General features: G+C 44.7%; 12 protein-coding genes across 21 annotated transcripts in view; 6 read left to right on the top strand and 6 right to left on the bottom strand.

Annotated features, from left to right (window-relative positions):
- Window positions 1–44,657: 44,657 nt before the first annotated feature.
- On the bottom strand, window positions 44,658–84,227 carry satb2 (SATB homeobox 2). Of its 3 annotated transcripts, none has more exons than XM_035175484.2 (14): window positions 83,864–84,227; window positions 75,953–76,168; window positions 71,848–72,033; window positions 64,534–64,660; window positions 63,196–63,319; window positions 62,386–62,488; window positions 60,733–60,783; window positions 59,961–60,547; window positions 58,305–58,517; window positions 58,080–58,166; window positions 57,208–57,360; window positions 54,937–55,131; window positions 46,694–46,894; window positions 44,658–46,603 (listed from the first exon to the last, which is right to left on the bottom strand). In XM_035175484.2, exons 2-14 carry the CDS (start codon window positions 76,122–76,124, stop codon window positions 46,112–46,114), a joined length of 2,691 nt encoding a protein of 896 aa, XP_035031375.1. In that variant the 5' UTR covers window positions 76,125–76,168; window positions 83,864–84,227; the 3' UTR covers window positions 44,658–46,111. The 3 variants fall into 3 exon arrangements, with proteins under 3 accessions (XP_035031375.1, XP_035031372.1, XP_035031373.1); XM_035175481.2 differs by having other exon boundaries at window positions 46,694–46,873; XM_035175482.2 differs by lacking the exon at window positions 83,864–84,227 and having other exon boundaries at window positions 60,033–60,547.
- A 19,290-nt stretch (window positions 84,228–103,517) lies between these two features.
- dnajb11 (DnaJ heat shock protein family (Hsp40) member B11) lies at window positions 103,518–109,010 on the bottom strand. The gene is made up of 10 exons (XM_035174404.2): window positions 108,819–109,010; window positions 108,177–108,333; window positions 106,693–106,790; window positions 106,266–106,398; window positions 105,962–106,104; window positions 105,328–105,410; window positions 105,189–105,246; window positions 104,985–105,096; window positions 104,720–104,879; window positions 103,518–104,000 (listed from the first exon to the last, which is right to left on the bottom strand). The coding sequence occupies exons 1-10, from the start codon at window positions 108,890–108,892 to the stop codon at window positions 103,936–103,938; spliced, it is 1,083 nt and encodes a 360-aa protein (XP_035030295.1). The 5' UTR covers window positions 108,893–109,010; the 3' UTR covers window positions 103,518–103,935.
- On the top strand, window positions 108,295–115,752 carry tbccd1 (TBCC domain containing 1). 2 transcript variants are annotated; one of them, XM_035174402.2, is made up of 9 exons: window positions 108,295–108,431; window positions 110,125–110,189; window positions 110,901–111,167; window positions 111,405–111,563; window positions 111,683–111,799; window positions 111,941–112,190; window positions 112,340–112,526; window positions 112,611–113,141; window positions 113,984–115,752. In XM_035174402.2, exons 2-9 carry the CDS (start codon window positions 110,127–110,129, stop codon window positions 114,195–114,197), a joined length of 1,788 nt encoding a protein of 595 aa, XP_035030293.1. In that variant the 5' UTR covers window positions 108,295–108,431; window positions 110,125–110,126; the 3' UTR covers window positions 114,198–115,752. The 2 variants fall into 2 exon arrangements, with proteins under 2 accessions (XP_035030293.1, XP_035030292.1); XM_035174401.2 differs by lacking the exon at window positions 108,295–108,431 and adding an exon at window positions 109,097–109,471.
- A 715-nt stretch (window positions 115,753–116,467) lies between these two features.
- On the top strand, window positions 116,468–118,001 carry crygs2 (crystallin, gamma S2). Its single transcript, XM_035174405.2, has 3 exons — window positions 116,468–116,748; window positions 116,954–117,196; window positions 117,721–118,001. The coding sequence occupies exons 1-3, from the start codon at window positions 116,740–116,742 to the stop codon at window positions 117,991–117,993; spliced, it is 525 nt and encodes a 174-aa protein (XP_035030296.1). The 5' UTR covers window positions 116,468–116,739; the 3' UTR covers window positions 117,994–118,001.
- On the bottom strand, window positions 117,238–124,222 carry lcmt2 (leucine carboxyl methyltransferase 2). Of its 3 annotated transcripts, none has more exons than XM_035174398.2 (15): window positions 124,155–124,222; window positions 124,017–124,080; window positions 123,454–123,578; window positions 122,796–122,877; window positions 122,152–122,332; window positions 121,878–122,034; window positions 121,119–121,308; window positions 120,927–121,034; window positions 120,711–120,798; window positions 120,220–120,447; window positions 119,795–120,025; window positions 119,534–119,631; window positions 119,234–119,421; window positions 119,008–119,143; window positions 117,238–118,573 (listed from the first exon to the last, which is right to left on the bottom strand). In XM_035174398.2, exons 2-15 carry the CDS (start codon window positions 124,062–124,064, stop codon window positions 118,409–118,411), a joined length of 2,025 nt encoding a protein of 674 aa, XP_035030289.2. In that variant the 5' UTR covers window positions 124,065–124,080; window positions 124,155–124,222; the 3' UTR covers window positions 117,238–118,408. The 3 variants fall into 3 exon arrangements, with proteins under 3 accessions (XP_035030289.2, XP_035030291.2, XP_035030290.2); XM_035174400.2 differs by having other exon boundaries at window positions 124,159–124,208; XM_035174399.2 differs by having other exon boundaries at window positions 124,017–124,207.
- Window positions 124,223–125,053: 831 nt separating this feature from the next.
- rab5b (RAB5B, member RAS oncogene family) lies at window positions 125,054–131,733 on the top strand. The gene is made up of 6 exons (XM_035173659.2): window positions 125,054–125,167; window positions 126,763–127,072; window positions 127,517–127,668; window positions 128,083–128,205; window positions 128,457–128,550; window positions 128,676–131,733. Exons 2-6 carry the CDS (start codon window positions 126,907–126,909, stop codon window positions 128,789–128,791), a joined length of 651 nt encoding a protein of 216 aa, XP_035029550.1. The 5' UTR covers window positions 125,054–125,167; window positions 126,763–126,906; the 3' UTR covers window positions 128,792–131,733.
- A 62-nt stretch (window positions 131,734–131,795) lies between these two features.
- dbr1 (debranching RNA lariats 1) lies at window positions 131,796–136,774 on the bottom strand. Of its 2 annotated transcripts, none has more exons than XM_047342733.1 (9): window positions 136,643–136,774; window positions 134,758–134,960; window positions 134,549–134,673; window positions 134,392–134,472; window positions 134,152–134,237; window positions 133,832–134,056; window positions 133,662–133,739; window positions 133,432–133,577; window positions 131,796–133,349 (listed from the first exon to the last, which is right to left on the bottom strand). In XM_047342733.1, exons 2-9 carry the CDS (start codon window positions 134,952–134,954, stop codon window positions 132,605–132,607), a joined length of 1,683 nt encoding a protein of 560 aa, XP_047198689.1. In that variant the 5' UTR covers window positions 134,955–134,960; window positions 136,643–136,774; the 3' UTR covers window positions 131,796–132,604. The 2 variants fall into 2 exon arrangements, with proteins under 2 accessions (XP_047198689.1, XP_035029549.2); XM_035173658.2 differs by lacking the exon at window positions 136,643–136,774 and adding an exon at window positions 135,961–136,119.
- A 40-nt stretch (window positions 136,775–136,814) lies between these two features.
- armc8 (armadillo repeat containing 8) lies at window positions 136,815–146,367 on the top strand. 4 transcript variants are annotated; one of them, XM_035173655.2, is made up of 23 exons: window positions 136,815–136,939; window positions 138,429–138,505; window positions 139,887–139,958; window positions 140,113–140,255; window positions 140,343–140,440; window positions 140,764–140,856; window positions 140,952–141,032; window positions 141,144–141,219; window positions 141,334–141,424; window positions 141,520–141,580; window positions 141,688–141,888; window positions 142,007–142,048; window positions 142,161–142,256; window positions 142,351–142,433; window positions 142,574–142,655; window positions 142,826–142,912; window positions 143,169–143,261; window positions 143,467–143,616; window positions 144,092–144,187; window positions 144,341–144,436; window positions 144,529–144,601; window positions 144,824–144,917; window positions 145,011–146,367. In XM_035173655.2, exons 1-23 carry the CDS (start codon window positions 136,895–136,897, stop codon window positions 145,042–145,044), a joined length of 2,064 nt encoding a protein of 687 aa, XP_035029546.1. In that variant the 5' UTR covers window positions 136,815–136,894; the 3' UTR covers window positions 145,045–146,367. The 4 variants fall into 4 exon arrangements, with proteins under 4 accessions (XP_035029546.1, XP_035029545.1, XP_035029548.1 ...); XM_035173654.2 differs by having other exon boundaries at window positions 144,529–144,622; XM_035173657.2 differs by lacking the exon at window positions 142,007–142,048.
- Window positions 146,368–146,885: 518 nt separating this feature from the next.
- On the bottom strand, window positions 146,886–230,852 carry kcnh3 (potassium voltage-gated channel, subfamily H (eag-related), member 3). The gene is made up of 15 exons (XM_047342732.1): window positions 230,418–230,852; window positions 175,504–175,737; window positions 172,050–172,184; window positions 168,978–169,117; window positions 167,987–168,257; window positions 166,222–166,379; window positions 165,535–165,736; window positions 162,522–162,917; window positions 160,206–160,405; window positions 159,705–159,954; window positions 154,640–154,854; window positions 151,363–151,619; window positions 150,335–150,435; window positions 150,150–150,202; window positions 146,886–149,474 (listed from the first exon to the last, which is right to left on the bottom strand). The coding sequence occupies exons 1-15, from the start codon at window positions 230,491–230,493 to the stop codon at window positions 148,494–148,496; spliced, it is 3,669 nt and encodes a 1,222-aa protein (XP_047198688.1). The 5' UTR covers window positions 230,494–230,852; the 3' UTR covers window positions 146,886–148,493.
- Window positions 230,853–233,917: 3,065 nt separating this feature from the next.
- idh1 (isocitrate dehydrogenase (NADP(+)) 1) lies at window positions 233,918–241,774 on the top strand. Its single transcript, XM_035175178.2, has 9 exons — window positions 233,918–234,069; window positions 235,261–235,390; window positions 237,655–237,946; window positions 238,938–239,040; window positions 239,421–239,598; window positions 239,685–239,836; window positions 239,942–240,082; window positions 240,185–240,347; window positions 240,756–241,774. Exons 2-9 carry the CDS (start codon window positions 235,269–235,271, stop codon window positions 240,847–240,849), a joined length of 1,245 nt encoding a protein of 414 aa, XP_035031069.2. The 5' UTR covers window positions 233,918–234,069; window positions 235,261–235,268; the 3' UTR covers window positions 240,850–241,774.
- A 1,077-nt stretch (window positions 241,775–242,851) lies between these two features.
- On the top strand, window positions 242,852–255,335 carry epsti1 (epithelial stromal interaction 1). Its single transcript, XM_035175242.2, has 10 exons — window positions 242,852–243,101; window positions 244,473–244,531; window positions 244,634–244,717; window positions 244,817–244,890; window positions 245,052–245,135; window positions 247,193–247,266; window positions 248,162–248,246; window positions 251,174–251,235; window positions 251,606–251,802; window positions 254,076–255,335. Exons 1-10 carry the CDS (start codon window positions 242,947–242,949, stop codon window positions 254,207–254,209), a joined length of 1,008 nt encoding a protein of 335 aa, XP_035031133.2. The 5' UTR covers window positions 242,852–242,946; the 3' UTR covers window positions 254,210–255,335.
- A 31,167-nt stretch (window positions 255,336–286,502) lies between these two features.
- tnfsf11 (TNF superfamily member 11) overlaps window positions 286,503–288,358 on the bottom strand; it is a 7,842-nt gene continuing 5,986 nt past the window's right edge. The window contains exon 4 of the mRNA XM_035175605.2: window positions 286,503–288,358. This exon is cut by the window's right edge and continues 584 nt beyond it. The gene's annotated coding sequence lies outside the window, so the exon portion shown is untranslated.

Raw genomic sequence — 288,358 nt, 5'->3', positions numbered from 1 at the left:
GGATGGACAGAAACATAATGTCCTCGGTGTTGGTAATAATTCATCAGGCATTAACTATAGACTGTAGATACAGAATCTATATCTACAGTCTATAATAACAAAGAGGATCTGTAGACAGTGATGCAAGTGGACGTTTGTCAGGAAGATAAAACACCTGAGCTGCTGGTTCGTAGCTGGATGATCCAAACAGGACCTCTCCTGTTTCCTCCGTTCTTTAATCCACATACTCACCATGGTATGTGAACTGTTTGGATGGAATGTCTCTTTGCGTCTTCCAGGCCGCTGCTGCTCTCAGTTAATGTCAGCGCAGCGTTGAATCATCTCGCTGAGACTCGCCTGAGGTCTGAATCTGTGTCAGTCAACATCCTGTGGGGTTTGGTTCCTGCTCAGGAAGTTACGATATCATGTTGTGCTGGTGCAGATGATGACACAGCTGGATGCACAACTGGATTTCTTCTGATAAACGGTTCCTGGTTCTTTGATGCGAGAAGCCGCCAAAGTGACGTCATCTTTCTCATTCAGCGTTGTTGTCGAGCTCAACTCTGACTCACGGTTTCTCCACCGCTGCAGGTTTTTCAATTGAATCCCTGTTTTCATTTGTGTTATTGCACAAAGATAATAAAACTTTTTTAATAAACAAAACAAACATGATGCTCACGGTGAAGGATCACGGTTCTCAGGCGGGTTTCAGGTCCCTAAATGTTTGCAGAGATAGAAATTTGAAGTAAACTTGCCGACAGACCAGTATGATCCTTTTTCAGGAACAACGCTCTTCATCATCTCACACTCTGCTCCTCTCGTCTCTGCACTCTGCTTCATTCCAGACACTTTCCCCGACGACGAGTTCCTCTTGCAGTATTGAAAAACGAGTGTTTCCCTCTGTAGTGCCACTCACCACCGTGATGTCCAGTATCTGTCGCACCCTGTGCTGCACCCTGAGCCCTGACGCGTGGACTCGTGAGGGTCGAGGCTCGGCTCCGTCTCTCACTGTGATTGAATTGTAGGTCTGGAGGTGGAGGGGTGAGGGGGGGTGGGGGGCTGATGCCTGTGAGCGGGCTGCTGCGTTCAGGGTGCGTCGTGTCAAACCCACTCGTCTCAACCTGGAGCTTTACCTCTCTGTGCTCTTCAGTGTGTGATGCTACTTCGTTTCTCAGATCAAATCGTGACGAACGTTTGAATAATCGGAGAGTTGCTTAATACTTGCCATCGTGATGTGGACACAGTTGTATCTTGGCGGTGTGTAAACTTAGGTTGTGTATTAACGTGGCATCTGCGGTGTGCGTGTTGGCTTGTGTCTCCAGCGCTGACCTTTGACCCCGTGTTCTTTCCTCCACCGTATGTTTTTTTGTAAAAGAGAAAAGAGAAGAAGAAAAAAAAAAACTCCAGATGAAGTAAAATATTTATTGAAGTGTGTTTTAAAAGAAAAAACATAATATAAACATAATGAATTAATGGACCTCGCTTTTATTTTGAAAAGCTACTGTGTTTTCTATCTTACAAGTAATCAAATATAACAAGAGTCTGTATCCCAGAATAAATAAAGTTCTCTTTTCCTGACCAGATCCTCTCGTCGTCCTTTCTATATCTTACACTCACACACTTATAAATACATATATATATTATATGTTTATATATATTATTAGTCAACTCCTGATTAATCAATTCACTGTTTTCTACTGTAACTGTTTCTCAAATAGAAAAATATATATTCTAAACGATAATGTGAGTATTAAAATGGTTGACAGGTTAACTCACTTAAATTTCCTCTAATGTACAAATTAGTAATGATTAATATGTCATTAAACATAACACATGTAGGATATATAAAATACATGAACGGGTCATTCTTATTTATCTCCTAAAGTGTATTTCTACACTTTGATAAAACGTGTTTTATTAATTTGCAGTGCGTTGAGCTCGCTCGGCCACTGCACGTTACGGACCAGCAGGTGGCGCTAATGGACTGATGAGTTGTTTTCCCACCACCGTCACACATGAGAAGAAGATCCTCCATGTTTAAACCCCACAGGTGAGTTAACACGTTGTCCGGTAGAAAGTTAAATGATTTTATAAACTGTTCGACAGATTTCAAGCTTCAGGCGAACTTTTGCTAAACTTTGCTAACTTTGGTTTTGATGGTGAATAATTAGCTAAAGTTGAGCTGCTGCTAATGTTAGCTTGTGTCACTGTTGACTTCTTAATATCACATATTTAAATTACAAGTAGCTTTTTAAATGTCTGATTTATACATCGTGGTGTTTATAAGATAATATCTGTGTTGGGTTTATTAGCAGATCTGCTCATGTTCCCTGTGTTTTGCTCGTGTTTGCTAACTTGACCTCATTTACTGTTGCTATATCTACATATTACATTCGTATGAATAGAAAATTGGTTATTTTTGAAGATCCTGAGCTCAGTTTCTCAAGGTAATTGTTTGGTTTGTGTATTATGAAGCTGTAATTCTCTGTTGGGTTCAGGTAGTAGTTTGGTTTGTTCTGCCTCAAAGCTCAACACCAGAGTTCAGCAGTTCACATCTTTCTTGGTCATGTTGGTTGTTAACTCTGCCTCCTCGGCTGTTTCCATCTATTTCTATACATTTCTATATTCAGGTTTAGGTTGTTGTCAATCTTTTTGGGCGTGTTTCCCTTGACTCACTGTAACCAGCTCCTCTGGATCTCCTGAGGTTCATGTTCTTTACATTGGTGCCAGCAGGGGGAGCCAGACATCAAGCTATTATCTTTTTGGATCAATATCTCATTCAGGTCGTCCAGCGCCAATAACGTATTCTGAGTAAGTTTAACACTAAGTGCTTGAATAGTGTAAATCTTATGAGACTATACCCAGTTTACATTGGATGGCAGAATTACATTATTATTTATTATTCACAAATCTTGGCTGTTTTAAAAACTCCAGAAACATTAAAAAACATATTTAAAGTTCTTTTGTAATTTTTTCCTCAATTATTAATTTGCAGTGATCTATGGAGTCTTAAAACTGACGCGTGGAATCATCAATGTATATTTAAAATATGCATTCATGATTCATGATATGTGCAGAAAGTTCTTAACTGTTCATATTCAAGATGCTGCTGCACGTTCATTTATCAAACTATTAATTTCTAAGAGTAAAAGACCAAAGTCCAAGCTGATATTTGTAAAATGTTTGATTTTAATAAGGCCATCAATCCAAAACTAAAATATTAAACTTTTACAGTCTCATGAAATGGAGAGTAAATCTAAAAGAAATGTCTTGAATGATTTATTTGCTTGAGTAGCTGCTGATGAACGTTTTCAATCGTCTAATTGATCAAATAATTTAAACTCTAGATTATTTAATGGTTGCTGAATGCCTTTATATTTGTTGAGCGTATTAATTTATACACATATGATCTTTTATGTTTTCTTCAGAATCACTGCTCTAACTTCTAACACAGGATACAGATGTTTCATGTCTCTGCCTGTAGATGGAGATGTTTCATTATCTCCTGCAAATACTTCACCTAACTACACTTTCTAGTACTTTACTGGAGAATCCCTGTTTTCTGCACCTACTACAATACAAAGGGAAATATTTGACTTTCTACTCCAGTACATTTATGAAATAAAACAACACTTAGCAACTGTAACACTTTAATTAATCATATAATCAACAATGAGCCAATAACACTGTGTAATTGTTCTGAAGTAGCTCATTCTGCATCGTGAGTTCACTTGAAGCTCAAACTTTGACTTACGTAAATAATCGTAGATGAAGTGCAGTGGAGCGTCATCGCTGCTGTATCTGATGCCCCCCCCCCCCTCCACCCCCTCCACCCCCAGCCCCCTCAGGAGGTGTTGGGCAGCAGATGGGAAGTGATGGAACTGTGTGGTAGTGTAGGCGGTGACATGACAGGCTGTCGGGCCCTAATGCAGCCCAACATCTGGAGGTTGTTGGCCACGTCGCTTCATGCCTCCTGGCAGGGCCCTGTAGCCCGGGGCCACGAGCCACCCTGGGGGACCCGGACCCCAGGCCGGAGCGAGGCCTCTGTGACAGTCGAGCAGCGGCAGTAATGGTGCACGTACGGCAGGCGTCACTTCGCCTTTCTAACGGGAAGCGAAAGTGAAGAAGATTAAGGTTCTGTTGGGGTAATACTGACAGGAACAGAAACCGGTCTAAGTGGGTCATCAACGTGGACACGGCACAGATCTCAAACACTGGCAGGTAAAATAAATCCAGTTTGAAAATAGCTACGTGTCTCTGCAGCCATGAAAGGCGTCAGGCACCATCTTCCTTCCTGTATTTGTCACAGTAAACAGCTGCAACAAACTACAAATAGACCATCGCAAGACGTCCTCGGTGATATGTGCACAGCAGGATAATACAGGGCCTGTTAAAACTGTTAGTGCCAGTGAGGCACTGTGCTATTAGCGCTTCACGCTCGCATTGAGCATCCACGAAGCAAGTGCCTCTTCTATTTTAATGACAGCCCTCATCCAGCGGTAATTTCACAGTGATTAAGGCAGGAGGGGAAAAAAACAAAAAAATCATCTCTTAAAAGTCTGTAAATTGCATCTTATTTATCCATCTTTTAACTAACTACAAAAGGCAGACGGACAATGGCGCTGCGTGTTTCTACCTCTCCCGGTGAACAATTACACTCAGGACATTATCTGTGCCGTCGTTACATGCTTATTAAATGGGGCACTCAGGAGATGACACAGAGAGGAGCCCAGATGGAAAAGTTTGTATGAAAGAAACAAGAATTTAGTTTTTTGGTATCTTTTATTTTTGTTCATAGACGGAAGTAATTTGGTTTAATTTTTAAGCCTCCTTTTATACTTTATATCCAATCCAGGCTTTTCCTCCATTAGTTATTTCAGTTTGTTGTAGAAGTTTTATAAGTATAGACATTTATATCAGACATTCGAGGTACAGAATGAATCCTGATGACTTTTATAATCCTCTCACTTTTCCTTTCGCGTCATAAATCTTCATCTTTCTTGTATTTCAACATCTGCTGTTATTCATTTTTTAAATTCCGATGCCTTTAGTGATCTACAGACTTTTTTCCTCGAGTGATGCATGACGTTGTGATTTGCAGTTTTTAATTTGAAATGCTTCTCACTATAATGGATCTTCAAACCGTCGACTGGAGTGTGGACTTGTCTTTCTCTAGTTGAACTTCGTCTGGTCGGCTCAGCTCTTTCCTCCACTTTTTAAAAGATGAATGCATTGCTGCCATCAGACCGACGGCACAAACACTTATTATACAAATACTCACTGAAGATCTCAAGTCAACTCGTTCTCTTTTTCACAAGCAGACAGAGGAAAGTGCTTCTTCCTCCCCAAAAATCAGTTTCATCAACCGGTGACGTGAGGAGCCAGGTCCCATCGAGGCGTCCGAATTAAATCACTCTCCATTGTGTGAGGAGTTAGAGAGCAACACACAAGGATAATTGCCCCCTTTACCTGAGCAATCAAACGCCATCTTTGTAGACATTGTATTATAATCACAGCCATTCATAATGTTCTAAAGTTTGCCCCTCTGTCGTCCCTCTGTCCTCCTCAATCAGGCTCCTGTTCTTTACATTTGTTGTGTCACCTGATTGAAGACTCATGGACACACGGTCCAGTCACATCGTCCTTCACTCAGGAGCTCAAACACTTTGCAGTTCCTCCTCCTTCCGCACAGGCCCTCACACACACACACACACACACACACACTCACACACACACACACACACACACACTACTCTAGCTAATGTTGCTAATGTTAATAGCCTGTGCTGCTTTAATTGGTTCCTAAACGCTGTAAGCAGGGTTCCCACTGTGTGTTTAATGAACAGGTAGCACTCCATGATTACAGCAATCTCAACCCACCGCCCCGCTGCTGCACAGACCCCCGTCACACACACACACACACACACACACACACGTGTGCGTGCAGCAGACGACGCACACACACACCGTCCCCAGCCGTGTACGCAAATGGACAAAGGCAATTTGAGAGGCTCCTGTGCACTGCAGGACGCTGGGTAAATTAGAGAGGAGGACGAGCGGCAGAGAGGGAGACGACAAAAGAAAATGATGCGAGATGAGCGGGAAAAATGATTACTGGTTTATGAAGGGAAGAAGAGGTGGAATCATTTCATAGCTCATGGACGTGTGTGAACAGTGGGTGATTGGCTCCTGTGCAAGCATGAGTGTGAGTGTGTGTGTGTGTGTGTGTATGTGTGTGTGTTTGCAGAGACGACGCTTTGCTGATTATAAAATGTATGTATGTGTCATCCTTTTTTTTTTATTTTGACTTTTCATGTCAAGTTCTCAAGAGTCCCTGAAAAGACAAAGTTTTCCATTCCAACACTTTTCTCATTTCTTTCTTATCCGAACTTCTCTTGCTTCCTACTTTAGTCATTTTACTTTTTACTGTTTTCCTTTGTCTGTTGTGTTTTCCTTTCTTTTCTGTTTCCTCATTTTTTTTACTTCATCTTTCCACTTTTTCTGTCCCACATTTACTCCTCTCCTCTCTTTTGCTTTCCTCCCTCCTCCTCTCTTTTGTTTTCCTCTTCCTATTACTTTCATTTCATTTTCTTTTCTTTAATGTTTTCCTCGTCTCGTCTCCTCTCGTCCATCTGTTGGACCGTGTCTGTCCTGAGGCGCAGCGTCAGAAGCTCGTACTCTCGGCTGTCTGGTGATGTGAGATGACAGCCACCTCTCTGTTGTTTTCCTTCACACAGACTGAGTAGAACCAGAGGAGGCTCTCGTCGGAGGCCTGTATATATGTACGGCTGGGTGGCAAACCTCATGTTGTATACATATTTGTTCAAACATGTTCAAGTTGCTCAGTAATCCTCCCGACTCTTTCCCCCCTCCCACACACGTATAAACAGGCAGATCTCTGCCCATCTCAGCGACCATGGGAGAGATGTGATGGGTGAGGTTTGGGAGGAGGAGGAGGAGGAGGAGGAGGAGGGGTTAATGAGGCAGGGCTGCATTGCACAGCCTCAGCCAGATGCCCTTTGTAAATAAGCAGCGAGTCCTCAGAGGGTTGCCGTCGGGTGTTCTGCCTCACCCGTCCCGAAGGACGCAATCAGGGTGTCCCCCCTCCTACCTTGTGTAAGAGGTGAGGAAGGGTGAGGAAAGGAGAGGGTCTGGTCTGTATGTGCCTGGTGCTGACACAGAGAAGCTGTGGGTCTAATTCATTAAACCAGCCTTCTAATATAAACAGCCATTCATTTCACTGGCTGACACTGGGCCGTCTGGACAATGTGAAGAGCCCCAATAGAACTGCCATACACTGCTGTGTGTGTGTGTGTGTCTGTGTGTGCGGAGCCTGTTTGTATATGAAGCCTCAGAGCCTGTTGGGCTGCAGCAGGTACAGTGAGGATAACCAGAGGTTTTCTTCAGCATCGACTCGGTTCACAGAGCAGCTGAAATGCACGTTTTTATTTTTCTTAAATTCCCCATAAATGCAAAAAGCAGTCAAATCCTGTGGTCTGTATTTTACACTAAAGGAAGAAAGACAGTAAGAAGTTGTGGTTTCAAACATAAACCTGCAACTCTCCAGCTGGTGAGAGTGAGGAACTGCATTTAATTATAACACACGCACAAGTATAGAAATATTACAATATGGCTGCAGGACATTAGAAAGGAAATAAAGAAGAAAGTTTGTATTAATATTGATGTGCAGCCAAGGACAAAGTAGAGAAAGTGTGAACATCTGCACAAAGTGTTAAAGCAGCAGCAGGGAGATAAAGTATTAGATTTATTGGTCGATAAAGAGCCATTCACAGACAAATCAGAAAATATGTTTGTGTTTGTCAATATGAATTTATTTTACAGAATAAACAATGCAGAAAAGATTTATATTTATGTTTATATTTTAGACCAAAACATTGACTTGATCTATTTCTATATTAATGTTTTTTTTTCATTTATAGTTATTTAAGATAAAGTTTTTGGTTAAACTGTGACATATAAAGCTTAAGGTAGGAATATTAGGAATCATCTACAATTTAAAATATATATATATATATGTTGGCATCAGCCCCCAAAAATTAATTAACAGACTTTAATCAAAAGATAATATTCAGATTTTAAACAGGGACCCTTGGAGATCACATTAACAAGGTGACAATAACGTGTTGAAGCACACAAAAAATACAGTATGTAATTTATATTTATTATTAAGACAATTGAAAAATTATTAATGGTTTGACATGTTTCAGTTGAATAAAAATTATGATTAATGCAAATAAATACAGTGAACTGGCTCCGTTTTGTAGGTTTTTAATGTTCTGAAGGACGATCATAACAAAAAGGAAGCGTTTCTGTAAATCTCTGAAAATCAAGACTAATACACACGCACACGCACACACACACACACACACACACACACACACACACACACACACCTTCTAGTCTCCTGCAGTGACAAATTGTTCAGACCCCCCCCGTTACACACATTTTAGCTCCATGTCCTTTTCTTCTTTTGCGATAAAGTGAATTGTTCTTCTTTGTTACACGAGACAGAAAAGAAACGACTTTAAAAGCCTCAAAAGACGAAGCTGCTGGAAACAAAGAGACACAAATATATTCAGAGGAAATGACGATGACGAGTAATCGTGAGGAAGAAGATGCTTTTTCTTTATAATCCCTTTTAAAAGTGAGTTTTAAACGACACAATCCATCACAACGCTGCTCAAATGGAGTTTGACAGGTAAAGACATATTTTACCACAAAGACGTGATGTGTGAAATTATTCGACAACATTGAGTTTCAGCTCTGTAGGTGTTGGACAGATTTCCACTGACCCACAGTCTGAGAGACACGTTGACAGTTCACCGTCCTAAACAACAGACAAATGGACAACGCACACCCACTGACACTGATACTGAATGTGGAATGTGTGTATCATGTATAAATGTACACACTATGACCTTGTGTGTGTGTGTGTGTGAATGCACATGCACGCCCATCCATTCAAGCATCCACCCGCCCACACATGCAAACACACAAACACACACACACACCTAGGTATCTGCGACCACTAATTGTGTCTGGCCGGTGGCGTCCCCAGCAGCCAGGGTCATGAGAGTGCTGCGGTGCAGGACAGGGTAGCCATTGCGGTGGCCTCTTAAACATAGCTTCTCCTGAGGCCTATTATTACCCTGAGAAACTATCATCCTTTTCTCCTCGAGCCCGTCCCGCTCAGTGGATTTAATGAAGCAGGCATTCCAACGGAGGGAAGCGAGCGACGACTCCCACAGTCCTACGCGGCTCCAGAAATTAATGGTTCCTCGCAACAGCCTCTGGGAGGGAAGGAGGGAGCGGGTGGGTCTCCTCCGGCCGACAGGTTCCTACTGAACCGGCTGTGAACACTGCGTGAGTCTGATCGCTGCATCGGCACTCACCTGTCAGAGCTGCTTGTAAAGGTGGAGTCTGAACTGTCAACGTGTCTCTGAGACTGTGGGTCAGTGGGAATCTGTCCCACACCTACTAATACAGGGCTAAAAGTTAATGTCGAATAATTTCACACATCACATATTTATTTATTCACTTTTTGGGGGGGTGTGGCTGTGGTGAAGTGTCCTTGGGCAACATGCTGAACCCTGAATCGCCCTCATAGAAAAACAGTGCTAATAGATGCTGTGTGTGTGTGTGTGTGTGTGTGTGTGTGTGTGTGTGTGTGTGTGTGTGTGTGTGTGTGTGTGTGTGTGTGTGTGTGTGTGTGTGTGTGTGTGTGTGTGTGTGTGTGTGTGTGTGTGCGCTCTGAGTGGTCAAGTCTAGAAAAGCTCTTTATACATTACATTCATTTCAGTCCGATTGATCAACTCGTCATTATACTTCCTGTCAGTTCTTTGCTTTTCCAGACTCTTTGGAGACCGACATTTTTATTCTCACGGCAAAATCCGTTTCATGGGAACGAGAGATTTCTTGTCAATATCGACGAATTCCCAATCCTCTCCTCCCTCGTACGTCTCAGCATCGTCTGAGTCGTGTGAGGAGCTGCGAGCTGAGTGACAGCCCGGCCTCCGACTCCTCTCCTCCTCCCAGCGACTCGCCCCTCAACTGTTGAGATGAATTAGTCTCCTGCTGCCTTTATTAGCAGCAGCGGTGGAATCAGAGAGGCCTGTCTGTGTGGAGGAAGGAAAGGGAGGGGGGGGGGGGGAGGGGCGACCGCTAAGTGCTTCACTTCTGATCTCTGATGGGGGTCATGAGGTCGCCGCTCAGCCTCACCCTGATGACTTCTGACACCGCATGAGCGACTCAAACCACACGCGTGCACGTGCGCGGGCACACACACACACACACACACACACACACACACACTTTGGATCTAAGAACACAAAAAGCCACATCCTAAGCGATGGCTGATACAATTAACTCGAGTGCAGCTGCTCTTGCACAAGGATCCTTCAAGTAGTTGAAGAGAATCTGGTGCACGGAGCAGTGGAGTGTCATGTTCTCCCATCAGGAGCAGGAACCTGTGAACTGGTTCGGGGGCTGCTGGTGAGTCAGCGATTAATGGGTCACCATCAGGCTCCGGTGGATGTTTACGGGAAGGTCGCCCTCTAATCATGTCATCAAATTAGCAGTGATTTGGGGTTCTGGGTAAGACGGGTCTCGTTTTACTCACTAGTTATGTCCGAACGTACCAGGCTCAGACAAGTTGTAATTAAAAATGAAATGTAATCATGTATAATGCGTGTTTGTAACTTTTTGAGTGGCAAACAAAATAAGTGAAGTGTACTTAGGGATTTCTGTGGATGAAATCAGACCTGTCGGCTACTTGAGCTAAATCTCTTTCATAGGCTAAGAAACATGCAGTTTGTGTAAAAGTGTCTCCTGTAGATGTAAAGTTGTATTTGCAGCCACAAATAACAAAATCCAGCTTTACTCCTCATATCTTTGGTCTTCGTGAATTATCTTTATGCTTGTTCCAAAACCTTCTCTGAACCGATGTGATGTTTTATATTCAGTGAAATATTCAAATGTAAATGTTCAGGGTGAAGCTCAGACTGGACTAAGTGGAAGATTGTGGTTTGGGTTCAAAGTTAAAAACATTTGTGCTTCAGCTCCCCGTGGATCTTTGTGGAACATGTTGTGATATTTATATTCATATTCTAGCAGAAAACTAATGAAATATGTTTGGCAGTGAACATTTACTGATGGGTCCAGTATCAGAATTAATATAATAATTGAAAAAACTTGATCAGGGTCCAGTATAGTTCAGAAGCAATCTCATTAAAAACCAGGTATTAGATCGGACCAAACGTGAAAATGTAAGTTTTTATCTGGATCCAATCCAGAATGTTTCCTGAAGAAAGTATTAAAGTATCTTCTAGAAGACACTTCACACCTTTTCTCTCTCAGCTCCTCACTAAAGCTTTTTTTATTGCTGGAACAAAGTGGATGATAAAAGCTCAGACCCCCTCCCCTCCCTCCTCCCTCTCTCCCTCTCTCCCCCCTGCCCAGACTGTCTCCTGTGTGTTTATCTTCTCATCAGGGCTCTTTATTGGTAAATAAGGGTGGCCCTCCCAGCCTGGCCCCCTTCTTTCTCTCCTTCTCCTCCTACATCTCTCTTTCACTCCATCTACCCATCCCTTCTCCCCCCTCTCTGCAGTGCCTCCCCCTCCTGGTCTCTGAGTGTGGAGTCATATATATATCTGTGTGTAACTATAGCGGCCAGTGTTTAGGCTATTAGAGCCGTCTATTTACAATCTGGAGTTTCCTATTGATTATGTCTGCCTTCCCTCACTGTTTACACGAGGGAAATAAATAACACATGTCACCGACTCGCTCTGACTCGACATCTTCTTTCTCCTCCAGCTCTGTCTCTTCACTTTTTCTTTCTTTCCTTCTCACTTCTCGCTCGTTTCTCCCCTCCGCACTCTCCTCTTTTTTCATTATTTTTTTTTTTGCTAAACTGTCAATTTCATGTGCGTCTCTCTTTCTTTCACTTTGATGGTTTTCTCACAACTTCCTGCTGTTAATGTGTCTTCGACTTCAAATGCACGTCGGAGCTCAGTCTTAGCGATTTGTAAACAGAGACGCAGAAAGCAAGTGACACACAAACAAGGGACGCACATTCATGGACAGCCACAGGCTACACTATGTCAATCGAGACAGTCTCACACAGACACACACATGTCATATATATATGTATATACATGCACATATGATACATACAAACAGGCACTCTCAGTGTCAACCACAAACCAAAGAGAGGCTCAGACGAGAAGTGCTGGAAGAAGTATTCAAATCCCAACTGTGCAGGAGATCCTCCACAATACACACACACACACACACACACACACACACACACACACACACACACACACACACACACACACACACACACACACACACACACACACACACACACACACACACACTATTCGCTCCCTCCTGCCACCACCACCATTGTGCTTCTCTCTCCCTGCCTCTCTCATTGGTAACAGGAGCTGTGTGTCTGGGCTTCAGACCAGGCAGTGTGTCATACCTTCCATCCCCCCCCCCCTGCCTCCTCTCCGGGGCACGCAGCGCTCAGATAGCCTCTCTGATAAGACAGGAGCTCCATGCAAACAACAGGCAGGAGCGAATAACGCTCACAAGTTGACTCTCACTCCAATGAAGCGACTCGAGAACAAAACCACATGTTGAACGTTGAAAGACAAATTGTATAAATTTCTTTAACAGTAAAATGTACATGAGTCAAAGACAATGGCTTCTTGTGGGATAGATATATGTAAACAAAGATCCTGTTCAGAGATATTCAAAACATAAAAATACTCTGATGTGATTAATAATTAATAAACTTCCTCCTTTGTGCCACGTTAAAAAGTCAAATTCACGACCGGAGGGAAAGTTTGAATTTTGAGACGTATTACTGTCATTGAGGTGGAGTTTATTTCAATAACATTGATTAGCTCAATACTCATTACACATGACTGTTTGTCATTATATTTATAAAAATCATATGCCAGAATAGGTTCTGCTACACTTCTCCTGAAGTAGCAGACTTAAGGTATGAAGTAAAATAAGACGAAGTAAAAGTACCTCATGACTGTATTAAACAGTGGTGGAAAATATAAAGTAAATGTAGCAGTACCATTACATGTACAAATACTCAATTTACAAATAAAACTCTATAAGTACAAAAGTACTTCATGCATTTATGATAAGAAGAGGATTATAGGTTTTATATTTAAAATCTTGTGCAAAGTTAGATATGCAATATATATTCTATAAGTGAAACAATAAGAAGTACTTTAAATTGTATATTATTACAGTGCTTGAGTAAATGTACATGATAACTCTTCCTGAAGGGATTTGTATTTCGGTCCAGTCTATAAATGTGACCTTGTTCCTGAGTCACGTGTAACATCCAGAAAGTTCCTCTTGTTTTCAGGAAACTCAAGAAACCACATTCTCTCTGTTTCCACTTTCCAGACGAAAAATAATATTTTACTTGAGACTTAGAAACCAGTAGATGCAGAGATGCTGTGGACACACACACACACACACACACACACACACACACACACACACACACACACACACACACTCACGCCACGCACCTCAACCTTTTAAAGTGGGTCCTCAGGTCTGCATGTTTCTGCCCCTCTGCTCTCTGCTTATATCTGTGCTGGACCATGTTTGCGTGTTGGAATTGTGCATTTTGTGTAACTGACTCTCACAGTGTGTGTGTGTGTGTGTCAGGGGGGGGTAGAAGTCTCAGGAGCGTCTCTCCACAACAATCAGAGAGACGACGAGATGAAAGACGTGGAGGCCAGAGAGACGCGGCGTGTTTACAGGAGAGAAACTTGAATAACAGGTTGCGGCGGTCAGTGGCTGTAACTCTAGCTGCTTGTGTGGATGCACTCTGGGTGTTGTGCTGCGCTCTGTAATGCACGAGGGTTACAGGCTTTGTTATCCTGCAGTGACACCACATATTTTGACCAGCAATCAAATAAACCCTGTCTTGGGTTCTGGGGGGGCCTTTGAAGAGAGGCAGCCGCAGGTCTGCAGTTCGAAGGCCCCTGAGCAGTGGTCCACACGAGTCCTGCAGCACAACAGTGGAAACACGTGAAGCACCAGAGGCTGCTCTGCTGCTGAGGGCTGAGAGGTGGCAGGTTTCCTCTGCGGCCAACAGGGTGTAGTAGAGACCTGGTAAAGCTGCTGGAGGACACAGTCCAGCTGATGTGTTTAATACTGACCCAGCTCTCCACAGGAAGCTGGCTCCTCACCTCTGCTGCCTCTGGGAACTCTCCCTCTGCCAGGCTGCGTGTTCGGTTCCGGGCCTGAAACGAGTGGAGCTGATGGACGTGTGTGTGTGCGTGAGAGAACTTGAGTGACAGGGAGCACGTCCAAATCCGTGCATGCGTGTTTTTTTTCTTTTCTCCCATGCATGTGTGTCTGGTGGCCTTGTGGCCGCCGCAGTCGTCCCATCCAAATGACAGTCCAATCAGGAGACATGTCCATGTGAAACGCCACCAGTCATTACTCTGCTAAGTTTAGCACCGTCGCTCCGCACCACCAAATGGTTTATGATAACCAGCGTGTGTTCAGATATGTGTCCTGTGGGAATTTATCTGCTGAGGAAACGTCACGGTGGTCTGACGGTTTCACACACCATCCTGACTTTTTTATTTTCCAAATTTAAGATTTATTTAATGTCGTCTGCAGTAACTTCCCTCTGTATCAGCAACAGACCCAGTTTAACGACTTATTAGTGACTTATATTAGAATTTAAAATACCCCAAAACATAATTTACTGTTATGTCGAAACCTTCAGAGAAACAGTGTTGTTTGGTTATCAGTGTTCAAACTATTATTTAATTCACCGTGTGTTCAATCAGTGGAACAAGATTTGCTTCTTTATCTGTTTATTGTATTTTAATTCAATAATCTTTATTTTAGGCTTCGATTTATTTATTTAACAGTCAAAATGTTTATTCCGAACAACGTCTATAAATTTATCAGTCATTGAAACATTGATAATTTATGATAAATTAAGTTCCTCGTGTGTCTGTACTGAAGTAAAAATGACAGAATTCATGGACAAGTGAATAGTTTTAAGTGATGTCATTAAGAACAGTACAGTGTTCACTGCATTAAAACCTTATTTAATCACTTTTTAATAATCTTTTCTCTTCTCATGACACATTCTCCATTGATATCATTGATTCCTTTTGGTTCCCTGATGTCCGTCGTGCTGCTCGGCCGTGGCTTGTGAGTGACACCACGTTCAGACTGTGTGTGTGTGGGGCTGCTGCGACGGAGCAGCTGCCAGTTTGAGGAGGAAGTTTATTCTCCAGAGACACAAACTGCTGATGTACCTGCAAGTTGCCTGAAAACAAGGTTTTGAATCCGGCCCCTCGGCTTCCAGTCGACCCCGCGGCTCGTCTCGCAGCCTCCTGTTTACGCAGTGACCAGTGCAGTTCTGTTCCCAGGCTTTAGTCTGTCAGGCTCTGGTCACTGCGTCCTGCAGCTCAGACCACACTGGTCTGGGCAGAACGAGAGACTGTGGTCAAGATGATGAAGGGGGGGGTGCAGGAACCAGAGCTGACCCACACAGGCGCCTTCAGTCCGGGCCAATCGAAGGCCTTCTGTGGCCCCATGCAGCCCACGGGTCGTAAACACACTGGACAAGAGAGGGGGGGGCAGCAGAGCAGAGCATGGCATCTGCTCACACCCAGGAAGGAGCTGGAGCGTCCACCAGCCGAGGAACATCACAACCTTCATCCTTTTCATGATTTAACCTCAGGATCAAACTCTCTGAAGGTTTTAATTCTGATTCCTCACAATACACCAGTTTCACTGGAAATCAACAATCGTTACTTTCATTTAATCATCGTGCAACAAGTCATCAGATCCTGCAACACTGATGTGATCAATACCGAAGATGCACTTTTAATAAATCAATGATTTAATCTGCCTGAATTATTATTGTTCATGGCACCGGAGAAGAAGGATGAAAGGATTCACTTTCACAGAAGAATACAAATCTGAAAATCTAGTCAGGCCTGAACTCTCATGTCCTGATCAAGACCAGACACAGGTAGCCATACACCTTTTATTATAATAAGTGTGGTTCTGTAGTGATAATTCATTTATCATTTTTCCTTTTTCCATTGTTCAGCATTTTAAAAAGTTTCTGTAAATTAAGGAAGGACAGAAAAAGTCTTTTGAAGATGAATAATTCTCTTCCTGAGAGTAACAGGCACAAGATGAACGACTGAATGAATGAATGTATAAATACAATCATGACTGAATGAATGAATGTATAAATACAATCATGATTGAATGAATGTATAGATAATTTATATATCCACAGAAAATAATTGGCTTTAAAGGTATATTATGTTTAGTTCCTCGATTTGACTGAATCAGATTTCCCTCCTCCTCTCGTTCCCACTCGGCGACTGTCGATCAGAACGAAGCAGCTAATGATGGACGTTCATAATCATCTATCGGTTTTCTACATTTTAAATGAATATGAATTAAATAATAGTGATTAATGCATTCCCTCTGAATTTGACTTTTGATGACTGATGCTTGTCATTAATTCATGCAGATTCCGAGCCATTTATTTACCGCAGTTATTTAAATAGTGTATGTTCTTTGTAAAATATACATACAGGCACGGATGGAAGCATTAAAGGTTCCTTCATTCCTTTTGAAATCGCGGGAGTTATTGACACGTTCTCTCCTCGCTGGTACAATAGCAGACATCAGAGGGAAGCTGGTCTGATAGAGATGAACCTGATCGTGCTCGTGTGGCTGAACAGGTTCAAAAACACAAATCAGGTCATAAAAGTAACAGATTTTATTCTGTTAAAGCCCAAATAGGGGAAGTTAGATAAATTACCAAAGGGCTCATGTTTTCATTTCTCTTTGTTATCAAGATTTCATAAAAACGACTGAACTGATTCTCTTGAAACTCGGTTGGAAGGATGAGGAACAGGCCTGGAAAGAGCTCGTTACTCTTTGGATTTGATTAAGGGGGTTGGAATTTATTCTCCACTTTTTTTTTTTTAACGTTGCAAGATGTTTTTGACATTTTTGTGAATTTCATCATGCAAAGATCATAATCAAAAACATCAGGCAGCATCTGGAGCGCTAACAGCTGTGAACAGGTGAAATTTAGTGAGGAAACTGATGATGAATAATAATAAAATTAACAACTGGAATGTCACTCAGTCTCCTTAAATTGAATCATATCAGTTCCCTTAATTAGCCTGAATATTTAATGAAAATGTCAAAGAACGAGATTTTAAAAAATCCTGGATCCACCCTCTCATCCGGATCCGCACCAGAATGTAATAGATTCTTTATGACTCATATCACATCCTTCCACCAAGTTCTATGATAATCAGTCTGGTATTTGTTTGGCGTTCTCATTATAACTAACAAACAAATCCACGCAGATGAAAACACACCAACATCGACGAAGGTAAAAACGTGTATTTATTGGGGGATGATCTTTAAAATTTCAGCTTTCAAGTGGCTCATATTGATTTTCACCTTCTGATTTACAAGTTAGTTATTTGACATGTTGAGAGAAACAAACCAATAATTCTAATCTTTTTGTTTGACATTAGAGAAAGGATCTTTCTTTAATTGTTCTTTGTTTAATATAAATGTCTGTGTACATGTTGTATCTCAATACATGTGTAACTGCTCTGCTGCTTCTCTACTTCAGATATTATCAGTGAGAGACACAAGAAGATTCAGGTTTTGAGTTCATGCTGATTTCCACAAAAATTTTAATAGATAATTGAACTTTCTTTTAACTGGAGCCCCAGGTCGGATCAGGTCAGAACATCGCGTGAGAATCAGTCCCTTTATTATATCTATAACCACCAAATTCTCCATAAAGATGACCCCCATAAAATACCCATAAAATACCTCCTCACCTCGATCATTACCCGCTGCCTGAAAACAATAACGCTGTAAAACACTTTTATTTTTACTGGAGTTGTAAAAAAAAAAAGTACCTGCTGAACATGTATTTCATTTTAATGGAGATGCTGCTTTATAGAGGGTGGTCATATGAGAGCCATCAATAGGACAAGGCGAGAGTTCACAGGGAATGGATGTGCAAACACACACACACACACACACGCACACGCACACACACGCACGCACACGATGCACATCATTGAGGATTGATGGGAGCCAGTGCACACAAAGAACAGACCTCTGTGTTTGGAACATGACCCAATAGATCGGTATTGCCTTGCTTGCTGTTTAACCTGCTGCAATTAGCGGACAGGAAAAGGTCTGGTCACTGAAAATGTAATCACCAAATTAGCCGCGTGATGCATCAGCCGAACACACGTGTATTAGGTCTGCGTCGTGGATCCAGCATTTGTTCATATCAGCGCTGAGGATGGCAGATAATTGGACCCGCTAATCCGCTAACGCTTACAAATGGTCAAATTACATTGAGCAGCGTTGATTAAGGTGCAGAGTTGAACATTATGGGACACACATGCACAGCAATGCATGCAGGCGGGTGTGCATGCGTAAAACACACACACACACACACACACACACAGACACACACAAAGTCACCAACATTTTGTGTCACACCCTCTGGGGTCAAAGTGTGGCTTTGGTTACGCTCGGCATCGACAAGTGACACCGCTCGTAAAAACAGAGCTGTCATTAACTACGACGCCGTTCGCCAATACATCAACTCTGCTGTCGTAAAAACATGGAAAACACGCTGCTGCCGTGGTGATTACGCACTTTAAACCTTGACCAGCTTATAAAAATGGATGAAATCACAAGAACGGCATCAGACTGGTATAAGTATATATATATATATATATATATATATATGTATATTTTAACTGGCCTTCACTAATAAAACCGAGAAACCTCAGCTGTTCTTCAAAAACTGATTCCAGTCAGGTGCTGGTGTGGAGCTGAGTCAGATGGTTCAGCTACTTTTACTGTCAGATAATTTAATATATGGGGAAAGTCTGAGGAAACAAACCCTTATTGCCCCGGGCGACGCCTTCAATTACAAACTGTCCAAAACATGAAGATAACTAAGTGATCGTTAATCTGACGAAGGGAGAAACTGTGGATCACGAGTGAGAAGCTGAAAACTAAAGAATATTCTGCATTTTTACTTGGAAAGTGACAGAAGTGATAAATACATTAATATAACAATTGGAGTTTAAAATTGTCAAACAATAAATCAACAAAAATGTGGAACTCTGATAGATTTTTATTTGATTTTGCCCTTAAAATGTGAAAATGTTTCTTAACGAGCTCGATGGTTTCTTTCCTTTTTTGCATTCTATTATTATTAGTACTAATAATAATAGAATTTATTATCAATGATTTTAGTTATTTTATGACTGTGCAAAACATTAAGTACTATGTGTGTTTATGTGCATGTGTGTGTGTGTATATATAAGTGAAAGTTTATTTATTGCAAAATGCCTCCACTCTCTTTTACCTGCAGTGCATCAACCACACTTTGCTTTTAATAAGAGCGCACACACACACACACACACACACACACACACACACACACACACACTGCAACCCACCAGTCTAATAAAACATGGCAGATCAATTTACGGCTGAATATGAAATGTCTCATACACATGACCTTATGGCTGCCTATTTAACCTAATATAACTAATATGAGCCCCATATATCACTTATTACTGATCTGGGATCGATACTGGATTCAATTAGCTAATGATGCTGAAAGCTACTTCCTGGATCCATTCGGATTACAGCGCTCGTTGGTCGACGCAGGTTTGATTGAATGTGGCTTTGAATGTTTATTTTTATTCTATTTCTTTTCTTCGCATGATTAATATTTTATTCAATGATATTTTGTCCATCGCCTTTTTATTTTGAGGGTGAAATCGATCGGAGCCCAACTAACAAACTGGAATCAGTGGTTGTGTTTGCAGATGTGATCACTTTTCATGGTACAGAATAACCAGTCCTGAAGTATTGAGCGTATATATTTACATTCTACATTAAAACTATGTTTATTCCTCTGGACACTTGTGTCTAGTTGCACTGTTCAGCGGCTCCAGACCTTCCAGCCAATCAGGAAGTCCCTGTGACGACGGCCTTAATGATTTTACACCACAAAGTCCAAGCTGCCGTGCGTTAAAGTCTATTAAATCAAACCTACTACCTCATCACAAAGAGCAGCAGATTATCTCCTCCAGCTCACTGTGTGTAATTCCCTGAAGCAGCCTGTTCACATGACGTCTGCCGAGCTCGGGCTTCTCACTCGACCCTCTCAGCATTAGAAGCAGTTGGTGGAAGGTTTTCATTTGAATGTGGCCAGAAGTCTGGATATCATCAAGGCTGCTACATGCTCTGTAAACAGAGCGGGCATTGAATACATTAGTCCCTGCATCGATTTGAACCTTTCCTTCCAAACACTGCCTCCCCGCCTTTATTCTGTTTCTCGATTTGACTTCCCCCTCTTTCCCTTTTCATCTTCTCCTGTTTTTCTCCCGCTGTCAATCACCCTCCCTGCTTTTCACTTCTGCTCCTCGAGGATTTGAAATATTAGAAATACATGCAGAGGCAGCAGCGGCAGCAGCGGCGCTTTGCTACGTGACTTAAACTGCACTTTGTGGGATGCAAATTCCCACAAGTTTAATCAGAAGAAGGTGAGAGAAATGAGCTGACCTTCATGTAAGGAGGCGCTGCCACCTGGGGGGTCCTGGCTGCTTGATGGTGTCCTTGCTGACTGCCTGCTCAGCCTAATTACTGTAATCTTTCTATCGTTAGTGCAGATGGGCTGAATATGCACAAGCACTCATGAGCTGCTTTCATAGACCTGCACTGAAGTCCGGACATATTCCTTAAATATTCTGCATGTGAGAATGTTGCTCCGGACGTTTTCTGGAATTCTTCCTGCAGCCTTCTAGTAAAATGTCTGCAAAATGTCAGAGTGAGTCCGTGTGAGAAAACAGCTGGAAAATATCTGGAAAGTCGACAGTGAGTGAGTGAGTGGACGTGTTGATGATGTTTGTGAAACTGGAAGAACACAAATATCTCAGGATGACGAAGAGGAGCCGTACACGTAGAAGACGAAGGTGACGAGGGCCGACGCCGGCGAGGATGAGCTGTAAAGAAGAAACACGTGAATTTATTCCGATGACAATCTGGTGATGATACATCAACAGATCATTTCTCTTTTGCCTCTTCTCTCTCTTCTTTTGTCGTCTGAGACAAAAAAAAGATGAATAAAGACACAAAGAAAGAAGAAGAACTGGACCGAACAAAACTCAGCAGTCTGGTGATCAGTGCGGTGGATTTCAGTTTCTGATGCTCCCGGTTCTGGAGGAACCACATTATTTGTTTCTTGGGGAAATTGATGCATCTTTTGTTCTTAGTTTACAGAAGAAAAATCTGATCTGGTCCCCGCCCAACTTTTCACTGCAGCCGTGGAGCCAGCAGCTCGAGAAGAGTCGTGTAATTTTGTGTAACCAAGACAGACTGGAGGTCTGTTCATTTATTTATGTATTACTGTAAAGCTGTGTTGATTTGTTAGAAGGGCTTGTGTGTGTTTGTGTGTGTGCGTTTCATATTTATCCTTATGTGAGGGTCTGTCAATTTATGTGACAATTTAAGTGCCTGTTGCAATGTGTGTGTTTGTGTGTGTGTGTGTGTGTGTGTGTGTGGGCCGGGGCCAGGCCAGTGGTTGGTTGTTTGTCTGGCAGCCTGTCCTGTCGCCTCAGCTCGGGTCTGATCAGTACCAACAGACCCGGTTAGCGCTGAGCCGAGAGTGCAAAAGCATGTCAGGCAACACACAGCTGTTTACACACCAGGCCGCAAACACTCCACACCGACACGCCTCGCTCCTAATGAATAATACACACAGCACCAGACGGCCACTGCTGCATGCATCTGTGTGTGTGTGTGTGTGTTTGTGTTATTTTATAATGGCAGTTTTGATGGGAAATATGAGACACTTTCAGTCTATATGTGATCTGTTGTAGTTTCAGATCTGACGTGTTCAATGTGTTGAGAAGGGGATTAATTGAAGATGAGTGGTTCCCAACATGAGGAGCCAGGAACCTGTAAGGGTCCAAAACAAACCTGAGTGGTCCTGAGATGGAACAGGATTTAAAATCTGAACCGTCTTTCTGCTTCGTGATAAGATTCAGGTTTTGGGAAGTTTCTGTTTTCATTTGTTTTTCATAGTTTTGAAATTCCAGGTCTGGAAAATGAATCTCTTCACAGTTCAGTGATGGAACCTGTGATGAGGGAATGCAGGCGTCAGTCACTTGGCTTTAAAGTATTACATTTACATTTTAATAATGTTTATTTTCTTGTTGCGAATTAAATATGAAAGTAGCTTAGCATTAAAGACGGGAAACAGAGGGGCACGGCTAACCTGGTTCTTTCCAACCAAACATCCACCAAGCATCACCTCTAAAACTCACTAAAGAAAACGTTTTGTTTATTTAAATTATTTTGTATTTAATAGAGAACTTTCTGCAAAGCAAAGAAACATATATCCCAAAGATTGATCTCTTCCTTTGAAAGGAATCTGCTGTAACGAGAACGTCACTCAGGAGAGCTCGTACCTCGTAGTCCTCTTCAATCAAACTCTTTCTTTGGTGGATCTGTCATTTTTATTTACTCTTGGTTCCAAACAAACCAACAAACAGACAAGTGGAGGTTTTTAGACTTTGGCCAAATCTATATAAAGTATAAAAACAAGGTGCAGACACTAAACATCTTGTTGATAGTAAGTCCTGCTTTATTAACTTGAAGTATTCACATCTTCAAACCCTCGTTGGTCTGCAGCCCGAGCGCCGGAGACGAGGCGTCTGGACCAGCGGCACACGAGGAGTTAAAAGGCAGCGAGGGGGAAGAAAAGGTCTGTGGAGGAGAAAGAAATGCTGCGATCTCCTTTATTGTTGGGTTTAATTAAATTTTCAGCTCTAATTACAATTAAGCCACTTAGTATGTATAATAATGTTTGCATCACGGAGCAGCACAGATGCAGTCCATCAACGCAATTAAATATTAAAATGGCTGTGGCTGTATTAATAGCAACGGTGTGCTAGTCACTTTGTGTGTGTGTGTGTGTGTGTGTGTGTGTGTGTGTACACAGCCAAAAGCCAAGGCAATGCAGTGGGGACTCCCTCGTTGCTGTCGCCGTCGCCTGGAGACCTGCAGCTCCATCCTTAGTGCCACCCGCGAGCCCACTGCGTATATGACCTATATCCAGGAAAGCATCACTAAATGGGAAAAAACACAGAGCGTTGGATGAAGGATCCCACGAGCGTATGAATATTCCTGAGCTCCCGAATCAGCGTACTGTAAGTCTAATGCAAAATTAGTGTTTTGGTGCAAAATTATTCATGACTGCACATATTGAGTGCGTTTTTAAGTCAAAGTGATGATTTGCTTGGTTCACCTCTGCTTCCCCCCCCCCTCTCTCTTTGAGTTTCTTCTTCTCTTCGCTCAGTTATTTATCTTCATCATTTAAACCTGGATTCACACAAACACACACACACACACACACACATGCAAATATACATACATGTGAACACCTACACAAACTGAGAAATTCACCTTCACACAAGTACAGAAAAATGCAGTCCCAGTCCCAGTCCCAGTCCCAGTCCCGGTCCCAGTCATTCCCTAACTTCCCCCTCATGCTGCATTATTTAGAGAATCAGCGCCTGCAAACATGGTAAACAAGAGTGTGTCGGGTTGTGTGAAGCGATAATGGGGCAGAGCTACGGAACACAAGCGCTCTTTAGCAACCAAAACTGCTCCAAGGTCTGTTTCCTCAACTGTCATGAGATCAACCTTCAGAACTTTACACACATGTTCATGCTCTCGCTGCAGACGTTTACTTTCTGTTCATAAAAACATGTAAGAAGTCAAATGAGAGTGGAAGAAGTATTCAGATAAAAAGACCCCGGAGGTCAAGGAGTTCCTGCACCTGAATCTCTGCATGAAGTTGATTTCTTCAATTGGAATATCAGTCATACAACTGTAAAGAGAGAAAAAAACACACAACAGTCACATGCAAAAATACCACATAAGACTTCTAATGACCCTTAAGTGACACAAAACTACTTAATGTGGCACAAACAACCTCAAATAGACAAAACTACAAAAGAGATGCAAAACTAGATACAACAGCCACAAAGAGACACAAAAAAACGACTGCAAGGAGATGAACAACCTCAACAGACACAAAAAAGGCACGGCTAGACACAAAATGAAATGCAGATTTACCACATCGACAAAAAATAGAAAAATAAAAATACTCCAAACAAGAAGAAAGAGGCCGGAGATGATTTTAAAGCGAAACTCAACTACTGAACAGACAAAACAACTGAAAACAAGCAAAGTGACAACTGAGACACACAAAACCAATAAAAACAGACACAGTAAATGATTAAAGACACAAAACGACTAAGAATGTAAAAGCTAACGGGGGTAGGGGGCCTTAAACATGTCGTTGCTCAGGGGCCCACGATCCTTCCATGATTACAGTTTGTTCAAGTTCTCAGTGAAGTTGTTGCAGATGAATCACTTTGACTTAAACATTGGTGAAAATGAAAATTCCTCAGAACCGTCCTTAAACAAATCTATAAATATAAATGTTGCTTTTCACATGTACAATGACTCACAGCAGGGGTTTGTGGACCTGTGAGCGTGTTCGTCCCCGGGACACTTTTAGACGTGTGTCGTGACGGCTGTTGGAATGTGCGGCGAAGGCTCGGCTGTAAAGTGCCGCGATCGGGCCTCGTCTGGCCCCGGCCAGGCCGGCATGCGCTGATAAATATAGCTGCCGCTGAGGCAAGTCTAAATACAAGGCTCGTCTTTGCTTTAATAGATGGGTGTCGCTAACCTATGGTGCAATCACGTTGGATTCCGCAGAAATATTTCTGCACAGCGGCAAACAAACAAAGCAAAAACAAAAGCGTGGGACAGGCAATGCTAATCATGAGGCATGGCTAGGCGTCTGTGGCCAGGCCGGTGGAGATGGTGTGTGTGTCTGTGTGTGTGTGTGTGTGTGTGTGTGTGCTTAGCAATGACTGCAACAACCACCACTGACCCTTATGGACCACAGGACCTCTGCACAGTGGGACAAAAACCAATGATTGTGTGTGTGCAGCCACTTTATAGTGTGCGAGTGCATGGATGTGTGTACGTGCAGAGTGAATCGGGTGATATTTATGACCAGGGATTATCCTGAGGACACTCTGCAGAGTCCAAAGGTCGCTCTGCTGTCTCTCCGTGTTTCTGGGCGCATCATTAACCAACATTTAACTGCTGGCTTATGAGTACAATTTAACAACCTGGGCCGTCCTGTCGTGTAGAAGTCACACAACACACCCATCCACGACGGTCGCTTCCCTCCAATATCCGGACTGTTAAACCCTCTATTTATCAACCAATGAAATGGCAATAATCATCTGATAAAAGTGCACTTGGCCACCTTTGTCAATAAAATGCACATGTGTCACATGGGTCCATAGGCCTTTGTTGAAATGGGGATGTGCTTGTGGAGGCGCTTTTCTTCTCAAACACACAAAACACACACAGACACACACCCAGAAGTCATCAGCTGCCACAGCCTGCGGTGATTTGCAGGGCAGCTGTTGTAATAGAGTGGGTTGATGTGAAACAGTTTACACACACAATTACTATTAATACCAAAGACACATGTGCCTCCGCTATTTACCCAGCTCGCCCTGTATGCCATCTTTTGGACGTGAAGCGCGACTGATTAGGCTGCTGTGTGTGTGTCTGTGTGTGTCTGTGTGTGTGTGTGTGTCTGTGTGAGTGTCTGTTTGAGGCAGAAAGACGGAGCTAAGAGGCAGGAGGCAGCGTAGCGTGAGGGACGCACCTGTTAGGGACTCACGGAGGAACAGGCCTCCGACTCCAGGCTTCCCAGAGGCAGGTTCCCACTCAGCCTGCAGTGATCCTGTGAGTCGAGTGTGAGGGTGAAGTGCTGATTCAAGGGTCCGTGTTGTTTTGGTTGTTTTTGGTCTGATTTGGTTAAATTATTAATTGTGATATGTTGCTGGCCATAGGTTGGAAAAAATCACTTTGTATTTTAAATGACAGAAATGTTAAATGTTGTCCTGTGTAATACATATTAGTTTTTTAAATGTAACTAGTGCAGTGTCCGTTCTGAACCTGCAAGATTTGCTGTTTGTCGCTCACATTATCTCTTGAGTTGTGAACTAAGACACACAAACAACATCATGAACACAAGTTACACATCAAGCAGAAGAAGAGTTTGAGCCCTTCAGCAGCTCGTCGTGCTCCAGGCTCTGATCTTACCTCTTGTCATTGCTATGGACTCACGTGATTGGCTGTTCTTGGCGACCCCCTTTTTAGTTTGGGGCCCGAAGACAATTGCGTGCTTTGCCCACCGTGCTGCCTGGACCGTCACTGCCACTGACCAATGCAGTGCTCATTAACAATATTTAAAGTTTTGTCTAAACACGTCCGAGGCAGCGAGTGCGTCGTCAGCACAACATAGAGGGTGACACAGGTCAGTGGTATATGAGAGTCATCTGTAGGAGTGTGGTGCAGCAGGTGTTTCAGCTCCTGTGCAGCAATGAAACCTCGTAAAAAAAAAACTAATGCTCAGAGTCAGATCGTAAAAGTCACACCTCATCGACAAATACACAACACTGTATATATGTGAGTGTTCAGTAATCATTCACTTCCTCTCATCTGACCACATGTCAGTGTCCCTGCACTTGTCCTTCACTCCGTCTCCCTCCTGTCTTTCTGTCGGCTCGTGTTGTCCTTTCTAGAATTGTTCTCATCCTTCCCTCTCTTTCGTCCCTCATCCCCCTTTCAATTTTCTCCTTCTGCTGTCTCTTCCTCCTTCCTTTTCCTATTCCCTTGTTCCCTGGATGCCAGAGTGGACCAGATGCCAGTTCAGGGGACCCTCAAACCCCCCCGCCTCCCCATCGCTCCAGACGCACACACGCACACATCCACGGCAACATATTGGTACATAATTAATGAAATTAGCTGCTTTATCTGCTATGAAGAGCCCTGCTTGTGTCTCTGGCTGAGTGGAGAGAGACAGATAGGGTGGGGGGGAGAAGGAGGTAGAGATTGATGAGAAAGACACAACTGATTAACAGGAGTGGCAGTTATGAGTAGAGACACGCAAACATGCAACGCTACAACCGAGCGACAAGGAAACTGGCTGCTGAAAAGTTTGTGAACATGGAAAATTGTGCATCTTTCGATATTAAAACACAAAAATGCTGCAGTAAACACGCATCAGCTGTTGAGATCAGAGACAGATAACAGCAGCTGATATGAGCCGTTCACAGACGTGTCACCGTTCATGTTCGCAGATATGAAAAGTTTGATCCTACAGAAAGAACTATGTAGGAAAGATGAGCATTTAACGTGAAGAGACATTTGTGTTTAGTGTTAATCCACCGAGACGTCACCCACTGGTTTTGTTGGCTGCTGGTTTGAAACCTCGAGTTGTAGGCGAGGAAAGAAGTAGAGTCACTTTCTCATAGACTTCTATAGAAACAAGCAGTGGAGTCGCCCTTTGCTGGCCATTGGAGAGAATGCAGCTTTCAAGCACTTCCACATGGGCTTCACTCTCCGGTCCAGAAGCTAGTCGATGGTTAAATTGGAAAATACCAAAATTATTCAAGTACATTTCTTTGTCATTAGGTTCCGGCTCTAGTTCAGACATCTGTCGACTCCACTGCTGTGTTCGTGACCAGTTAAGTACTGAGAAGTGTGGGTCAATGACTTGTGCTGGAAATGCAAGTGCACACATCCTCAGTGGCTGTAAGGGAGAGCAGGGTTGCCAGATATTTGATTTACCCCCATTAGCATGTGCAGTGTGTGATCGTGGTGACAGTAAGTGTGTCTGGTGTCGGTCTCAGAGAAAAGCTTCAACCCTGCACAGTCGCATCTTAACAGGCTTTTTCTGAAAAGGAGTCAAATCAGTTTCAGCTCCGTAATAATCAGTGCATGATATTAATCTCTATCTTCAACACACTGAGGAATATTTACACCAGCTCTGCTACTAGTCCTCTGGGTGTCTTTAGTCATCCTGCGTGGTTCCTGTCCCACCCAGCCTCAGTGTTAACACACACACTCACACACACACTCACACACACACATACACACATCTCAACTGTGGTTTAGACAAGGTGAGTAAATTGTTTTTTATTCCTGAGGTATTTATCAACCGCGGTGCCGCCCGTTGAACCAGTGGCTTCCGTTGCGGATCTGATTAATGGCAGCTTATTAACAAAAGCTCTGTTGTTCGGGCCCTGAGGGCTCTTTGTAATTCTAGAGCCCAGTGCTGATATAATGGCCTATTTTAGGAGCTCCGTGATTAAGCGCCATTAAGCGGCGAGCAAAGCCAGGCTTTGGACAACTTCAATGGCAGCAAACGTAAACGCAATCGTGTCCCCAGAGTCCCTCCATCCCTCTCTGTCTGTCTCACTCCGTCTCTCCCTCTGTCTGTCCGCCTCTGTTATTGAAACGGAGCGCTGTATTTATATTGGGTTTGGGGAGAGATTCTCAGGGGGGCAAATTTTGTTCAAACAAGTGAAGACATATCGCGTCACTAGCCATTGGCAAAATGGGAAATCCACGCTGAGGAGGGAGCCCGCTTTGGAACGTTATGACACTGTATTAATCTGCTCATGCATCTTTGAGTTTGTGCAGAGGACGAAAGGAAAGAAGGGACGCGAGGAGCGAGTCTGACTCCAGGACAGAGACTACAGAGGACATCTGAGAGTTCAAACGGATTAGCTGGTTCCAGTTTCTCCTTACCTGCATAATCTGGTTAGTCTGAGTTCAGACCACACAGATGCTAACGGAGTCAGATACAACGGAGGAAACTGTCTCTCTCACACAGCTCAGATTCAGAATTACCTCGAAACCCACCTTGTTAAGCTCGAAACAACGAGTCGTCGATTTCAACTTCATCTGTCAGTGGCAGATTTGAACAGTTCCAGAACTCAGGCTGCATTTAAAGATGGACGACATGACATCTCCCACAAAGTGAAGCCAAAACATCTTGATTGCTCCCTGGTGGCTGGAGCCTACAGGTCATGAACCGTTCTGCCTCCTTGTTAGTGGATGGGACATGGACGTCTCAGTTCTTATCAAACTTATATATGTTCAAGTGTTCACATGTTTCTAAAAAGTTTGGTTTGAATTGATCGTTTCATGATATAAAAACTGGGAGTAACGTCGTGATTGACAGCTGACTCCTAATTGGTCGAGACTTTTATCCAGCAGCCCTAATTGGCACAAGATGGCAGCGTTTGTATCCGGGATATTTTGGCTACATTTCTAAATTGTGGGAGGAAGTGGAGATATAGAGATGTACGGGCTTTTCCTGTGCATCAAGATTTAATGAATAATCTCCATATTTTGAGAGGAAATTGATGTAATGTACATTTTAATGTGCCAAAGCTTTGTGAAGCAAAACATCTGAATCGTCCTCAAGTGATCCACGAGGAAGAAATGAAACAACAGACTCTTGTTCTATTCTAATATAAACCTTTTATTTAATATTTTTAAACTTGATGTTTCACTTAGATGAAGACTAATCAGTGTGTTTGAATATTATCTTTTCTTGGATCAAGCTGCTGGAGCAGAGTTACTTGATGTTATCTCTTTCAAAATCCCCTGTAAACTTGCATCATGAAGTCCATTCATATCCAGGAGGAAACAACACTTATGTTCTGTTACTTTCGCTTCATTATAAAGTTTCTGTTGAATTGGGCTAAGAAAATAAAAGCACACTGACCCTTTTAGCTGTTGTGATGTTAGACACATTTTAGTGTCTGTGATGAATCTCCACTTTCCTTCTTCTTCTGTTTGTCCATCGCTCTTTCTCAACAGGAAGACTCTTCACCCTTCCTGCTGCCGCCCCTCTCTCCCTCTCCTCCTCCTCCCCCTCTATCCCACCCTTCATCTCTCCCCCCAGACCCTGGCGTTCTCCCGTGGCTCCTCTGGGGAGGGCGGTAATAATTATTATGTAAATAAATACGCCTGCTGTAATCACATTCGTGCCACTGATCCAATTAGAGGGCTGATAGCAGGCGGCTGATTGCGTGGACTGGCGGCTGATGGTCAGGGCCTGTGTGTCTGTCTGGCTGCTGGAGCTAACTGGCGGAGCGAGCATTAGCGGGCCAGCAGACTGGCGTAATGAAAGCCGTTCGGTGCCGCGCTGCATGCAGTCATGTACTCTAAATAATGCTCTTTGACCAGGACCCTGCACATCTGCCAGCCGCACCGAGGTGCACTGTGCATGTGTCTGTATTCCTGCTATCATGATCCCTGGCTCTGGATCACTTTCACCATGCATCAGCTTATCACCAATTACTGCCTTGTTGTGATTCTCATCAGCTTAATGATGCTCCACTGAGACCATCATCGTCAGGGCTCTATCAGCCTCACCCCTCACCCCCATCTATACTCGGCTCCCTGTCCACTCCTCTGTCTTTTCTTTTACACGCTGCACAACATGATTTAATATGTTTGGGCTTTAAGAAGCATTGTTTGAGAGCAGGGGGCCTGATTTCCATCATCTTTCCAATCATCTTAAACGTTGTTTTGTCTGATCTGGTTGTTGGTTAAATAAAGAATCAGGTAAATGTTCATTCAACTCAAATTCTCTTTCAAATAGTTGTTAAAGCTGTTTGTTCCTTCTGCTCATACAAGTGAATACATCTGACTTCATATCAGCAACAGTTATGGTTGATAGAGATGGATCTGTCTGTTTTTCCCACAAAAAGATTAACCTAAAATATCCGAGGCGTCAATGATGTCATTTTGAGCCAGTTGGTTATGTTTTCCTTCAGCTCTTTGTTTTGCTCACTCGTAATAAATCACAATTATTCATCGGTGTTTGCTACGTTAATAAAACTTTGATTTATTCCCTCTTCTGTGAGCGTGAGTCACGTGAGGTTGATGTTCATCGATGATGGTTGTGAAGACAACAACTCCCATGATCCCACGCTGCTTCACAGTGTCATCAAACGCTCTTTTGTTGTTGTTTTGATTTATATTGTACATTTAAAAGCAATCTTATCAAACACGTAAACATTTAAACACATCATTGTGATAAAAACTACCTAAAATCTTTGGAGAAATTAATTTCACATGTACTTTTAATTATTTGAGTTTGGTCCATGTCCCATCTGCTAACGTGGAGACGACAGGGCTTATGACCTGTACTGCAGCCCGCCACCAGGGGGCGATCACAGTGCTTCTTGCCTTCACCTTGAGGATCTATCATGAATTTACATTAAACAATTGACAAGTGACGGTGGCTGGTTTGGAAATTTGCAGCTAATCAGCCAAGTGGTTTCAGTATCAGTCAAAATCCACAGTGGTCAACCCTGATTAGAGAAGCTCCGTGTTTCCAGTCCCGTCAGAAACATGAGGCCTCGAGTTTCCATTGTTCCACTGGAGTGAGTTTCTCACAAGTCCCTGAGGAGCTCAGCAGATAAAATGTTCTCATTCAACAAGCCTTTATTGTATATTTCTCATTCTGGATTCGCTTCAAGAGCCTTTTTTCAAACCATCGCCTCAGTGTTTTTCTTTTTTGGGGCAGGAGCAGAAACTCTTGACTGGTTTGAGGGGGGGGAGTTGAATCTGGGCAGGAAACCCGTTCTGAATATGATAACTCTTTACATTAATGGACACCACAATCCGGGAGGGCCTATGTGAAATATGTCAGTTTCGTGGCGGTGTCGCTGCGCTGCCAACCGTAGGCCGTACTTTCCAAGGGTGTGGGCACGGGCGGTTAGCGAGGAGGGGGGCATTAGTTCTAACCTCTCCATTTGCCCAGGGGCCATACTCCCACCACCATGTGTCGGCTGAGTAGACTACTGTTAATGTTGGGAAGTAATGTATGGGTCCCAGTGCTAACTCCCTGCCTTTTACATCTCAATCAGGTCACTCTAGTTTATTTATATATTGTCAGGGGGCAGGGGCGGGGGGGGGCAGCACAGGGGCTAAGAGATGAATGTGGCAGTTTTTATTTTTTTCGCTCTCCCTCTCTCTCTCTCTCTATTTAGTTAGCAAAAAGCTTTTATAATGAATTTGAAAGGCGGCACAGATCCAAGCGTTTGAAATTCCCAGAGCACTGCTAAGTGAAAGAAGGGGAGGAGGAGGGCAGCAGGAGAGAGAGAGGAAGAGAGAAGCGAAAAAAAAATAAAATGCATTAACTCCCAAAATGTGGAATGGATTTTGAAAAAAAAAAGAAAAATCAAAATTAATACATCTTCATTTTTTCCTCATGCTGTTTTCTTTCCTCGTTTCTTCATTATTATTATTTTCCTTCCCGCTCTGTGTCCACCCTCCTCCCGCCGCCCGCTACGTTCTGCTCTTACCCAGTCGGTCGCACGCTATTAAACAAACAGTCCTAATATTTTGAGCTGGCTGGCAGTTTGAATTTCATCTCGCCGACGCATCTTGTTTCTCTCAAGCTCTGACTGTTTTGACATGCGCCCCGATTAAATTATAAACAAGCAGGCCTCCTGATGGTGATGCTGGAGCCACTAATTTCCCTAATTGTTTGCAGTTGTCTGGGAGGGGAGGCTATGAGGCCCGGGCCTGATCCCACTGACTGGCACGGCCTAGTTAGAGGAAAAAGAAGAAGAAGGGAGGGAGGGAGGGAGGGAACGAGGGAGGAGAGGAAAAGAGCGAGGAAGCGAGGAGACGGAGGCAGGTAGAGCGGAGAGGGGAAAGGAATGAGGAAGGCAAGAAATAAGAGAGACGGTCCAATTAGGATTTCCGCACTTGGCTTCAAACGCAGCCATTAGTGGCCAAAACGTCTGACCTGCAGAGGCGCCGGGGAACAGGGGAGAAGTGAACGTACACATTCTGGAAAAAACATTAAAATAACATCACTTTATTAGGATGTTAATATTCATCTCTACAGAGGAGGAGCCGTCGTAACTCGACCTGCAGCGACTGAGGCTTTTGGCCACTTGGGGGCCACGTGGAAATCTGTGAACTGATCATCATCATTTCATTAATACAGAGAACTTGTTAATTAACTTTATATCTGACATTTACAGCTTCATCATTCAGTTGGAGTTGGTTGTCAGGCCTTGAAGTTGTGGACAGATCCAGATATGAGTTCAGCTGATATTTCTCTGTAGCTTCACCTTCATCATTTTGTTAAATTATTGATATTAGCTTATTTAACGTCTTTACACACATTCCAACCATGATACATCTGTCATGAGAGGAGTTATTGTGTAGGAAAGGGAACAATAAAAATGTCTCCAAGAATTTACATTCTTTCTGTTTTAACTGTTCTGTTATTGCGGCGGGTAATTATAATAATAATTAAAAATAAACTTTATTTAGCACTTTTAAAAAACAGAGTTGACAAAGTGCTTTGACAGCAAAGAAAGAAAGAAATGTAAATATAAGAGAAATAACAATAATAAAAGTAATTCTGCTCGAGAATCACATCACATATAACTGCGTATTTAAATGAAACCATTAGAGAAGTTTTGGTGGAACTGCTGGAAACTCCAAGAAATCTGAAAGATTACAAGTGGTTTTTAATATAAAGTCTTAAAATGAAAAGTATCTACAACTTTCCTATAGATGCAGCAGACTTTTAATTGTATTGTTGAATTGTAAGTGAGTTAAACTACACGTGTCTGTACAGTAATAGAGTAAATGTTGCCCTATATTCCACCATTGCTGTGGAGTTGGGGTAAGTTAACATATAATGAGGCCAGAAGAAAAATTGGGCAATAACCCAAACGGGCCCCTCCCCTGTTTGTCAGACGTCATCTTGTTTCCCTCTTGCCCTTCTCACCTTCGGTTCAGATCCGATGTCACATGTGGCCGAGCTCCAGCCGTCACCAATCACAACACGTCGCTCCAGCCCATGATATCATCTGCTGGCTGCAGTGGTTCCCAGTTCTGCAGTGGGGCAGCCCACTCAAACAAGCCCACTGTGACACTATGACTCACTCGCATACTCACGCTGCTAACAAGTAAAAAAAAAAGAAACACATAAACAGAGGCTTTATTCCAAATGCTCCTCCTCGGCCTCGCTCTGCGGAGCTGCACTCGCATGATGTCGGGGTTTTTTTTATTTGGTATCAGCTCAGTTATACGAGATAAAACGAGAACACAAACAAAATGAGAGGAAATATGTAGATTATTTGTTCTCTTTCTGTGTGTGTGTGTCCTTTTCCAGACGGGAGTGTGGATGAAAGACTCCTGAGTGGAGCTGTGAATGTTATCCACGCTGGCATCAACAGACAGGCATCGTTACCTGGCAGACAGGAGGGCAGGCGTATCGCCGCCGTCATCGCCCAATCACCAGTACCGTCTCTCTCTCTGTGTGTGTGTGCACATGCCCAATGATGGCTAATTTAGCGTGACGGTAGAGACGGCTGGTATTGTTGCTGGGCAGGTGAGCTAATACACCTTTTATACACGGAGGTGAGATCTGAGGTTGAACACGTACACAGAATCAGACGTCTCCTGCCTCGTCTGTGTGATACAGAGAGAATCAGCTAAATGAGGATGTGAGGAGGACGTGCTTTAAGTCCTAATAACGTAGTTTATCAATTGTGTGATTCACTTCAGAGGGAAATTAATAATAATAATATCCACTGCAGTAGTGAATCTGTAATTAAATAACACTTTCCCAGTCTCGATGGCCACTCGAAGCACTTTTCAGATCAGTTTTGCCGTTCACCCATTCACACACATTCACTCAGTGCTAATCCGCAGCACTTGCTCCATCACGCATCAGTCACTCAGGCGTCGGGGGTGATTTGGGGTTCAGTATCACATCTGGTTAGTGGACGACCCGCTCTACCCCCTGAGCCACAGCCGCCCCACAAAGAAAAACACTTCCTTTAATTGTGAAGTTGTATTTTGTCGGTAAGGCCCAAAACAACATCGCTTTTCTTTCTTAGTTGTAATTTGAAGTTCACACACATTGTCCAGTTAAGAATTTAATCCTGAATAAATCCAATCCAGGTTTGTTATGGTTCTAAACTATAACTTGTGTTTTAATCAGTAACTTGAAACTCCACAACCTACACGAGAAGATATAATGTGCGACGAGGTAAAAGGCACAGAACACAGAAACTGAAGCAGATAAACAGCTGGAGCACGTTGAAGAACAAGAGCAGAAAGAAAAGCAGCTGCAGACTCTTCGTCCTCAGTCAGCTTCTCTCCTGTGTGCTCTGCTCCTCTCTTCTCATTTGGCGACTAACCCCAGTGCAGAGGAGTTGTTTATCTGTGTGTGTGTGTCTGTGTGTGTGTGTGTGAGAAATACTGCTCCGTCAGCTGTTTAACGATTTCAACGGAAGGAGCCCCATTATGTGACAGCTTGTGGTGATGAATATTGAATACACTGTGTGCCCACGCCAGTGTCTGCAAGTGTGTGTGAGTGTGTCGCTTCTGTAAAAATACGTGATAAGATGTGAATGATAATTTCTCAGGGAGGAGGATGCATGCAATATAGAAGCTGCGTGCTCATCCGGATTTTAGTTTATTAACAAGCACAAACTCGGGCAAACTCACGCACACACTCGCATTAATGCCCACACCGTGCTCATTACTTATTTTCACAGTGGTAAATATTTGAATGATTCCTGTTTATCTTAGCGCTGAATGAATAGCTGCGAACCAGAGGTGAAGGGACACCGATGCTCTGCCGATCCAGAAAGTGATCGTTTGGACGTATGAAGATAAACAGACACGGAGAATAAGTGACAGACGTCCATTCAACCAGAACACGCTGCTCAATAGGCCACTGATGCAGTTAATGCCTAATGAGAGTCCACCACCTTCATTCACACACGATAAAGAGGAGAGTTACTGACTGACCACACGCTGCTGCTGCCCTGTCTCCTAACGTAAAGATGTGGAATCAGAACAACTAGAAGGAGAAGCGACAACTTTGAGATGATTAAATGTAAAAACTGCTGAGTACGAGTAAATCTGAGTCAGGGGCTCAACAACCATTTAAAGTCGGGAGTTGTTATTTAGTTATCGTCGTGTACACGTCACTTTCTAACAAGTCAAAGAGAGGAAAGGTTAGATAGGAGCCTGGTCTTCTTCCTGAGAACGTTTGCCAAGATGGCGGCCGAATGGTCGAGAGCTGCCTGTGAGGACTGTGATGTTTCTCATTACCGGGAGTGCCACTTTCCACATGCAGTACAAGTTGGTAGTGATGTAGCAGCACAACCCACTTGTGTACTTGTCAGCTGGTTTAATAGATGGAACTCGGGTTAATCTTGTTTTGTCACGACAACACTGTTAGCAGCGTCAGGATTGAACGTTCACACCCGATCACGGCTGCTCCTGTAGACGTGTTGTGTTATTTACTTTGTGTCTGCACGACCACGACCACGACTGTGACTGAGGTTTGTCTCTGCTCACCAGCTCTGCTCTGCTATTCTCATCGCTGCCTCATTCCAGCAGTTGTCCCAGCGTCTCTGTCAGGAAGCATCAGCGCCGGGCGCGCCGGAGGCCGCCGCCCAGGGACGGCCTCGGGCTGCTCTGCCCGACACACACCTGCCCTGCGTCCGCTCAGACCCCACGTCCACCGTCCGTCAGCGCCCGAGGGAGAGGGGGCTGCGCCTGGGGGTGGAGAGGAGGGGTCACGGGGAAGTGAAGGCTGATCTCATGGCGCCTGATGCTCGCTGCTTGATCCCTGAATGGAACAATCAGTTCTAATCGCTGCTGCTTCACACGTGGAAACAGAACCTGACGGACAAACAAGACCAATCAGAACTGTCATCAGAACCAGATCAGGGCTGCAGCCTTCATGAATTCATAGATCAGATTTTAACTTTATAAAAATCATGGTCATCTTTTCCAATCTTGACCAATAAGAGCTGCGGTGATTAACCCATCTACTGAAGATTAAACGTCAACACTGCTGATAACTGAATAATTGTTTCAGTCACATTTTACCAGTTTTAACAACAAGACAATAACCGGAGAATTCCACCTTAATTTAAATGTTTGTGACACAGTTTGTTTGGTTTAATGAATGAAAATGAAGTTTAACAATCAGCATATTTCATCCCGATCCGTTTATCTCAGCTATTAAACAACCACAGATAAACACCGAGCTGCTCTTCCCCAGTCGACCCTTTAAACTAATATTATCTCCATCATTGCCTCGACGCGGCGCTCGTGGAACAATCCTTTCGCTCTGAGCACAAGACTCTGGTTTAAAGTGTTTAAGTAAACCCTTTGATGGATGAAATCATTACATTTGCCCTCATGTATATTTCATGTCCCAGTCCAGATTAGTTATTCCAGGGTTTAGAGAAATGCTGAGTGTGATTTATTTTTAATCACAGCAGCTGTTTGCCTTCTCGTATTGAAGATCTCGCCTGACAAAGACCCAGATTGAAAGAGACAAATCTGACCCGGTGCGGCCCGTGGCATTTTTAATTCACACGCCGCTCAGCGTCTTACAGACCGAACTGTGGCAGTGTTCCTGAGGCTCATTCCAAATTAATTCACTCCCTCAAACACACATGTCCAATCAAACAGACAAACAAACACGACTGCGGTTTCCACTCGCCCTCGCTCCGTCTCCCAGAGCAACATCTGAAAGTGTCAACTCGAACTGTCACAAGTCCCGGTCACCGAGGACTCGATGAAAGGCTCCGTCCTGACAAGCGCTCGTTATTTCCACGCTAACATTCGTCTAATTGAATGTCTGCTGTTGTTCAGTTTTTTGTTTCCACGTCGCCCCTCGAGCGACCAGCGCCGCTTCCTTCTCTCTCCTCTGTGCATTAGCGTTGATGCCCAGCGTTGAGGTGCCGGGAGCCCAGCAGCTGCCCGGCCGCTCGGTGCTCCGCTCCTCTGGGAGATCACGAAGAGTCACGTCTCTCCCTTTTAGTCCCTTCCTGCCTCCATCACTTGTTCCAGCTAACAGGACATTATTGGGTTATGTGTGGTGAACTCTGATTAAACCAGCGATTACAAAACACTTAACAGCGAGAAGAAGAACATTAACGCGGGAGAGTCCTGGTCTGTGATCGTGTCGTCTGTCGTGGAGTCTTCACATGAACATACCTGCTCCTCTCACTGGTAAACATCAGGTAATGTGTGTGTTCGGACTCACATCTGCACGTGTGAATACAGCAGGAGGCCACAGGTGTGTGAGCCCACTCCGCAGAGAGCCTCCCCTCTGGTGCTGCATTGTGGGTAATAATAGTTAGCAGCAACAGCTGTGCCCCCCCCCACCTCCCCTCTCCCCTCCGTCACCTCTAATGTTCTCTAATCATCCCTCTATCAGGCCTAATACCCTGCAGTGGTGCCCTCACAGCTGTTTGAGGGGCCCTGGGTACCCAGACACCTGTCAATCTCCCCCTGCCCACACACACACACACACACAGACACACACACACACACACACACACAGCACACACACACACACACACACACACACACGCATGCACAGAAGTGAAGGCTACAAAAATCGGAAAGTTTCTTTTATTCAGAGACAAAAAGACGCTTCAGACTCTCACGTCCTCAAGGTCAAATCACAAATCCTCACAGGGGCGATGCAAACCCTGCACACACTCATATATATATATAACGTTTTTATATTGTAATAATGCAATTTCAATTTTCTATCATCTGATGACAATTGACTGGTTCATATAAAAATCCTGTAGATTACTGTACATCTCAAATATTATTCTTTGCAAAGGTTAATGCTTTAATACACAAGATTTATTTATTTTACTTTGGATTTTATTCCCCTCTACTGCACTTTGTATGAAGTTAACTATCAATATAAACAGTTTTCTGAACGCATCCTTACTTTGGTTTTAGTTTCTTTGCTTAAACTATAAATAGAAGCTTAATTTGGCTTCAAAATAAAATCCATTCAATACGAGTTCACATTAGTATCCCTGGTTTCCTCGGAGACTTCCCAGAATCCATCACCCTGGTGGATGCCGCTCGCATCTCTGAGAACCACAGACCTCTGGGTGGTCTCTGCTCGTGTTTTACTGTCTGTCTGCATGTCTGTCCTAACCAGGCACAACTGACTCCCATCCAACTTCTGACGGTGCCACTGGTTAACACTGGGAGGTGTTTAACTGCAGCGACACCCTGCAGGCTCCTCGGGCGCATCGTGACACTGCATGTGTGTGTGAGCGAGAGGGGGAGCGTATGGGCCTGCCACCCCCCCCCCCCGCTCCGCTCTGTCACAAATCCTGTCTGCTAATGACTACCAGCTCTATAGGACCCGAGGCAGGAGGGGTTAAAGCCCACCAATTGAGCGAATAATGAGTTGAATTAGGAGATTTAGGGATGAGGTGGAAGGCAAAGGGGATGGGTGGTGCAGAATGAAAACCAGAGGTGCTTACCACAAAGCTGCGGCGCAGGGAGGCTGTGTGTTGGCGTGCAACGGGGGGTACGGGCGGGGTGGCGGTGGCGAGGAAGCCGGGTGAAAGTGGTGCCACGAGAGGCAACGCTCAGAGATTCCTGTCATGTTCTCACAAACACGTTTATAGACGTAATGTGCATTTTAGTGAAGGAGCAGCGACCGGCCCACAAATATTATTACTGGAGCCGATGTCATCACTGTGAGAAAATAACTTCTTAATCAGAACATTCAGTTCTGTTCCCAGGCACAAGATCACGTGGGCGAGGGAAACATTTCCATTCAGATTCAGTTGTTGTCGCATAATATTTTAGGCTGATGAGTTTGGACCATTCAAAGGAAAAAGTGCGTCTCGGTGTTGATCAGTTTTGCGGAAGACGAGCGACGGTCTGATGAAGTTTATCTTTTTAATTTCCCCCGAACGTCCATGGAGGCGACTTACTAACAACATTTCAGGTGCAGTTTGCTCCGAGAAGAATTGGCAGGTTTGAATAGCATCACTGCTCCGATTGAGTTGTTGGCCACTTATTAGCTTTACGTTGCATAATGTTCTTCTCCACCGAGTTTCAGGCTGATTAGTTTGGGACGTTTAGAGGGAAACCCAGCCGTCGGCCGCGTGGAGCCTGTTTTTTAATTTCCTGGAACATCCATCGCACCCGTCTTTAGTAATAGTGCATTTAAAATCGTATTCTTCTACTATATAAACACAGGAAGCTGCATTGTCATCCTCAGTTTCCAGTAAATTTCTCCCAAAACAGTCTCTCGGGTCGTATTTTTTTCCGTTCCTGGTTTTCTTTTGATTGCGTACATGTACAAATTAAGCAATATTTGGTTCCTGTGGCCACGTAGCTGACTGGGCCCGGCCTGCCTCCCTCAAACCGAGCCCTGTTCAAGTTTATACACAATGCACAACATTGTTCAAAAGACGGGGCGCTCCGAAATCGTCTGGAAGTCTTTGAACAGCATTAAACAAGCGTCTCCGAGCACAAACATAAACTCTGAGAGGAGTGATTCATGCTGAGAAGACGACCGAGACGACAGGTCTGACAATAATATCCACCAGCACCAATCAATCAATCAGGTTGTATTTGTTTAGCCCCGATTCACAAATCACAGTTTGTCTCATGGATCGTAAGAAGGCGCGACATCCTCTGTCCTGAAGCCTCAACACGAGGAAAACTACCAAATAAACACTATTAACAGGCGAAAGAGACAGAGTCACATGTGAGGGCTCCTCTGCCCGGACGCACACAAGAGCAACAGATGCAAATACGAGTGAAATAAAGAGAAGTTTGCTCCATTTCAAGGAGCGCACATAGATTATTTTTCATTTTTCCTTCATTCTTCTTGCAGCCCGGTCAGCTCAGTTCTACCCTCCAGAAGCAGGGGGGGGGGGGCAGATGAGCTATTTTGGGTGGAAATGGATGAAGACACGTCGCCGGGCCTCAGCAGGGATAATTACCTCCCAGTGAAAGAGTCGCAGCACGAGCTGATTGTCTTCAGACGAGTAGTAAACGCTTCTGCAGGACAAGCTCCAGCCTCCAGCTCATCACACTTAGGCTCTATTGTTTAGTGAAGGAGGCCCCCACACACACACACACACACACACACACACACACACACACACACACACACACACACACACACACACACACACACACACAGACACACACAGACACACACAAAATACTTGACCCAACTCCTAGTGGCAGGTTAAACACAGAGATTGTTCTGCAGCGCCACATCCCATCAGAGTTGAAACTCATTACGGAGGCTGAAGTGTGTGTGTGAGTGTGTGTGTGTGTGTGTGTGTGTGAGTGTGTGAGTGTCAGTTGATTTTATGGATATTCCTGATTGACCCGTCTGTTTGAAATGTGAGAGTTGACCCATCTTGATTCAGTTTTCTCTGTAGTTTCTGAAAGTCTTTTAGTTTTTAAGTTTAGAGCTGCAACATGTCAGTCATGTCATCGACAGCATGATGAGTGGGACGATGGCTCCACAGTCCACTTGGGAAACAAACCAAAAGGGTTATAGGGTCCAAAGTTAAAAGGTCATCATAGATCTTCAGGGGTCGTACAAGTGAACATATGCAACTGGACAGTTTCACGTCTCATCCAGGCTTCTTCACTTCTCTTGGATGAGGTGAAACGTCTTGAAGAAACTCAAACAAGTCTCGTCTCCTATTTACACTTATACAATCTTCACAGACGAGTCAGAAAACACAGTTAACATCAGTGTGGGGGCAGAACATTGATGCACTATCGCCTCACGGGGAAAAGGTTCTGCGTTTGGACCCTGACGGCCGGCTACAGTCTTTCTGTGTGTTCTCCTCGTGCCTCTGTGAGTTTCCTCCTTCAGCTCCGGCTTCCTCCAAAGACCAGAGGTGTCGCAGCAGGGCAGGAACAGCAGGCAGACCCAGGAACAGCTGCTGCGTTAGTCCACAGCAACAACACATTTTTGAGAACCCAGTTAAATTGTATGATTGGCTGTGTACAGAAGAATGAGTAGAAGTGATTTGGTTTTGGCTTGATTCAATGTGGGGCCTCCCAGGTCCCTTCGGCCTCAGAAACACCAACTTGCAGAATAAGTTCACTGGAGGCTCTGAATTGCCTGCAGAGCCTGACCGGTGGTTTGTCTTTATACGCTGGCCCTGCATTACGCCGGTGACCCGTCCCGAGCGAACCCCACCTCTCGCCCGGCGTCGGCTGGGATCAGCTCCAGAGACCTTCAGATTCAAGTGAGGCTAATGGATGGAGCTCAAAGTGTAATGCATCAGGAATGTGAGCTTGTGTGTTGAGTCTTGAGGGACGACATTGTGTTGTGTTGCCACACAAAGTTGAGCCAGACTCACTTTTTTCCGGCGAACAACCTTTGGGCGAACAGGGCTGCGTCTCTTCCCGCTGGGCTCCAGTCGGTTCAGGCGCCGGTCAGACAGGAACTTTAAGATTTACTGTCTTTGGATTTTTCAGCTGAATATTATTTCAGGGCGTCTCTGAAACTGAGCGTTGTGTCGTAAAAATGAATAAAAGTTTCTGCCAACCGAGGATGTTGTGGTGTAGTGAGAAACAAAAATGCTGCATCAGTGTAAGGTCGAATTATTATTTACCCAGAATACACAACAAATTAGTGTTGAGCATTTTATGGAACCACAGTGTCGGGACAGTTTCAGGAAATCAGAGTTGTGTGTTCTCGGGTCCTTTAGTTCCGCCTGTTTTTAGACCAGTTCTCTTAAACTGTGAGTCATGATTCTGGACGTTCTTTGAACTAATAGCTGTGTTTCATTAATCGATGACTAATGATGACAAAAGGAAAAACACACACACACACACACACACACACACACACACACACACACAGACAAAGAGTCGAGCCAGAACTTGAGGAACCACTTAGATATTCTTTTCTGCTAATTCTTCACTCATCAGAGAAACAGACGGTTTTTATTCTCTTATTTTTCGGGCTGCTTGAAGTCAAAGCTCCATTGGTCATGTTGTTTTCATTTTACAGTACTAGTCTGATGATATTGTATATTTTTCTTATTGTCTTCAAATACAATAAAAAAGACCAAAACTGATAAATTAGTCCTATAGCTGTTATTATTGTGAAACCAAAGCCACAGAGCTCCATTGTGTTCGGTCAGAAACACATATTTAGTTTATTTTAAATCGACTCCACGCTGCCCTGCTGCTTTAAATATATAAAATCTGTTATAGAACAAATGCTCGACTTCTTCCTGTTTGAGAAACGTTGACCACAAACTGCAGCGTCCAGTTGTTTGTCTTTTCATGGGATTTGTTGACAGTGAGAAAAATATAGAATATTTTTAGAATTACTGCTTAAAAACGATTTGACCCGAATACGCCAGACGGACTTTATATGTCCACTGCTCATAATTGGTACATTTACTCTTTAAGATGCTTGTACTTTACATTTCAGGCTACTTTATACTTCATTACACTACAGATGGAAATATTAACACTTTTCCTGCTAGTTACTTTGCAGATTAACCTTTTACATTTAAAAACACGAGGCCTTTAACTTCACATTGATACGCTGCTGCTTTTAACTAAGTAAAGCGTCTGAGTCAAACCACAGCTACAGAAATTACCCTCAAGAAAAAGTGGATAAGTTGAGGTTGATCATTAACTGAAACGATCATTTTAACAGAAATAATCTCCATCCGTGTACCAACATATATCACATGACCGTGCAGTGGTCACGTGGTGTCAATGGGAAAGTCGATTATCTACTCTGCGGTTTCTGAGTTACAGAAAATACGTCGAAGGGAGAAACAACAATGGTGAAAAAGGGAAAGGAGGGATTTCTGCAACGCCACCGCGGAAAGTCGAGTTTCCAAAAATCCTCAGTTTAGAGGATTAAAACCTCAGGAGTGGAGCGAATGCCAAAACGTAAATGTAGCAACAGACGTGTTGTAAAACTAAAATGTGTTGGTGTGGACGTAGTCTGCATTTCTGTGTGAATTACTGTCACTCTCACACATTTATTAGAAACCTCAGCCCCTTTACACAGACCTGTAATTGATTGGCTTGGACGACGACTTGGCCCAGGTACAAGTGTGTGAGTGTGTGTGTGTCTGTGTGGGTGTAGGCGTGTGTAGGCGTGTGTGTGTGTGTGTGGATCCATAAAAGTGAAATAAAAAGCAGGAGATTTCTTTCTTTTCTTTTTTTTTGAATTCACAAATTTTTATTCACTTCAACACTGGATGAATGAAGTTTTCGTAGGAACTGCATCTGAGTCAAACCCTGATTCCTGTCACACAGAAGAAGCACAGTTATCATACGCAGTGATCGGAGTAATAATCTGTTCGGAGCGTAGCAGCCGATCAGGAGAGTCCGACCCCGCCGTCCGTCCATCAGACATCGATACAGATACTTACACACAACTGCACCGGACACAAAGAAATAAAGACGTTTCAATTCCTTTTGCTTTTTTTTTTTTTTTCAATTTTCTTTTTTAAATACTCTTGTGATTTTTCAATTTCCTGACACGATGAAAAAGAACCGACTTCACTGAGTTGTCCAGACGAAGAAAATAAAAAAAACATCACCCTTCTCCAAAGTGGCTCAAAAGACTTTACTCCTGCAAAAATAAGAAATAAAAGTATACCAATAATAATAAAATAATTAATCCCATGTTGGGTATTTACAGACATTAAAAGTGAGGAACAGAGTCAAACCTGCCACTTTTCTTTAATGGCTCAAAGAATTAGATTGTCATCAACTGCAGCAACAAAAAAAAGCACAGTTTTCGCTTTTTAATTCAACTTTAACAAGTTATTTACTAGTTTTTGGGGAAATGAACAATAACAAAAACTGGCAGAATACAGCATGAACCTTTTTGACTTTATTCTTTTTTTTACCCAGTGACACTCAGTAACTGCTTCTTTACTATTTTCTTCCCCTCTCCGCTCCTCTTCCTCTTCGTCTTCGTCTTCGTCTTCGTCTTCGTCGTCTTTTCGGGCAGCGTGCTCTTAATGTCTCTTGTTACCCAAACAACCGCCCAGTTCTGAAAACCAATATTTAAAAAACCATGGAAATAAAACCTAAAAATAGCACAGGATGACAGCAATTCTAACCATAATAACAACAATAATAACAATAATGATAATAATAATCATGGATAAAGATAGCAATAAATAGGGTTGGTGAAGTTTAAGTGCGGGTAGGTGTGGTGAACACAAGACCGTGGGCACCAATTAGAGAGAGGAAAAGGAGGAGAGCGAGAGAGGAAGAGTGGAAGGGGTGGACGACCGCACATAAAGTGACTGATTGTTTGGTTGCTGAATCTCCACTCTGTCCTCGCTTTCTGGACATTTTCTTCTCGCCACACGTACGCGGGCGGTGCCAGGCGAGGGTTCAGAGCCCCGAGTGTCCCTACGCGCCACATCCTCTCGTCCACTGTCCTCCTGCCAGACTGAGGGAGGACAGGGGTCATCACATCCACAATACATCAGTGTCTCTGTGAACAGTAAGTGCTTGATAGGACTGGTAGTGACTCTGGAGTGTGACGGTGAGACGAGGGCGGGACGACAGGTGGGCGTTTCCCTTTCTTACTTTTTTTTTTTTTTTCCTCCGCTATGAAACGAAGCTACAAGATGAAGAGCAAGTCCGCGGCAGGCGACAGCGTTAGCAACATCAGTGTGTGTCCTGAGGATTCGTAGGATTGCTGAGGTCAGAGACGACCCCCGGGGATCCAGTCAGTCAAATGTCAATCAGCACGTGTGGAGTCCACGTCCTGTGGGACTGTGCTGGGACGTTAGAGGAGGAGCAGGGACCACGTCTCTTCTGACGACTGCTTGATTGATAGAAAGTTCTGTGGGTGTAGTTTGGTGTTTGTGCCTGTGTGCCGGTCAGAGGCCTGAACTGCAGTAGTCTCACCTGCTGATAAAAGCCTGGAGTGAGTCGTTTAAACATTTGTGTAAAAGCTGTTTCACAGTTACGCCGTGAACCTGCTGTCTTTGGCTGAGGTAATTTCACTCCACAAATCAGGTTTTCACAGATGTGTGTCTGGGATTGTCACGATAACGAGTCTCTCTGGTCGCAGTATTTCAGTCTAATGGTTTTCTTGTTTAATGTGAACCTACAGAGACGTTTCTGTCTCGTACAGTTTCTGTGCAGCCGTATTCCATCAGTTCGTGGTAGACTCTCCTCCCTCTCTCCTTTCTCCTGTCCTCTCCTCTCTGTTTGTCAGTCTCTACCTCTGGTAGTCAGCCTGCTCTCTAGGACTGGATGAGGAGCTCCCGGGGGCCATGTTGCCCCCTGGCCGACTGTGTCCCTTGTCCTTTGCCTCCTCCTGAGCCACGTTGGCTCCTGAGGATGAGCTGGAGCTGGAGCCGGAGGACGCTGAAGGCTGGTTCAGGCCTCCTGTGCTCCCACCATTACCCTCTGTGGTCTGGTAGAGCTCCTCAGCTCCATCCTCACTGGACTCTGGGTCCTCGGAGCCCGACAGCAACTCTTCTTCTCTGTACTCGCTGACGTCCACACCCCCGCTGGCGGCGGCCCCCTCACACAGCTCCTTGAGGCGGCCGTGGTGCTTGACGTGGTAGCGCTGGTTCTGGAAGAACTTGATGATGGTGTGTTTGGGCAGGTCCAGCTGTGCCGACAGGGTGTGGATGGCCTCCTGGTCCGGATACAGGCCGACATCTTGGATGAAGCTCTGCAGGATACCCAGGGCCTCCAGGGAAATCTAACAGGATTCAGGAGAGGTCGATAGATTCATTAAAACCTTGAAACACTTTCCCTTCGTGGGTCCTGAGCAGAGAGAATCCAACTCTACCTTAGTGCGTGATCGTGGCTTCTTGTTGCTGCCGGTGCTGCCAACAGAGCCGGGACATCCGCCCGCCCCTGTCCCCACATTCTGTGAGCAGTCCTCGTTCCCCGGGGCAGATAATGGTTCCTCGCGCATCGGAGACAGGCGGTGCTCCTTCATCGGCATCGGGGGCGGCCTGTGAAGTGCCTGACGAGAAAGACAAAACAGCTGATGAATGGGGCACAGTGACCCCTGATCAAGACTGCAGACAGGAACTCATTTTAAACAACATAATGACCAAGTCTTTATCTTTTCATTTGACCTAAAGTCCTTTAACATATGGAAGCATTTGTGGTTTCTGGTCAGTTCAGTGCGTTTTTCTAATTCTTTAATCTTCCACCCAGAATCAAAGTCCTGAGTATCATCTGTGGCTGACAGTAACCTTGTATGATGCAACAGATCTAATAAAACAACCAGTAACCCATTGCACCTTCCAGCACACAGTAGCCAGGGCTGCAGGTCAGCCCAGGGTGAGAACAAGTGTTTCACCGCCGACAGAAAGTCACAGTCTATTAACCTGCTCCAAGGCTGAGGGGCGTCAGACTGTGTGTGTCCACTATACCTTTGACCTAATGTGTGTAAGATTAGCTCCAGTAAAACGCCAACCACCTGTCTGCCAGGAAGTGGCTTATTTACCCACTTCTGACACCTCATCACTATTTAACCAGCCCATTAAATACCTCAGACAGGCCGTGGCTCTAATGGTAGAAGAGAGGGATTCAAACGGCAAAACTGAAACACTGTTTGAGAAGTTTAAGGTTATGTTTGTGTGTCAGGCATCGAGGAAACATGATGGAGGAGGTTAAATTGACATAATTAGAAAATGCAAAACAAGTGATTGAACAGAAAACTCCTAATTTATTGTAGTAGAAAGGTTTTATATTCGACCTCCGACAGGAGGATGTGTTCTCATCCCGTCTGCATGTTTGTGTGTTTGTTTGTTAAACTGGATTATGCAAAAAAACCACTAAACTGATTTCCATGACATTTTGTGAAGTGGTGGGACGAGAACCAGGAATCTGGAAGAGGAGGACGTTTTGTCTTTGTCCGTCTGTTATTTAGCAGGATTATGCAGAAACTGCTGGATTAGTTATCATGAAACCTGAAGGAAGAACTCATTAAACCTCGGTGTGGATCCAGGACATTGTGAAAAGGGGCGTTTCTCAGTGATTCACTTTTTCTGGATGTCTCATGAAGGTGTGAAAAGAGGCCGGAGGGGGGGACATGACATTTTAAATCACGACAATGAGCGAAGGTGGAGAACTGCATGTGTTGTTGTGATGGGTGGAGGCGGCGGCGGCGGCGTCGGGCCCGTGTGACAGCAGCGAGGAGGCTGAAGTGTTGGGAGGGAAAGTGGGGACTCTGGTTGTTTGTCAGGAGGTAGTGGCTGTTGTGAGAGCGTTGCGGTCGTGTCCCGCCCGCTCGCTTTAAGAGCAGGGAGGGGCCTCCCCACTGGAATGCCCAGCTATAAATCTGTGGCGCATTAAAATTAAAGGACCCACATAAAGATAATAGTCATTCGCTTTTCTCTCCCTCTCTTCAATAATAACAGGGTATTACTTAAATAATACTGAGGGCAGGCCAGACCATGAAATTGCTGCGATTTTATTTGCAGGGGCTTTATTTTCCTGGGTGAGGCGAGGGGGAGAGAAACCAATTTACAGGAATTCAGAAGGTTTTTCCCTGTTTTCTTTTTTGTGTGTCATGTTTCTCTCTCTCTCTCTCTCTCCCTCCGCTGAATCTTCTGTTTCTTCCACGTGACGGGTTTTTCGATATCGAGAGGAGCCGGTGAGGAAGCCAGCGGCAGAGAGAACCGATCCCTGTCCTGACGAGGACCACACAGCCACAAACATCCCCCGCACAAACTCACTGAGACACTTAATAACTAAATTGTGGGTAAATCGTGGAGGATTGCAAAACCTCTCGTCTCCACCCCCAGCACACACAGCCCCCTCTCTCCATTCACAGAGCTTCATCATTTCTTCTGTTATTCGGGTTGACAGCGAGGACTCTTGGATCAATCGCCACACACACATGCACACATGGACGGCGGGGGCCTGGTCTCCCTCATGTACTAATGATGATGTTAGAGAGCAGAGCCAAACACACAGAGCTGGACTCAGACTTTATCTCCTCGTCTCTCTCTCTCTGTCTCTCTCTCTCTCCCTCTCTCTCTCTCTCTCTCTCCCTCTCTCTCCCTTCCTCCTCTTCTTCAATACAAGTTTCCCCCTGTTTTTATTGTCTTTCCCTTCTTTCTCTTGCCTCCACTCAGGTCTAATGCATCAGGACACTAATGAAGTGGGCCTCTGCCAACATGGCTCCACATCCAAATCAGCCCAGAGAAGGGCGGATGCCAGTAGCCTCCCCCCCTCCGTCCACCTCCCTTCGTCCTCCACCTTCCTCCCCTCAGCTCCTCCTCACCCCCGCCTGTCCCACTTTCAACACCTCCGGTCTTCTCTCCTCTGTCCCTTCAGGAACGTAGATGTTTGATTTAACCAGTGGATCTCATCTAACCTGTCTCACCTCTCAGATATCTATGAGCTGCTGTCACTTCCACGAAAGAGTCATTTCCCCTTTAAATGTTCAAATGATCCCTAATTTCCCCCAAAATTAAAGATCATGAATAGAAATCTCTGAAACCAGCAGATTTTTTATATTTTTATAGAGGGTAGTAATTTTTTAGTACGTTAAACATGGAGCTAGAAACCTTCAACTACCACTAATGTGGAGCTGAGATCATGTGGAATAAACAAAAGTGACATTTTGGGACTAACAAGACAATCCTGTGTTGGATTGTTTAGACTCGGCGTGAGGACGCACTCGACTAAGTGGTGAGAACTTCTTCTATTTAGCCTTAAATGAGACATATGATATTTTTTCTGTGTTTTCTTTCCTCCAATGTGTTATAAAGGAAAGTGTTTGAGACAGAGGCTGAAGAGAGGAGCTGCAGCGATGGACAGTCTGAGGACACTGATGTGTTTTCTCAACATTACAGCATTTTACAGTAAAAACACTTATGATCAACCTGAATATAAATATGTTTCCCTTGAAGTAGGATGTTTGAAATGTCACTGATACTTTTACTATAATGAAAATGAATATTTGCTTCAAACACTTAAGATTGATTGGATGCTATTATTTCTTTTCAATTTATTTCACATCAAATCTAAGTATTCACTGAGTCCAAGGAGCTGTTGCACCGACAGAATCTTTGGACTTTAATTCAGAACAAGTCTCTGATGTCAGAAGAGCCTCGGTGGTTTTGGCTCTTTTCACCTTCACCGCCTCCTCCTCCTCCTCCTCCTCCTCCTCCTCCTCTCTGACCGTCACGCGTCTTCTGGAAGAGACTCCGTGTCACTTCAGAGCAACACAATACAGCCCCGCGCTCCCAAAACCACAAGTGCTGGAGCCCTGCGGCCGGCTCTTCTCATGGCATGATTCAATATTCCTGAAAAACTTCTGCTCCCTTCTTTCCATCTCACCCTTTCCTCTCTCTCTCTCTCTCTCTCTCTCTCTCTCTCTCTCCCTGGCAGTGCTGTGAGTGCACTGCAGTAAAATGAAAAAGTTTTCTTTTAAACGTAAATCAAGGCAAATTACGACGCAGAACTATGAAAGAATTATAGAACATGAAATATTCATCTTCTCCTTAATGAGCTCTGGTCCTCCTGGGCCCCTAACTCTCTCTCTCTCTCTCTCTCTCTCCATCTTTCTTTCTGTGTGTGTTTTGGTGTATGTGTGTGTGTGTGTGTGTGTGTGTGTGTGTGTGTGTGTGTGTGTGTGACCCCCGGAGACACCATTAACACAGAGATAAATATGTAATGAAGAAGAAAAAAACCCCTTTTCTCTTAGTTTTGTGCATGACTTCACCTTTCTGTTAATCAGAGAGATATGTTTTTATTTCCTCGTTCTCTCCGTCCCTCGTTCCTTCACTCATTTGAACAAGTGTGTGTGTGGTGGAGACTCCTGGGGACTGGATCCAGGCGGGGGGAGCAACTGAGTCACTGCACATTTACACTTTTTCATTTATATTTTCTCATTTATAATAACGCGTCTTTGATGAAAAACTCGACACATGTAATGTTGTTGAGGCGAGCTGGGAGTGCAGCACATTCTGAGTGTGTGTGTGTGTGTGTGTGTGTGTGTGTTTGTGTGTGTGTGTGTGTGTGTTTGCACTCACTCGCACTGTTGCATGTTTTTTTCATTCGAACTGTGTGTGTGGTATTCATTCCATTTATCTGCAATTAAACAATTAACTTAATTGTGGTTCGCCAAAAAGCCCAAACTCCACCCTGCTACAGGGAGGAAGAGGCCACCGGGAGGGAGAGAGAGAGAGGGAGAGGGAGAGAGAGAGAGAGAGAGAGAGAGAGAGAGAGAGATTAAAACCACAACCTTCACTCAAGGGATAATCAGTGTTGGACCTGATCCTGGGAGGTTCTGCTGATCTGGTTCAAAACAGTGGTTCTGGATGGAGGTTTCCAAACTCTGTGAGAAGAGTGCGTGATAGCTGTCAATCACACTGTGGTATCCACCCCCATGCATACAGAGCTTTGTGGTGAACATCATCTGTGTTGAAGAAGACTTGAGACTAGAGATTGAGACATAACGTGTTTACCGATGTTATAAATCCAGTGAGAAGTAGAGTCAATGCTAACAGACTATACAAATAACCAGTGGAGTCGCCCCCTGCTGGTCATCGGAGAGAAGACGGGTTTCAGGCACTTAAGAATTGGCTTCACATGCCAGACCCGGAGTCTACGTTAATTTTCATATACAGACGATGGTCACGGCGTAACCTCAACACAGCTTCGGAGGCGTCTGACGGTTTAAATCATCATCGTGTGTTTTGACAGCAGCGATTTGTTGCTGCACCTTTTCAACTGAGGTGAGACACAAAGACAGAGGAGGACAGGACGAGGGCTGTGGCTGTTACTACTTGTTCTAGTCCACCACTCCTGGGGTCTCAGCCCACGGCGAGCGGTCACACACACACACACACACACACACACACACACACACCCTCGACTTGCAGCAGAAATCAATTTAGCAAAAACAATAAAGAAATAATTTATAAGGGCAGACTCTGCCAAATTAGCTGTGGGACGCACTTAACTGCTAAAGCCGTATGAATGAGAGCTGTGGAGCGAGCACCAGGACCGTGTCAGTCATGAAGAAATGTGATGCTGCTGACATGAACACACACAACACACACACACACACACACACACACACACACACACACACACACACACAGCACCTGCAGATTTAATAGACACAGTCGGAGATCTCCCAGATGCCCCAGCATGCAGAAATGTCTCACGCTACTGTACAGCACATAGTGTCCAGTCCAAACACACACACACACACACACACAGACACACACATCCATGTTTCATGTGGTCGGTTGTTACAGTTTCAGAAAGCCTCTTATTGTCCAAACACAAAGGAGCGCTCAGATTTCTGACGATCAGTGTGAGATTGTGTGTATGTGCGGCAGATGGGACACATGTGTGGTCTGTGGTGGCAGGCCGGCTGGAGCCTGAGGTCGGGGGCTTCATCTGAGACAGGGGGTGGGGGTGGTCCTGAAGAAAGTAACACACACACACACACCTCATTTCCCATTAATAAATCACCAGCGTTTCGCCACAGTTCATCTCCTTGGGTCTCTCGAGGTGGGGTGGGTGGGGGGTGGGGGGTTACAACATGGGCGTTGTGAGGTTAAACTTTATTTTTAGTCTTTCGGTGCGAGAGGAGCAGAGGAATGTGTTAATGGTGCCACCACAGCTTCCTCCCCGACTTCCCATCAGCCTTTTAATACCCAGCTCCCAACTGAACGCTTTCAGAAAAGAGTCAAATGGGGGCGGAGCCGCAAAACAACCTCTACGATCCGTGTCGAGTTGCAAAATGGGAAGTTTCAGCTTTTGCCTGGTTCTGATTTATGACATATGGAATAAACTATATGTGGTATATAATAGGTTTGCATTGAGGGGGCGGGGGGGCGCTGGTGGTTGAGAGAGGCCGTCTCCATCGGCTCAAACCCGCCAGGCTGCAATGTGCGTGAGCGGCGTCTCACCCTGACCTTTGACCTCTGCTCAGAGCCGTCAATCAGGAGTCAGGCTCATTCTGCTGCTGTGGATCTGGACTCTGGCTCAGTGGATTTAAAGGAATAACTCAAATAAAGAGTTTAGCACATTGCAAAAGATGAAAACATCAGTTTGACCTTCAGCCAGTTAGCTTAGCTTAGCATAGAGACTGGAAACAGGGGTAAACTGGCCGAGTTTGAAAGATAACTAATCAAACAATAACCTTCATCTCGTCTTTCACGCTTCTCTCTGGACGTCCAGCAACAGCAGGACGTTTAGGGGAAATGGTTGAGTGAAGATTTGATCACAAAGTTACAAAAGTTCTTTGGTTAAATCGTTAGAACACACAACCTGCAGGACAGAGAACCAGGAACCTGGTGGAGGTTCTGGAACGAGTCAGGAAAGAACTCATTTCATTTTGGTGCAAATCCAGGAATCTCTTTTCACTTTATATAACATTATGAAATGTGGCGTTTTTCCACATCTTTGTGAATAACAGAGAAATATGAATGTGTAGAGGTGATGATCCAGATGTGTCAAATCTCAACACATGTATTTTCAATATGCGGATAAAGAGGCCGATGCTTCCCATTCTAGTTTTGGTCTGAGATGCTGATGCTAGTGCAACATCTAGTCACAGTTAATATTTAGTATTTATAGATAATATTCATTTTATTCATGTAGCTCAATCTGATCGTTTCCGTGAAACTGTCTATAAACATGTTAACATCCTCAAATAAAAACCATCAGCAACCAAATAGTTGAGGAAACTTGTTTCTCACATGTATATTTCTGTTGTATCTGCAGCGTGTGATCAGGAGGTGATACGGTTTTATCTTTACGGCTCCGGGGCAGTAAAGCGTCGCAGAGAGACCGACGGGGGGGGTTCATTACGGACAGTTAATGAAAGAGGCCAACACATCAGTGGGTTTCCTGCATCGATCTCCTGCCTCCCTCCGCCTCCGTCCTCAAAAACTAATGGGGCATTTCCTCCTGTGCCACACCACCCAGCAACTGTGTTTACTCTGCGCTCCACTGGGGCACAGACACACAAACACATGTGCACACACAACGAGATCAAACGCCGCCGGACACGAAATGAATATAATAAGTAAACAGTAATGACAGGTGTGGTCTGCGAGGGAGGAGAACCAGTTCCACTCTTCACTCAGTCAGTGGATGTACGACCGTGTGTGTGTGTGTGTGTGTGTACATGTGGGAGGTGGACGCTCTGACCTGTGTGGAACCTGTGTATAAGTACAACAGACACACACTTTGTGGCTTTTATCAGTTGAGAAAACGACTTTTTATCTGGAGCAGAGATCAAAACAGAAATCGTGATCAACTGGTGATAAGTATTTAGATTTTACTTTAGTTAATGTACTAATATTAGAGTGTAAATATACTTTATTCCCACCTAAAGTAGAGTGTTAATTTAATATAATGTAAAGTATAATCAGGAGGATGTGCTTTAAGTACCCACGGCTGTAAATTACACCAATGTAAATGTTACTGGTGATATTATAAACCGATTTTTGATTATGTTATTAATGTTTGAATAGCATTTTACCATTATAGATGATTGAAGTAGAGCTTATTTTTATATGTAAATAATATAAATATTTGATTAAAGTTTAGTGATTGATTGTTTGGTCTGTAAAAAATATGAAAATAGTCAGAAATGCAACCTTTGCAACCAATTGTCCAAACCTCAGAATTGTTCATTAAAACTAAACATCAATTAATAAAAGTTATTGGAAGGAAAAGCAGGAAATCTTTACATTTATGAAGAGAAGGAATAAATAAAAATAACTTTGAGGGGATAACTTTGAAAGCAGCTGCTAATTAATCTGTCAATCAATCAATTGAATAATTATCGTAGAAATTGTTTTAATAAACCTTTGAAATGTTTAGTTCAGATCTGAATAAAGTTCTCAAGTAGTTCAGGAGAAGTAAAGTACAAATACTTGTGTTATTAAGTGTTTAAAGGAAATTATAGATAAATATAAAATGAGATTATGTGTGTGATGAATCTGATTCCACCAGAAACACATTTGAATTCCAGGTGTTCCCTCAGGTCACATCACATCTGGACGTGTGAGGTCCATGTAGAGATTATCTGGTTTCTACCTGTGTCTCCTGCGGCAGGTGGAGGACGGTGTGCAGCCTCTCGGAGTGATGGTGTCTGGACTCCTCCTCGTACGCCAGGTCTCTGTCGGCCTGCGGCAGCGCCAGGAACCTCCGGATGGTGCACAGGTTCTCCCACAGCGTGCGGTTCTCCGGGCTGGGGTTCTCCTTCCACCGCAGCAGCTCGCACAGCCAACCCTGGAAGAGAGACGGAACGAAGGTGGGTTTAAAAAACAGGCCGATGGTAAAGGAACAATCACCTTCGTCGAGGAGGTTGTGTTTTCTGTCTGTGTTTGGTTGTTAGTTAGAAGATTACACAAAAACTACTGGACAGAAGTCCATGATATTTTGTGTAGGGTGGAGTCTGACCCCAGGAAGAACCCATTCAAATGTTAAATATATATATTTTTCTATATAAAATGGGCTCTACTGAGTCTCGTTCTACTTTGTTTTTATTTCACTTTCTTGCTGAGAGTTGTTTTACAAGTTTGATCCCCTCACGTGCTCGACTGGCTCTGTCCAAAGGATAGAAAATCCACATAATCCATGAAGGTCTTAGCAGGATTCTGTCTTATCTCTACAGATGTGAGAGCATCAATCATCTCCGCTAACAACAAAGATCGTCTCTCTCAAAATGAGGAACTACTGGATTATCGCTATCTCTTTTAGGAAGTATAAGAACAGATACTTTAACCCCCCAGCAATGCCACTGGGTGAAGCAGGAGGAGAAGAAGAAGAAGAACGTGAAGCATGGCAGAATAAAGAAAGTTTTAAGTACGAGCAGACGCAGCAGAACTAGTAGAAGTATCGAGAGCAGAATTGAAATTAGCAAGTTGGATCTGCGTGAGGTGACTGTGGCAGAGGAAGATGGGGGTTGGGGCTGATTGGGGGGAGAGATGGAGAAGATTTGATTATATCTGCTAGACTGGTTCGGTTTGTGACACCAGCTGTTGTGTTCAACCAGCCACCTCGGGCAGCATGCACCGCTAATAGCCTGATCATCGCTCCCTCTCCGTCGCTCTCCGTCCTTGTGGCCAGCTGCAGCAGATGGGTGCAGTGAGCCGTGACCCGAGCCACCCCCGGACCCACCGACCTGGGAGACCACGCAGCCCGCACGCACATACTGTATACAGGATGCACATATTTAACACACACCTGGCACACTCGGCCACATGCTACTGTCCTGACACACTCGACCGTGAGACCAAGTTTCAATGAATTCAATTCGTGAAAAGAAGGGATTTAGTTTCACCCCCGACGCCTCCTGAGATTTGTTCTTGTTCAAAACAGATATAAAATGTGAAGAGTTGTTTCTTGTTTGGTTTTTCCACATTTTCTTTTTAATTCTGCCCTTGATTTCTGCCCGAGGAGGAAAACAAGGTTGAGAGAGAGAGAGAGAGAGAGAGAGAGAGAGAGAGAGAGAGAGAGAGAGAGAGAGAGAGGAAGAGAAGGAGGAGTCTCAAGCTGCTAAAACCCAAACCAAGAAAATATGAATGTGTTTATTTATTTATGTGCTTTCAAGTATAAGTGTGCATCCTCAGTGATGATGCTTCAGAAGCAGCAGAGCTGAAGGCTCCAGAGATGCGGCCTCTCCATCCTCTGATAGGTGGAGGTGAAACCTGCAGCATCAGAAGGACCAGTTTGAAATGTCAGCTGATCAACGAGAGAGTGACACGTGTTGTTTGTTAATTCTGTTGTTTTTATCAGATCTTTATTAAATGAATAGTCCTGTCATCCTGTTGTGCGATGGAGTTTTTAATTTATTATTTTAATTTAATATGGTTGTCGCTCCTGCACCAGAGAAGCAGCTCTATACACGGGGGTGTTTATCTTTTTGTCTGTTGTTGGTTTGGCCTGTGGTGATGCTGCTTGCAGCTTTATTTCTGAAACTGTAAAAGTGACCTGCAGCAAATAAGGACCCTGCAGCTGTTCCACATCTGCTTCACAAAGAGTTGTTCACGTGTTTATTCAAAGTTCGGTGGAAGCAGAACCTCGAACTGAAGAATCATTTCTCGTCATGACGATGAGTCAGAGATGCAGCTGCTGGTCACAAGTTTATTCAAAGTTTATTAATATTGAAACGGTTCTTGAGATATGAGAGACACAGACAGTGATTTCTGGAATTATTAGATAGATTCAGTGTTGATCTGAGGATCAGGTCAAAGTACTCGACTTGTTCTGGGGATGAAAGTTCAAGCTGCAGTCTGCTTTGATCCAAATGGGAGTGAACGCAGAAGTCATGATACTTTCTTGTTCTCACAGTGACTCCCTCACCTGACTCTTGTTGGCGGCCACTTTGGCGAACAGGGCCTGGGAAACCTTCGCTCTCTTCATCTCCTGCTGGATTTCATCGTAGACGCCCGACGTGATGTTGACCAGCGACTCCAGCTTCAGCGGGAGCTCGGCGGCCGGACAGGACGGTTTGGGCTGGAAGAGACGAGCACGGTGTGACTCAATGCACCGTGAGCAACAACTGTCAACAATCACAAAGGCACTTAGGGATTCTGCTGCGATTCCAAAGGATTTGTTTTAGTAAAACTACTCAGAGATGAACACTCCAGAGCAAATCCTGTGTGTACATGTGAGTAAAGGTTATCGGCTGCTGATCGGGCCCCGAGAACAGACATGCCGTGTTCGCCGTACGAGCTTGAGCTGCACATCTGCAGTGCACGTCTCCACATGACTTTTGTTTACAGATCAAAGTCATTAAGTCCGTCTCTTTTGTCGTCCTCTGTTGTTTCTGTTTGAGCGAACATGTATTGGCTCTCAGACGACTTGTATACACAGTGTTTGAAGTCGTCCACAAGACATGTACAGACCAGCTAGCTTACATTCCCTCAGTGTAAACGATGCTGAGATAATTTTACAGAGACATAATAAGAATCGCGAGCACATTCGCCCCAGAGCCATGAATGGGCATTTGCCCTGACATCAGAGGGAGCTTCTTATCACTGACATTGCTAAATCGTTTTGTGCACATGGAAAGAAATTTCCAAATACTGTGTAATGTCCTTTGTGTTTACAACATGCTCCTATGATAGCTTTGAAGCTGTTGTCCCATTACAAACGGCTAAAAAAAACCCTTTAAGACAAAGTGCATCGCGTGCTGCTGTCGGCTTGTGAGGTGAAGATTGGAGATAACTCACCGAGTTCGAGATCTTAGTCTTGTTCTTCCAGATGGAGGCCCAGGTATCAGGGGTTATCTGGTCGTCCAGGCTTCTCTCCCACACTTTCTATGCACACACAGGACACGTGGCATGTTACCATCACATGCTCCAATCCCCATGGTTACTTGTATTTTGAAAACACTGTGGGAGGCGACGCTGTGGGAGGCGACGCTGCAGGCGCCGCCGACCACGAGGTTCTCTAACCTGTGAGAGGCGTGGAGGTCCGGGGTTGGAGGAGTTGGAGGCAGGGAGGCCGACCGTGGGGTTCATGGTTCGCTCTCTCTCCTCCTGGTAGATCCGGTCTCGCTCGGTCTCGTGCAGGTTGAGGAAGTTCTGCATCGCTTTCAGATTGACCAGCAGCGACTGGGAGGCCGTGCGAGGGTCCTCCTCCTTCCTCAGGATCTCTGACAGCAAACCCTGAGCGACACAAACACACACAGTTACACCCTGAACGTCTGCTCCTGTCAGTCAAACATCCCAATGCATGTTTTCACCTTTTCTTCTTGAAGAATCGTGAAAATTAATGAGATAAAATCACAAGTTACATCAAAGGATTATATTAATATGGAGTGTTGGGGCCACGTGAAGGAAAGAAATCTGAGAATAGAGTAAAGTGATTTAAGGCTTCATGTCACGTTAGAGGGGAAATATCAAGATCAGCCGGTCACCTGTCTTAAAACGAGGAATGTCTGAACTTAAACTTTAATATAAGTTTCACAAATAATCGATCTCCACATTTTCATAGTCTATACAATCATGACTTATTTTCTCATTACATTACGACTCCTCTGAATTCTTTCCTTCACTACAGCCCTGTTCTCCGTCATATTAAAGTCCATTGCTCCATCATTTCACTTCATTTCACACAATTTGATCTGTTATTAAAATGACCTCTTTTATAAACATTAAAATCATCATTAAAAGTAAAAAGCAGGACATTTTCACATTTAAAGAACTAAAGATCAATCCAATAATTGTTTCTTTTTACTAAATACATCAGATGTTATCAGCTCTACAACCTACTAGTTACTTTACAGCTTTGATATCCTGTAAAGTAACTAGTAACTAAAGCAATCACATAATTGAAGTCAAAAGTCAACAGAGGTATAAAATAGCATTACAAGAAGATACTCAAGTAAAGTTCCAGTACTTCACAATTGTACCTTAGTACAGTACTTGTATGAGAAAACCTTGTATTGTTCAGTAAGAGTTTGTTATAAACTGAAAATGAGTTCTGATAAAGAATGTAAACGTGTGGGCTGAACGCTGGCACACACACACATGTATACATCCACTACACACACTCACTCACACACACACACACACACACACACACACACCTGGCCTCTGTAGTACGTCTTTGAGCCAACTGCCATTACATTGATCTAATGGGGCGTATGGTAAAAAGTTTAGCACAGCATGAATGCATCAGGTAATTGTGCGGCTGTGAGGGCGGCGATGGAGACTCAATGACCCAGCACGCCACCCTGCCATGTTCCCACTAATCCCACTGGAAATACCACGAGGTGGGTGACCACTAAATTAGCCAAACCCCGTGTGAGAGAGATTACAGCCTATCAGCGACACCGATGGTTACTCGTGTCTATCGAGTGAGAACGAACCCTCACCTGACGTGTTGCAGTGAACGGGAACTACGATCAATCAGTGAGTGGATAGTTTGATTCCTGCCTGGTGTGATCTATTCATGTTCAGATTTCCTATCATCGGCTCATTCCGTATTCCATCTATTTATCTATTCTGTCTCTAGTTTTCTATCCTTGACGCCGCTCTTCTCCCTCTGTCACTCTTTCCCTGCGCTCTCCTAACCGTCTTGACCACAGTCTGTCTCTGTTTTCCTACCTGTGTGCGGTTGAAAGCCACACGGGCGAACACGGCCTGGGAGACACTAGCTCTCTTCAGCTCGTCTCTGACCTGCTGGTAGATTTCAGAGGAGACTTCGGCGGCCGAGGGGTTGCTCCCTGGATGGTCGCCGCCGACCTTGGACGAGCCCCGAGGGATGGGCGGGTGGTTGAGGAACTGCTGGTTGAGGGCCTGCGGGTGCTGGTGGGCCAGCAGGCGGCTAACGGCTAGCTGCTGGTTGATGAGGTGGGCCATGGCGAGCTGTTGACGTACCAGCTGCGGGGACAGTTGAGGCGACAGCAGCCCACCTGGCCCCAGCAGGGGCTGCAGGGCGCCGGGCGGGGGCGGCGGGGGCGGAGGAGGCACCTGGACCGTGCGCAGAGGAGGGCTGTGATGATGGGGGCCGTGGGGCGAGTGCTGCTGCTGGGGAGGTGGAGGCTGCTGCAGAGACTGCGAGCTCAGGTCTCCAGACACGGCTTTGAGGAGTGGGCTGCCCGCTCCCAGGTGACTGAGCTGGGCCAGGCCGGCCAGGTGAGGAGGTGGCCTCTGACCCAGCACGCAGAAGTCGGCCATGTTGTCTCGCTCTACTGCAGAGGAGAAGAAAGAAGTGTTACGTTAAAGTAGGGATGGTACTGGAACTGATCAAATCTTTAGTTTTTTTTATGTAAAAGTAAATAAAACTGGCGAGTAAATGCCCAGAAGTAAAATATTATAGTGGAGTAAAAGTGTGAAGTTGCAGAAAAAAAGTAAAAAGGTCGATTCGATTTCTTACTTTTGATGTCAGCAGCGTCTCGTCCAGACCACATCTTCTCCAGATAATCGACTGCTCAACGAAACAGACAGAACAACAGATCAGAACGAGACATGTCGCCGGTTTACAGACACGATCAAAACAGTTGAAACATTAATGAATTCACTTGAAATGCTCAGACTTTATGTCTGTATCCTGAGCTTCAGGGCTCAGACTGACATGTGAAGAGCTGAACTAATGCTGGAGTGTAACCTCCGTCCGTCAGACTCCATCTTCACCTCATCTTCTCTCACTTCCTCTCCAGCCTCAGCCCTTTCATGTGAAGAGGAGAGCGCAGCTTCCTGGGAGGTGACGGTGGAGCTGATGTGGTCGACGAAGCGGTCGTGACACATTACAGACGACTTGTTTAAGAAACGTCGTGTTGCTGAATATTTTATTTGAAATGGAATCCTCATAAAACTTGCTACTACGCCGGATTGTGGCGTTACAGCTTTTATACAAAAACCACGTTCACTTCGACTCGTCATCGCAGTTTTTATGTCTGAAGCTGGATTTATACTTGACACGAGAGATTAATGGGAGCTAATTAGAGACAGCATAGGTTTTCACCATTAAATGCACCACAGCCGCCGAAGCGTTTTGCTCGTATGTGATCAAGACGTCCATTTAACTTTGTTTACATGGACTTCATGAAGTCGTAAATTCAATAATCTGAAGCCTTAGGCCTTAAAAAGTCGTAAAATATTATGTACTGGGTCTTAAATACGTCCTGGTTGGTCACTCACACTGTCTCCGTGTGTTGTGGTTCTCTCTCAGTCACACAGATATTAACACATTGAGAGACAACGTGGTGTTTCCAGGGTTGTTCCTGACCTGCCTCTGGTATTTATATATATTTTATTTACCAGGACTTGAGGGAGAACACGCTCAGTAGTTCAGTTTGTAGTTCAGTTTTTCAGACGGGGCTCAGCTCCTATGGCGTTGCCCTCGATGAATTATGAGACAACAGTCCCGTGGGCACAGACATGTGAAAGCGCCCACATCCCTCCTCCATAACAGCAGGAGCCACAGATTCAAAGAGACATCTCTGTGGTTGTTTTGCATCTTTTTGTAGTTGTTGCTTCTTTTGTCTCTGCGGTCGTTTGTGTCTCTTTGTTTTCACTTTGACTCATTTCCCAAACAGAAATGGTAACTTCAAACAGGGACTCTAACCCGGGGGGCCCCCTGCCCCTCTGGGCCCCCGCGTCTGTTAATCCATCCACGGTCACAGTGGAAACGGATTCTACAGGCTTTTGGTTTCTAGTTGGACCAATCAGGTTTGAGCTTTGGTTGCCCGCAGGTAAACAGCCCGTGTGGAAAGAAGCCGTTGCCCCCGACGCTAATGCATCGTCAGTAACACACCTGAGTGTCTACCTGACATGTCAGGGGTTACGTTGCATTGTGGGTAATTCAGACACCGAGTTATCACAAGGAAGAAGAATGTGTGGAGGTGTAAAAGATGATATCTCCTCTTTATCATATCTCACATTCCATCATGAGTCAGACATGATATAAAACGTTCCCTCCTCAGATTTTAATGTTAAGTTTGATATCGTGTTGTAGCTCAGTGATCGTTGACCCTCAGATCGACTCTAACACCAATCAGGAGACGGTTAAGACCACAGCACCGCTCACCTTTGATTTTCTTATACTTCTTGTACCAGCGTCCAAACTCCTGACACTTGGCCGTGGAGACGTTGGCATAGTAAGAACTATTCACTATGGAGGAGATCATACTCTGAGGCAGAGAGAGAGAGAGAGGGGAAAGATAATTAACAACCAACATAATATGAAATGCTTACACTCACGCAACAACCACATGACACACACACACACACACACACACACACACACACACACACACACACACACACACACACACACACACACACACACACACACACACACACACACACATAATAGAAATAGACAAACATTAATCATGATTGGAAGCCACCCATGGAAACTCGAGCCAGTACAGTGCAGAAAGGGAATCTCCAGCCACACACACATATGCTTGCAATTGATGCTGCGATCAACACCCCCACCAGAGCTCCATTTAAACTCAGTGTGCACGTACACACACACACACACACACACACACAGATCTGACACACACACAAATGATTATGAGGAGAGGAAGGCCAAACATGCAGCTGGGGAGTTTCAACACGATCAAGGAGACAGTGATTAATTTTGTGCTGAGTGGAACTTGATTAAAATGCAAAACCAATAATCAATAGAGTGTCTGTAGGACTGTTTTTAAACGTCATGAGCTCTGCCTTTAGTCTTTCTCCAGAACATGTGATGTTTTAGTTAAAGAGACGAGATGTCGTACAGCACGATGTATCATTCTAACGAGCGGACGTCACAAACAATCACCGTGTTGATAAGTAAGTGTAAGTAGTTGTGCATCGTGTGTTGTTGTGTGTTTGCTGTTGTCACCTGTGATAGAGGACACTCTTTGGCCAGAGTGCTCTGGTTCATTTCCTTCAGCAGCTCTTTGAGAGCGTTCCTGACGGTCGCATGGTTCCACTGCTCACAGGGCAGGTCCTCCAGCTTCGAGAAACTACAACCACACACAAGCAGTCAGTCGAGGCTGAAGCACCCAGAAGCTCCGGGTTCACGACAAGTCATTTCTGCATCTTCTATTGAACGTAAACTATGTTGTGTCCAAATCTAAATTATATTTTTGCATTACAGTTGATTGAAGCTGCAGCTGCAACCAATAATTATCATCATCAGCACATTGTGTTGTTATTTTCGACCATCATTTATACATCGTATGTTTATTTTTTACATCGTTAATCCAAAAACCTCACGTGTCATAAATATTAAGACGTTTGTTTAATCACATATCTTAATTATTGTAAATCAAGTTTCAATCGACTGATCGATTAATCAACTAATACTTTCAACTAATTACAGGAAATGGGGGAAAGGGCGAACCTGGCTCCGTATGAAGGAAACACAATTTGCCAAAACTTGTTGCACAAGTTGTTGCACATCTGTTAATTAGCTGCTAAATAACTTTTATTATCTGTGGACAAAGTCAGGCTGAACCTTATTAGGCCCTATGAGACAAACTGTGATCTGAGAAAATGGGCTATTCAAATGAAATGTGATTGATTGAATTTGATTAATTGCTTTGTCCTGGTTCTTGTCTTGTTAAACTAAACTGTCTGCTGGCTGCTGCACATGTGGCCGAGCCAATCAGCTGCTTTCTGGAGCTTCATACTCACATCATTCATATCTGGTTTCTCATCTGACTCTCAGCAAGAAAGTGACTTTATCGTTTTTTACTAAAACGTTGAACTTTTCCTTGAACCCCAGATTAAGCCCACGAATCTGTCACAGACGTTCTGGAGGAACTTTGTCTGCGTCATCTCGACACTGACGTTTGCCAAAGCTCTGCCGTTTGCCACCGACGCTCACAGACACATGTAAACAAACCTGGCCGGTATTTGCAGAGACAATAACAATAATAATGTGGAGTTTATCTGTTTTTATCCCGTCATCAAGACTCTGCTTCGCTGATTCTGAGGAACTAAGAGTTCCTGACTCTCCCCGACGGAGACAGATAATAGATGAAGTTCAACTGGAGCTTTGCTGCTTCAGTTTTTCTGCTCATGGTATATTTCCGACTCTATAAAATCTGGACATGCAGTTTTTCCAGTGTTGTTTTCATGTTCAAGTAGTAAAAGCCTCCAATTTAGAAGGTTGTACTTTTATTCTCATCAACAAGTGGATGTAAAAAAGACGTTTGTTCTGAACTGCCCTGACCTTTGTAGTTGAATCCGTAGCGTGACCATGTGGTAAACCTCCATCAGCATGTCGGCCACTGTCGCCTCCGGGGCGTCGCTCAGGAAGTGGATGGGCAGAGGGTTCCACCTTCCCACCTTGATGATGCCTGGACACACAGGGAAGATTTCACACATTTAACTCTTTACTCGTTTACCCTCGTTTCAAAGTGACAGAGCGAGGAGAGGGTCGGCTTCTTTTTCACACCCGGCCGCCCTGTGGAACCCGCACGCTCGCACAAATTCATTCTGACACCACGTTGCTTCATTAGCTGAGCCGGGTCAAGGGGCACGGGTCATTCAGAGGAGATTGCTAAGTGGTGATGATTAGTGGAACCATTTAAACAGTGGTGGTGGAAAACTGAGCGCCCGCAGTCTGAGAGAGCTGCTGCAGCTCCACCGTAACCGGGTGAATGAGAAGCGGGTTTCTAACCACGACGGTGAAAAGGTGCCACATAAGATCAGGCCCGTTAACCACTTAACCTGAGAGGAGATCAAAGTCACACTGCAACAGGCTCAAAGGATCATCTGAGGAGAGCTTTGTGTGTTTTCACTTCTCTGGTGTCATCACGAGTAAATCTCTCCCCGTTGATTCGAGTCGATTCTGGTTCAAGAGCAAGAAAAAGCTCACAAACACATGACAATACAAACCTACATGTTCACTACCCCTGCACACACACACTCAGACACACACACACACACACATTCACACACACATTCACAAACACAGACACACACACATAGGGTTCTTCATGGGGACTGGCTGGAGCTGTGAAAACTAAACAAAGCTAATCACATTACTATCCTCTAAATGAGATCCAGACGGGTCCTGCAGAACCCCCCTCTCTCTCTTTCTGTCCCCCTCCCTCCCTCATCTCCCCTCCCCCATATCCTCCTCTCTCCGTCCTGATCTTTCTCCATCTCTCTCTTTCTCTTTCTCTTTTATTCCTTATGTCTTTCTTCCTTTCACTGGGTTTCAAAGCTGAGTTATATCTTTGAATCCCGTCGGGCTGTGTTGTTGATTATCTGGTCATCGGGGGAGCATCATGTAATTCTCCTGTATGAAGGGACCGGGCCCCTCAGGGCAGGAAGAACCCCCGGAGGAACCAGAGGAACCAGAGGAACCAGAGACCACCATGGAGGCCTTTCAGAACCCAACAGAACCAGAAACCTCTTCATTTCAGCGACGGTGGTGGAACACAAGGAACGATCCGTTTCCTATCCATCAATATGTGTAGTTTTATATGAGGGAATATTTGTAAATTCAATTCATGTAATAACACGCAAAACATTTTTATTTTGTTTGATATTTTTCGTGAAAGGGACGATTTAATGAAGAACATTTTAAGAGACGGGAATAAAATACTATTATAGGACGACTTTATGACAGAAGGAAAACAAAGAGCCCATCCTCCGCTCGTCTCTTTTGTTCTCGCACACGAACACAGGAATGCTGCTGGTTATCGTCAGCATGCAGCTTCCACAACATCTGAAAATAAGTCGTAAGCATTTCGCTAATGCCCAGTTGGGTGGAAGCAAACGCGTGAATAAGCAGACAAACATAAACTCACAGAGGACACATGACGGCACACTGAGTCGTGGACACGTACATGCACCGGCTCGCACGCAAGCGCAAGCGCACACCCACACTCACAGTGTGATGGCAAATGAATTAATAATTGAGCCATCATTTTTTTTTTGCTCGGCTCTTCAATGGGCTCTGCTTCTTGTCCACATTCAAAAGTAGAAATCATTGTTCCCATTTCCACATTAAAATTCCACCTCCCAGAGACACGCTTTCATGTGGCCGGCTCGTGGCTTGGCTCACGTCTGAGTGCACCCATCCGCACAAACGCAAATCCGTACACAAACACCCACTAATGTCTCCGACTCCATCAACACTCGCACACACCCACACACACTAATACACGCGTACGCACAATATTCCCACCGTCCCGCACTAGAATAAGTCTTTGTTGTCGCAGCGGCCTTCACGCTCATCCCTGAAAACTGGTCCCTATCATCAGGAACGCCCGATAAATATCTGTCATGCTGTCGTTTCTCTGAGTTTCCATCTTCTCTGAAAAATGTTTTCAAAAGAATTTGAGGTTTTTAAAAGTAATGGTTCAACTCCAAAGTACTGAAAACACATCTGCAGCTTAACCCTTTCAATTGAACGGTTAATTTAAACTAACATAAGAACAAATTCAGAGAGAAACACTTTGTTTTCTGTTCAGCATTTATCAGCAGTAAAGCACATTAATGTTTATACATGGATTATATCACTGTAATGTATTTGTCAACAGATATTAGTGTTATAATTAATATTCAACTCATAAGCAGCCGCGAGGTTCGGTTTCTGTTTCAACGTGATGATAAACAACAACATATAAAGACTTGTTGTGATTTAAAATGTCTTTATATGAGAAATTATAATAGCTGTACATAAATAAACATTTAAAACGCCCTTATATGTACAAGTACTTTATATTGTGAAGATTTGGAGTTTCCGCTTTGTGAAAAAATATATCTAGTTAGCTTTGTGTCATTTACTAGACGTAAACCAGTAAACCCCCCCCCACCACCACCATCGGGTGCAATAAAGCTGCTCAGCTCTAGAACCAGCAGATATTTAATAACTCAACGTCCCGACTCGATGATTTATTCGGGTTGAACAACCTTTTTTATTGGTGACTTCCTGTCATACATGGATCCACAACTGTGTGTTTATTTTAAAATAGGGAACTCGTGATAAATCACCGGGTGGAACCTGGTAACAAGGAGACGTCACCGCAGCACAGCGTGAGGAGCAAGACGACACCTGACGTCAGAGAGTCGGGTTCGCACACAAGCCACCAGATGATCTATAACACTCGTGAGGTAAAGAGAGTCGGTGTCGAGCCAAGAGCAGAAGAAACTCGGCCAATAAATGAATCGGTCGGGCTCCATAGTTAAAACCTTTCTAATTATCTGGTGGGTAGTGTTATTTTCCAAAATAATTATGACCTGAACCATGAGCCATGGCCACGGAGAGACCCCCCACGTGGTTGGGTCCGATTTACTGTGTTCACAATTCACAACGAGACTCGACATCAACAGTCCCTCACTGAAAAGAGTCTTCTCTGTCAGCTGGGAGAATAAATATAAGAAATTTCATGCTGATCCACAGTCAGCGCAATCAGTCCCAAAAAAAAGAACAAAAATAAATACACATACAAATATTTACTCCCGTAGCTGTAATTATGGATTTGAAACCGTCCAACTCCTGAAGCTGAAGATGTTTGTAGACATTTTGGTTGCTTCCTAAGTCACAGTGTACACACACCAGCCCACCCACACCCAGAATATGTTTTCATAACTAAAGCATTGATAATTCCTTTATTAACTATTGACGCCTTCAGGAGACAGCGATGCTCCATGGGAAAGTGGGACCTAAATGTAACGGCACCGCGGCAGGACTGCAATTTACCGCGGGCCCGACCTCAGGTGTCCGGTGAACTACCGACATGTGACCCTTTGTGGCCTGTCAGACGTGGCACTGCAACAATGCTCTCTCTCTCTCTCTCTCTCTCTCCCTCTCTCTCTCTCTCTCTCTCTCTCTCTCTCTCTCTCTCCTCTCTCCCTCTCTCTCTCTCTCTCTCTCTCTCTCTCTCTCTCTCTCTCTCTCTCTCTCTCTCTCTCTCTCTCTCTCTCTCTCTCTCTCTCTCTCTCTCTCTCTCCCTCTCTCCCTCTCTCTCTCTTCTCTCTCTCTCTCTCTCTCTCTCTCTCTCTCTCTCTCTCTCTCTCTCTCTCTCTCTCTCTCTCTCTCCCTCTCTCTCTCTCTCTCTCTCTCTCTCTCCGACTGACCACCGTTAACTGTTCACTGACCGAACCCGTAAACTACAGGTCTGCTCCCATCCATTCTATAAAAGCCTTCAGACCCTTATAATTGAAATAAACAATATCTCCCATCTAATTACTGGGCTGAGCTAATTAAAGAAAGGCCATGGTCCTCGGCGGGCGCTTTAAATACACCGCTGGGACACAAGAATGCAGGACACAATTCAAACAGGGAGAAAATAGCTGGGACTCTGTGTAATTTTGGTTGTGGACCGCAGGGGGAAAAAATGTATAATTTAAGCCAGAAATTATTCATTTAACATAAACGCTTGTTTTAAAAAACAAAAAGTATTCATTTGAGAGAAGCTGGGGGTGAGTGTGAGAGTGTTTTGTCTGTGATGCTGCACGGTATACTTCGCTAAAGTGTATGTAAATTTTAGCGCGTGCAAATGCAACCCTGCATGGGTTAAGTAGAGTTTACAAGTGTGTGTGTGTGGTGGTTGTGTGTGTGTGTGTGTGTGTGTGTGTGTGTGTGTGTGTGTGTGTCTGCAAGCAAACGGTGCTCGAGACGATTCTCCGGGTTTTGTTTGTGTGGAGTTGTGATGTCGTCTCTTTGAAGCCCCTGGTGTGGTGTTTTTCTGGAGGAGTGCATTGATGTGGACGGGGGACCAGTGAGTCTGGCTGTTTTCCAGACAAACTGATGAGACAGACAGAGAGAGAGAGAACAGAGAGAGACAGAGAGAGAGAGAGAGAGAGAGAGAGAGAGAGAGGAGAGAGAGAGAGAGAGAGAGAGAGAGAGAGAGAGAGAGAGAGAGAGAGAGAGAGAGAGAGAGAGAGAGAGAGAGACCTCCCCTGATACTTGGCAAAAGTATTTGAAGCTAAAAGTGCTGCTAATGGCGTTCATCTGCAAACCGTCGCACACACTGGCCGCACAGTTTAGTGGCTGTCTCCGGCCGTCGCTGGAGGATAATGTGAATCTGTGTGACTTCAATTTTACAACCAGAAGGAAAAGTTGTATTTTTTTTTTTTTTTCAAATGCGTCCGTCCAAACCCGAACAACGAAGGTTTCTACGGGGGTTGTCCTTCTCAGGCCAACATGTCCCAGGATTCATTGTGCATCGGCGAAACAAAACGTGAAGACGCTGGATGTGCGTTGGGACGATGAAGAGCGAGGGAGAGGAGTGCAGGCCTGGTTCAGGTGGGCTGGGGTCTGATAACAGCTGCTGGCCTTGAGGTTGTAAAGGGATTACCTGAGACCGTGTGTTTACACGACATACGCCCACACACGTGTTGAAGGACACACGTGACGATCTTTCAGTTTTTATTTCCACTAGTGTGTTAGAGAGTTTTTCTCTTCCCCCGCGCAGGCAACAGCCGTCATGTTTTGTCTCCGTCCCATTCTTGTGAACAGAAGTATTTCGTTCAAATTCTGTAAAATGTTCATTTGGAATCACAGATGAACTGATTTGAATTTTTGTGGTCAAGGTTAACATCCCCAAACCCTTATTTGCCTCGTGAACACACTAACTCCAGAGAATCCTTTCAGATTTGGCACAAACGTTCACTTTGACTCACTGATTGACTGATTAGACAACATGTGGACACGTAGACTTGATCTGCACTGGCCGTCAGAGACACACAACCAACAAGGTGCTAATTCTGATTTATGGGAAAGTTCTTCAAAAGATAAAAAGCCCAAAGTCTGTGGTGAAGGGAGCTGATATTCCTGAGGTGTCGTGATGATCACATAACGCAGCTTGTCTGGAATCTACCAAAGAGCAGGTGAATCGGGAGCTGAGGGTGACCTTTACTGGTTGACCTTTACTGGTTGACCAATCACAACAGAGCAGACTGGGCTTTATCAGGAGGGGGGGGGGCTTAAAGAGACAGGAGCTAAAAACCAGAGGCTGAAAAGAGGAGCTGCAGCAATGACAGTTTGAAGAAAGCGATGTTTTCTGAGCATTAGAGCATTTAAACCTGTTCCAGTCATAAATATAGAATAATAAAGTCACACTACTTAAAACTATCATCCTGAATATGTGTCCTTTAACACTCGTGGCTCTGCAGTCCTGGTTTGACTGAGATGCGACGGCGATGACACCGTTTCTCTGTGTGTCGCAGTAGCCGTGTCGCTCACTGTTTCCAGTTTTATATCGATGTGAGGCAACACATGGAAGATTCTGCACGCTTGAGAAATAACAGCAATAAATGACACTGTCCTGCGGCAGATGAGTTCCATGTGTGCGGCAATAAATTACACTGTCTTTCTTTTCGTCTGCTTCATAAACATTCTCACACATACTGCACACTCATACATTCAGACACAAACACATACGCACAAAATGTATTTTAGTCTTGCAGAGACATTCCTGTCCGGCCCTTTGTTGTGTCTTTAATGACTTTTACAGGCTCTGTCTGTGTCTTAGTTGTGTTTTTCAAACATTCTTGTGCTTATTACCACTGTAACAGTGCAGCGTCGTACTCCAAATAGACAACCTCACATCCAGGCCACTGATTAGAGGGAGAGTCCCCTGTCCAAGACCATTCTCGTCTTGACCCCTAAGCTGCAGGATATTTCGTTCTGACTCAGTCCTGCCATAGTTTACACAGAGAGAGACACTTGGTGGTTGGAAAGTCATGACTATTAATAATGGCCTTCATGAAACTCTTGTTATTCCAACAAAAGGAGGCAGCTTGAACTCAGATATTTGGCTTTTGGAACGACGGCGTCGTGACAGGACTTGGAGAAGCTGCTGTTCTGTGTTTCTCTCCCGAGTCTGAAAAGTTTCAAACTGTAAGAGTCTGTTTTATTGATTTTGGCAGCTTCACTGTCGCTAAGTGCTCGTTTCTGTGGCGTCACAAACTGCTGTGACTCGGACTCCGTCTGAAGTTTGACTTTGCAGTTAGTGTGGGAGGTTTTCTTTGTTTATCTGCCTCTGTTTCTGTCTTCTTCTTCTCTCTCGCATCTGTGTCCATGAGGTCGGCTCAAACTTTATGTCATTTTTTTTGAGCTTCTAGAAAGACAGCTGGAGGAGGTGCTGTGTCAGCGAGACCCTCGAATCCCGTCTTTGTTCACACATCGCGTCGGGGACAGAACGCAGATTTGGCCCTTTTGACGTTGACAGTTACAGAATTTGATTATTAACTTGTGTAGGATGAACTTGGCTGTTTTCTTCTGTTTCCAATCTTTATGCTAAGCTAAGCTAACGGGCTGTTGTTTCATATCTACTGTCCAGTCAACAGAAAGCAAATAGTTGAACTTGTCCTTCAAGGGATATTTTTTATAAGCATCACACAACGTGCAGCTTGAGGCCTGACGCTTCCTCCAAAGCTCCAACGCTCTGACATAGTGTTTTATGTATTTCTTTACTTGGCACACACCAGCTATATTCGTACCTTATTTTAAATGCGTGACAGACAAATTAAAAATTCTTTCCACACATGTAACACAGCAGAAGTGACGGTGTCTCTGACTGACCGTGGGCTTGTGCCGCGGAGCTGTGGGAGTAGCCGAGTGCGAGCAGAGCCGTCTCCACCAGCTGGGAGAAGAGGATGTCCCTCCTGACCAGCACAAACTCTGCGTGCTCGTCCCTCCCCTCGCAGCCGTCCGTCTGAATCCCTCCGTCCGCCTGCTCCACCACGCAGAAGACGGGGATCATCAGACCTGTGGAGAGAGACCAGAGGGGGGAAAGGAGAAAATGGAGAATCATTTAGTGTCTGGCTTCTATTGTCGGTGATCACGACACAGTTTATCCGTGGCAGACAGCGGACATGTGGATTGTGTTTCCACTGGGTCAGGCCTGTGATCACTTTATCCTTCGTGTTTAAAACTGTTGGATACAACAACACCTGAACTTCTTAATGAGCTGCAATCAAACAAAGGATGTAAAACAAATCACATGCATTCCTCATTGGACTGTGAGCGTGTTCACTGCACATCTCATGTACGTCTGTCAGAACAAAGGCTCCTCTAAGAGATATGTCTTTATACAAATATACATATTCATCAGTGTTACTTTCATCAGGGTATTAGTTTAAAAAGAAAAGAACATCCAACAAAACCATAAATGTGGGATTTAAAACAAGAATATTAATAATATAAATATCAATGCTGCTGACAAATGTTTATACAAAGGAAAAATGCTTCTTCAATTTTCATGATATTTGTCGTCTTTGATATGTAAATTCAGGCCAGGTGAAAACCAAACCACTATGATATTGTGGATGAAACCCCATCACACACACACACACACACACACACACACACACACACACACACACACACACACACACACACACACACACACACACACACACAAACACAGACATACACACAAAGGCGAAAACCTTGGCGTACTTTCAAAGGCTTTGAGCAATTCTCTGAACCACACGTGGAAGTTGTGAATAGTTATATTAACTATTAACAGAGAACATGTGAAACTGAGACATGTGGCTCGTTACTCTGTGGACTCTTCTCCAGTTGTCCTCCAACACACGGCCTTCACACGGCCTTCACAACAACTCACATGAGCGTCTTCCTCTTCTTCGTGTTTCTCATCTCACCCAAAAAGATTCATCTACTTGTTTTTCTTTTATCTGCCAGAGCTTTGGTCAGAGCTCAGGTTTGGGGAACTTAAACCGATGGAAGGAAACAGCCGATAGTTTGTAGGAGACAGAAAACGAACACGTCAAACGTCACAGAGTCAAACTTAATGTCCTCGACGTTTCTTTGTCGTGCGGAGATCTTCCCCTGCTTTGTTCTCTGCTGACTTTATACTATCATAATATAATAATAAACGTATTTATATGAGGGAGCCAGGTGGAGAACGTCTGCAGAAACATGTCTGAAAGCAGCTGTAGTTGTTGTGATCACATGAAACGTGACAGACAGAGTTTGGTAACAAAGGGGAAAGGAGTTCAGTCACAGCGTGTTGGTTCTGGAACGTTACAGATTAATAAAGCACTTCGTGTATGAAATGCTGCTTCACCACTTCACGTCTCAGGTCTCTCACCTTCTCATACTAAGACACCTTTATGTGCTCTGTTGCTCGTGTCTGTATCAGGACGCTCGTCAGCTCTGGGTCATAAATAAGGCGATAAAACATTTAAATGGAGACAAGCCACTTGTTCCATCTCAGTGTCTGGTTACAGTAATTCCAATTGTTCCTTCCCTTTGGCTCCGTGCACCAATATCAATCCTTCCCCTCCAATATCAGCCCTTTTTCCTAAAAGGCTTTTGGTTTTGGGCCACCTGTCAACTGGCAATTAATTAAAGCTCCCTGAAGAAATGATGGACTGTGAGCATTAGGCAGCGTCCCAGCACTAATAATACAGGGCACACACACACAGCCATGTGTTTTACCGCATGGATAGCACACAATGCTGAGCACACACACACTTACATATGCCGCCTTTCCCCCAGCACGCACACACACACACGCACACACACACGCGCACACACACACACACACACACCCAGATCCATCCCACCCGTTGTTTTAATCAGTCAATTCCTATATTTCTATTTCCTCCTCATTAATCACCCTGCTCCCAGTCCTCCAGGCTCTCATGGAGTGAATTACACACTGGAGCACCGTGCCAATTCAAGTAAGTGAATTTCCCCCAACAGGGAAATATAACTGTCAACACAGAGCAGCTCCCTCCGACCAGCGCTCCTCTCTCTCTCTCTCTCCCTCTCTCCGCCTCTATCTCGCTCGCTCCTCCGTCTCCACCTCAGTCTGTCTTCTCTCATATCCAGTGTCCTGTGATTTGGCCGCTGACTGTATGATCTGGTTTGGATGATGTGATGTTGCCTCAAACCTCTAATCCCTCTAATATGTATGGGGATGAGTGAACGGGGATATTAAAATAAGAGATGTGTGTGTGGAGTGTGTGTGTGCGTGCGTGTGTGTGGAGTATGTGTGTGTGTCTGTTGAGCGTAAGTGGGTGTGTGTTTTGGCAGCATTTCCTGGTTGTGAGTGACTCAGCGAGGACATTTGTGAATGTGGACATATGGTGTGTGTATGTAAATCTGTATGGTTGTGTTTGCATGCTGCTCTGTGTGTGTGTGTGTGTGTGTGTGTGTGTGTGTGTGTGTGTGTGTGTGTGTGTGTGTGTGGCCCCCTCCTCGTGGCGGCTGTGTGGTTTGGAGGAGACACGTCGAGTTTCCTGTCTTCAAACACAACCCGTCATTATTACAGGCCGACCATCCGCTCAGCAGGAAACCCCTTCCTCTCTCGGCCCCTCCCCCCTTCACTCGTCATTTCTTCTCACACTGAACTATTTTATTTCTTTTCTTCTGACAATTTTAAACATCGTTTCATTCTCTCAGTTCAGAAACACAGATTCCTTCCACCGTTCAAACTGTGCAGCCAAACCCACAGAAATGCTTTTTTATTACTCTAGAAAACCTCCCACAAGTTTGCATAAACACAGATGAATTTTGTTATTAATATTCCTGTTTTATGCCTTCAATCAATGCAGTTTTCATCCAGTTGAAATCATTTAGTTAAAGACCACGTTGGAGCAGAATATTTATAAAGGATATTTTAGAAATATTAAAGGAAATCAAGCAAAAATCAAGAGTTTGACGTTTCTGCAAACATAATGTATCACAACCAGCCGGAGATAAGTGCATAATACACATGCACATAAACAAGAAGCAACTTTCACAATGAATGCAGGGATCGATAACCCCGAGTGAGTTGTATAAATCTTATTTATATGGAGCAATCTCCTTTATTTGGTGAGCCTGTATTATACAGTTCCCCCCAGACTTATAGATTAACAGTGCGGGAGCAGCTTCTCCTGCAGAGCTGCCACAGCACGACACAGGTCCCGGCCCCGAGCACAGCCAGACGCTGTCGTCTCTGGGCTCGGAGCAGAGGAGCTCAAAGGAAATACTAGAATGTGACTCAGTCGAGTTCACAGTCTGCTTCTGAAAGTCTGAATTCACCACATGTTGGATTTCTTTTCATCCAGACCCATGAATTAATTGAGATTAAGATTATTTTCCTACACACACAACATCCGTCCAGTGGATAATCCTGAGAACAAACAAACCAACTTAACCTCCGTGACTGAGGTAAGAACCAGTGACATCACACTAGCACCAAAAAACAAAATGGTGGTACGACATTTTTGTTTGTTCGTGTCTTAATTTGACGACGAACAGATTTTATTGAAGCTTGGTGGAAGGACGTGGTATCGACCAAAGAAGGACTCATTAGCTTCTGGAGCAGATCCAGAGATTAACGTTTTTGTTAATGTCTCGAGAAATAATGCAGAGATTTTAAGAAAGAAATCAGGAACGTGTAGAGTGGTCATATCTATGTGTTTATTAAATTCTGTGGAGCTCTGGATAATGATCTGTATGTATATTTATTCAATGAGACTGTTTCGCCTTTTACATCTCAGCCAAAATGTACGAATGTTTTACAATATTTCAACTGCAGTCATTTCCACTCTCAATAATTCAAAATGTGCAGTGGAGCAGGTTCACGGAAATGCACATTAAAATGAATCTCATAATCTGATGTTGTCCACGTCAACATCTCCTCAGACATCTCCAGGACATTGCTCACCTCCCAGGGGTCTCAGCGGCGCTCCGTTGTGGCGCATGCGGGGTCCGGTGGGGCTGCCGTTGAGCTCCAAGCGCCCCTTCTTCCCTGGAGGCGGGAGGCCGCTGAGGTCGGGGCTGCCCCCCCTCCGCTCAGGGCTGTCCTGGGTGATGGGACTCTCCCCTCCTCGCTCCATCCTCCTCCAGATCCCCAGAGGAGCTCCAGCCAGGGAGAACGAGTCTGGGGACATCACACAGGAACTTATTACTCTGCACCACAACTATCAAAAACACATCATTGAGCCTCAGTGTCGCTTTCATTAAAACATGGATACTAGAGTTTATTGTGAATTCGAAATAAAACGTCCAGCTGCTGTAAATCCTCACAAAACACATCATCAAGTGTGTATTAATCCATGACTGAAAATAGTCCCTGGAAAACTGCAGTGTTCACTCGTGTTTGCCAGGAGCTACAGTGCCCGGTTGTTTACGGACGTAATTCTGCCCTTTTAGGAGTGAAACTATATATTTGTGACCGGTTTGAAATGTCTTCGGTAATGAATGGGCTCGGAGCGGAGCCACAGACATGGAGGGAAAGTGGCAACGCACCGAGAGAGGCCGAGGGATGCGTTGTTGGTTTTGCTCTTTTCATGGAGTTTGTTGACAGAAAGGAAAATATAAAACAGCACCTCCCTTACGTGGAAGAAACGGCAAGTGTGTGAGGAACAAGAGGCTGAAGTGGAGAAGGAGAAGAGTGTGTGTGTGTGTGTGTGTGTGTGTGTGTGTGTGTGTGTGTGTGTGTGTGTGTGTGTGTGTGTGTGTGTGTGTGTGTGTGTGTGTGTGTGTGTTTAACACGTTCACGACACTACGAGCCTCAGGGCCTGTTGTCCCCTGATGAGGAAGCATCAGCCAAACGTCTAATATCGGGTATTGCCATGAGAAACGCTGCCAGGCCAGACACACGCCAAAGTCTCAAGGAGCAGCCGGCTCGCTCAGGCCAAATGGACGCTTTTATTTACATCCCCCATCCCCTCACTGAAGAGAGAGATTAGAAACTGTCTGGAAAACATGTAGAGGAGCACGGGAGGTTTCTCTTTTACAGTTTGTGACCAGAGTGTTATTCTGTGGTAAAGTTACTCAGTTGTACAGCTTAACACTTAATGATCGTACCAGTGAAATTTGTAAACCTGCACTTTTTAATAATTTTCAGCACATTTTAACAGAACTGGGTTAATACTTATTACTCTTTACACTTTAATTGTGATACAGAATTTCATCTTTGACCAGATTTTGAGGTGAATTTCAGATGAAGACATGAGGCAGACCCTCCTCACTTTGTATGATTTCTGCAGCTCTTACTGCTGCAGCTCGTAACTCTGAACAAAAGACAATGTTTTGTGTGGTTGTGTCTCTCAGTCCTCCTCCTCCTCCTCCTCCCCCTCCTCCTCCTCCTCCTCCTCCTCCTCCTCTTCCTCTCTTTCCTTCCCACCTTCTGTACCAACCGTCTCATTCTTACACAACAACGCAGCTGAAAAACACCCTCCACCACAAACACATATAACTAATCTGAGAAGTATTAACAGCTCGTGGGCAGAATTCTTTAAATGAATAATAATAAATTAGAACCATTAGCTCGGGCTTGATTAAACACTGAGGGAGGCCGAGTTTATTAAAGAGAGGAAAGTTCAGAGAGTTACACAGAGTACAGTGGTCGTCATAATTCACGATGTGAGGCATGAGGGAGGCTTCACAGATAAATCACACCAGTGACTGTGTTGTTGTAGCTACAGAACAACTGGATGTAAGGGAACAATGAAGGAAACTCACCGGCTGCTTTTTCCAGCCGGTGCTGCTCTACGAGACGAGAAGTCAAACCTGAGACTATTTTGTTTTTTTAATGTTTCACCCCTCGGTCAAAAATAATCCTGCAGAGAATCTGTCGTTATCACCAACAAGTCCCATCCTGCTGCAAAGCTCCTCCCACACACAGCTCCCCCCCCCACGCTGCTGACGATCCCTATCAGGCCCTGCCGACATCTCACCATCTCACCTGGGACACACACACACACTAACAGATCCTCCAGGTTCCAGCAGCATCGCATCTGCACATCAATTACATTTCATTTGGGTTTTAAACGCAGCAGATAAAGGATGACATCGTGCTTTGCAGTTGTTGTTTTTTTGTCAACCCTCGCTCACACGGTCTTAGATAGGACGTCCTCCACCACCTCCACCTCCTCCACCAGCTCCTCCACCTCCTCCTCCTCCTCCTCCACCTCCTCCACCTCCACCTCCTCCTCCACCAGCTCCTCCACCTCCTCCACCTCCTCCTCACCAACAGCAAACGTTACCACGTCAAGTCATGGGTGGTCAGCTGCTAAATGCATTGATGTATCAGTTAGATTTATTTGATCAATAATATCTAATGTGATAGAGAACCTGTCGTTTTTGTATTTTTGCATCAGTTGGACAGAATGAGGCTTTTTTCAGATTCTCTTTGGGTTCAAGGAAAATATGATGCAATTATTTGAAGATTTTAAAGACAAACTAATAATTAATAAATAAAATAACTCAAAATAATTAATAGTGACAATAAACTATAATCATATGTCAGAGAAGTTTCTGTGGAACGAGAACTTTTACTTTGAGAACAGACTCTTTTAACTTCAGTAGAGGAGAAAGAGGAGGACGACAAAAAGGAAAGAAAAGAATTTAAAGTTGTTAAATTAAACTATAATTCAGTTGAGGTAAGAAGGTAAAATAAAAAAACTTTAAATGATTTTTTAATAATTCTAACAACTGGCAAAAATAATTAATAACATAGTGAGTGTATGAGCTTTTATACAAAAACGCTGCAGACGAGATTGTGATTGATTAACTGATCGGCTCATTGAAACCTGTTCTCTCTCTCTCATCCCTTCTTTTTCCCTGTTGATTCTATTTTGTTGTTTTATTTTTCTCCAAACACACACGTCGTTATTTACACACATGTAAATATTGACGGGATTATCATCTCATGAACGTCCACAGTCCCAGATAAATGCTAATCTGGTTTATGTAATTATTACGGGGCGTGTTGAGCAACCACCTGAAAGACGGCACTTAAACAAACGTACGATAACTGAACGACAGTGCACGGTACATCGCTTGTTAATGGCTCTGACCGGCACTAAGGTCACAGGTTCACGGGCACATATCAGATTTTAAACAATGAGATTATTATCGCCTGCATTGTGTGATAAGACGTGTGATAGTCAGAGCAGTTAATGAAGACGTGATAAGAGGATCTGTTATGGAGACGGGCTCCAAATGTAATGTGTTTCTGATAAGGAGCGAGTTATGACACATTTCCCAATTTATTGCTTCTCTGAGCAAATGTCACAGGAACCGTACACTGGATTATTAGAGATTTTCCTTTTAAAACCCGTAAAGAAATCAACAATAAACGTAAATATTCTGCATTTTTTAGTAAAACTCTAACAGCACAGTCTCAGCGTGGGATAGAAGCTGGTGAAATAAAAGGTTTAAAAACACATTCTGCTGAGTTATTCCCGCATAATGTTTGATTCTGGGACAACCGTCGTGATTTGATGATAAGCCACTATCAAATTCCACATTATTACATGTTCTAGACATAACAAATACACACCGAGGGGCCAAGGACAAGATTGCAGAGCAGAAAAAAAATGCAGACACACCCAAAGAAATAGGCGAGTGGGACACAACAACAAACACACCTATAAACAACGTGTCCAGCTCAAAGACGTAAACACACACAAACATGTAATTCAAAGCCAAACTCTACAAATCAGACGCCACACGCTGATTGGTAGTCCCGTCCATCTGAAACACATCCAGTGTAATGACTGCTGAAGGCTGCTGCTTCTTCAGTTTACTTTACCTCAATCGCTCTCTGTCGCCTCTATTCTCATCTCACCTGCACCAGAGTTTGGAAAAACACTTTCAGCCGCGTCCAGCTGTTTGAATCTCAGCTGCTGACGAAGGGAGACGCGCACAGAGAAATGTGAGAGAGCAGCAGGTCGACGTTTGGTAAAGAAGAAGAAGAAGAAGAAACCTGGTTTTTACGTCGCCTCCACATCCTCACACACACACACACACATCCCACTGTGTAAGTTGTGCAGCTCAGGAGCTCACACACACTCACACACACACTCACACAGACTCACACAGGAGAGGAGTGTAACTGTGGGTGAAACGTTAACCGCCTCAGTCTTTAGTAGGAAACACAACAAACCCTTTAAGAGGAAGAACTCGTCTCCTGAGTCTCTCTGGTATCTTCTACCGTTCTGATACACAGCTGCTAATGAAGGGTTGTGTGTTCAACATGCAAACCACACACACACACACACACACACACAGAGAGAGAGAGGGTGACCTATGAGGGCATTATTAGCACTGATAGCAGGGGGAATGTGAGAGGCGTCACCTATAGGAGAAGATCCAGAGATACGGATGTTCTTCTCGTTCCAGATCCACTTTTATAGCTGGGTTATCAAGCTGTTGGTTAATGCTCGGCTCTGCAGCCCCAGATAAAACAGGGAGGAGGGTATTAAAAGATGTGTTGTCAAATAAACGCACAACGTACACAAGACGTGTGACGGCAATGAAGGTGGGATGTGCTGAAATGTTCCCCACAAACACACAAACGAGCAGAAACCAACACTCAGCGAGGAAGAAGGAAAAGTATGTTTCACACAATTAGTTCTTTTAAAAAAAAGTCTGAAAACAAAATGGGGAACAACATGTTTTTTATGTGGCTGTTTATGAGAAATGATTGCTGTTGGGGAAGGTTACATTATTGTGGAATTTGCCGTTGATCGCCCTCAGATGTGTGACTGTGATGTGGCGAGCGTTGGTGTGAGGGGAGGAGAGACCTTCAGAGCAAACACACAACTTGTTTTGTTGGAGCTCTGGAGAGGGACACACACACACACACACACACACTCAGAGGGAGAGGGAGGAAAATAACCAGGGGTGAGGGGGCGAGACTGAGGCCCTCTGGCAAACATGTTTGGCTCTCTCGCAAACATCTCACTTGATAATACGGGATGAAGAGAGTCAGGCGTTTATGGCCTCGCCCTTCCAGCCAGAGGACGCACTCGGCGTGCTTAAACACACTCACACAGTCGCACACAGACAGACACTAAGCCACACAAACCACAGCCAGCTCGCTACACAAGACTCTCAGCTTTAACACTTCCAGGGACCACACACTGACTCCGTCGGTCGCACACAGCAGGGACGGGTAACACACGAGCACAGAACCCTGATGCAGCTGTGAAGGAGCTGTTGGTTCAGCTGCGTTGTATCACGAGGTGTTTCGGTTATTTTGTCCACCCCTGCACCGACGTGCACAGAGCGGCGTGAGGTTCGACTCCTCGCCGAGTCCAAACCAGTGCACCACAGCTCAGCAGCCTCACCACAGTGGGAATAAACTGGGGTTCTTAGGGGTGTGTGTGTGTGTGTGTTGGAGGGGTTCACGTCTCACCAGAGTCGACTCAGTTGAAACATGGATCTATCCAGAGGTGAGTGGACGCTGCAGGGATGTGCAGAGGAGCCTCACCAGCTCCTCTCTCTGCCCACTGGGCCTCGCCACTATCTTATCTGCACTTCAATCGTGCCGACACACCCACGTTACATACGAGCAGATAACTGGGGTTCACACAGGAAGGCAGCGGAGAGCGTGGAGCGAGGAGGCTCTCTGAGATATGGACGGTTTACGTTGAGATGGAACGTTCAGATTATTAATAGAATACAAAGCTGCAGGAACGAGGACTCGAACTAATATTTGTGTCTGCTGCAGAAAGTCAAGCTTAAAGAATATAGGAGATCATAATGTGCATGGCATTGCAAACCATGAATAATTTGTGGCGCATCAACATCACTGCTTCAAATCTGCTGCAGAATAAAGAAAAAACTCAGTGGAAGCCAAAGAAAATCTGAGGTTTCCCACTATTTTCAAATCTAACACACACACACACACACACACACACACACACACACACACACACACACACACACACACACACACACACACACACACACACACACATCACCCCCTTTCACGTCCCGTCAGACTTTGCGCGGCCAATTTTTTTTGTCAACATGAGCAAACTTGAAAAGGACAAACAGGCCAGAAAAGCATCAACTCAAACCAGTTCGTTTTTCCTCTCACATTTATATTTATATTTTCATTTATATATATATAGTTTTATTATTTATTTTTCTATGTTGGTTTTTTATTCATGTGTGGAAAAAGATTTTATTTTGTCTGATGCCGTCGTTACTTTATAATGAATTCGTTCATCCATTAGGCCCAATGCTCATTCCTTCAGTTCTCTGCCGGTGAGGGACTAAATGTCCTCGAGCCGTCGGAGTGAGTCTGAAGCTGCAGCCTCGCGTCCACCTGCTCAGGTGAGGAACCCGCAGGGGACACGACGGGGACGGGAGCGGGAGCTGGTTCTTCCTCACAGGTTCGGTTACACGAGGAAAGGTGGGTCTGTTGCAGCAGATGAAGCGGAGCGGGTGAGGTGTGTGTTTATTAAAGGTCCGAGTCTGGATTTCATGTAAAGAATCAGACGTTTAAATGAGTTAAAAATCCACATTCTGATCTGTGCATTAGATCCTTTAAAACGTTGTATTTATTCCATTTAAATTCACAGTGAATTCTAAAACAAATTGTATGGTAAAGGTTTGATTTCTTTAAAATCAAATCTCCGGTGCCCGGTGGCTGCTGCTGACACGAGGCTCTGCGCACGGACTGTTTCCCGTTTGCAGCCAAACGCATTTGGCTTCAGTTTCTTGTGATTGCACATCAACAGCAGAGGCCCCTTGTCTGAAAGTCCCTGATCCAACCTGCAGCTCTGTCACCGCTCCGTGTGTCTGCATGTGCGTGTGCGTGTGTGTGTGTGTGTGTGCGTGTGTGTGTCCGTGCACGGTGCAGGTATCTGTGCAGTGCAGCTTCTCGGAGTGTCTCACAGGTTAGAGGCCCGTGTAGCAGCTTGCACCGTGTTCTGCAGCTCTCTGCTCCCCCGCCATGTTTTATTCATCGTCTACTGGAGAAGGTGCAGTTTGAGGAGAAGATGCAGTTAATTCACTTCTGCACGTGTTAGTAACTGCTACTGATTATTATTATTATTATTATTATTTAGAAAACTAAATAAAAAAGCTGCACAGGAGGCAGAAACACTGAGGTGATGTTATGACGCGTTTTAAGACTCGTTCTATTAAAATATGATTTAATACAAACGCACCTTTGCACAAAACCTGCAGGTTTTCGGACCATGTGCTGATTTGCCAATGATAATAATAAATAAATCAAAAACAATATTTAACTTTGAGACTTTTACGGACTTAATTCTTTATAGTAACTTACTACTAACGACTTTATTTACGTATCTTCCCTTTGTGCAATATTTAAAATGCAACTAATATCTCATAAATAATACTAATAGTGAAGGAAATAAATTATATTGTTCAGGACACAAGAAACTGAACCTGATCACGGGTTTGGGTTTTGTGAATATTACAGGTAAATATGTGTGTGTTGTTAAAAACTTTCACATCTTTAACTTCAGGTTTTGTTGCAGAAATCTATTTCATTTTAATTTAATTCTATAGAAATAATTACAGTAATAAATAGTCGTTTACATTTGATCAGACTCTTCATTGATACATAATAATAATAACTATGTAGCCTATAGGTAATTAATTAAATTGGTTAAATTGAAAATAATCTATACATTAGGTAGGTAGTTGATCACTGTCTCTTTATTAATTGATTAATTAGAATTTGTATGAACTTGATAATGGTGTGTGTGTGTGTGTGTGTGTGTGTGTGTGTGTGTGTGTGTGTGTGTGTGTGTGTGTGTGTGTGTGTGTGTGTGTGTCTGTGTGTGTGTGTGTGTACACTCACTGTTTACGGCGTGTCGGTAGCGCTGCTGGCCGCTGAGGAGGCTCTGTCCATTGATCAGCAGTATTGAATCCAGGGCTGGAGCTGAGCTGCGGCTCCCGGACACACGGCGGCGGATTGACGCGGGTTCTGTCCGCGGCCGGATCTGGACTCCGAGTCGGACCCGAGATCCACGGAGACGCGACGAGGTAAAGTTTTTTGTTGGTGCGTGTCTGACTGCGCGTAAAGCTGCGGAGAGGATGAGGCGAGATGCTCGGACACTGGACGCAGGATGCGCGCGTCTGAGGGGAAGTGGTGGCACAGGGAGAGAGAGAGAGAGAGGGAGAGAGAGAGACTTTGACAACAGCAGCAGTTTGTCCTGGATTCTTCTGACGAGTCAAACTTGATGATTTAACGGAATCTGGACTTGTTCCCTCGTCTTCTCTTCACGCGTCCGTCCGCCGCTCGCAGCTCTGAGGTCCTCGCTCCTCGCAGCTCATCGCCCGAGAGAGAAAACAGCGCAAAGGACGACGCGGCAGCAGCCGAAGGAGAAGCACACACAAACAAACACAAAGCTAAAAAACACCGGCGTCCGAGTCACGGTACCAGCGGGATGTGATCGGCGCAGAGGAGCAGCTTCTAATCACCAGTGTGCGTGTGTCACTTTCAATCTCTCCTGTGCCAACGGGCGCACTGACTGATAGAGGGAGGAGAGAAGGGAGGAGAGACAAAGAGAGGGAGGGAGGGAGGAGAGGAGGGAGAGGGGGCGTCGGTAAACTCATCTGAAAGCCTTTTGTGGGACGGATCTCACTTATAGGACAAATAGAAATGATATTAAAGTGTCCAGGAAAACTTTATTTCTAATTTATATACCCAAATAATCACTTTTACGCACGAACCGTGGATGACTTGGTTCCGAGGAAACGAGGTTTCCCTTGCAGCACAAGCAGCTGCGTAATAAACATCTAGATGATCTCTGAGGGAATCTTCTCCTCGTCTTCAGGAGACTTTGACATAGAAGAATTTCTCTTCTGTTAATAGATAATTCCACAAGTTATCGCCGCGCTATCAGCGCTGCAGCTTCCCTCTAATCCTCAGACATGTCAGAACCATCCCACAGATAATACGCACAAGTTGAAGTCCACGCGCTGATGCGTGTTAATAAGTAGCCTAATAATAAGTCCCCGTGCGTGTGTTCCTCTCCCGAGATGCCCCGCGTCGCTGTGGGATCCCAGTTAATGATAAACCCGCCACTTGATAGACAGATGTCACCGCGTGGTGGCTGCGGGGTAAGGAAGCCACCGAGGCTCAAATGCGAAGTGATTTCTGGACGCACGATAACATTTGAATTGAAAATGTCAAGTGCAAAGATCTGGTTATTTTTCCTTCATCGTTTTCTTCCTCTCTGGTGCTTTGGTTGTTAAAGGTTTATTTATCTTTTAAAAAGTGGTTTCTGCTTGTTGTTAATATTTAAAAAATGGAGTCCAGACAAAACTAGGAACAGTTATAATGAACCTTATGAATGCTCTGAATTCCAGAGGCTGAGATTCCCACTGATGCAGCTGTGGCACGAGACCTACTTCATCCACATTTTAACACGAGCATGCGCAACCCTGCAGCTGAATTGAGCAACACGAAGCCACAGGTTTGCAACATGTGCGACACTGTCATCGTGCGTAAAGTGCGTCCAAGTGTGTGTTAGTGCGCAGTGTTCCCGGAGCCTCGTGCTGGTTTGTGTGAGAGGAACCGGATGGATTACTGCTCGCTCCCGTGGCCTCTGGATGAGGCGCCACCGTGACCCGCGCCATGGATGGAGCCGTGTGCGCGTAAAAGCCTTCCAGGAAAGAGAAGCGAGGCCTGATGTTATTACTCTCTGGGAGTTTGGTCTTTTTGAGCAATAGCAGGTAGATTTATTTTTAAATGATCTGTGAGAATTAAAGTTAAATATAAATTAACCTTCACCGAGATGTTAACGTTCAGCTGAGGCCGGAACAGAAAACAGTTCGGGGAGAGACGCGCTGCGGATTCACGAGGACTGACTCTTCATCACCTCTTCACATTCATAACGTTATTCTCCTCTTCATCACTGACACTGGAATTAAATGTCACTGTGGAACAAACACGTGTTTCACTGACACCTGAAGCTCCAGTGAGAGTCAGTGCGTCAATATCACCAGACGTGATGAAGATGATGAAGACGAGGCTGTTGTGGTGTCTTCTTCGTCATGAGTTAAACGGACAGAGATCGTTGGAGATTTTCTAAAAACGCTGAATGTGTTAAATTGAACTCTGAGGTTTAATGTCTCTCTTGCACTTTATTTTCCTTCCGTCGTGACAGACTCGTTAAAATCCATTTAAAGTTTTTATTTCTCAGCCTCTTACATCCACAGCGTCAAGCTCCAAACTTTCTTTAAATTCATTCCATCCATTATAAACAATTATCTGTAAATTAGCTGGAGTCCTGGGGACTTGATAAACTTCTCCTGCTGGATTCACACACATATTTCGTTTTGTAGTCAAGTTGCCTTGTTCTTCAAACGTGTGACGGTGAGAGGAGAATCATGCGTGAGCTTACATTTTTATGTATTTCTGCTAAATCCATGTGTAGTCAAGGAAAGGTTCTTTTGGATTAAATATTTAATCTCTTTGGTTGTTATGGCGGAGAAGAGTCGTGGCTGCAGATCTGAGGTCTGCGCACAGCCCAACAACTAGAATCATCAAGAAAATAAATAAATATGAATAATAAATTCATGTTTAAATATTTAAAACGTTTCTCCCACATTAGGAGAAAAATAAATAAACTCCAGCCTCGTTTTGTCGAGTTAAATTCTTATTTATTTGGGAGGTGATGTCGCGTTTATCCACAGAAACGTCTTCTTTACGCATCGTGCCGCGTCCTGCTGGAGTCATGCGGCGGCGGCGGGCGTCGTGAATTATTGAAGCCTGACAGGGAAGCGTTAGCCTGCGGATCTTCTCCGCTGCATCACTCACACACAGCTCGCTCCCTCCGTCTCTTTTCCATTTCTTGGGGAACTGGGAATCTTGGAACGAGACCAAACATGCGTAAAAGTCTCCGAGACGCAGCGAGGAGGATGAAATATTGATCCCTGAAATAACCCCGATGGAAAACAAATTCAGAGGACGGTGCCCTCAAAGCCCGTGTAAAACATGGTGTGTGTGTGTGTGTGTGTGTGTGTGTGTGTGTGTGTGTGTGTGTGTGTGTGTGTGTGTGTGTGTGTGTGTGTGTGTGTGTGTGTGTGAGTGTGTTCTTGATCTCCCCCTCTGAGCACCACCTACCTCCCACCCCCACCTTTCCAGAGAAAGAAAGAAAGAAAGAAAGAAAGAAAGAAAGGGAAAGAATAACGTGCTTTTATTTATCTCACATCCAGGGAGCAGAGTCATTTATAGAGAGTGATGTTGTGATTTTAAACAGAACAGACCTCCGGCACAAAACTCATTTCATATTCAACAAGTCAGCACAATCACACGCGTCTGGCCTGGATCAGGCAGGAACACAGGAAACACGAGTAAATAACAAGAGTTGGTTTGTTTGGGACACGAAGTGAAAGTGAACTCAACTAAATGTGCTCACTTTTTAATAAAAGAATATTACTTTAATTCATATAACTCAGATTCACTGGATAATAAAAAATCATGTTGGTGTTTGGATGGTTGTCTCATGGTGTGTGTGTGTGTGTGTGTGTGTGTGTGTGTGTGTGTGTGTGTGTGTGTGTGTGTGTGTGTGTGTGTGTGTGTGCAAACAGCGCGGCTGTGTGGTGAAGACACAGAAAACCAAAGACGAGGCCAAGAAACAAACTCTTTTCATTAAACACATAAAGAGTTTTGTCAAAGTTTTATTAATAAACTCACTGGATTAGATTCAGTTTTATTTAAATGTTTCTCCCGCAGAGTGGATCTGATGTCAAATCGTCCTGAGGCTGAACTTCAGCTGCAAGTTTATTCAAATAAAACTAATTTATATCTGTTAGAAATATAAATTCATATAATAGGTGCAGCTCACATACAGGAAAACACTATTTTATGATATTGCCATGTGAAAAAGTGTTTTAAAGTGAATTATGAATGTTTTAATATGAGTTCTAATATCTTCTCTATCATCTCTTATTTTATAAACATGATGCATAGAAAGAAAGGAACTTATTGATTGATCTCAGCTCGTTTCTGCTGGTTTCACTTTCCTCTCACACACAAACATCATTTATTCATGTGACTGAGTTTGAACTGGAAATAACCTGAAAAGACAAAATGTAACGTAAAGTGAGTCGAGACCAAAACACGTGAAATGAAATCATAAAAACCTGGAAACTCAGATGCACAATAAGCGTAACATTTGTCATAAATAACAGAAATGTCACTAAACTTAGACTTATAGAATTATACTAGTTGCCTATTGTAGAATTATTAGCCTGATTAAAAATCAATAAAATCCCACCGAATAATTTTATTCTCCTACCAATAATAATTATAATAGTAATTTCTTTAACTTTATTTGCACAGCACTTTTCAAAACAAAGTTACAAAGTTAAAACAAGATAAAGTAATAATAGTAATAACAGTAATAACAGTAGTGATAATAATAGTAATAGGCTAGAAATAATCTTAAAAAATGGAAATTACCCACATTATTATTATTATTATTATTATTATTATTATTGTTATTATTATTATTATTATTATTCCGGGTTACTCGCTCCTGACTGGGACAAACGTTTTTTAATTCCTGCGTTTTTCCGCTAGATTAACGCTTCATGTTCAGAATCAGCTGTAATTGGAATCGAAAGTAACGAACGGGAAACGAACAACAGGCGCGTGACACGAAACAGACGAGTCCACAAAACTAGAGTCAAAATAAATACATATTTCAGCAGAACACCTCTTTCCACAGTGTTTGTCGTTGGCCTGATTGCGGTGAGAAGAAGAAAAAAAAAAAAAATGCAAAATGAAAACCTGGACGTTGGCACGTTTCTTTATTTCAGCAGCAGTTTTCATTCCGTTGAAGTGAAGATGTGACTTCTGCTCTGATCTTATGAATATGATGTGAATTCGTCTCCAACGCTAAAGAGCAAATGGCTTGTTTTGAGAGGATGTATCTCGTTTCCCTGCAGGATCCATGTGACTTTTAGCGCCGCACGTTCAGGACCTTTTTCCAAATTGCTTCCATGCAGAGGTCACGACTCTGATCCATTATTTCTGCTTCTCACCATTTCTCACCACGACTCACTTCTGACTCTGGAACAGCCGAGGAAACACTCTCACGTCGTCAGGCCTCAGGGCGACTGATTCAATAAAGATTACATGTAATAATACACATAATCATTTTATAATAATACATGAATAATTGTTATTTGTGCCAATTTAAACCTGTCATATTTTATTTATTATGAAAAGGGATTGGTACCCATCAACAATTAATTAAAGCTATATTCTTGAAAAATATAAATATATCAATATATATTAAAGTCTCAAGGTTATTCATCAACCAAATGTATAAATTTATCTTGTGTGTCAAATGTTAATCTTTCAATTTTTTTAATTTACCATTATATAAAAAGACACAATTTAAAAGTTCTTTGCAGTCTAAAGTCTTTATTATGAGATAATAAATTATTCACTTAAATTTATTCAGAAGCCTTTATTATTATTATTATTATTATTATTATTAGTATTATTATTATTAGTAGTAGTAGTATTTGTAGTATTTGTAGTATTTGTAGTATAGTAGTAGTAGTAGGAGTTGTTGTTGGAGTAGTACTGGTAGGAAAAGTTATTGGTTGCCAGGTTGTCAATCATCCCTGACTAATTGGATCTTGAGGAAAAGAGATGTGGAACAAAACCCATCAATTTAAAAACATGTAAAACTTATTTAAACTTGTACTGACGATTAAAAACATGTTTATTCCATTATTTCAAAGTTGAGAGAATAAAACACTGACCTAGAGGAGTTTTCCACAACCTGGCAACCCCCACGTTTGTTCTGATTGGATTAAAACTGATATAAAACACTTGATCAGTGGTAGTTAAGTAGAAAGTTGCTCCACTTTGTCACATTTAATCCCGTTTTCCTGCTTGTTCTGATTGATTCACTGAGCAGAGAAGGAGAGAATAATCACTCCAGAATCTGATTTGTGACACGAATGTTCAGGAATGTGAGTCGAGTCTAAAACAAACTGTGTCTCAGCAGCCGAGACGTCCTCCTGCGGCTCTCCGCTCGTCCACGTCTGAACCCTGACGTGGACGACCCACTCGATTGCTTTCCCTGCTGGTGAAACCCGTGGCCCTCGGCCCCTGCCCGCTCGGTTTCCCTCTTCTCCCTCAATGAGTTCTTACCTGAAATCAAACCCGCCTGCTTAACGAGGGGCTGAGGCCGAGGGAGGCGGTTGTGAGCGTCAGCACTCTGCACTATGTCATCGGGCACAAGTATTTGACAGTTGGAATTATCTGTAAATACTTCATTAAACTGTGTATGAGTTCTCCTCTTGTGCTCACGGCCCCGGCCCCGGCAAGATTTACAAATGATAACGTAAACACTTGGGAAAAAAACAAGAAAGAGAAATTCAATTCTCATTGGAGAAGAATTGGAGAGAGAGACGGAGTAGGGGAGGGGGAGGAGGCCGGGAGAATGTGATGGGGGAGCAACAAACCAGCGGAGGTCTGGGTAATGAGGTTTGGAAAGTGTGTTCAGCGTTTGGGGGCCAGGGTTTACTTGACCTGCCAGGGGGATTGTCTTCCAACAGGGAGCCCGTGCCAGACGCCGAGCCGAGCCGAGCCGAGCCGAGCTGCAGGGGCCTCACAACCCACTACCTGTGAAACCTGTGAAGAAACTCCACAGTTTCTCTCACAGACAAACAGGGTCAGTTCCTCCTGCAGCTCACTGACTCTCTCTCCCCCTGCCAGCTGACTGTTTAGAGCATGAACTCTTTCCTCTTCAGTCGCCTCACGGGCCGGACGCGCTCCTCAGAGCCTCTCGGATCACTCAGTGACACACCACAACGTCTCCAGAAATCAACTCGGTTCCACTCCTGCTCACCTCCCTGACACAGTCACCTTGGCAAACACTCCCCACGTCAGGCTGTCTGCACTAATAACCAGAGCCTGTTGCAGCTCCTGTCAGGAGCAGGCTGACGTTTGGAGGAGATGGAAACTGATACGGTTTGAAAGTGGAGCGAGTAGGAGGTGGACGAGGGGGTGAGGAGAAAGAGAGAGAGCCTCTGTGTTTTCTATGAAGGTCACAGGTGATGCTGAGGAAACGGTAAAGTAGCGGTGCACGAGAACCAGGACGAGACGGACACACACACATCTACATGAATCCTACCGTGAAGCCTGAATGTCCCCGGAGGTTTCCTGGACACGTGTCGTCCACGGTCGGCGGCGGCGTCACAGATTTCCTCAAACATCTCAACCCCCCCAACCGGGACACGGACGAGCCGACGGCCTTGTGGGTAAACAAGGGTGCAGGGATATAGTGCATGGTTTCACTTTGCAGCCCCCACCCCACCCTAGGTGGGCGGAGTCATATGCATTCAGAGTAGATGTCAATCATTTACTGTCAGACACCAATGAGGAAGCTTTTGTCTCCCAGAGTAAATCCCTTTGATTGGTCCAAAGAGAGTCAATGATTGAAAACATGCATTGAGGGACACCCATGTTGTGTGTGTGTGTGTGTGTGTGTGTGTGTGTGTGTGTGTGTGTGTGTGTGTGTGTGTGTCGCTGTCAGAGCAGTAACGATCTGGCCGGGCCGTGTGGAGGCTGCGGGGTCAGAGGTCACCTCACTGCTGTGATCTTGTGTTTGTTTTTGCTTTGCTGCCCTTGGACGGGTTAACATAGCACACACTGCATCAGCTGGTCCGTGCACTTCCTCTGACACACACACACACACACACACACACACACACACACACACACACACACACACACACGCGCTGGCAGACGGGGCTCGGTCACCGGCCTGCGAGGCGTCTGAGGGTCACTTCCACATGTGTTGATGGGCTCTGAGTGAACTAATCTAAACTGGTGAAATGTTATATCCTCGCTGCAGGGAGGACAGAAGCCCGAGCGGCCCCACGCCACCGCCGCTCGCTTCATCCTCTAATGTGCAGGGGAACAGGCGTGCAGGGAGGTGGACACGCGTGTTACTGTGGAGCTCGGAGCGTTTACTGCTTCAGGGATTCAAACTGACATTGACTGTTTGAGCTTTAAGGTTTGTTTTTTGGGGGTTGCACGTTCATTTTTGACGTCTTTTAATATTTGGCAGAAAACTGAGCAGGAGCTGATTTTGACACCAGGTCAAAGTGAGTAGACAGGTGAGAGAGAAGCTGTGCAAAGCTTTCTGCTGCTCCAGAGGGGGGGGGGCAGAATGTGTGGAATATAAAAAGATGATATCTCTGGTTCTGCTGCTTTAAAAAAAGACGAACTATCCATCATGAGTCAGAGGATGAATCCCCGGAGACTCCGATTGAAACTTAAGCTGTTTTCAGTCGTGGAAATGTCCAGAGAGTTTGGCCCGGACAGGAAAATGTGGGGAACATCCAGACGAGGGGCGGAGCCTCGTGGGCAGGACATGACGTATTCATTCTGCTGTGGAAAGATCAGTGTTGTTGTTTACATCCACACCGGTGTCGGCCCTCATCACCAAAAGATCTGGAACCTCCTCGTGTTTCCAAGTTGACGTCTTTGTCTTCTCCGTGTCCGGCTCGTGTCGGCTGCTGCAGCAGAGTTTAGGAGGTTAATGAGGAGAATGAAGCCAAGAAGAAAGTCAACATACCTGAAGAGTCAGTTCATCGTAGGTTTGAACAAACTGTGGCTCCAAAGATTTATATTTAATAAAGGAGAAAAACACAGATTCATCAGGGCGATAAATCAAGGAAATTGTTGAAAATGTCCAAAGTTCACAATGTTACAGAAAGTGAAACACACCAGAACTTAACGAGTTCTTCGCTGATCCACACAACATCCATCAAGTTTCATTTTAATCCGAACAGCAGTTTCTACATAATCCTCCTTAAAATCAAACATACAAACTGACAGCGGTGAAAACATCTTCTCCTTGGCGGAAAAACTGCTTTAATTCAAACATTAAGGAAACAAGAATGAAGCAAGTGAGTAGGATCCAACATTCCTTGGACCTGATCTATGAGGATTCAAATCTGGATATCACATCATCCTCATATCAACCTTTGTTTGTCCAATAGTGCGAGTGAAACATTTCTGAGATCGATAACTAACAAACAAACGCAGAATATTCTCTTTGGCGAAGGAAAGAAAACTACACAGATGAAGTTCAGCTGACTCGTCGTGGAGAAACTGTCTCATTCCAAATAAAAAGCTGCTTTTCAAACCTGAGGCTGGAGATAGAAAGACATAAAAAAAACCTTTACATTTAGGATCATAATACGTTTTTGGTTAAAAACTAGAGTTTTTTTGGGGCTACTGATATTAGGGAGTAAAAACATTCTGAAACCGATAAACAAACGCAGATGTAAACACGGATCTCCCCAGCAGAGGGAATGAATATGTGTGGTTGCGTCCGGCTGTCAGTCAGCAGGAGAATATATTTTAACGGACAGGCCTTTACCCCTCCAGATACTGTGGTGCAGCCTCCTCACAGATATAATAGCAGCCACAGAAGAGGCCTGCGGAGGCCGAGTGTGTCTGAGCCAGCGGAGGTATGCTAATGGAGTCAGAGGATAGTTCTGTGTGCGTCACAGGTCTCCTCTGAGGATGGTGGTCGGCTGCCCACCCACCTCCCTGATTCTCATACTTCAAACACTCCACAAAGACCCACTAACACAGAACATGTTGGAGGGACGGAGGGACGGAGGGACGGAGGGACGGAGCGCCGGACACGATGGAGAGACAAAAGAGGGAGGGAGAGGAAGAAGAAGAAGAAGAGGGCACATCCTCTTCGTCAGTCGTTACTTAAAGTCCAGAGTTTTAAAAGCTCAGGAAGCATAGTTTTATTTACCCTAGAATGGGCCCTTTATATTCTAATACTTTATATTCTAATACTTTATATTCTAATACTTTATATTCTAATACTTTATATTTACATCAGGAGCGGGTCCTCTCTACGGAGGCGGCCATGTTTTTTACAGTAGCCCAGACTGGACAAACTAAACCTTTTGAGTTTTTATGACGACTGAAGCTACCACAGGTTCTCTGTCATGTTTGGAAGGGGGGGTGTTCAGCTGCAACGTGACACTTCACCACTAGAGGTCACTACATTCTACACACTGAACCTTTAAGTAAAAGTGTCGTATAAATAACGTTGGTTATAAAACGCTCTCCTCCATCTCAATCCTGCCCAAAGTTTATCCACCATTTTACTGATGCATCCCATCATGTGGTTGTTTTTTGTCTGTGCACACGACAGACTTAGAGTTTTGTTGGTTCAGGTGAATCTTAGGAGAAGCACGCACGAGTTTATATCTGCGTCTGTGCAGAAATATGTGCACACATACACAGGCAGATACTTGAGCGTGTGTTTGTGTGTGTTTGTGTGTGTTTGTGTGTGTTTGTGTGTGTTTGTGTGTGTGTTGCTGGGAAATGAAAACAAATGGGAATCCTAAGCGAGGTGAACATGACTGATGGAGCTGCTCAGAGGGAACAGAAGCATTAGTGTGTATGGCGAGTGGTCTGGTTTAGCACATTGTGTGTGTGTGTGTGTGTGTGTGTGTGTGTGTGTGTGTGTGTGTGTGTGTGTGTGTGTGTGTGTGTAACAGAGGAATGAGAAAGACATGGCAGATGAGGGGATGGTGGGATGGAGTCAGTGAAGGTCTGACATTGCCAGAACCTGCCATGTGTCGTTGATTAACCGGGTAGAGTTGCAATGATTTAGTTGACAAAGCATCACATTAGTGCTGCAGATCCAAGTGTGTGTGTGTGTGTGTGTGTGTGTGTGTGTGTGTGTGTGTGTGTGTGTGTGTGTGTGTGTGTGTGTGTGTGTGTGTGTGTGAGACGCAGGGTTAAGCCAGATACTTGCTGAGGTGCCAAAGTGATATCACTGCATTGTCTTATTTCTCACGGTGATATTTTTCCCTTTTATTACCGAGAGATTGTTGAGTAGGACTTCAGTACTTCTTGGAGCTGGTGCTGGCAAAATGATTCATGCAGAGAATAATAAAACCAAACCCAGTAAATATTAAAAGAGACAAACAGGACGGCAGCTGTTTGGCTGTTGTTTCCTTCACCTGCGTCTGGTTGGTTATTCGTCAGCAGGATTACGTAAAAAAATACTGAACCCATTAAGACCTGTACTTGCTGGGGGGGGCGAGCCTGGACCACAGATATACGTCACAGCCTTGTAGTACTACTACACTCACAGTACTGTACGCTTCTTACATGCGTCTGTATGTGTGTAAGAGAGGTGAAAAGGCCAAGTAGACTAGACAAGAGGAAAAGTGAGGGACGGGAACAGCCGACACTTTTCTTAAACCGAAGCCGGACCTGTTTTATCTCAGTGAGAGGAGGGAGCGGGGGTCTTCACAGGGACAAGGTCAGAGCTGTGTGGACTGAGGGAGGAGGAGGAGGGGGGTGTTATGAGGCTGCTGAGGGCCTGGTGGTCCGTCTGTCCGTCCCTCCCTCTGTCTGTCTGCTCCTGCTAACTGATTAGGCCATAATTTGAGGGGTGTCTTGAAGGAGCAGCCCCTGTTTTCACCGCCGCCGCCGCCACCACCCAAGGGAGGCTGGTGTAGGTGCAATAGGACCCCGAGCAAACACACACACACACACACACACTTATGAAATGATGGATAAGCAGACATGGGGCTTGAGAACAGGAAGTGATGATTTAAACAGAGCGCCAGACGCCGGCAGCAGAGCCTCTCTCCCTCCCTCGCTCGCGCTGCAGCGAGCAGGTAAACTTTGAGTCATGTTTCAAACTCACGTCGCCAACGAAAAGTCATTTAACTCGAAGCGGCTGCAATCAATATTCCATCGGATCAACAATGGATCACGTAACCGCTCGTATGTGAAAAGCTTTGCTAGCAGCGGCCGACCTACAGAGAATTATCGCCCGACTCTGCATTTCCCCTCGGCTCCGAGGACATTTTTTTCTTTAAGGCGTCGTTCAGCTCAGTATTTTGGTTTTACTCACCACAACTTCACCAGTCTGGGTTTTGGTTTTGCTCCCGCTGCTGTCATCAATCTTGTTTTCACCCACAGACGACGGCTCTTTGCACCAGAAAGGTTTCAAAGCGTCTCTGAACAACCACGAGCTGCACTAACCTGTTTAAATAAAGGTGAATATTAGAGTTACATTTATATAACGACACCAAATTAACGCTGCTCTTTAAAGAAAACACCTGATTCCCGAGACTCGTGAGACTGATTCTGCTTTTTGAGCTGTAAATATGAAGCTACCTCCAGCAGCCGGCACCGTAGACGGTCAATAAAGAGGAACCACACATTCTACACACATAACCAAACTTCACCTTCAGCTGATGATGAGGTAGAAGACGGAGGCCTCGACTTTCTGCTGCAAAAATATTGAATGTTCTAAATATAATTGTTTTCACTTTGGATCGATTTCAACAGACTCATTCAAACGTTAATCTCCTGGTGTCAGGTCAGTTTTTTATTTTTGTTTAAATTGTCCGAATTAATTGTGCAGAAGCTTCATCTCTGTGTGTGATTATATTGGTTGTAATTACAAACTCTGTGTGCAATGAATGAATGAATGAACCCAAATAGATTAAGAGCAACTCACATTAGCCTCGTCTCTGTGAGCCTTTCGTGGGAGATACAGTCAATACAACGACTGCAATTAAGGCAACATATGATATTTATTGCTGCCGGTTTGAGGCAAAGCCGCTGATATTCCTCCAGTAAACACAGATATTAAAGCTCAGCCCTGCTTTGTTTCCCTGTGTTGTTTGGCCATCGCCATGACGCTGTGTCTGTCTGCACTGTCAACAAAGCAGCCTGCAATCTCACATTAGATCAGATGCTATTAGTGCTGAGACGAGTCACTGAGCAAACACCGTCCTGCCTTTAAAACCAGGTTATCTAATCTCCTGCGCAGGGATGAGCTGGACTTTGGAGTTCACCGGCAGACAGAGCAGTTTGTCCACAAGTGTTGTTTGGCACGGGAATAAAACCTCAGTCCGGATCAGACGAGGCTCCATTGGTCGACTCCTCCGGGATGGTCGTCGTTTGGAGAACGAGCTTTTACGAGCTGGGACCAGATAAGAGTTAGTGGAGGTCAGATAACGTCTGTGTGGTGCTGATGATCAGAGACGTCCCTCTGAAACACATCGGACTCACTGGAGGCCTCTTTAAAACTTTAGGGCCACACGTTCCCTCCTCATTTGTTAAAAGACACTGTTTATATGAGCATTAAAATATTTATTTGAATATTGTTCGAAATATCCACGCAGAGGTAATTACATAACGAGGAAAGAAATCCATGAAATCCAACCAAAGCTGTAAAATATTAAAGAAAACTAAAATATGTTCGGCACAGAATTCTCTGCTCGTGTTTCCACAGACGATCTAATTGAACCTCAGTGAACTGATCGAAGAACAACGAGGGAGTTTCACACTAAAAACTAGAAGCGCACGTTGACGCCCTGTTAATGAAAGTGAAAACAAATTGCTGGATCCGTCCACATATACAGATCGGCTTCATATTTTCTTAGTTCCTTGGGTCGAGCTCCAACTCTCCTCAAAGTTTCATGGAAATCACATCAGTAGTTTTTTGAGTAATCCTGCAAACTAACAAACAAACGCTGAAGACCTCGGCGAAGGTAAATATCAAGAAGAGGAGCTTTACTGACTCTTTAATCAGACGTTTTCTCGTTCATGTGAGGTTACACAGTTCAGATATTGTCGTGTTTATGAACTCAAGTTATTCCCTGGTCCCTGAATCTGGGATGACAGTAGTTTTTAGTGCAGCGGCCACAATGCTTCCATTTACATTTGTGACCATAGAGAGGCTATAAAAGCTGAATGCATTTTACTGAAAGATCCCAGAGATTACATGATGCTTTGTGTTATAATAACTGAATCTAATCCAAACAGGGACGTCACTCTTCAGCTCATATACCTCCTCCAAGACTAAACATTAAATAAATTCAATCAAGCTGCAGCAAATTTCACACACTCACATCAGTCCTTGAAACATGTCGGACTTTTTATCAAGATCCAAGAAAGACTCTCTCACAATGTGAAATATATCACATATCACATCCCACCAACATGTTTCATGGAAATCTGTCCTGTAGTTTTTGTGTAATTCTGCTAAAAACACGACAAACACGGAATAAATGTTAACTTTGGAAGATATTAATTTGTTTTCGTGAAGTTTTGCCATCGAACACAGACCGTGGATTAACACGTGTCTCAACAATCACAGAAACCACAAACTGTCACACCGACATTTGAGCTCATAAGAATTATTCTAACTTTTCAAAAGACGTTATCTTTGAATCTTGATTTTGGGCTGAGCTCCTCCCGTGTCACAGTTTTCTTGAAGAAGACACCTGAGCTCAGTCTGGAAAACTAAGAATCCACACACAGTGAATGTCTTTCTTTAATATTCCTAATAGTTTTGTCTCATTAGTGTCCCCACGTCTCCTGTGTCTCTCTGTCTCTTCTCCGTCATGGCTGAGTGCTGTGGTCCAGGCGCAGGCGGCTGTGTATGCGGGCTCAGCCTGGCCCGGCCTGCCCAGCGTCAGGCTAAGTGCCTCTGACAGCCCGCTGCACAGTTATTAACTGTGATCCGCCACCACAGGGCCTGGGCAACCCCGCGCCGAGGGGAGGGTCCACCAGAGGGCTCTGCTCCAAGCACAAAGACGGCTTTCACCTCGCCCCCAGGCCCCGCCGCCATGTACCTCCCTGACCCCCACACCCACTAATACATATTTACATCCTTTCAAATACTGTGCGTACAGTTTGTCTAATATGGCTCCATTCATGTGGGGCTGGAACTGCAGGGAATCTGCTCGGCCAACTGTCCAGACCCTGACACTGATGGGTCAGGGTCAGGGTCAGGGTCAGGGTCAGGGTCAGGGTTAGGGTCAGGGTCAGGGTCAGGGTCAGGGTCAGGGTTAAGGAGCGCTCCTACAGGACAACTGTGTGGGTGTGTGTGTTTAATAAGTCACATACATGTTCAGGCAACATCAGCAACATCAGCTTTACGTTGGAATTCTGTCCCGCCGACATTGTGGCTTTCATCCCTATAGGTGGTCTGCAGCCGCGTTTGTCCGGCGCTCGCCCTCCAGACACCCCTCCTCTTCCTCAGGATGTGGGAGCCGTCCATTCAAACGACAGCACAACACGGGTCATTAGATGATGAAATAAATAAATGCTCGCGAGAGGGAGGCCAGGGGGAGCGAGCGAGAGACAGGAGAGGGGAGAGAGAGAGAGAGATCCGTAATGACAGTCGACTATGTTTAGCCCCCAGAAAGGCATCGGGATAAACAGCAGCTCGTCCCAGCTAACAGGAGGGCTTTAAGTCGCTGAACTGAAAACCCCCAAAGCCACTTTTTCCTGCCCACACTGGCCATAATGAGAGCCCCACCATTCAATTGTTGAATAGTTGAGGCTTTTCCCTTTGAGGTGACTGGCTTTAATATAGCAACACGACATACACAGTGGAGCAGTGGACGTCCCCAGCAGGGTTCAAAGCCGCGGCGGGATAAGGATACGGCTGACATGCATTATTCCTTACAAAAGCTGCCCTTTGTTTGCTTTATGCTCAGATCCCACAAATTGTAGGCTTTGTCCGTCAACATTTCTTATTTCGGGCAGAGTCCTTTCTTCCCCCCTCCCGCTGTCCTTCCTGGCCTGGGCATGTGTTGGTGCTTAGCAGCGTTGATAACCACGCACACATTTGTTGTCTGTTGACTTCGTCCTCGATGCATCTCTGCAGGGACTCAGACGGAAGGAGGCAGCTCGTCGATCTTTGCTGCGCTCGTGTAAAATTCAACCCAGATTTTTGAGGAATTCACGATGGTGACATTTCCAGTTTCCTGTCTCTGGATTAAAGATCTCTAATTTACTACAGAAGAGTTCTCTCAGTGTTAAAGATGCTGGAAGATCTGAATTGTATTTCTACGCTGCAAAAAGCGTCTTTGACACAACTTGATTTCACCTTGAGAGGAAACTAGATTGAGAATCTGTCGCCCCGTCTCATAACTTTTTGATTGATACTGAACCAATCAGCGTCCTGCAGGGAACAAACATCAGTTTTCAAGAATTTCTCAGTGGCTTCAGCAGCTGTGATGAACAGATGACTCATCAGGTTCTCATCTTTTTCCAAACGATAAAATTATCTTCTGTTTGTTCTGTGTAGGAGTTTATTTTGCAAAATCATAAATAAATATAGCTGTAACCGCTGTAAACAGCTGTAAACACTTGTAAAAAGCCTCCATATTGAATTTCACATAAATATAAATTCACATAAATAATAATTATTTCCTCTTGAAGAACAATTTATCCTAATAAATCTTTGGAGCAACATTTTTACACATTTGTAAATTAACTGTCATGAGATTTCTAATGTACATTATGGAAGATGTGATTTATTACTTAAATATTCAATGTGTAAGATTAAGAGACATCTAGTTATTAAATTTCCAATCAACTGAACATCTTTGTCTTGAGACGTATTTATTTGACTGTAGAAACTTATTGGAGCAACATGGCAGCTCCATGGACGAGGAGGTTGTAGATATAAAGGGCTCATTCTAAGAAAGATTAGTTTCAGGTGATTATACACCAATGAAAATATTGTCAATATTATATTTAATTCCGACCAAAAGATCCACACTGGACCTTTAAGGTTAAAGGTTAAATGTTCAAGGCCGTCTCCTATTTTAATTTCGTTTTTAGAAACTGTCCCATATAACTTTAACGACTTCATGTAATAATCATAACCGAGGCGTTAATACTTGGCTTCGAGCTCATGGTTCCCAGAAGACATCGGGAAATAAGGTTTTATATTTTTGAGATGTCAGAAGTTGAGTCACTTGTGGGAAACGACTGCAACAGATTCATGTTCCGGCAGCGAGTGACGATCTGGTGTCGTCTGGGAGCCGAGCTCTGTTCAGGTCAGGCTCCATTAACCGAGCACAGTGCCGAGCCAGAGCAGGTCAAAGCAGCCATTGGCGCCAACACACACACACGGGCATATACACACACACACACACACAGGCATATACACACGCACACACACACAGATTGCTCAATTAGCCCTCCTCCAGCCTGTGCCTCTCTTAACCCTGCAGCTACACTTACAGTCATTACACTCAGGGTCAAGTGTGATCCCTGTGCTTATCTGCATCAACAACTGGCAAGTGCAGGCGTTCGGGCTCATGCACTCCCACGTACATGGACCTCTGCTGAGGCTTCTGGGTAATCAAAAGTGATTTAGGGAGGGATGTGATGGAAGAGGCAATGCTGCCCTCGTGTGCCCCTCGACAACTCACACAGTCCTCACTTCTCTGAACCTCAGAGGTGACAGATCCTGATCGGACCCGTAGATCCTCATGTTGACGTCTCTGAACAATGTACAAGCACATCTTTATTTTGAATATATCAAATTGGAGATGTGGGCCACATGTCTTTGAATATATTCTTTAAATAGACACAGGACCAGTCGGCCCCCAAACCTAAACATGAAGTCAATAAAACACCCACAGACACAAAACGGCTCCAAATCTCCACCGAGACCAAAACCCAGTCTCACCGTGTTAAAGAGGATTTTAAAAAACCTGGATCCACCCTTTTATACAAATCTATTACACAATGTAATAGGTTCTCCCTGGGGTCATGCCCCGCCCCTAAAAAGAGATTCATGGAAATCAATTCAGAACTTTTTGGATGAAACCTGATGACAGACAGGAAGTGACGACACAGTCTCCTTGGTGGACATAACAACAACCAAGACATGCAAAATTAAAACAAAAAGACACAAAATTACCCCAGAACGACCACACGCACAACAACCTGAGGAATGACACAAAAGATGCAAAACAACGATGAAGACACAAATACTAACAGAAACATCCAAGATTACCAAAAAGAGACACAAATACATTAGAGACACAAAATGACCACATGCAAAACAACCATTGAGATACGAAACAACCACACAAAGACACAAAACAACACAAAGGATGCAAAACAACTGCAGAGAGACACAAAATGACCACAAAGAGACGGGTCTCTCATATGTCAGACGTGGTCTTTATAAACAGTCTTTAACTCGTCCGTCCATTAGTGAGAAAGTGGTCTCAGACTGAAGGAGCTGGTCAGTTCCCTGAGGACGACCCAGAGATGCAGCTCACTGACAGTCGTGTGTGTGTGTGTGTGTGTGTGTGTGTGTGGCGGTGGCCGTTAACAGTCTGAGTCTCAGTGGTCCCGTTAACTCGCCTGTGACACAGTCAGAGGTTTTATCACAAAGCTTCTCTTCTCGTCTCCGCAGCCTCGTCAGTCTGAGGACGACTGAGGGACGTGTGGTGGGCCGGGGAGGAAACTCCCTTCACCACAGGCCTGCTATCTCTGTGGGAGTTCATCACTCACACACACACACACACACACACACACACACACACACACACACACACACACACACACACACACACACACACACACACACACACACACACACACACACACACACACACACACACACACACACACACACACACACACACAATTTCTACTGTGAGGTATTATTACACACGCACAGTGTTTTTAATAGTGTACAATGTGGTGCACATCCAAATAAAAATCTGGATTGGGTTTTTAAATCCATCATTAGTATTTTTGATATACTAAGTGTTGCTGTTTTCTTGTTGTACCTTTCACTCTGTAAAGCACTTTGGTCAAACAAGTTGTTTTAAATGTGCTTTATAAATAAAGAAACCTAATTCCTATAATTTATTTTATTTCTATAAATCCATAACCAGTGTAAAATCTATGTAAGCCAGTGACCACATGTGGATTCATTAGTTTCATCAGCAGCAGGACGTATTAAACTCTGTGATGGAAACTCTTTCTGTACGGATCCACAGTCACAGGGTTTCCTCATGAATCATCAGGACTCTGGTGCCGTTCACTGGTGGACTCAGGCTATGACATGTGATCGGAACTTGTAGAAATCCTTTTTTTATTTAGTCAGTCAAAAGTACATCATCCCCGAAAACACCCAGTAAAAACGGCCAAACAATTCACATTAAAGGCTGTGACGCACTCGTCCAATCGGGAGGCAGCGATGCAGTCGATGGTCAAAACAGAGAGGAGGGAAATCCTGAACCCGGGTTGGAAATCGAACCAGGCAGCGGGGGACGCTCATCGTCTGAAGTCCCTTTGAGTGAGAGTCAGGCCGTACTGGGAGATGGAAACCACCGCTCCTCTGAAATCACTGTTTAATGTAAGAGGTCAACTCTTGTCTCAGTGACCCTGGGGGTCAAATGCTTAAATTAGGAAACTTAAACACAACAGATGACCTTTCTTCTTCTTCTCTATTTAGAGGAGTTTTGAACAGGACTCTGACCAGAGCAAGAAGACGGTTCCATCACGCAACAGCTTTTACATTCATAGAATTAATTTATAACAAAAACAAGGATCAAGTTAAAGGTTGGAAAGAAGTTCTTCTTCTTCTTCTTCTTCTTCTTCTTCTTTTCTTCTTCTCTTCTTCTTCTTCTTCTTCTTCTTCTTCTTCAGGAGTCGAGTTCCTGCAGCAGCAGACGTCAGGGAGATGAGTGAGTGTCTGACTGTCGTCTCCACGGGTGACGGCGCTTGTTTGACCTCGACACGTCACTCGGATACAAACAGGATAATTGGATTTTTCAAATAAACAGAAAGGCCTTATTACAAGGTACAAGAGAGACGTGGCATCGTTTCCGTTTACACACAAATAGAGCGTCTGTAATTATGCCACCGATGACGAGATTAAAAAGTAAAAACTTTAAATTGGGTTCAATCCATCCTGAGAACAATCTGAAAAAATAATAAATACACCCTGGCCAGAATTATGGAGCGTGCTCCGGTTGATTGATGTGTGTGTGTGTGTGTGTGTTGTGTGTGTGTGTGTGTGTGTGTGTGTGTGGCAGTCCAGGCTGTGTGTGTTGTTAGTATCCTTGTAGTCCATTGTAAACCTTCTGTACAGAGCCCTGCTTCAGAAGACCGCGTATACCTGCAACAACACAATGACATTAACATTAATACATAAATATACAAACATCACGCAACATATAAAATGTGACCGGATTTTACTGGATAAGTATTTATTAAACTTTTGTTGAGGCAAGAAGAAGCAGAATAAGAAAAACTTACAACACTGTAAACTCTGTATTAAATAATTCAGTGAATATCATAATAAATAAAATCTGTTTCATAATAAGTTCAAAAACTGACTTTAAGTCCCATGTTGACTCTTCACAAGCAGTTTAAGAAATATTTATAATGTTTACTCATGTATTTGTTATAAACTTTAACTTCATGTGGACAATGAACAATAATATAGTAAAACACTGTTGTATTAATATAAAATATGTCTTCATCTGCCGACAGATACTGTTTTTAAATCTTCTTTAAATTCAGATAACCAACGCTGGAAATCGTCTGGAGAAACTTTGAGACTGTTTTTACACCGTTGACTTTCAATAATCAACTTATTCAACCTTTTATCCTAATATTCACACATCTGGCTGCACAAAGTTCAGTCTTATACTGTACTTTAGATATAAATTATTAAATTCACAGCAAACAGCTAATGAAGGAGATTAGAACTTATTCTGGTGTTAAATTCCTCTTATTGAACCTTAGATTTCAAATACTGTAACGTAGCAAACAGCATCTTCCTGGTGAAGGCCCGTGTCCCAGCTCCTCCTCTAACGCCTCCTTCGCTCTCACCGTCTTTCTGCTGATCGTCGAGCTGCGTCTGAGGAAACTCCACATCGAAGGTGATGATGAGGGAACCTCGGATGTTGATGTTGTCAAAGTTTGGCAGACCTTCTCCTTTCTTCCACATCCGAGCGCCGGGTTTCGTGATTTTATCTCTCACTATGTGGACCTGTAGATCAGACAGGAACAGGAACATTCAACCACACACTCCTTTTAGTTTTGATAATATGAAACTTTGAATATTGTTTTTATGAACTTTAGTTCTGTGCAGAACCTTGTGTCCGTCCAAATGTGCAATGTCCATCTCAAAGCCGACCAGAGCCTCCACCAGGGAGATGGTGACGTTGGTGTACAGGTCGTCTCCTCTGCGCTCAAACACAGGATGTCTGAAGAGAACAGTCACACACACACACACACACGTTAGTATCTCACCAAGTATTTTGTTTTGACACAATAGACAGTAAAGACTTGTTCATACTTTAACACTTTGATGCGGAATCGTAGATCTCCAGGTTCGCCGTCAATGTGAGGTTCCCCTATTATCACATGTGAGACGTTAAGACCAGACAATATGAAGAAACAACAAATAAAAATCATTTATATTAAAATCGATGTACCTTCTCCAATGAAAGGATATTCCATTTCATCCCTCACTCCCTGTTCAATTTCTACCTCCAGGGTTCGCTCTTCATTTTCCAGCCTGTGGAAAACAGAGAAAAGAAAAACATGTGTTATGATAATAAGTTTGTAAAAGTTATTTCTTAAAAAGGTCGATACAACTGTGATATGCAGTCAGCTGCCGGTTTATTAGGCACAGCAGCAGTAACACAAACAAAACCTCCAAAATGAACACACAGATTTTATCTATGATATCAGGGGGTGGAGCCTGACTGAGAGCTTGAGGACACGCCCACCTGCACCCATTGTACTTTACAAGCTGTCAATCACTCTGTGGTATCCCCCCCCAACACACCTGGTGCTTTATGGTCTATTTGACTCTAAATTATCATATTCTACTAAATGAACATCAGCTGTTTGAAGAAGACTTGAAACTAGAGATTGAGACATAAACTCCTGAGGAAAATGTTATTGTTATAAATGTTATAAAGTTAGAAGAAGAGTCACTTTCTATAGAAACTACCAGTGGAGTCGCCCCCTGCTGGTCACTGGAGAGAATAAAGGTATCAGACACTTCTGCATTAGCTTCTGTGCTTGTAATGTAAATGTAATGTTGTGTTTTCCCAGACTTACTTCACATTGGGACACTCGTCACACACCATCTCCTGGGTCATCTGGAAGCGTCCGGGTCCGAGCTGCGTCGTCCTCATCTCCTGTCTGCAGTTACACTTCCTCTTGCCAGGAGCTTCTTTAGCTACAGGTTTGTTACGTACAACCTACGACACAAGAGACACGATTTTAAAAAGTAAACACCTAGTTTAAATCATCAGAAATCATTTAAACAAACTTTTACAAGTGTAATTAATTACAGTTTCTGTTACAAACTTCAAATACCTGGACATTGTTCAGTTATTAAATTGCAGGATTCTCTTCTTACCTCCACAAAATTCCCAGAGTACACCTCTTCAAGCGTGACCTCCAGGTCGAGTATGATGTCATTTCCTCTGGGGATGTTTCTGTCCTGTTGCTGCCGGTTTCCTCCGAACATGAAACCGAAGTCACCAAAGAAGCTGCAGAGGGAAGAGTGACAGGTTTAGACTTTTCTTTAAAGACACACAGACGTGAGTAAAAACTTTAATCTGTGGTTTGATCAACAACATTCAGTTTATGCACATTTTCATAAAGACACTTTCTATTCATTTATTTTAAAAATGACCAAAGCATCTGCATGAGTTGATGTAAGGTTTTTACTTTCTTGTCTGTAATGTGGACGTTTAACTCGACCTCACAGTCGACGTTTAGCTGCGAACAGTAAACTATCCGTTTGTCAGAGCTGTAGAAAACAGTGTGTCCATGAAACCAACCTGGAGAAGATATCGTTGTGTGAACTGTGGTGACCTTCCTTCAGTCCGTCTTCTCCATACGCGTCGTACTGTTTCCTCTTCTCCTCGTCTGAGAGCACCTACAGACACAACCAGTCACTAAACACCACCAGATTCTACAGGGTTTTTAACTCAAGTTACAGGAGCAGCTTGTGGAACCAATAACATTTGTATATTCCCAGTGAAATACAGTCGTGTACTCGATAATATTGTTGTGAGGATTTGGCCTCATCCTTCTGTTTCCGTTTCCTCCTGCAGAAACACTTCTGCTTCTGTTATCTGTTGCCTGGCTGCCTGAATATCAACCTCTGGTTTTGCATGTGAACCTCCTTCATTAGCCTCAGCCAGCCTCCACTGCTGGACTCAAACATTTGGACGCCTGTCTGTCCCTTCATCTCCTCTGTCTCTATCCTGGACTCAATGTAATGTAATGGACACTGGAAAGATGGGGAATTCTCTAATGTTGGGACACAGGGAACTATTGGAAAAGGTTATTACAATTTTTCTACAACTTGAAACTGAAGAAGTCTGAGATAAAAAGTGAAACTTCGTCAAGAGTTTATAACCAAGTCCACGTCTTTAATGATTAAACTTCGACTTTAATCAACTAAAGACATTTAAAGTATCAGGGCATAAACTTTTGACCTTTTGCAGAACTTCTCACATGAAAACATATTTCCACTAGTGCAACTGTGTTTTACCACATCATCATTCATTACATATGTATCAGCACTTACAGTACTTTAATTCCTAAGAGAAACTGTAAAAATTGCAGCAGGTGCTTCACATAAATAAATCACAGAAACAAACCACACAGTTAAATTCTAAAGTTTAAACCCATAAGAGTTGAATAAGATGAATAAGAACAGAATGTGACTATTTAAATATTAATTCAAGCTCAGAATGATTGCACATTTACAGAGAACATTAAATATATTGTATTTGTACTGTTTTGAATTCAGTAAGGGTCAAAAAGGATTTGTTTGTGTTCATTCATGTTTTACACAGCGTCCTAACTTTGGTTTGAACACAACCCTGTACAATGGTGGTAATATAATATACTATAATACAGCACAGTACTATAATACTGTTATGTAGTACATTATAAATACGTATAATATTATTATAAAAGCTGGTAACATATTGAAGTGTGTTATAAAGTTTACATAATAAATCACGTCACGTTAAACAGCTGATCTGAATCCACTCCCAAAGATCCACGTCTGGCTTTACGTAACGCCAGCAGTGCACAGGCGACAGCCAATCAGATGCAGCCACACGGTCTAGTCGACCAATCACAGCGGCCGAACCGTTTCCAACAACAACCGAGAAGCCGGGTACAAAAGACGTTAGTGTCTGATCCTTTGATCTGTCTCCTCATGAATGGAGTTTCCTCAGTTACAGTGAAAACATGTGTTTCCATAAACCCGTCCCCTCCTCAGCGACACGAGAACCAGCGGACTCACCTCATACGCTGCCCCCAGGTCCGCGAACTTGTCCTGGGCTTTGGGGTCGTCCTGGTTCCGGTCCGGGTGCAGCTGCATGGCCAGCTTTCTGTAGGCCTTCTTGATGTCCCGGACCGTGGCGCTCTTCCCCACCCCCAGGATCTGGTAGAAATCCCTCCTACATGGAGGAGGCAGAGGACAGGGATCAGACCGGGGGGGACACAGGCAGCCCCGCGAGGTTCGAACCCCGTGGAGCCTGGACATGTTGACATTTCGGTAAATGCAGTGAGCCGAATTCACCATGAGTAGTTAGTGTTTGCTCTGGGTCACTAACTTAACAGCCAGTTATCAGGGGAAGACTGTGATGTTGAGGAAAAGCTAAAAATGTGCTGGTTTTCAAGCAGGTTCCGGGAGAAGTGAAGAGCAGAGCTAGCTACGACCGTGCAAACTAGCTCCTAGCATGCTAGGCTAACAGGTCACTATAAACCTGTGCTGAACGTCTAGCAAAGAAAGAGTTGTTAGCAGTTATTAGCTTGTTGTTAGCCGAGTTAGCTTCAGTGTGTGAGTCCGCTTCCGTCCAGTCCTCACGTGTAGCCCCGGTCTGGACCAATCACAGTGGAACATGTGTACCAGCTGTACCGTGTTCGAGCCCCGAGCTCTTACCCCGCGAGCACCGCCGTGGTCACATAGAGCAGCAGCACGCACACGCTCCACAGGTTCATCCCTCTGGGCGCCATCACATCCACGTCTTTCAAAAGGGAGCAGAGAGTCAGCGGCTGCTGAAGGTTCGAGTCCGCGGCCACACCAGCCTTCTTCCTGCTGTCAATGAAACCCCGCCCAGCAGACCCGCCTCTCGGTGCGAAGGCCCGCCCACTTTTAAAGAGACAGTTCCATCGATTTTACAAACCACGGAAGAGGGAAAAAAATAGAGGATGGATTTTATTAAATATTTATTTTGCATTTCAAAAAAATTCAGTAAAATAAAATAGTGTTGCTCATCCGGTCTGATGACACTGTCTCACCAGTCCGGAGTAATTAAAAATAAATAACGTATAATATTATAATATGAAAATAGATGATTCTTCTCATTCTGGCATGAAGCGCGTGCCCGCGAGCTGCGCGCAACAGATGCGGGAGTAGCGGCGGTAAATAGGAAGCGAAGCAGATGTGAGTCCGGATCAAGTTGAACCGCAACAGAACCGCAACGACCCGCGTCCACCACCGCACTCACTCTCCCCTATGTCCCACCGGAGCCGCTCCCTCACCGGCCACACACACGGAGCTGCCCGCCGCCGGGACCAGGACCGAGGCTGAAAGTAAGAGAGAGGCAGCCTCTGTTAGCGTCAGGGGCTAACAACAGCTAGCAGCGGCTAGCAGCGGCTAACAGCTACACTCAGGCTGCAGATGTTAAACTGCGACAGACAGAAAACAAACCGACATGAAGCAGGTCTGTGCTTGTTGTATGTGCTGTGTTATGTCGGTTAGCATGTTACTGACATGATGAGGTCAGCAGGTGATGACATGTGCAGCCTGTTGTCATGGGAGCGTCACAGCATCTGGGATGTGAAACTAAACTGTGTCATCACAGCTCAGTGGTTTCAGCCAGTTCAGGTGGAATAACGGTAAAATAATGAAACACTCATCTGAACAAGAACTCCACAAAATGCATGTGAATAAAGCAGCACAGTAAGAAACATAAGAACAATAACATAAAGGATAAACATCAGTTCAAACCAGTTGTTGCATTAAAAGATTTTCTTGTAAATTATGTTTTAAACTGATGTGAGAGCATCGCTGCTCTTAATTACAAACCTTAATTTATCAACTACCAACAAGTGCTGCTGTTTATGTATATATGTATATACTGGAAACTTAATCATATCATAAGTAAAAGGGATAAGGTGATTGAGGTGTGCTTCCAGTCACCCTTCTGTGCTTTAACTTAAATGTCTGTTTCCTTTCTCTGCAGACATGGAGGCAGACAGTGTGAGCATATGGCCGCGCATGGAGCCCTTCTTACTGGGCGCCCTGCAGGTGAATACTACCAACTACCATCTTTACATGAGACATATTCAGCTCATATTCCATCCATCCATCGTCCTCCGCTTATACGGGCTTGGGTCGCAGAGGTAGCGGCCCAGTAAGGTATCCCACACGTCGCTCTTTCTCGAGGCGTTCATAGGCCAGATGTGATATGTAGTCCCTCCAGCGAGTTCTGGGTCTACCCCAGGGTCTCCTCCTGTTTGGGTGTGCCTGGTAAACCGCCAAAGGAAATCACCCAGGGCAGGAGGCGGCGTCCGGACTAGATGACCGAACCACCTCAACTGTCCCATTTCGACATAAGGGACAAGCGGTTCTACTCCCGAGCTCCCTCTGGATATCTGAACTCTTCACCCAGCAACACGATCTAGAAAACGTTTTGAGATTGAACGTGCCCCTGGCTTTGTAAGGGGGGCGGGGGGTGCTAGACTAGCTGCTAGATGTGTGATGATGCAGGAATGGTCCACACTTCTGACGAGGTGTTTCAGGAGCTTCAGTGTTTTCTGTGGGGGAGAGGAACTACCCCTACTACAGACTTAGGGCTTTTTAACTTTGCAGAACTTTTACATTTACAAAAAACTTTTATATCACACTAGAGGAAGAAAACACTGAAAAAGCATGACATGTCCCTTTTAAAGCAGCGATGTGCTGTTGTTCAGTTGGTGTAAATATCTTGAAAATAAACAGGGTTGATTCATTTTGTAGGTGGCTCCCTCCTCCAAACTCAGCCTGCACTATCTGCGCAAGATGGCGACCTATGTGCGAGCGCGGGACGGCTGCTTCCCGGTTCTGGGCTGGCCCATGTGGAGGCACATCGCCTGTGGAAAGCTCCAGCTTCCAGAAGACCTGGCCTGGCTCTACTTTGAGACCTTTGACCTTCTCTCAGGCCACACGGCGGAGGAGAGGCTGGAGCGGGCCGAGTTCCTTTCCCAGTGCTCCTCCAAAAGTGAGCTGGACCAACAAAGGAACAAGGTGAAGGGATGACGGGGGTTGAGAGCGGCTGAATTCATGAATACGTGTGCAAATGTCTCAGTTTACCCATAATGTGATCCTATCTCATCGCCCCAGTTAACCTGTTTGAATTGTGTCATTCATGAGGGTGTGTTATCCGCCTCAGGCTGATGTTGTAACCATGGTCTCATGTTAAACAGGAGCCACATATTGATATCTGACCCGTTTTGTTTTTTTTACAATTCCTTTTTACGGCAGTTTTCTGTGGACACGCTGCAGTTCCTCCTCTTCCTCTACATCCAGCAGCTGAACCGTGTTTCTCTGCGCACCTCCCTGATCGGTGAAGAGTGGCCCAGTCACCGCACCCGCTCCCCCTCCCCCTCAGACCGAGAGGCCAAGACGAGCTCCCAGAACAAGGTCCCTGCAAAGTGTGAACATTATCAAGTCTAAAGCTCAAATGTCACCGTCCTGTCTCGGTTCTTTCGGATCTTCCACTCATGGTTCTGTTATTTGTCTGTTTCTGTTTGGTTTGGCAGAACTGGGACGACCAGGCTCACCTGTCGTTTGTGCAAAGTCACCTCGGTGAGATTCTGGAGCTGCTGGTTGAACCAGGACAACTGTCACAATCTGGACAGGCGCTAAGAGACTGTCAGGTCTGTGCACACACCCGTCATTGATTCATTTCTCCATGTTAGCGGCTGGGACATGCACCTAACTAACCAGTTTGGCTTGAAACAAACTGTTGAAACATTTCATGAATTGTGGTTGATTTATTTCAAATGATCTGTTGCCAGATCTCCCTGGAGGCCGTGCGGAGCCTGGGTCTGCTGCTGGAGGGCTCGGCTTCCTGCGGCAGAGCCGTTCAGCCCGTCCACCGGCTCCTGACCAAAGGTCCAGTCCAGACACAAGCTGGCTACTCCACCCTCAGTCGATCCTTCTCCCTGCACACGCTGCTCTCCTGCCTCCAGCACAGCCTCACTCTCAACCCGTTTGGAATCACCGCCTGCCTGCGCTCTGGCAAGAAACTGGCCTGGGCTCAACAAGGTATCCTGTCCTCTGCGCTTAGGTTTTTTTTTATTGCAGTTAGAGAGACAACTTGTCTATAAGGAAAGTATTCAAAATCAGTAATAAGGTTTTTGTATGTATCACTTTTTCAGTGCATCTCTTTGACAGTCTCTGTTTGTTCGTTCTAGTGGAGGGGGCCATGAAGAGAGCCAAAATAGCCAGGAACACCCACACGGCTCCTCCGGGCAGTAAGATGGTGCTGATGTCCCAGGTCTTCAAACAGACTCTCGCTAAAACCTCCGACAAGCTGACGGGTGCCAACATCAAAATCCACAGATGCTCCGACGCCTTCATCTACCTTCTCTCGCCTCTCAGGTAAAAGTAGCTTCTGTGGATACGTGATGCGTCTTGGACTTTCTGGGGGGACACGGTTCATTTATCATCGTTTTTGTCCTTCAGATCTGTCAGTCTGGACAAATGCCGCGACAGCTTAGTGGTTCTGGGTCCCGTGGAGACCAGCGTCCACATCCACAGCTGCCACAACGTGCGGGTGGTGTGCGTGGCGGGCCGAGTCGCTGTCGGAGCCTCCTCACGTTGCACTATCTACGCCTTGACGCCCAACCGCCCTTTGCTCCTGCCTGGGAACACAGACATTACCCTGGGACCCTTCCACACGTTCTACCCGTCCCTGGAGGATCACATGGCCAGTGTGGGACTGGCCGTGGTCCCCAACCTCTGGGATCAACCCCTGCTTCTGGGCACCGAGGGCCTCGTCAACCCCGCGCTCAACACGTCGTCCAACCCGGACCCCGGCTGTTACCGGCTGCTGCCCCCGGCTGAGTTTCACGCGCTGGTTGTGCCTTTCCAGATGGAGGGCGACACGTGTGAGGTGCCCGGCGGTTTGCCTGCTCCGTATCAGGCAGCTCTCGAGGAAAAGCAGAAGAGAATACAGAACTGGCAGAAGACTGTGATGGAGGCTCGGCTGAACAAGTGAGTGACAAGTCACAACATGATGAAGTAGAATAAAACGTCCATTATCCGGCTTATCAATGATATTTTCATTGGCAATAGCAGGATTACACACAAAATACTGAGCCTGGTCAGTGGTGATGTGTAGAGGGTTTGGGATTGACCCAAGGATGAGCCCATTCAATCTTAGATGCAGATAAACGTGCAGATTAAAGATTGTTTTCACTTTCTCTCGTGTTTCTTAGCTTTGCCAAAAAGGGTTTTGTTTTCGTCTGCGTTTGTTAGTTTGTCAGTTTGCTGGTCAGCAGAATTATGCAAAAACTACTGAACTGATTTCCATTAAATCTTGTGGAGGGGAGGGGCCTGACCCAAAGAATAATCCGGAGAAAGGTTTTCACTTTCTTCAATAAGAAGAGAGAGGGTGCTAAGCCTTTGCAGAAGTAAGTTTAAAAAACCACAAGTCCGTGGTAAAGGGAGCTAAAACTGAAAAGAGAAGAATGGACAGTCTGAGGAAAGTGATATGTTTTCTGAACATTAGAGCATGAAAACCTTAATAACAGTAATTAAATGATTAACCTGGATATGAGCAGTGTCTCCTTGAATCAGTGGAAAGTTCTAACAGAGCAGCCGTCCCAAAAGATCAATAAGAAAGGGAGTTGTCCACTCAGCTGAGATATTGTGGAGCTCAGTGAGTCATTAGTGTCAGAAAACTTGCCTCAGGGGTTTTACACTCGACAGCACAGGAAACAACAGGGATTGATTTTTATGTGACAGTATTTTGAAACTACTCTCCCCCACGTCGCTCCTCATCCCTGCCGTGTCACTTTCTCTGTAGTAACTCATTTCTCATGTTTATCCTCCAGGGAGCAGAAGCGGCAGTTCCAGGAGTTGGTGGAAGTCAAGTTCCACGAGTGGCTCCTGGAAACGGGGAACAGGCAGGAACTGGACAGCCTCATCCCCCCTACGCTCGCCTCGCCACACGACTCCAACGGGTCTGGGTCCGACACGCTCCGAGTCAACGACACCACACATATTAGAAATGGACCGACACTGGGACAGTCGCCTATGGCTTGTTGAGTGGCTGGGCTCCTCTCATCCAGCAGGAGAATCGTACCTGTCAATGAGGGCAACACACAGAGGCCACGTGTAGCGTTAGAGACGTCAGGAGCGCCTGTTTGAATCAAGTATTATTGTACAGGGAGTTTGTGATATTACTCAGGCAGCTCTGTAGCTTCTGCAGCAACTTGCATCGCACTCAGTGTTGAGTGTAAAGCTGGTAAATGCTGCTTTTCAAGAAAAGGCAGCTGCTGTGAGTTGGACGTGTGTCGAGTCGAGGAGGGCGTGGAGTGGCATGTGGTTAAACAACATGACGAGCACGTGTCTTTTAAAGGGGAGGTGTGGAGGTAAAAAACCACCGGCTTATAAAGGGACAGTTTGGAAATGTTTGCTGTGACACTTTATAGACAGAAAATCGAAATTTGGTCAAATAAGTGTGAGCAGAAGAGGACGAGACGCAGAGAGTGACAGGCTGACGTGTCCAAATATGTTCTCCTGAATACTCCTTCAGTGTAATAATAATGAAAATAATAATAATACTTTGACAACTGAAATCCACTCGCCGCCCTTAGTTTTTGTGTAAACTCAGTGTCGTCACATGTTTATATTAACTGAGAGAGAAGCTTCTCTCTCAGCGGTGGCGGCTGCTGCGTTAAGACGAAGCCGTGTTGATGTTCCTGAAGAAGCACGAGCTCCGTCTGAAGTGACTGTTCTTCCCAAACTGTGCCCACTTATGTAAACTACTCGCTATTTTCTTTAAAATATATATTTTTTACCATTAACATATGCATTTAAAGCTGGAGCACGTAGATGCTAAGTAAATTCAGCACTTTTGGGGTCGAGGATGTTAGTGAACCTACAGTTCTTAACTCAGGACATAGTATTTTTCTGTGTTGTTAGAAAAGAGGATTAACGAAGGAATATTAACATAATTTATTTTGTGTAGCTGAACCGTCCGGACAGTAGAGGGTAGCTCAACAGTATCTGTAGCATGTTGTGTTTAGGGTTTTATTATTTCTTGCCACACCCCAGTTATTGCGTCGATGTCTGTAGTTTGTGCACAATAAGAACGTGCAGCTTCCTGACAGCTGATTTCTGCTCTGTGACTTTTCCTCTCGGTTCTTTGTTAAAACACAAATAGAAGAGTTGGCTCGTGTTTGCCAAGTGAAGCGAAACCGAACAGTCACCAGATGTGCCACTAATCCTAAATGTATGTTTATTTTTGGATGAATTCACCGGTATTGTTGTGTATATTTTAGCATCAGAGTGAGATTATTTTTCATAAATCTACCCTCCTTTCTCAGCGTTAAAAAACCTGCCTCGCTCATCATCATGCTCAACCTAGTTATTACACAATGGGACACGTGACAGGTGGATGAAGGTGGACTCGGTAAAAAATATGCACTGTAAAATATTGAACTACTGTAAAATTCAAATTGCTGGGACGTGTCTTCATTTTCAAGATGAAAGTGGTAACACTGTAAAATGCCTTACATAGAATAACTGAGTGCTTCACCGTTACTGTACGAAGAGCACAATGCAGTTCAAAAAATGACAAATAAAGGTTTTGACTGAATCCAGGCGACTTCCTGCTTATTGATTTCATTCTGTCTTTTACTTTAGATTTTATATAATGAGAAATTGTGATTGAGAAGTAACTAACCCTAACCCTTGTATAGAACAACTAGTTACTAGTACTTTAACTACCACACATGAACAAAGCACTTGAGCTTCTAGCATTAGTTTGAACAGGTGTACCTAATAAAGTGGCCACTAAGTGTATAATGAGTTTATAAACTATGTTGCATCATTATAAACAACCCAATGATGAATATTATGCATTAAATAATAGAAATAAGTCCCACAGTGAACAAATATATAGTACAAATAGCCTATATAGCAATTAACAAATGCATACTAATTTAGTTATCGTAGAATTCTGCTTATAACTTGATTTATTAGCAATAATTGTGAAATTTACAATAAAATACATGCAATTTACAATAATAAACCACATATAGTGGCATTTTTCTGCAAGAGTACTTCAATACTTTTATTGAGTACTTTTCTAGAGTAGTATTTCAGTTTCTCCTTAAAGCATCTGAGCACGTCTTCCTCCACTGAATCTGACCGCAGCCATTCATAAGGCAGAAATAAGTCATGAGTTGGCGGGTCATCGCCAGGTGGGGGCAAGCTGGTGGAGCTGGCATGTGTTGACATGGCGGGGGTGTGGTGGGACGGGGTGGTCGGGGTGGGGGCACTGGATGCAGCCAGTACAGAAGTGGGGTCAATGGATGCTTACCGTGCCGGGGCATTATGCCGTAATCCTTCCTCGCTTTTCTGGAAAAACTGAATAGCACTAGAATCACTGACTCAATTTTTGGATCTCATTTTCATGACAAAGCGATTGTTCCCCTTTTGCCTCCACTGTTGCTGTTTATAAACGTGGGGAAAGCGGGGCGTATAAAAGGGAGCGGCGAGGGGCCAGAGCCACATCGAGACCGCCGGGGAACCACCACCATCGCTTGACATCACCGAGGCTTCCCCACGCAACACATCCAAGATGGGCAGGGTGAGTGAAGACAGAGCGGCACCAGCGTCGACAGTCAGGTTCACACTGAGGCGTTTGGGTTAGATAAGACAGTGGGTTTACGTTGAAGCCGTGCACGTGTCCCAATCTGCTGATATTTACATTTTCAGGTGAAACTGACCAAACTGCTGTCGACTGGTTTGTCAAGTTTTCTGCAGGATCTAAAGCCTGAGTTGTTGTTTCGCAGATCGTCTTCTACGAGGACAAGAACTTCCAGGGCCGACGCTATGAGTGCGACAGCGACTGCTCAGATTTCCATGCCTACCTGAGCCGCTGTAACTCCATCCGGGTGGAGAGTGGGGCCTGGGTGGTGTACGAGAGGCCCAACTACATGGGCTACCAGTATGTTCTGACCAGGGGGGAGTACCCCGAGTACCAGCGCTGGATGGGACTCAACGACCGACTCAGCTCCTGCAAGAGCATCCACTTTGTAAGTCAGCCACCTGCACTGACGTTACTCAGCTGAGCGGGTAGTGAGCTGTGCTCATGTGCAGTGTTGTATCGTTTATACAATGTTGTACGTTTAAAAAGAAGCAAACAGCGAGGGATGGAGTCTAATTGATGCACAGACTATAAAACCTGTGCAAAGACCAGTCAAGGTTTTGTAGTGTAGCTCTCAAGGTTCAGTGTAGAATTTAGTGACATCTAGTGGCGAGGATTCGTCTTGCAGCTTAATACCCGCCCCCCCCCACCAAACATGACAGAGAACCTGTGGTAGCTTCAGTTGTCATAAAAACTCAAAAGGTTTAATTTGTGTGTTAGAAACTATTCATTAAGTTTCTAAATGTCTAATCTGCAGGAGGTTCAAATAAAGTGTTGAAGATCAATTCCCTTTTGTTAGATGGAATATCTCATCTCCCTATATATCCCCCCTTCCCCTTTTCTCTCACCCCCCATTCCGTTCCCATTCTATCCCAACCCCATGCACTAACTACCACTCCCCCCCCCCTCCAGACCAGTGGGACCTTGTACAAGATGCAGCTCTATGAGAGGGCAGACTTCGGGGGCCAGGCCTTCGAGGCCACAGAGGACTGTCCCTCCCTCCTGGAGAAGTTTCGCTGGAGGGAGGTCAACTCCTGCAAGGTCTTCGACGGCTGGTGGGTTTTCTACGAGCATCCCAACTACCGCGGACGCCAGTACTTCTTGGAGAAGGGAGAATACTGCAAACCTGGCGACTGGGGTGCCAGCAGTCCCACGGTCCTGTCCTTCAGGCGCTTCACTGAGTGATTTACCCTCCGGCCAAAACACGAATCTCATGTATCCATTCTGAGGTCTCGCAAATAAAAACCTGTCCAGCAAACACACTGAAGGCATTTCTGTGGAGTGATATCTTTTAGACATGATGTGTCCTCAAAGGGATAGTCCCCTGAAAACTCATTATCTACTCACCACTATGGTGGAGGGGGGAGGGGGGGGTGAAGTGTTTGAGTCCACAAAACCCTTTTGGAGTTTCAGGGGTAAACAGCGTTGCAGCCAAATACAAGACAATTGAAGTAAATGATGACCACGTCTTCAGACTGTGATGTCATCCAAGTGTCCCTAAGCCCCGACGTTCAAATAGTTTAGTTTTTAGACTAAATTAATGGACTTGTGCCCAATTCGGTGCTCGGTCCCTAGTTGTTAAACTGAATCTAGAAAACCTTCATCCCAGGACAGGCCTGAGGTTCAGAGTGACCGGCTGGGGGTTGAAATGAGTCCCAAAGGAGAAGCAGCTTCCTCCTCCACCAATCAGGAGCAGCTCTGGTTCTTCAGAGTCTGTCAGCTCGCAGCAGAAAGAGTGAAGCATCAGAGGCCACGGCACCCGGGTCTACAGAGGAACACAGGGATTCATTCAGTTTACTGATTTATAAAGCTCAGGAATAAGAAAGAGTATTGTTTAAAATATAATATAAAAATGTATATACTAATAATAATATATAAAATAGCATTACTATTTGATACATTTATTGTGCAAGTATTAGTGCGTGATTAAGACACAGCCCACATCTCGATTAGCTCCATACACTGTAGATATAGATGCACGATGCGTCTCCACTTTCTTTAACATTTATTTAACGTCTACTTTCACTTTTTTGTTTGCTTCATGTCCCATCTGCTAACATGGAGGAGGCAGGGTTTATGACCTATACTCCAGCCAGCCACCAGGGGGTGATCCAGACTATTTGCCTCCTCTTTTGCGTGACTTCATGTCGTCCGTCTCTATTTACCGTCTGTGATCAAGTCAAATAACTGTGAACTGACTGTGTCCAGGCTGAACTCCACGCTGCTCCGTGTGGCGAGGTCGATCATGACAACACCCGGTACGCCATCGGAATGCATCCAGACCCCGCCCACCACAACTAGCTTCTGTCCAATCACGTGGGCAGAATGAGAGTATCTAAAACAAAGCACATCACATGAGATCAACTTGTATTAACTGTCTGTTTTAAAGTGGAAGCATCAGAGTGTTTGTGTCACATCATCAGACCTGGGGACCGGAGGGGGCTGCAGCTCTATTGTCTCCCAGGAGAATCCTCTGTCAGTGGGCCTGAGGACGACCGTGTCCCCCAGAGGAACCCCCCTTCGGTCCAGACCTCCGAACATCACCACACCTCCCTGATATGAACATGCGGAGTGGGAGTGGAGTGGCTCTGGTGCCGCTCCCTCCACTGGGATCTGTAAATTACACACAGGGACGTATGTAAGGACTTTGAGACACACATCAAGTTGGAACGAATATGGAATGACACGTGATTGGTTGAAGAGAACCAATGAATGGGGAGCAAACCTCAGTCCAGAGCAGCTGGTCCAGACACAGGAAGTGGCCGTCACCCAGAACAGCGTCGGATTCATTCTTTCCACCGTAAACAAACAGAAAGTCTTTGCCTGCAGAGAAGAAAAGAGAAGCTCTTACTGAATAATGCAACTTTCAGACGTGAACTCCGAGGTTTGAACTTTCTTCTGACTTATTATATAATAATTTTAGGAGATTATCCGGAGTTCAGAGCATATTCAGACGAAGAGAAAAAGGCCTTTGTTCTAACCGTACCTTTGTGACTGACGATGGCGGCAGTGTGCCTCCATCTTGGCGGAGGTGGATCCCCTGTACAGAGCATCTCCTCCACACACAGTTTCACTCCGTCTAGAGGGGCAGGGGGACCAGCAGGGTCCAGCAGCACTTTGAAAAGGCCTCTGGCTGGGCTGAGAGGAGAGGAGCGACCTCCGTACACCACCGCACCTCCTCCTGGACAGGACGTGACCGTGTGGTACAGTCGCACGCCTGCGAGAGGGAAACACATCAAGCTGTTCACACTGGAAGTTAAATATGTCTCATTTTACCTGCACAAGTTGATTCAAGCCGAAAACTGACTTTTTATTGATTAAATAAGTTAAACTTTAGGCGAAAGTTTTTGTGACTTCCCTCAAAATAAAAGTGTGAACAGCAAAAACAGCTGTTGCAGCAGGTCCTCTCACCCAAGTCTAGTGACGGCTCCACAGTGACGGATCTCCACCCTTCCTGCCCTCGGAGGAGGACTCGACTCACTGCCCCCCTGCCCCCCCTGCCGGAGCCTCCTGTTAGCAGGAGCCATCCTGGGCTCACTGAGCTGGAGGCCATCCCCAAACCCTCCACACAAGCAGGATCAAGCTTCACACTCAGGGCTACAGGGCTCAAAGATGGGTTTACAGACGACACTGGAGACACTGAGGGGAAGAAAAGCCAAGTCACAGGTTAGGAAAAACATTCATGCAAGTTTACAGCACATGCAATTGGTCTGTGAGTTTCATGGGTCAATACCCCACTTCCATAAAGGATAGAAAAGCTTTGCTGGTTAAAACAATTCTCAATGATTTATGTGTTATAGGTCCAGGGCTGGACAGGACTGAGTGACCCCTGCTTGTAAATAAATTGTTGTAAAGATGTGAAATGAGTTAGAGAGGATAGAAAAGGTGAAAGCAAACATTACCTGGAGGATGTGTGAGTAAAGCCTGAGTCATACAAGAGCCCTGAGAGGCAGTGAGGATGAAGTAGTGGGAACATTTCTGGTGCCACTCCTGAGGACGGACAGACACACACACACTCTGACATTTCATGTTGGACCTGCAGTGCTTTGCAGAATAAGTCAGCGCTACCCTACCAACTTGGTTCACAGTAAAATGGCCACCACATTTCAATAGCTAACCTCGTATTCATCAAAAGGCTCCAGGTCCTCCACCCTGCGCCTCTCGTCCTCAGGAACCAGCCCCAGGTAGAAGTCATTCATATCCAGACACACACACTGATCCCAGCCCTGGAGACACAAACACAGGTTTACCAAATTCTGTCCTTTGCACTTCGACAGTCACACGACCCAGGGATAAGTCTGCATGCTGACCTTGTCCAGGAACCGGCGTCTCTGAGCGGCGGTGTCTGGGTATTGTCGAAGGGCGTGCAGCGTTGAATTCAGTTTGTGGAAATGATCTTGCATGATTGAACCAAAGGGATCATGTGGATGGATCTGCTCATACATCACAAAGAGGGACTGAGGCAGGAGCTTTGCCGCCCAACTGATGACGACATCCGACCTGGAAGACACACAACAACATGCTGCTGCTGACGGACGTGTTACAGCTTCACTCGGACACATATGGTGACATGAGAACACATTAGTGACTTCCCAACTGACGTCTACCTACTAATTCCACAAACAGACATTCACAGGTGCTGATCTCCGTCATAACAGCAACAGAAATATAAGAATCACTTCCTCTTTCAGCAATTTGTCTACAAACGTTGCTGTATTGCTTCATATCGAGCTGAATTACAGAGCTTTTATTTTGAAATGTTCTGAACTTGGGTCTGAAGATTGTGTCGGTTGTTTAACAGACTCAGAAACCGTCGACATCTAATGTATGAAAAAACAACATCAGTTCAGTAAATCATTCAAACTTATATACAAACCCAACATCACGAACATCTGCTCTGAACATCTTCAGAGCAGATAAACCAGGTAGGATGAACACAAAGTCATAGACTGTTTATAAAAAGCTCTAAACACAAACTATAAGAAGTTACTGAAGTATCCACACAGGACAAGAGAACAGAACATGACAAACAGGTTTAGAACAGATACGTGTCGATGCTTCGTGTTTACCATTGTGTTTCCATGTAGGTGAGAACCACCTCAGACAGAATCAGAGTGGGAGCAGCCCAGTCCAACCCAGCTGCCTCCAGAGCCTCCTTCACCTGGGACTCCTCTCTGACATCCAACCCTAACAGACGATACTGACCACTGCATACGTGCACAGCTCCTGAACACACACACACACACACACACACACACACACACACACACACACACACGCTTCTGAAATCTAACACCAACTATATGACAAACACATTTCTTTAAAGCAAAGTAAATGACAAACCTGTAGGTGCAGGTAAATGTGGGTCTAACATCCCCCTCAGTGTAATATTAGAGGAGATGAGAGCAGTTTTACGTCCAGCGACATCAGGGAAATCCACCTCAAACACCACGACTCCGGCGAGAGCTTCATCCGCCCGCAGGCGAAAATACAACGAGTCGAAACCTGCGCCCAACGACAAAATCTAGAAGAAGGGGAAAGATGATGAGAGAGGAAATTCATGGCTCTTCAGAATGAAGAAAACTCCAATGAGCACACGGCTTCATCCACATTTCTACATTTTAGTTCTGCTACAGATTTGCCTGGTGTTTTAGAGCCAGGAAACGCTGCTGACTTTTATTTTGAAACCTCCAGGGTTGAATTTTAGTCTTGACGGGCAGAAACTGAAATGTTTGGAAACACAGCTGCTTGCTCAACGTATCCTTCCCCAATTCGTCAGGCTCCGATCACATGAGCCCGTTATAGAGGAGAACTACGGCATCAGCCTCGGCTTGTGATACGTGTTTTCAGGCGTGTTAGTTTGGACGGAGATTAAAACTGATACGGAACCAAAACGTTTTTGTGGACAGAGATTGTTTTAGTTTGAAAACAGTGGTTTCGTAGTCGTACGGATTGGAGAAGTAAAACACAGTATTCTGTGAACTGACCTGTCTCTTGGGGCAGTTTTCAGTAACGTGTAGAAACCTCCTCACGCAGTGGTCCACAGCTCTCCAGCGCACATAGTAGCCCCTGAAGAAAATAAGCAAATAATGTGTCACATTCAAATTCTAATTCTAAACAACAACAGGAAATATGTTTCTAATTCACACAATGAACAGTTTAATCCAAAGAGCAACGTTTGATTACGTTTCTCATTTGACTATTTTTCAAACATGCCGGACAAAAACATTCATATAGGAGAGAAATCACAGAAAGACAAATATTATTTAAATTATTGCACTTTAATACTGGACCCTAATAATCCACTGAATAAACTCAGGTAGGTTTTTAAAGATCAATGAAACTGTTACTAAAATCTGTAAATGCAAAATATTTGATTGTTAAGAACGTAAACTGTAAATAAAGATGAACGACATGACATGAAGCCAAGCATCTCAATCGCCCCCTGGTGGCTGGCTGCAACATAGGTCATAAAACCTGCCTCCTCCATGGTAGCAGATGGGACATGAACCAAACAAAAGCACATGTGAAATAAATGTTTCCATCATTTTAGGTGGTTCTTATCAAACTAATAAGTTTGGTTTTAATTAGTTATGACAGCGTGTGACAGTTAAATTCTTTTCCATGAACGACGTCTCCGCTGACCTGTTGATGAGCGGGGCTCTTCTGGCCTCTTTGCACACAAAGTGCTGGAGGAAGTGGTCGTGGAAGTAGCCCCGCGCTGCAGCCGATGCCTTGCTCACCACGCTGCTGTCGTTGGTTCCCTGCACCTGGTTCCAGCCGCAGATAAACAGAGTCATCAAAAAGTGTAAACACCCAATTCCAGTAAGTATTTATTATACACGTGAAAGTAGTAATATCACACTGTAAAAGTAATATATTATATGTAAAATATCAGTGTATGCAGAGAAACATTATATTATGTTGTTATAAATGTAGTTGGATCATTGATTTAATGATGTAGCACTTCACTGCTATCGTACAAAATTTATATTTTATATTTATTATTCCATCTTAATCTTTGTCATCTTATTCTTTTATCTTTCCTTGTTTACCTTTAGTGTTGAAAACCTACTTGGTTCATTAGTAAAGTAAAAGCTGGATTGTAGTAAAAGTACTTTACACAGTGTGAAGGAAATACTCTGAAGTACTTGAGTAAAAGTACTTCGTTACATTACACCACTGAGATTACTGTAGCTTGATCTCACCGCCACGTCCCCCCCCTTCTTCTTCTTCTGTCTGCTGCTCGTTGGCATGACGACGCATCAATCACTGACAATTAAACATGGGTTTAATTTTTACAGATTAATTATTATTACAGATCAGATATTTTTAATAAAACATACAGACGCGTTTCAGTTGGATCCTGATCTTTCAAACATCCGCCACATGGTCAACACTTCCGACTACACACCTGCCTCCCTGCTCTCCAGCGCCCCCAGCGGCCCGGAGGCCACAACAGAAAACCCCCTGTCACTGTCATTATAAATTTGCCCAAAATCAATAAATATGAAAACGTATTTAAATAAAAATCTTGTAAAGCTTCCAATACTTATAGGTCTTAATATAATCTTTACAATTATAGATGGAATAAATGTATTGCTTGATATAAACGGTCAGTTCTGTGGTTTTCTATGTTGGAATTCAGATTTATGGATATTACATTTTTAAATTGAAGTGGGGGTGAATATGATCAGCAACAAAACAAAACAATTTACTTCACAAACAAATGTCTCCACGTTTTCTCCACAAAAGGAACAAATTACATCGATGCCTTTCTTGAATTTCTGCAGATAGTTATAAGCTGGATAAAACCTGTCAATAATAAAAAGCATTTAAATAAAAATCTTGTAAAGCTTTTAAGTTTTAACAGCTTTTTTTTTATTTGTATTGCTTGATATAAATGGCCAGTTCTGTAAAATGTGGTTTTCTAGGTTGGAATTTAGATTAAAGGATATAAAATGTTATTAAAATAATAATCATATTCAATACCATTCTCACAGTTTCCCACAGGAACGTGAAGTGAGCAACAACACGTGATCATTTCCTCCACAGACAAATGTCCCAGTGTTTCTCTGAGTTCTCCACAAAAGAACAAATCACATCAACACCTTTCTTAAATTTCTTTAATATAAAATAATAATATATAAAAAATATTTATTAGTTGAATAAAACCCGTGAACCGCTTTAAATGACGTCTCAGTGAAATAATGCGGATCCTCTCCTCCAGCGCCACAATGCGTCACTCAGTGCGCATGCGCCTCTTTACAGGAAGTGTTAACGTTTCCACCACCAGCTGATAGCGACTTGTCAACAGAGGAGCCTGCGACCCCCCGCGGCTCCGAACCCCGCAACTCAGGTAGATATGAGCCCGTCGTCCTCCGGCCGCGGGCACGTGCGTCCGGTAAACACGCAGAAAACCCGGGTTTTAAAATCAGGCGTCGAAATGTAAACGCTCCGATCCGGTTCGGTCCGATCCGGGCTGAGAGCCGCCGTTAGCACCGGAGATCAGAGCTGGGGGAATAGCGGGTTTTAATGGTGTGTGGTGGTGCAGGACGGACACACACACACACACACACACACACACACACACACACACACACGTTCATACATGTGCTGCAGTGATGGTGTGTTACAGCCTGAGAGCAGAGCTGCTGCATCATCATCATCATCATCATCCTCCTCATCCTCCTCATCCTCCCTGTGAAACTCTCATCATGTCTCACTGTCCATCATCAGCAGCCCAGGACGATGGTGTCCACTTCTTCTTCTTCTTCTTCTTCTTCTTCTTCTGCTGTCATGTGATGATACGCTCCATTTAGTCTCTGATAAAACCAAGGGACGATATCACAGATACCGATACTTCATGTGTTAATGACACAGACTTTATCCATTATCTATAACGCTTATCCCTCTGAGGGTCAGATGACATCGTGCGCGGCCTGGACAGGTCGCCATGGTGTCACGGGGCGACAACACAGACTCACAACCTTTCACACTCGCACCTACAGTCAATTAAGAGCCTCTAATGAACCAAACCCCAGTCTGCGTGTGATTGGACGGAGGGAGGAAGCCGGAGAAGACCCACTCAGACTCAGGGAGAACAGGCAAACTCTACACTTAGAGTGAGGCACAGCTGGGATTAGAACCCAGAACCTTCTTGGATCAATGTGGAGCGGACCAGAGTTCCCCCCAAAACAATTCAAACTTCATCTGCTAATTTCTCCCTTAATAATTGTGATGACACACACGTTTTATTTGTATTGCTTGATATAAATACTTGATATAAGCTTTTCAAGATTTAGGTTCTACAGGTTTTTCTAGTGTGAGCAAATACAAACATTAATATCTGTGTTGATTCGTCCCCGAGGGGTTTGAAACCGAACGACTCGATTAGAATTGAGTTCATCACCCTGTGGGTTTATTATTAAGTATTATGTATTAAGTATTTTATAAGTATTTGCTTTGGTGTTCTGGTGCGTAAACACATGAACAAAGTGAGCGGAGAGTGAAAAGACACATAAAACAAAGTAAAGAGCAATTTCAGGGAGAACCGTGAGAAAGATAAAGGTAAGGACTTAAAGTTATAAAATAAATATCTACACAAATATAAGCTTCAGACACCGATCTATAAATAATAAACTATTAGCATAATATGTCAAATCCCCCGATGCCTATTAGCCTGCTCCCTGTTCGTGCGTTAGAATTAATAAATCAATCATTAGTTATGTATTTGTTTTTATAGAAGCCTGTTATTTATATTGTAAACTACAGTAGACTTGTGACGAATTATGCAAATGTCTTGATGACAAACTGTTAAACTGAAAATGTCAGATTTCACCACAGGCCACAGTGTCCTGCATCACTTAGTCAGCTCCCCCCCCCCCCATTTAAACCTGTGGGTAAGAGGCGGGTCGTGGTGTCAGGGACTAACACGTCCTCTTCTTCCCACAGGTACAACAGGGAGAGCAGAGACGTCACCAGCGAGACACGACTACAGACGGTCTTTTGAAGTAACGTGAGCGACATCCCAGACGCATCTGTCTCCGCTCCAGGGAGGAGGCCCCCCCCCCCCGCCTGACTCCTACGCAGGCCGGTATGAGCTCCAGAGGGAGCGGTGGCCGCACCAACGGCTCACTACCCCAGACCAAGATCTGCCAGTTCAAGCTGGTGCTGCTGGGGGACATGGCCGTGGGCAAGTCCAGCCTGGTGCTGCGCTTCGTCAAGGGACAGTTTGATGAGTTCCAGGAGACGACCATCGGAGGTGAGGACGAAGGGGGGGGAGGGTTGTGAGCGGAGGTCGGGACAAAAGGGGAAGAAGGTTGTTAATTTGGTTTGTGGTGGATCTGAGGGAACTTTTCTAATGTGAAAGTAGCAGCTCAACAGAGAAGAGACATGTTTCAAGTCCTGCATTCAAAGGTTAACTTGGGTAAAAGTACTAAATTATCGAATCCGTGATTTCTTTTAGCTTCTTTTCTGGATATTAAGAGAATAATTAATAATGACATAGATATTAGGTGCAAGAGCAACGTTTAGCTACTGTAAGCCACTACATAAATGACCAGGGAGCTTCATCTATATCGTTGCATGATAGATTAAACATTTAGAGGAACTAGGAACTGAATCAGTCAGATAGAAGTAGAGGAATAGAAGTATAAACCTTGAGCATCCAGCTGATACCCTGTCCTCTGTCTGTCTGTGCGTCCAGCTGCTTTCCTGGCCCAGTCTGTGTGTCTAGATGACACCACAGTGAAGTTTGAGATCTGGGACACCGCCGGACAAGAGCGATACCACAGCCTGGCGCCCATGTATTACCGCGGAGCTCAGGCCGCCATCGTCGTCTTTGACATCACCAAGCCGGTACGGAGTAAACAACTCTTCAGTTTCCTGTTTGTGGAGTTCTGGGTTCAAGTTATTACTCTGGATAAGTAGCACAGCTGCTTTATAAGTGTTTTTATTACATATTCATGGTTTATTTCAAGCAGCTAAAACACTTAGTAGAGTTCAAACCTCCACCAAGGCCCAACAGTCCCTTTATGAAGCCACATTTAAAAGTCGCAGACATGACCTCCTTGGATTAATGAATAACCAGCAGTTATATATTAATGTTAATATTACACCAGTTAACTTCGCAGCTCTACAGAAGCTCAGCAGGTGAGAAGCCTGAGCCCTCAGTGATATATTACATGTAGTATTCACGCACAGCACCGACTGTTTGTGTCTGATGTTCACACGTGTGTTGTTTTACCTGACCTCAGTTGTGTGTTTGTGCAGGAGACGTTTGAGCGAGCCAAGGCCTGGGTGAAGGAGCTGCAGCGACAGGCCAGTCCTAACATTGTTATCGCCCTGGCTGGGAACAAGGCGGACCTGGCAGAGAAGAGACTCGTAGAGTACGAGGTAATATGCTCGAGTTCAAACCCTCTTCATGAGCTACAGCCTGAGCCAACTCATAATGGACAGGTTACAAACTGTCTGTTAGTAGGGTTAACGTTATTATAAATTATACACTATATCTACCAGCAGGATGCAACCAACCTTTATTTTGATAATTGACACAGCTGAATATTATCTTTAATAACAACCAGTTGACCTGCTTCTGTTTGCAGTTTTTCAAACCACTGCTGATGATCTATTTGTATTTGTTGCAGGAAGCTCAGACGTATGCTGACGACACCGGCCTGCTCTTCATGGAGACCTCGGCCAAGACGGCCATGAACGTCAACGAGCTCTTCCTGGCCATCGGTGAGAGGCAGCGGGAAAATAATCAGATGGATCACGACATTAGGAACGAGTCCATTTGGGTTCCATTTGAATTCTCTGTTAGTTTTAATTTATTCTAAATATTTCACGTTTTCTTGTCACTGCAGCAAAAAAGATGCCAAAAACAGACACCCAGAACCCGACACATGCAGCGCGGCATCGCGGCGTCAACCTCCAGGACCCAGACGCTCACTCCACCCGGGCCTGCTGCGGTGGGAACTAGACCTCCACGACTCCCACCAGTACTCCCACCATCCTCACCACCACAGCCCGTCAACCCCTCCCGTCTCCTGGCCCCGGGCCCGAGGCGGGGTAACCCAGTATCTACGCACCCACTTCCCCTCCATTCATCCTCCTGTCCAAGCAGACAGATAATTTAAAAATGAGAGAATGAGGCGCGATGATTCACATCTGTGTCTCCTGAGCGACTGAGATCCTGCGTTTGGAAACGACGAGGGCAGGTTTAGAGACGACTGAGACAGAGAAGTGCAAAATAAAGAGTGTGGAAGACGGTGGCAAAGCCTGTTGTAGTATTTAGCACTAATAATTGTGAGTTTTCTTTTTGTTTCCACTCGGCCCTGCAACGTTTCAGTCACAGCCTTGTTTGATTGTGTAAAAATGCACAAACTGAGCAGCACATGCCGGCGAGTGGCTAAGACAGAAAAAAAAAAAAGGCGCAAGCATCTGCTCCTCATGAACCAATCAGATCCCGCTGTGAATAACTCCACATATTGTATCTGAATGAGGCCATGATTCCTAAACCCTCCGTGTCCTGCCTGGCGCCCCCTGGTGTCAGTGGTACCCTCCAGGGCCTCGTCAGATCAGACCTATGGCACAGTTTATCCAACAGAAGTTAATTTGTGTGTATTTGTTGTCCAGTGTTTTGACTTGACTGCTTGTAGTGACGCTCCAGTGTCTCGGAGGCACCCGGTCCACTCACACTCCTTTAGTCCTGACAGAAACTCTAACTCATAATGTGAAGCAAATGGTTATAACTCTTTTGTATCTGGAGAAGCAGCAGCAGGTTGTCGGGTCCGACTCGGTCACAACAACAGGAACATGTGGGGAACATTCAGGCGAGGGGCGGAGCCTGTAGAGCAGCAGGAGGCGGGACGTGACGTATAAATTCTGCTGTGGAAAGATCAGTGTTTGGTATCTGCCGCATGTTGGAAACATCATCACGACCACTTGCTTGCAGGGACATTTTCCTGCTGTTTTCTCACTTGGACATTTTCCTGACATTTTACCAGGGGGCTGCAGGAAAAGATCCAGAAAAAAGTCCGGAGCAATTGACCAGACATCTGCTTTCTCACAGCCCCTCTGGATTATTTCAGGAAAATGTGCGGACATTCAACCCTGGTATTAACATCCGACCACAAGTGGTCAGCGCTCAGTTCAGGACTGAGACGTGTCCTGAGATCTAAACACTCAAACCACATTCGGAGGTGGTCTGTTACGCATGTGGCCACATTCTTCTCACACTCACACACACTGAAGGACGTCCTCTGACCCGCATGTTTCACAATGAACTAAACTAATTATTTTACGCTTTTCAGTGACAATACTTAAATTTGTTTCTGGCCACCACCACGATATCGACAGGACAGAATTTCTATTTTTATTAAATTGATCAAATGAGATTCATTCAGCTGCTTCTGACTCCTCTCTCTCTCCCCGACACACACACACACACACACACACACACACACACACACACACACACACACACACACACACACACACACACACACACACACACACACACACACACACACACACACACACACACACACACACACACACACACACGTAAAGACACCTGTCAGACTAGGTAAAAGTAACATCCCTTGGTCTTTGTGAACACGAATGACGTACGTGCACGTAGAGCGGGGAAGTGAGACCCGATCACGAGCGGTCCCCTTAATACCAGGTCTGAACAGGGCCAAAGACACATGTTGCATGTTTCATGAAAGACTGGTGAAGTTTTGGTTGCGTTTCAGTGGCTTTGCTCGAGTGCTGATGAGGAAGAATGTGATCATCGCAGGCCGCAGCTCTTAGAAACAATACAAACAGCAACAATATAAACTTGAGTGAGTGTAGGAAGTCACGAGACTTTTATTATGTACGAGCAGGAAACCGCAAGCTGTGACTAATGATGTGTCTGTAGCAGAGAGAGAAACCATCAAACGCTTAAAGTTCCTGGTCTGAATAAAGTATTAAATCTCAATTATGACAGTTAGTGTAAGTCCATCTGAGACTAAATAAAATATCTGGTGTCCTGGAAGATTTCAGGACGGAATTAAAAGCAGAAACAAGAAGAAAACGTCCTGTAGGAGAAAATCTGCACATCTAGTTTCCTCTGTTCTTCATCTGTCTCTTTTCCTCCATAGTTGAACTGATTCACTTAACTTAATACAATGCTCTTTAAAACAGAGTGTGTGTGCGTGGTTGCTGTCTTAAAGCTTGGCTGAAGAAAATGAAGAAAGACGTAGAAGATTAAAACGCACATACACAAGAAAAACAAAAAACAGAAGTGCCTATTCCCAGTTTTCTTTCTCTGTGAATCCTGTTTCTTTACGTGTGGAGCTTTGTAGGCAAAGTGCAGGAAAAACCATCTCCACCATCGGCTCGTATCATAAACCAATAACCCGGCACCCTGTCATCAGGCTCTACTGTAACGGCTTTTTGTATGGATGTAAAGATCTCGTTGAATACACTGTATGTTGTATATTATTGTCTTAATTCTAATGGAAGTGTACGTTGGCTTTAGAGCACACTTGTGAACCTGGAGTGTATCGTCTGAAGGACTAATAGATGTTATGAATCTGATTTAAACAAATACTGGTGTTCAGGAAAAATGGGTTTTGTTCCGCTTTATTGTCAAAGTCATGCAAATTCTAAAACTTAAAAAAATATGGCAAACTAATTAAAAGTCTCAAAAATTGAAGGAAACAAATATTAAAAAGATAAAAATAATTAGTTTGCCCCTCCAAAGACACTAAGCGCTCATCAGCTCATTACACACAATAAATACATCTGTTCATTCTCCAGCGATCACAAGTACGTTCAGTGTTCTGTGCAATTATGACAAGTCGTTAAAAACAAGACTCGATTTCTCATCTGCACCTACAGTATGTAAAGTGTTCAATAAAGCTGTGAACGGCACTTTGCAGGATGCTTTTCTTCAGATGTGTGAAATGATTTTAAAGACTGTACGACGGCATTTATTCACTTTAAAAGAAATATTTTAATTTCACAGCCTCTTTAATCATTGCTGTTGACTTGGAAGTTACAAAATATAAAAAAATTAAACACAGAAAATCAAAAATCTGTTCTCTAAAATTTTCTTGGTCTGATTAAAATGTATAAAAAGGCGATCGCATTGAAACAAATAAAGAATTTCACGGCTGTAATTGCCCTTCTGTAGAAACTACGTGCAGAAACTAACTTTTGTCATTTACAATTTACATTTCAACGGCATTTCCATAAACCATCGAAATTTGAACCTGAGATTAGTTTTCTCATGTTTTTGGGTGTAAATGATTGAAAAGGACAAAAATCTTAAAGATTGAGCAAGAATGTGACAACCACGGAACAGCTGATGCAAATTAATAAAATGAGGCAATTCTAATTTTTGCCACTGACAAATTCAAATTGTTCAAAGTATCTGACGACATTACGTAAAGGATTCCTACAGAAAAAGCTGCTTTATCGTCTGTTTCAGATTTTACACTGAGCGATATAGCGGCTGTTTGTGGTTAAACAAAAAGGATCTTACACTTTTAAAAAAAATCTGTAGAAAACACTTATTAGCAGCTGTTTTGTGGCTGAGGAGACTTCTGTTGCTCAATTTTTGTCCCAATTATGCTTCCATAACTCTACTTTGTATAGTTCATGTTGGAAGCTCTATAAAAAACAAGCAGTAAATACATGTCAGGTTTTACAAATCATTACAAACTAACGGAGAATTGTTCGTTCTGGGACAAATGTTGTGTGGAAGGAGTCCTCACCTTCTGCGTCCCCTCACCCTGACACACTAGTCCTCACACTCCTCGTCCTCCACTGCAGCGTAGATGACCTGGTTCCTGCGTTTGATCATGGGGGTCGTGCCTCGGCTGCCAGGATTGACAGCTTCGTCGCTGGTACGTTTTAAGATCCGAGCGGCGGAGTCGTCCTCTCCCCCCCCCTCGCACAGTCCTTCGCTTTCTGATCCAGAGTGAGAGCGAGCTGCAGCTGGGGTCGAGTGGGAAGGAGGTGGCAGCTTCATTAAGTCGGACAGGTTATTGGGTGACACTTTGGATTTTGGCTCTGGCAGAACCATACGGGCGGGGGTGTGGACGTCAGAGAGCTCGTCTCCCTTTGCTGCCACTTTCGACCCGTTCTCCTCCTCTTCCTCCTCTTCCTCCCATTCATCCTCTATGGTGATCTCATCAGGATTACAGGAGCTGGACAATCCCGAGGTGTCGGTTGGATACTCGCTCGGCTCGTCTGCGCTTCCCACACTATTCCCGTCTTCATCATCCTCCTCCCCTCCAGTGCTGCCCTGAAACTTCCCCACCTCACCTACCTGCCCATCCTGGGCGTAGAGGTCCGTGAGACCCAACGTGGCACAGAGCTCGGTCGTCTGGGGGTTGGTGTTGTAGCTGGGGGGGGCGTGGTACTGGGGCTTGTTGGGGTCGTAGGCCGGCACAGTCCGGCTAAAGTTGTCTGGAATGGCGAGGTCACCGCTGAGATCCTCCATCACCTTCATCATAGCTGCTTCTGAAGCTCTGAAGTCCCACCTGGTGGAGAGAGAAGGTCCACATCGTAAAACACAGCACGAATCAAAACTGTAAGCACAACTGCATGTCTTGATCCGCGTACCGTTCATGCAGGCCATTATTCTCAGGGGGGTTCCAGTGGTGAAGGGTGGTCCTCTGCAGACTGTTTGTGGCCTTCAGAATAGCAAGCCACTCTGGATCATACTCAAGACCCTCGGACGAACCCGGTCTCTCTGGAACATCCACAATCTGCAACCAAAGTCATTGCTTCAAACTATCGCCCTTCATTTTAAATCTACTTGATCTCTGTAAATTCAACAACAGAACTCTCACCTGTAAGAACTCCCTATGGGGCAAACATTTATCCAGAGACAGGAATTTGGTTACACGTGGGGCAGCATCACCTTTAGGCTGAAGAGAGGAGAATTCACTAAGTTGATGAAATACAGGGGGGGGAATTAGACTTGTTTTTCCACGAGCTGCAGAAAGAGTGCGTCTCTCACCGGATGCTGCATAACGGCAGCAAATTTCACATGGAGATGAGCAGAGAACCAGTAGTTAGGCTGGAGGTGAGACATGAGCTCCTCCGCCGCAGGACTTCCCAGAGTGTTTGACTCCACCTCCTGACGCAGAAACTTCTTCTTGCGCAGCAGCTCCCCTACGCTGCCGTAGTAGTAGATTCCTCGAGGCCAGTCGTGGCTCAGGAAGATGTCCATGGGCATCTGGATCTTTGTGGCAAACGAAACAAAACACACCGTTTAGATAAATACAGGGATCATCTTCGTGAGCACTGCACATGAGAAGAAGATGAAACTCTATTTACCTGTTTTAATCTGAACACCTCGATGTTTCGGATGTGATACACACTTCGTAGAGTATCAGGGTTGTACGGAGGGAATTCATGATGACCTGAAAGAGCAGGCATCATCATATCTTTAAAACCAAACCTGAACATACATCAGTGTGATCACCTAAAATGACTTTGGGGAGTTGTCCCGTCGTCCAGCTTCATGTACAATGTTTGATATGACTTAAATCATTCAGACGGTAAAACAAAACTCACCTTTCCTGTAGTCACGTGATTTGAAGATTCCAGATAAGCCACCGATTCGAATCCCTCTGTAGCGGATAACACCAGCGTAACCTAGCAACATACGGTCCAATTAAAACCTGGGAATCAACCGATATGCAGACACTGAATTTAATGTACTGGTTCCTACCCAGATAATAAATGTTTGGTGCCACCCAGCCCCCGTAAGAAAGCTCCTGCATGTGGTTGGAAGCCTCGTGGTTCCCTCCGATGAAGATGGTGAGAACTGGAGCCTTCTTCTCTCCAGAGTAGTATCTGCAACAGACAGTGACCCTCAAGTTTTAAACGCTCTCACTCCTATCTTACACTTTTTGAAACTTAAATAACCAAAGAACTGACTTGTAGAAGGTTTGCATCGTTCTGTACTTGGCCGGCACTGCCATGCACTTCATGTCTCCCTCGTTTCGCACAGCCTGGAAGTCGCCACAGCAAAGCAGCAGGTCCACCGTCACCCCTTCCTTCTTCTCCAGGAAGGCGATGGTCTCATAGATCTTGTCGAGCTCCCCGTGGCAACAGCCTTCTACTGCGATCTTCATGGTGAGCTGCAGATTCACAGAGGAAGTCACGTTCACAGTGAGGCTTGGTTTGTATTCTCTGCTCCACACAGACACAGAGACACAGAGACCTGCTGTTTAAAGGTTATCTTCTAATGATCAGTCAGGGAACAAGTATACAACACTGGTGATGATGTTGTTAGTAATGACAGAGCTGCAAAAACTAATCCATTAGTCGACCGACAAGTTTCTCAGCAACTACTTTGATAACCAAATACTTATTGTGGTTATTTATTCAGGCAGGAATAACAAAGGTTTTCTGTTCTAACAGCTTCAATCTGAATATTTGATGCTCTTCTATGATATTAAATGAAGTATCTTTGGATTGTTGATTGTTGTCGTTAGTTGCAGCCCTACTGACAACAGAACATTAATTTAGAAGTCAATAGATTTGACGATAAAAAGTTAAGTTTATGGATGATTAAGTTAATTTATTATTGGAAATGATGATTATTAAAATGTAAAGCTGTAAGTAGGAAAGCTATTTCTCATACATCTGTTGATTCATGAAAAATATTTGTCTCAACAGCAAAAACTGAATCTTGGTGCATGAAGAAAGAAACTATATTATTTTACATTGTCTTATTAGTTGTCTTATAATGAGTGAATGAGTGAATGAGTGAACGCCCCTGTGACACACGGAGAACCCAAAGATCCTGAAACAACACGAACACCACTTCACACACATGGATTAGCAGAGACGCAGCTCGTGTTGTGTCTTGTTGGGAGATGTAGTTTTATTTGAAAAACGTGTTCCCACCCAGTGAAGCCTGGACACATGGAGTCGGTGCTACACCCACCTAGCATTAGCATGTGTGTCAACAAGAGCTGTAGTTCGTATTTAATCACGTGTGTTCGCAGCGAAGTGTGAGACACAGCTCAACACAACACGCAGCAGCGAGCTAGGCTAATAGAAGGCACCACAACGTCACACCTCCCAGTCGGAGCACAACAGACACACACACACACACACACGGTGAACACTTACAGTGGAGGATGACGAGCTGGGGAACGTGTGTTTCTACTGTAAAGAGCCGTGAACTCACAGACTGGATCTAAAAATCATGTTTTCGCTGCTTTCACACACATGAATTTTCCCACCTCGCGTCCGTCGCCTTATGCGCATGCGCAAAACGTCACCGGCTTAAGTAAATATCAAAAGGGATCCTCGGCAGCAGATTCGTCCAAAGAAAATTAAATATATCTAATTGATTTTTGATTTATATTTACATGTTGTGTAGTAAATAAATACAGTGACGTCACTTCACCTGTTTTTAAATAATTGCTTAGAACTAATTATACACAGAACCTAATTTTAGCTGGTTTTCAATGGATCTTGTTTATTATATGTTATTTTTTTATTAATGTTCGTGTTGTTTTGTCTCCATGACTTTATAAACAAATTGTTGTAAACAACAACTCTCACTCGTGTTGAATTCATTGTGGAATTAGAAAAATGAAGCTATGAAATCCATATTTTCACGAATTGAAGGTTGAAGGACACAAGTTTCCACAGATAAAACACGATTATTATCTTTATTATTGTGTTTTAATAGGAAGTTTGTCATCATCCATGACCAGATACATGTTTGTATTTGTATTTCTGTGTGGGTCGAGTTATTGTGTCGAAACAGGCTCCGGGAGACGTCACAGTTATAAACAACATTTACCTGATGGATAAACCCAGTGTGTGAGCAGCTCTCTGAATTAGCTCCCCGTGTTTTCGTCTCGTTTCCCCGCGGCTGGAAGCCACAGCTCCCGCTCGCACCGGAGCCCGACACCCGGTTCTCCTCCCAGCCTGACCCCGGAGCTCCGGGACCGAGCCGCACTCACTTTTTTGAGGAGCCGCTCACAGCTGCTCTGGGGGGCGGAGTGTCTGCACGGTGCTGCGCCGATTGGGGCGCTCGATCGGGGGAAGAGAGATGGCGTGTTTGCTGGAGGCCCCTCTCCGCATCAGCGTGCTGTCTGTGAGTGTCACCGCCGCAGCCGCGTTAGCATCGTGCTAACCGCAGCCGCAGGGGGGGTTCATTTAATCTCATCGGTCAAACCGCGGAGGTGTGTGTCCTCTGTTAGCATCAAGCTAACCCAGGGGCTTTGCAACATGTAGCACTGTGGAGCGGCGCGCCTACGTAGCGTGCGTTGACCTGTTTTCTACCCCGGCCTCACCCGGGCGGGCGGGAACGCTCCGGATACAGCGAGGGGATGCGTGTGGTTAATGCCCGCCCGCCCCGCCGGTGTGTACAGTGACACAAATCGAGCGAAAGAAGTAGCTGTCAAGTGTCACTCGGAATGAGTTAGCAGCTAAGTGCTAAGTGACAGCGCTGCCGCTGCTATAATCCAAACACACACACCCCGAGTGAATCACGCATCAGTAGAAGATAAGTTACAGATGTGGTCTTTTTATTCCACCCTCCCGGTGATCTTATTATTCTACTCGCGTCCCTGTGGCTCGTGAATTACACAGCAAACTTAGCGTAGTTTAGCTAGCTAACGTTAGCTTCACCACCAGCCTGTGGTTAAGCTAGCGAAGCTAACCACTCACTGGTTTCCTCCGGGAGTTTTCACAGGGCAAAGCTCTGCCAGCAGCCGGACGTCTCACTTCTAGTCCCTGTGTTGGTGCTCGTTATCCCCGCAGCCGACGGGGGTCGTGAGGGGCAACTTGGCAGAAGTTAGCATGAAAATCGATTAGAAATTGATCGTAGTCAGGTTTGCAACAGTAAAACGCCCCCACATGCAGAAAGGAGACTGTTTACAATGTCTCATCGTTTATTTGTGCATTTACCAGCTCCCTTGTTTTGTGTATTAACTGTGAAGCTGATCCGTGCACATGGAAGTTAGTGGATAAAGGCAGGTACAGAATGTGCTGAGCACCGTGTTGGCACCGGCAGCCTCGGCGTGGTGTCCGCCGGGTGAGGGCTGCTCCTCTGGGGGTCATGTGGAAAGTTCTGGTCCAAGCGCTCGGTGATAAACAAAGTTGTCTGGTGTCGTCATGTGCAGCCACTGGGGGCCACGTGCAACACGTCCCGGTGACGGTCTGTCGGCAACTTTCCATTATACTTGAGTTAAATAATCACTAATCAATGAATGGAGCATTTGTTTTTCGAGAACTTAAATGGATAGATCACTACAAAATGAAAACTACGTCATTATCTACTCACCACTATGTAAATGGTGATTGATTCTTCAAACGTGAAACATCTCTAAATGCCTCCATGCTGCTCCTGTGGTGCAGTATGGAGGCATTTTATTTATATTGTATGTTTGAAGACCTTTTACTTTTTGGTTTGGCTGCAACACTGTTTACCCCTGAAACTCCACAAGTGTTTTGTGGACTCAAACCCTCACCCCCTTGAAATGTGAAACAATTCAAACATGTGCACTGTACAAAGACACAGAGCAAAGTACAGATGGTTTTTGTCATTTTGTCCCTTGTGTGTTACATTTGCCCTCGTGCAGGAAGTCACCGCCACTAGTCGCCATTATGTTGACCGACTGTTCGACCCCGACCCACAGAAAGTGCTGCAGGGAGTCATGTAAGTCCTGCTGATTTAATACCTACTTAAACATTGTCCTCCCTTGTGCATGCAGGGATATGATATTCAAAGACTGGTCTGGTTGGCAGTAAATGGCTGCCTCTCCTTTTAGCTATTTCACCATCTGGTTTACTGGAGGACTGTGGACTTTATTCAGCCGATGCATTTATTTATTTTCATGAAATCAGCTGGTGTTGCTGTAGGTGGTGGATTAAAATAACCTCTTTGAATGTCGCACATTGAAGTTATTCTGTGGACGACATTACTGATGGTGTTGTTGCTGCAGGGCCATGACCTCTGTGTTTACTTCTTTCATGTGACGGCCTATTTCAAAATGCATTTCTATCTCGCTCCCTCTCTCTCCCTCTCCCCCCCCCCTCGTTCACTTTCACTCTCTGTCTCGATTGCACTGACCTAGACTCTGACTATTACATAGTTATTTTTAACTTCTAAGGAGACTAGCTTAGGTTACGACTTGCACCACTCCACTAGCTGAACACCTGACTGACTCGCCTGCCTGCTACAGCTGTACTTTTCCACTAGCCCCACTCACCTGCTATTTGATATCATCTAGGGCGCTTGCAGTGCAGGAGAAAGGCTGGGTGGAAAAATGCAGTGAACACAAATGAACAGACTCATTCTTATTTACCAATACATATTCTCCCTCTAGCACTTTATTAGGAACACCTTTACACCTGCTTATCCATGCAGATATCCCATTTAACACGCATGTGGCTGCAGTACAATGCACATAATCCTGCAAAATCTTTCCTTTAGCTTCAGTTAATATTCACATCAAACGTCCAGTGAGCAACATTTTTGCAGATTGCACCTTGAGGTGGACAGATAACCAAAATCTAACACTGCAGTGCACAGGCTCGACAAAACTGGTATTTTGAAGACTAGAGAACAAAGCCTGGTCTGACGAGTCTTGATTTGTGCTAAGGCTAAAGCTGGTGGGGTCAGAATTTGATGGCAGCAGCATGAATGCGTGGCGCTAACCTGCCTTGTGTCAACAGTCAGAGCTGCTGCTGCTGCTGGTGGTGTGGTGATGTTTTCTTAAAACACTTTGAGCTCCTAATACCAATCAATCATGGTTTGTACGTCACAGCCTCCCTTAGGATTGTTCCTACTACAAATCTTTGTGACGTTGTCTGCATGTGTTTTTATCCGTATGTGTTGTACTTGTACTGATATACTGAGATGCTGCTACACTGTAATTTGAAAAGAAACATACCGTATGTTACAGGCTGTGGTCTGCAGCGTTACCATATCAACCCTTAAAGTTTTGTTATTCTAGTGATGCACATTTGTCACAGTTGCTTCAAAGACATTACGAAGAAGGGACCTTTCATGTGTGTGCCCACGTCTGGTTTCACAGTGACATGAAGAATGCTGTGATTGGAAACAACAAGCAGAAAGCCAATCTGATCGTCCTCGGAGCTGTGCCGAGGTTTGTCCCTGCACGATTGTTCAGTTCTTACCATCTCTCTTTCTGCTCCACACTTTCTGACCCTATGAGACAGAATCAAAATACAGAACTATCAAAAGTACACAATGTAATTTACTATCTTGTGTTTATATCTGTGTTTCTTCATTGTTTCCAGGTTACTATACCTTCTCCAGCAGAGCTCGTCCAGTCTGGAGCTGCGGACCGAGTGTGCCGTGGTGCTGGGCAGCTTGGCCATGGGCACCGAGAACAACATCAAGTCCCTGGTGGACTGTCACATCATCCCCGCCCTTCTCCAAGGTTGGGGCGGACACTCCTTCAAATCTGCAGGAGGCAACAGCCTCGGTGACCCAGGTCTAAACAATCCTTTGTGTTTTGTGCTCACAGGTCTCTTGTGTCCAGACCTGATCTTCATTGAAGCGTGTCTTCGATGCCTGAGAACGGTCTTCATCAGTCCGGTCACTCCTGTGCAGCTGCTCTACACTGTAGGTCGTCTGGACAAAGTTTCACCTGCTGAACACATGAGCAACAATGTGATTGTGGACATAACTTTTTCTGATTAGCAAGAACTTCACTCATACAGTTGGCAGTTTGTACACTTAACAGTCTAGTCTCACATTCATTTGTCCTCCTGAGCAGAAAAGGCTGAAATATTATATATAGTATTTTATTTAGTATAATATATACACACATTTCAATCAAAATATCACTAATACTGATTAATGTAGATTTAAAACAAGCCGATGTAACTTTAATGAGCAGCAGCTCCTTCTGCAGCCACATGTTATGATTCATTCTGTCTTTCTAGGACCCCACTGTGATTCCCCATCTAATGTCTCTACTGAGCCGCTCACAGAGAACCCAGGAGTACATCACACAGATCTTCTCCCACTGTTGTAAGGTATTTGTTGGTATTTGGTCAAACACTGTGGAGTCCTGCGCACATGAAGCCAGACTGCGATTGTTGTAGTTGTTCATATGTTTGTGTGTCTGCAGACCCCGGAGCACCAGACGGTTCTTTTCAACCACGGTGCCATCCAGAACATCGCCCCTCTCCTTATCTCACCCTCTTATAAGGTACATGGCCGCCCCTGAGTGTGTGAACAGTATTAGACAGTTTATGATAAAACCTTGTACATACTGAGATTCCTCTTTGTGTCGTCTTCTCCAACCTCACTGTCTCTGCAGGTCCGCATGCAGGCGTTAAAGTGTTTCTCAGTCCTGGCCTATGAGAACACTCAGGTCTCCATGACACTGGTGAATGGTGAGGAAGTGTCTTCTCGTCTCTTCTCGTCTCTCCTCGTCTCATCTCGTCTCTTCTATTCCTGTCTGCTCTCATGAACTTCACTTTTCAACCCATGTATCTGTTTTCCCTCAGTGCTGGTGGATGGGGAGCTGCTCTCTCAGGTATTTGTCAGAATGATGCAAAGGGATCAACCCATTGAAATGCAGCTAACAGCGGCCAAATGGTAAGTGACTTAGACCCATATGAATTATTATCCATGAATAATATGTGACTGTATTTCCTGTATAAACTTAAATGTGAAATCTTCCTTTGTCTCAGTTTAACGTACATGTGTCGAGCGGGAGCAATTAGGACAGATGACAGCTGCATCGTCCTAAAGGTTGGATTTCCTTAGACCTCTTCACCTTTTTTTATTAATTATCATAATTATATAATATTAGTGACACTTTTTGAGTTACTGTAAATATGACTCTGTCTCTCACCCAGACGCTGCCCTGCTTGGTGCGGATGTGTAGTAAAGAGCATTTGCTCGAGGAGAGGGTGGAGGGTGCAGAGACGCTGGCCTACCTGATGGAGCCCGATGTGGAGCTGCAGAGGATCGCCAGCACCACCGACCACCTGGTGGCCATGTTGGCCGACTACTTTAAATACCCCAGCTCTGTGTCCGCCATCACGGACATCAAGAGGGTCAGTCACTGCCTAAGTTTGGTTTGTTAGCATGCTAACATTAGCTGATGAGCAGTAAACACAAACTATAGCTGAGGCTGAAGCGTCATTTGATTTTCAAGTATTTGGTCCTAAACAGATCGGACAAGTACCCGATGCTCGAAGCAAAGACAATCAACAAGTGATTACAATCTGAATTAGCTTCACTGCTTGGTGTAATTATTTGCTTCAGCGGTTTTCCCGGCAACTACTAAATGATAAACCTCACTTTCTGTCCACTCTGTCACCTGCAGCTGGACCATGACCTGAAACACGCACACGAGCTGAGACAAGCTGCTTTCAAACTCTACGCCTCGCTCGGCTCCAACGACGAGGACATCCGTAAAAAGGTGACCTTTCTCTGGGTGTATTTGTGTTGATGCATCAACAGTATCATTTCATGCGTACGTGTTAACTAACCCACCCCCTTCTGTTTTCATCCAGATCACAGAGACGGAGAACATGATGGACAGGATAGTCAGTGGCCTTTCAGAATCCAGCATTAAGGTCCGCTTGGCAGCTGTCAGGTACGATATGATGATGATTACATGACATTTCCCAATTCTCCTGAAACAAATGTTCGTGAAACAAAGTGAACAAACTTTTAGTGAAAAGGATATTCAAGGGCTGCTGAATAGAGTTTTATTAATTGATTTATTTTCTGCAGGTGTCTTCACAGTCTTTCACGATCAGTGCAGCAGCTGAGGACCAGCTTCCACGACCACGCGGTGTGGAAACCCCTCATGAAGGTCAGTGGAGAAGTCCAATGAACACGTACTTCTATTTAGGGTTAAAGAAAAAGCTCTATTCAGATTTGAGTCACGTGACTCATTGAAGTACCAGTTCTCCGGCTGGATGTAACCTGGGGTGTGAAAATAATCAACATATCAAGTAACGCTGTGTGTTTTTTGTTTTGTAGCTGCTGCAGAACGCCCCAGATGAAGTCCTGGTCATGGCCTCCTCAACACTATGCAATCTACTGTTGGAGTTCTCACCCAGCAAAGAGGTGCACACACACACACACCAAGCTTTATCGTGACTTTCAGCTCATTGTGCATCTGTGTGCATCACAACTTCACTCCTTCCCTCTCACTGATGTCATTGTGCTGTTTTCTCAGCTGTAAAAAGCTGCTGCAACAAGTTCACCACATCAACGCAGAACATGATGTGTAAATAATGTGTTTCCACTGCCCCCGTGTGGCCAAAACAGATCAGTTATTGCAGGTTTAATATTGAGACCGTTTGTTTCTGTTCATCTGCAGCCGATCCTGGAGTCGGGGGTAATTGAGTTACTATGCAGTCTGACCCAGAGTGACAGTCCTGCACTGAGAGTCAATGGGATCTGGGCCCTGATGGTAAGAAGGTTTATTCAGAAGTATTTTCTCCACAGCCTCCTTTTACACGTTTAGGGACCAAGTGGAAATTGAATTTGAGACTTGCTTTCATTAGAAACAACTCTCTACCCACTGTGTCATGTTTAAATGGGGACAGATACAGTTGTGTTTTATGATTAAATCTTTACAGCCTGATTATTTCATGACAAAGCGTCTGTGTGTTTAGAACATGGCGTTTCAGGCCGATCAGAAGGTGAAGGTGGAGATCGTCCGGTGTCTGGGGACAGAGCAGTTGTTCCGCCTGCTGTCCGACCCCGACACCAACGTGCTGATGAAGACCCTCGGTCTGCTGCGCAATCTGCTTTCAACGCGCCCGGTGAGACTTGATCACAGGCTCAAAGCAAGTAACAGCCAATTTACCTTCAGCCTCAAACATCTGCACCGACAGTGTAGACGGAACAGAGTGAATCAGTGACTGGTCCAGTGTTTGTTGTCCAAATTAAACTCGTAGGAAAAGGACTTCTAGAAAAGACCTGCAGGAGCTAAGAAGCACTTGTTGCACTGACACATGTTTCAGATCCAACACAACCGCTCTGCCATGAGTTCTGCTTTTACAAAAGGAGGTTATGTTTGTTCGTTCATTAGCAGGATTACGCAAATCATATATAGATTCCCCTGATGTCACACTTAAGATGCATTAACTCACCTCAGCTCCAACCTCGAAGCTTCACACTTTCTCACCTGCTCTGTAGATTTGAATATTCATGAATGTGCTGAATCTGCATGAATTCTTTACAAATGAGAGAAAAGCCAGCCGCTTGCACACTGACCCTCTCCTCTGGTGTCGTCAGCACATCGACCAGATCATGAGCTCTCACGGGAAGCAGATCATGCAGGCGGTGACCCTCATCCTGGAAGCAGAGCACAGCATAGAGGTCAAAGAGCAGGTGAGCTCCTCATCAAGAAAACAACCTTCAGCTGCAATAAGAAACAACCTGCACTGCAGACCAGTTTGAACTTCTCTCATTAACATTTAAAAAACAAAGAATGAAATGTTCCAATGGCAGCAGTGATGAAACGCAACTTTTCTCATCTGTCAGACGTTGTGCATCTTGGCCAACATCGCCGATGGCAACACAGCCAAGGATATCATCATGACCAACGACGACATGCTCCAGAAAATCAAATACTACATGGTAATGAGCAAAATAACAGTTCCTGTAGCTCACTCTTGTTCAACTTAAAGACCTTTTCTAATGTTTAAGACGTATTCATTTGTTTCTCTCAGGGGCATTCAAATGTGAAACTGCAGCTCGCCGCCACCTTCTGCATCTCGAACCTGATCTGGAATGAGGAGGACGGTAAGGGTTCGGGGTCTCAAGGTTTATTCACTTTTGTTTTTATTAGATAATACACATACAGAGACTCCTCCAGAGTGAGAATGTTTGAGAAAACGAGAAAGAAATGACATTTACTCGTTTGTAAACTCTAAACTCCTGATTTCTATTAGCACGCAGCTGAAATGAGATTATGGACGATGGGATGACTTAATTTCGCTCTCTGTGGATTCTGTGTTGTACCAGGTTCTCAGGAGCGTCAGGACAAGCTGAGGGAGATGGGCTTCGTGGACATCCTGCACAAACTCACCCAGGCCCCCGACTCCAACCTCAGTGACAGGTGGGCCTCTACAGCAGACCATGAAAACACACAACCTTCTAGACACTGGTAATGAAGCAGGGTAGACTGACTGTGTGTGTGTGTGTCTCTCAGGGCGAAGACGGCGATGCAGCAGTACCTGGCATGACTACAGAGGGGGGAGGTCCTCTCCTGCCAGCCTAACTAACAATCGTCTGGACGGGACGGCGTTGGTTCTTTTTGTTCTGATGCACAAAGACACCTTTTCTTGGACCTGTGGCTGGCGACCGTTCACCTCCCACCCACCGTCCGGCACCACCACCTCGAACGCTCTGCTCACTCCAGACCTCTCGCTTGGAGGATCTGAGAATGTGGTTGTTGGGAAATCAACGGTTGGGAGGGTTTCACTTGTTTCTCCCTTTTTCTCCTTCCTGCAAGGATGAAGTGAAATTTTTCCTTTTGAGACTTTGCGATTTAAGAATTGCCATTTTTTTGTTTTTTCTTCTTCTTCTTTGGTTGGAGAGCAGCAGCCGGACACCGGCGCCGCCGCGGTGCTTTTGGACTCCTGATCCTGGAGACGCGGGTCTCAGAGAAACCGGACTAGAGGGTTTTTGACACATGAGCACGGCTGTTGGACAGCAAAGCTTCCCAGTTTTATTTTTTTTAATTTTTAACTAATAATATTAATGTTTCCTTAAGGCGTCGCAAGTAAGGACACATTTGGAAAAAACACAGACTGCCTATTTTGAAATTTTGGGTGTTTTTTTTGTGGATACATACCTCGTAAATATATATATATATAAACATAAATATATATTTTTGGATTTTTATTTTCCCCGCCCTGTCTCTTTCTCATTCGCCCTCTCTGAACCCAGGTTCTCGGTGAATCACTGAGGCCTGATTCATGAGTCTGAACTTGAACATGGTGTATGGAGGTGAAAGGAAATGTATTCCCCTAGTTTTCTTTTCTTTTTCACGGTTGTGGTTCTGTGTGCACTGGAGCCGTCACGTTTGTCCAATATCCTTATGATCCCAATGGGAGAAGTAGTTCCAGAGTGGATGGCGCCCGCTCTGACCCGCCCAGCTACGAGTTCAGAGGACACAGAACAGCAGAGGTTAGAGGACGAGTGTCCTCACGCCTCCGTTGAATCTGTTCTCTGCAGCCGTCTCATTAATGTGTTCGTCTTCAGGGATAAATGAAATTTCTGAGCTTGTTTTTTTCTTCCTCTCTGTGTTTCGGGAGGGGAAGACAGTGAAGAGTGGAAATGAGGAATAATGGAAGAACAATTTGAGACTGACCCCTGGAGGGTAAAAGCACTAAGTGCAGCCACAAAAGCAGAAACATGTGCGACACTGTTTCGTTCCCTCTCTCATATTATTTCTTTTCCCACCAGGATCTTTCTCGAGTGTTGTTCCCTGACATTTCAAACCTTACTGAAGCTCTGATAGAATGAATGTTACCATTAAAAATATATGCAGACCTGAAGAAGGATCTCCTCTGTGACGTGTCTTATTTCTGTGGAACCTGTCGTTCAAATGGAGATTCGATTGATTTCTGATCTACGTTTTCCAAAAGGACAAATTCACACGTGTTCAAAGGGTTTTTAAAGAGGATTGAGTTTAGTGCTGATCAATGAATCGCTTTCTTTGTAAATGACAGTAAATAGTGAACGTTTTCTCACTTTTCACGTCTTTGTCCGACCAACATTTCAGAATCCAAAGATATTGATTTTACCATCATGTGACAAAGAAAAAAGCCTAATTTGCACATGTAAGGATGTAGAAATTAATATTTGACTCTTGCTTAAAAGAAAATCACACAAATCTATTTTTTGCTTCTTCCAAATTATTATTAGGGGTTTAAAGAATTTCATGCATTATCTTTACCACTTGTTATTTGTTGGTCACGGGGGGAGCTGGAGTCAATCTCCATTTCAGATCAAATTTAAATGTTTTATTCAAACAGACTCATGAAATGCTGACACACGAGTGGAGTCACACAGGCGGAGCTCTTACAAAACAACACTTCTTTATTGTCGTACAGTTTGTAATCCTGGTAAAGTTTCTTTTTAAATGTAACAGTAGTCATTAATAAAATACATCTGAAACCCAGCAGCCTCCAGCCGGGCCGGCCGTCCGTTAACTCCCCTCGGCCCTCAGCCCTCGGCCCTCGACAGCTCAAAAGCAGGCACATTCCTCATGCAAAAAGAAGCTGTGACATGCATTTGATTTAAAACCTTTTAAACCCCCCCACCCTCCCCAGCCTCAGAGAAAACCTGCGGGACCCGAGCTCCTCAGACGTGGACGTGAGTTCTGCTCAGTGAACCTGTGTGTGTTTCAGAGTCCGGCTCGTCCCTCGCCCTGCTCCCGTTACTGAAAATAGAAACCAGAAATCTGACTCTCTATATTACATTGTATATAACGCCGTGCGCGGAGCACCTCGGCAAAGCAAAGACAGAAATGCACTGAAGTCCTGAGACCTCCAGAGTGATGCAGCCTGGGTATCGTAGCTTTCCAGCTGTAGGCTTGTGCCTCGTACCAGGGGGGGGGGAGGATGCACATGATGACGTGTGCGTATTCCAAGATATGCTCTGTGTGTGTGTGTGTGTGTGCTACATAAGGATCGGGAAGGTTCCACTCAGTCTGGAGTGAAACCTCAAATCATAAAACCTTCCTCCTCGGCCTTGCACCTCCCAGAAGTGCAATATATTTCCTCATCGACAAAAATAGATGTAATAAATAAATAAGAGATGTTAGATCGAGGTGCAGTTGTTCTCTGAATGTGTCGTCTATGGCTTCCTGGTGTAAATTTTGATCCAAATGCTGCCTGCAGTCAACAGCTGAGGGACTTTAGAGGAACGTGTTTAAATGGAGAAGGCACGAATGGCTGGATGGCTAAAGCTCAGGAGTGATGTGGGAGTTTGCTTTACAATCTGGTAGGCTGGTTGTAAACAGTCATGGTGGTGATATAAACAGTGGAATATTTGTATCGGTGCTGTTCTTCTTCCAGATATCTTGCTTTTTGTCTTTGGCACACGACCCGAGCCGCTAGACTGCGGACTTCAAACTTCTTTACAGGGAAATGAACCAACTCTAACATCTTCTAATGTCGTGAGGCGTGTGTGTGTGAGGAGATGATTCCACGTGGATGAGCAGAAAACTGCAAAACAGGCTCAACAGCAGATCTGACACCACGGAGACTTAATGAAGATGTACATTCCCAGTCCCGGTGCCGGTGCTTTAGATCATCCAGCTGAGAGATCTGCCCTTTAAAGAGGAGGAGAAATCCATACTGGGCTTAAAGAGCAATAACTGTGGGTTAGTTTTGCTGGAGGCTCCGCAGATCGATGGAAGTGGTTTAAAAAGATGTGCTCTGGTCCTGTGAGTCCCAGACGCTGCGTGGATGGACTGAAGCTACTCGAGTGTTGATACTGTGAGACGTGCTGCTGTCACTCTGATCAGCTGATCAGCTGACATCACGTCAGGTTGCTGTCCACCTGTCCGTCCTTTCAGCGCAGCCGTCTGCTTCCTGTTGGTTTTCACTCCATCGGCCTGTCGTCACTGTCCCTGATCTGCTACTTCACCGTCACCTCTCACGGTTGCTCAGTTCCAGCTCGTTCATAACGCTGGCTCCTCTTCATCGATGAAGCTGATGTGCTCTGTGGAGGACCTCCCCTCCTCCGCCTGTCGTCCCCACTCCTGCATCTCCAGCTCCTGGGGGTGAGAGACGGGTCTGGTGTCCCCGTGGCGCAGCTGACGTTTACACCAAGCTGGAGTCTGGATGTCTCCTCCCTGCCTCCTCCACGCACTGGCAAGGTCCAGAGACAAGGGCAGGGAGAGGGTGGAGGGGTGCAGGGGGACGGCCGGGGACACGAGGGGGACGGGGGGGGGAGGCCCCAACCGCTGGTCTCCAGGAGAGGACGTGAGTGATGGGGGAGCAGAGCAGTGGGAGGACAGGGGAGGGGCGGTGTCTTGGGAGGGAGGCTGGGGTAGCAGACCTCTGCTGGCACAGCTGGCAGGTCGGGACGGGTGAGGGCCTTGACAGGGGGACAGGGACGGCGAGGACGAGAGAGACATGGAGAAGGAGAGAGAGGGTGAGGGTGTGTGAGAGGTCAGGGGAGGCTGGTCCTGCAGCGCCGGCACAAATATGCCATTGCTGCAGGAAGCGTGGAGGCTCCTGGGGGCCGGGGAGCCATCAGGGAGACCCTCCTCAGGTGAGAGAAGGTCGGAGTTCACCGGGCTCGTGGTTCCCGGGGACCTGGACGGAAGCTGCGGCGACGCTGACGGAGAAGAACGAGGCCTTTTGGGTGCGTGAGGAGTTGGGAGAAGGCATCCTGGCAAATCCACACCCTCCATGTCTCCACTGTCCAACAGGGAGTGACTGTCCGGTCTCTGCAGGGAACAAGGTGTGGCGGTGGGCGGAGCCACGAGGGAGGCGCTCGTTGACAGCTGGCTGGCACTGCTAGGGGGCGGGGTTAAATTTGACACCATGGACATCAGGATGGGCTGCACCGCCGTTTGGAGGAGGGGCCTGAGGAGGAGCGTCATTTCCTGCAGCTCCTGACTGAGCTTGGAGACTTGTTTGGAGAGACAGTTCATCTGTGTGAGGACGAGAGACAGCGTCAACACACAGGAAACCAGAGGGGGATAATCCAGTTTCTTACTGTTCACACAACAATATCCACAACATCAGTAAGTTAATATAACATCAATAATATAATATCACATGAATAAGTGCACATCTGGACTGGATCTGTCTGTTGATTGGCTGATGTTCTCGTGATGTTTGAATATTTAAAGTCCTCAAAAAGTTCCTCAGACTCGTAAACACAGTAAATCTGAAATGTGATAATTGGCCACAAGACAAAAAGTTGGTTGTATTTTATGATCATATGTTTTAATGTGAAAACTTAGACTGAAAAACTGTAAATTGTGCTGAATAAAAATCTTTATATTTCTACCACTGCCTAAATATTTGATGTACAGGATTAAATATGGTGAAATTTGTATGAGTGGCAAAGGTTTAGGCAGAAACTGGACAAAAGATAATTTTTCTTATAAGTATCATTGTTGAGTTATCGGATTTATGACCAAATGAAAAGTGCGTCATGAGTGACCACATGGTGGCGCTGTACACAGCAAAATAAAGTCATTTCCTCAGCCTGATGCCTTTGTTAGTGGAAAAGTTGCAGTGAAATGTGTCGTGTAGCTTGTTAAACATTCTGCTGACTGACAGGTCACATCTTCATCCTCATCCTCCTCATCCTCACTCACCTCCTCCGTCAGTTTGGAAACACTCTGCTTGATCTCAGTCTGCTCCCGGATTCCTGCAGCAACACAAACACACACACACATGAACGAGGATCCTCCACAAACACAACAGTGGGTGTGACACGGTGGTCCAGTGGGTGTGACACGGTGGTCCAGCGGGTGTGACACGGTGGTCCAGCGGGTGTTACCTGAGTACGGGGAGGGCGAGGCTACAGGTGAGAGGCTGGGGCTGAACTCAAACTTCTGGGATGAGGTGGAGCTCGTCTCTGCTTCGATTCCGTCCACGAATCTGTGCAGAGAGAGAGGAGGAGAGAGGAGAGAGAGAGAGAGAGAGAGAGAGAGAGGGAGAGAGAGAGAGAGAGAGAGAGAGGGGGAGAGAGAGAGAGAGAGAGAGAGAGAGGGGAGGAGAGAGAGAGAGAGAGAGAGAGAGAGAGGGAGAGAGAGAGAGAGAGAGAGAGAGAGAGAGAGAGAGAGAGAGAGAGAGAGAGAGAGAGAGAGCAGTGATCACAGTGTGTTTCCAACTCGTCCATCAGCAGCTTGTGTTCACACACCGCTGCACAGAGGCAGACACACACACACACACACACACACACACACACACACACACACACACACACACACACACACACACACACACACACACACACACACACACACACGTTCCCTCACATCTTCCCACTGTGTGAAAATCTTCACACCTTCCAACAGCAGCCAGGCCCCTTGTGGTCTGCTGGTTGCCATGGCAGCCCGACACTTTGCTGCAGCGTCAGACTGCAGATTGTGCACGTTGAGATTAGTGATGCTCCACTGTGCTGTGTGTGTGTGTGTGTGTGTGTGTGTGTGTGTGTGTGTGTGTGTGTGTGTGTTTATCTGCAGGTGTTTATGTTTGTGTATTTGCTTGTGTGCATGTGTGTTTGTTTTTGTGCATGTGTGCTTATCTGTGTGTATTTTTTATGTGTCCATGTGTGTGTATTTGCAAGTGTGTTTGTGCACGTGTGTGTGTGCATGCATCTGTCTGTGTACATGTGTGCATATGTTTGTGCATGTATGTGTTTGTCTTCGTGTGTGCATATTTTTGTGTGTGTATGCATACATTTGTGGATGTGTGTGTGTGTGTATATGTGTGAGTGCATGCATGTATGTGTCTTCCTGTGCATATTTTTGTGTATGTGTGCGTACGTATGTATGTATGCATGTGTGTGTGTGTGTGTGTTACCGGGGGCTGAGTTCAGGCGGTGCACTGCAGAAGCTGACCACGGGGATCTGCAGGGTGGTGGGCCGGGTGTGGTCCGAGGGGGCTCTGAAGGGCCGGGGGGGCAGCAGCGGGGAGCGCAGCGGCGAGTTGAGCCCCCTGCTGAGGCGCAGCGGGGAGCGAGGGGCTCGGGACACAGAGTTCTGCTCCTCGTCGCCCTCCTCATCCTCACGGATCGACGGCAGCTTCTTCACCAGGCCGCCGTTACTCTCCCAGTCCACCTGAGGGCGGGAGGACGTCACGGTGTGAAAGTGTTCAACAGGGAAGTGAGTCACTTCAACATATAGAAAGTCAGAGTTGGTAAACGAGCGTAGTGGCGAGGTTGTAACAGTGGGTGGCAGACACACATCAGAGTTTCCAACATGAAACATGTGATGTGCTGATCTCACTTCAACGCTCCCTCCTCCCACACGGAGCGTTTAAGGAGAAACATCCAGATTCTCATCTTGTTTATTTTTAGAAGACGTTCGAGCCAGTTTTTCTTTCACACTTTTACTCCAGTGTTGTGCTGCACATTTTATTCCAGGTTCAAATCAAATCATCGCAGGAGTTCACCTCCACCAAGAAGCAGCAGTCTCCATATGAAACCACATTTAATATTTGGATCCAAACCAAATTGCACTCACAATCAAAATCATCTGAGAAACCGAGCAAAATTATAAATAACATCATATCTTGCATATCTTGTTAAATTACTAACAGACAAACGTAACAAACACTAAGACACTAAACTTTTCTCTTCCTCTTCTTCATCGATGCTAATGTTCAGATCTTTGCAGAGAAAAAAGTACTGTATCCTAAATAAAAATGAAATATTGGCTCAATGTATGAAGATATGAAGACTCGACCCCGCACCGTCACCGTCCAGGGACGATGTCACAGGAGGAGAATGAAACAAAGAGATTTACAGTTAAATTCTAATCATCTTATTTGTGAGTGTGAATAACTTTTTAGCTGCGTCTTGTGGTGCAACATTAAACACAGACGGATAACTTCTCCTCAGCTTTCTCCCAAACACACACACACACAAACACACACACACACACACAAATGAGACGTTCATAGACTTGCTTTAAAAACAACAGCCTGTCACTGTGATATATATTGTAATATTCTATTTATAATAGAAATATAATAAATGATCAGTGAGAAATGACAACATTTCATATCTCTTCATGCAGACAAGCCGACGCCCTCTCTGTCTCCCTTTAATCAAGTCTTCCTCTTCTCCTCTCCCTCCCTGCCTGCTCAGCATTCTGCCTTTTTTCTCCTCCCTCACTCCTCCTCCCCCCCTTCTGTGCCACCGTAATGTATTTTTAGCCCTCTTGTTCTAATCTTAGCTCCCAGCGCCGGAGGAAGCCAAGGAACACTCTGTGATGCGGGGGTGTGATAAGTGTGTGCTTGCCGCGTGTCGGCGTGCACGTGTCTGTGTGCGTGGTGGGGGTGGGGGGGTGGGGGGCATGTGGGTGTAGTGAAGTCTGCATTCACCTCACATCATGTGTGTGTGTGTGTGTGAGACTGAGCTGTATGTGCACATGTTCAGTGTGAGGATGTGTGTAAGATGTGTGTGCGTCTGCAAGAACAAGAATGAACAAAGTGCTTCTTCTCTTATTGATGGTGCAGCAGTATGAGCGTTGCATGAGTGTGTACGTGTGTCTGTGCATGTGTGTGTGTTTGTACAGTACGTGCAGGTTGTATGTTTTTCTCCTGTCATGTTTCTGCTGCAGAGACTGAAAGGCCAGCATGAGCACGGGATACAAAGCAGGATGCAACATCCCCTGGTTTCTCCAGTGCGCCCCCCCCCCCCCGTGCACCCAGTCAACTGGTTGCTGTTGCACGTTGCCTTGTTTCGGCCGAAGCTCCAGGGTCATGATGGTCAGTGTGCAGCCTGTGAATCAGCAGCGAGACTCTGACCCGTCGCTCAGCTCCTTCCTCGTTTCTTGTATATTTGATGAAGCTCACACCTGCCAACACGTCTCTGCTCTCGTTGTTATGAACACCATCATTCATCCTCTTGAGGCTCAAGTGTTTGTTTACTACAGCGCTGGAGTCTCACACACATATTCACACACACACTCCGGAGCTGCTGGTACCAGAAGGGCTCTGCATACACAACCAGGGTGGACATGTGCAATCCAGACCCGGGCAGCAGGTTGTGCACCGGGGATTGTGCGTCCTCCACACACTGCTGCAGACACACACACACTGACATGAGCACACACTCTGCAGTAAACGTGCTGTTCCCTGCAGAAACAAACACCACTGCAGTGCGAGAGGAGGTATGTGAGGAAGAGCAGATACGAAAGTGAGATAGCCGAGGTTCCCCCCTCCCCTTCCTCTCCTCCTCCTCCTCCTCCTCCTCCTCCTCTTCCCTGACTGGGCTATTTATATCGAGCAGGATCCAATCTTAGCAGCAGCTGCAGGGGACGCAGCCAGTCAGGGAGAGCCCGTGCTTCCCCCCGTGCTCTATTTTTAGCATTATAGGGCAGCTTCAAACAGCAGCACTGAGCTATTCTGGTCCCGGTGTTTTGCTCCCACTGCTGCTGCTGCACCAGATAAAAGTGCAGGGTTCGTGTTTGTGTGCTTGGTTCAGGAAAAGCACTTCAAGACTCGAGGCTTGAGAAATCGCGATGCGTGCACAGATCTGTGTGAGTGCATTTTAGAGTGGTGTCAGCGAGGTCATGCACGAGAGTCTCCTTAATGCGAGCGTCTCCTCAGGCTGCACGTTATCGACGATCGATCTTTCCAAGGCTGCACATAGAGGAGTGTGTGTGATCTGGTGTTGTGTGAAGAAGACCGTGTCTGTGTGCAGTTGTAAATACACAATGTACAGACAGTCTTTATTCCTGCAGACTGTCCTTTGACCGTTTACTGAGCCGTCGAGATTTCTCCTCTGACAACAGACTCATTTTCTCTTCCCGTCGTCAGGACAGTTTGTTTCTTCTGTCTTTAAAGTTCTACTTCAGTTGCTAGGACACAAACTTCCAATTACAACAAACTCGTGAACCACCGGCAAACTGTCTAGTGGTCACAAGGGGGCAGTGTCGTCTGTTCCAAATGAATTACTGCACCCGAGGAGCCTGTGTTCTCACCCTTTATGTTTGTTTGTACGCAAAATTACACAATATGTTCATAATAACACACCTCGGTGCAGCTTGATTGAACTTTAGTGGAATTTGGGGCATTTTAGTTTCAATTCAAAATATATGAATTGTGAATTTGAGTGATCCCACAAACTCACATCGGCCCCGTGTCCGTCTCGCAGGTTGTACGTGAGGTCGTGTTGTATCTCGCTGATGAACTTCTGGGCGTACTCGGGGTAGAGCCTCAGGACCTCGCGCAGGCCCTTCAGGCTGATGTACTGCAGGTCGCAGTACGTCAGCGCCTTGACGTTGGCGTTGGTCTTGATCACCTGCTCCTTGGTGAGGGAGTCCGAGCCAATCAGATCTCCTTTACCTGGAGACACACACAGACACACAAACACGTCGTTTATATCTCAAAAACCATCGTTTCCAGGGAGAGTATTTTCACGAGCTGTATTTAAAGTAAGGAAACAAACTGTCTGAGCTGCAGACGATGAAAGGTTTGAACCTGCAAAGTCATTTCAGCAGCAGCAGAAGGAGGAGAGAGAGTTTAATGTAGAACTCATCTTGAGAAAAACACACAACCTGCACAAAGCAGCACTGAACAGAGGCACTAATATATAATTTGTCTGAATGTCAGAGTTAATGAGTTGCTTGTTTTTCATGAATTCCAGTTTTCTCTCTCTCCCTCAGCAGAATCAGTGCAGATGATTATTTTTCAGCACAAATCATGGCCACCGTCCACTAATTGTTCGGAGATAATCACATTTGAGTGGATTAGTTTTAAAGACCCTGACGAGGAGAGTTTTTTATCGAAGTGTTATTTAAGTTTCACTTCAACTCGACACTGTGTAACATCTGAGCAGAGTTTTCGTTGCCGCTGACGCAGAGCGATGGAAACACAGAAGAGAAACGTACCACAGTGTATCAGACTTAGTTTAAGAGGCTTTTGACAGACGCAGCCCCATGCAGAGCTCGGTAAAAAGAGAGAGAGTCATACAAAGACTGTTTCAGGGCTGAGAACAGAGCGGAGAGGAAAAGAAAAGGCAGACGGAGGCGGAGGGAGGGTGGGGGGGAGGAGGTGTTGGAGGAGAAAAACACGCCAAAAGGGAACAGAGGCAAGATGGAGGGAGGAAGGGCGAGGGCGAGACGAGCAGGGACCTAAGATGGGTGATGGGAGTGTGGAGGATGTGAAGATGGAAAATACAAGGGAGAGGAAGGTGAGGATGAGGAGCTGAGGAGAGAGAGAGGGAGAGAGGGGGGGGGGGAGGCTGCAGATTGGCATCTGCTGATTGAGGAGAAATGGATGGGAGGGGTGAGAAAGAGGAGAGGCAGGGTGAGAGTCTGGGAGAAGAAGCTGTGTGAGGGACCTCTACCCCCCACTCTGAACCCAACCACCTCCACATCCTGCTGTCACTGCACCACACTTCATTTCTTCACCCCCCCCCCCCCATATGTTCTTCTTCTTAGTCTGGCTCCTCACATCACTTGAATTTCCACTCCTCCCTTTTCTCCACGCCACGTCAGAGACGACACCGGAGCTGAGAGCGACGTTTCCCTCGGAATCACAGAGAAATGTTTAACTGAGCAGGAGATGAGCACTTGGAAGTGACATTTAGGAGTATGTATCTGTCGAGTGTGTGTGTGTGAGACTGTGTGTGAGAGTGTGTGTGTGTGTGTGCGTGTGTGTGTGTCAAGACGACGAAGACGAGAACAAAAGCTCCTGAAAGCAGCTTGTTTAATCGATGTCATCTGTCCTTGAACTTTTCAAGTGTAAAATCTGAGCCTCTCAGTTCCTTCAGGACGATGTGATCACGGCAGTTAACACAGAGTCAAACAATCTTCTAGTCCCAGAAGTTTAAACTTGGTTTCAATCGTGGTCTGAAACTTTTATACAACATTTGTTTTACTGTTTTCACTCGCTCCTGAAAGTTCATTCTAAAAAAAGAAACACAAAAGGTTTCAACAGCCCAAAACTTGCTGCTTTCTAGGTCTCATTTGTTGAACACTTGGTATTCTTGAACGTACAACAGTGTGACACCAACGACCTAAAATGACCGAAACCATCTTTGGCCCATGTTCTCTCTGCTAACATGGAGGAGACAGATACTGCAGCCAGCCACCAGGGGGCAACCACAATGACGTGGCCTTGACTTTCAGGGAGCCGTCATGTCCTCCATCTTTAGTCTGAGTCTCTCTGAGTGGAAACCAGTAAACAAGACCAAAATTTAAATATATGAATTTGCAGCACCTTAAAATAAATGACATATTGATGACAGATATTGACAGATATTCAACAATAGAAGTAATTCTGCAAAAATCATAGTCACTTTGTAAAATGGATCTCGGTACAATTCTACTTCTGCAAGACTAAGTATTTAACTCGCCAGGTACAAAGTGAAATAAACTACTTTAAGATTTCAAAGTAAAAAAAATGCAGAATATTCCCTTTGTACAATCTGTTGTCACATTACTGTGATTATCACAAATAAAGTCAGGTTCTCATATTCTGTTTTAAATCCACATCTCTCCTCCGGTGGTTAAATCCAACATGGAGGAGCTGCAGGGTAAAGGCCACGAGGGGCGGAGCTTCCTGAGCGCTGCAGGCTCCATCCGCACTTCAGCATTAATAATCAAACTGCTTTAATAATGTACAATATATTTATTATTGATACCAGCACAGCACCGCGTTCCGTCCACACACAGACACACACACACACACACACACACACATCGATACAGGTGCACAAGCACATAACCATTAATACAATACGTGACCTTTGCAGAAAGTGACTTTTGAGACGGGTACATCTGTTCTTGTCACACAAAGCAGAGGAATCCTCCCCCCCCACCCTCTATCACGCCGTCTATTATCCATTCCCACCAACACACCTCAGAGGAGCTCGACCCGCTCGTAGAGGATTAGTTGTTGAAAAGGCTCTGAAGCACATCCAGAGGAAATTAGATTTCGTCCTGCGACAGAAAAGCTGTTGTCACAGGTGCAGCGATTTGTCCGACTACTCAATTTCCAATTTGCATTTGAATGACAACGCTCACCACCAAAGGTTAAATGTTTTTTCTTGCTGAAATTGATGTCGTGTTTAGACAAATAACAAAAGTGAAGTGACTCAGGAGTGAACTTCTGACGTAACCAGGCTGACGTTGACTCGACCGGCTCTTCAGAACCAGGGGCCGATCATCAGGAGGGTTCGAGTTCAGCCTCGAACATTTACACAGAACTCTGAGTTCAGCAGAGTCAGATCTTTATTAAAAACTCAGCGAACATCTGTCAATGTCAGAACAGTCAGTTTCTACTGAGAGGCCAGTTTATTAGGTACACGGAGAGAAATCCAGCAGCTCCCAGTAGAGTTCAAACCTCTGTCGAGACACATCAGTTCCCTGAGATTCAATCAGGCCGAAGTCTCCTAAATATGTCTGATTAGTTTCATCAAGATCCATGAATTATTTCCTGGGAAATCAGTGAAAATTATCTTTTCTTGACACTTCCGTCCTTTCACTAAGAGTCGTACTTTAGGTTGATCCCGCTGACGACCTAACAAACTGCACTGGGACTGAGTACAGCTCACAACCAACAATCCAATCAGGTTCCACCAAACCACAAACACTCATCATCTCCCTGAATATGATTTGTTTCATCAAGATTCATGAATTATTCTCTGGGAAAAATGTGAAAATGTTGAAAAATGTTCTATCGGCACCAAAGTTTAAATGATTCTTTCCACCAAGTTCTGTGTTAACAAACAAACCAACAGAGGTGAAAACAGAAGTTCCACAGCAGAGGTCATTACTCAGAATGTAACAACCACGTCTTACTCGTCTAACGTCGCTTAACTTTCATGTAATCGCCAACAAACCATCCATCAGAACACATCTGTACACATCTGTGAAGCAGCCGTCACATGACGCAGATAAACGATGTTCCACTTGTTGAACTGTTCAGTTTCCTCCTCTGGATCATCCCTGGTGCACGTGTAAGAAAGAATAAAGAGAGTGTGAAGTATTACATGAAGTGTTTGAGGTGTAAAAGGAACAGAAATCACACGTGATGTGAAGGTTGTGATTCTTCTGTGTAAAAGCAGCCGAGTGGATCAAGACTCTCCGGCTCTTTACTCCCACACTGTCTGAAAGTCGGTCTAATATTAGACCTCAACTCCGCTCTGCCTTCACGCCCCCGAGACGAAGTGAGCACGGACACGATCGCACCGTCTCAACGTATACACACACACACACACACACACACACACACACACACACACACACACACACACACACACACACACACACACACACACACACACACAAACCACACACACACACACACGCACACATTTCTGTGTTTGGCTCCATCCAGCTCACTGATATTTTCCTCGCTGAACACAAAATTGGAATTGCACCATCAATGATTTTATTTATATATATGACAATGTTTGTGTGTGTGTGTGTGTGTGTGTGTGTGTGTGTGTGTGTACTCTTTAAAGCAGCACAGCAGCTCTTTTATCAACGCTCCTTCAGCTCGGCCGTCATCGTTGTCTGATTGATACACACACACGTGTCCTCCTCCTCTTCCTCCTCTTCCTCCTCTTCATCTCATCAAGCTAATTTCCACTCAAACCTCACTTCAGGTCTGATTGGATGAAATCAAACCCACCACTGTGGAATTATCTGCACAGTGATCACTGAGCTGAGAGATGATCTCTCTCTTTAAAAGGTCCATACTTCATTAGCAGCAGTTATTATCAAACAGACACATCCCCTTCAGTGAGTCCGCGGATCAGGATCGTCTCACTGAGGCTGACAGGTGATTCTCTGCTGCAGCTCGAATGTGAACTCTTCGTCCACGTCTGGGTCACAAATTCATCATTTCCTTCAAAAAACAAACTGCCCTTGTTGTGTCTTAGTCTCATTAGTTCACCGGAACAAATCAAATCTCACACTTCATATTCAGCTGAAGATTTTTCATTAAACATTTGTTTAATCCAGTTTCTTCAATAATTAGAAAATAGACTCAGGGAATGATTTTGTCCTTTTTTTGGTAATTTGGGCGAAACAAATAGGAAAATAACCTGAATATTGAAGCTATTATATTATAAATAGATGAATAAATAGAAGAATAAATAGAAAATGCTAATTCTCCCTGTTTTTACACGAACCAACATGTTATTCAGTCGACTCCTCTGTGGACCTCCTGCTCCTCGGACTCACCCAGGATGGCCAGCACCGTGTTGTCCTTCAGGACCTCCATGGAGCCCGAGCAGACGAAGTAGATGGCCTGCAGGGCGTCTCCCTGTCGGATGAGGAACTCGCCCGGAGCGCAGAAGGACGTCTTGATGATGAGGGACAGCGAGCGCAGGCAGCCTCGGCTGGCCGACTCGAACAGCGGCAGCTGCAGCAGCTCCTTGTTCAGGTGCATGGCGATGTCGGCCCGCAGCTCGTCGGGGAAGTCCTTCAGCAGCTGAGGAGCGACAAAGAGTTTTCACTGGGAACTAGTTTCTACTTAACTAGAACAACAAAACCAGAAAGGTCTCTGGACTCTCTTCTTCTACTTTGTCTCTTTCTGCTGAATCTTTCAAACGTCCATCAACAAGAAGCACGACCAACGATTCACCTCAGAATCTGATCATATGAAACTGAAGCTCGATGAGGGGTAAAGATGTTTTCACATTTTGAAACAACCCTTTAACATGAATGCTTCTCTTCCCTCACCTCATTGACGTCTATCCCGTTGTTGACCGACCACGTGGTCTGGAAACACTCCAGCATGCGCTGCTCAAGGGCTTTGGGCAGTCGATGGACCCTGATGAAGTCCTTCAGGTCCTTGGTGCGCGTGTGGTAGAGCGAGCGGCGAGAGTACATCCTCTGGATGATGGCCGTCACGTTACCAAACACCACAGCATGCATCAGTGCTGGAAGACAGAAGGAAGGTTTATTCACTCTGTTAATATGAATCATAGTTAATGACAGACTGATCTGATTGGTTTCCATCGAGAGTGAAAATCCCACAATGCACCTGCACAGCAGGAAGCTTCACATGACGTCTTCATAAGACCCAAGAAGTTAAAAGGCAAAGGGCTTAAAACGACTTAGCTGCTCTGAAACCAGTGGGAAGCAGCGGCTGAGGTGGATTAAAGCTCCACAACAGATCAGTTACTCACTGTGGTAAATAACAAGAATCCTGTGTTAAATAAAACCTTTATTTCAAGTGGAAAAAACACTTAAAATCAACAAGACCGTTATTTAAAAGTCAAAAACAGCTCCAGTGTGAGAACTGTGTAGTATTAATACTTTCTAAATACTTCACCAGTCACTTGCTTGGTGTGAGTGTAAACACAGAGAAGCAGCATCGACCCAGCGAGAAGCAGAAGTGTTTGTTTTATGATTTTCTGTCCTGAGTGGATTTCACAGCAGATTCAGTCACTGACTCTGATTCATGCCGGAACAGAGAAGCTGCTGAAACAGCGTCCAGACCTCAGGACACGTCCACAGTCCGCTGACACACAGACTAATGACTTTGTCCTGCAGGCACAGTGACCCGCCGCACATTCTGAGAAATACAACACTAAAAACCTCTGGTGTGAAAATGTCTGAATGTCTTTCAGGTGCAGCTGAAGGGCAGAACAGCAGGAAACAGACCTGAGCTCAGAGAAAGAACTGAAGCTGCTCTCTTTCCTCTCTGACTCGCTCACTTCAATTCAATACAAATAAAGTATTCACAGCTCGTGTACGTGAGACTGAACCAGTAACAGAGACACAACTTACAGAGTATTAGTACACATTTCAGATAAATCATAAACCTGGATCCTGTGTTTTAAAATGTGGGCGTCGATCATCTAGAATAACATAATGTTATGGGGAAACTGCGACAGTCCATGAAATGTGTAATTAAAGTTCTTTATAACCAATAAAAGGTCCAATAGGTTATTTATATACATTTTGAATTATGGTACACGACATTTCACACGTCTCCCTCAACGAGGAGTCGAATTCGAACTCTCCTGAGATTTAGTTTTTTGCCTGAAGACGGAGGTGGAAACATGACAACATGAGGAGTTTGGATTTTACTGAGAGAAACTATTGTGGCTGAATCTTTTTCTGATGTGGACAATGTTGATGAAGCCTGATGTTTGTTGTCATTGTCTTTGTGTGTGTGTGTGTGTGCGTGTGTGTGTCCATTAACAGTCCACTTAATGTTCACCCGAGCTGATCTTAAATCTCAACATTTTTCTCAGCAAACAACTTTCACAGTTCCTCCATTTTACGTTTCTTCATTTATCACTTCGCTTCAGAAGAAACCGGAACGAACGAGGAAGCAACAACTTTACAGGAAACAGGAAAGAATTTACACTGGTGTTGTTTTCAGAAACACTGAGCACAGGGACACAGCTTTAAAAACCTTTTACTGTGTAATTAATAAGTAAGAAGGAGAGAACAGCCACATTTTATATCACGGCTCGGAAACCTGGTTCCTGGGAGAAAATATCACATAAAAGAATTAATAACAATAATGGAAAGGACTAAGATTTCCCTGTTGTGCCTCCTGCAAACATGACTCCTCATTAACACATCGTTTACTTCACTGCAGGAGTTAATATCATAAGAACTATATATAATACAAATAATAAGGAGAAGTTGAGAAATGGTTCTGTTGTTTTGAAAATCAGCCCCCAGCCGACATGTTTGTATCATCATGCAAAGTCAAGAAATATATTATTTTATGAGCCAGAAACTAAGCACTTGCTTTTTGATTTGAGTCCAAAGTTTTACATAACCTGATAAAAACTAAACCGATGAAAGCCCAACATGTTCGTGAGCCACTGAGACTAATGAGATCGTGAATGTGTGTGTTTGCATCTATTGTTTGTCCCAAATATGAAAAGGATGAATTTTAAAGAAGGCGACAGAAGGAAAAGAGCTCAGCTGTGTTGATGCACCAGATGAAGAGAGGACACTTCAGGCAGAGAGCAGACGACTCAGGTTGATACAAAGTGGATGAATATAAACAAAGAGGCAGATTTGTGTCACCTCCTATGAGCATCGTGCAGATGGAGAAGATCTTCTCCGAGTCCGTGTTGGCCGAGACGTTTCCGAACCCCACGCTGGTCAAACTGCTCAGAGCGAAGTACAGTGACGTCACGTAGCTGCTTCGCATCGACGGGCCGCCGCCCAGCAGCGGGAGATCCGCAGCGCCGGCGGCCGTCCCCGACACGGCCTCGCCCCCCGACACGTTTCCGTAATACTGGCTCGAGTTCCAGGAGGCCGGGCCCCCGACCTCTGACCCCAACACGCTCCAGTGGCTGCTGCTGCCGCTGCTGTTGCTGCTGTTGGCCGGGAGGCTGCCGACTGAAGAGGGGACCAGCGCCGTCAGCGGGGACAGGAAGTAAGGGGTACCCAGACGCTTGGCCAGCTCGTGGAGCCAACCTGAGGGAGAGAGATAAAAAGTGGAAGACATTAATATAGAAAATCCTTTTTTTATTTCCCCTGCACTGAGGCATGTTATCACCTGGGCACAGAACTTCTCCTGGAGACCATTTACAGCTGAATATGTTCTGCTCCGTTCACCTCCTGGTGAAATATCCAGGGTTTTACTCCTCTTCATTTCTTCAGCAGCTATAGATTTTATTATATCCAAAGAATAAAAGTTTTGGAGGTACTAAGATCCGAGTTTTGAGACTTTACTCATTCTGCTGATCCATATTGTCAGTTTAACAAACCAGATAATAATTTCCCTGGATCATTCTCATCTTAAACAAAGATTCCTGATGTTCCTCCAGCCTGAGAAACCTCGACTCTAAAAGTGTAAACGAGTCCTTGAATCCAGATTAAGAGATAAAATAAAAGTCCACATTTTCTTTAACAAACGTCCGATGACTTGATCTCACTGAGCTGCACCGAAGAGACGGAGGATTCAAGTTAATCTTACAAGTACCAAGACAGCAGCTCAGCTCTAGAGGAAGGGAGGAAGGAAAACAAGGAGGGAGGACATAAGGAGGCAGGGTGGAGAGGAGGAAGTGAGGGATGAAGGATGAAATGAGAAACAGTGTTTGTGAGTAGACGAGCGGAGAAGTGAAGCCCAGAAGAGCCACCGGAGGCAGAGTCAGGAAAAGAAAGACGGCAAGCCTGGGGAGTATGAATAATACAATATGGATGCATCCGCTCATTGATCTCTGGCATCAAACACTTCAGCTCTGACCTTGGGTGTGTGTGTGTGTGTGTGTGTGTGTGTGTGTCTGTGTGTGTTCTCAGTGCAGACCAGCCTGGCAGCATAAATAAGCAGAAGTGACAGAGTAGCTGCGAGCAGAGTCCCACTCCAGCAGCTAAACCAACAACATTAAAGGATTTAACACCTGAGTAGTTTCCTAATTACTTTGTCATTAGCACAACTTAACCTCCGTCACCCACAGGAAATGTGGAGCCGACTTCACAACACACAACATGAAATACATGCGGGGACGTGGAGGGAGTCACTGAGGGGGGGACACTTTCAACTTGGACATCTTGAGTTTTTTCCCCCAGAATATTTTATAATAAATCTAATTTTTATTTACCTACAATGACAATACATTTTCTAAAGAAGCTGTTCTCTGGAATTCACCTGCACACAGAAAAAAGAGATTTGAATGTAGGTTGAGGTTCTGTGCAGCTCATCCTGCGTCTTTTTTAAATGTTAGTGTTTTTATTCTTTCTTTTATTCTTATGTTTAAATCTTACTTGTGTGTATTTTATTTAGAAGAGCTTCATAAATAAAGATATATAACTAAAGACATTATATTATTTTCTCTGTCCGAGGTGCTGATGTCTCAGTGGAGCAGAGCTGAATTCGTAGGAGCTCTCCATGGTCCTGATCATCAGTTGGACCTCACACCAGGATTTACCAACAAAACCAGTTTGTGTTGGAGTTTAATTCACATTTTCCCATAACACAAATCCACTACAGATTAAACATGAACATAGTTTACTTCGTCGTTACATAAAATAACTTCAGCTTCTGTGAGTGTTTTAGAGTCGATCCATTTTTTGAATCTTTCTCCTGAAGTTTCAGTTTTACTTTAAACCGTTCAGATGCTTCTCTGCTCTGAGGGTGTGAGATATTTTTTGTGTACTGTTTGCCCTTGTGTTAGTTTTCAAAAATCTGGATATTAAAAATTGAAGATGTGGACTGTATATTTGTTTTGGCTCTGCAGCCGGCTCCTGTAACACCTTCTAAAGGCTGAAGGCCTCTAAGGGTCAAAGGCTTCATGTGGAAACCTGCAGTCTGTACAACAACATACATGTTATATCCACGTCTCTGTCCTCTTCTTCTGTCCTCTTCTGTCCACTGTGGCTCGTATAACAACCACAGCTCCATCAGGGGCAGTAACGAGGACCAAGTTTCCACTGAATCTCTCCAACGTACGAGCCAAGTGACGGACGGAGCAGCTAAACGTATGGAGATGCCGATATCAGAGCTGTGTTGTTAATCACAGCTGTTAAGGTCAGTTAAGGTCAGACTGTCTCGTCGTCCCCTGGATTCCTCTCATCTCTCTAAATGTTAAATTGAGGGACATGAATTGACTCCTGTCGTTATGTGGTTTGCTGAAAGGACAACGATGGGCAGCTCTGGACGGATCGATGAGGGAGACGGAGGGAGGATGACTCAGTGAGTGAGAGTAAACAAAGAGGAACACATGGAAGTAACAGTGAATCTCAACATGTGAGCAGGATAGTTACTAAAAAACAAAACTGTAAAATACAAGCTCTCCTCCCAGAGGAAATGGACCACGATGCTTCTTCTGCAATAAATAACCTGGGTACAGGATTTTTAAAATACGACAACAACAACACTTCAGTCTGTTCCCTTATGAAATCACCAGTGAAACAACGACACGTCGCTTCTATAAAGTTTTGGATTGTATAAAAGTATAAGAAACAAAAAGCACTTAAAAGGAAAGGTACACAGCCTGAGTACAGTTGTGTAGTACACAAGTACAGTTACTTCAGCAGCTGTAGTAAAAGTACTGCTAACGCTGTGTCTGGTTGAAGAAAGGTTCTTACTGACCGATATCCCAGGAGCCCGGACTCTCGATCTCCTTGCGGCCGATGAAGTACCAGACGCAGGCCATCCAGTGAGCGAGCAGGGCGAACATGGACATGAGCAGCGTCAGGACCACGGCGCTGTACTGGGAGTAGCGCTCCAGCTTCTGCAGCAGCCGCAGCAGCCGCAGCAGCCGCACCGTCTTCAGCAGGTGGACCCCGAAGTACTGCACAGACAGGATGTAGAGACACAACACATCTGGTCACACACACACACACACACACGTGCAGCATTGAACACGTCATCTTTGAAACGTGGCTCCGAACTAGAATTTAAAAACCAGTCGTGTGATTCTCTTTGCATGAGGAGTGATCTTGAGGAATGCAAAGACCTGCAGCAGCATGTGCACTAACATCAGATTAGCTGAGCGTCATTTGTTTGCCTGAGGAGCAACAGTTGATGTAACGAATCCACACGAGAGTCAGCGACATTAAACATTTGTTTCTCTTCCTGGGAGTTGGGCTCACTGGCCTGTTGGTGTGGAGCAGAGTGTGTGTTTCTCTCTCTCTCGGAAGAAACGAGGATATGAGGTGAATTCAGTAGCTTGATTGGTCACAAACTTTTCAATCGGTCACACGTTGTTTGTCTGTGATAATGCAAACAGATGTGCACACACACACACACACACACACACACACAGAGGAGACTCACCACGCTGACGTTGAAAGCATACAGCAGGTCAAAGGGCAGGGCGGCAATGAGATCGACAAAGAGCCAGGTGGTGACGTAGTGAACGCAGATGGAGCGGGCGTCGTACACTACCTGACCCGACGTGCTCACAAAAGTGGTTCGAAAGTTCAGCACAATGTCTGCAGAGGACGACAACAACAGCAGGGGGCGACAGCAGGAGTTAGCACCACGACAGGAAGTGATTAGTGTCACATGATCATCACACGGCGACGAAGAACACAGAGAGCAATGGATTCTGAACCAGTCACTTTACACCGGGACAGTTACAGTCTCAGAATATGCACATGGACACTCAGGCTTGATTTGAGACGTCAACAAATGAAATAAGTAAATGTTCCATCTCAGGCTGGTTTTATGTCTCACATGTTAAATGGTCCCAAACACATCTCTGAGCTGCTTTACTCCCTTTTCTCCTGCTTTTCGAGAACTTGTCTGTTGGTTTGTTGGTTTGTCAGCAGGATTAATAAAAGTCTTAAGGTTTTAATTAATTCATTAAAAGCAGCGTATCAACAGAAATGAATGAAGAATCGGACCTGACACCAGGTTTAAATCCACTATTGAAGGTATTGATGAACCCACCGGCCTGTTTACTTCTTACAAATGAAATATCGACTGACGGGAGTCGGCCTTTTGACTGCGTGTGGCTCATATAATTTCATTGCAGAGGTTTATTGATGGCGAGCTCGTGTTCACTGTTTTCCATTAAGGGAAATTGTCCAGTGACGAGCGCTCATCCTAGTTTCCTACAGACGGGAACAAAGAGGCCTGTTGAGCTCAAATGACTCAAATCTGTTCACCGTCATTAAAAACTTCAGCCGGACTTTCCTTACGAGCAATGAGCCGCTCAGATAAAGGCTCTTTATTGAGTTTCCGTCAGGGAAGGTGGACGAGGAGCAAACGGACGAACGTCTCAGTCACTAAGTCGTGTTAATTACTGACGTTGGAAAAAGGGAAACTCATCAAACAGAAGGTAACAGCAGCTTGAACGTGTGTTTAACCACGAGAGGATTTTAAAACCTCGTGTTTTCACCGTTTGCTTGTTTGATCATAGGAAAGATTAAAAAAAACTACATGATGGAAAAACACGAAACTTGGAGGACGGGTCGGGAAAGAACTGATTAAATGTTTGGTGCGAATCCAGAATCACTTTCTTTAACATTGTGATTTCGTTGAGAGATTAGTTAAAGGATCTGGATACAAATATTCAGACATGTTTAGGAGACATTTATGAGTTTGTGCAATTTGGCGAGGAGTCTAAAATCAGGATCTAGTGATTTTAAAGCTGCTTTCAGACCTGAGGTGGACTGAACGATCTCCTGACTTTCTCCTGAGGGGCTGAGTGAGAACCTAATGTCTGAGTGAGAGACTCTGGACTTTCTCCAGAGTTTCTCCTGCCAGGCCACTTGGAGAAACTCTGGAGAAGACGAGTGCTGGTGAAGTTTCTAAAACGGGACAGATGCACAAATGAAAAACACAAAAAGAAAACAAATACCTCAGGATGAAAAAGTGGAGCCACACACGTAAAAGACACCAACGACGATGTGAAGAGAGTTCTTGGTGATAAAGGCCGGTGTCGATGTGCCCTCGACAGAAACCCCCCCTCACCTGAGCGCTCCAGATGTTCTGTGTTGTTACACATCTGTTGTTCATGTGTAGAACTCATGATGGGACCTTTGGGTTCAGCTGTAGCAGGATGTGTGTGCGTGTGGACACAGTAACCTCTCACCTAAAATAAACAGGATCTCCACGAGGATGTCGCTGACGCTGGGCGGGGTTCGGGGGAAGCTGCTGCTGCCGCTGCTGCCGCCGTCGTCCCGCCCCCCCACCACCGTGAAGCACACGTTGTAGGGCACGGTGACGGCCACGTAGAAGGTCGCCAGCAGAATCAACCAATCCCAGCCGGCCTTGAAGGTCCCGTAGTGGAGGAGGATGAAGCGGGACTTCTGAATGGCTGCTACTTTGTACTCTGGGATCGGAGGTTTGTCCCCGAACATGTTCTACGACAGGGATGAAATTACAGGGTGAATAAAATCTACATAAATAAAAAACTATTCACTGGCTATTCATTTTTTTTTCATTTAATTTAATGAAGCAGCCATGGAAACTGGGTCTCACACATTTTAACTTCTTTATATTGCACAGTTTTTAATGAAATGGCAGCAGAAGCAGATAGAGAACGATTTGGGGAAATGTTTTTAAGACTCAGGAGATTTCTTCTGCATAGATTTAATGAGTCAATCTGGGAAAATGGATAATTAGGTTCCTGTTTGCACGTAGCTCAGACTTAATGCAGTCGAATGCAATAAATCCTTTAATGAGCATAATAATGTTTCTTGTTGTTACATTTCACTATTTTCACACTGTTTATATCAGTGAGCGTCGACTCTATAACTCAAACACTGTAATTTAACATCATCACAAAAATGATCCGACACTTCAGAACGACCGTGACCTTGAATCAACGCTGAACATTACGACCTTGATGATTTATTCCAGGATTTTATCTGAGTGAAACAAACAAACAGCAGAAAACTCATCATCTGTCAGTTTTCACCTGTTTTCACTGAAAGACATGTTTTTAAAGAAGGGAACAGAAGATATTTAATGTCCTCATCAGTCGTAAACTTATCCTGTAAAAAAAGCTTCTGTTTAAACGCAACGTGAAGAGAAACACCAACGAGCTGCTCATTAAGAAAGAGGAACATGCAGAGACTCACGTTGTTGATCTTCAGTTTGCTCTTGTCTTGTTTCTGCAGGTGTCCTGACAGGTGGTAGAGCACGGCTCGGCTGCGGCGCCGGTTGCTGTTGAAGCCTTGAGGGCGAGTCACCTGGTGCACCTCCAGCCCCGTCTCCTCGTCTGTGGGGGGGGAAGGAAACTGAGCTGAGACACGATTCAAACTACAACATCACAGGGGTTAGAAACCAGAGTCGGTCTCCTCATCAAACAGCAGCTTCTCTCGACCTGGAGACTCTGACAGGTGAGCGCTGAAGGTCGAGAAAACACGACATGTAACTTGTTCCACATCATTAAAACCAAGTCTGACCATCATGTGTCTCAGTGAGAAACACACGTGATGACATGTCAGCTCTTTGTTCACACGTCGGACTGTTTCTCCGTGTGATATCCTCACGTGCACACGTTGATCCAAGTTTATGTTGAAATATTTGATTCTGATCTGCCTTTTGTGTTTCCTAAGGATCTACGCTGCCACAACTGCTGCGACATCTCACTCCTGTCCTTTAATGAAGATTAATTATCTTAATTAATTAAGTTAAGTCATCAACATGCAGGTGAGACACAAACTGAAATCTCTGCAGGCTCAGAAAGAGAGAAGGTAGATTCCAGAAGTCGTGGAACCAGACAGAAAACACCAGAGAAGAGCAGAGTGATCAACCAGGATGTAACCTTGTTGTTGTTGTTGTTGTTTCTGGTGCACGTTCACTGCACAAATCAACAGTGAGCATGTGCGAAGTAAGACTCAAGTTAAAGAGTTTAAAATCTGCACTTTAAAAATCTCTGTTTTAAAAAACCAGCGCGTGTGAGTTGCAGTGAATCTCAGTCTGATTCTAAAAGGCTTGTTTATCTTGACAGTTCCTTTGTTTGAGCAGAATTAAACAGTCGGATCTTCACCGAGCTGGATCCTGAACGAGTCGTCAGCCTCTTCACTCCGAGTCAACCTCACCAACCTGTTCTGCATTTCAAACTAAACCTCACATCCCGACGAGCGAAGTGCCAGAAGTGAGACGTGGAGCCGGTCGACAGCTGGATGAGTTGGTTTGTGTCGAACCCGTCTTTCCTTTCCCTCATTTTCTACCTGTCACTTTTCCCCTCTTTTCATTTCCCCCTCACGGTTCCTTCGCTGAGATGTGAACATGAACAGTTATCGTCAAGTCACAGCGACGATTTGGAAAAATAGAAGCGGCTGAAACCCTCTCTTTGTCCGTCGCCCTCTCGTCTTGACTCATTGTTCGTCTCCGCCGTGCACAGAACTCAACGTAACGTAAAATGTGATAACTCGTTCGGTTTGTGAAACGCAGCGAATGAAAGGCGGCTTCAATCATTTCCACAGTGAAGCGATAAGACAGTCGAGCCCAATGAGAGACCTGAGGGGCAAGTGGGGGGGGGGGAATTGGATAAGTGATTTCCAGCAGGTGCTACCTCCCACAGACAGCAAATCTAAAAAAGACTAAAGATTTAAACACCCTGCTTGATCTAAAGAGGCTTGATTACTCCGCTTCGCCCCCTGGAGGGAGATGTGTTGTGTTCGGATCGTGAGGTTTAACAACAGGAAGTGAAACACAAACCTTCTGTAACACGTGGGAATCGGATCCTTCAGCTTCGCATGAGGCAGTTATTTAAAAATCTGTTCTCACCAGAGTGTGAAAACAACTCCAGGCAAAACATTGTTGATGGAGAATCAAATCAATAATTTGTGCAGAAAGAAGAAAAATACAGCAACAGATTCATGAGGTAAATATGTTTCTGTTGGTCAGATTTTTATTAAAAATTCATTTCAGGCAACAGGCAAAAAAAACAACGAGTGTGAATTTGTCTCAGTAGTTTTCAGAATCGACTGTGACGCCCGGAGCCGATTCGCTCTGAGCTCATGAATCCAAAAGGTTGTTTGCTTCAGTCTCACGATGTTTGTAACGTCACGAACTTTGTCACTTGAACACAAACGTCTTGTTTTGTGAAACTGAAGCTGTCGTTCTTTGGATTAAAGTCTGAGATTGAACTGATGTTTTCATTTATCGTAACGATGAGAACGTTTCACAAGATGTATTTTTACGTCCTGAAGTCTGAGAGCCAACATCTGCATATTTGCATATTTCCAGCATCAATGAATTCCTCAATGCCTCTAATTAACTCACAGAGACGTCTTCCCTCAAGTATCTGCACATTTCACAGCGGATGATGAAACGTGTGTTTATCTCTGACAGACTCTTTATGTGTCGCCACGTGCACTTTATTAGAGGCACTCATTCATATCAATGTAATTTTCAAACAGGCATTTATTTAATCAGGCTGAGATTTACACTGGGGAGAAGACGCGAGATGAAAGATGGAAAAGATAAGAGCTATTAAAATTATTAATAGACGCCTAATCGTCGTTTGCCCGAAACAAAGAAAGCTGTTGTGACTCTTCACAGCTGAAGACAAAACCTTATACGTGGAATTATTCACTGATGAAAATCATGTTCCAACGCTCCAGCGAAGATGAGTCATGAGACAGAAGATGATTTTATTTGAATCTGTGAATGTGAAACTACAGCAGCTGCCATTATACATAATAAACTGTGGTCGGCAGGTATTAGAGGAAATTGTGCCTTTGTTCAGTTTAGAGTATTTCATCTTTTTCCTTTTAACATTTTAGTTATTAGTTAATATATATCAACAGCCTGAGTCTCACCACCTTCTGTAACTGTGCATCTGGAATTCAGCTCTCGACTTCTTCAGAAACGAGCTGTGACATCGACGTGTTAATGGTGTTTGTTTGATTTTATGTGCTAACAATATCAATCATAGGTGATGATAAAAAGTGGCCCTCAAAATAAATATGGTACGTTATTTATAAAACATCCATTGATATGATTTAGGGTTTAAGTTTCTGGAAGTTCCCCTGAGGCTCCGTGGTGACTTGGTGATTTTGGCGTTTGGACAAACCTCAGAAAGCGAGTTCAGGACGTTCAGGTGAGTAAAGTTTATAAGTTCAAGAAGCCTGAAGACGTTTGGATCATCTTCCACCAGCAGAACTGTGAGCAGGACGATGTGGTGTCTTTGAACTCACCGGTGTCGGGGCCGTGTGCTGGGTCATGGTCCTTCTTCTTGTCGGAGATGTCTTTGTGGGACACGAGGTACAGAACCACTTCACCCTTTTCATTCTTGATGGGCACGATGTCCAGGAGACACCAGAACTGTGAACCTGCAGAGACACACACAGACAAACATGGTCTCTGTCCTTCTGGCTTCACTGTTCTCTGCATGTTAATGCTACAGTGACACTAGTGAATGAATCCACTGTAAATACCCACAATCCCCTGCTTTGACAACGTGGTGACAACTGGTTTCATTTCTCACCAACGACCAGTGATGGAAACATCATCAATTAGATGAGATGTGTTAGGTCCTAATGGATTTTAACAGACTAACACAATGTGCCACTGATTAACTCATAATTAGAAACTGTTGATTGTCCTTCAGTGACAGAGGAAAGTGAACGAGCCGCCTGCAGCTGATACCTCGACTCTGACGATGGGACAAGTTCCATGAGAATCCATCTCATTAGGTTTTGAGACATTTCACTCAAAACCAGAAATGTGAACGTCACCGTGGTGACAGAGGAGAACGGTGTTCGATGGATGAGGATTCAATATCTGAGTCTGTACACGTTTCATAGAAGTTCATCCAAACATCCAATAATACAAACATACAAACATCCAATAATACCAACATCCAATAATACAAACATACAAACATCCAATAATACAAACATACAAACATCCAGCCAAAGGTTTTTCATTGTGGATCAGAGATGTGGACAAACAGTGGACGTTCTTCTCGACTGTTTTCTGTGTCACTGCAGCCTCTCATGTTTGTTTCTGGCCGACAGGAGCAGAACCTGACGTGGAACCTGATGGAACCTGCGTGGAACCTGACGTGGAACCTGACCTGACGTGGAACCTGACGTAGAACCTGACGTGGAACCTGACGTGGAACCTGACGTAGAACCTGACGTAGAACCTGACGTGGAACCTGACGTAGAACCTGACGTAGAACCTGACGTGGAACCTGACGTAGAACCTGACGTGGAACCTGATGTAGAACCTGACGTAGAACCTGACGTGGAACCTGACGTGGAACCTGACGTTGTCTCCATCTTTATTACTGCCAGGAAAAATCCCAAACTAAATATTCCTCTCTCAGTATTTTCAGTATCGTCTGTGACTCGTCTGTGACTCTGTCCAAAGATCATTTATTCCAATTCCTGAACAAGAGGTTTTCAAAGTCAGTGATTTCCTAGAACAGATGTGTCCAGATGTTTTTAACATCACTCAAACGTCTGTCTGGGACTGTTTCCAGCTGTGTCTTTGTTTGACTGGTGTCAGTGAGGACAGTGTGTGTGGGACTGACTCACGTGTCCATGTTCACTGTGATGAGGGGACAAGTCTCTCAGTGAAACACATGAATAAACGTGTTCAACTTTGTGAGCAGAACTGATCCCGTCTTATTTTGGTCTTTTCTCTGCTGCCGGTACAAAGAAAAACATGGGACTCATAAATATGATGATGAATCAGAACCAGTGACCCCTGCTGGCTGCTACATAAACACGTGAAATCCCACTGAAACAAGCTGCTCTGGTTTCGTGTTACTCAGCTTTAATCTCCGACCCGTGACACCATGAGCTGCGGTTCGTACACGGCCGACAGTTTCCTGGGACTGGAGCCCGGCGGCGGATCATGTACGTTCACGATGCGTTTCAAGAAGCGGGCGGAGGATTAGCTCCATAAAAACACCCCGGCTCATATTGAGGCTGGATTTGTCCCTTTGACTGGAACCCGGTGGTAAACAGAGACAGTTAAAACTACCGTCGTCTGTTCTGCCTCCACATGAATAACTGAGGGAAACCTGTTGATTATTATTCATTCATTGGAGCATATTGTTATTCATGTAATATGGATATTTAAATTCACCAGTAACCGAACAGACTCTGAACAGGAACACACACGTTTTCACTTTCCCTGATTTCACCTCTGAGTCGTTTCTGAATGTGAGAAGAACAGCAAGAAGCTTATTCCTTAACAAGACTAAATTTAAATTAAGACAATATGTTTAATTTAATACTCTTGATACACGCTCTCCTTAATATCCCATATAAAACTTAATAAACTTTATAAACCAACAGTTTATCATAATATTAGCTAAAAAAGTACTTGTAACAATTCAGTTCAATTGCATTTGACTGACTTTAATAACCAAACCACTCTCAGGACTTGATTCAGGACTTTTCAGAGTGGGTGTTTGTCTTGTGTATTTATCGGCCTCGTTATGAAAAGAGCAGCTGAAGCCAGATGTCTTGTGTTGTACAGTAAATCCTGTGGATATGAATATGAGGGTCGACTCTAAATGCAATTTTAAAAACTGAGCCCGAGGCGTCAGTGAGAACTGGATATGAATGTGTTTATTCTTTCTCCTCGTTCCCCTGGAGAAAAGCTCTGATGCTAACGCGAGCGCACGGAGAGTCGACAGGAGCACGGACCGTCTCCTCTGTGATCTGTGTGTTTGTTTAATGTCCGTCTGCAGAAGAGGCTTCTATCTCAGGTCACATGTGACTCCTCTTCACCTCCTCACTCCCCGTTCTCCACATACATCATTCATCACAGCTTTCACTTATCCATAATTAATAAAGAGCGGATGAATGAGAGTTTCTTCTTCTTCTTCTTTCAGCTCTTTATTCACATTCAAGATTTCTCCTTTTCCATGTTTTCACTTCACTCCTCTTCCCTCAGCTCCTCCTGAGGATCTGAACAAACCCCAGAGAGGAAACTTCTCCTGCAGCGTCTGAGCTTCATTCCTGTTTTCTACCATTTCTCTACCATTTAGAATTCTTTGTTCTGCTGAATCATGTGATTAACTGTGTTGAAATGCATGAAGCTGCTATTGTGAGAAGAAAGCTCGTTAAAGAACCACAGTCCAATGTGAACACGTGAATTATCTCCACCAAGAAGCTGTTTGTCCGTTAGCAGGATCATATTAAAACTACCGAACCCATTTCCATGAAATTCTGTTGAGTTAAATATTGGAGCAGATTTTGAATTGATTATAGATGGATTATAGATTTATAATTTGACCTCTGTGTTGTTTTTGAATGTCCCTGTGCAGCATGAATTTATTACTGTGTATCAAATGTGCTTTATAAATAAAACACACACTCACGAGTAACAGATACAAGAGTGAAAGATAAGTTCTCACATGAGAGAGAATTACACAACAGGTCACCTGCAGGTTCCTGCTCAGCTGCAGCTGAAACTCCGAGGTTTGACTGTCTGCATGGACGGTAAATACGTTATGGGTCACAGCATGAGTGCGTGAGCTGGAAACATCGTTGCACACGGTTACACAACGCAGCAACGGTGCAGTACGCATTCTACATCCACACTAAATAAACACATTTCTTTTTCTGCTGCAAAACATAAATTAACAGCAGATCCACACACGAGCACTTTGACTTCTTCTCGTCTCACCTTCCTTCTTGTAGAACACCAGCTCGGTCTTGAACTCCTTCCTCTCGTCCAGGGCTCCTTGGATCTGAGCCGTCGACCCGTCGCTGGTTTCCGGGCCGTACAGGAAGTGACACGCGCAGCTCTTCTGCATGAGCTCGGCGCGGGCGTAGCCGGTGAGCTCGCAGAACCCGTCCGAGCAGTACACGATGGGGTAGAGGGACTGGACCTGGGCGTTCCCCAGAACAAAGTTACTGTCTGTGAGGAGAGAGAAGAGAAAAGAGATGAATTCATATAATACTCTGATTGTTCGTTGAAAAGCACTTTGTTACTTGTATTTTTATTATTATTAATAATAATGGGACTGAAAGGAAGACAAGATTTCGGCTCTTTGACATTCTATTCTATTCTATTTGTAAAGCGCCCCATGTGGGACTAATACAGGATTATCTTATTTTATCTTATCTTATCTTATCTTATCTTATCTTATCTTAAATCGTTCCATGTTCAGACGCTCAGAGACAACAACACGTTGGACAGTGCGTCCGTCCAATCAGAGACAACCTTGTCGATGGCAGGTAAAAGTTAATGCTGTTTGTTATTGTGTTATTTCTATTTCTCGTCTCGTATCTTGGATTTCGTTTCTATTTCACCGTGATCTTTATGTCACAGAGACTTTTATCGTCCAGTGAAGAGTAAACCCTCCGGGGACCAAACTGAGAAAACTTCAAAGGCATTTTCAATTTAATACACTGATGAGTATTTGTACAACACGTCTCACATCTGCAGCTCGGATCCCCAAAAATAATCCAACGTCAACATGTAACCCGTCAAAGGAAGAGTCACGACGTGTTTGCAAGGATTCTACGTTAATTTATTTCAAAAATAATCAAACTGTTGCTCATGAAAACTGCCTGATTGAGAGAGAGAGAGAGAGAGAGAGAGAGAGAGAGAGAGAGAGAGAGAGAGAGAGAGGAGGAGGAGGAGGAGAGAGGGGAGGAGAGAGAGAGAGAGGAGAGGGAGGAGAGAGAGAGAGGGGGAGAGAGAGAGAGAGAGAGAGAGAGAGAGAGAGAAGAGAGGGGGAGGAGAGAGAGAGAGAGAGAGAGAGAGAGAGAGAGAGAGAGAGAGAGGGAGAGAGGAGAGGGAGAGAGAGAGAGAGAGAGAGAGAGAGAGAGAGAGAGAGAGAGAGAGGGAAGGGGGAGAGCGGAGGATCGGTAACAGGAATCGAACTGGTGACGTAAACACTGTCAGGAGTCGTCGCAGAAGCTTCTGAGGTTTAGTTAATTGACGCCCTCAGGCCCCCTCCAGGTACTGCGTTGTGTAAAGGCAGGAACATGATCCTCTGTTTACCTGCTTCACGAACACAGACACACTCTCAGGCTGTACATCAGAGTGTGTGTGTGTGTGTGTGTGTGTGTGTGTGTGTGTGTGTGTGTGTGTGTGTGTGTGTGTGTGTGCATAAATAACAAGTGGAAAATACTGCCGGTGCATATTCAGTTCATGGGCCCGGACACGTAGAATCGGTGAAGGCTCTAAATGGACTATTTATTACTTTGTGCTCAGACGTTCTCATTGATTCATCAGTTCTGGGAGCCTGCGAGGCCCCTGCATTAAATATTTCATGGCCTAATAATGATGCGTGAAGTGTGTGTGTGTGTGTGTGTGTGTGTGTGTGTGTGTGTGTGTGTGTGTGTGTGTGTGTGTGTGTGTGTTGTTGTTTAAAAGTCTCTGTTGCTTTGAGCTCATCTCAAAATGTCAAGACAAGGAACTTTTGCAATCAGAGAGAAAGGAGCAGCAGCGATTAGGATCCATGTTTCTGTGACCGACCAGTCGAGTCTGTCACTCACACACACACACACACACAGAGATCCCTCTCATTAGCTAATTACTCCCTTGTCTGACACATTTACACACTTCCTGTCTCCGGTGATGCTAATGACAACACCACCTCACAGAGAGCTGAAGGCCGTGCACCTTCCTGAAAGTCCCACAGGCTCCAGACGCTCCGAGGCCGAAGCTTCCAGAGACGACTGCAGTAATTACCCGACGAGATTAATATACGCTGTTCAACCTCGTTAATTAATACATTTAGAAACGTACGGACTTCGTCTCCGGTGGGTTTTTTCCTCCGACTGCATTTTTAACATTTCATACTTTTGTGTCAATGTTTGACTTTCAGACTTGTAATTACTAAATGATAAGTCCGGCACAGTTCAGACTCAACAAATCCCACGAAAAGACCAAAATTAACAAAACATTAATCAAAGCTTCGATATGGACCGACAGCTCCGACTCTTTGTGCGGCTCGGAGGCTGCAGCCGCTTCCTCACTGAGCAGGTTGATCTTTACACAACCAGCATCACAGTGAAACTACAGATGAGCGTGGACGAGTCCTTCTGCAGGAGCCCTGGAGACGAGGGGTCGTCGTGACCCAGAGTTACTGTGAGAACACCAGAATTCTGCTTCAGCTCACGGAACAAGTTCTTCTGTGTTCAGAACAACTAACAGAGATTATAAAAAATATAACAGATAACCTGGTATATGGATCTGATTGATGGTGATTCACTGATTTCCACATGATGAGGTTTACCCACAGTCGCAGCAGTTTGATTTTTGTCGTATTGATCCACATTTATCAGAAATCTCATTTATTTCATTAAACAAATCTTAAAATATATAATAACCTTCTGACCAAAGCCAAAGCCGATTCAGATATTAAGGAGTAAAATAAATATAATAATTCTGTCACATAGAAGTTGTCATATCTGTGTATTTCTTATGACATAAAGGCAGATACTTATATGTTTATATAAAAGACTCATATTAACTGATTTATTGGTCAGGTTGTCACCATCATAACATTTTATTTCTAAATGGTAATTCATTTGAATTAAATAGTTAATTTTCATTTAAATTAAATTCAGAAACATGACATTTTAAGCTCTAGCTCTATTTAAAGCATCAGGACAGAGAATCTTACACCGTCAGTGGTTTTAATTCAACGTGAACAAAATCCAGAGCAACGGTGAAGATGAAGACATCGAATCCTCGGAGAAACGAGTTCTGCTCGTTTGATGAGTTTCGTTGGCAGCGACGCAGAGAAATCATTTTCCTTCTGGACCAGATTATTTATACCTGTGGTGTTAATTAATATTAATATTACAGCAACACAGGAATCAGAGCAGAGGAGGAAAAACAGGAGGAAAAACAGGAATAAAAACTACGTCAACAAAGCTTCTTCCACGATGAACTATACGTGTCCGACGACAATCTAATACGATCAAGCAGAATGATGAAGACTTAGATCTTCTCAGGTTTGATGTTGATCTTCTCTGAACGACTTCTCTGATCCACGTCTCTTTCTCCTGCTCGTGGTCTCCAGCAGATCAACCGAGGTTCAGCATCGTCAGCTCTGATATTTCTCACCACTGAATTTCTGAGGAGCTGCTCGTCATGAACGTCTCCGTCAGTAACTTTCTGTGTCTGTCATTATGAGAAGGGCTGAAACCGACCATGTGCAGGGATGGGGGGGAGTGTTTTCATAAAGGCTTCACATCTGTAATCTATTTATCTGTTAATGGTTATTAATGCGTCTTTTCATCTCTTGAACTGGTCAAGGAGCCGTCACCCATCCACCGTCTGTCCTGTTATCTGAAGAGCTGCAGGACATTCTGATCGAAATCCATCACTGAACCTTTTATAACCAATAACTACTGCAGACTTAAAACCCTGTTTGAACAAATTATAGCATTTATCACTGCAAGGAACAGATTAAATGTAGTAAATGTTAACGTTTCACTATTACATCAGTTTGTCCAGTTTAAAGCAATTGATGAATAAATGGCGAACACGTTGTTCGTGCTACTTGTCCTAACATATCCCATCAACACCTCAGAGAGCGGGTTTTAATCAGGCTCCGTCTTCCTGCTGCTTTGCATAGGGTTCGATTTGGTTTGGAGCCGGAGGAGGTTAGAGGACGAATCAGGCGTCGTAGAAAACCAAATAAAAGCCACGAGAGACGTTCGACATCTCCATGAAGCGACGACCAGACACAGAGGCTGGTGGCCGCTGGTTTAGTGACATCTGCTTCCTTGTGAAATGAAGAATAGAGGAATAAAGCTGCTCAAAATAGAAATGAAATAACCTCGGGATTCTTCTTGCTGGGCCTTTTGTTGGAGGTCACATCCTCTCTCTACGCTCCCTGTCAGAAAGTGAAGGTGCACATGCCTCAACAGGTTCCACTATCTGAGTAAACGTACTTCTGAGATAAACTGAACTTTGACGACGTCGGCTGCTGCTGCTCACTTTGTCTCCTTAGCAACAGCAGGAGTCTGAGCTAACGTCAGCGGCGAGATCGCAGGTGGCCGGTGACTCACTCCTGCCACCTTCCTGTCTCCTGACGTCAGGAGAATCTAAATCAATGGGCCTCAACACAAGAAATGAGCAGTCACAGCAAACCAGGGGTTTACAAAGAAAAACTCCAATCCTGCCCATGTAATGACGTAAGGATCCATGTCCAGTGTAGCCTGTGATATCAGGGGGGGGCTCAAACAAACGTGAACCCAGAGAAACGACGCCCCACGGCCACGACTGCACGTTAATGTGTCTCTAACGCTCAGATCTCATCAACCTGTCAGCGGCGGGATGCACGTCGCTCGCTGGGAAACATCTGACGAGAAGCAAACCACATCACAAACGTCAAGCTGCTGAAGTTATTGTCCTTTTGTCCGTTTTATTGTTACAATAAGAGCATTCAAACATATTTAATGGTCACATAGCAGAATTCATTCAGACCAGTTAGCACATCACTTCTACCCAGAGCTGGAGGATATCACGTCCTATAAAGGACATGACTTCCAGTAAATACACAACAACAAAACCTCCAATACGCATTTATATAATATTACATTCAGAACACGAGCGGCACCAATGGATGAGGTTTTTAGGGCAGAACATGAATTTCTAATGAAATCTCAAACTCAGAGGTAAAGTCTCAGTGGAATCTGGATCCTGGACCAGAGACTGGGACAATGTGAAGTGTTCACCTCGGCAGAATAATATATTTCATCTGTGTGCGCGTGTGTGTGTGTGTGTGTGTGTGTGTGTGTGTGTGTGTGTGTGTGTGTGTGTGTGTGTATGAGATTAAAGGTTAACCCTACAGCGAGAGTTTATTCATGCAGCTCTCCTCTCTCTCTCTCTCTCTCTCCTCTCTCTCTCCTCCTCCCTCCCTCTCTCTCTCTCCCTCCCTCCCTCCCTCTCTCTCTCCCCCTCTCCCTCTCTCCTCCTCCCTCCCTCCCTCTCTCCCCCTCTCTCTCTGCCCTGTGGCTCTCACTCACCAGTGTCATGAAGCCTTTTTAGAGGAACCAGTTCTGCTGCACATCAGAAGATGCTCCTGCAGCCAGACTGGATCCCCCCACGTCTGAGTTCCCTGCCAACACATGCACGTCTCTGCCGCGCTCCCTTCAGCCCTCACACACTTTGACAATAACAAAACCTACATCAGGTTGTTGGTTTCAGCCCCCAGCCCCCCAGCCCCCCTCTGGAAGGAGTTGGCCAGCTCAGCAGCAGCTTGAGCTCGAGTGCAACCGTCTGCATCAACACACTCCAGACTGGACACCTCCGGGCACATGGGTTGTGTAACACGAGTGCACCCCCGAGGCCGCCTCTCCTCTTTGTTTACCCTGGACATGCACCTCCCCCAAACGTGAACCGAACTCTGCACAGAGAGCGACCTGTTGCTCAGCACCAGCGAGAGTGAGATACTGTGAGGAAGCTAAAGGAGGAAACTGATTGATGCACTTGAATCAGACACACTGAGCTTCCTTCGGTGGCTGCGTTCGAACACTGATTGCATCACAGCGGAGCGACCAGACGTTTACAATTCAAAGGCTCCTTCCTCAAAGTGCGGCCGACAAAACTGTTTTCTTGTTCCAATGCGTGGATCCTTCCCGGCCCAACATGTCCCAGGATTCATCGTTTTTCAACGAGGTAATGGCGGCAAAAAGCGAAGTGAAAACGTCAGACGAATTACATTTTAAATTCAATCACTCAACAGAACAGCTGACGGAACACGTTTAAAAAAAACCACATCTTTTCCACGTTTTTTAATCAATCATACGTCGTCCGAAGCTCTGTTGCTAGGTGACGGATGTAAGGGCGGGAGAAGCTGGTGACGCAATAAGAGAAGCAGACCTTCTCGTTTCGTTCAGCCGCTCTTTGCAGCGGACGAAGGAGGCAGCCGACACACAGCTTTATATTCCACACGTTCTTCTCCCTGCCCGACCCACAACGCAACGCAACGCAACTCAACAGAGATTCAGGTGGTTGTACTGATGTTGCCTCGAGCCTTTACCCTCAAGCACATTGAACCCTGCAGAACCGACGGATCAGATTTCACACACTTCACACACTTCCTCCTCCTGGAGCCACAAACGGCCCCAAGACCTGTGAACACACAAAGATCTACACTCATTTTAATTAGATGTAAATGAAGCTGCAGAATCGACCAGCGTGAGTTTAACTCCTCGGGGGCCAAAGGTAAGGAAATTAAAACTGCTCAATTCCCAGGGCAGGTTCTTGAACATGTCTCTAAAGCAGCAGTGGAAACTGACTTGACGTGTGTCTGAAATCACCCACTCATATAGAGTAGAGTGAAAATGTCACTTAACCTTGACACAGGACTATAAAATGGCAAATTCACTATGTAGTAATGAGAAGTGAGTGATTTCAGACACAGTCGAGGTGTTTTAATGTCAGAGGATTAGAATCATCTGGTCAGAAGCTTCCAGAACATCACACACATCCTCCAGCATCAGAAACACTGAAGAGAAGAAGAGCCAGTGCAGAATGATGAAGAGAAGAAGTCACTTCATCCTCAACCTGTTCAACTCGGCTTCTTCTTCTGCTGCAGACGACAGAAACGCTTCAGTGTGAACTCGCTCTTTTCAGCCTCACAACCGATTCACTCTCCTCTCACCTTCCTCCTCTTCTTCCTCCTCACCTTCCTCCTCTTCTTCCTCCTCACCTTCCTCCTCATCTTCCTCCTCTTCTTCCTCCTCACCTTCCTCCTCATTCTTCCTTCCTCTTCCTTCCTCCTCACCTTCCTCCTCACCTTCCTCCTCACCTTCCTCCTCTTCTTCCTCCTCACCTTCCTCCTCTTCTTCCTCCTCACCTTCCTCCTCTTCTTCCTCCTCACCTTCCTCCTCTTCTTCCTCCTCACCTTCCTCCTCTTCTTCCTCCTCACCTTCCTCCTCTTCTTCCTCCTCACCTTCCTCCTCACCTTCCTCCTCTTCTTCCTCCTCATCGCGCTGAACGAACCTTTCACATATTTCCAGTTCCTGAGTGAAAATTGCTATAAAAATCCCGCCCGAGGAGGTAACTCCTGTGTAATGACTGTTATTACCTGAGCTCTTCCCCTTGGCAACATGACAGTGGTCATTACTGTACCCCCGTTAAACTGTCAATCAATGCTCTTCATAACACTCTTTCCTTTGTTATTTTCTTTATCCTAGTTTTGATCTACAGACAAAAACTCTGTTGGTCTCATTTAGTTTTCTGCAGCGATCTAATCAAGTGAAGGTCCCTCAGAGCATCAGCGTCCCTCACAGTGAACGCTAGTCGAGCTGAATGTCTCCTGTCAGGACATTTTAATCCTTCATCTGAGACGAGTTCACGTAAAACTCTGAATTCACATGGCGAGAGGGAAATGTTTCCCTTTTTCTTCATGACTCTGCAGCTGAGAGGAAACACTTTGGCCACATTTCATAAGAGGTTGACAATCTGTCACTCACACTTTCTCCTTCCTTATTCCTGCTGCATTTCAGAGATGCTGTAAAAGCACTTTTCCAGGTTTGTCCACTTTGCAGAAATGGAACAGGCCACAATGTGTCCGAAAAGTTTCTTTAAAAAAATACAGGAATGAACTAATCCTACAATATCCTCTCGAAATGTCCAGAGCATTAAGCAGAGGAACGCGGCCCCTGTACGTTATGTACATGTTAATGAATTTATTGATATGCGAAGCTAATTAATTATTTCCGGAGGTTATTTGATGTGTGATGGATGGAGAGCGTTGTGTGTGTGTGAGGAAATAGAAGCAGAGATGACGGGCAGGGGATCTCTCCTGCAAACACGCCTGCAGGCACAGCAGCTGCACGGCCTTGATGAATAATCTAACACACCGGACAGTTTGAGATGATTACAGGATTGGACAGTCTGTGTGTGTCTGTGTGTGTGTGTTGTGTGTGTGTGTGTGTGTGTGTGTGTGTGTGTGTGGAGCAGAGTGGGAGATGTGAGTGGTTTACAGATGCTGCTCGTATTGATGGAGCTTCTCTCTTATTGGATTACCAGAGGTGTGACTGGATAATCCCCCCCCCCACCGGTAACTTGTCATTGAATTATACAACATACAGAAGACTTGAGGTTACTTGATGCATGTGATAACCAAACACTGTTTACAGGTTTACAGACTCAGGGAGCATTTTATCTGTTACAGTGTGTGTTAGTACGTCAATAAGATGTTGGTCACATCCCATAATCTGGTATCACATGGACACCGGTGTGTGTTTGGATGCGGGGGACTTGGTTCCTATCCCTGAAATAAGATTTACACATTTAAATATTACAAAATAATTGTTTCTTGATTTTGCACAATAACTAACAGCAGCCTGCAAGTGGTAAAGAACAAATGTTATCATTTACCATCGTTAATCAATTATTAACATAATGATATATACTGTACATTTCTACTAGAACCCTGAATTATAATGATAAATACGGCCACTTTGTTCTCCGAGTGTTTCAGCTGTGGACGCGTTGTGAGAAAGTTGCAGAAACTCATTAGCAGAGCTCTTGTGTGGAAGTGTGTTTTTGGTTTTAATCACAGGTCGGTGACCTTTCTGAGAAACGCTGTGGACCAACAAACCAAACGAAGACGTGGAAGCTGCCTACAGATGCAGATGTTGTTGGGATTATCAGTAACAACGAGCTTTGCACTTTACAGGGGGAGTCTATGTGAAAACTGCCCGATGGTCGACATCGATGAATTCCTCTCTATGACTCTTCTTGTCAGCAGCTGAGATTTCTCTATCTCTCTGTGTGAGATAGAGAAATAATCCCTCCCTATCAGGAGTTGTGTACTACACGTGTGTGTGGCGAGATTACACACTGCTTAGTGGTAATGGATGTGCGCAGGCAGCACAACAGGAGACAGCCTGATGCGACACACAAAGACGGACAGACAGCGAGAGAAAGAGGCAACTACAGATAAGAGCAGAGAATAGAGGGAACAATAAAAAGAGCAGGAGAGGCAGCTGAGTGGAACAAGAGGCTTTGTACAGGCGGCTCGTTCTCTCACAGCACACGAGTAGAAACATTACAACACAAAGACAAAGGCAAACAATCACCCTGCTGCTGAGTTTCAAACTGCACCTCAGTGAAACATTGATTTAATTCAGCCCCTCGCGCTGAATCCCTCAGTGTGAGTTTCTGAAGGTGACCTCTGACCTTTCTGTGGGGTGACACAAAGAGCACGTGTGTCTCGGGGGTGCGCTAATGTATTGACAGGCCACCTGCTGACCTGAGTTCAGTTTGAATGGGCCCGGTACTGAGGGTGTCGACTCCACCGCACATCTAACAGGTGCAGACACTGCCAACATCACACACACACACACTCACACACACAAACACACACACACACACACACACTTTTCTTTTAATGCTGACACCGTCTCCTGTCTGTATTCTTCTGCTCGTTCTCAGTGAGCAACAGTGGAGCCGTCCCACATGTTCACATCTGGATCCATACGTCCTTGAGCGTCCTTGAAAAGAACCACCTCGCTCTCAAAGGCCTCCACCTTAATAAACAAAGGTTTGAATGAACGGAAATGATAAAAAGTGACATGAAGGAGTGTCAGTCACTGAAGTGTTTCCTCACACTCACACATTTACACTTCAGACTGTAAATAAAGATGGACGACGTGTCTCCACTTCTTCCCACTATCCAGAAATATACCAACGCCATCTTGCCCCAAACATCTCATTTAGAACGAGAGTCTGTGCAGCAATGATCCTGGTGCAGACGGCGGTACCGAGGTCCGTTGTGTTGTGTTATCAGAGTTTGGCCGCAGACACACACCAGTAAATATTCATCAGTTCTCCTCCAGAGAAGTGGGGAGAGGGACGACGGGCTGAAGGGACTCTAATTCCTGCCTTGTACCTGTTGTGGAGAAGCCGGAGAAGCCTTATCACCTTCGTTTGTGGGTCCACAAGATCATCTAGAGGTGGACACAGCTCGGGGGAATTTCACCGTCCTCTCTGAGCTGCGTCTGGATGATCGTCACCTCCGTGGCTGCCTGAGGCCGAGCAGAGGCCACTTTGATGATCGGTGCCAGGATTCGTCTCTGTTCCTCTATTTGACTTTGTATGGAATCTCATCACGCGAAAAAGTTGGTGTGAGTGCACCACGAGAAAAGTGTATTTAACATCTAACATGGAGGTGTCAGGTCTTATGACCTATATTAGCCACATGGGGGCGATCCAGATGTTTTGGCTTCACTTTTTGGAGCCATTATAGCATCTATTTATATATAGTCTGTGTTTCACATGTCTGCAGAAACAAATATGATTTTTTTCATATTATTTAATTTAATCTGTGGTGAGTTTCTGTGTGCGGGGGGATTCAGCGCCACTGGATGCTAGTCGCAGGCCGTCTGGTAATTCACCTTCAAAGTGTCGTTTGAAGGGACCTGGGCAGCAGCTTTGAAAGGTAGAAATGGTGTGGGGGGGGCGGCGTCCTCTGATGCCCTTTAGGAAGCGGAGCGTTGTGTGTCTCCTGGGCGCCTTCGATCAGCAGATGAAGAAGACGTAATGATGAGCGTCTCCGCTGCCGTGTCTATAAACTGTGAAGTGTTCACATCTCAAACTGAGCAGGGACTAGCGGCCGGGTGCTGGCACTTTACGTGGCGAGTATCCGCTGCGACTCCAGATGACTCTTGGCGCCACAGGCCCGGGCAGCGGCGGAGAGAGTAACGAGCCTCGTGTGGGATCGATGCAACATTAAAAACGTGTGGGGACGGATTTTTGAGTTTGAGAAATGCATGCTGGGAGTGAGATGAGAGGAGAAACAGTGGATACAAAGAAAAAGGCAACAAACCGACGATGCTGATGGCAGAAGAAGAAAGAGAATAAAAAAAAAGACCAGGGAGATTACTTCACAGGCCTCGGTGGTTTTTATTCTCCAGGTTTTTCAGAGGCAACAGAAGTTTGAGACAGAACAACGTGTCTGTGGCAGTGAGGAGGCTTGAGCTTCCTGCTGGAGACACGTTGTTCTGATGCTGCTGTCGTCTCTTTACTTTCACAACAGGTCCACAGCTAGTACGACCGACTGCTTCACGTCTCATAAACAGCAATGAGAAGGAGCCTGGTGGATTTTGGGGGGATTGTTTGGAGAGATTAGAAACGGACCGATCGGGTTATAGATCTAATTGAGAGGTGAGAACATAGAAGTATTATTTTGTGATCCTTTGTTATGCCTCTAGGGGTAAAAATAAAAAGGATATGACCATAAAAAGATGAATATTATTCTTCTCCTGTTCTTAATCTTAATAATATGTCACAAAGAACAAAGAATGTACCATAGAACATCTGGGCACGTTACTGAAGCCGACATTAAATCAACAGGGCACTTGTACTTGTACTGTACTGTCTGTGGTATGTACTTGTACTGTACTGTCTGTGTTTTGTACTTGTACTGTATGTGGTATGTACTTGTACTGTACTTTGTTGTATAATGTTTTCTTCTTCTTTGTTCAGTTTATTGGCGGCTGGCAACAAACCTCAAGGTGCATTACCACCATCTACTGTGTTGGTGCACAACTCCTGGAGGTTCTGTGACGCAGCCACGCACACGCACACACGCACACACACACACACACACACACACACACACACACACACACACACACACACACACACACACACACACACACACACACAGGCCTCTGGCTACTATTGTTCCACTGGCTCTCTCTCATGTGACTGACAGACGATCTAATTGGAAGAAATAACTCTTTATCTTCTTCTATTGTGGACGTCCACTGTCGACAGTCATTAAAGTTTACATACTCACTCTGAACCTTGAACCAAAAGAACAACAACTTGATATATATCAGTTTTTTTACATTTGAACGATGACAATAATGTAGATACAGTAATTCATCATGTAAATATCCATCTGTGTGAAGATGCTGAACATTCCTGTCAGCTCAAATGTTTTTAGTTTGAAAGATGTACAGATATGGAAAAAGTGAATTCATCACTCAAGCCATTATTTGTGCAGATGTGTCAATCCTGTACTCACTCTTTATTAATATGGCTTTAACTTGGGTCTGGTCTTTACTGTTGGCGCCTGAGACTCTTCAAACTGAATATCAGCTTTGATTTGAGAATTTTAAAGGTTTTTAAAGAATCTTTAACGTGACTTTGTCCGATGGAAAACAAAGATAAGGTGTGAACGATAAAAGGCAGCTGCAAATCAATCCATCATCTGCTCTGCTGCAGCTTCATCCAGCCATGTGATGGGGTCCACATATCTACTGCTCCATCTGTGTGTGTGTGTGTGTGTGTGTGTGTGTGTGTGTGTGTGTGTGTGTGTGTGTGTGTGTGTGGAGGATCTGTAGGTGATGGTGTTCTGTCTCCAGGGACACATGTGACGCTGGCTGACACATCGTTGAACCTTTTGACCTTGAGCTGAACTCTTCCTATGGCTCACAACTCAGTTTGACACTGAGTCAGAGTGTGTGTGTGTGTGTGTGTGTGTGTGCGTGTCCCATGAGTCCTGTGTGGAAAAAGCACTTGTTTCAAGCACTTTGGCAGAATCCAATCCCTTTAACGCTGTCGTTAGTTTACCCCCTGATTATCTCCGTAATAAGCTTTATTACTCACATTCACAAATGATAGCACACGTACAAAATGTCTGTTGTCTTCTGGTGAAATGTGTTTAATTGTATAAAAGAAGAGTTCTGAAGTCGTCGACTCGCTGGTTTATCACCAGAAAACAGGTGATGGTTGCGTGGTGTGCAGAAGAGGACGACTTCCTGAAGCACCTTTATCTGGGTTTTAACATGTTGTGCTTCATCCCACTGTAGAATCTGATGCACAGTAAAAGTGTGTGTGTGTGTGTGTGTGTGTGTGTGTGTGTGTGTGTGTGTGTGTGTGTGTGTGTGTGTGTGTGTGTGTGTGTGTGTGTGTGTGCGTTCGCTGCTCTGTGTCCCAAAGATACCGGGCAATGTTGCCAGGCGACAGGTACCAATTGTGTTCCGTTTCCGTGGAGACGGCAGGGAGGGTGGGGCTTTGATGAGAAGAACACAGTGTTTCTGACTCCCTCACATGTTCTCACACACACACGCACACATGCACACACACACACACACACACACACACACACTCTCTCTCTCTCTTTAGAGCCGAACTGTGCCCAATGTCCTCCCTAACAATGTAAAGCCTTCCGACATTTGTGCTGCGAGCTGATTGGGAGGCACAAAAAACACACACACACACACACACACACACACACACACACACACACACACACACACACACACACACACACACACACACACACACACACACACACACACACACACACACACACACAGAAGAAATAATAAATTGTGCGACTTCATGATTTCAAAAGAATCCCTTAAATCATCGGTCCTCGTGGCCGAGCAGTGACGAGCAGTGCGATGGAACACGTCTTCATTCAGGAGGTGAAGTGAGTCAGTAACAGTCTCTGTGTTCACACAGTAAATAGAGATGGTCTTGACTATTCCTGCATTTAACTCTAAAAGCATGAAGTATAGATTTCACCTCACGGGAGCTGGAACGATGCTCCTCATCTACGGTTCGGTTCAGACCTCAAATTTGGCGGTTTTATTAAAACACCAACATTCGGGACAGAGAAGAGAAGAACACTAAAGAACATGTTGGACTTTACTTCACATAAAACTATGTAGACAAAAATAACCAGTCGGGTTCAGTCCCCCCCACGAGCCCAACACAGTTCAATCCAGTTCAAACTATTAAAAAACAGATACAGCAAACACACACCGAGCGGCTGGTGGTGAACATGGAGGAGAATTTATCAGCGTAAGAGACAAATGTTTCCCTCGGGAGGTGGAGAACAAACCCGGAGCTGGACACTGGACGATGTTGCTTCATAAATTATGGATTTTAAATAAGCAAGAGTGAAAAACAAGTTCTCAGAGGACACAAAGTTGGTCGGCAACTATTTGACGTTATGCAATAAATTACTTTTATTATGAATAATTGGCGGCAATTAATTTCCTCCCAGTCGACTAATCAGCGAAGTGTTTTGTGTATGTGAGCTCAACAAGTGTTTTCCGGTGACCAAAGATGAACTGTGACAGATTTGAACAGACGTATAAATTGATTTTCATTAATTCAATAATTGAAATCTGACCGTTGAACACCGACTGTACGACTCACGTCCACCTGGAGTTCGACGTGTGAAGCTCTGCAGTGTGGATGTGATGGAGCCACAGTCACTGGCAGCAGATGAGTTAAACTCTGCTTGTGCCTTTTCTCCCCAGGGTCATTACAGAAAGCTATTGCCTCGGCCATTTTAACGATAAGTAGGTAATCATGGTCGTATTTCATCGTGATGTTTTTCGGTAAACGGAGCTCGATGCTGTGAAACCACCACAGGAATTGTGTCTGATCTGCTGAGTCATGAATGTTCTTTTATTTCCGTTCTGTGTGGACGACAGACTAATATCCACCGCTGGAGGAACACGTTGGTAATTACATGTTGGGAAACACCGTCCATCTGCTTCATGTGTTACTCTGCTCTTCCTCCTCGGAGCTGACGAGCTCTCAGGACAGTGGACTCACCCTCACACAGCTGCCTCGTCCTGCCTCTCCAACGTTTCTCGTTGGGGGCGACAGGTGCACCGAGGTCAGTGTGATCTTCTCTGTTCATTCCACAGCATGTTAATGACGAGCAGATCTGTTGTTTGAAAGTTGTTTAAATGCAAATGTTGCCTGATGTCATGTGATGATTTATAAACTAAGTCCAGAAACAAAGTGTTGATCTTTGTCAGTTCATCAATTCTCACCAAAGCAGAGTTATGTCATAAGTCATGTCAGATATTTGACATGTTTAATCCAAGTCTGTAAATAAAGAAGGTGGATATGAAGGACGTGATTGGTGCCAGGCTGCAGTAAAGGTCATAAAGCCCAACTCCTCCATGTTAGCAGATGGGACATAGACCCCCCCCCCCCAAATTACAGACAGATCTTTTAATAAATGGTTTCTGTCAGTTCAGGTCGTTCTTATCACGCTGATCAAATGTTTCTGATGAGTTTGGTTTTAATTTGTTAAACAGTCACAGTCTCTGAGTTTGTTCTCAATCTCAGAACTTGGTTCAGAGTGTGCACAGCTGCATGGAAACAGAAATATATTCATTTTCATCAGAGGCTTTACTTTTGTCAGAGTAAGGTCTGAAAATGTGAATATTTTTTGTGCACGTACATATCTACATTGTAAACAAGCACATTATACGTACACAATTCTATTGCACTTACAAAACACACACAACCTGAAAACAAGTCTTAGTGAGGACTGGTCAAAATGTCCTGACAAATATTTAAGTACACACACACACACACACACACACACACACACACACACACACACACACACACACACACACACACACACACACACACACACACACACACACACACACTCTCTCTCTAATCAGTGAGTCAATTTCAAACTTCTTTAATCATGGACCTTTGAATAGAACTAACAATCAAGCCCTCTTCCCTCCGTGGCCTGAGACACTGACTATTAGTGTGTGTGTGTGTGTGTGTGTGTGTGTGTGTGTGTGCGTGTGTGTGCGTGTGTGTGTGCAGAGCAACCCATGCTAGCACACAAACACAGCACATGGCAACAGTGGAATAAGGAAAGTAAACACATCCAGTATCTCCTCTGGACACTTGGGCCTTGACCCAATCACAGCATTAATGGCTCATCAGGAAGTAGTGGAGCTGTAAAAGGAAGTAGATCATTAACCCCCCCAATAGGAGGTCGATTAGGCCGTAAATCAGACTTTCTCTCATGCACAAATAAACCTTTACACAAACTTATTATCCCTCTTTCAAACGCACAAACACCATCATAACATCGCACACACCGCTGTGCCATCATAAAAGCAGCTTCACCTCCACCGACAACCATCAACTAACTTTCTGCAACACGCCATCGAGGATCTAAAAGGGAGTTCACAGGGAAGTGAGACACAAACCAGACACAAACCAGACACAAACCACGACCGACCCACGATGTTTGCTTCGCATTTGACTGTTAGCGGGCGCTTGTCCATTCAAAGTAAGTAAAATTCAAAGTATTCAAAGTAAAATTCACGCAAATAAACACTTCTACAGTCGAATGCAGAAGCCAGGGATCGAACCTCCCACCTTCAAGTCAGTGGACGAACCACCTGAGCAACAGCCTCCCTGCCACTGCTGCAGGATGTGGGCCAAATAAAACCACACAAAACCAGTACACATTCATGTTCCAAACACAAAGTAAAACTGTTGCCTTTAACAAACATTAAGGATAAAAGATGTCATGTTTTGCACAGATTGTAAAAATCTGTTGAGACACGTTTACGATTCCTTAAATAAATGTGACTTGAGTTCTGTGTGTGGAATCATAGTGTGAGAGAAAATAGCTGTGTGTGATTTAGGGTTTTGTTCGCTCGCTGCTTCTTGGTTATGACTTTGTTAGAAACGATTCATGGTGCGATCGCCTGCGGCGGCAATTTATGATGCCAATAGACCATCCATCCCTCGAACAGCCCGAGAGGCCTGGAAGCAGAACAACCAACATCAGGAGCTTTTTTTTCCAAGATCAACGGGAAACAAAATGAAAAGAACCTCGAAGAGAAGGAGAGAAAAGACGAGTAACGAGATTCATTTACCTCAAAAAGCAGGAGCACGTCAGAATCAAACAAACACACATCAAAGTTATTGTGCCGCTTCTCTCTAGATTCATCTGCACTAAAATATTGATGTGTTGGCCGCGTGTGCATCGAGCGGCGCTTACTGATAGTCCTGTCAAAGACATGGTATTATACTGCGAGCCTCAACCTTATCAGCCGCTTCCCTCAAGACAGATACAGCATCCGAAGCGATAAACAGCGCAGCGCCGCGGGCCGGCGAGGGGACAGTCAGCTGTGGCAGATTCATTGAGCACAGCGTGGTGTGTTTTCCTGCTGAAATTCTCTGATGAAAACACAATTAGGGAAATCACTTGTGGAGCGCCACGGAGAGAAACACAGAGGAGGCAATAAAAGCCGGAGCAGCAGCAAGAAGAAGCAGATGGAGCGAGTCTGTGTGTCAGCGTGTGTTCGAAATGAAACGTGATCAGTGCAGCGGCAGGAAAAGGCCACCTGAAATCGATTTCCAAGAATCCTGAGCGAGGGGGTCAGTCGAGACTGTGTGTGTGTGTGTGTGTGTGTGTGTGTGTGTGTGTGTGTGTGTGTGTGGGTGTGTGTGTGTGTGTGTGTGTGTGTGTCCACATGTGTCATGTTTTGTGTTCATGGAAGAGGCGCCCACACGCAGGACGGCATCTGTCCGTCAGCGACCATGTCCGGTCCCCAGCCGAGCCGCGGCTCATCACACTTCATTAGTGGCAACAAAAGTGCATCACCTGCTCTTCCATTAAATTCTATTCTTGTGATTTTCATCGAACATGAGCAGAATAAATAATTAGAGTCAATTAGAATGAACAAAGACAAAAAAGGTCCTGCAGCCGTGGAATTGATCATAAATATCAGTCTGCAGAAACATTTTTACTAACTCTTTCCTGACACATCACCTCCTTCCACCAAGTTTCACGTTCATACATTCAGATGTTTTTGATAATCCTGCTGACAAACATTCAAACAAACGCGACTAACACATAACTGGACACTATTTCAATATATCTGGGGTGTTTGGGAGTTTAAAGTAACTTCGCTGCTGCGTCACATCACTGCAGCCATGAAACTATACAAGCACTGTAACGTTAACTTATCTGTCTGAAAAGAGAGATCGACGTTTCAGCCAAGACACAGAAGGAGACTTGAGATTTTCTCATGACAAATGTTTAAATACAGTGGAACCTTTTCATGCTGGTGTCAGACACACACAGACACACACACACACACACACAGACACACACACACACACATCCTCACTCTGGCTATTTAAACATCATCAGGAGCCTTTCCGAGCGTGAAAAGGAGGCGTGCCCTCGGCTCCTCTGGGTCATGTGTCGAGTACAAACAGGGCTCCGCTCGCTCAGAGCAGTGGCAGAACAGGAAGTGAACACAAGAGCCGCTGGAATCAGCACAGCCACAATTAAAAGACAACATTCAGGCCACGTGCTAAATGGAAATGCACCCGAATGCAGCCTGAGTACATGATGATATAAAGTCTGCAGAAAGTTCAAACGATGTCAAATACTGATGTTCAAATGAGCCACTGACTTAGAGAAAGAGTGTGAGAATCAGGAAAGACTGACGGGAAGAAAAACAGTCACGGAGGTTTGGCTCCATCTCCACAACAGAGGCAGTATATATTGTCAGTTGTCAGTCGTCAGTAGTTGTATGAAAACTCACATGATTCACGTAACCTTCCAACAAAGACTAACAGTGATCTCTGGCTCGATGATGAGATTAAATCCGGACTCTGACTCAACGAGGGTGAAGTCTCTCCCCTGAACGTTTCCTTCTGATCTGAGATCTTGGGGGTGAATCTGAGCGGAAGTGCAATTCTCAACTGGTCGGCACCGACCTTGAACTTTTGTTTGTGTTGCGGCGCGCTGACTGAAGTGAGGAGCGTTGGGATGGAGAACCTTAAAGCCCTGTGCTTTGTGTTGGTGGACAATCAAAGAAAGGTCACACTATGGAAGGGAGGTGGAACACAGTGACCTTTGCATCAATGTCTGTGGATGATTGTGGTCCGCTGAGGGAGAGAGAAAATAGCAGCCTGATCTGACAGACACACTATAACACAGAATCACACACATTAACTGCCAACCTGACTAATAAGGGTGGAGGATTATTATTTATGGAGGAATTAGATCTAAAGTGATGTAAACAAACAAGGGATGAAAAATCTGAAATCTGTCGAAAAAGGATGAGAAGCTGCGTTTGAGATCTAGAACAAAAATCCATGAGTATAATTTCGTCCAGGTCTTGTTGGTGACTTTATAGCTGAAGGCAAATTATTCTAGTGTTCTTCCATATCTGAAATTCTGATGCAGACGGGAGACGCTCTGAAAAACACCCTGAGCACCTGAGCACCTTCATATTCAGCTTCTGACAAAACCAGCAAGTCCTCCAGCACAGACAACTTCAATGTCAGCCACGTCATGACAGGAAGTGTGTCGCTTAAGAGTCTGTAAGAGTCAGAAGAGTCCAGAAACTTTACTTTACCATTTGCTGATGTGCTACTTCTGATTTTCTTCAGAAAGTGTCAGAAGTTATCTCAAAAGACAAATAATCCTACAAATAAAAGGTCCAACAGGCAGAAGATCAGACGCCTGAACCACCTCAACTGGTCCCTGTCGAGGGAAAGGAGCAGCGGCTCTACTCCGAGCTCCTCGTCCTAAACCTGTGAGGCAAAAGATATACTGTCTAACTTTAGATGCTTCTTCCAGTCACTGCATAGAGCTCATGGCAACAGTCGAGTGTTTAACTGTACATGACATTTAATGTCCTCCTCCTCATCCTATCAGCAGTGGAGTTCAGACCTGCAGTCGGAATCAGGCAAAGATTTTGAGTTGATATTCTGGTGCAGGTTCAGTCACAGCAGCTGGAAGATCTATTCAATTGTTCACACCCACGAGCCTGTGGGGTCGGACACAAAGAAAACTGAACGTCTGTCCGATTATATAATTGTTAGATAATTATCGCTCTGGCTCAGTGGAGTTTGTACAGAAAATTACGAGCCTCTTTCTAATCAGCAGGTCTTAAACTGAGTGGACGCATGGTGGGATGCATGATCCACAAATGCATATCCAGCTATATATATATATATATACACAGTATATATGGCACCTTTTGTTATCTGAAACTCTTCACCAAGCACTCGTCAGACAGGCAGACAGGAGGAACAAGGTTACATGAAATATGAGAAGAAGAAATTATCTTTAATTGTTCTGAGTCTGTACATTTGAGTGAAGGTCCACAGGCCTCCAGCACTAAACGGAGTTAAACAGCACTTTCACCCTGAGCAGGACAAAACACTCGTTCTCACTCACTGAGCTGCACCTCACCCGTCTGCTCAGCAGCAACTATTTGGGTTCAATGGGGTTGTTTTCCAATCAATACTTTATAAGCAGGAGTATTAACAAAGATTGTTTCCTCTGCTGACTTTCAACAGGCGGGAGAAAGAAAAGTAATAAGAGGAAGAAGAGAGGAGGAAGAGAGGAGACAAGGGGAGAGGAGGAAGAGAGGAGACAAGGGGAGAGGAAACGAGGGGAGAGGAGGAAGAGAGGAGGAAGAGAGGAGACGAGATAAGAGGAAACAAGGGGAGAGGAGGAAAAGAGGAGACGAGGGGAGAGGAGACGAGAGGAGAGGAAGAGGACAGGTAACAGGAGATGAGAGGAAACCTGAGCAGGAAGAGAGGAAACGAGAGAAGAGGGGGGAGGAGGAAGAGAGGAGACGAGGGAAGAGGAAAGAGGAAACGAGGGGAGTGGAGGAAGAGAGGAGGAAGAGAGGAGACGAGGGGAGAGGAAATGAGGGGAGAGGAAGAGGACAGGTAACAGGAGATGAGAGGAAACCTGAGCAGGAAGAGAGGAGACGAGAGAAGAGGGGAGAGGAGGAAGAGAGGAGGAAGAGAGGAGGAAGAGAGGAGACAAGGGGAGAGGAGGAAGAGAGGAGACAAGGGGAGAGGAGGAAGAGAGGAGACAAGGGGAGAGGAAATGAGGGGAAGAGAAGAGGAAACGAGAGGAAGAGGAGAGGAAACGAGAGGAAGAGGAGAGTGACGTACTTCTCCTTTAACTCGGCAGCTTTCACCATCAGTAAAGTTCAGCCTCTCCCTCAGAGAGGAGTCTCGACCTGCCGGTGGAAACCTTCCTTATCGGAGGTGGACGCTCAGCAGATCAAGTTGTTCTGCTCTCGGCTCCGTCGGCTCATAAAACCAGGTTCACTCAGTGAGAACAGTCACATCTCATCAGTCCTCACTCGTCTTCCATGCAGTTATTTGCAGGAGGATAAATATGAACAGATGCGCTTGAGTTTTATTCAATCACCTCGTTTATACTTTACACTGTTATAGGTTATATGTGCTGTAAGTGTATTGTTTAAAATAATCAAATCAAATTCATCAATTGACCTTTAAAGTAGAATACAGCTGTAAGAGTTTCACATCTCCAGAACTGTTCATCTTATCCATCTTATTTTGTTAAAGACCCAATGAAGCACATTAGATTTGGTGCAATTTAGACCCATGATATGTTTAATAGTAAAACATTTTAAATGAACACGGCAACTTTACTTTACTTCTGGTTCAGTCGGGTGTTAAAAAAAGAAAAAAGAAAATCCTGGATGCACCAATTTATCCAGATTTCTTCAAAGAGTTTCCCTCCAGGGTCGAACCTCATGCCTCCATAAAAACTCATGGAAATCACTTGAGAGGTTTATGTGATCTTCCTCTTTTGAAGCTTCTTGGTGGAAGTGAGTAACGTGCACAAGCTGAAAATGCACAAATCTGATTGGACGATACTGGTCAGCTCCTCATCAGCTCACGTGAGGAAACTGAACTGGTGCTGGAGCATGAATGGAAACACTAATGTTGAATCAGGATGCAAGCACGTCTTGTTTTCACACGTTCTCCTCTCTCTGCATTTCTGATGTAAGGAAATGAAACGCGGCCGAGCAGCAGCGGAGCTACATACATTCAACACGGCATTAAATATTTAGTTTGGACAGAACACAGGAGGAGACGTGAGCAGCATACAACACGTGCATGTAGCATGCAGAGGTTCTCACAACCTGCTGTAGCTTCTCTCTACTTGATTTTCATCTTCTCCAGCCGATGTGCACAGAAAGAAAGATGATATTTGTTATTGTAAAGGTAAAATGACAGAACGGTAGAGAAACAGCCTGTTTCATGGCGTCGGAGCCAGAATCAGATCCGAACACATTAGAACAGCTTTAGCTCTTATTTGCATTTGTTATTATTTTTGTTTCTCCACAGCTCAGAATAAAGAGCAACCTGGAAAGTGTTTGGTGTGAATGTGGATGTGAAGAAGAAACACTCAGAAAGTGTGGTGGAGGAAAACAGACACAGGCTGTGCCAGTGAGAAACGGCACCAGGCAGATTGAGGGAGAGTAAGTGGCGGGTTCAGGTTTCATGCTACTGTGCACGGATCAGCACTGTCCATGCACGGTGGGTAATTCAATTATAGAAGAAAGAGGAGTGAGAATCGGAGGAGAAGAGGATTCAGAGAAAGAAATGACACCAACAAAGTCCTGGATGAAAGATGGAGAAGCGTGAAGAGAAAAAGGGAAGAGAATGAACCAAAGGAGATTAGAGGAGGAAGGAGATGGTGAAAAGTCACTTTGAGGATCGACGAGAGGAAGAATGAAAAGAAAGAGACGGAAGTTGGACTTTGAATAAAGGAATAAAGAAATGATAAAAAAGGAAACTGAAAATGGAGCCAAGTGGCAATCGTTTGAAAAGAGACATCATCGGAATGTGGTCTCATCATCACACTGAACACCAGCGTTCCTCTCTCACTCTTCTGACCTCTCTCACTCTTCTGATCCATCTCTCTCTCTCTCTCTCTCTCTCTGGCTCAATCTCTGCCTCTGCCATATCTATAGCTTCGGCCTATCTGAAGGAGCAAGTGGCTGAGTTTCTAATAACATCCCCCCCCCATCCATTATCCACACTGCTGATCCTCGGAGGGGCGCTGAAATTGGTTGAGAGGCTGGGGGCGGGGGGGGATGGGGGGGACCCTGGACCGGGGTCGCCCATCCATCAACAACAAGCAGCAAACTTACAGAGGCTGCACGAGGGAGCCGGAGAAAACACAAAGGAAACATACATGGATCCTCGTGGCCATGAGGCGATGCTGCTAAACACTGAGCTGCGGAGTTTACACACAAATACACACAAATACACACGTGTCCATAAACACACGGTGCACAACCAATGTGTCTTCATGATTATTTGATCTGGACTATTTCCACACGTCTCCTCTAACTCTTAATTTTTCTTAATTCCTCGAAAAACAAACAGAAAACAATGAACCTGGAGGAATCTCTTGCTGATGAAGCTCCTCCCCTCCGGCGTGTCATCCTCCTGTACATGTGCGTCCAGGTGATGAAGCACCGGTCAGGACATTATGGAGATTGCCCTCATCCTCGTTCACTGAGGATTCATCACGCCGTCGGCCCGTGGAGGTCGGACCTGCTGACGTACGACTCTGTCCATGAATCGTGTGAGTTCCACTCTCTCGCTTCGAACATTTAAACGCCAGTTAAACCCAAGAGGTCGTTTCCCTTTTACAGGTGATAAATTGTGACCAGATGTTACAGATGTTTAAGTGTAAATGTGTGAACGGCCGCGTGGAATCAAATTTGAACCTTTCTACTGCATGAATACTTAACGTTTATTCATAGTCCATCTTCCCAGCAGTAAAACCGGTATTTCAGTTTTAGCGTATTTACTGTTTAGTTTAGTGTTTTTTAAATAAATTGCAATGGTTTTTACACAATTTGTTATAAACTTTATGTGATTTACATATAAAACTATCAAGGCGGTTCCCAACAAGTTGTATATTTAACTTCATTCTTACATTTTCAGTAAAAGAAAATATGAATGACCAACGAACGGACAAACGTTAACGCCTCAACACAGCAGGTAGATAAACCACTAAAAATGTTTTTATCAATTTTCAAATCTAAATTCCTTGAGCCTCGAACATCCTGAGTAGAAACAACAACACAAATAACACTTTGCTTATGGGGGAGGTCCAGTAATGTATGTTGCTCATGGAATATTCTTAAAATCATTTACGTGAAAGTTAATTAATGACAGTCATGTTCCTTTGAGACCAACAGTCAGACACAAGGAGGTGGATTTTCTGAGCTCAAGGCTTGAGACCATATTTACTGGCTTTACTGAAAGTGAGGACGACAGTAAGTGGGGAAAGAAACTGAAGATTCCCCCGAGTGGATCCCTGCTGTGCTCACAATCAATAGATAAGAAATGCATCATGTTGAATGTACAGTGAGCGACGGCACAAATCATCTATTTGGGCAAAATTTCACTTCTGTGAAAAGGTCGAGAGTCAAACTGATCAATGCGTCCAGCGGCAGAGATTCAAGAGGTGAACAGAATCCATCACGACACAATCAGGTAGAAAGTACACAGTGTGAGGCTGATAACTGTAATCCACCATGTAATCGAGTACGTTTCCTCCACTTTAAATCGTCCTCTCTCGACAGGCGATGGGACATATGGACGGGGACTGATGGGACTGGATGACACGTCACATCAGGACGGAGCAGCTGAAGACGGCAGAGGTTTGACTTTCCTCCTGCTTCACCCAGACGAATCAGAGAAGACGGATACAAAGCTACATCCAGTGGCTTGTTTCCAGCATCACTTTTAAGTCAAATGCACGTCGTGATTTACTTGACTCGCCTGTTTCCATTGTTGTTGTTCCACTTAAATAGTTGACACCGAAGTAGAAAGGGCTCATTACAGCAGGTGGATGAGAACTCAGTGGGATGCGAGCGCAGCACAGTCGCTGATTGGTGGTTTGTTGCTCAAAGAGAAAACAGACATCAAGACGAGGAGTGAGCTCACTTTGATGATGCCATAACGGCTCAATCACTTTCCTTTGGAGAGCATCTCAGATATTAGGCCTCAGAGTTTGTTTTGCACACAACGTACTCGGACGTACTCAACTGGGAACCACCAGGAGATCGTTGGAGCTCCACTGGTCGACAGCAGGGAAACATGGCCGCTACCCGGCGGACATCAATGTGAACAGCGTTACGGTCAAAGGACGTCAGGAAGTCCAGTGAAACTCAAAATCAAATCTGTGACCAGCAGGTAAAACCATAGACTCTGAATAAAGTTGGATGATTGGTCACACGTATGAGTTGGACCTCGATAGCATAGCTCCACCCCCCCAATCGCTGCTGCACAGGCTCCACATTACGTGTTTGATGCAGGATGGCAGCGTTCATATCTGGGTTATTTGGCATATGGTTTGTGGATAAAGAGCTTGAAGGTCTTTACTTACACCCTGCAGGTTAAATCCTGCCACTGCACAGACCCATATGTCTCAGAACGCTCCAAACCATATACAGTACATTTCACTGTTTGGCCTCATTTGCAAGTGAGAGCATCCTACAGCCGTGTTGAAGTCGGCGCACAGTGCTAATGGACAAGCTGGTCATGGGGATGAATACTGATGCATGACCTCTGAATGTTTGCATGGAGCTGCAGGCAGCTAATAGGAATCTAACAAAGACGGCAGCACCAGCAGAGCCGGAGCGGAGAGTAAAATCCGTCTGATGGAAAATATGGAGAAGATTCTTGGAAAAACAAAGACACACACGCACATAAATGCTGAGAAGTGAGGGGGTGGAGGAGAATCTGGAGGAAAATAAGTGGTGTAGGTGATGGAAAGCAATCAGGGAGGAACACTTACACCAAAATGAGGAGGCAGCAAATGGACAGTAGCAATTCGATTGGTGGGGGGGGACACAGAGGAAGAGAGAGATCAGGACACGACAAAAGGATGTGAAACGTGGAGGAAGAGTGAGACACGGCGAGATTAAGCCAAATGGAGAAAGAGTGAGAGAGCGAGCGGTGTGTTGCTCCTGGGAGCGACTGCACTAAACGACTGATATCCAGGACACATTAAGTTCTGCTGAGAGCGGCACAAGTAGAACCTACTCTCCTGCTGGAGACAGTGAGGTGTGGAGGAGCAGGGGCTCATCAGAGCTGCAGCACAGGAAGCAGCTCAGGAGGCCACCGTGAAAAACGCTGGTTCAGAAGAACAACACTGGGGATCGAGGTGGAGAAGAAGCCAACAGGAGGAGAGGACTCGGTCACAGCAGCTGTTATGGCATCGAAGTAAATCACCTGGAACTGAATCATCTGGAATCACCTCGTGGAAGCAGGCGTCAGGATTTCACGTCAAGTTTGACTTTAGTGAACAGATTCGATCAAAACCTCCAACAACATAAATAAAAACTGACTTCACTATGTAGCATTATTCAGTATTTACATTTTGTGAATCTAGTCCCTCTGTAATTGTCCTTTATTAAATTAAAAAAACAAAAGTTATATCACAAAATAACTCCTGATACACACGTGATTCTATTAAATCGGGAGAAACAATCTTCATCTGAATTATGAAAATCAATCATCTAAAGACATACGTTGTGCTGCTTGTGTTACTGACTCACATTCACCGGCTGAGAACACACAACCCACTGCTGCAGCCGCTGGACCTTATTCAATTGCAGCCGTTTCATGGTTGATTGTTGGAATCATTCACGTTTAGGTTACGTTTACGATCCACTTCAATCCGCCTGCAGTGAATCCAACGTTTCCTGAAGCGCACAATTATCTGATTGAATCAAAGGGAAGCAGATTAAACTCTGGATCCTATTTGACTCCTTACATTTCATTGTAGGGGAGAAAATGAGAGGAACCTCTGGGTAAACTGCTGATATTAAAAAGTATAAAGCTCCTGTTACAGGGAAATATCGTTTGAAACACAGAATCAAACTCAGCACTTTAGTAGAAATCTCTGTTCTGTGGTCTGTCGTGTGGATTTGCTCGGCCTCACTTGACGGACTTTGAGAACGTTCTGGTCGCCGTCATCAAAACACCTCAGACAGTTTTCCATGAGATAACTGGAGATGCTCAGTACGCACAGGGAGGCTGGTGATGCTGTCACACGGCGTCAGAGGGTGAGGAAGCACATCTAATGTCTATAATCTTCAGGATGACTCGTTCCCACAGAACAGTCTGCGCTGGACTTTCAGCCAAATTATAAATAATTAAAAACCAGAGATCAGAACGGGTCGTAAGTGCTTCATCGAGCTGATTGAGAGAAGCAGCTTCCTTCATGTGGCCGTCCCTTTCATGCCCTTCATAAAGAGGCAGAACCTTCTTCCACCACATGCATGTGTTTGGATTCTGCTGGAGGTGGATCTCTGCAGCACGAGGTCGATTCCCCTTCACCCTGAGGACTGAACCTTTGAACAACACCACAAACTGTCACTCCACTTGATTACTTCAGGTAGAGTTGAAATCAATAGAAGGAGAGAGAAGATGGTGGACTAGTGTAGAAAGGCTGAGTGGACCAGCGGCCCTCAGGTAAGTCCAGCTTGGTACCACTCGGATTCTCATGACAACTTCTGCCCTTCATTCATGATGCAGTTTATCTGAGGCGTATAAAAATGAATAAATATCATAATGTAGAGACTCACAACCTTTAAATCTACGTAAATTGGCCCCTATGAGCCATGTTAACCTATAAATGCAGATGTTTTATGAATGTAGTATTAATGTGAAAACCACATTAAGTGTGCTGCATCTCTTTAGAGCAGGGTCATGTGATAGATCCTGTACCTGTTAAACTGTGTTTCAAGCTGGAAATAAAAATGGAAAGTCACAGTCACTCCTCCAATCCTAGAGTAAAACTTTCACCAGGAGAGGAGAGGAACAGAATTCTGACGTTTCCTTGTTTCCTCTGAGGCTGAACGACTCTGTGGCTGACGGCTGCGAGATGAGAGGATAACAGGAGAACGTTTAAGTCTGGGAGACAGTTTGGTAACAATTTTTCAGTCATGAAATATCAAATGTCCAGAGAAACAATTTCAGTGTGATGGCCGAACATTTATCGTGTCTTTTTGGTAATGGCGCCGTAGCCACTTTGGGACTCGTGCATTTGTCGCGGTGGACGGACGGAGAGGCGCGGGTCGTGGCAGTGGAGGTGAAGCGCGGTGCAAGTGTCCCTCGAGTGCATCGGCACAATATCCCGACCTTTCATCCCCCCCCTGGTTATGATAGCGACCGCGGAGGTTTGCAAATCAATGGAAAAACCCTGCTGGCCTTTGCGGACGCACACGAGCAAACACAATTAAATCCAAAGGCTGCGTGTCGTTTGGCGTGGCCTGCACTCTGCTCCCACACCTGCAGAAAGCCGGAGCAGATCAATAGTCATTTCTTTTACCACTAACATTTCTTTGTATGACCCACAGCTCCCAGAATGCCCTTGAGGACATGACACTCACTGTCACGTGGACCTGCACCTTTGTGCTCGTGACATGAGTTCAGCAGCGACCTCTGATCCACTCAGGACGGAGGGGGTTAGCAAACAAAGTGGCTAAAATGGAAATTGTGTAGGAACCCATTAACCTTGTAGCACACTCCTACAAACACACACACACACATGAGCCACGAAGTACCATCAACCACACTCAACAACAATCACCAGCCTCTTCACCAGCAGAATGAGAGGAAGACGACATTTCTGTGGTCCAACACGTCTTCGTGGACAGTTGGAGGCTTCATGGTGTAAACGTTGCCACAAAGAAGTGAACGACACGCTGGTGCTTCACCACAATGTGGATTAATAAGATGGAAACTGAATAAATCAGCCTCTGGACCAAGTTGTACTGAAACTCCACCAAACTGAAAGAAGAGAGTGGTAGAGATCATCCCTCCATCAAGGCCTTTTGTTTTGTGTTCTTCTCCGACCGAGACTGCATCATTACCCAGTAACGTGGGAATAGAGACTCCGACATTCAATCGATCGATCAGACCTTCATCAGAACAGTGAACCTCAACGTGCCAACACAATAAAAACAACATTGATTTCTTTCCTCTCGTTTATTTAGATTTTTACGCCGCGTGTCTTTACAGGCTTTTCTGGTCCATTGTGTTTTGGTACTTTCTCCGTGCCGTGTGTCTTTGTTCGCATCTGTGCGTGTACTTCTGTGTTTTTACAGATATGTGTATTTGTTATTTGTGAGGTTTAATAACTGTACGATAAAACGTGAACTGAAACAAAGACGACGTGTTGAGACAAACTTATGAAACCGGCAGCTTAAAAAAAGACAGTAAATCAATGACAGTGACTGAATCTGGAAACCGCTCGGAGGCGTATTGAGCTGCAGGCACATGTGCCACCTTTGATTTTCCTTAACGTGTCATGAACGGAGTCTCGGTGGAGGCAACTGAAAACAAAAACATGGATCGATATTCATCACCGCAAATCCACAGTGGAAATATTACGGGACGAGCTGGTGACGCAGACAGGAAATGCTCCGTGAACCCGACCGTCTTATTGTGGTTTGGCCTTGGTCCTTGGTCCATAAAGCATTTACCGTCCATGCAGACAGTCAGACCTCAAGAAAACTGAGTCTATATTTAGACAAGAAAAGGCCTGTGGCTTTTCAGGTTGATATTTATTCTACAGTATGAATAAGTGAGAGAAGTTGACCTTGCTTTGGAGCAGCCAGAGGTTTATTTACAGGACTATAATATAAATATAATTGGATGCAAGGGGCAGAACCTGCAGTCAGAGCAAAGGAGCCCTGAGTCTTATAAAGGCTTGAAACTTTCTATTACAGTCACAAATCTGTCCAGAACTGATGAATCCTTCCCTCTGCGCTGCTCCTCTCACTTGTTGCTGTGGAAACCTGCTTTTTGGGTTCAGATACTCGGGCCAAAGGTGTCAGCCACTCAAACAGGGAATACTCCGGGACTGGTGCTCGGACGCCCACGCAGAAGATGCACCAAAGGAGCGATGAGAACAAAAAAAGAGGAAAGATCATTCCCAGTAAAAGTCATTCATCAGCATTTTATTGTTATATTAGACCATTTGAATCCCTGACAATTGCGTTAATGAAGAAATTGGTGCCCTGTTCTTTTGAGCGTCAGAAGCTGGGGGATGTCTCAAACAGACATGGAGCTTTGTTCGCTGCTGCAGCTGAAACATGTTTAATACATATTCTGTCAACGCTGATGATTTTCCAGTAAACGTAAGGGTGCGTGGGGGTTCCTGTCAGAAAAGCCTCGAAGGCAAACGTCTCCTTCGTGCTTCTGGTGTAAAGAGAAGAGGTTTAAAGAGACGTCTGAATGTCTGATGCTCGGCTGCAGGGAAACTGAGGTAGTAAAGGGAAAGTTGTGTATTATGAAGATTGAATAGATGTGATCACACAAGGATCAGAGCTGAGAATTACTCCAAGGACATGTACGTGGTGCTTTCTTATAATATTGCCTATGTAAAGTGAAAAGTATGGGTACCAGTACAGGACCTTGTGGTTCTCCATGACCAGTAAGATTCATTCATTAGACAGAAAACACAACAAATTATTTGAACTATCACATTAAAGTGTACTATTGAGTTTGGACCATGTTCCATCCACTAACACTGAGGAGGCGGGGTTTATGACCGTTACTGCAGCCAGCCACCAGGGGGCCATCAAGAGGATATGGAAGCTCGTCCATCTTTACAGTCAATGATCTCAACTCATCTTTTTTACTGTGCACTTCCTTTGAGTTACTTCCACTTTCATCATGTGATGAGACTCGTATGTCAAACACAGCAGAGCAGATCATTATCTGTTCAACGATCTTAATCCAGTTCTGGCCTCGAACAACCTTCGTCTTCTTCATCGGTGTCTCAGAGGTCCGGCCACGAAGAGGTTCAGATTCAGAAAACACGTTGGCCAAAATGCCTCAAAGCTATTTCTCCTCTTCCCCTTTCTTCGCTTCGGTCAAACCTCAATCCCTGAAGAAGTGGAGCAGATGAAAGTGTTTTGGTAATATTCAGATTACAGGAGCTGTTTTGAATATAGAAGAGTCTGCAGTGTAACTGAGGGGAGTCGGAGTAACACAGCTTCTCTTCACTGAATAATAAATGGTTCATACATGTATAGATTCAAAAGCTGTTATAAAGCGACGAATCATCTTTCTGTATGAATTATGCATATATCGTCATTATGCTTATTCAGGAAAATGATGTAAAAAACAAGTCAGGTGACTCTTTAATAATTTACTACCAATTCATCACATGTCAATAGAAGTTACAGGGAAGACGGACAAAGCCACAGGTGAAGAGGACATGATGCAATTAAAAGACGACAATAGGAAACGTCCTGTACCATTGTTGGAGATATTTAGGATAATGTAAGTACACAAGTCAACAACATATACAACAAAGGCTGTTTTATTCACATATTATATCTTTAAATCAACTGTTGAAATAGATAAACAGTCTGTTTTACTTTGGTTGTTTCAGCAAAAAATGTCAACAGGTTCTTGGTCTGAAATTATCCAAAGCAAAGTTCTCACCAGTGGGAAGAGTTTGTTATCGACCAGCTTATGTCATCCACCTGCTCCCAGTGGAGATCGTCTCCATACAACCCCCTTTCAGAAGCTTTGGACAGACACACACACACACACACACACACACACACACACACACACACAAACAAATGTATGCCTATTTGAAAATACTTTCACACCATGCAACACCATCCACCCACAACAATCTGTAACACGTTAGAACAGAACCAGGAGAAACAGAGGATCAGGTAGAATCAGGCCCAGAAGCTCAACAAGTCTCATAACGTTCAGATGTTTCTCAAACCGCAAAACAAAACCACGTGAGATCAGATCATAAACCCAGTAAACTCACAGACACTAAAATATCCTCACACTGACAATTACACACAATTTAGTATTTATCATCATCATCAGATGTCAGTTCTTCACCGTCTCCGCCTGTGACGTCTGTTTCTATCTGTGACACATTCAGGAGACTCACATTCAGAGCGAGAGTCTGGACGGTGGTGATCATAGTCTGGAGCCACGGCATCAAGGACCCGCCCATATACATGCTGGACCAATCATGCAGGGTTAACGATCCATACAGAAACCAGCCACCAGGAGGCGATCGAGATGATTCGGCCTCACTTTCAGGGAGCCGTCATGTTGTCCATGTACACTCCTTAACTTTTATCCGACTATTAAAATGTTGTAATTATCATGATAATGTACTTCCTTTGGCGTTCACACACACACACACACACAATTCAAACGTCCTGTTCGTCTCAGGTTCACGTGACGTCAATGTTCCAAACGACGATCAGAGCGAATCTGCCTCAAACAAACATCACAGGTTTGAAATCTCGAGGTTCTCTGCAGGATATCTTTATCTGAGGCGAAGCTGTGTTCACTCAACAACATCGATTTGAAGGAGAAATTCAAAGGAGAATGAGAATCTTTAGAAAGATGATCTTTTTGTACGTTTCTACCACGAGCATCGAGTGGATAGACGAGTGGCCCATTGTTATCAACACCTGTATCTTCTGTCCTCATGCTCCCTCTACAGCGTGAAGACAGAGGCAGAGCCAGGCGCACCAGTTCGGCCTTTTGTGCATTAATATAGATTTTTTACAGAACACGAGGCGGAAAAATTGATTCTTGTCAAAATCAAAGTAAAAGTTATAGAAGAGAATTCTCTCTTCAAATAAAGACAAACTAGCTGATAATTCAACTTAAATATGAATGAACTATGATAAAGAAAGTACTTTGAGGAGATGCAGGGCTAATTTGATCATGAAATAGAAGAAGGAACATTTTTAATCAGACAACAAAAGTGAGATTAAGTAAAATATCAGCAGCTGTAAGAATAACTCTGATACATATACTGATATTTCAGCCACTATATTAAAAAAAAAAGGTAATTGCTCTTAAGACGTCGTTATCAAACGTTGAGACTTTCCATGAAGTATTTTTGCACTATTCCAGTTTGTACTACTCTCATCCTATCCACCCTGTGCCTTTTGGTCTGTAATATGTTGTACTATGTATAGTATATATTGAATACTTAATATGTTGCGTACTCAGAGAGAGAGAGAGATGGAATTTCAAACCTGTCCATGTCCTGTACATGTGGCAGAATTGACAATAAAGTTGAGTTTGAACTTTTCTATAGATGACTATAAATAAAAAAGAAAACAAATACAACCAAATATATTGAACTTGATAATAATTCTTTAAGTTTAATCGTCCATCCTGTAAAATGAAAGTTCCCTCACACCTGCAGGTGAACAATGACCTCAACTCTCCCTGAACATGTTCATGACATGTTAGTGTCACTGGAAACATTTTAAAACTCAATTTCCTTTTCCCCTCACGTGAGGAATGAATCGTCCTGTGGATCTGTGGCCCCACACACACACACACACACACACACACACACACACACACACACACACACACACACACACACACACAGTATATTTATTCCCCTGGTGGTTTGTTCCCATGGTTACACTCTTGTTGCTCAGCTCCTGTCACAGCCTCTGGTCTGAGGTGCAGTGTTGTGTTGTACTTGTGTTTGAGATCAGTTCATACACCTGTGAATCGGCACAGAAATATGATGCATTCGTTTCATATAACGTCAGGTAACGTGTCACTGAAAAGAGAATTAATATAATAACCTGATAAAACACTGACATCTTTCAAAATGACAAAGAAACTATTTATTTTTGTTTGGATGGTGATGATCAATATTCGATCTGCTTCATAAGGTCGGTCTCAGTGCTGCTCTAAGTCAATGCAGGACAAACATCACACTTCCAGATCTGGATCTCCACACTCGACCACAGTCAAGAACTAAAAGACACGCTGAGGCTGGGATTTCACAACACGTGTCGTTTAGCTGCGCGACTGACGTATCATCATACATGAAGGAAACACGTCACAGGCCACATGTCACAGATGTGTGGAGAGGCCGAAGGAAACAGGAGCTCAGCAGTTTGGGAAATGAGGGAATATGTTTCTTTCTCTTGTATCTAGAAACCACAGCGAGTCTTAAAAAGGTGCAGGTCACCGCTTCGACTGTGACAATGTGAACGTGTGTGTGGGCGTGCGCACGTCTGTCCTCGTCACCACCATGACAGACTGTGTGTGTGTGTGTGTGTGTGTGCTGTGTGTGTGTTTCCATTTCCAGGAATTTATTTTCACTTTCTTCAACATTGCGAAATAGGACGTTTTTCAACATTTTCACATATTTATAAAAAAATAAATCATGAATGGAAATCAATCAGGGGACTGATGTTAATGAGCTTGTGCGATGTGGTGCAGCTCCATTGATTTCTAATGAGACTATTGGACCATTAGTATTTGGTTATTTTTTATCTTAATGGTAAGAAAACGTTGCATAAGCTGCTGGATCTAAAACACACAGAACTAGAAGCAGGTGCTTGACTTTATTGGGACTCAATGGAGGTTTCCATTAACCAATCATCCCGTCATTTATTCAATATGTCCATTGTCTACAAAACTCATGTATTTAAACTGTGTGCAAACAGGAGGAGGGACACACACACACACACTAGGAGGAGGATTCACGGGTGTTCCTGCAGCGGTCGTCCCCCGGGAGCTCAGAGAAACGCCACCGCTGCTCCAAACAAAGGGCGCCGAGGGGAGGGACACGGGCCAGAACGAGGAGCAGAAGGCTGAGGAGTGATAATAATGGAGGGGAGGCAGTGGAAGGGGAGGGTGAGGAGGATGTGGAGTGGGATGAAGAAGGAGAGAGGAGAGAGGAGAGGGGGGAGGAGAGAAGAACCCCCAACTGTTCTAATTATGTGTGTGGGCGACACACAGCAGCACACGAGCCTCGTGGCTGTCAGGCGGTGGGAATGTCATCTCTGCAACACACACACACACAAACACACAAACACACACAAACACACAAACACACACACACACTTCACTTTGGATCAGCTTCAAAGCACCCCCTCCCACCCCACCACCACCACGGACTATCTTGGCTCCTACCCCCCGCTTGGCTCCTGTTGCTCCAAGGTATATACATCATATTTAACATTTATGTCGTTCTCTCGCATTCCTTACATCATCATCCCCCTCTTCTCTCGGAGAATTATCCCATTTGCAGTGACACACGTTTATCTCTGCACGTCTTCCTTCGTCAGCCGGGATTAAATCCGAGGCTGCACCTGCTGCTGCCGCACTCCAGGCACGAGCGACAAATAACTGCGTCCTATATATATATATATGGTTACTTCACAAAACCAAGATGGTGCTTTTCCTCTGCTGGACGCTAAAAGTTCCCTCCAGGTTGGTCTTCCATTAGCCTCCATCTCTCCCAGCGCTGGAAGCCCACAGCCTCGTTAACATCACCGTCACTATCGACACGAGGCTTTTAATTAGCCTGACCCGTTCTCTCCTGGAGGAATTAACTTCACACTTGTTGAACAAGGACGATCGGGTTTGACGGCTGAACGAACATCTCCTCCCACAGCAGCTTCTCCAGCCAGCGTTTGAACAACAGCTGGAGTTTAGTGGTTAGTCACAGCAGAAAGCTCCTGAGGACGACGTGTTCGAGGCCCGTGTTTGACGACACACTCTTTATAATCAGCAGAAAGTTTTATTGTGTCCTTTTGACATTTTACATTACAGCAGAGGAAAGTGAAACTCTGCGGTGTGAAGGTTTCAGCTGCACACGGCCCAGGCCGGTCGTCGTTTATCAAAGTATCCGACACGTATCCATGAATCTTTTACACGTTATTACTTCACTGTGACACGCTGAACTAATTACGTAGAGGAAAGTAAACGTGCAGTGACCCGGTGAGGTCAGTCAGTCAGATCCTCATGCAGCACATGTCGTTATGATAACTGCATGAAAGTTTAAACCGGAGCCTCATCCATTAAATATGTGGCCTCTCTCTCTCTGTGCTTCTGTCCTGAAGCTCAGTCCTATATTATATTTACTCAAAATGAAGGTGCTCTTTATTCCCGAAGATGAAAAACTCAAAGAGGGTTGCCCGTGTGTTTCCTGTCAGATGTCACGACTGGGAGCGGGAAGCGTTTCCTCCTCGTGACTCTGGTGTAAACCGCTGATGATGCAGAACACCTGCCGTCATTAGCAGATGATCCCCGTGTGATGCGTTTTATTAACCTTCACTTTGTCTCCGTGTGTGTTTGCACTGTTGTTGAGCTGAAGTCAATGGAGCCAGACAAAAGAATCCACAATCTCACGGTGTCGGAGCGGAACTCAGCCTCCTGCCGGGAGCAGTCTCCAGCCTCCGTCCTGCAGCTCGTCCAGAGGGAGACAAGGAGCCGACGTGATGAAATGCAATTTTTATTTCACATCGGCTTTGCCTCCATTACAGAGCAAAGTCTGTGTGAAATACAACATTTCACCTCTGCAGCCAGAGCCCTCATTTAATTCTGTCTCGCTCTCATTCTCTATTCTTTACCTCCCAATGTTTGTTCTCTCTCCACCTGGTTTATGTTTCATCCCCTCTCTCTCCACGCGCTGAGCCAGCGGGGCTGTGGACCCCTGAGGTGTCGTTTTTAATAATGAGTACGAGCTCAGAGTTTCTGCTTTTTAGCCGAATGGATCCAGCAGCTGAAGTTTCTCACTCTGACACAACAGGCAATAACTTGTTTCTTACAGCGGAGTGGGGGGGGGGGGAGATCAGCGTGTCCTCTTCCTCACACATCACTGCATCACGAAGGAAACCCGATATTAACACCAGTAAAAACAACATGGTATTAAAATGTTGGCTTTAAATGATATTTGAAAAAACACATCAAATACAAAAGCCTGTTTTTGACATGACGATTGCCAGCAGGTGTCTGGCTGCAGTGTTTAACCTCCTCCATGTTAGCAGATGGGACATGGACAAAAAAAAATCTATCAAAGTAAACGTCCAATAAATGTTTCTCAAAGATTTCTGTCAATCTAGTTAGTTCCCGTCACGCTGATGTTTGTTCAAGTGCTCATTACCTGCCACCAAGGGGTTTATATATATATATATATATATATATATATATATATATATATATATATATATATATATATATATATATATATATATATATATATATATATAATATGATCAACAAATAATTCAACATATCTTGTCTGATTCTGGGATCTCGTAATATTTCTGACGTTGGCAGGTAATTTAATTCACCAGGTCCATATGGCTCATGACAAAAAGCTGATTAGGAGACAGGTTCTTAAAGGATTGTATGAGCAAAGCTTCTGCTCCGTCTGTCTCCACATTGATGAGAGAACCACTCTCCGGATAACGACGACATGAGAACATCTTCCCTGAACACAGAGCTTTTTGTCCTGTATCTCATCAGCTGGGCGACTTTGACAGCTTCAGGGAGAAAGGACGTATTAGACCTGTGTCAGAGGGTCAGTGTTAAGAGCTGCATCACGGTGACCTCTGGGGAGCAGGGGGGGCAGGGGGGTGCAGGGGTGCAGGGGCGATGGTCGTACTCCACCAGTCGGTTTCATGGTGAGTTTAATGAGGTCAAGTTGGTGAGGTTAATGGCCTGGTTGCTTTTTACCAACCGCTCCAGTGGAAGACGGTGCTCTGGCTTCAAATGAGCAGAACGAGATCTCAGTGCAGAGTAGGATTGTGGGTTTTGAACAGAAGCCGTTAACATTCGACATCCTGGTGTTTGAGTTGTGTTTGCAGGTGTCGGTGTGTTTCCCCCACGACGACGTGCCTTGCTACTGAGAACGTTTTCACCATTTTGATGTACTGGCCAATTCGATGTCGGTCGAGACAGTTATTAATCCTTGCCGTTGATTATTCTACATATGAACTACATATAAACATACTTTAGTTCTCACCAGCTGCCCCCGAGGTTCAGCTCATTTTACCCGTTACACATTTTACTCGGGTTCCCGACCTGGTGCTCGACTCTGGTAGATAGTCGACCATGGGGTTGACACCTTGTTAGAAATCTCAGAAATACATCTAGTGCTTCTCCCTCACTGAAATATAAAAGAATATATGAACATGCAATTAGTTTTGAGGGACAGGTGGTGAATTGAATGACTCAGCTCTTCTCTCGACAGCGTCACAGAGAAAGCTGTTGATCTTTCTTGCTCTTGTGTGGTAGAAGACGAAGCTGTTGATACGTCTTCCTCCTCCTCCTTCTTCCCGTCTCTCCCTCAGTAACTCAGAGACTCCGTCACTACGGGGAAATCAGTGTGTTTCATGATCTTCATAATAAACCTCAGAGTTTTGATGGATGTTGGTCCCCCGCCGGTCGAGAGGAGGAAACAGTTTCCTGTGCGTTTGTGTGTTTTCAGAGATCTGAAACACTGCGTGCGTCTCGTAGCGCGTTAGGAATGTCCAGCGCCACAGTGACTCCAGATGTGTGTTGTCGTATTGATCCACTGGATCATTAGAGCTCCAGAAGGTTTGTTCATTACTCTGCTCATTGATCCAGAAAATTCCCACAACCGACTGTTCCCAGCGCAGAGAGGGAGAAAGTCGACAGCTTTTCAATGGTGCTCGGTTTCTGTCTGGCTTAACTAATACACGGAGCGTGTGTGTGTGTGTGTGTGTGTGTGTGTGTGTGTGTGTGTGTGTGTGTGTGTGTGTGTGTGTGTGTGTGTGTGTGTGTGTGTGTGTGTGTGTGGGGCTCATGGTTGAATTGCCTGCTTACTGAAGAGGGCGCAGTGTAATTGTCGGGTCAACAGTGTCTCATGACCAACACGTTGTCATCCAGACATGAGACGACTTTCCGCTGCTGTTTCTATGTTGAAGAAACGTGAGGAATCAGCTTTTTGATTATTTATCGACTGTGCAACTTCTTTTAATGTAAAAAATGTACAGACGAGATTCACAGACTTTAATATCACGAGACAAACACACACTGTACAAGTATCGAAACTCGACTACGTCTTGCCTGATCGTGTTTTTTGAGTATTGAGCTTTTATTTCATGTGGCAGCAAAGCATAATTATAATATAACCATAATATATTTTCCCTTTAAATAAACAGCTTGAGGTGTGAGTAATAAATTAATATTGGACTGTTGTTTATGTTAAAGAAGATTCTCGTGCATATTTATTTTTTGAGTCACACCTCATTTAATCCCAGGATTTGTTTTACAGCTGCCACCATTTTTAATTATTGACTAATCTGTTGTTGTTCTTTTAATTAATAGATCTGTTTGTCTATAAAATGCCATAAAATGATGCTTAAAATAGTTTCACACCGACAGAACAACAGCCCCGAACCGGAAGATTTACAGTTTACCCTCACGTTGAAAAACTAATGTTTGCTTACAAACAATAATTTGTCCATCGGATTGATTCTTTATCGATCAGCTCATCGATCAACGGACTAAACGCTGCAGCTCTTCCTCTAACGATTTTCTAAATGATCGCTTCCTGTGCCCGGAGCTTTAAAATCCCCTAATTAGATGAAAGAAGCCGGGTTAGACAGAGCAAGTGTAGAGCAATGACATCACACATGTCAGTGAGACACGTGGACCCTGAAGGAGCCTGAGTAACGTCCTGAATCACAACGACTGACAGATATAATAATTAGAGACAGACAGATGGACAGACAGGTGGTTAAACAGAGAGACGGTTTGGATGGACGGACGCGCAGATGAATAGATTAACAGATGGACGGACAGAGAGGCAGACGGGACTTTGATCATGAAGGGAGAAACGGACAGACAGACGTATAAATAGACAAGTGGACGGACGCGTGTGTGTGTGTGTGTGTCTGTGTGTGTCTCAGTGTGTGTGTCAGTGCCATTCAACACTTGAGAGATTGCTATTTGATGCTCATTTCAGACCTGATAAAATCGTTTGTCTGAGCTTCAGCAGCCAGAGACACGCGCACACACACACACACACACACACACACACAAAATGTCCTCACAACGATGGTATTGGCCCTCATGACTATAGATAGACATGAACACACACTCTCTCTCACACACACACAGTGAGTACTGCAGAGATGTGAGGTGTCAATCATGCTTCAGCGTCACATGACTTGTTCACAGAAACTGGTTTTGTGGAAGAAACCAGAGAAAAGGAGGGAAACTGAAAGTTCAATAATCAGAGTCTCGTCTACAGACGTCGTCCAACCTGAACGAGACGTGTTTGACTCGTGATCGACGTCACTGCTGCGAGGAGAGTTTAGCTGAACGTTGTTTTCTTGATGTGGAGCCGTCAAAAAGTTTCTGGGTACGACGGCGACGACTTTTCCTTCTGCTCACAGGAAACTTCCCCACGAAAAAGAAATGAACAACTTAAATGTTTTGTCGGTTGTAAACATTGAAAGGCAGAGGAAGGAAGTGACTTCGGATGAAGAGCTACAGGAAACCGGCTATATTTGTGTTTTCTTTCTTTCTTTAATTACATTTCTTTGTCAGGGTTTGATGACGACATCTTAGGAATCATCATATCTACAAATAGGATGATTACTTTTTTGTACTCGTATTAGCATCGGCCCCCTGACAAGTAGAAAGTGTCAGTCCCGTCCTTCAGAACCCGACGCTCGCTGCTCCGACAGGTGAAGCTCAAGGCCGAGACGTCGAGGAAACAAAAGAGGAACAAAGAGACGAGTGTTCCAGTGACCGATCAGGCCTCAGTATTAATACATGCAAATGAAAACAGTAAAGACAGTCCGGACTTGACGGAACACTACCTACCGCCTCCTCCTCCTCCTCTATTTACCTCTGTTAAATATTTCATGGTGCCATCCAGACCTATCTGTCATCTCAGCGTACACTGGTTTGTCTGGGTTAGCGATGTCTGCTCCATCCGTCTCCCTGCGTCAGCCTGCGTTCCCCTTTTCTCCTCACGATTCTCCACAACAAAGGAAAGAAGCTAAACGCTAAAGGCTGCACGGAAAGTTTCCAGAAGTCACTGGATGACGACTTATCTTCTTGCATCTTGTGTGATGTCTGAAGCATTTTGACTTTCACCGTCTCACTGGTTTAGCTTTGAAGCGCCTGCGTGTTTCTCTCCGGCGCAGGTCGAGGGCTCTGCTCGACCGTTGGATTGTGTCGAGCGTTGAAACGTAAATCAATGTGAGCAGCGGCTGTAACAGCAGCACTGGAGGATTTATTATTTCATACAACTTGTCTATCAAGTCCAGACAACTACAGTTAAACTACAGCTTCAGAACGGCCGTGTGTTCAGACAGAGTTCACGTCGAGAGTTTGACTTTGATGCATCAACGTAGAATAAAACTAGTTTTACTGGTGTTTGACAACATTTCAATAAATGATGTGATCACCAGGGAGCAATGGATGAAGAGATTCTGAAGAGGATGAGCGACGCACAACCTGTGAAACAAGCGTGGGGTATTTCACTTTTACTGACATTACATCGGCTCCCAGTGAGTTTTAAGATTGATTTTAATATTGTATTAATTTTCTAGGTCTGCAGGCTCCATCTCTTTTCAAAGCCTTCACCTCGGAGCAGCTTGTGATCTTACTTTTACTTCAAAGTTATTGTTGTTCTTTTATTACCATTATAATTGATGTACTTGTTTTCAACCACTTGTTTTCTTGTTGTTCAGCCCTTTGTTCTGTATGTGTTCAAAAGGTTTCTTCTCTGTGTCGTATTCACTGTTAACAGATCCCTCACTTCACCTGTAACAGTCATATCACAGGTTCACTGAGACAAACTGAAGTTTTAAAAGTCATTTCACACTTTTGCAGCTTCCTTCTGCAAAAAAAATGCAAATTTTAGATATTTATTTATAGTAATAGTTAATTTGCATTAAAAAACAGAAACTGAAAGAGAGATTTGACAGATATGTCGCTGTGGCTGGGTGAGCAGATAGTTCATTCTCCAGCCTAATGCACACGCACACGCACACACACACACACACACACACACACGCACACGCACACGCACACACCTGAATATATGATGTGTGAGATGAAAGAGAGAAGCTGCCGTCTGAATGTTTTCATGTATAATGCACATGTAAGTGCAGCGTCTACTCCGAACGCTTTCAAACATGTGCTCCTCACATCGTTCACATCTGAAGAGTAACACACAACCGAGCAGTCAGACAGCACACACACACACACACACACACACACACACACACACACACACACAAACAAAAGCTTCTGGCTCTTCGGTGTTTAACGACCCGACGAGAGAAGCAGGTTACAACAAACACCAGAGAACCACAGCCGGTAACAAGTGAATCCTTCAGACGCACGTTTACTTCAGTTGAGAATATGATGAATAAGTTGAAGGTGAAAACTTAGAGCCTCGTTTTGCTGCTTCATAAAACACTTTCCTATAAAAAAGACGATTCAAGCAATGAATCATGAACAGATTGTGAGAGAAATAAGAAGATATCTGTCATTGACACGTCATTAATATTTATTTATTAGTTCATGGTTTCAACTATTCAAACCTTAAACTGTTGGATGCAAATTGTCAGGATTATTTTAACCTGATGACATCATGTTAGTCTGAATCAGTTCATATCCTAAATAAAACTAAATTATAACTGGTTAATGATAAATATCTCCACACACACACGTTGTTAAACAGTTGGGGGGGGGACTCACAGTCAGACGTTATCATCCAGGAGCAGCTGGATGTTCTGATGAAGACGTTTCTCTCATCCAGGTCATGTTGTGCTTTACCTCAGCAAACTGAGCCGAGGAACTCCTGATTTCTATTCACCTCCATCTGCTGGAGTTCACCCTCCATCATCCCCTCACACAGAAACATCCTCAAACAATGTTTAAACCATTTAATCCTCAGGTTTGTTTGTCCTCACGTCTGCGATGAGACTGAGGTTGTAATGCTGCAGCAACAGGATGAAAAAATGCAAGACTGAATTTAAAACATGGACTGAACGCCTCTGACAGGCGTCATCATCAGCAGGAGAACTAATGATGAATTCGTGGCATTAAGTGAGGTGTGATTTCTTCTGCAGTTTTAATTAATTATTTAATAAAATCTTAGCTGTTACAGATTTTCTTAGACGTAGATTTTATTGTTTTGAAGCCTCGAGTTTGACATTTTGTCCAGTGCCATTTTGTTTTGTTTTTAAAAAGCGGAAGAGACTATATTTGGAGGAGCGAGAGGTGGAGCCTGGCAACTCCTGACACCTCCATCAATTAGACGGCAGAAGCTGTCAATCACGCAGTGTCTACGCCCCCAATGTATACGCTGCTTTATGATCTAATTTACTTTATATAGAGATTTGAAACTAGAGATTGATCTGCACCAGTAACATATATATATTTTGTCTATGACGATGTTTCCCTCAGATCCGAAGCACAAGAGGCCCAAAGAAACTAAAATGACATCACCGGTCGTCTGCAGCTCGCTGAGAGCCACGGATCTCTTTCCTCCTCATTTCCACCACGAGAAAAACAACATTCTTCACACACCATCATGTTTGGCATTTTAATAATTATCAGGCCATAATCAAATTGAGTGAAGCAGCACAACGCCTGAGGCACTTGAACAATTCGGTCGAGGGAGAATCACGCACGACACTCTCCCTCGTCGATTGGACACGCTGCCATTATTGCATAATCTTATGACTCTGGCAGGCTATATTAAGAAAGGTGGTAATAATGCAAAGGGCTGGAAGCCACACATCCGCTACACACACACACACACACCTGCACACACACACACACACACACACAGAGAAAGGTCCCCAAATGAGGCTGGATTCACACGTACAACCAATTAGTTTGACAGTGAAGAGCTGCGGAGTTGAGAACACACTCAGTCACTGTTTCTCTGCAGCTGACAGAGCAGCAGAAGAGGGAATCAAATCAAAATCTGCTTAGTTTTATTCTCAAACCACTCCGCGAATACTAAAATACATTTAAATAAAGTATTCTGCTCACACAAAGGAATATTTTTTTCTTGAATAATATGGATTTTTTTTTACCAATGTTATTCAGGAGCGTGGTCTTTGCGCTTGCACTCTAATAGCTCTTGAGCACTTGCACAGCTCAGCTTCAGCTCTTTTGCTTCTGTACATGTTTGGAAAAGTACCAATAGCCAAAGTACTCGAAACGAGAACGGAGAAATTTCTTCCACCAACACTACACCTGACATTCTATTGGCTGCAAACTTGTTGCACCAAAAAAATCCACAATTCCCCACGTGCAGAGAAGCAGCGTGAGAGAGAGGAGAAGAGCTGAAGCTGGAGGGCAGGAAACACAATGAGGGAATATCTGAGTGCGAGCGCAGGGTTTTAAGTGACAGCATTAGAAAATCTGAATGTGTGTGTTAGTGGGTGAATGTGTTTTAGACGCGAGGTGGGCCGCCTGTCACGGCTCCAACAAGTCCCGGCTGAGGGATTAACGGCAGCTCCGCAGTAGTTGACCAGAGCAGAGCAGTTTATTGATCTGCTACTTAATCCATCTCCGTCTTCAGAGAGAAGCGAACATATGCAAGCGAACGTGTTGTTTGGTCTTTCATAATTGAACAGCGTGGGAACATGTGATGCAGCCTGAGCGACAAAAACCTCAGAGAAAGAGAGAGAGAGAGAGAGAGAAATGAAACAAGAAATTAAACCGGGCTCATAAACACCAAAGGGCGAGGGTTTGATTCTGGGATCCAGTAAAGCCGATAGAAACAATCTGCCTTGTCTGGTAACAGGTGCACCCAGAGCTTTTTTCCCAGCAGCCTCTCTCCCAGCAGCTGCCTCTCCCGGAGCCCGGCCATAGAAAACAGCAGTGGGGTTTTCTTTATTGGCCTTTTGATATTGGAAACGAGAGTCGGGCCCCGACGCTTTGCCCACAGTCAATATTTGCCAGAATTAAACAAAAGCAGGAAGCGATGGCAAACTGGCGAGGAGCCGCGCGGCTAATGATGCAATATAATGGTCATCTACCAATCCCAAAACAAACAGACAGACATGAATGTGAGCTGGATTTTAAAATAAATTAGCAGGAGCAAATTACAGAGAAGATCAGACCGGGAGTGAAAAGGTGCTTTGAGGTTTCACCCGACGGCAGCGACTGGCTGCTCGGTGTCCGGAGCGTCCTCGGCGAGCAGGTTGGAGACGAGTGTCCCCGGGCGCTCGCTGCCAAGTCCTGCTTAGGTCACTTGGCTCAGTCAGAGTCCGTCTGACTGACTGAAGAGGTTCCAGCTGCTCCGCTCCACCTCTCACTCTCCTCACAGACAGATGTTAAACTTCTTTTAATTCCCCTCATCTCAAAATGACAGAGTCGGTCTGTTACCGTCGCCTGTAGATCTGAATTCATGACTTCAGCTGGACGGACAGAAGTTCAGAACACACATGCTGTCTGAGCTCGGTTAGTGTTGAGGTGTCACTGGGGGGAGCAAAGATAGGAAATCTGCAATATTTCCATTTAACATAAAAGCAAACTCAATTCTGTGTTTGGGGTTTGAACTTGAAGTTTCAATTCACCGTAAGACAAATATAAAAACTTCAAATGTCAACGTCATGGTGGCACGTGACTAAATGTTTCTTTTTAATAGTGCGTAAAATAGAATTTATTTGGGAAAGCAAAAGCAATATGGAAAACAATAGGGATATGAAGAATAAATACATTTTAAAAGTCAAAAATATAAAGGAAGAGATTCATAATTAATTTGAGAATCTCTGAATATACACAGTAAATTAATACATTTTTCTGCTGAGTTAGTATCTGATATTTAGTGATTGACAAGGACCTGTTGTTTGAACTGTGAATCCACGTCTTCAGATTTCAGATGCAGAATCAGTGATTTAGTTGGTGACATAACATCAGATGAATGATGCTGTAGAGGAAACATGCGTTTTCTCGCTCTAATGACGTGCACAGAGGGAAAAGGAGCGAGCGTCAGATTCCTGTTTTCCATGGACTGAGAACCTGAGCGTCCTGATTCTCTCACATCTTCCTTTATAAGTCTCCTCCTGACTTTCCCTGCTCTTCCTTGTGTCCCTGCTCTTATTTGCATCTTTGACAGAATAATACCCCGTGGCTATATAAGAGCTGTACATCCATATGTGTTCTCTGTGTTCGCCTGCAGGACCTCTTTAAACCCAGAGACAGGAGGGCGCCCTTGGGGAAATCAGGCTCCATCTGGTGACTTCAGGCTGCTTTACATCCACAGCACCGCCCATCAGCACAGCATGTCGCTCTTATGGCGGAAACCACACATGAACTTTGGTGCTCTGCAGTGAAATGATCCCGAACAAGACGATTTACAAACCTAAAAGTGATCTTTAGTGTCTTTATGATTCACCCTTCATAACTGTGCCACGCGTCACATCGACTGTACGCCATCGGTTTGCAGCTCATCAGAAAACGCCCTCTGATCCGTACAGGTTGGTGGCGCGGTGACTCACACATCATACAGCGTTTGGCATCTAGTTCAAAGCAGCCGGCTGCATCTGCTCCTCCGCCTAATGCTGCCACTTTGACTCCGAGGTTGAAATGAGGAGATTAGAATATGGATGGAGGCCAGAGTTTAAGCCTGAATATCTCGAATGAGGAGCACATAATGGTAGAAGGAGGAATTAGTCACTGCCGCTGGAAGGCAGAGCTTAGTGTTCGCCATGAGGTTCAGTAGATGTTGCGTGAGCATGTGTGTAGATGCCTTTGCTTTTATTTGTGGCTATTTGAAGTTTGAAGAAATGAGAATCAGGGAGATCGGATTCACTCTAAATAACCATCAACATCGGAGCCTATCAATTATAGGAAATCATAAGAATTACAAATTAGCAAAAATAAACTGCTGAACTAAATCCAGTGAAATAACGAAATCTTTCGCTTGTGGAAAAATTTTCAGGAAATCAACCAGAGTGACCACGATCAAAAACAAGACATTTTTGTTTTTGCATCCATTTGTTTCATTTGGGTTTTCAGCCGAGACATGGTTCACATAAATGAGACGAAATCTGCAACAACAGATTTCAGGAAGCACGGTGAAGATTCTGCCCTTTTCACGAGGCGGTGGCGAGTCCGAGGCCTAATGAAGTCGCAGCCTGGATTCATCTGCTTCCTATTTGAACGCATTAGTTCAGAGCGAGCGGCCTGATGTACCCCCCGTCACTCTGGCTTCATCACTTTCATTTACTGCCATTACAGTCCCGGGCTCCGTCCTCCTCCTCCTGCACACTCATGTCTTATGCCTCCATAATTTCTTCCGCACACGGTGACATCTTCATTGACCACCTGCTTTGGCGTCTATTTCTGGCTCCGTCTGCGCCTCAACCTATTTCTGCTTCCCTCAGCTGATGTGCTCGTTCACCTGGCAGCTCCACGTCCTCCACAAGGCTACAACGGGAAAAATTGCTCCAATTACGCTTTTGACATCGCTGGAGTGAAAAGCACGGATGCTCCAACACTCGTCTCTTGGTCTTAAAGAAGAAACCACACACAAACTTGAATGATGTGGACAAAATTCAACTTGACATGTTGACACCTTTTCAAGAGGCTCTGCAGCAGGGCCCGGACACTTGGCCCTTTTGATCGGCAGCAGAAATGTCATCTGGTACCACATCCTCTCTCTGTTGCTCTTCGACAGCAGCCATCTAACCCATGTGCAGCAATGGGTTGTGAGAGTTAATGCAGGAAAAGCTGACGAGCGGTGACACAGGTGGACTGTTTGCCTCCTCGTGAACCTGCACATGCAGAATGTGTATTATAAATTATTAATATATATTGTTAAAGGACCACAGTTGATCCATGATCTGTACAGATCGACCGCAGCAGCTCAGATTGTGCACTGAAGGAGTGAAAGGATTAAAGACGCCTCCTGCAGAGGCTGAGGTTTCACCGTCTGCGTGGACGGTGAAAACAAGCAAAACTCGAACTCACAGATCGATTATGGTGGCAAGGGAAGTTTTTGGGACATTATGCATCCAAAACAAATACCGTTCTGTGACTATAAACCTTGATTTGATCTTGAGTTTTGTCTGATGCGTCTTTACTTTCTGCAAACCCTGGGCAGTGGTGCCATCAACCACAGCTGGAGACTCACAACGCAGCGTTTCCTCCATTTAAATAACTTTGCATCTGAACCCAATCGAGCCGATGATCACAGATTTGCTGGAGCTGTTTAGTTTTTGTATAAACAGCTCGTAGGAGAAATTGTTGCATGAATTCACCTGCAGCCGCGGCAACAAGCAGGTGGACGGAGGAAACATCCAGAGTTTTCAACAGCAACTGTAAATAATGTATGAGTTGGGTTCCGGAGTTTGGGGAGATATTGATTTCAACTCACTCACTTGCTGTCAGAAATGCAGCCGACTGTGTGTTGTGTGTGTGTGTGTGTGTGTGTGTGTGTGTGTGTGTGTGTGTGTGTGTGTGTGTGTGTGTGTGTGTGTGTGCAGCATCTTTGTGTAGATCTTCGTACCTCAGCTCCGGGAGCTTTTCACTGAATAGTGGAAATTATCCATCTGTTAAGAATCTAATTGAGTAAGCGAGTTCTCTCATCATTGATTATCAACTTCATCATGTGACTGTGGGCGAAGCGTAAGTGCAAAATGGACACTGTTAAATTCAGAAATAATGAAGCGAGCTCTTCACAAAGCCGAGCTCTCTTTTACCAAGAGCTCTCTTGATGATGAATGTGCAGCACGTCTGATTAACGCTGTGGTTAATTCTCCTCCCCAGTCCGACCCCATGCCCCCAACGGACCAGCTCTCATTACACATTGTCCAGGATCAACGGCAGGAGAAGTGTTATCGAGGCGGAGCCGGGCGGCCTGCAGGTCTCAAGTGGTGTCCTGCAGGTGGGGATGTGTGTCAGAGAGGGTGAAGAGTGGAGTTAGTGAACCAGCAGCAGAGAAGTGAGGCCACGTACGAGGTCACGACTGCAGAGACGAGAGTGAAACCAACATGGCACCTCCCTCCATCACAGATGAGGGTGAGCAGGAGGCACAGGATGTGGTTTCTCTCCTCTAGTGTGTTGTAGAGGTTGTTTGGTGAATGTTAAAGTTATGCAAAGTTAAAAAAAAACACAGTCCAGCCCAAACGCCTGCATCACAATCGTCCAATCAGCAGCCACGTGTATATAAACCCTGCCTCAGAAATTCTGCAACAAAACACTGTGACGGGTCTGAATATTCTCTGAATGCTCTGTGCTATAAGAATAAAACCCAGATCCGTCCATTCTCATCCCGTCCTCTTCATCTTCCTGTTTTGCATTTTGATCACATCTGCTGTTACCACACCCCTTCATTACTTCCCCTGGCCTCCCCCTCCCAACCATTACCCGCCCATCCCCTCTTCATTTCCCCATCATGGAGTCCTCCCCCATCTCTCTCCTGCTCTGCCTCACTGGTGATAAGAGGCTGAGCTACAACACCAACACACATCACACTGGTTAACGATATAAACTGTCATAATTCACCCTTTGTTTTAATTCACATGATTGTTTATCATCATTGACCTAGAAAAAAAATGTATTATTCTATTTTCAAGCAGCTGTTTTGTTCCACTGAAAGAATCCCAGTCATTAATGGGACCATATTTACATAAGAGGCCACATGTGGCCAGTGTGATGAAGATCATTCAGCTCATTCCCTCTCACTGTTCTCAGCTGTTTCCAAACAGCAACACGTCACCTGTGCAAACCAGACCCATGACCACCATCACCGGGTTATTTCCATCTGCCGCTAAAAGCTTTTATCGTTCGCTCGTCTTCACCTGAAGCTTCGGCCAAAACTTCAGTAAAGATATTCTCACTCTGACGTCTTGGTCACGGACACGTGGACACTTCCTGTTTGAAGCAGGATGTTAAGATTCTCCACCAACAGACTGAGGAAGAGTTTTTATCTCAGAGCCGTGACCTCCATCACGTCCCTGCCCAAACACAGCAAGGACACACACACACCTCCAGAGACTGGGACTAAAACACACACAAACACACACACACTCCAACTTCACAAAATCTTGTTTTGCACCATTTGATAATAAAGTTTTCCTGCTATCAATATGACTATAAACCTTCTGTATATACTTATTTGCTGAAGCTGCATCTACTGTTGTTTTCAAGCTATATTTCTATGTATTTCTACACCTATAACTAGATGTGCCTCGGAGAGAGAAGCCTCACTGTACCAGAGGATGATGACAATAAAGATTTTGAATCTTTCTCCACTTTCATAAAAATTACCTTTTTCCTTCATTTCCAACGCTGTCGTATCCAGGTCGCTCTGCCCCCCCCCCATCCCCCGAGCCATTCAATCAGCTGACTTCTTATTCTGCCTCCATCGCCTGCACCTCATCTCACAGGAACCATCAAGGTGCTTCATCTGTAATGTTCCATCTTTATTTCTGCCACCAGCGTCTTGTACTTCCTACATCTCACCCTCCCTCGGCCTCCGTGTTTCAGAGGTTTTACACCAAAGACCTTCACCGTCAACTCAGCAACTCTCCACTGATCTTTCCTCGACGACGCGTGAATGTAAAAGACTCAAAGTGATAAATTATACAGTTGGAATTCAGTTCAACATGTGGAAGACTTTCTGGTCCTTTTGTGAAATCAGCTTCATTTCTTAGCTGTGTTGACAGTTTCATACTAAACATACACACAACTCTAACTTCTTATTGTCAGTCCACCACTTTGGTCCAATCTGAAATATCTCCACTGTTGGATGGATTGTAATTTTACATTCATGATTTCCAGAAGATAAAGACAAATGTCATTATGCCATCCGTACAGAAGAATTACATTTTCAGATTTGTGTTGTGTCTATTTAAAGACTTATGATATATATTTAAAGATTCATGGTTAATTTAAAGATTCATTGTTTCCAGAGGAAATCCAAATGTTTTTGGTTGATTCTCTGACTTTTCCTTAATTGCTACAGAAGAATTACATTCCCGGATTCTTCAGATTTGGTTCTGGCAGAAACAACTGACACAGAATTGTAAATGAATATTTGTGGTTCTCAGACAATGTGAATGTGAACAAACCCTTTGACAATCATCTGGTTGAATTTTGAATATTACAAGCTTTGCTTTCGGACGTATGAGGGATGCAAAGATCAAACTTTAATATGCTGCACCTGAACCTGAAACCAGTGTTCTCTGTTTGAATTTTAAATGCATCAATCACTTTTGTATTAAACAAGTAAAAAGTCCAGCTTTACTTTGCGTTTGGTTCGATGCTCAGCGAAGATGCTGAACGCGGTGACGGAGCCCGGCTTCATTATCAGGCCGATCATCTGCTGCTGCCTGACAAGGAGCCAGGAGGGAGTTTAAGCACAAAGCGCCTCAGGAGACACACACACCTGAGACGCCACAATGCTTCACCGCTTATCTGTGCTGTCAAACATACACACACACGCACAGACGCACACAGATACACAAACACAGGGCACAGAAAAGTGGGGACATTCGTCCTCACTGCTGCTCGGGGCCACGTCCACAAATTCTCCCACCGACACACATGCACCGAATGATGTGAATAACAAGAGGAGAGAGTGGGAGGCAACTAATGAGCGAGAGGGGCAGGAAACGGCAGCGGCAGATGAAGGGAGGAGCAGAGATGTCAGATAATTTGACAGTTATTTCACTGTTCGAGACACACAGTGTCATAAAGCTTATTTCTCTGCGACTCGAGCAAATGGGCTTTGAGATGAAGTCAGTATTAGGAGATAAGACGAAGATGGAGATGAAACATCTTGAAAAGGAGAAGAAAATCACTCACATTTGTATCTTTGTAAGACGTGAAAAACATTTCTGCATTTTGTTTTATGAAATTAAGCTCATTATCGATCCAAACAACACGGTTGTTGCTTCGCTGCTGATTCATTTACTGCAACACAAGGATTCTTTAATAAATGTGGTTTAATTAGGATCAAATTAATCAGTTTCCCAGAAGATATGATTTGATTCTGATTTAGAAAACAGGATGTGATAGATTCACTGAGTTTGACACCACCGGGTTCATGGAAAACTGGATTGTATTTGCATTTTTGCACATAAATAAAAAACATGTATATTTTGTTGTCACTAGCTTTCAAAGACACAACTCAACCTCACTGAAAATACATAACGATGTTAATTCTCCTTTTGTTGCAGCTAAATCTCAGTTGGCAGCAGCACAGAGGGAGAAAGCAGATGCAGAGCCAGTGGAAGCACATGCAGAGCGCTGGTCTGCACATGTCCTCGTTAAGAGCAGGGCGCAGGCCCTAACCTGATTATAACCAAGCCAAGACCCACTCAATTAATAGGACCAATTGCCTGGTGCAGTCCCACACAGCTGCTGCTGCTTGGGGAGCGCAGCAGCAAATGAACATTGATTGAACTGAGCCCGAGGTTGACGCTGAGTCTTCAGAGAACTCCGTCTCTCCGTTCTCTCGCTCCGCAGTTTCCTCCAGACTGTCATTTTCAGATATGAACAAATTCTAAATGATGGTTTAAATGAGAACTCTGCAGGAAGCTGCTGATTACAGGATGAAAATAAATAAACACAAATTCACAGGGTGCTCAGTCATGACAGATCTCATATTTATAAAGGTGCAAAAGTGTGTGTGTGTGTGTGTGTGTGTTCTCTTTCCTCATGAGCTTCTGAGGTGTTGGCTACGATATTCGTCATGAGAGGGGTCTATAAATAATAACCTTCCTCCCAGTGTGTGATTCAGAAGCTGTGATGTATAACTGCAGTGTGTTGCAGCACTTCAGCTCCATATTAAGGTGTGTGAGTCTGTGTGTGTGTGTGGGTCAAGGTCAAGTGTTGTGGTTTTAATGTTGGTGCTCATGTGCCATGTGTATCAGTCTGAATGACAGCAGCACATCCTGTGAGTCAAACGCCGAGAAATGATCCACATGACGCACAACTGTGCTGCACAGTCACGCCAGATGTGGGTTTGATGTTGAACAGATGAGTTTGTAATGTTTCAGATTGGCTCAGTTCCAATCAATGCTCCTGATCGATCAATCAATAAAGGAAGATAAGGACTCGAACCAACAACTCATATCACATGACCATTCACACATGTCACAGATAACACAGATAACAGCTCGTCTCCTCCATGTTAACAGTTGCATCATTGTAAAATACAGGGTCAGTAACACTTGTGATTAATTATCCATGTTCCGTTCTGAGGATAGCGACGGCTGACGAATCAGAGAAGGCTACGTCGCGACAGAAAAGATCCAATCAGCACGAGGCGGTGAGGAGTCGACACCATCGTTTCCAAACATCTCCGTCTGTTTTTGAACAAACAGCCTTTTTCCTGCTCTAGACTTAGTGAAAGTTAAATCCTGAGATGTTTCCAACGGCTGAGACGAGTGAAACAATGGAGCAGCTGCACAAACTGAATGAGCTTTCAGGTCGACTCCTGCCAGAGACGAGTGGCTTTTTAAAGTGATGGCGATTCCCCATTTGATTCTGAACACAACAAAGAACCTCAGAAACACACGCCAGGAAACACAAAGACAACGTCCTTCTCCTGAAACCCTCTTTGATTTAACGAGGAACTAAAGTCACATCGTTCAAAAACACACGGCGACATGTTTGTCAGAGCGAGCCCCGTAATCCATTTATATTTAGATGTCCTGAAATACCCTTTCCTCCCACCAGGGCGGTGACACACACTCTTCCATCTCGCACTCCCAGCCTCCCCACCCCCACAACCGTTCATCTCAACACCCCCGCTCCCCTCTGACAGGCAGAAAGGCCACAATGAATTCTTGACATCCATGCGAGTTAATTACAATGACTGCACATGCACTGCTGGAGACGTGTAATTATCTGCACCTCGTCAAGTGCGAGTCCTGCGTTTGAGCCACTCGGGAGAAATGCACGAGGGCTAATCTACAGAACATGTGGAGGAGAAGGGGATCATCTCGTTGTTTGAGTTGTGTGTCAGCTTGTGTGAAGGTTGTGTGCGTTTGTGCGCACGCAGCGTCTCCTCTGAATAATGCAGAACAATGCATGATTACAGTGTTTGAGACCTGAAGTATCTGTGGATGCAGCGACTCTGTCATGTGCCACATAACAGCAGAGAGTGTGAAGACAAAGGACAATACAGCACTGAGGAGTCGTTGGTCTTTTTTCTTTCCTTCTCATCCTCACAGCAGATTCCCAGAAGCCTCGGAGACAAAGCTAACAACTCACTTCTTTGCTTCGCAGAGAGGAGAGAGGAGAGAGGAGAGGAAACAAGAGGAGGAGGGGGAGAGGAAACAGGAGGAGGGAGCTCTGGATGTGCCTTTGAGCGACTTGCTTGCTGCGTGGTCAGATCATCTTTTCCTCTATCCTGCTGTTACATGTCACAGGTTTCGGGGGCGACACTGGCTCGCCCCTCACGCAAAGACAGACTCACAAACTCCCATCGACCTGAGTGATCCACGCAGGAGGAAACACAAACAGCCCACAACGCCACACAAGCCTTTATCGCCCGCCCACCTAACCAGCAGGGGCCCAAACACACACGGGCTGCTCATCGCATCTGTTCACAAGACTCCCTCGCCAGAGAAGGAAAAAAGATAAAGGGTCAATACATGCTTCCCTCTCTCCAGCATCATTGCAGCTGCTGTGTGATGATAGTAAGCAGAATAAACAGGGTTTGAGTCAGAGCAGACTGTGAAGTGGAGGCTGGAGGACAGTGAATCCTGGACACGTGCAGAGACGATAGAGACACAATGGAAGTGACGGCCGCCTTGGATCATAGAACTACAAGGAGCTGGGCAAGAAAACCTTAATGCATGAAGCTGCAAGCATCTAGAAGAAAACACCACAACACTGGCACAGGACTGTCCGTGCACCTGCAGGCTTCCATGTGCATTCGGAAAACTTTCAGGCTGAACACTGATGAATCAAAATGTGCTTTGTTCGAATGTGTGAAAGTGTGTCCTGCAGATCACATCTTGTAAGAAAACACAGCCTGAGATGTACATAACTGAATCCTTCTACCAGGCAGAGCGAAAAGGTGAAAGTAGTTCAAACTTTCAAAGTTTCACCCGAGAGAAAACTCCTCATTTTACAAATTGACACATGCTTCTATGTGGTGGACATAGTTTGGAGAAGACACAAGTGAACATGAGGTGCAGGTCTGGACCAGGTACAAAGCTCTGGTTACTCACGGGTGCCATCGAAGCGGGTGGCGATGGTGTCCAGGAAGGTGTTCTGCGGGGCCAGCAGCCCTCTCATCACCGGCATCCTGCTCCGGGTGGACTGGCTCCTCCTGGCTCGGCGCCCCGGGCCAGACTCCTGGTCAGACCCGAAACCCGGCAGGAAGCGAGAGGTGCCCGGTGCGCATCCCAGCCCCTGGAGGAGCGCACCGATCCGAGACACGCGCGGTGGCTCCACCTTGGCACCGCGGGGGTTGTGACCATAATCAACTCAGCGGAGAGCGCGTGTGAACCGCGGGATGCACCTGAGCACCTTCCGGCGGAGGAGAGAACCAGAGCAGGGTTTAAAAAGGACGGTGCGCGGTGGAGAAGAGGGAGTGCGCCGGAGAGGATGGACGGAGGCAAGTTTGGTGCTGATGGTGCGTGGAGTCAATCTTATAGCAGCAAGCTCCTCCTCAGCTCTCTCTCTCTCTCTCTCTCTCTCTCTCTCTCTCTCTCTCTCTCTCTCTCTCTCTCTCTCCCCCTCTCTCCTCTCTCTCTCTCTCCACCTCTCTCTTCTCTCTCGTTGCGTGGTTATCTTGCCACAACTGAGAGCAGATGCAGTCACATGACGCCGAGCAGAGGTCCTGCTTCAAAGTGGAGGTGTGAGACAAAGAGAAGCTGTGTCTGCTGCTCAATGTGATAATAAAGAAATAAACCCGGTCTTTACAAGGGGGGGGGGCTTCTTTCATTGATGTTTGCATGACACTGAACCAGCGTGTTTTTAAAACCACTGCTTAGAGGACAAAGAAAACCCACTTTCCTGCATGTCACACTGCAATTCATCCATTTTAACGTATAAATATGACATTAAATTATCAATAGAAGGTTTTTCTTTCATTATTTTTTGAGATGTTAAATGATAATATAGGAAACCACTGAGCTGCGTCTCGTCTTTCCTCAGGACCACATGGCTCCGTGCAGCAGGAGACTCGGTTCTCACTGCGCAGTGGAATCCTGCCATCTATCGGTGTTACACTGCAAGTTTAGGTTAAACACTATAAAGTATATGATGTACATGTTTGTTAACATATTAGACTTCTCGGTTGAAATGAATAGCAGTTTAAAGTATTTTTAATTTCACATGCAAAGTGTATGAGTTCTTATTAAAATCTTCTCTGTTTTAATGTTTTCCCTGAAGGCTGCAGAGCTGAGGATGTTTAGTTCTAAGATCTATAATCTTACTGAATTCAACTGGGCGGACATGAGGTCTTTAATTTTATGTGTCAATTGCATCATATTCCTAAACTAAAACTTCTAATGGCCACAGAGAGAAACAACCCGGGGCCGTGCAGCTTTATTCCAGCAGTAAGTTCTGGTAAGAGACCTGATAATCATAGTGAATTATCATTTCTTATTTTCTCACATCTAAATGAAATAATAAGTCTAACAAGACTAAACAGATTCAGTGTTTTAATAAAAAAAAAAGTGGGAATGGGTTGAAAACAGAAGCAGGTTTGAACATGAAATGATCAAATGAACGGACTCACACCATCACAAGAGGAAATAGATTTCACCTCGAGTGCATCAATCTGTATAAATATCATGCATATATAATCTGCTATTAATAATATATTACTTTGTACTGAGTAATCTTATTTTAGTGCTGTATTAATTTTGTTTATACGTTTTCTATTGTGTTCTGTATCATTATCATTATTATGTCTTTTATTACTTATTTAACTACTTCAGTGTTGCTGAGGTTTCCCTGCAAAGATTCTTCACAGGATTATATTTTTATAACTGGTGTCACAACATCTTGAATAAGATGCAGAAGATAATTTGATTTTTAAACCACTGGTTATTGCCTCCTCCTTTAAAAAAAGCACAAAATGTGACGTGCAACTCTGGTTATAATTAAATATTGATACTTTTAGATTTGAACCAGAATATTGTCAAATAGTAAAACATGTGGTTTTATGCTATTTCACTTTGTTTCCTCCAACCGCAGGATGAGAAGTCAACAACATCAACAGTTTCACATTGAAACCAAACACAGCACATGTCAGAGAGAAACCTCTTATGTATGTTTTTAATATTAAAGCTTATGAAGGCTGCTTTGCAAAGTCTGTTACCTCATCCAAACGTGACAGGCTGAGTACTACACAGTACACAATACTTACTGACAGATTGTGTACTTCAGTGTAGATGTGTGGATTAGATCCACGTGCTTCCTCTTATCTATCAGGTACCATGACAACCCATAGGAAGCTAAAGCTAATGAGTCTCAGCACAACCGAGTACAGCAGAGCAAAGAAGAAACAGAACCAACAAACAAACACAAGACCTGAACAACAACAACAACAACAACAACAACAACAACAACAACATGAGCCACAAACAAGATGACAAGAAGAGCAACAACACACAACACAGAGCAGAGAGGATCCTTGTGTTTGACTCACCTGGTCTCAGGTCCACAACTTTTCAATGTAGACTTGACACAGAACTTCTCAGAGGCCTAGAGGTTCTCCAGACCACAGGTTCTCCAGCTCACAGGTTCTTCTGTCCACATGTTCTCCAGCTCACAGGTTCTTCTGTCCACAGGTTCTCCAGCTCACAGGTTCTCCAGACCACTCCTCTAGTTGTAGGTTCTTCTGTCCACATGTTCTCCAGTCCTATCTCCATTTTCTTTCACTAAGCAGCAGCTTCTAATCCAGAAACTCGCTCCTCACAGAAGCTAACATCACTAAGAAACCCTTGACACTGACTCTGTTGTGTCTCTGATTAGAAGACAAACTTCTCTTGATAATCGCCTGCTCTTCCTCTGACGTGTTTCCTGTTGTAACAACTGAATTTCCGCGGTGTGCGGATCAATAAAGTTTGATCTTATCTTGTCTTCTGCAGTGGTGCAGTACCGTCTTTCTCCACGCTGCCTGTTTACTGCAGATGGCATTTCTAGGGGGCGCTGTTTCAGTAATCTAAGGGAAACTGCCACAACTCAGGTGACACAGTCAAACATAAAAGTTTGAGCTTTTATTAAGTCATTCCTAAAGGAATTTAACCTCATGTAATAACCTACTTTGATTTGAATCCCCCGCCCCTAGTTATTTATTTAACATTTCATACATTTTTTTATCATGGACCATTTACCCTTATTTGTTTTATTATTTATAAATTCATGTTGTTTATTTTTTACTCTACATTCAAGTCTCTCTATTTTAGTTTTCAATTGTTATGTTTATTTGATTTCATTTGTTGATTTAAACTTTGAAAAAAATCCCAAAGAAACAAAACAGAACATTTTGAAAAAGTATTTCCACTCCAAGGAAATAATATCTTTAAATAAATGTAAAATAAAACTACCACAGATTTAAAATTGTGTGAAGAAGAAAAGGAAAATGTATTTTTTAAAGTTTTAACAAATGATCAGTTTTCACAGACCCCGCCCATCCAAACCCCGCCCCCTCTTCACTTCGTGGTTTTATCTGATTGGCTGCTGACACGTCCCCCTCCTCTCTGATTGGCCGGTGTCGCTGTGGGTGAAGCCTGGAGGCGGAAGTGAGTCGCACCGGGATGAAGGCGTCTCCTCTCCGGGCTCACTTCTCCGGTTGGTACCGATCAGACCATCACCTTCCTCCGCTGCTCGTCTCTGCTCGTGTCGCTGAACTTTAACCGGAACCAGGTGAGACCCACACACGATTCTGTCCCCGATGAAACCGACGCGTCTCCGCTGCTGCGTCGTTCGGACTCTGGAGAAGATCGAGCTAATTCCATCCAGTGATGCTAACGATGCTACAACACAAACAAGCTAATTACAGGAAGTAAAAATAAACACATTTCTCTATTTGCTGGAGTAAATACTATTCAACCTAATGATCTTCATTGAAATCGACGTCTTAAACATGACAGCAGGACACGTCAGGATCAGTTAAGGCCTCAGCTTCCTTCCTGTTTTCATGTTCCTGCTTTAAAATGACACATTAATCATCTTTTAATATCAATAATAACACCAGAAACAGGGAATGGATGGAGCGTGCTGCTCTGCCTTCCGGTCCTGGATTGGCTGAGTGTGTGTGCCCCCTCCCCATCAGGCCACCACCTGCAGGCTGCAGACTTATGTAACATGTTCCACTTGTTCCAGCTCTTCTCTAGTAGAACAGACAGTGCACGTACAGATGGTGCAACACGAGCCTCAGGGTTTCACACTGTAACTCACATTTAAGAGGATTGTGGAGCAACTTCATGCTGAGTCACTGTTCTGCAGAGTTTCAAAGAATTCATTCATTGAGGAAACTGGAGTCATTCACTGGGTCACACTTGCCCCTGTGGTATCAGTCTCTGGGCTTATTTTCATAATCGTTTCGTTTCCGGTGGTTTTCTCTATTAAGTAAGCAATGAGTCGTATTTTTCATGAAATGTTGAAAACAGTGAATTATTTTAGAGCTGATAAAACCAACGGTCTCCTCATGAAACCAGGAGACTCACGAGATCCAGATTTTCATTTGGATCTGCACCGAAAGACGCACACTCACAAACATCTGTCCCCGAAACACGCTTTAACTTTTTCATCAAGTTCTGTTGGAAATCAGTGGAAATGTTCTAAATGAAAACAAAAACCGTGGATCTGCACCAAACTTTAATGGATTGTTCCTCGAGTCTCACTCCTCCACAAACTCAGGGAAATCTGCTGACTAGTTTTTCCCATAATCTTGCTAACAAGCAAACACAGATGTGGCTGAGATAACAACCTAAGCGATTAATTAGTATCTGAATATTTGCTGATTAATATATTTTTAATATTTTTGATTACTTCATCTACTCTCTCTGACATGTTGTCTCCTCTTTCTCTTCTTGTCTCCGTGTCTCCCACCAGCCTCTAAGATGTCTCAGAAGATCAAGTCCGGCTCCGTGGTGGAGATGCAGGGAGATGAGATGACTCGTGTCATCTGGGAGCTCATTAAGGAGAAGCTCATCTTCCCCTACCTGGAGCTCGACCTGCACAGGTGAGGACGTCATCATTACAGTGGTGCTGCAGACAAATGCAAACTTTCAGGATTTTAAATATCTGTTCTCGGCTCTAAAAAAGGCCCTTACGCAGATTATACTTTAGGAGATATACGTTCTGTAATTAAAGTTTTGCTTGAGGGACGTGTGCACTGTGCTAACTATAGTGCTCCCAGCAGAGACGACTGAAAGTGACATATCCTGCAGTGCTGGGATTTCTTGTTTGACTCGTTTCGAAAGCAGGAAAAGCAAAGACGCGAATGAGAACATCTGATAAGCTCCTAAAGAACGGGTTTGTGAGTTTGTTAGAAATCCGGGTGGGGTTTATCTTGAGCCTTGACTCTAACGACTGTTTTCCTCTAAGGTTGTCGCTATCTCATCTGCAGAGCTGTAAGTACGGCAGTCGTGTCATAATGTGCGTTTACAGCACACGGGCGACAGGAGGGTCCAGTTCCTCCTTTAACCTTACGTCTCTTCTTATCTCCTGCGTGGACTTTGTCCGGAGGTGGATTTTATTTTCATAACCATTACATGAAGTTCAATTCACTGACGTTACCATCCCTATATATGAATCGGTCATTTCTGTGAAGTGGTCACAAAGAGTCAGCAGTTTGGTTTCCTTCTGTTTTTAGTTCGATTTGATAGATTTTTACAGTATTTTTCTTGTACTGACGCATAAAAGTTGATGATTTATTGTGCAACAGGTCTCGTAAGTACACATTTAATGACACGTGGTGTTGAAAGAGTATTTCGTCATAAAGGGGGAGGTTGAAAGTCAAACAATGATCCACCTGCTGTTCACACGTCTTCAGGATGTTTTGTAGAATAGAAAACTATTTACTTTTTAAACACGCAGCTCAAAGGGTAAACCGTGTCCACCTCAAAGGCATCGAGCAGGTTTTCTGTTAAGTGCATGTGAAACAAGGTGAATGGATTGGATCAGTTTTCACTCCCTGGTTAACTGACTCTGCAGTAGACACAGATTTCTAACGGCTCCGGCTCTGATGGGCAGCGAGGGAAACGTGACACCCAGGTAAAAGTGTTCATTTGGTGAGAGCGAGGTGAAGAGCGCCTCCATTCTCGTTTGTGACGTCGAACATGACTCGGCCGGGGGGGAAAAACAGAGAAGCATCTTCTCTACTGGCAATGGGACAAGAGTCACGCCCCTTTTTTATTGGGTTGGAAAACCAGGTTTTTGTTGAAGGGCTGGTGGACTGTTGAAAAGTCCATAAAGTTTTTACCAGCCTGTCAGACTCTCTGAGAACCTGCACACGAGAGCCTGTAGGTCACATGAACTTGATCTGCGCCCATTGCCCACTTACAACCAGTTAGTTAACGTGCACTAACACAGCAGGGTGCTCGACAGGCTCCCCCAGTTTTCTAACTTCAATCATCAGTTATTGTGCTTCATGTTGTTGTGGTTTGGTGTCGGCCTCTGGGGCAGGGGGGGAGAGAGAGAGAGAAAGTGGGTAAGAGGTCATTGCCGCTCTTAAACAAAGCCAGCGAGTGCACGTGAAAGCACACGGGCTCGTGCATGAAGGGCGTGATAAGAATGATAAGTATCTACATGAGCTGAGGTAACGAGTGCTTCCTTCCCTCACTACCTCCTTGCAGAGACACGAAGTGGATCAGCCTCCTCCTGGTTGACTGAACGACACTTTTCATTACACAGCTGATTCCCTGTTTCCCTTTGTCTTCATTTGCTGCCCGTGTTTTGCAGATCTCCGAGTTACAGCCAGGCCTAAAAGAATCAGAGTTTCAGGAGCTGGGGCAGGAGGTTAATGGATATTCTTGACGGGAGCACAGTTTCGTGTCTTGTGAGGAATATGATTAGCCAAGAGGTGGAGCGACTAAAGCCCTGACAGCAGTTTGAGTTATTCATCAAGCTGGGAACAAGCTCGCTCTCTCTTTCACCGCACGTTGATGTCGTTCCTGTGCTTTAACGGAGTGATTATGGTTCACATCACAGCCGGAGCTCTAACGTTCACCACCGAGCTTCTAGCAAACTAAAAACCGCTGTTAGTGCTTTGTTAGTTCTTCCTGGAGGGCGGCTGAGCTACAGTGTAGTTGATGGCGTCTTGTGCCTCTGCTGTTAAAACTAGAACTAGATTTATGTTTATTCTCACACTTCATACTTATGCATCCACATTAAACTATGATTTTTACTGACCAAAATATGTTTGCAGAATATAAAGAACAAGTTGTTTGCAGCTGACTCTCCGGTGCCACTAGTTCATCTGTTCTCTCTGTGTTCTCTTCGAAGCTATGACCTCGGCATGGAGAACCGCGACGCCACGGACGACAAGGTGACGGTGGACGCTGCAGAGGCCGTCCAGCGTTACAACGTGGGCATCAAGTGTGCCACCATCACGCCAGATGAGCACCGAGTGGAGGAGTTCAAGCTCAAGCAGATGTGGCGCTCGCCCAACGGCACCATCCGTAACATCCTGGGGGGCACGGTGTTCCGAGAGGCCATCATCTGTAAGAACATCCCCCGCCTGGTGCCCGGCTGGACCAAACCCATCATCATTGGCAGACACGCCCACGGAGACCAGGTGCGTCTTCCTGCTGTGTGAACTGCCAGTAAAGCAGGATGATAGTTGTCTTTTGTGTTGTTTAGTATCGATAAGATGCTGAAATTGAAATATGGATTATGTTTCACTGTATAAAAGCTAAAGACAAAAGTTTACAGCTCAAAAACAAAACATGGTTTAGAGTTTAGAGTCGGTCGCTGAGCATCAGCCTCGAAGAGATCCTGATGTGAAGGGAACTTCCAGGACTGGAACTTAAAAGAGCAACTGTGTACAAATGATCAGAGAGTAACTTCCTGTGTGAAGATACTTAAAACCAACTCTATCTTCCAAACTGGCTGTTATTCCTGAAACACCCTGAGGGGGCGGTAATGTCCAGCCTCCGGCCCTCTGTGACAAACTGGCTGCTCGCGCTGTGAACTCATGTATGAGCAAGTTCCACTTATGTCTCACATTGTGGGTTCGTCAGGAGCGACTCCGTTAATAATTGTATTTGCTCATGAGTCCTTTGGAACAGAGTGTGCAGCCTGTCCGAGCTGCTGTGACATCACACTGTGCCAAAGTCAACAGTTCTCCCCTCAGAGGAGACGGTCGACTGAAGTGTCGTCAGGCAGCTCGCTGCACAGTATTTAGTTTTTAGGATTTTATAGAAATCTGTTGGAGTTGGAGCATATTTTCCTTGTAGCCACATTTTATCCTCTTTTTATTTTACTGTGTTTTATTTATAACAAAATAATACTTCTATTTCTATTTACTGATGTGCTGTCATGTTCCAAGGTGTATATTCCTATCAAGTGAAGTTTCTGGGTTTAATTTCTACTCTTTATTATTAACCTGGAAACCACTTTGAGCTTAAGCTTGAAAAGTCCTATATAAATAAAATGTGTCATTATTATAATGTGCGATGAAGAGTGTTGTATACTGCACCATGTTGACCAGTACACTTCTTGTTCCTCTGAGGTGTTAACAGCCTTGTGGTTTCTAGTATTAATCCTGTCACTGTGCTCCTCCACAGTACAAAGCCACAGACTTCGTGGTGCCCGGGCCTGGGAAGGTGGAGATCAGCTACACGCCCACGAACGGCGAGCCGGTTAAATATGTCGTTCATCAATTTGAGGGTAAGAGACAAACGGTCATTCTTCACACGCACGTGTCAATTCGAGCCCAGTGGGTCTGACAGGATTCATCTTCGTTCTGCAAATATACAAACATCAGCCTTAAATGAGAAACATCTTAAAGCCAAGATGCCGACGATCATGATGTAGACATTAAGTCAATATACTTTCAATAAAGCTTTTACAAGAACATTTTCTCTTACACATTGTGAACGGGAGAATATAAGATGTTCTGGTTTTATCACTATAAACCAAACACTGAGCTGAAATAAAGTTTAAACATATCAGACTGCACATCATGAAATCAACACACTAAGTTTTCCTTTGATTATTTGTGCGTCTGTGTTTGTGATGAACTAATTTGTGTGTGCATGTCTGTCCAGGCACCGGCGGTGTCGCTCTGGCGATGTACAACACCGATAAATCCATCACGGACTTTGCCCACAGCTCGTTCCAGATGGCTCTGACCAAGGGCTGGGTTCTCTACCTCAGCACCAAGAACACCATCCTGAAGAAGTACGACGGTCGCTTCAAAGACATCTTCCAGGAGATCTACGAGAAGTAAGGACAGACGCCCTCAATCGCACATGCGAGACGCACACACTCTACCATAGATCAGATCTCAACACGCCTCTTGTGTGTCACAGGGAATATCGTGCTCAGTTCGAGGCCAAGGGCATCTGGTACGAGCACCGTCTGATCGACGACATGGTGGCTCAGGCCATGAAGTCTGACGGAGGCTTCATTTGGGCGTGCAAGAACTACGATGGAGACGTGCAGTCTGACTCGGTGGCACAAGGTGGGATACGTGAAGAGCTGGAGAAGAACTCTCGAGTTTGTTTGTTTGTTTGTCGGTTTAAAACTTTCTTTTCTCTAATGTGGATTCTCTCTGTGGATGTTTCAGGCTACGGCTCCCTGGGTATGATGACCAGTGTGCTGATCTGTCCTGATGGACGCACGGTGGAGTCTGAGGCCGCCCACGGCACCGTGACCCGCCACTACAGACAGCACCAGCAGGGAAAAGAGACCTCCACCAATCCCATCGGTAGGAGAGCGGTGCACAAACCTGGGCTTTCAGCAGCAAGCCAAACAAATCCCCCAAACACATAACCTGGATTAATATTCCATACGCTTGTGTCTGCCACAGCTTCCATCTTCGCGTGGTCCCGGGGTCTCCTCCACCGGGCGAAGCTGGACAACAACACAGAGCTGCGAGTGTTCTCCGAGGCCCTGGAGGCCGTTTGCATCGAGACCATCGAGGCTGGTTCCATGACCAAGGATTTGGCGATCTGCATCAAAGGCCTCGCAAAGTGAGTCTCCTCGTAAACTTAGGTTTCTCCGTTAAGTCCCTTCTTCATTAAATCTATTTCAAATCAGGGTTATTTGATTTCTCACAACCCGTCCTTATAATAATAATAATGACACATGAATTATTTTGCTTTCATTCTACATCACTGAAGCTTTATAACCGATGGAGCAAGTCTCCATTGTGTCTTTTTGTTTGCACCTTCTGTCTCATGAGATCACGACTGAGAGGTGACGTGAGATGTTGAGTCACAACGTTTGAGATTAGAGAGATAAAAGATAAAACCCCCGGTAGCCTGATCCCAACTTGAGGACAGGAAATGTAAACCCTGCAGTAAAACTCAGTATCTTTTCAAAGTAAAATGAAATAATATTAGATTATTAACTCATTTTTCCTCTCTTCCTGTTTGCAGTGTGAAACGCGCTGACTACATGAACACTTTCGAGTTCCTGGACAAACTGGCAGAAAACCTGAAGATGAAGATGACCAGCCAACCCAAACTGTGATCTCACACCTCCTGCGACTCCGCAGCTCAAACGCAGACACAAACACATCAAATCAAACACATACTCATGCACACAGACGATTACGCAGCCGCTGCAGTCAACACCGGAGCAGGGAGGAGCGAGCGCAGGACGCCAGGACATCGAGTCATTCCTTAACTTAGGGTCTAATTAACCTGGGGGGCCTCGTCCTGAAGCAAGACGAGTTCCTGTTAATGCAACACTAGTAGACAAAAAGCCGCAGTGAGGCGGTGACACCACAACTCAAACATTAATCCAGTCCACGAATGAAGCTGGACGCATGACCTTGTTTACACTAATTGCACTAGGTCCCCTGCAGCGAGCGTCGTGTGCGAGACGGGACGGAGTCTGAGGGCGAGCCCCCAGACCCTCGCTGCCTTATTCCTGTCAAAGTCACAGGTTTGATTCCCGTCTCCACATCTCTACGTCTTGTAACGTTCGATCTAGACCTCAGGCGTAGAGACCGAGCACACCATGAATTTTTACTGTTGTACATCATCAAACAGATACGATATGGACTGACGCTGTCGTTTGTATTAATCACACAGAGGTTCTGACTCTTCAGACCACGTGACGTGCTTTTAGATTTTAGACTTGCATTAACTCTACCAGTCACAGTTGGTATATGAAGTGTATTTATTTTGTACTTCTGTTGTGTGTGCGTGTCTGTTAATCTCCACTTTGTCATCACATCCTGACGCAACACGTCGGTTTGTAATCATCACTTTACTCCTTGGTTCCCTGTGTGAAACCATGACTCATAATAAATGAGTTTTTGAGGAAATGTGTGCGTCGTTCTTCTGATGAAATGAGTGAATTTTACAATAAAGTGCGTGTCTCTCTCTTCCCTGTAGATGTTAAACATTAGGAATAAACGTGCCATTAAAATTTAAAACTAAATAACCTACTGAAACTCCTGTATTTTTATTTTTAAAAGGTTTTTTAGTTAATAAACTATTGCCAGACAATGTCTTGCATAATTTTTCTAAATTATAATGTCTTTTTATAAAGTTTTATCTCACGCACACATCACAACACTGAGGACGGAGGCAATAACACAAAGACGATTTGAATCTGTACAATAATAACATCACATTAAGCCTGTGCTACTTTTCAATGTGTTTTAGAACTAAAACTAAATCGGCAACTAATCACAGATGCTCATCAATTAATCTGCCGATAATCTTATATATACATTTTCTATTTTTCAAAATCAGTAAAAACTACTTCTTTTAATTTCCTAGAGCTGAAAGTAAAACCATTATATTTTACCGATAGAACAAAACCTAAACAGTCATGTAAAAAGCTGTGAGTTCGGGTATTTGAAAAAAGACCAGGATCTATCCCATGTGATGGGATATTGACTATTATAATAACATTAATAATAAAATAAAATTTCTAGTATAAAACAAGTTAATACTAAATAATAATGAGACAATTTATAAAACACTAATATATGTATTTAAATATTTATATTTATATATTAATTGATTATCAAAATAGTTGTCTGATCACTGCAGCTCTACAAACACACAATGTGATGAAATTACTATAAAACTCAATGATGAGCACAAGATCATTTGAACCATATAAATATAAATATAAAAAGCCAAAGTAGAGTTTTTACATGACAGAATTTCACAGTTCACCTGCGACACTGAGCCTGAAACCCTGAGAGTTCAGAGCGAGATGCTGCACAACAACAACAACAACAACAACAACAACAACAACAACCACAACCACAACCACAACAACAACAACAACCACAACCACAACAACAACAACAACGGGCTCTTTTGAGTTTGCATGTGTGGAAAAAGATTAAATTTCACATTCAACATGAGTTTCTTGGTTAATATTTCATGTAAAGTTACAGGACATTAAGGTTTATAGCTAAATGTGTGACTGTGCCTTTAATTTCCATTGTGACAAAACTGCTCCCACGGTTTTACTCCAGCAGGAGGCGCTGTTGCATTGATCTGTTATTGGCTGCAGTGGGAAAATATTTACATATGAGAGCGAGGACATGTGTCATGAGTCAAAGATTAAACCAGCCGCTGGACTGTCAGTGTCTCCAAGATGGATCCTCCTCATCCTCCTCATCCTCCTCAGCCGAACTCCAGAAACAACCGTCTGACCGAGAGAGACGCGGAAACATCTGGAATCAGCCAAACACCTGGAAATCCACAGAGAATCGCACCTGACCCTCCGGCCGCAGACAGACAGCCTCAGTAGTGAGTGGCCACTTTTTATTGAATCAACATTATCAGGAAGTCTGGTACAGAAACAGGTTCTGATGGTTTGTATTCATACTTTTGATTCTATAACTGATCTGAAGTTGTAATTTAACCTTTTCACACAGATTCCTGTGGTTTTCCTCTTCTTCACTTTCACTTTCAATTCCTGCGTTTCGAAAGAGAAATGCTGCCTTCACTGGTTCCAGTAAATTCCAGACGTTTGTCTCCTTTGTGTCTTCAGAGGTTTAACCCAAATTAAATCCCTTCAAAAAAAAAAAAAACACTTAGAAACAACAGTGATAAACAGGTTGATAGATTTCTATCCACGAACTCCTCCTCTCTCACCCTCCGGCTGCGGTTTGAATTGAACTGAATAATACGAGTCAGATGTCACCTGAAGGCAGCATCATATTATCTATGGCACATTGAATACACTAGTTAGGCCCCAGCCCCCCTAGCCAGAAAAGAAGCTAGTTAGCTAACAGCTAGTTAGTATTGTACATATTTCTCTTTCTCACTAGTAATGGATTGTAAAATAAGACTTAGGTGTTCTGTAGTGAGTTCATCCTGTTTGAGTCCTTTTGATCATAAAGTAAGAAAGGAAAAAGGAAAATAATGATTTGTGTTAATCAAAAACAAGATATTTAATGAATACTTAGAATATTAAATAATAAAATACATTTATTTCAAACATAGAGAATAACTCCGCCCAGGCTTTTTATAGAAGAACACTTCAAAGGATCCCTTGTTGTCACTTTACATGTAATGTAACGTAAAAGTATTTTAATGTGAAGTTCATTCCTACAGATTTACACCTGGTGGCTGTTTTAACTCACAGCATCATTTAAACTGATCATATGTTATTTTCATGTTAATCATGAAACTCTTGATGTTTCCCTGTGAGCTCGTGTTGTATCGTAAAATGAAAAATACTTGAGTAAAGTAAAAATACTTAATGCTGATACTTAGAATTAAAAAAAATTAAACGTACACAAAACCTTTTCTCTGGTTTTCCTCATCGGGCTCTTGATCTTGAGTCAAAGCTTGAATTCACACAGAACTAGAGTGAAGTGCACACCAGTGGTGGATCTACTACATTTATAACCAGGGGCCACACAGGGGCCACACAGGGGGCCACATGTAAAACAGAGGGGCCAGTTCCTGATTCAGTAAAGTGCACATTTAGGTCTTGTTTCTTGTTCAAACACATTGTGTTCTTAAAAAAAAAACACAGAACAATGAAATGCCGAACAAAGTGTTGTATTTCTTGTTGGTATTTTTAGGAAGTGACTAGTTTATTAGAACAAAAGACGACTGTCCGAGCAGCTAAACGCCCATTTAATGACTAATAACCTCTTTGTGTCTCAGCTCAAGCGGATTCACCATGATCCCACCGAATTTAACTCGGCGGAGCGAGATGGAAATGGGTAGGGCTGACGATCCCCCTCCTGTATTATCATTATTATCATTTTGATCCTTGAACATTTTGGATTTGACGTCACACCTCATGAAGCTTGTTGTTGTTTCAGTGGCTCAAAAAGGAGAAGAGACGTTTCAGAGGATGAAGGAGGCACAAAGAGTTCCTTACGTGTACGTGGCTCCGGAGACGCTCGGTAAAACATCACGTTCACACCGAGCAACACGAGCATCCAACCATAAGCACAACATTATATTTACTCTGATGTGGTTTGACCTGCCGTTTATTTCTAAAGGTGGAAACGCAACATTGGATGAAGTCAGACAGAGGCAACAGACAGACTTACGTTGCTCCAAAATGAAGACGAGGGTACGAGCTTCATCAGCTTTCTATACATTTAAATATAAATATCGAGCATAGATATTTTCCATGAATCCAGAATATTACAAACATACACTGAAACAAACCAGGACTGAGAACTGAGGGGAAATGTTTCAGGTCGTTACTTTAACATAAGTTGTTGTTTCCAGATGAAACAGGCAGATATGGAAAGGAGGAGGAGACAAGAAGAGGAGGAGGAGCTACAGAAGATGAAAGATGAGCAGAGGAGGAAGGTGAGGAAAAAAAACGACAAGAACAGCTACTTCATTTTTATAATTTCTTCTAATTTGAAACGAAAGTTGAGTCGGACTCAAAGATGAACTGATTAGAATTTGGAGGTCAAAGGTCAAGGTCATCACCTGTTTATCAGGGTCACCCAAAGGGAACTCCAGGACGACCAGATTAGAATTTAAAAGTTAATCAATCAATCAAATTTGATTTGATTGTAGCCCATATTCACAAATCTGAATTTACAAGGTGTGACATTTCTCTGGAGGTCCGAGGTCAAAGGTCACCGTGACCTCATATGAGTGAAAGAAATGCGGTGTTTCCAGATGATCGTTATTATCTATGAAAATAAAGAATTCAACCCTTTTATAAAAATCACCCACTAAACATATTTCCATAACAGAGAGCACACTTCAGAGAATCACTTTGAAATGAAGTGATAATTTGCTTGGTTTGGCCTCAGCCCCTCGGACGTGTTTCTGTTTCTGTCAGCTCAGGATTTCCTGTATTTCCCAAAGTGCTTCCTGACAAACCCCAGAGTCCCTCGTCAGGAATGCACCGCTCGGGCCCGAGGGCTGAGGCTGTCGGGGGGAAACGGCAATCGCAGTTACAATAGTAAGAGTGGGAGTTGCACCGCTCACTGAGGCTGCAGTGCATTCTGGGAAATCGTTACAGGTTTGCACAAAGACAATGAGGTCAGAAAAGGCATCGAGCAAAAATAATGGGCAAAGAAATACAAATTAAAAGTCTCAATATGATGCATTTGACTCAAAATAGGGACTAAAATCAATATCTACTGATAATTTCAACAATTAAATGTTTAAACTTAGATAAATGTTTATAATCTGCTGATGTTGTAGCAGAATATATTTTACAAAGAGGTGCTTCATCTTATTTACAGACACGAAGGGGCTTGAGTATTAAAACAGCTTCTTCACTTCTTCATCTTAAAGAACAGGTGCACGATGCAAGTGGCCACTGCAACAAAATATCACAAAACTCCATCAAATGAAGAAGTAAGAATAGTTTTGCAGCATTAAAGACTTATGGGAAGAAAATGCCGTGATTCCCTCCAACAGAATCACGTTTGGCCGCTAGATGTCAGTAGAGACAAGCGTCTGTCTCCCCACAGCAACGACCTGCTTCATGTTCTCCTGAGTTTCCAAACTCAGCTCCTCACTTTGCTCTCAGACATGTTCCCCCCCCCACGCTCGTCCTCTAATAGCGGTAAATGGGCTGCTACTGTTAATGTGGAGGGTGATTGATGCCGAGGACCAAAGCGGTTCTCCGCAGACCCTTTTTCCTGTTGCACCACGACCTCCGTGAAGCCATAGGAATGTCCTGTAATCCAGCAAGTAGGCAGATGCATGTGAGGCAGACAGTGGGCCGTGTCTATAGACGTGATCTAACTACACGTCTATAGACTAACTACAGAGAGACGTTAAATCACCAGACTGAGGATCAGTGAGTGTTTAAACCATAAAGACTGAACGATAAACTTCTTCATCGGGAAAATTAGATTCAGATATCAAGATGTTTCCAGCAAATATCTGAAGTTTAGGATTTAGTGACTAACATGTTTCATCATAACACTACAAATAGAAAAGAGGATGATTAGAACAGGTCCGTATTTTACACATAATGTTTTTATTGACTATTATAATTAATTAATAGATTATTATATAATCATGGATGTGGGAATTGTTCACACTCTCATAAACTTCAGCTCATGTTATCATAAGTCGTGTTCTTTCATATCAGACGAGCACAAGTAGCATTGCAAGTGCATTTTCATCTTCCTCTAACCAGAAGGTCGGCGGTTCGATTCCAGTCTTCCCCATCTGTGTGCTGAAGTGTCCTTGGGCAAGATACTGAACCTGGAATTGTCCCTCATTCCTCGTATGAATGTGTGTGTGAAGTAGTGGACTTTTAAACGTGACTATTCCCAGCGATCACTGAGATGAATGTTGCGTGTTGCGTGTTGGGAGAAGCAGCACACGTGTGATGGCTGCATGTGACGTGTCCCGTGTTCTGTGCTGTGACCGCTGTGATGCGTCTGCAGGCCGAGCGCCAGGAGGAGAAGGAGCGACAGGAGGAGCAGAGGAGGAGGGAGCTGCTCCAGCAGGATTACCTCAGGTCAGACCTGGATCAGGTTCACCTCATCACTGTCACTGTGCGGTATTGTGTTGTTTTTGTGTTGTTCTTTGTTGCTCTGCAATGGATCTTAGTCACAGACGCAGCATCAGGTGACACCACCTCTGGTGCTTTACGTCTGCTCCGCTGCTGACCTGTGATTATCAGTTTATCAAGCCGGGTTGTCTGTTGGCAGAAAAAGGAAAACGAAGAAATGAAGACCAGTAACATGAAGTTCACCTTTAGTTTAACAGTCAAACTGGTTTGTTAATGGTGAATAGTTTTATATAGTATAGTATTTATACAGCACTTCTCTTGATTCATACGTTCATACACTGCTGCACTTTCTCCATCACACATCCTCCATACACCGTCGGCCCAATGCCAGGGACGGGAACGTTTGTTTTAAACTTTATTTAGCGTCTTTGCTTCTTACACAGACTTTGTTAGAAAGTCAGAGTGGAGACTCTCACTTCTCTCTTTAGTCCCGACTCCTAAAAACCGTAGAAAACGTTACACAACTTACTTTCACGTGTAAAATCAGTGGAAAAACGCCTAAAGTTCTGTCTACACAAGTTATCGAAGCCAAATTCTCCAACAGTGTTTTATTATGCGCGGCTGACTCTGGGGGATATTGTTTGTCAAGTAGCATCCCTGGCTTCCCGTCAGGATAAACACGAGAAGGAGACAGCCGAAGAATTTGTGAACCTGAGGAAAACAATGAAGACATTTAGAGACGGGACAAAGGAGATGGAGTGGGACATGCTGGTGAACCGGGAGAGCGGTGTCAGCGAGGGACAAACAAACTTGGTCGACCTTGTGGGCCGCGGAGTGTCTGTGGAGTAAATGAATACCCCCGTCATTATGTCTGAAATGGGCCTGTGTGTGTTTCCTGCAGGAAGAAGGACAGTTTTCTGCAGAGGTTTGAGAGGGGACCCCCGGATCCACTGGCATCCAGCGGTGCCACACACACGTCATCCAGAGTGAGCCGGCAACCGCATGATATCTGTCTGTCTGTGTGTGTGTGTGTGTGTGTGTGCACATGTATGTGCTTTCACATGTTTTGCTTGTACACGCTGCGCCCTGTGCGTTGCATGTAGACACGCTATGTGCACATGTAGACACGTTATGTGCACACACACTTTTCCCAGGGTTCGGTGCTGAGCCTCATATCTGTGGCTGTGTGGTCGGAGCTCTGTGGTTCTTCACACCGATACATCTGCGTCTCGGAGCTGTTTTCTGAGTAAATACCCTCGGGTGTGGAGTTTTCATCATCCAGGGCCGCGCTGGTATTAACTAGTGTCCCCGGGTGGAGTGAGGAGCCCGATTCCCCCGCTATCGTCCCCTGGTCAGAGCCGAGGGCGGGGGGGGGGGCTCACAGTCCAGCAAAAGGAAGTACAAACACACAGAGGAGTGGACCTCTGCGTTTTCCTCTCCCCTGCCTCTTAATGCGTCTGTCTCTCACTCTCCTTTGTTTTCTCTGCCTCCTTCTTCTCTTTTCTCAGCCGCTCTTCCTCTCCGTCTGTTTGTCTTTCCTGGGAGGGATCGAGTGGAAGGCTCGCAGAGTTCAAGGGACTTCCCAGAGTTCACTCTGAGACACAACACGACGAGGACGGAGCCCAGTGGAACAACCTTTACCAGTAAAAGTACCTGGAGGACGCCCAAGCTCCTCGCCAGCCCGTCACATGACTCCACTGTCGAACTGGGCACCCACTGACCCTCATTGTAAATAACCTTCCTCCTAATCAACTGGATAATGGGACTTCAACGGGAAGAGGTCTCGTCTATCTTTAGCTGAGAAAACATTTATTAGAGAGCGTTGACAGCTTCTGTCGGAGACTCGGTGCTAATCGTGTCTGTGCCGCTGCGCCCGGCCTGTCAGTGGTGCTGCAGCAGAGAGCGTGCACGTCTTCATCACGTCCTGCTGGTGTTACTGTACGTGGTGACTGACAGCGCTGGTAAAAGTGCACACGCAGCTCCCTCGGCCGACAGAGGAAATGCTTTCCTTTCGGGGGCTTTTCTCATTGTTGTGCGTTTCTTCTCTCGCCCTCGCTCTCTCTTTCTCACATGGACCTGATGCAAATCTTTCAGCAGGCGAGTGTGGGGGGGACAGGGAGACAGAGAGACAGAGAGAAGCGAGGTCAACTGTGGTGCAGGAAGAAAGAGAAAGCAGTTACAGTAATAAAGAAGTCTCTGTTTTATGGCGGGACACACACAGACACACACACACACACAGACAGACACACTAAATGAATGGGTTACAGACAGCAACACACACTCTCCTCTCCCTCGCTGCCGCCTCCTCGTTTCACGTCGTCTCGCCTCGTCTCATCTCGTCGGCTCCCAAGTGTCGTCGCTTGTCTCCCCTTGTTTTCGTCTGGTGTTTTCTTTTCCTTTCCTTCCCTCTCGTTTCCTTTCCTTTAATTCCTTTTCCTGTTCTGTCTTGTTTCATCTCGCCTCATTTATCTCCTCTCCTTCATCTCTCCTCTCCCTCCTCCTCTCTCCTCTATCTCCTCTCCTCCTCCTCCTCTCCTCTGTCTCCTCTCCTCTCCCTCCTCCTCCTCTCCTCTCCTTCTCCTTCTCCTTCTCCTCCTTCTCCTCCTCCTCCTCCTCTCCTCTCAGATACACATCCCAGATCAGGAGATGAAAGCTTGCGGCCGCAGAGCAGCAGAAGTCAAACTTCTTGATGTGGTTGTGAGCAGGACCCTGGGATCTGTTGTTCTTTCAGCAGTGGCTCCATGAGAGAGATTGATCTCTCCTTCATATCCTCTATTTGTGGGCGTGTGTGGTGTGTTTATATGTGTGTGAGTGGGAGACTTAGAGCGAAGCTTTGATGGGACCAGTACAGATGCTGTGTGTGTTCCTTCTTCCTCTTGTGCCATCTTAAATAACCACTTCCCCGACCGTTCAGCTCTCTCAGGGCAGAAAACAGACTGAGGATGGAGGCTAGTGGAGGTGAAGGTGCAGGAAAGAGCATTTATTCTGAAAAGGAGGAAAAAAGAACATTTTCAAATATTAAAATGCTTCTTTTCACCTCATCAAACTTTTATACAGGAAGACAGAAAATGATATTTTCCACTTCCCGGCTCAGATCCTCCGCTCTGCGGGTTGTTTGTCCTTCGTGCTCCTGATGCATGGTTTTTAAATTCCACGCTCCAGCGGCGGCCGCGAAGCTTCACGGTGGAATTTAACACGAGCAGAAAGTTCAGAGGTTGTTTACGTTCGGTGTTACTCATCAAAACAGCTCGTGTGAATCCTGACAAACAACTTGATGCATCAAGTCTTTTTTGAATCAGGGTGATTATTCATATCCTTGAAGTCTTCTTCTCCGCTGGCTCACTGCAGACCAGTGGAATGGTTTGTTTACGTGCACGACACAAACTCATGCATGAACAATGTTGAACACTAACACAACAGGTTAACAGGTGTTCTGCTTAGTTTGGGCTGGAAATGACCACGTTGTGCCGGGCGCGGCCTTGTCGCTGGCATCTCACATCTTCACAGGAAGCTCAACACACAGTGAGATATATAAAGTTATTGTTTCATGACTGAGGAGTCAAAGTTTCTAACAAACTAATCTTAGCAAGTAAAGCAGGTTTTCACACAATTTGAGGTAATACACTGTACGTCACATCACATGTAAAACACAAAGCGATTATGTGAACAGCAGAACTAATGCACGGCTCTGTGATGGATAAAAAAGTTAATTTTTAATATACACATCAAAGAGCATAGAAACTCCAGGCTCCATTAAACTGAGAGCTGCTCTCACAGCTTCTCTATCAGCACTGAAGTGGCTCAGTTGTGTATTTACACTGCTCCTGATAATGACCTGTAAGGTTTATACTGATAAGATTCTATACGTCCTTTCTTTTCTAACGTGGTTTGATTCCTGTTCTGTTTTTGTCAGAGTGAGGCTGCGGAGAGTCAGTGGCAGAAAAGTGTGAGAGACGTGCACCTGGAACACAAGAGGTAGGAACTTTCATATTTAATATTAAATCAGGTTCTGTTTCCAACTTAGCATCAAACGTTTGTACAAACGTCGACCACGTCGGTGCAGAAGTGAAACTGAGACTCTGTTTAATGGAAATGTTGAAATGTCCGAGCTGTAAACTCAAGCCAATGAGATTAATCGTTTGTTTTGTTCATCCTGTTGGAATAAAACTAAAATAAGTGAGCCGAACGTGTCTGTGAGCACTTAACTGACCCGATATAGAAGTTTAAACGTTCTCAAACATCCTGCTCACGCACATTTGGAGCCTGTCAGCACGTTGGCTTTTAAAGTACGACGTTAGCTCCTTTTATGTGAACCTTGTTTCTTTGATTCATTTTATTTTGACAGGGTGAACTCGGCCTTTCTGGACGATCTCCAGGGTCGAGGCGTCGGGAGCGAGGGAGGGAGGGAAGGTGTTCCGGAGGCCGAGTGGTACAGTTCGGCCTCTAACGATTTCAAACACGAGCCGTCTACATCGACCGGACAACAACCCCCCCCCGCTCACCTGAAACCAGAGCCAGAGCAGAGCTGGACACAGGAAGCTGGTGAGCCCAGAACACGCCTTTTTTTTTTTTTGGTGCGGCTAAGCGCTGGTTAACCGAACTTAAATCAGACATGACAAGAGCTGCCCACCTCGTCCTTTCTCAGAAGACTGTGATTGTCTTGTTTAGTCTGCGTTAAATCAAAAGCTTTACGTGCTGCAAAAATGCAGGCAGGGAGTTATGCGTGGTACGAAGTGACACTGTAGCTGCTGGCGTTTAAATCCTGCCGGTACTTGCAGTTTGTGGGAAATCTCAGCGTGAGTAAGGAAGTCATTTCCTTTGCACCGAGCACATATCAAACAGTGAAGTGTGAGTTTGGAATCTGACTTTACGAACCCTGCGTGTCAGTCATAGAGGAAAGTTCAGCAGCAGCGATGAACCCAGGAAACAACTGACAGACTCTGCGTCTGCAGCCAAGTCTGACAAACCGTCGCGCCCTTATGTAATTGGCCTGCGCTGACACCGAGTGGGATACCTGACACATCGCTGCCAAACACCTACAAATACCTGCCATTCACCAGGCGAGGAAAGAAAACAGAAACGCAGAGCGTCACGTCCATTACCTCCTGAATGTAAACTTCTCCTGCGGCTGCATGTGTGTGCACGTTCAGAAACTCATCCCTCGTCTTAGACATTGTTCTGTTTGACAGACGAGGAGGGTTCGATTAATACCTGGAGGGCTGCAACCAGCCAACAATCACTTTCACCGTAGAAAACAACGATCAGTATCTGACAATTACCTGGTGGATTGTTTGTGTCGCTGTTGCGATTAAAATAAAAACCGTTTAGTTAATCCTTGAACTCACGTGCTCCAGCAGTTCCTCGATTACAGTCGGCCTCCATCCTCGCTTTACCTGGCTGTTAGGGGGCGTGTCCTACCGGCTGCTAGGTGTGCAGCATGCACATGGGTCATGTGACATCACGATGACGCAGCAGTAGCGATTGGACGACTAACGAGGTGTTTCAGGAGCTTCAGTGTTTCTGTGTTGGAGAGATACTTCCCTTTCCAGACTCAGGAAACCTATCTAACAGCAGAGGACAGAACCACTGAGAAAACACCACGTCTCCTTTAATGGTGGAAGAAAAGTAAACACTAGTAGTCGGAGAGGAAAAAGTCACATTCCAACAAGTTTTTTTTTATTCCCTGCGTGAAGTTCAGTTTATGAGCCGTCCTTTGTCCTGCTTCTCCAAAGCCTTTCATTATCGAATAACTGCCCTCGAACACCAGATTTCACCAGAGCGAGGTTAAACCTAAAACACCCCCGAGCCCTTCAGACCTCCAGTCCTGGCTCGGCCGCTGTGGGCACCGCTCGTCGGGATCCCACAACATTCTGACTCCGCGCTGGGCTGCAACCGTCGGCCCCAGTCTGTGGATCAGGTCTTTCCTGTTCTGTCATTACCTGTCCGAGCCAATCTCCTGTCCGCTCGGCTGACGGCCGGCTCGGACTCTCTGTGCACAGAGGTGAACCCGGGTGAACCACGAGGGAGGACTACCGGGAGTCTGATCCCCGGGCGGTGAATCACTGCAGACTTCCACTTTTCTCCTTCTCTTCTTTAGAGCGTTTCGAGGATTTCCCCCTCAGCCTCTGGTGACGGCACAATTTGTGTTATTTGCACAAATTGTACAAAGTGCACAGAAAAGTGCACCGTGCTATGACAATAAACCGTCTTGCAGCAGGGCGACGATGATCGGACCTGCACACCATGAAAGTACAAAACATTCCCCGTGTCCAGTAGCTGCAGATATCTTCAGGCTGGGACTCGTGAAGTTTCAAACTATAAGAACTTCCTGTTTCCTTTCGAGGCGACACTACGGACACGCCCATCAACGAAAACCTTTAATCGTTTAACAACCTTTCATTGTGGACGTCTCTAGATCCTAAACACCAAGTCGATCTGACGACTGCTGTCAGATCAGTCTGTGGCTGTGAATCAGCAAAGAAATGATCACTAACTTGAAACTGGCTGACTTCCTGTTGGGTGTAAAACATAAAGAACTTGCTCGAGGCCATGAACACACGCTTTGACAAAACCACAATCTTTAATAACTCATCTCGTAGATCTTGTCTGTACTCGGATTCTTTTTGTGCCTTGGAGGGAAACGTGTGGGGGGGGGGAATGTTTATTTAGCCAAACGTACATTTTCACGATGAGAACTGAGCTGAGTTTTGCGAGATTTCGATCAATTCGGTTAATTTAGAAGAAAATGTAATATTTATTGCAAAGTCGGTGCCGGAGCTCTAAAACACGGGCTCTATTTCCTGTTTGTTTTCCAGACCGGGATCCAGACTACGACTGGGACCTGATGAAGCTGGCGAGCCTCTTTCCAGGCCACAGCAAAGACGTCCTGAAGGACATCCTCGACCAGTGCAACGGCGACTTCGAGCAGGCCTGCACGCTGCTCGTCTAAACGTTGTCTTGAGTTTCATGCTTCTCCAATGGGACGACTCTATTCATATTGTGTTCGGTGGCTCGGGAGTTGCAGCAAATAAAATGTGTAATCAGCGTTACGTGACGTGAGAGGAAATGTAGAAATGGGTGATGGATGAAATCAGCTGCATGACATGTACCTACAGTGGAGCGTCTTGTAATGTGTTTTTGATTATGCTATTAATCACGGAGTGGTTGTATCTGTCTGCTCCAGTGACTCATGTTGGGACGCTGCCCTGACATGGAGCCGATGAGCGTTTTCACCAGTTTAGTTGAAGGTCATCGCCGTGACTCATCAGCTTCAGATCATATTTTGGGCTCTTAATTGGATCAGTGTGTGCGGATGGAAAAATGCTCGACCCAAACACATGATGCCTTTTGTTTGTTTTATAATCAGTCACATGTGATGCATCTATAGCAGGACGTCTAAGGACAAGCACAGATTCAAATTCAAATAAGATTTTACCTTGAAAGATTAGTGTCAGTTCCAAGGCTGCACACGACGACCTTTTCAAACTAAAGCGATCTCCGAGGTTGTGTCTCAGTTTCTGCTCGTCCAGACTAAAACGCAGCCAACGAGTTTTCAAGCTGAAACGGGTCCAGCGGCGTCTCCTAACTTTTATCTCGTGTGGACGCCGGACGTGTCCGTAGCAGAGTTCACGTGTTTCCAAACGGAAACGTCTTGGTGAGGATGTAGATCAAGTCGTTAAAGCCTCGGAGGACGTCCATAAAACACCCTTCTGTGAAATCCTGCTGTTTCAGTCAGTCTGGTGCGCTGATAAAACCCGGGTGGGGTTTCCAGGTGGGACACAGAGCTGCTGTCGGAGCGAAAAATGTCAGCTTCGTAACTCGGCTGAGTGGAGCAGCAGAGATGTTATCACCTGACCGAGGCAACAGAGAACAAAGGGTGGTGCTCTCGACACGGGGGACCGACAAAATCCCCTTTTCTACTGTAGCATGAAGTCATACAGGGAAGGATTCAGGGCTGATGTCATCCAGCAAGCGTCTGAACTCTGTTCTGCACACGCGAGGACTTTAGATAATAAAACCTACAAACGTCTCCTACATGTTAAATGTTATTTTCTTTGAATAAACTTTGGATTGTGTGCAGAACCTTTGTGTCCCTTTTTAAAAATCAGCACCAAATTACAGAGTTCTTTCCAGGACACTCCAGAGGAAATTATAAAGAAGAACACAGAGCTGTAAATTTAAGCATTAAGATCTTCATCAACAGCCTATAGGGAAGAATGTGCAATATTAAGTTAGAGGAAAGATTTATAAACCCACTTTTCCCTCAGAGAGACAGAGGAGCTACGAGTTAGACCTGGAAATACCAACAATAATCTGTTCTTCCCCTCAAGCTGGCTTCATTAATGAGATGCAGTTACTGGTAAAGATATTTTTGAAGTTTGCAGAGAGCTAAGCTAACAGTTTCCCCCTGCTTCCAGTGTTTATGCTAAGCTAACCACCTCCTGGCTCCTTCCTTGGATAAAACTTTCTACAATTGCAATAATGTGTTTGTAAAGGAGTTAATCCCACATAACATCAGATTACATTGTGGCCACAGTCAAACTCATAAAAACCTCTAAAAGTTCTGACTAATGTGATAATGTGATGTTGTCATATCATGCCGCGGTTTGTGGAAGAATAGTTTTGGGAGTAATAGATTTAATTGTGTTGCATAAACTAAATCAAAATGAAGATTAGTTGAGTAAATGTTGAGATTAGGACTTAATCTGCAGTGTTTGTGTAAGAATGTGTGTTTTTCACCTTTTGTGTGCGTCACCACGCAGTGAACAGGAAAACCCCCGACCTGGTTGTGTTTTCATGTGTGTGGGCAGCGGTGCACTGAGAGGTGGGGACGTGCCGCCGTCGCCTAATCAATACTCGACGAGACGCTGGCGTGGGAACGTATCACATGACGTCTCCCCGGGCTGTGAGGATCTCTTACAGGGCGGCTCGGTCTCTTCTGATGGAAACAGCTCTGAGACCAGTCCGTCTGTGGCCGGTTCCAGGAAGCAGGTTTTACTCAGTTATCTGGACCAAAGCATGAAATCCCCTCGAATGTTTTACATGGGCTGAACTTGTTTGACTTCACCACATAACTCGGTCAACCTGCTTCTGGGAAAAAGCCCCGAACTCGCCTGAGAGCTGCAGGCTTGTGCAGGTTGAAGGTTGAAGATGAGAACTGGCTCCCCGACACAATGCACACGTCTGTAAAGTGCTATTTCAGATTCAAAAGTTAATGTAGTTTATTGGTTATTTTATTTCATTATATTTCCTACATGTCGGTGTAAGCAGAACTTTACAAAGACCGTGAAGAGTTACATCATTATCCTGCAGAGAAACTCTGGTATATTTCACCCCCACCTCTCCATGGGCTGCTCATCTCATCCAACCTTTCAGATTGAACTGCCTGCCACACCACAAGCAGGATGCAGCTTCCTGCACCAGGCGGCAAAGACAAAGTACGTGAGCAGCACATGGTGGTGGAGACCAAACTCAGAGCATCATTTAATGGTTTTATCCTTCAGCTGTAAACTAAGCAGAATACGTGTCTTTTGAAGTAACTCTCTCGTGTCCAATCAGCGTCTCCTTCAATCAGTCAAACCTTGACTTTAACCAGAAGTCGGTTGAGTCGAGTCATACCTCAACCACAGTCATCACAGACCAAAACAAATCCCCGAACCTGTATGAGTCATTTTGGAATCCTTTGACAAATGACCTAGTTTGGTCAGTAGGTGCGTGTTAACAGTTGTTTCTGCACACGGACCGAAGAGCAGGAGGAACCAGGAGGTTCGGTCCAGCAGGAGGAACCAGGAGGTTCGGTCCAGCAGGAGGAACCAGGAGGTTCGGTCCAGCAGGAGGAACGAGGAGGTTCGGTCCAGCAGGGGGAACCAGGAGGTTCGGTCCAGCAGGAGGAACCAGGAGGTTCGGTCCAGCAGGAGGAACCAGGAGGTTCGGTCCAGCAGGGGGAACCAGGAGGTTCGGTCCAGCAGGAGGAACCAGGAGGTTCGGTCAGCAGGAGGAACAGAGGGGTAAGGAGAAACCAGGAGGTTCGGTCCAGCAGGAGGAACCAGGAGGTTCAGTCCAGCAGGAGGAGGAGAGGAGGAAGGGGGCAGGTGCAGGAGGAGAACAACTCTTTCCCAGAGCTTCAAAGTAGAGAGGTTAACACCCAAACTGCACAAAACAAACACACACAAGTACCACATTGACACACACTCAGGGGCAAACACACAGAACAGCCACATCCCTCCCGGGGGGGGGGACGGATACTGATCTTTTTCCTGTCTGCTCACCGGCATTATTCTTGAACAGAGATGAGTCACAGCGAACAGGAAGAGCAGCGTTTTCACTCTCATGCGGATGCTCTCCATGCAGGCCTTCCGTTTCCGCCTCCTGGCCACTAGGTGTGTGTGTGTGTGTGTGTGTGTGTGTGTGTGTGTGTGTGTGTGTGTGTGTGTGTGTGGGGAAGATGGACTCCAGTGAGATCAAATGAAAGTGGGATTTGTTTGAATAAACTCAAAGGCTTGAGCTTGTATTCATTACCTACCTTCGGTCCAGCCAGGCCTCACAGCTGCAAAAACCATTACAGCTCAGCGTCTCTGGGCCTCCGGGCGAAGACAAACACTTTAGAGTCCGGGAGGAATTTGTTTGAGCCCCGGACAGATCATGAAACTGGGCTCCAGGCCACAGGCAGGTGAAAGTCTGCAGCCGCTCCTCTGCAGGGCGTCCAGAGCAGAACTGGAAACCCTGTGGAGTCGAGCCAGGTTGTTCTGCATCTCTTTGTGATTCTGCATCAATTTGTGTTTGATTTGTGTCCGTTTGTAGTCGGTTCATGTGCCTTTGTGAGCATTTTGAGTCTCTGTGTGTGTTTTATTGTCATCTTTTTGCATGAATAGGTTGATTTTGGTCTGTTTGGTCATTTTCTGTGTTTCTTTGTGGTTCTGCATCAATCTGAGATTTTGATTTCTCTCTTCTCCTGGTCGGTTTGGTTGCTTTACATCTTGAACGGGTCATTTTGTGTCCGTGTTGGTTCTGTGTGTTTTTGTCTTTTAAATAAATGTGAAGTTGGCTTGTGGTCACTTTGTGTCTTTAGGGTCGTTTTGTGTCTCTCTAAGTGTCTCTCTAAATGTTATCTCTCCTTATGGTCATTTTGTGCGACTTTGTAGTTGCTTTGTGGCAATTTCTTCTCATTTTGTGGTCTTTTCTGAGTTTGAAATAAGAAATAATAACAAGTCGGCTCAAACAGAAGCTGTGGTCAAGCTCTTCCCTGACCGCTCTGCCCCTGAGCCTGGTGGTTCGGGTTGTTAATCCATGGTTTGATTCCTCAGAGTCTCACTGCAGCAACATCATCAACTTCAGACTTTTATTTGTATTTTTTTAACTTTTCTTTGAGAAATTGTCAATGTTTAAATCACGGGACCACCCAACGTTTTCTTTTCCCGAGGATGAGCTGTCCCTCTAGAGGACAACCATTACCTCAGCATATGACACACACACACACACACACACACACACACACACACACACACACACACACACACACACACACACACACACACACACACACACACACACACACACACACGTTGAGTTGGGGGATTCCCAGTGGGTGGTTCATAGTCAGAATGAGGTCACTTCATTCTGTAGTGATACACACACACACCCCAAAACTTCTGGGTGAAAATTACAGTGAAGTTTCTCGGCTTCAGATACACCCGCCCGTCACGCAGCCACGAAGCTCTGGAGATTATTAAATACTGGTTTGAAAAGCGAAAAAGCTAAATCTTGATTAGTCGGAAATCACCTCCATTTGTTTTTATAGCTGCGGAGTTATTTGAATTCTGCATTCAGCTGTGACGCGAGCTCGTGCACGAACAGTAATATGAAGTAATAAGAACACTTCCAGTCGCACGTCAGTCTTGTTCTTCTGCCAGACAGACGCCGAGCACGAGGCCCGGCGTTCTGCAGCGGAGCCACGGTAACATCTGAGCCGGTTCACAGTTAACAACTGATTATTATCTGTCGCTGTAAAAAGACCTGTTGAAGCAAATGAATCCAAAGAACTGGAAGAGGGAGAGAGAAGGATCGATGTTTTATGATGTGAAGCTGTAAGGAACATGAATCAAACATCTAGGAACAAATAAAGATAAGAAGTAATAATAAGATCTTACTGTGATTGGTCCAAAGGTCTGAATTTAACGTGTTTTCACTCTGCAAATGAACTGAACCAGTATGATCCAGTCGGACTGAACTTTGAACCACTGGTCCGAGGAACTTTTCACACCTGATATTCTGGTTTGAGGAAAGTAAAGTAGTTCGATGTTAAAGCCCTTTTTAATCTTCACTACAAACAAACCAGATCCAGACTCTGCTTCCGTGTTCGGGGTATTTCGAGGTGCTTTCCACTGAATGTTAAGAATGATAACAACGCTGCATTCTTTCCATACGATGGAATTTTGCAGAAAAGTTTCCACAGTTTTCACCTCAGGAGATCGGCCAAGTTTCCCCTGTTCAGTCATTAAGTTACAGCATCGAACCGTCTGTGACCACGTCTGTTGTTTAAGATGTTTTGAAGACTTCGTGTACGACAGAGATAAATGATAAAAGACTTCAGGACCATTTAGGTAAATAAATAATGTGGGTGAGATGTTTGTTGTTGTGTGAGGAGAACAGAACCTGATGCTTCACCCTGCAGATACATCGTTATGTTCTATGTGTTGATATATCAAACATCCTGTGTGACACATGAGCAACAACACATGAGACGTGAACACAGTTTCATTCTGGTGCTCAAGAGAAAATGATCAGAAAACAATGTCCTGGTTTTGAGTAATCCACAGAGTTCACTGGGCAGCTTCTAGAAAGTGGATCACACACACACGCACACGCACACACACACACACCCTTTCTAGGAATAGATGAACCTCTTAAATTTGTCAATTGTAATTGAACACCACAGGCAGAATTACGGTAACCTCCATCGCGTCAGGGGCGGTGACCTCGGTGATCTCACAGAAGGATATTTCAAAACTTCAACACATCATGAAACCAAAACTATTCTGCAGGGTCAGCGAAAAGAAAACATGTTTTTCTGTGAATCGCTTATACGAGTTCTTTAAATTACTTCCAACGCGTGAGGCGCTCGGCTGACTTTGGCCTGACGTCCATTCAGCTTCAGGCTATTTCTGCATCCAGGAGACAAGACGGACTCTGTGCCGTCTGGGTGCTTTTGGGTTTAGACAGCACCCTGCATGCTCCTCTTAGACTTTACATACGGGGCAGAGTGGTGAGACGTCTGCAGCAAGTGTCATAAAACATGTCCTGCAGCGAGGAATAAGAGGTAGAACCCAGTTAACCTCAGAGAAGCAGCTAACTCCTGGAAATCACGCAGTCACCTAAAAATGCACATGATGAATGCAAGCATGCAATGTGCATACAGAGACATTCCTGCTTTTACTTTATACCCCCCACACACACACCATATGCAGTCAGAAACAATGTCCAACCACAACTGAGTCACTTCACTTCCTGAGGGAAACATTGGCTCCACAAGAAGGGCAGAGGAGGAACACCTCCACTGGCCGAGAGCGCTGACAGCAGCACATGTCCTGTGCAGCATTCCCACACACTCACAACCATCTGCTGGCACACACTTCCTACTCATCACAAAGACTCCATCAGTTATCAGAGGGGACATTCAGCCTGGGGAGACGTGAGGAAAACCTACACTCAACTCCTGCACATGCTCCTGATGAGAGGACTATGAAAGTCACAGAGATGGGAACAGGAAACAAACATAGGAAGAGATGAGACATTTAGAGACAGGACCCAAGCTGAAGCTGCGTTCGGACTGAACTCAGGCTGGATGTGGGTCCGAGTGGGAGCCTCCGGACCTTCTGCAGAGTTCCTTCAGCCAGTTCACAAGCAGAAGGTACGGAGAACGTCCGGAGGAGCCGATGTGAGACACGGGAGGAAGTTCACCACGAGCTGCTGTGTTCAGGACTTCGTGATATTGCAAAGAATTTGGACAAATTGCACAGTTACACAACTTTTATATTATATTATAAAAACAGCCTATTTTTATTGTACACAGTTTTTCTGTTTTATCTTAGAATCTGTTGCTATTTTTATTTCTTATGCCATCTTTCCCTTTGCGCTGCTACTTCTTATCTTACATCTCATGGAGAGACAGCGTAAAAAAAGGTCTTGATTATGGAACCGATTTTTTAAAAGATGGGCACCAATAACAAAACTCATATATAATCTTTATAATCACCTATTTTTCTGTTTCTTTTTAATCTTATTTATATACGAGTATCTTTTATTTCCTTTTATTCATCATGACCTGTATCAGAAATGTAAGAACACAAATCTTCCGGAGGCCCAGTAAGAGAATCGGTGACGGGATGGTTATACATCTTAATAAACGTAGACAGGTTTTATGATCGAGTTCAGATGAATTCATTATCAAAGGAAACATTGTCTTATTGTGTGTGTAATAAATAAAAAGTGAAAGAACACGATGAGGAGGTGTTTGGTGTTTGGAGAGATGCTGAACAGGGGAAGGTTGTTGGCTCCTCTTCCTCAGCAGTTTCCTGTGTGGTCCACATTCTGCGTCTAGTGTTTCACGAGCCTGGTTTCTTAAAGCATCTATCACACAGACAACGGCGGGTCGGAGCGTGGATATTACCCCGTAATGATGATTCACGGGCTAATTCCCAACTCTGTGAGATCCTAGGAAACGCAGCGCAGTAAGATAATACACGCCCGGCTGTTTTCGCTGAATCCTCTGGCTCTCGGACGCAGCTCTTGCACTCGAGTCGCAGTTTAACAGCTCGACTGCCTCTTACGCCATCGCTGCGAAATGCAAAGGAAATAAAATGTGACCGAAGGAAATGAAAGGAGAACTGTTGCTCTGGATTTAATTTACTCCAAACCATATAAGTCTCAGTTAAATGACGGCCTGTGACGAGGGAGTGGGATCTGAACCCATCCTTCCACTTCTAATGAAAGTGACTCACTGTGTTTATCATGGCCGACTCCGGACTAATCTGCAGGTTACAAGTTCAGATGCAGATACTGAGGTGAAAGGTTGCTGGACGCACACACACGCACACGCACACGCACACACACACATTTTGCTGATACTGGAGCAACACGTGTTCCCGTAATTTGCCCCTCGTGCAAAAAGCCAAAATAGCAGCTTTCCAGCTTAGCAACTGTCAACAGCGCGACCAAAGGCAATGTCATCATCCGATTGGCTCTAAAGTTTCCTCCACCCACAGGATGGTTTACACGGTGCCCCGTTTCTATTTTACTGCTTACACTCCATCACCAACACACACACACACACACACACACACAGTGGGAAGAAAACCACTAATCATTTCAGGGCCACTGTGTCGATTCCCACTCGTCCCTCCACTCACTGACAAAGAGCTAAAAAAGAAAGAAAGAGTTGTTTGCTGTGTGTAACCAGGTCTCAGCTTCACATCCGGGGGCCCAGACCCCAGACCCCAAACATAGAAACCGGTGCTCGGATGTGTCCCCCGTGTGTCCGCAGCCGTGTCAGCTGCGTGTTGACACGGGTGTAAATCGGTGTTGTGGCCTCTTTTCTACGGGCTATTCTGAGAGCAGGTTTGGGAACTGAACCAGCGACAGAGACACAGAGAGCGGCAGCGAGCCGACACAGTTCAGTGTGGACCTACAGTGCAGCGGGCCCGCTCGCTGCAGCGTACAGTATGTGGTCCAGTGGGAGTCGACTGGCAGTGTAATTAGAGGCTTGTTTCAAGTGGAACAGACCTTACAGTAACAGTGACGGTGACAGATTGATGGTGTGTAATGGGAGGTTGGGACAGCACTGGAGGTCCTCCTCATGAATGGACAGGGACAGTTTACCTTCGCTGCTGCAGAGAGCAACGCGCACGCGCTGTCGCCGAGTCTGGGAAAGAACTTCGGGAAAATCCCACGGGCCGGCAGATGTGCACGTGAGGCTCAGAGCTGGCTTCACTTTAGTCTTGATTAAACTCCGAGGACGGGTTCACACCTGAAAGACTCATTTAATCCAGAGTTTCATCTGATCTGTTAGTTTCACGTTGTAATTTAGGGACTAAAGAAGTTTGTCTGACACTCGTACGTCCTGTGGTCATCACCTACGTGGGCGGAGTCTACCTGTACCTGACTCTGATTGGTAGTAGAACATGAATAAAGCATTTGGTTGCCATGGTAACATCATGATGGCATCACTAGCAGCATCAGCACCTTCAGGCGCAGTACTCCACAGTACTACAGTACTCCACAGTACTACAGTACTCCACAGTACTTCATACTAGTTCAAATGCACCAAATGAACGTCCTCGTGGTTCAAACATGTCGTCGGAGGTGAAGACTGCAGCTGCTTCCTCTTCTTCTTCTTCTATTCTGCTTTTGTTATTAATTTGTATTCATTTAAGAGGAACCAGCAACTCACATTGCAACGTATCCACCCATCGTTCATCACAGCAATCAAGCAGGACCATGCCTGCGATAGACCAGAGGCCAGTGTCTGCAGCACGGAGAAGAGAAATGAGAAACAAGAAAAATGAATAATAAAAAGGGGAACCCAGAGCCCCCGTTCAAATATCTAGAACTGTTACAAGCCCCACGCGAAGGGAGAGGGAGGCTTCCAGCGAGCAGATAATAAAAAGGAACATTAATCTCAAACATCTCAGAAGAAACTATTCCCCAGAATCTGGTAAAACAAGAACCTGTGGCTTTCATTGGACATAAGCAGTCCTCAGTTATTTAATCCTTCTATTGTTTAATGACGTCTCAACTTCCTGTGATTGGCTCCAAAGTCCGAACTCTCCGAATAGAAAAAAATGTTTTCACTGTGCAAACGAAACCAGGGTTCATTTTTGACCCAGACCACAACTTTGGGTCGGAGCCCTTCACACCTGGTATTTGGTTCTGACGAAACTGAAAAGTGCGAAGGTGCAAACGAAAACACAAGGTGTGAAAACGTCTTCAGCAGAACTTATGTCATGCAGCTCAAATTTGACCGGATCATGTGAATAAACAGTTCAATTATAATGGAGGCAACTGACAAATGACCTTCCTGTCATCTCCTGTGTTGAAATGAATCAAATGTCTCCCTGTGCAGCGGCGGCGCAGGAAAAACATTCCGCATCAAGCTGCACATTACGAGGGATCAACGGAATCTGAAATCGCTCTGTGGGAAAGCAATTTGCCCAGTTTCTGTGGTGAAACGTAAATGATTCAGAAAGATTTAGGACTGCACGGACGCTCTCGTACAGAAGCCCGCCAACGTTTCCAAACGTCCACATCGCTCACGCTGACATCAGGGTGACTTTGCGAGATCACGGCAGTCCAGGAAAAGCTGGATTCAGGAGCGGCACAAAGAATGGCACAAACAGCTACAGTACAGTGAACCCAAACACGCGGGTCAGCTGCTTTCCTTAAAAACATTCCCTGAAACAAACTCCGTGACTTAATATAGCCCGTTCCCCGCGGACCCGGCCCTGACCCGAGCTTGACCATGTCCCGACCAAAGCTGCGGTCGCTCTCTGTCTCACTATCCTCGCTGATGACTCTGAACTCTCAGCGGTGCTTTGGCTCAGTGGCCCCACTTCATCAAGTCAGGGGTTTGCAGAAAAACAGCACAGCAACACACACAGTAACACACACACACACACAGTAACACTCCGTCTCATGCATGTACAGAAACACCCAGTTGCAGAAGGACACACACATCTGCACACTGCGATGCTTTCTCAGCACTGGAGCAGGCTGCGTTTGCGCAAGAGCCAACTCAAGGCAATTATGGTCTTCCTACCAAAACAGGTCTCTGAAGACAGCGTCCGTCCAGCCTCGTTTCCCTGGACCCATCGCGTACGATAAATCACAGATCTCACAGGATAATTGTGATGTATACTTTCTCGTGGTCGCATCTGACCGTACTACAGTGGACGCATTATGCAAATGCTTTCTGTCGAGGACGTTGATGAGCGCTGAGATTGTGTTGTGCCGTCCGAGCCTTTGTTGTGTTTACGCTGCGGTTATTGTCTTTCTAAATCTGATATTTAGGGAAACAGACTGTTGTCTCCGTGTGTGTGTGTGTGTGTGTGTGTGTGTGTGTGTGTGTGTGTGTGTGTGTGTGTGTGTGTGTGTGAGACATGGGCACAAACTATTTTCCGTGGTCTTTCAACAACCTCTTCCCTGGGGCTCACTTTTTGGTTTTGGAGAGTGTCGCCCTAACGACCCCATTAGGTTCCATTAGAGTGGCCCTTCAGGGGAACGGACTGTTCTTTCCATGGTTTTGAGAACATTATTATTATTCAAAATTTTTAAAATGACTTGGAATAAACATTGTTTCTGCAGAAATCATCCTCAGAAACTTTTAAGAATGATAAATGCTTTGTATTCTCGGACTTTATTTACTTTCCGTGCTCCGACCACTTTCACAAAGAAAACTTTTAAAAATCAAGATGATTAAATGCATTTTCTAAATCGGACAATATATCTTTTGACAGCGTGTTTACAGTCTGGACGCTGCGTCTTCATTGGTGTTTGTTCATCCAGCAAGTTAAGTTACACTTTGTGTAAACACTTTGCTGCACAACAACACAGGGAAGGTCTTGTGTAAATCCCTCAGTGCTTCGCTGACGCAGAGGTTTTCATTTCTGCTCTTGTTCTTTAAGAAAATCCTGATTTCTAATTAGATCTGTTTAGTTCTTTGTCTGAATTTCACCTCAGTTGCTTTGTTTGCATTTGTTTCCTGGTCTTTTATTGTGACGTCTCAGACTTTCTGATGAGACACACTCGTCTTACTCATAAATGAAAGTCAGTAAAGTTTAGTACATGCATGGTCTCTTCATAAAGTGCCATTTATATGCAGTTATTGACATTGATTATTTGAAAGTGTCACCTTTAGGAGGCGTTTCCTAATTTTATTGTTCACATGCAAATGAGTGTTGGCTGGTTCGATCTCACTGTTCGATGCCTGATGTGGTCGTAACGTTTGCCTGAGCTGTCGTCACGTCGAGTGAAGACGTACGATGAGATTTAGTGCAACACTGAGACGACTTGTTTCTTTAATACAACTTCGGCTGCAGCCGTCGATTTAACTGAATAAACAAATAATGAATATAATAACTTGAATATTACCTTTATAGAGCAAAGTGAAAAAGTGATTCACACATAAAATAAAAGCATAAATATCAGAATGAAGACTGATTATTTGCATTAAACTCTTGTAATGGAAGGATTATAAAATATAAATAAATAGGTTTAGATGTTTCTTTTAAAAGCTTCAACACAGAATCTTAAACATCAAACCTTCTTATATTTAATTTTTCTGTCTGTTAATTTTTAAAAACGCAGATTAAATCACGTCTCAAGTGATTGACATCGTTTCCGTCACATCAACAGAAACACGACCGTTGGTTCCGAGCAGAGGCCGTTAAACCTTGTGTTACTGACCCACATTTGTGTGTGTGTGTGTGTGTGTGTGTGTGTGTGTGTGTTACCATAACCAAACCTCATGAATGCACATTTCACCATCATAATAAAAAAAAAAACAGAGCACAATCATTTCCATTTGTTTCAATAAATCTCAGATGCCACAAATGTTGTGTTTTCAACATTTCAGAAACGTCTGCTCTCACCACAGACACGTAGTGACAGACACAAAGGATCAAAACGAGGGCTGAGGGCCAGTTTGGTTCATAGACGAGTTTTTACAGAAAACTTCCTCAGCATCAGAAAGATCTTGGCCCGGGGAACAACTAAATACCTGCGTCTCCAAATGAAATGATAAGGAAATTACCTGGAGACTAAAGGATCTGTGAACTAAAGCCTCAACATAACGTCTGATAAACTTTTCCTACTGACGACATTCTGCTTCGTTCTGTAAGAACTAGTTCAACCCATCGATCGTACTGTGCGCGTGAAATCAGCTCATCTGCTCTCGACAAAACTGCAAAGAGATATTTCCAGGAAACTTCTGTCGTAACTGTCGCGCAGCCAAGACGCCAACTTCTCTCACTTATAACCAGGTCACGGTGGAACATGAAGGAAATGTCAGTGGAACCTAAAAGAACCCAAACAGCCGCGGGACCCGCCCATCAAGGGTCCATGACCCACTTTAGGGTTTAAGAAACACCGATCAGGAGGATCATCAGCGTAACCACGGCGGCGTGAACTGTACACGTTCTATTTCTGTCCCGATTTCTAATTAAGCGTCTGTGTGGTCGATGAATCACAGACGCTGAGGTGCTGTATAGGCCACACCTCGGAAAAGTACAGCTGAAGAATGTACAGTAGATGCTGGTGTTTTTTACAGCCTGTCTCTAAATACCCCTCATTTGTGTGTCTGTGTGTGTGTCTGTGCGTGTGCGTGTGTGCAGACTCAAAATATATAAGTTTGCAACAGCATCACAGGGGGAAAAATGTGACACCCTCAAAAGGAGATTATGCCCAGTGTTGTTCTCAGAAATGAGATCTATACCACAACCACTCTGCCAAAGCCTCGCACAGACAGACACACACAGACACACACACAGACAGACACACACCATGACTGTATGAGTGAGTGTTTCCTGGCCTTTCTCTCACGTCTATCCCGGATCCACAGTCTCTGTCTGAGGACAGAGACGTTAGCACCTCACAGCTCGACTCCTCCATCATTTCCTGCCGTCGGTTCGATGTAAAATCAGCCGAGGCCAGGAATGGGCGGACGGGCTGAACTGATGCTGCGTAATTGTCGCAATTATTGGGAAGACAAATCAAATTACCAGGACTTCGCTGGTCTTGAGAGGCCAGATGTGTGGGTACCAGTCAGCCGCCTGATGACATGTCGCGCTGTGACAACCACTTACGCAAACGTCGTCAGTGCCGGGGTTGAGAAATGGATTTTGACTCGGCGAGCTGATTTGCCGTTGGGGTTTTCGGGGTCATTACCCAGTTGCTCTCGCTGAGCGCAGGCAGGAAAATGAAACCAAGGATTTGTGCAAAGGCAGATTTCAAAACCGTTTTTGTTTGAGAAGTATCTTAAAAACTCTTTCTTCCAATTGTCGACCTTTGCTTGAAGGGAAATCAACCGCTGGATGCTCTTTAAATACCAGATTCAATAAAGTAGTGACGTGGCTGCACAGGGAATATTAGGTTGCCAGGTCTTTTCAGTTCACTGTTTTCAGACGACCATTTTCACTTGTCCTTCGGCTTTTGATTTTCTGTGTTCCCCAAGTCTGACTTTCAACAAGTTCGAGGCAACAGATGCAAACTCTCGAAGTCTCTTGGTTTTGTGGTTCTGTTACATTCTGCTCTGCTGAGACAACCGTCCATCACAGATTCGCCTTTTTACCTCTTTTTAAATGAAATTCCTCCCTTTGAGATTATTGCTTTTGTATATTGGAGGCAGTGGACACCAAAACCACATCTACTCTTTGGCTATTGATTTATTCAGAAAATCATCTTCCCCTCTAGATTCACCATCAAATGTCATCACTTCGTACGTTAGGCCGAAGATCTGAACATTAAAAATGCAGATGTTTAATTATTTCACTGTAGATTTTATTCTAAAAAGGCCAAAACAGCAGATAAGAGAAACAAGCACCATGTTTCTTTTATCGATTCTCAAAAACAGCAGTTTCTAAAATCTGCGGCTCGGCCACAAATCAAAACATTTGCTCTGTGTGGTGAATTTCCACGAGATTTTGAGGCCTCTCAAATTCACAGTAATTGAGATTCCCGGCAGCTCGTCGTTATTCAGCGTGAAAGCCACATCTCGGGGCACAGGAAGCCCCGGGAGGAAATGCGAGGACACTGCTTGGTTATCTGCGAGTGGTTTCCGCAGCAGAAGCTGCAGATTTGAGGTTTCACTTTAACATGCAGCATCTCTCTATTAGCTGACACTGATTTGTATTGCCTGCAAATAAACCACATGCCTACGATGCTGCAGCACGATAAGATTTAAAATGATCTGAGCTGCACGCAACCCGTTTTGTTACCAAGTGCAGTGAAGTCCCCTTGAAGAGCGGAGACGTGTGCAGCTCGAGTGTTGCTCTGGGACAAAGACGGTCACGGTTTCTGTGACTGAACGCAGCCTCACTGGACTGAAGAATAAAACGAATGCCCTCTGCTCTGTGGGACATGTAAAGGCTGCAGACGATGTTCAGTAAACAGCAGGTCAGTCTGGATCGATGTCTGCTCAGCGTCAAAGGGCCAAGACGAGGAGACTCGCACCACAGCCAGGGATCTGAACCCTTCACCTTCTGACAGCATCGACCTGCACCAAGTGCAAACTGATGGAGAGGAAGCAGAGGATTCCCTTAAATTCACAATTAAGAAGAAGGGAACTAGTGTTGTGCAAAAGTGTGCGACATGGACTATGATTGTGTGTGTGTGTGTGTGTGTGTTGCCTAGAGGGAATACAGTGACTGTGAAACCAAAGAGCCCAGCCCACTCCCACGCTGGAAAGAATGATGTGTTATTCTGCAAATGACAGTACTGACCAAACAGATGCTTGTCTGAGGTAAGACACTGGGCATTGTGTGTGTCTGTCTGTGTGTCTGTCTGTGCATGTGTGTGTGTGTGTGGCAGTGTGTGAGTGTGTGTTTGTTTGCTGTGCATGCAGCAGTTGTCCATATACAGCCTGTGTGTCTCCTGCAGATATTTAGTACTGGACAGCGTCAGTGCGGCCCCCTGTGGAGTGTTGTGGTTCCAAAGTGTGTGTGTGTTTGTGTGTTTGTGTGTGTGTGTGTGTGTGTGTGCGCAGTGAGGGGGCCGGACTCGTTGGACTCTTTCTAATCACCGCGACCACAGAGGAAGTTGTTTACGCTGTGTAGGTGTGTGTCCATGTGAGCAGCCGGTGGGTCTGTGTTGTGAGATTGCAGGTGCGGATGCATGCCGTGCTCTGGTTTACGAGTGTGTGAGTAAGTATAGTGTGTGAGAGCCTGAGTGTGTGTTTTGCGTGAGAGTCCATCTCCCTTCATGTGGTCACTGAATCCTGCCGCAGTTAGCATAATTGTGTTTACAGTAAAGCTACTGCCTACTTCTTGACTGGCTGCGGAACAAACACTTACTGGATCAGAATCAAACCAGAGGCCAAGTGCTGAAGTGTGGGATTTTAACTCCGTGTGGTTCCAGGTATCGAGAAAAACCTTCAACATCAAAACCATCTCGTGTTGTCAGATTGAAATTTGCTTTTCGGTGCGATGAGTAATTCAAGTAACTCATTCCTGACATGTGACCGACGCCACAGGATCCAGGCCCAGCGCTGGTTCGCCCGGGCCCACACATGTCGTGTCACCCTTTCCTCCAGTTTGGCTTCGGATCTGAGCAAAGATTTGAATATTTAAAAAAAAAAAGGCTCTAAAAAGGTGGACGAGGATTTAAAGAAGAACTTGAAACACTTGAGACTTTTTCTCACAGACAGATTTTATTACTAATGAAATACTGGGCGTGTTCATGCGTCATGTGTTGTGGTTGTGTCCTCATATCAAACTCTGAGAAAACACAGAGTTCTCTCCAGGTTTAATCTCATTCTGTTGCTATTCAAATTATACATTCATGAAATATTCTTAATTAGTACTAATATTTCAAGTTTTACGCAGATGATACAAACGCCCTGAGGAACCATCCCAACCCAGGTCCATGTTTATTCTGCTCTAAATCTTTCTGCATCACAGACTAGTTTCATGTAAATGCAGATAAGACCGAGTACAAATTAATCTTTGAGAAAACACACTGTTCTCTTCGGATTTAACAAATCTTGATAAACCTCCAGCCGTCGACTCAACTTGATCCAGAATAGTTTATGGTTTATTAACCATCTGCCCAAATGAAAATAGATGGATATACACAATAAGTACAGAAATTCAAATATCTTACATATTCTACATTTTACAAAATAAAATTGCCCCGAGTCATGCTATGTTTATTTTTATGCGGACGATATGCTGCTGTGAGTATGTTGATCATTTCTCCTTTTCTGAATCTCACTCGATCTTCGATATAAAGCTCAAACATTCAAACATCAAAGTGGACTGTTTCTTGTTCTCGGTTCAAAAGGAATCTCACTTTCAACACAGCGAACGGATTCAATACAGAAAGAAAGAAAGTCAACAAACTCACTTCTGAGCAGATCAAAGGAGATGACAAGATCGTACACGATTGTCTGATCAAAAGGCCCGAGGCTGAAAGTACGAGGTCTGTGTTTGGAAGAAGACGAGACTGTTGTGGTGAAGAGAAAACTGAGCTGTGACGTAAAGCTTTAGATTCAACAGTCGATCTACGTTCAGACTTTCACTGAAGGTCCTGAGCTCCGGGAAGTGATCAACAGAATGAGATCATAGTTGGTAGAGATACAAGGAGATAGGAGCTTCCTCTGTGGGGAACCTGTTCTCCCCCCTGTTCTCCCCCCTGTTCTCCCCCTGTCTCTTCCTGTTCTCCCTCCTGTTCTCCTTCCTGTTCTCCCTCCTGTTCTCCCTCCTGTTCTCCTTCCTGTTCTCCCTCCTGTTCTCCCTCCTGTTCTCCCTTCCTGTTCTCCCCCTGTTCTCCCTCCTGTTCTCCTTCCTGTTCTCCCTCCTGTTCTCCTTCCTGTTCTCCCTGTTCTCCCTCCTGTTCTCCCTTCCTGTTCTCCCCCTGTTCTCCTTCCTGTTCTCCCCCTGTTCTCCTTCCTGTTCTCCTTCCTGTTCTCCCCCTGTTCTCCCTCCTGTTCTCCCTCCTGTTCTCCCCCTGTTCTCCCTCCTGTTCTCCTTCCTGTTCTCCCCCCTGTTCTCCCTCCTGTTCTCCCTCCTGTTCTCCCTCCTGTTCTCCTTCCTGTTCTCCCTCCTGTTCTCCCCTGTTCTCCCTCCTGTTCTCCTTCCTGTTCTCCCTCCTGTTCTCCCCCGTGTTCTCCTTCCTGTTCTCCCTCCTGTTCTCCTTCCTGGTCTCCTTCCTGTTCTCCCTTCCTGTTCTCCCTTCCTGGTCTCCTTCCTGTTCTCCCCCTGTTCTCCCTCCTGTTCTCCTTCCTGTTCTCCCTCCTGTTCTCCTTCCTGTTCTCCCTCCTGTTTCCCCTTCCTGTTCTCCCTCCTGTTCTCCTCCTGTTCTCCCCCTGTTCTCCTCCCTGTTCTCCCTCCTGTTCTCCTCCTGTTCTCCCCCCTGTTCTCCCTCCTGTTCTCCTTCCTGTTCTCCCTCCTGTTCTCCCCGTGTTCTCCTTCCTGTTCTCCCTCCTGTTCTCCTTCCTGGTCTCCTTCCTGTTCTCCTTCCTGTTCTCCCTTCCTGGTCTCCTTCCTGTTCTCCCCCTGTTCTCCCTCCTGTTCTCCTTCCTGTTCTCCCTCCTGTTCTCCTTCCTGTTCTCCCTCCTGTTCTCCTTCCTGTTCTCCCTCCTGTTCTCCCTCCTGTTCTCCCCTGTTCTCCCCTCCTGTTCTCCTTCCTGTTCTCCCCTCCTGTTCTCCTTCCTGTTCTCCCTCCTGTTCTCCCTCCTGTTCTCCCTCTGTTCTCCTTCCTGTTCTCCCTCCTGTTCTCCCCCGTGTTCTCCTTCCTGTTCTCCTTCCTGGTCTCCTTCCTGTTCTCCCTTCCTGGTCTCCTTCCTGTTCTCCCCCTGTTCTCCCTCCTGTTCTCCTTCCTGTTCTCCCTCCTGTTCTCCTTCCTGTTCTCCCTCCTGTTCTCCTTCCTGTTCTCCCTCCTGTTCTCCCTCCTGTTCTCCCCCTGTTCTCCTTCCTGTTCTCCTTCCTGTTCTCCCTTCCTGGTCTCCTTCCTGTTCTCCCCCTGTTCTCCCTCCTGTTCTCCTTCCTGTTCTCCCTCCTGTTCTCCTTCCTGTTCTCCCTCCTGTTCTCCCTTCCTGTTCTCCCTCCTGTTCTCCCTCCTGTTCTCCCCCTGTTCTCCTCCTGTTCTCCCCCCTGTTCTCCCTTCCTGTTCTCCCTCCTGTTCTCCTTCCTGTTCTCCCTCCTGTTCTCCCTCCTGTTCTCTCCTTCCTGTTCTCCCTCCTGTTCTCCCTCCTGTTCTCCTTCCTGTTCTCCCTCCTGTTCTCCCTCCTGTTCTCCCTCCTGTTCTCCTTCCTGTTCTCCTCCTGTTCTCCTTCCTGTTCTCCCTCCTGTTCTCCTTCCTGTTCTCCCTCCTGTTCTCCCTCCTGTTCTCCCTCCTGTTCTCCCTCCTGTTCTCCCTCCTGTTCTCCCACCTGTTCTCCCTCACTCAGCTCAGGCTGCGACCATCTTGACCTGAATTCAGTAGTTCCATCTCCATTTGTATGCAGATGATGTTCTGCTGTGCATCTAGTCATTAGAAATGTAAATGTTACCAAATCTCGCTCCCTGAATCAAACTAGAACTTAAATATGTCTTGACAGCAGACATTTAAAATCAAACATCAAACTAGACTTTCTTGTTTGTTATAAAATGAATGTTTCTTCTTATCGGGTCTCTCTTGAAAACGATATCTCGCCCTCAAGACAACAAACCGAATAAAGAAAGAAACAAAGCCCATAACTTCTGAGCAGAACAAACAAGGTTTTAAAATATGATCAAAAAGCACAAAGTAGAAAGTACTAGTTTGTACTACAAATATTTAGTAGAAGACCCGACTGTTGTGGTGAGGAGGGAGCGGAGCGAGAACGTAAAGTGTTCGATTCCCGAGTCAATCTACATCCCAACTTTCACCTACGGCCACGAGCTAGTGACTGAAACAATGAGTTAGTTTCCTCTGTGGGGAACCTGGGCTTCACCTCAGAGATAGAACAGGAGTTTGGAATTCCCTTTATAGGCCGTTTCCACCCTGACACAAATTCAGTAGCGCTATCTCCATTTTTGTCAAATGATATGCTGCTGTACATCCCATAAGCATATCTCCCTTTCTGAATCACGCTAGCACTTACATATTTGGCTTGACCGCAGATTGTTGTGCAAAATCCACGTTGACTCAACGATGAAACATCCAACCAGGCTTTCTAGTTTAGCTTATCTTTCTAATTATGAGTGTTTCTTCTTATCAGGCCCCTCATGAAAAGGAGATTTAAACCTCAACACAACAAACAGATTAAATAAAGAATGACGCATATCAACAAACTCACTTCTGTGCAGAACCAAAAAGACTCAAAAGTAGAAAGTACTAGGTTGTCCTACAAATATTTAGTAGACGAACAGACTGTTGTGGTGAGAAAAGGAGCTGCGCTGACATGCACAGCTTTCGATTCACCGGTCGATCCACGTTACGACCTTCACCGGAGGTCATGAGCTCTGGCTAGCTATCGCAAGAAGGAGATAGATACCTGGGCTCCGCCTTTCTGATGGGGTGAAGTTCTTCTCCCCTCTGGGCGCCTTCAGGACGTGTCCATCTGGAGGACATCCCGGGGTAGACCCAGAACTCGCAGGGGGGGAATCTGTAATCCATCTGGCCTGGAAGCGACGTGGAGAACCCCAGGAGTTTGGAACACTCGGCCACCGTGAACCCGACCTTGGACGAGCAGAAGAAAACGCGCCATCAGATAGTTACGAGCAATTATGCATCGTCCAAAATGTATTCCTCAGGTTTTTGCATCATCATATCAAAGAGACTCGGCCCATCTAACATAACAATCGGGCATAAAAGCACAAAAGCAATTAGTGTTGAGTTGTGTTGGAAAGCTCCGGATGTAGATGGAGAACTGATTGAGATTGATACCTCAAACCACGATCCCTACTAAGACTTAATTCTCCCTGTGAGATGCCCAGATTCTGTTGATTTTGCAACTGGAAGAATACCCCTCGGGCGGGTTCGGGGGGGAAACGGATACCTGTGTGTTAGATTATGGTCTTAACGCTGCGCCAACTGTCCACACTCCACATGCAGACATCAAAGAGAGATTACAAGAAATCTATGAATATTGTTTTCCCACGTCCTCGTGTGTCTTTGAATGTTGCATGAGTCGCAGCGCTGTCAGTGAGTTCATCACCCTGGCTATGTAATTCTAAACAGCTGTTTGTGTGAGTAAGTGCCTGTGTGTTTAAATGTGTCTATGCATGCATGTAATCCTATGTGTATATCAAAGTGTGTGTGTGTGTGTGTGTGTGTGTGTCATCCCCTCCCAGACTGACGTTAACCCCACACACCACACAGACAGACGGTTGTTGATTCCTGGATTCCTCTCTCTAATCTGCTACCGCTGCCGTGGTTTACAGCAGACAAACTGACGGATGGCTGCAGGGAAGTGGCTCGACATGACATATTTATTTCCAATCAGCGCGAGGATTAGCTAAGAATAAATAGTGTCTTCCTTCTCAGGTGATGCATCTCGTCTCTCGCAACATACGCACACAGCCTCCAACTCATAAATGTGGTTTTGCTGCTGGTTAATCCAGGAATAAGGACGGTATTTGAGTTTGATCTCATCCCAACGTCGGCTGGATTCTGGTAAAAGGATGTTTGGCAGAGGTGCACGAACTCATGTCAATAACTCTGTGGGTGGAGGTTTTTACTAGCTCTCTGTGTGCATCCTGTTGTATAATTGTGTATGTGTGTGTGTGTGTGCATATGGTTGTGTTTCCTTCTTCGAACATCTTGCTCTTTTGTACAAATGTCACGAGCGTTTTCACCGTAGAGTGAGAGCCACTCGTTTATCTGCTCTGCTTCACAGACACTCGTAGTAGGAGCAGAGAGACAGAACCAGCGATGACGCCGCTTGGAAAGAGAAACACAAGTTGGGGGGGGAGTGAATGAAAGCTGGAAACACTTCGACTGTGGAGAGGAAGAGCGCGTTAAAAGATTGCGTAAGGAACGACGAGCGCTCAGAGAAAAATCACATCACGCGGCTGTGATCAAAAAGGACAAGCCACAAAAGTCTGCTTCATAATTCTGGACAATTCTTAACTGCTGCACCCAATCACCTGCAATCAGTGACAGATTTGCTCATAAATCTAGAAGATGCCATTCGTGACAGACGATGAAATCAGATAACTATGATTCATGGCAGTGGAAAAACATAAAGTAATGAAAACGACAGTCTCCATCCTGTCAACTTCATAAAGCCAGTGGATATACAACTGTTTTTCTTGGAGCATTACTCTATTGTTTATGACATATTGGAATAATCTCCGGCTCAGGGACGAGTGTGGGTTGCTCTGCTGGCTCGAGCAAGTGGATGATGACAGGCGTTCCGCGACAGGATGTTTTCTAATGTCACAGGAAGTGAAGGGGTCATCTTGGTCGATGAGTTTTCTCCAAGTCATAAGGGAAGCGCCTCTTTGCTGTAACGATTGTCTGGCCAACTTTCTACCTCCAGTCATGGGCGTCACGTCCAAGGTGGAGGGACCTTGAAGTGGGAAGACAGAAGTTCTGAGTCGTGGAAACGGACTTCCCAGGTTGAAGGTTTAACCTCAACACCTCGAGATCCTCAACGGCTCCTCTGTGCATCAACAGTAGTGAAAACAAATCAGTTTATTATCTGTTGTCTGTTATCGTGTCTGATTGAATCAGGCGTCCGCTGAGAGCACAGACGGTTTAGTCTGTTCTCTGCCAAATGACTTCGGTCCAATTGACTCATTAAGTCTGTGACTGGGGAAAGTGACTGACAGCATGAAACAAAACCTGAAGTTCAAAACTGATCTATTTACTATTTGCCTTCACTTGATCCTGCACTTTAGAGACTAACCATTTGAAAAATATGTTATTTTATTATTTGTTATGCTTTTACTTGTACAAAGCACAGTATATTGCCTGTGTATGATAATGCACTGTACAATTAAATTCTTCAATCTGCAAATGTTGCTATACAATGTTTGTAAGTGCGAAACAAAGTCTGATGCATTTTAACAACAGGTATTTCTAACTCTTGCAGAGTTTGAGCAGGAAACTGAGCAAAGCTTCATTTTCCTCAAATGTATCTGCAGGAAACTAAAGGACTGAGAAGTGACACACACACACACACACACACACACACGCACACGCAGAGGAAGCTGCGTCGAGTTTCCCCATTGTGACTTGACAGCCACAGATTCAGTGACACACAAACACAACAACACAAAATGTGTCTATTGTGCTGTGATTGTCATCACACACGTTAGCAGTCCAACCATGGACTCGTGTGATGTCGTCACAGGTTGTTTGCACACGAAGAAGAAAGAAAATGCTCCGGTCATCTCAGCTGACCACAGGAGTGAATGAGCATCGTGTGTGATGGTTGTAGTTTACACTGAGAACTAGTGTGTTTCCAGGAACCTGCACCAACAACAGAGAGACACTGAGCGTTTCCTGTATGTCTCAGCAGTTCTTCCCCCTGAAGACTCACTTATCTGAGGAGGCAAATACCTTGAATTCCGTGGTCGCCTCTGTCAGCAGCTGTTCACATGTACTGTGTGGCTCAGTTTATTAGGTACAGGTCCCCTCAGGAAACGGTCTGTCAGATTGATTCACTGCAGTTTGCAGCACTGATCCAACTGCATCACATTAATCTGTCAGACGCTTCCAGTCTTTGATCCATTTATATCAATAGACATGTTTATATGGATATTAATATTCTGATATTAGCCTGATTAAGGCAGTAATTGAAATATGACAACAGTTACCTGCAGTTTGATGAAACATAACATAAAAAACTGATAACGAGGAGGTGAAGCTTTTCAAAAAGAAAAACTCAAAAGGAGAAAAGACAGAATTGAGCATCAAACCATTTCAAGGTTGTTTTTTAAAATTCTGGTGGAAACATTGGTCACATGACAAAGTGAACATAATGTTGACATGTGTCAAAATCAGACTCGTAACATGAACAGCAAGATGATATATATATTTTTAACAACTCATTTAAACATCATAATGGGAATTATAAATAAAACAGGCGAGGACTCGAACGCAGAGGACACGACTCACACAGTCCAATGAGTAAAGACGTCTAAACAATGGCAGGTAAAGTAAAAACCACCAGGAAACAGAGCTGGTAAAACTCACTGAGAACTGCTGGTGGTGATTAACACTGTGGGTTCACAGCAGGAAGGTTTCTGGTTCCAATCCCCACGTGCAGCCTCAGGTCGAAGTTGATTGGAGACTCGGTGTTGGTGGTTTGTTGGTCTGGTGACGCGCTGGTGTCCAGTGATTGGCTCCTGCTCCCCTGTGATGATAGAAAATGGATGAACAAGACAAACTGACAAAAACAACTGGACACAGGTGTCACGTGTTAGGACATGTGCAGGTAATCAGGGGGCGGGACACAAAACAAGAGGAACAGGAAGTGAAATGACCTAAAACAACATGAGATGCGACTATCAAAATAAGTAAAGTAAACTAAATAAGGCAGGGACGTGACATGTACCTAATAAACTGAGTGAAGGTATCTCATTTTCATTTAGTTTGAATTTATTGCTCCTTGCATGAAATAAATTCATCATGTTGCATATTTAAAAATGTCACTTTTCGGGGTATTTCCTAATGTCATTGTCTTTTGTGTATAAATACACATGAATGTTGATGGATGTGATTTTAATGTTTAATTGCACTGTTGCATTAAATGAAAACAAACAATTAAATTCAGTGCAACTCACAATCATCTTGTTTCTTTATCCAACATAAAACTGGAGAAGGAAACTAACAGATTACTTCACCTCACTAATTAAATCTACACGGTCATTTTCCACCACTGTCCAGAATATTTTACATGTTTTATTGGACTTTATCACTTTTGCAAATAAAGAATAAAAGCGTTGCTGCAGCTGTTATGTCATCAGGGTCATTTCTGCAGTTGCGTAATGCAGCGGTGACATGTTTGTCATTGGTTTATTTCAGGACAAATCAACATCCGAGGAACTGAACTGTGTCTAAACAAGTATTGTGTGAGTCGTGTAGGTGCCTGCGCTGAACTCTGCCTGCTCGACGTCGTGTCGCTGTCTTCGCCTCCTAATGTTTCCCGATGGCTCATCGTTCCTGATCTCGTTCCAAGTCCATTTCCAACCACAGCTTTCTCTTTGTAAACCTGATTAACCTGTTATGATCCCTGTGCTTTGGAAAAAGATCTCACTCTGTGCCAAAGATCTCAACTCACTTAGAAGTACACGTGTCCAACATGCAACTTCCATTTGCCCGTACTTATATTTTCCCCTTCATTCAACGTAAATGTTCTGTCGAGCAGTTTCTGCACATTCCTCCACCATCACACCTTCTTTCTAAGGAGTCGACCACGCCACAGACAGATCTTTGGCAGAACACCCTCCTCTCATTGTCCGCAGTGTAACACGAGACCTCGTCTCCTGATGTGCCCAAACAGCCGACAGTCCAAATATCCGCCGACACCCTGCGAGTTCACGGCGCTCAGCGCACGGGGAAAACCAGTGGGAGCAGTTTTAATGACATGAGGTTTCAGATATGAAGCCGTGTGGATCTGACAGATAGAGAAGGCTGAGGCCCTTCCTGGTACTGCTGCGTCTCTGTGGTTAGGATGTGCCGTGTGGTCGCATCAGGGCGAGCCTGGTAGAAAACTGCTGCGCGGATCACAACCCGGGTTGTTTGTTCTGGTGCTGAGATACAGATCTGATCCGATTCGGTTGTAGCTAACTCTGGCCTAGTTTGACAAAGAGTCAGACAGATCGCCAACCGTGATATTGATTCTCATTTGAGTGTAAAGGGGAAGTTTTGTCATTTGAGTTATGGAAAGTAAAACATCTTGGTGCTTTGCCTGTGGCCTGTGGTCACAGTTTAATATACAGTCTTCCATCGACAGTCACTTGTTTTGCTCCTCGACAAGATTACCCTCTGCCTCATTGTTTGGCTCCAAGAAACTCTTCGTTCTTCTAAATACAAGAACTGAAAACTACATTATGACCAACAATTAGGCTGTCTCCATAATTTGTTGCACAATGCACGGGTTGTCAAGATTATAATATTTTGAATCTACACAAACAACCAGCTGGGGGGGCAGCCATGACTGTTTGACCACAAGCCGCAGGTCAATCAAACAATCAGCAAACCAGTCGCACACAGAGACAAACAAAGGAGCAGCTGATGAGCCGACGACTCAGTCACTGAGCTAATGGGCCAATTAGCAGCCGACCAATCAAACTCCCGGCTGAGAGACTGACGAGTCAGCAGATAAAGGCTTCAGGAGTCAAACAGAAGCAATAATAAAAACCTGTGATTCTGAATCTGACTGGAAGCTTCGACTCGTTATGGAAACAAAAACTGAGTCTTCTACCGACAGCATCTGTTTATTTACTGCAGGAGCTGATATATAATATATTATATATATATATAATTAAATAAATGTATATATATTTGTCCATTTGTCTGTACTTTTCATATTTTGGTTTGGACTAAACTTAAAAGTTGAAATGTCCAAACTGAACAAGTTGTGAAAACGCTCAAAGGCTAAATCTATACCAGTATTCAAAGTTTTAGTTTTAAAAAGTGGTTTTATAACAAAAACAATCTCCATCCAGAAAACACGTCACGTGACCATTCACACACACTGGTCATGTGGTGTAAACAGGAAGTAGATCGTCTGCTCTGCAGTTGGTTGCTTAGTCACAGAATATATTACGACTGAGATGATTAGAACCAATCAGGAAGAGAAAGCCGTTCACTGCGTCATTGTTTCCAAAAGTCCTGTCACAGCGTTTCTGAACGTCTCAGTTTCAGGCGTTTGAAACCCGTGTGGACGCTCGACGTCAACGTAACAAAGGACGACGGGTTTGAACCAAAACCACAACATAAACAAAACCCAAAGAAATGTCATGGACGAAGGTGTAAACAAAGAGAAGCAATATTCCAGTTACTGGAAACACTTTTGGATTTTTCCCTCCAGTAATTGTCAAAATGTTTATAAATGTCATAACATCGCGTCAAATCCGATTGGTCAGAATGACAAGGGGGCGGGGTAGGTACGCAAATGACCTCAAACTGGCAGAGCGTGACCTCAAAGGTCAAATATTCAAGAATACATTTTTTATATACGTAATATTCAATTCTCTAAACAACATATTTAGTGTTAAAAAGCTTCTCCTCTTCAAAAACAATCTGTAGAATATAATGTGACGTTCAGTAAATCATAATCTGGGTTCAGCAGATCAGCCAAACAGCCGAATCATCCCCTCAACACGGGTCGGAAAATGTACGAGAGGTCGGGGGAGAGGGGGATGAAATCAGGACCATATGAATGACATTCCAGCTCGTCTCGATTCTGGGTGTGTTGCTTGTTGTTGCTGGTGGTTTGGGAAGTCTGGGAGCCTCGGCTGATTTAGGTCTCATATGTTGAATTTGTCCTGGCACAACCCTCCGGTCTGAGTCATCGCCGCGCCGTCGCTCAGAACTCACTCACTGACGCTGGGCTGATAAAAATACACTCAATTGATCTCCAGATTATCTAAAAGGATCAAACCCATTTCACAGAGCGTGTGCGCACCGTGTGAAAGAGGCCGTGTGGTGCAGGTGTCCTGAGGAGGATCAGCCTGTCGGCCCGTGTTGCTCACTTCTCTGTGCAGGTGTCACCACACCTTATTGGAAGCGATCAGATCATCTGAGACATTTAATCCAGGGATTACACCGAGCTGCTGCTTCCCTCGGACGGGGATTCCCTCCGTGTGTGCACATCTGTGTGTATGTGCGTGCACACACTCCAGTGCGGTTGCACGGATGCATGCTCATCTCTGTGTGTGTGTGTGTCTGTCTGTGTCTGTGTTTGTCTGTGTCCATCAGTGGAAGTTCGACCACAGTCTTCTCTGACTTTATTAATGCTCCCTGTGCCTCTGGGTGAAATGTGAAGTCTCATGATTAAATCTGTGGCTTCACCAGTGATCAGAACCCTGAGCGCCGCCGGGTTCGGGTCAAAGTGTTGGGAATTAAATGGAAAACCCTGAATCAGACAGAAATGTAATGATTCCCATGATAGGAGAAGGAGAATCAGTAGTCGGTGGGTTGGAGCAGATTTGGAACATTAGTAAAAATGTAGATCTCGAGCTCAGATTCTTAGAAACAACTAAATAGATAATAATAATAAGTGTTTAATCTATTTACCATTGTGTGGTGATTCTGCAGTTCCTTAAGGGGTTTCACCACTTTGAGGTTGGACTCTGGCTCCGGACGCAGTTTTCTGTCCGAGCCCGAGAGAAGCTGGACCAGAACCTGACAGGTTTTCTGTTTTCAGTGTGACAGGATATCCCTTCAGGATCTTTGTCCGAAGGCCGGACCCGTCTGTCTCGTTCAGGATTCAACTCTAGCGTCACAGAATTAGATGTTTTCTTTGCAGTCTCTTCAGTGAACAAGCACCAGCAGGAAGCAGCTCAGAGGATCTGCTTTATTTTTACACTGTTCTAAATGAGGTGTTTACATTTACACTGTTTTATCACTGTTAACTCTATCAATTCATTATTTTTATCCTTCAGTTACCGTCACTGCTTCTTCCTGGTTCGGCCTAAAGATGTGTTTCATGTGTTGAGAAAATTTAAAGAGCAGCTTGACTCCTCTTTCCAACATCTGCAGTGATAATAATGATGAAGATGTAGGAAGAGCTGGTGGACGAACAGTTTGCAAACTGTCAAAAGTGACATTTGACAAGTTCACAACTAAAGCTACAGTTTACAGCTGTTCTGTTTGGTTGAGTCCTTTTAATGGAACCAGTTTTTACTTTATTTTAATCATTTCTTTTTATTTTGGTGGTAGTGATTGACGGGGGTGGAGCCGCGGTAGTGAGGCCCCATTAATACACCCCCTCGACCAATCAGGTGTCGGTCTCAGCTGTCAATCATGACGTTTCAGCATGTTTTTATATCCTCAAATAACAAATTAAAACCAAACTTATCCATCCTCCATCCTCCTTTGAGGGTCACAGGGGGGGGATGCTGACATTGGGGGAGATGTCTCCCGTCCATCTCAGGTCTGACGGACACAAACAACCATCGCTCTCCTGGTTGTTGAGCTGAACTCTCTGAGGAATCGACCCTGGACTTGCGGCTCGTTGCTCTGGTTCCCTCGTCCTCACCTGGCAGCCCAGTTGGATGTTTTGGCCTCAGAGAACCTCCGGCTTAGTGTGATTATTGTTATGAGTTTAAGTGAAATTCACCACCCTCTTGTTTCAGTCACCAGACACTGCTGCCGTCTCTTCGGAGCAGGGCGGGGAGCCTTCTTTTCCAATGGATGTTCGTCAGAGCGCAGCAGATTTAGACATTTTTGTTTTCGGTTTCAGCGCTGATGGCCAGCTGCTGGCTCCAAGCTGCTGAGACTCCGTCGGCTCGTCCGCTCGTCCACTGCGCCAACAGAAGAACAACCGACTGCTGTGTTTTTCTTAACATGATGATGGGTTTGTTTATGACAAGCTGTGTAATGATATGTGTTTCTCTGTGTTTAGGGTTGATAGATGTTCGCTGCTGCACATGGAGACACAGACGCAGTTACAAATATTCACAATTGGGAGAAGTCCAGAATAACCACAGACTGATCTGCTGCCACTGAGCAGCTCCAGCAGCTGAAGGTTAAGTTCCTTGCTAAAGGGGCATCTCAGCTTGTTCCAGTCCACAAAAGACCAACAAAAATGTTCGCACACGACTGGGTCTGGTTGGAACGGGCGGAAATTGCCTGAGCTTAATTATGAGCAGAAAAATACAAGTTTCCCAAACAATCATCGGTGGGAAAGAATCTCACATCTTCAATGAGCAGGTGAAATGATTCAAGGCTTCAAATTGAAGTAATGCTATTAAAACAATGTCAGATTTCACGCTAAGTCACAGAACTTCCACTCTTCTGAGCTCCATAAAGCTGGATTCAGACCTGCACTGAACTCAGAGATCCTGCAGACTTGCTCCACAACGGCTGTATGTGTGAACGCAGACATCCAAGTGAGAGCCTCCTGAGTTTCTGAAAACTTTCTCCATCTTGTCCCCCGAGTATTAAGTCCTCTGAATGTCAGGAGGAGCTGATGTGAGAACACAGCAGGAGATTCTCTGCTGGATTCACCGGGAGCTACTGGGTTGAGGACATTTCTTAAAACAAACATCTCAGGAGCCATCACGTAGAAGACACCGACGAAGACGTGAAGAGAGTTTGTGCTGATGTCGGTGTCGATGCGCTGCAAACTAAAACTTGACTTTCTTTCAGACGACCACTGAATCTACTGGACGTTTTGTTTGAGAAGCTCAACGAACCAGATGGTGGATGTGCTATCCATGGTGCTGAAGCCGGGTCAAAGGGTCAGAGGGTCAGTTACACTAAAAACTGAAGGTTTCATGGATCTGTGAGATTTGAACGAGTGAACACAGAGAAACAATGAGACACACAGAGAGAAAGATGGATTCGAAAATATTGTGGCGACATATTACCCATCAAGCCCTTTGCCCAAGCTTTTTTTTGTGAATGGGTGTGTCAGCTGATCCCTCGCAATGACTTACGACCTTCACACTTTCACACAGACATAAACAGTCTGGCACACACACACACACACACACACACACACAGACACACACAGCCTCTGCCGACAGCTCATGCAGGAGATGACAGGGCCCAGTTACAGTAATAACCCTCCCGCTATCTCACGCCCATGCGTCTGCAGCGTAGCCTGTAAATCTCTCTCTGTTATTGTTTTAATAACACTCATGTTAGCATTAGCCAAGAGGTGAAAAGACGTCAGACATCAAAGAGCAGAAACATCTGAGCTATATCGGGGTGAAGACAAAGGGCGAGGGCCCAGCTTGTGAAAATAACTGGCCACGCTGACTCAGCAGAGGAGTGTGCGTGTGTGTGTGGGTGTGTGTGTGTGTGTTTGGGGCACACATTCATCCATCGATAGCATGAGTGTGGATATTTCAAAGTGTGCACGACGCTAAGCAACCTGGCTACACAATAACAAAGACCTCCAGCTGTTCAGTAAAACCGACTTCTCAGAGCTCCATTTCCTCCAAACCACAGAGGCTCGTAAAGCCGAGCACCCACACTCACTTTAATGCCATTAGCATCTCGAGCCGTTGCTGCTTCTTATTGGGGAAAAACACCCTGATCCCTTTTCCAACACATGACTTTGTTTTCCTGAATCAACAGCTCCACCTCGGAGCCACAGGGAGAGGACTCTGAAATCATGTCTGACGGGGAGAGGACTCGAGTCTCACAGACTTTCCACTGGAGCTCGTCTGCAGCCGATCGGAGTGGAACATCTAACGACCCGTAGGCAGGAGTGAAAATACCAGTCAGCAAACCGTTCAATGCCCCGTAGCGTGAGTTGAATCCATAGCTACTCTGACATGGATGGGCCCTGTGCTTCTCACTGCCGCGTGTTTTTACATGTGTGAGCAATAAAATAAGCTGCTAACTTCTCTACTTCTGCCAAATGGGGCTTTTTATGAACCAATGAGTGCAGCGAGCAAGTGAAACCTCCGTGTGTGAGTGTGTGCATGTGTGGAGTGGGAGTATGTATATATGTGTGTGTGTGTGTGTGTGTGTGTGTGTCGACGGTGGGAGTCCAATGGACCTCAAGCTTTCCATACTGTTTACTGACGCAACACATTTTGATGGTTTCTGCTCGGTTCCAAGAATTGAGAAATAAGAGTCACTTTCAAATGGAGCCACTACAGAAGTCCAGTGTTTACACTCGAGGCTTCAGCTGTTTAAAACACAGCAGCATTATTGTTGCAAGTCTTTTTTGTTGTTTGCAGAAAATTGTTCTCTTAAAAAAACACCTCTGAAGGTTTGAAGTAGTAAATTCTTTTCATAGACGTTTCATTAGGATGATTAAAACTCGGCAGTCACGTCAGACTTCACTCGCGTCAAAACTAATCAGCTCCTCTTGCACCTCAGCCAAGTTTTTTCTCCTCAGACCCCAGATTTTATTTCAAACCCTCAGTAATGTTTGAACAATGAGCTGGAAGACGTGTGAGGTCTCGGCTCGCAGAACAAAACGTGTGAACGCAGCCGCTCTCGGGCCACGAGCTGCTAAACCTGCAGACAATGGAGGAATTGTTTGGTTCTGGGTCCGACATTCAAAATGGTTTCTAACTTCTCACACGCTCGTGGGGCTTCATGGGAGAATCCTCCACCGCCACAATGATCAGCACGACGCACAAACGTTTGAGTAAAAAGTAGTTCTCATCATTCACAGTGTGTTTGTTGTGCAGGTCGCTGTGTGTGTTGCGGTGCACACGTCTGCTGCAGCCGTGGGCGGTTTCTCTACACAACCGATCTGTGCAGCGAGGCCCCGACTCGCTCTGACCGGGGCAGGAGCGGCGTGACTTCACTCTCTGGCCACAGAGCCGTTGAGAGACTGTGGCTCCATTAGGCTGCAGGTCGGTGACTCATCCTGTGACTTTCCTCAAACAGCGGCTGAACCCGACAACGTCACCACACGTGAAGCACAGTTACAAAAGTAGTTTTTTTTTTATTAGAACGTACACAAACATAAATAAAAAAGGAACACTGAATGGAAAACAAAAATCAGATGAAGGTCTTACAGGTTTGCTACAATCTTGTAGAAGAAGCAATATATCCTTATATATTGCTTTTGGCTAGGCGAGTGCACACAGAATTGTCAAAATCAAGATACATAAATATGGAATTTAAAATGAAGCCCCTGTGTTTTAATAAGAAAAAGCGTGTCTACTATTTCCTCTAAGTGCTGCGTAATGGATGTCGTACAGACATAAAATATAGATGATTTTTTGCAGCGGCGGCGTCACTGTAACAATGACCCGTCGCTGTACTTCTATAGCTAATAAATAAATATTTAGTGCATATTCCCATTTGCCTCCGTGAAGAGCCAAATGAAAAACAGAATTTTAAGTTAACGATGAACCAAAGTCAACTCGGTTCCTCTAGTGAAGAGTCTATTCATGTCAGCTGTGGTCAGACAGTCCAGCTATCTGCATCGCGTGGTGATCGTCACAAACATAACACACACGTGTCATTTCCTCCTTAGTTCAAAATGACTTTGTCGCGTAAATCGCCTTGAAAGGAACAGACCACTCGTTAGATTTCATTAGAGACAGGAAACTCTCTGGAGCACACACACTCACTCACACACAGACAAACAAACAAACAAACAAACAAACAAACACACACACAACTTTCTTCTTGTTAAACTGATTGTGTTGCTTTAAAAAAAAACAACGTCAGAGTCAAAGGCTACATCCACACGACGACGTCTTCGTCTGAAAACAGCATCTTCACGAGCGTTTTGGCTCCGAATCAGTTTTAATCCGCGTCCACACTGAAACACCTGGAAACGCATCACGTGACCACTCACATACACTGAACATGCGTGTGCCAGCGGACACAGGAACTACACGAACAACATCTCTGTCGCCTCCAAACTGTTGTATCATGGTACAATACACTATTTAACAGCTGTAAGCAAAGACAACCGGGTCAGTAACACTTGTGATTGATTCTCCGTGTTGTGTTGTACACGTGATGGTCACGTGACAGGAGCCTGGCGAATCAGCGAAGGCTACGTGGCCGAAAAGACCCCTCGTCATCGTTTCCACACGTCTCAGTTTCTGCTCGTTCAGACTAAAACTCAGCTGCGGAAACTGAAAACTGAACCGGCAGCGGTTTTCCAAACTTCTCCCGTTTGAGCGCCTCTCCAACTGGACGTCAGGTGAATCCGGAGCCGAGCCGGTGTGTTTGCAAACGGATCAGTCGTCACGCGGATGTAGCCAAAGTGTTTGGAAGGTAAACCACCGTCTAACTGCTCCTTTCAAACGCTGCTGCCGAGTTACGCCTCATCGCCTCGCTCACACTTACAGAACCTTTCAGCGTCAGTGTCTTTGCTGCCGTGGGTCAGAGACAGGCCTGGAAGTCGTGTTATTTTTATCCTGTGATAATCTGCTAAGTACAAGCAGATGCTCCATCAGCTACAAATGTTCTTTATCCAACAATAAACACTGATAAATCCTTTCTCACTGCACTTCTCCTGCCAACAAACTTCACTTCCTTGGTCGCTCCCCTGTGGTTTGTTTAATTAGTGCACAAACATGTTGTAATCTGCACTGAAATGTGTTGAAATGTCTCAATACAAACCGCATAACTGTAAAAAAAAAAAAAAAAAACCTCTAAAAACAATCAAAAAAAAGAAAAGAAAAGTCCAGTGCTGTGTTTTGGGCTGAAGGTCTTGTTTGGTTTCTGGGAAGGTCGGAGGGGCTAAGTGGCACGACGAGTTTTAAGAGGTGATTACGTTTCCATTAGATGTTCTGATGAAGGAATCCAAGGCTAATTG

This window comes from Hippoglossus stenolepis, chromosome 13 (assembly GCF_022539355.2).
Source record: "Hippoglossus stenolepis isolate QCI-W04-F060 chromosome 13, HSTE1.2, whole genome shotgun sequence".
Classification (NCBI taxonomy): domain Eukaryota; kingdom Metazoa; phylum Chordata; class Actinopteri; order Pleuronectiformes; family Pleuronectidae; genus Hippoglossus; species Hippoglossus stenolepis.
This window is presented reverse-complemented; position numbering and strand designations above follow the sequence as displayed.

Coding starts and splice junctions, on each gene's coding strand:
- satb2 (XM_035175484.2), bottom strand. CDS start 76,124: ATGGAGCGAGGAGGGGAGAGTCCCATCACCCAGGACAGCCCTGAGCGG. Junction 60,784..62,385: donor GAAGTATAAGAAAATCAAAG/GTGAGCGGTGCT, acceptor TTCGTTGAGCAG/TCGATTATCTGGAGAAGATG. Junction 55,132..57,207: donor TGGCCGCCAACAAGAGTCAG/GTGAGGGAGTCA, acceptor TCTCTCTTCCAG/GGTTGGCTGTGCGAGCTGCT.
- dnajb11 (XM_035174404.2), bottom strand. CDS start 108,892: ATGGCGCCCAGAGGGATGAACCTGTGGAGCGTGTGCGTGCTGCTGCTC. Junction 104,880..104,984: donor CACATTTGGACGGACACAAG/GTTCTGCACAGA, acceptor TCTGATCTACAG/GTCCACATAGTGAGAGATAA. Junction 104,001..104,719: donor CGACGATCAGCAGAAAGACG/GTGAGAGCGAAG, acceptor GTGTTGTTGCAG/GTATACGCGGTCTTCTGAAG.
- tbccd1 (XM_035174402.2), top strand. CDS start 110,127: ATGGAGGCAGACAGTGTGAGCATATGGCCGCGCATGGAGCCCTTCTTA. Junction 110,190..110,900: donor TCTTACTGGGCGCCCTGCAG/GTGAATACTACC, acceptor TTCATTTTGTAG/GTGGCTCCCTCCTCCAAACT. Junction 111,800..111,940: donor AGGCGCTAAGAGACTGTCAG/GTCTGTGCACAC, acceptor ATCTGTTGCCAG/ATCTCCCTGGAGGCCGTGCG.
- crygs2 (XM_035174405.2), top strand. Junction 117,197..117,720: donor CCTGCAAGAGCATCCACTTT/GTAAGTCAGCCA, acceptor CCCCCCCTCCAG/ACCAGTGGGACCTTGTACAA.
- lcmt2 (XM_035174398.2), bottom strand. CDS start 124,064: ATGCCAACGAGCAGCAGACAGAAGAAGAAGAAGGGGGGGGACGTGGCG. Junction 122,333..122,795: donor AAAACTGCCCCAAGAGACAG/GTCAGTTCACAG, acceptor CCCTTCTTCTAG/ATTTTGTCGTTGGGCGCAGG. Junction 120,026..120,219: donor GGAGCCGTCACTAGACTTGG/GTGAGAGGACCT, acceptor TCCCTCTCGCAG/GCGTGCGACTGTACCACACG.
- rab5b (XM_035173659.2), top strand. CDS start 126,907: ATGAGCTCCAGAGGGAGCGGTGGCCGCACCAACGGCTCACTACCCCAG. Junction 128,206..128,456: donor AGAGACTCGTAGAGTACGAG/GTAATATGCTCG, acceptor TATTTGTTGCAG/GAAGCTCAGACGTATGCTGA. Junction 128,551..128,675: donor CGAGCTCTTCCTGGCCATCG/GTGAGAGGCAGC, acceptor TTGTCACTGCAG/CAAAAAAGATGCCAAAAACA.
- dbr1 (XM_047342733.1), bottom strand. CDS start 134,954: ATGAAGATCGCAGTAGAAGGCTGTTGCCACGGGGAGCTCGACAAGATC. Junction 134,057..134,151: donor AGGTGTTCAGATTAAAACAG/GTAAATAGAGTT, acceptor TTTGCCACAAAG/ATCCAGATGCCCATGGACAT. Junction 133,350..133,431: donor AATAATGGCCTGCATGAACG/GTACGCGGATCA, acceptor TCTCTCCACCAG/GTGGGACTTCAGAGCTTCAG.
- armc8 (XM_035173654.2), top strand. CDS start 136,895: ATGGCGTGTTTGCTGGAGGCCCCTCTCCGCATCAGCGTGCTGTCT. Junction 142,656..142,825: donor TGTGGAAACCCCTCATGAAG/GTCAGTGGAGAA, acceptor TTTGTTTTGTAG/CTGCTGCAGAACGCCCCAGA. Junction 142,913..143,168: donor AGTTCTCACCCAGCAAAGAG/GTGCACACACAC, acceptor GTTCATCTGCAG/CCGATCCTGGAGTCGGGGGT.
- kcnh3 (XM_047342732.1), bottom strand. CDS start 230,493: ATGCCGGTGATGAGAGGGCTGCTGGCCCCGCAGAACACCTTCCTGGAC. Junction 175,738..230,417: donor CACCCGCTTCGATGGCACCC/GTGAGTAACCAG, acceptor CTCTCCTCACAG/ACAGTAACTTTGTTCTGGGG. Junction 160,406..162,521: donor CTGCACGATGCTCATAGGAG/GTGACACAAATC, acceptor TCTGTCTTCCAG/CACTGATGCATGCTGTGGTG.
- idh1 (XM_035175178.2), top strand. CDS start 235,269: ATGTCTCAGAAGATCAAGTCCGGCTCCGTGGTGGAGATGCAGGGAGAT. Junction 235,391..237,654: donor CTGGAGCTCGACCTGCACAG/GTGAGGACGTCA, acceptor TTCTCTTCGAAG/CTATGACCTCGGCATGGAGA. Junction 239,837..239,941: donor GTCTGACTCGGTGGCACAAG/GTGGGATACGTG, acceptor TGGATGTTTCAG/GCTACGGCTCCCTGGGTATG.
- epsti1 (XM_035175242.2), top strand. CDS start 242,947: ATGGATCCTCCTCATCCTCCTCATCCTCCTCAGCCGAACTCCAGAAAC. Junction 243,102..244,472: donor GCAGACAGACAGCCTCAGTA/GTGAGTGGCCAC, acceptor TTTGTGTCTCAG/CTCAAGCGGATTCACCATGA. Junction 251,236..251,605: donor GTGCACCTGGAACACAAGAG/GTAGGAACTTTC, acceptor TTATTTTGACAG/GGTGAACTCGGCCTTTCTGG.